General features: G+C 52.7%; 4 protein-coding genes across 4 annotated transcripts; 2 read left to right on the top strand and 2 right to left on the bottom strand.

The window, feature by feature from the left end:
• Window positions 1-2,374: 2,374 nt before the first annotated feature.
• LOC133276777 (coatomer subunit gamma-2-like) lies at window positions 2,375-151,513 on the top strand. Its single transcript, XM_061467935.1, has 11 exons — window positions 2,375-2,472; window positions 4,082-4,134; window positions 5,767-5,847; window positions 6,872-6,943; window positions 8,081-8,160; window positions 9,272-9,347; window positions 9,787-9,879; window positions 10,993-11,079; window positions 149,751-149,826; window positions 150,266-150,358; window positions 151,472-151,513. The coding sequence occupies exons 1-9, from the start codon at window positions 2,436-2,438 to the stop codon at window positions 149,823-149,825; spliced, it is 654 nt and encodes a 217-aa protein (XP_061323919.1). The 5' UTR covers window positions 2,375-2,435; the 3' UTR covers window position 149,826; window positions 150,266-150,358; window positions 151,472-151,513.
• Window positions 11,085-79,060, bottom strand: LOC133276735 (uncharacterized). The gene is made up of 7 exons (XM_061467873.1): window positions 78,463-79,060; window positions 78,080-78,352; window positions 71,221-71,856; window positions 70,838-71,110; window positions 51,326-51,961; window positions 50,943-51,215; window positions 11,085-11,098 (listed from the first exon to the last, which is right to left on the bottom strand). Exons 1-7 carry the CDS (start codon window positions 79,058-79,060, stop codon window positions 11,085-11,087), a joined length of 2,703 nt encoding a protein of 900 aa, XP_061323857.1.
• On the top strand, window positions 142,851-148,643 carry LOC133276780 (coatomer subunit gamma-2-like). Its single transcript, XM_061467938.1, has 5 exons — window positions 142,851-142,948; window positions 144,561-144,613; window positions 146,246-146,326; window positions 147,351-147,422; window positions 148,560-148,643. Exons 1-5 carry the CDS (start codon window positions 142,912-142,914, stop codon window positions 148,641-148,643), a joined length of 327 nt encoding a protein of 108 aa, XP_061323922.1. The 5' UTR covers window positions 142,851-142,911.
• Window positions 151,344-219,564, bottom strand: LOC133276737 (uncharacterized). Its single transcript, XM_061467874.1, has 7 exons — window positions 218,967-219,564; window positions 218,584-218,856; window positions 192,734-193,369; window positions 192,351-192,623; window positions 160,173-160,808; window positions 159,790-160,062; window positions 151,344-151,357 (listed from the first exon to the last, which is right to left on the bottom strand). The coding sequence occupies exons 1-7, from the start codon at window positions 219,562-219,564 to the stop codon at window positions 151,344-151,346; spliced, it is 2,703 nt and encodes a 900-aa protein (XP_061323858.1).
• Window positions 219,565-250,759: the final 31,195 nt, after the last annotated feature.

Here is a 250,759-nt window from a genome sequence, read left to right on the forward strand (position 1 = left end):
AAGGCACCAAATTCTCCTCCTATGCACCAAATATATCCCCAGCGAAGACAAAGAGAGGCAGCAGTATTTTGCCAAGAGAACCCTGGCATGCGTGGCTTTAATTGCAGAAGCACATAATAACAGCATATAAAAGCAGAGAGGAAAAATAGTATTTACGGTGGTTATCTGTAAAGCTTAAACACGTTTCCTCAAACATGCGTGAGGCTCAAAGAGAGCAGAAAATGGGGCAATCGCTTTGGGAGTCAAAGCCCATTGTAGCTTCTACTGAGCAGCTGAGGAGAGACACTCTCAGAATCCCGAAGGAGCCTTTGCTGCATCCAAGCCCCTAAACCAGGCACTTTCCTGAGATCTGACTTGTATTTCCATGAGTGATAACATGAACACAATAAACAGAAGTACAAATGCCTGGGAGAGATTGGGCTGGAATTCTGAAAACAGACAGAGGAAGTTATTCCTTCCTTCCTTTCCGAACTCACAAATCCTTTCTCCCTAGGGCACAACAGGAGGAAGGTTTTGGGGAAGGACCTAAAGTTATGAGCTACAGTATTGTTGGTGTTTTGGGCAGGTTTGCTGCTCTCTCTTTACAGATTTAGATCTGAAAGGAAACTGTCAGCCCAATGGCCACCTGTATGAAACTAAAACAAGTTCTGAACTTACCACATATTCATCATCATAGCCATCCCCAGGTCAAAGAATTCACACTAGTTCTAATCTTCCCTGGTATTAAAGGGATAACCAAGAGACCCCCTTGCTAATGAGCTGAGTCATCTTAAATCAACTGCAAATGGCCTGACAGGCTGAGAACATTGAGGCTCTTGAGCCTGGAGAAGAGAAGCTGGGTGGAGACCTGGGAGCAGCTTCCAGTGCCTAGAGGGGCTACAAGAAATGTGGAGAGGGGCTTTGAACAAGGGTTAGAAAAAGAGTGAAATTTTACGTTAAAATAATTATGTAGAGCAACAGAAATGACTATATTTAAAAGTTTTCGAATCAATAGTAGACTTCTGTATATTAAAAGAATGTTGTAACTTTGCTGTGGTAGCCTCAACAGTAGAAACTAACATAACAAGGAGAAGGACACAGGATATCTGGCCTAAGACCTTGTAGTTTAGAACAAGGAAGCTTTGTCTAACTGTGCGTCTTGATAATACAGACGTTCATAATTTTGTATTGCTTACAAGGAAGCTTTGTCTAGAAATAGAAACCATGTATCTTAAGCAGCAGAAAATTTAATCTCTGCAATACTGGTAGCTTTGTGAAATCATTGCAACATAAAAGGACAAGCCAAGCGAGGAAGTGAGAATGCTGACATCCACGTAATGGTTGGGGCCTGTCCAACGAAGAGAGAGGTGAAAAGAATAAGGGGAGGAAGATTCCTTACTTCATCGGACGACCACCAGAGGGGGCTGCACAAGCGTAGAAGAGGCTGATGTCGTAATGGACTAATAAAGTAATCCTTGATGCATATGTATTAGTCAATGAAGTAATCTGTGCTGAATATGTATTAGTTACGAAATTTTTAGTGTATAAATTGCGAACGCGATGTGACGGGGTCGAAGCCAGATTTGGGCGCGTGCAATAAGGCACGTCATATAACCATTCCGGTGGTCATGTGTCAGTTCTTACGCTAACATAGGGACAGGCCAAAGGGAATGGCTTTAACCTGCCAGAGGGGAGACTGAGATGAGCTCTTAGGCAGAAGCTCTTCCCTGTGAGGGTGCTGAGGCGCTGGCACAGGGTGCCCAGAGAAGCTGTGGCTGCCCCAGCCCTGGCAGTGTTCAAGGCCAGGTTGGACACAGGGGCTTGGAGCAAGCTGCTCTAGTGGAAGGTGTTCCTGCCCGTGGCAGGGGTTGGAACTGCGGGAACTTTAAGGTCCCTTCCAACGCAAACCATTCCATAATTCTATGATCCCTGTGCCCGGCAGTGATGGTTTCCAGCACGGCCAGTGGCTGCTGAGCAGCTCAGTGGCACCCACAACCCAATAGACCCCTCTGGTGCCTCATGGGTCAGCCATCGCTGTGAGGAATGGTACCACAATGGGGGATCCATACCAGCTCTGGGGATTTTCAGGGATCCTATCCCAAGTTTTCTGCTCCATTTGTAAGAAAGACCTGACCGAGGTATTAATGTCAACTACCTTCCACCTTTATTATTTCCATAAAGGACAATTAGGAGGGAAGCTGTGACCACCTCAGGGCGCAGCAGGAAGGCGCTACCACCCCCCTACAAAATGGCAACGCGGCTCCTTTAAGGAACGCCCTCACCCCCGGACCTGCCTCAGCCCCCATGAGGTCTTCCCTCACCTCCGCAGCCTATGGGCGTTGAGCGTCAGCTCCGCAGGCCAATCAGAACGCAGAGCGTGCCCTGAGGCGGCGGGACTTCCGGCGGGTGTCCCCGTGGCGGTGCGGCTCGGAGGGAAGAGGGTGACGGGCGGCGCCATGATTAAGAAGTTTGACAAGAAGGACGAGGAGTCCGGTATGGGGCTGGCGGCGGCAGGGCCGAGCTGAGGGGAGGGGGCACGGCGGCACCGCCCTGTGCGGAGCGATCGGTAGGCGCTCAGAGCGTCCCGCGGCTTGTAGCGGCCGCTGAGGTGAGGGAGGAAGTAAGTAAGTAAGTCATGGCCGCTGAGGTGAGAGGGGGTAACTGCTGGGGAAGGAAGCACCGTTTGCTTTCTGTGCCCAGGCGTTTGAGCCTCCCCCGGCTCTTCGGGACGGTCTGCGGGGTGCAGGGCCCGCACCGGCCCCTGGGGTCACGCTTGGAGGGAAGCTGTTCCCCGCAAGCCTGCGGGCTGCGGCTGGGTCTGTTCCTCCTTCATAGCATGAGAAGGAGAGGGTTTGGTCGGGGTCTGCACCTCCGCCTGGTAAGCTGGGCAGCAGCTGGCTGCGTGCACTGGGGTTTAGGCTGCGTTAGCACCGGCTGTAGTAAAGTACCCTGTGGGCGGGATAAAACCATCCCGTCAGGCAGAGTTGTTGTGGATGAGGCCATCGCTTGCACTTTTTCCCTCCATGAAACCTCCTGGAAATTAAGTTTAGGTTCCTGTAGTAACTGATGCTGCAGGTTGTGTGGAGAGCTGACGCAGAGCATCCCTGCGGAGAAGGATTTGGGCGTATTGGTCCATGAGAAACTGAACATGACCCGGCTTCAGTGTGTGCTTGAGCCCAGACACACACACCCCCCCCCCCCCCCGTGCTGGGCTGCACCCCAAGAGCATGTGCAGCTTAAGATGATCTTAAGGTCCTTTCCAACTCCAGCCATTCTGTGATTCTGTGCTGTCTTGAGTTATATGTTGCTGCTGCTGATAGGTCTTCTGAGCCCAGCTGGACTGAGAGACATTTCGTTCTCAATTTCCTTTTGCTTTGGATGTAAGAAGTGAAGAATAAATGAGCTGAAAAGGAAAAATCTCTGCTGAAGGAAAAGGGTTAGAAGCAGTAGTGAGGGTTTGGAGGGGGTTATGTATCTGCAACAGTGGCTGTTAGGGCTGGTTTCACTGGGAATGGATTAGAAGGCTGCTGTCTGCAGCTGACAATAGCAAGTGTCATCACCAATAAGTTATTACTCTCAAGGGCTGGTTCTGGCCTGTTGAAAGGCTGAGGTGTTACAGGATGATGATACTCTGCTGCTAATGATTTTGTGATGTGTGGAAGCCAGACTCTATTTAGAGCTTGCTGAGTAGCCCATTTTAGTGGATAATTGATTGATGCACTTCTGTTTGAGATCCAGATCATTAGCTCTGTCCTGATGCCTTCAGTGCTTTCTGTGCCTGAAGGAATAAAAATAGGGGTACTAGGGAAAAATAGAGTAAATGGCTTTATGTAAAGAGGGAGTATTACACTGTTCTTCCTTGCCTTCCAGCTGCGTTGGTACTGCTTCCTCCACACCTTTTCCTCCTGTACCTGTGAATATACCGCTGAGGAAAGTGGATTCAAAGCTCTTGGTGGAGAACATCAGGGATTTCACTGTAGCATGGGGTGGTTTTTTAAAGTTTAGGGACTGTTCCTCCAGTTCGTTTTTTTTGTTTTTGTTTTTTTTTTTTTTTTTGTGAGGAATGCATTTCCTTAACTGAGAGGTCTCTTTTGTTCCTCAGGTAGTGGCTCTAATCCTTTCCAGCATTTGGAGAAGAGTGCTGTGCTGCAGGAGGTATGAATGGTCATCAGACTGTTGAACTCTTTTCCTTCAGAGTGTGTTAGCAGCTTGAGGAAGTTCTGCGCTGCAGCTCCCAAATTTGAATGGCTGTATTCAAACAGTTAATTTAAAAGCACGGGGTATGTAAATTAAATGCACATGGCTTGAGAGCAGCCCTGAGGGGAAGGATTTGGGTTGCTGGGTGACAAAGCTCTCCATGACCCGACTTCAGTGTGTGCTTGAGCCCAGAATCCCCTCTGAGTGCTGGGCTGCACCCGCACAGTGTGAGCAGCAGGTCAGGGAGGGTGCTGAGGTGCTGGCACAGGGTGCCCAGAGAAGCTGTGGCTGCCCCATCCCTGGCAGTGTTCAAGGCCAGGTTGGACACAGGGGCTTGGAGCAAGCCTCTCTAGTGGAAGATGTCCCTTCCTGTGGCAGGGGGTTGGAACTGGATGAGCTTTAAGGTTCCTTCCAACTCAAATCAGTCTGGGAGTCTATCAAGTTAGTCTCTGAGGGGTTTATCTGTAGTAACCCAGGCACAGCTACAGGTTGGGCAGGGAAGAGATTCAAAGCAGCCTTGCGGAGAAGGACTTGGGGGTGTTGGTTGATGAGAAAATGAACATGAGCTGGTAGTGTGCGCTTGCAGCCCCAAAAGCCAGCCGTATTCTGGGCTGCATCAAAAGGAGCATGATCAGCAGGAACTCTTGGAACAAGTCCAGAGAAGGGCCATGAGGATGATCAGGGGACTGGAGCACCTCCCATATGAAGACAGGCTGAGAAAGTTGGGGCTGTTCAGCCTGGAGAAGAGAAGGCTGCGTGGAGACCTCATAGCAGCCTTCCAGTATCTGTAGGGGGCCTATGGGGATGCTGGAGAGGGACTCTTCATTAGAGACTGTAGTGACAGGACAAGGGGTAACCGGTTAAAACTTAAACAGAGGAAGTTTAGGTTGGATATAAGAAGGAAATTCTTTCCTGTTAGGGTGGTGAGGCACTGGAATAGGTTGCCCAGGGAGGTTATGAATGCTCCATCCCTGGCAGTGTTCAGGGCCAGGTTGGACCGAGCCTTGGGTGATACGATTTAGCGTAAGGTGTCCCTGCCCATGGCAGGGGGGTTGGAACTAGATGATCTTAAGGTCCTTTCCAACCATAACTATTCTATGATTATCTGTGGCTTATGCCCTCCATGTGGACATGTGAGATCTCGGGGTGCTCTTACTGGTGTCTTCCATGTTTCCCTATGTTCATTCGACCTACTGTGTGTAGCAGGTTTTCCTGCTTCTCTTTGTGTTCTCCAGGAATAATTGCTAGTGATGAAGTGACTCTGTTGTGAAATAATGCTGAATTTTGTTGGTTGCAAGTAGCTAAAAGAAGTGTTCCTACTGTCAAGTAGTGTTTGGGCTACAGATGCTGTTGAAAGATGAAGTTGTTAGTTTGCTAGTTCCAGAGGGTACCAGTTGTCATTTGCTCAGGCTGCTGCCCATCCAGCAAACTAAATATGCCTGAGCTGGATGACAAGAATATGTTCTCTGGGACACATTTTTAGAATGAAAAGCTACTTGGTTGAAAACAAACGGCTTTACTTTTTATGATGAAAGAGAAATGATGATTGTTGAGTTACACTGTAATACTCTCTTTATGCTGTGTCTGTAGGCTCGTATCTTTAACGAGACCCCTATAAATCCACGAAGATGTCTGCACATCCTTACCAAAATCCTTTACTTGCTGAACCAGGTAAGTGTTATCATTTCTTCCCAGCCAGAATGAATATTCCCAAGGCTAATATAAGGAAGAAGTTCTTTACTGTGAGGGTGATGAGGCCAGAGAAGTGGTGAATGTTCCATCCTTGGCAGTGTTCAAGGCCAGGTTGCACAGAGCCTTGAGAGACATGTCTAGTGTGAGGTGTCCCTGCCTTTGGCAAGGGGTTGGAACTGGATGAGCTTAAGGTCCTTTCAAAGCCAAGCCATTCTGTGATGCTGTGATTCTAATTTCTGATAGCTTTCAGTGTGAAAGAAGTTTTGTACCTCTTCCTGACAGATTTGGGAGGTAGCTTTTTAAGGAGATCCAGAATGGGGTGTTTATGCTTTAGTATTATGTTCTTCCCTCTGACTTGCTGCTAACTGGAGTGAGATACATATCACTGAAGCATTTAATACTTTTTCCATGAGTGCCAAGTGAGAGCTGCTGCTTGATCTGTGGCCATCACAGCCCTGTGCAATGAAAGAGACACTTGTGTTTGCCCAGCTAAAGTGGGAATGGCTGAGACGAAGTGAAAACATAGGCCAAGAAGTGATGAGGTAGAAGGGTGTCTTTTTGTCTGGGGCTAAATTAGAAGCATGATAAGAAAGATTTTCTTCAGATGTTTATGTAGATCAGGTTTCGTGTGTGTCAGGTTGTATTTAACATCAAAGTAGGTTGGACCTCTGCTGTTCAGTCTTAATTCAGGCAGCAAGTAGATCCCTTTTAGGTAAGACAAAACCAAGGATGCCAGAAAAGGGAGCACAGGCTACTTAACAAACTGTTCCATTGCTGTACAGCTATGGATGGCATTTGTTGAAACCAAGTAGCTAGTAGTGGTAAATTTGACAGGTACTCCTCAGGAAACACGAGGTGAGGGAGGGATGGTTTCTAACATGAGAAAAAGCCTCAAAGCAAAGATCCTTGGTGTGTGGGTAGGTGTTAAAAATGGAGGCTGAAAGGTGGAGGCAGCTCAGTAACAATGGTGATTTTTCTCTTGCTTCTTATGTGCTGTTTTCAGGGTGAACACTTTGGAACCACTGAAGCCACAGAAGCTTTTTTTGCAATGACCAGATTATTTCAATCCAATGATGTAAGTACCTGGTTGTTTAGCACTTGCTGCCTCCCTGCTTTTGTCTGAATTTGTGGTAACTACAGATTACATCCAACTACAGTTGGATGTTGGGATGTGGGAGGTGAGCACTTCAAAGAACAAGCTGTGCACGCCAAGTACTAGCTGGAGGCAAGTCATGGTCTGGAAACAAGTGACTGAATAATAACACACAGTTACTTCTGCAGGTTGTATTTGGTGCTGGGTTTATTCTTTTCTGCATTGAATTACTGTTCTAAAGCATGTGAATCATGACAAAAGCCTTTAATATACAAATCAGTATCATTTTATGACTGTTTCTTACACTTACAAATAATCACCATCTGCTGAACTCAAAGTAGAATTTAAAAGTTGCCTGTAGACTAAATCCAGCTATTCCCTAGAACAGCTTGCTCTATTCAGGAATCACCATGGAGTCAAGGGGTGAGAACATCCTAAGAAAGCTAGATTAAACTTTGGATTTAGCCCAGTGTAAATTCCTTCTCTGATCTCTTTTGCAGAGTGTAAGAACTCAGAAGAGTTTTTATTCATTAATTTTTGTTCACTATAAACTGGCACCTCAGGTGTTTAGAGATTTGACTGAGGAATGTTGAACATGGAACTGTGTTGGAACTACAGAGTGCTTGGGACCTTTCTCATATCCATGTGTTGGAAGGGCGGGAGGGGTGGTTGATGTAAATGTGTTATTTGCTTTCCAAGAGTTAAAGTGTCAGTGCTCTTTGGATATTTGCTTTACAATAGCAAATAGATCAGAGGAAGTTGGGTTTAAAGCTTTTAAGTGATAACTGTGAGGCTTCTGCATTCAGATGTTTCACTTCTATCATGATTAACGTGGATTTTTGGTTTTAGTCTTATCTTACAAGATAGAGATATGTTTATTCTCCTGATTTGTTTGATAACTGACAGTAAGGCTATTCCCCAGTTATCAAACACAATTTAACTTGTGTGCTTTGTACACCACTGCTTTATCTTTGTATAGAAGTGGGGAAGAGGGTGTTCTATTTAAAAGCTTGCTCAAAATTTAAAGTTGAATATTTGAACTTTTATTTAACTTCAAAACTTGTAGGAAGTGTTTATTTATGCTTGCCATTAATAGTTTTCTGCACTACATTTTCACAGCAAACCCTTAGAAGAATGTGTTACTTTACCATCAAAGAGATGGCCAATATTTCTGAGGACGTCATCATAGTCACAAGCAGGTAGTAGAACCACAGACAGCACAGTATCAGAGCTCCTAAACAAGTAGCTCTATCTCTGTGTTTCTTTTAGCTGCTGTAATTCTCCGTTATGAAGGATAATAAAGGAAAGGAAAACAAACTGTCCTATGATACAGAGTATGTTACCACATGAAATGTTGATTTCTTCTTCCTGTGGTGTTACTCTTTACTAAAAAGGGAAGAGGCTTGCCTGCAGTTTCTCAGTTGGATGAAACTTTGGTTTCTTGTGGGTTTCTTGATAGGGGGGGAGTTGGTTTTGATTCCTTTTAACTGTTGGTTCTTGATGTTTTTTTCACACCAAGGCTGTGATATTCTGTTTTGCTTTGCTGTCAGAGCAGTTAGGGACAAGCAGAGCAAAGCCCAGTTCAGTCCTCCAGCTGAACTGTCAGGTTTTTGGACTGCAGGATAGATGTTATAGTTGCTGGAGAGCAAAATGGGATCTCTGATGTGTCTGTTTTATTTTCTATATTTTTTAAAGCTGCTCAGCAGCTGAAACTTTGCTGTTACCTAACTCAAAATGTCACGTGGTAGAAAGCAAGCACTTAGGAGAAGAACAACTGAGCTGAATGAACCAGGCATGTGGCAAAGGTGTATTATGAAAACTTGAACAAATTATTTTAAACTTAAACAGGGGAAGTTCAGGTTGGATATAAGGAAGGAATTATTTACTATGAGGGTGCTGAGGCACTGGCACAGGGTGCCCAGAGAAGCTGTGGCTGCCCCATCCCTGGCAGTGTTCAAGGCCAGGTTGGACACAGAGGCTTGGAGCAAGCTGCTCTAGTGGAAGGTGTCCCTGCCCGTAGCAGGGGGCTGGAAATGGAGGAGCTTTAACATCCTTTCCTACACAAACCAGTCTCTGATTCTCTGATTCTATGAACTGCGCATTTTGTAATGTTCTCTGTTTCCACAGAATCCCATGCTGTTAATTCTTAAGTAGCTGATTATTAAGAGGTTGTTTCTAGCCAGTACTAGAGCTCAGCAGTTAGGTGGTAACAGCTTGACCAACAGCTATGTGAGATGAGGCAAATGTCACAAAAAGACCAGGCATTGGGATGTTAAAGTGGTGTTAACAGAGTGTCTATGATTATTTCAGTTTGACCAAAGACATGACAGGGAAGGAAGATGTGTACCGAGGCCCGGCCATCAGAGCACTCTGCAGGATCACTGATGTAAGTCCAAATCACATCTCTGTCATGGGAGAGATGAGTGTGTTTAAAATAGAATAAAATAGAAAAGTACTAAAATAGAAAATTAAAATAGAAAAGCCCTCTCTTGCAGGGTGTATTCTTGTAGTGGTAATGGAATTTCTGCTGTAGGGAGGACAGCTCTGGAGCCTGCTGCAGATGCGAGGAGCTCTGTGGAGCTGGAGCACTGTAAACATGGAGTGAGAAGGCAGGAGCTTTGGAGCTCTGGTTTCTGATCTAAGATTGCTTTGCTGTAGACTTTGTTTCTGTCACTAAACCTCCAGGACCAGGCAATTGATACTAATCTCTCCCTTGCAGAACAGTTCATGATGCATTTTGAATATGCTGTGTGTGTATTTTTGCCTCATACTGCTTTTATGGTCTGCTTCCTAAGTATCAACACTTCTCTTTTTCCCCCTCACAGGCTACAATGCTACAAGCCATTGAGAGATATATGAAACAAGCCATTGTGGACAAAGTCCCCAGTGTGTCTAGTTCTGCACTGGTGTCTTCCTTAGTAAGTAAAGCAGTAGATGATTGGGAATCTGTGTGTTGTGTTGTGGGTAGGAGGCTACTCTGCTGCATTTGTAGCTCTGCTTGGCCTTTGTTTTGTTCTTTCTTCTTTTCCTTTTGAGATGTTTCTTTTCTTTCTCGTCTTCATCTGCTCACTGGAAAACAAGAAGCAGTGGTAGTGGAGTTTTCCTGTGACTCAGGCAGACTCTGTCCTCTCAAACTCCTTCCTTAATGTTCTCTTACCTTAGAGTACATCAGTTATAATAGCTAAGTGCAAAGTGCTCAGTCATCTCTCTATGCAGCCAGTGTAGGACGAGTTTCTCTGGGAAAGAGCCTTTAGAGGCTTGAGTTTAGAGTACTCAAGCACAGTGAAGACCATGAAAGTGTCTCTTGGTTTGGTGAGAGTAACTAAGAAACAGCCTGTGCTGTGGAAGAACTAACACAAGTGACTGTGAAGAAGTGTATGAATTCTGTGACAGGCAGTAAAAGCAGTTGGCTTTGTGCTCTGCAAAAGAAAAGATCCATGAAATTGCTGCCCTGCTGCAATTCAAGATCATTTTCGCTAATAGATAGAAGGGCAAGATGAAGTTCAGTCTGAAGGTGTTCCTCCCTTATTTGGGAGAAAAGGCTGGAAAATACCTTGCTAGGTTAATTCTTTAATAAAGAGGAGAATACAAATGAGAGCATGGGTAGTCTAAGACTGAGATGTAAGAAAACCAGTGGTTTATAGCTATACAGACGCTGGCTGCCTTGGTAAATCAAGAAGGCAAGAGGTAAAAGGTCCAGCTGAGGTGGAGTGAAGCCTCTGTTAGGACCCTGAGGGTGCAAAGTTGCATTAATACTAACAACTGAATTAATACTGACCTACTGGGATAACTGTAAGCAGGTGCATTCTCCTCCTATTGTCTTCAGTCCTGTTTGAACATAACTCTCCAAGTTACTTTTCTCTTCATTGAAACAAGTGCATCCATATAAACTATGGATGTGAGTTACTCTTTGTTACCTGTAGTACACAGCAAAGCTCTCAGTTCTCTCAAAGCCGGTAAAACAAGGCTTGTGGTACCTCACTGCTTCTGATTTTAGTTTGTCACCAGTCTCCATTTGTGGTTTCTTCCAGCATATGATGAAAATCAGCTACGACATAGTCAAGCGGTGGATCAATGAAGCTCAAGAAGCAGCTTCTAGTGACAACATCATGGTGCAGGTATGTTAGAGGGTGGTTGCTTCAGGAAGCAGTTAACACACTGGAGGGTTTTCACAGCATTCTGTGAGTTCTTAAAGTAAATTAAGGAGTAACTGGTTTTCCTTTTTTCTTTATTCTTTCAAAAATAACAGTGTTCAAGGCCAGGTTGGATGGGGCTTGGAGCAGCCTGATCTAGTGGAAAGTGTCCCTGCCTGTGGCAGGGGGTTGGAACTGGATGGTCATAAGGTCCTTTCCAACCCAATTCTATGATTCTGTTAGAATCATTGTATGATTCTGACTGTAACTTGAAGGAAACAACTACTTCAGAAACTCACAAGTTTGGTGATCCCAGTGCAAGATTCTTTTGAGGAGCTGGCTTTTCAGTACAGTGCTCTTGCCCTTTCCCTGCCAACCTTTTGATGGCTGGGATGCCACTGACTGTTTCACAGTAGTTGTCACAGAAAGGCTTTGAATCTGAGTTTTCAAAGAGCTTAAGAAATTATCTCTCTGCCACCCACAACACCAGCATCTCTTGCCTTGGCCTTCAGAACATTTGCAGTTACTATAGGCCCATGGAGATTAGCCCAGATATCAGTAAGATATCCATGTTAGTGAAATTATAATTGGTACAAATACTCTAAAGAGCTGTGGAAATGAAGGTGTTCTGTGTGTTCAGTCAGTGTTACAGACTAACCATCAAAACCAAGTCTGTTCTTATCCAGTGAGCAGCTTCATTAGTCATAGAATCCCAGACTGGTTTGGGTTGGAAGGGACCTTAAAGCTCATCCAGTTCCAATCCCTGCTACAGGCAGGGACACCTTCCTTAAATATAGAGGTCCGTGAATTACACAAACATGCTCTAACCAACATACAGGCAGAGACGAGCAGTGGGGGGGGAAACGAGTTATTATTTATTGGCCCAAGAAAGCAGCCACAACAAGTGCAGGCTGCAGCATGACATCCTCAGCACAGCTCCCTTGGGCCTGGCGCTGGCAGCAGGGCGCTACTCCTCCACACGTGGGGTGAGGCATGAGCAAGTGAAAGCCTTGCGCAGAGCCCTCAGCACTCTCCTGAAGCGGGAGAGTCGTCGCCGTGGGGCCGCTCCTTGGTCTGGAAGAGTGGCAATGCCTGTGGAGGAAGAAGAGCTGTAGGCAAGGGACTTCCTTTGGCAACCCGTTCCAGTGCCTCACCACCCTTACAGTAAAGAACTTCTCCTTAACAGCATCCTCATTGGCCTCCTTCAGATACTGGAAGGTCTGCTAGGAGGTCTCCACGCAGCCTTCGGCCCATGGAGGGGAGGCTGGGACACACCCGAACTCACGCAAACACTGCTGCCGGTCTGGCCTGGGTGCCACCCAACTCGGGCAAGTACCTGGCTGGTTCTCGCTGTCCTGAACTACAGCAGGCGACGTTGACGGTGACTCCACATCCAAGCTTTGTGCCACGTCTGGCTCTTTCACCTGCTGCTGCCTTGTTCCCTGGATGACAGTCACAGCCTTGCCCAGGTGTTTCCTCACAAAGCGTCTGAGCCTACCCTGCAGGGTAGCAAGAGCACAGGCAGGGGATGGGGGCAATGTCAGTGGGATGACACAGGCAGCACCAGAAATAGCCCTGTCACAAAACCTGGGAGCTGCCGTCCAAGGCCTTGGGATCCCCGGTGCCAACCACACGCGCCTCACTCACCTGGCGCCGAGAGTCCCGACACAAGGGAGAAGCTGCTGCATCTCCACTATCATCTGCTCCTGGAGGAATGTGGGATGTTCCAGGCTCTGTTGCAGGGATCTCAGTCAAGAAAGCAGCCACTTCATCCTCAGGCACTGTTGGGGAGGCAGCGGCTGCACTGGCCTCTCCCTGAGGCTCCGAAGCCACAGCAGACTCAACGTGCTCAGGTGCTGCAGGCGTCAGTGCTGCCATTGACACACCCAGGATTTGGGTCATGTCCTGATACTCCACCAGCTGCTGGCTGGCTCCCTGGACAACAGCCAGGCTCATGATCAGGACCTCTTCAGTGACGGTCCTTGCCATTTCTTCTACAACCACCTCACAGGCATCAGGGCTGAGCAGGGCAGGTACCTGCCTCTGTGCCTGTGGTGCTGCCTCCTGCTCGACGCAGGCAGGAGAAACTGGTGCCGGTTCCACCTCCTCCTGTGCCACTGGAGTGAGACGTGCGCGGTGCTCCTCTTCCTCCGCAGATGCAGCTAATGTAGAAGCTGTCGACTCAGTGGCTGTGGGTCCGGCTGGGATAGGAGACGTGTTCTGCAGGTCTCCACCTGCCTCCCCTGTCACTTCAATGTCCATGCTGCTGGGGAAGTCAGACCCCTCCTGGATATCGGCCTGGGGGTCCTGGAAGAGCTCTGGGACCGAGGGGTTGACCCAGAGGTTGCGTATGATGATCTCTTCCACTTGGGACAGCACTTTATCAATGTCCGCTACCCACTCTTTCTCCTCTTTGTCCACTGCCGCATCCAGCATTTGGGTCATGCCCTGAGGTTCCAGCAGCTGCTGGCTGGTTTCCTGATCCACTGCCACAGCCTGGACCAGAGGCTCCCTTGTGCTGAGCAGGGCTGCTCCCTGTGGAACCAACTCACAGGCATCTGGGCTGAGCAGGACAGATGCCTGACTCTCTGCCTCTGGTGCTGCCTCCGGTGCTGCCTCCTTATCACCATTGTGAGAAGAATCTGTTTCCTCTGCCTCCTCCTCGATCATATTCCAGAACTGGGAGCTTGCACCGACACTGGGTGTGACACGCACTTTTGCATCTCTTACTATGATGCTGTCGGAGGCAGGTGCATTGCACTGTGCTTCTGCTGCCAGAGCTTGACTGTCAAAGCCACAAGAGGCTGCGGTCTCTGCCTCCTCCTCAACAGCATCTCTGAAATGGACCTTCCTGAGGATGCTCTTGGGTGTGACCTTCATATCCATGTTGCTTTCTTTGTGGCTGTGCGGGGCAGGTGCCCGGCCCTGTGCTCGTCCTGCTGCAGCCTGCCTGCCGATGGCGGGAGAGGCTGGTGCCTCTATCACCTCGACACCAGCTCTGAAAGGAAGCTTCTTGACGCACCTGGATGGGAAATTCAGATCTGCGTCATTTTCTGCTGAGCTGTTCATGGCAGGTGCCTGGCGCTGGGCTTGTGCTGCAGCAGCCTGCCTGCTAAAGCCACGAGATGCTGGTGCTGGTGCCATGGGAACGAGAGGTGCCTGGTACTCCTCTTCCTCAGGAGCTCTGGCCAAGCGGCTCCTCCTGGCGTGTTGCAAAGCCTCGATGTTGCTGCGCAGGGCGGGCAGAGGCTTTGCAAGAACCTTCTTGTGCAGCCCCAGCAACTTGTCATTGAGGCTGCCCTCTCGCCCCGTCTTCCTGCTCTGGGAAGCAGCAGTGCTCGCACGGGTGTTAGGATGAGGAGCAGGCTGAGTGGCGGTGGCTTTGCTGCCGTTAGGTGCCCTGACAGTGTATCTTCTTGTCATTGCAGCCCTGCTGTATGCTGGGTCCTGGCATGCCACTGCCTGCTGGTAGGGTCCCCGGCTCTCAGCGCTGTTGTTGCGCAGGACCGCGCTCACATTTCTTGTGCCCTGCGCTGTGGCACAGGCTGTGGGCCTGTGTGGGGCAGGCTGCCAGCTCCGTGGCCTCGCAACTGTGCTGCCATGTGCGGGGATGTGGTGCTGCTGGGCAGCGGTTGTGCAAAGCTGCTTTTGGCTGTTGCTTGTCCTGCCGATGGCCATGTCAGTGAATCTGGCTGCAGGGGCAGAGGGTGCCCATGTCGGGCGAGGCAGCCTGCTGGCTTCTCTCACTGGCCGAGGTGTCGGCCGAGGTGTCCTTTCCACCACCACTGGCCGAGGAAGTGTCTGCTCCTCTGTCCTCATGCTGCGGGGCAGCACCGCTCTGCACCTCACGCTGCCCACCTGCAAGAGAAGTCGAGGAGAGAGGCTCTGTGATAGTGTCTCTTGCGCCCGTATCCCAGCTGTTGGGAGCTCATGCAGTTGGGCTCCCCTGCCAGCCCCACGGCAAGGCTCAGGCCCACAGGTGGCTGCTGCCTGCTCCCAGAGCTGGCTGGGGAAAGGGCTGGCCACCCGCCGGCCATGGCCCCAGCCCACAGCAGCCCCGGCATGCCCGTGGTTGGGAAGGTGTTTGGCCCTGTCTCCCTCGGGGTCCCTACCTGTTCCTGCTGGGTCTCGATGGGCTGATACCTTCGTTGGTAGGGCAGCTGTGGTACCGTGATCCCACGCCGCCCTTCCTCAGGCTGTGGCCTGTGGCCCACCTGCGGGCAGGAGGAGGAGGAAGAGGTGTGTGATGGAGGCGGCTGCCTTGGCACAGCAGCCCCCGCAGTGCCGGCAAGCCCGGCCCCGGCCCCGAGGCAGCTCCATGTGGCCCCGTCCCACCACCGGCCTCTCACTCCTGCCCCAGCCCTCACCTGGCGCCTCCTTTGCACTCCTGGCCTGCCCTCGGCAGGCTGGGAGCGGGCGTTCGATCCCTTGTCCACTGGCATCTTCTGTGTCCTCGGATGCAGACTTGCTGTGGATTCACAGGGCAACTGCCACCTCTAGGGTGCGCCAGGGCCTTAAATACCCCACATAAGAGTCGTAACAATGCCCCCGTGGTTTCCACGGAGACGCCGATGCCCTCACCAGTTCCAAAGGGTCCCAGCTCCTCATGGGCAACTCCACAGCAACCACTGAAGCTTTGTGACAGCGGCAGCATCGTGCCCATGGCCACTGGGCAGTCAGGGATGCACTTTTCTCCTCCCTGTTTTTTTCCTTGACAAGAAGAAAAGGGAACGGAGAAAAGAAAGACCGGTAAAAGAAGGAAAAAACCAACAAAAATAATGAAATCATTCTTGTGAGACCTCACCTGGAGTACTGTGTGCAGTTCTGGTTTACTCAACATAAAAAGAACATGAAACCAACACCCCCAAGTCCTTCTCCGCAGGGCTGCTCTGAATCTCTTCTCTGCCCAACCTGTAGCTGTGCCTGGGATTGGTCTGACCCAGCTGTAGGACCTTGCACTTGGCATGCTTAAACTTCATGAGGTTGGCATCAGCCCACCTCACAAGCATGTCGAGGTCCCTCTGCATGGCATTCCTTCCCTCCAGCCTCCATTTTTAACACCTACCCACACACCAAGGATCTTTGCTTTGAGGCTTTTTCTCATGTTAGAAACCATCCCTCCCTCACCTCGTGTTTCCTGAGGAGTACCTGTCAAATTTACCACTACTAGCTACTTGGTTTCAACAAATGCCATCCATAGCTGTACAGCAATGGAACAGTTTGTTAAGTAGCCTGTGCTCCCTTTTCTGGCATCCTTGGTTTTGTCTTACCTAAAAGGGATCTACTTGCTGCCTGAATTAAGACTGAACAGCAGAGGTCCAACCTACTTTGATGTTAAATACAACCTGACACACACGAAACCTGATCTACATAAACATCTGAAGAAAATCTTTCTTATCATGCTTCTAATTTAGCCCCAGACAAAAAGACACCCTTCTACCTCATCACTTCTTGGCCTATGTTTTCACTTCGTCTCAGCCATTCCCACTTTAGCTGGGCAAACACAAGTGTCTCTTTCATTGCACAGGGCTGTGATGGCCACAGATCAAGCAGCAGCTCTCACTTGGCACTCATGGAAAAAGTATTAAAAGCTTCAGTGATATGTATCTCACTCCAGTTAGCAGCAAGTCAGAGGGAAGAACATAATACTAAAGCATAAACACCCCATTCTGGATCTCCTTAAAAAGCTACCTCCCAAATCTGTCAGGAAGAGGTACAAAACTTCTTTCACACTGAAAGCTATCAGAAATTAGAATCACAGCATCACAGAATGGCTTGGCTTTGAAAGGACCTTAAGCTCATCCAGTTCCAACCCCTTGCCAAAGGCAGGGACACCTCACACTAGACATGTCTCTCAAGGCTCTGTGCAACCTGGCCTTGAACACTGCCAAGGATGGAACATTCACCACTTCTCTGGCCTCATCACCCTCACAGTAAAGAACTTCTTCCTTATATTAGCCTTGGGAATATTCATTCTGGCTGGGAAGAAATGATAGCACTTACCTGGTTCAGCAAGTAAAGGATTTTGGTAAGGATGTGCAGACATCTTCGTGGATTTATAGGGGTCTCGTTAAAGATACGAGCCTACAGACACAGCATAAAGAGAGTATTACAGTGTAACTCAACAATCATCATTTCTCTTTCATCATAAAAAGTAAAGCCGTTTGTTTTCAACCAAGTAGCTTTTCATTCTAAAAATGTGTCCCAGAGAACATATTCTTGGTGAGAACATCCTAAGAAAGCTAGATTAAACTTTGGATTTAGCCCAGTGTAAATTCCTTCTCTGATCTCTTTTGCAGAGTGTAAGAACTCAGAAGAGTTTTTATTCATTAATTTTTGTTCACTATAAACTGGCACCTCAGGTGTTTAGAGATTTGACTGAGGAATGTTGAACATGGAACTGTGTTGGAACTACAGAGTGCTTGGGACCTTTCTCATATCCATGTGTTGGAAGGGCGGGAGGGGTGGTTGATGTAAATGTGTTATTTGCTTTCCAAGAGTTAAAGTGTCAGTGCTCTTTGGATATTTGCTTTACAATAGCAAATAGATCAGAGGAAGTTGGGTTTAAAGCTTTTAAGTGATAACTGTGAGGCTTCTGCATTCAGATGTTTCACTTCTATCATGATTAACGTGGATTTTTGGTTTTAGTCTTATCTTACAAGATAGAGATATGTTTATTCTCCTGATTTGTTTGATAACTGACAGTAAGGCTATTCCCCAGTTATCAAACACAATTTAACTTGTGTGCTTTGTACACCACTGCTTTATCTTTGTATAGAAGTGGGGAAGAGGGTGTTCTATTTAAAAGCTTGCTCAAAATTTAAAGTTGAATATTTGAACTTTTATTTAACTTCAAAACTTGTAGGAAGTTTTTATTTATGCTTGCCATTGGAACAGGCTGCCCAGGGAGGTTGTGGAGTCTCCATCTTTGGAGACATTCAAAACCCGCCTGGACACATTCCTGTGTAACATTATGTAGGTGTTCCCGCTCCGGAAGCGGGACTGGACGAGATGATCTTTTGAGGTCTCTTCCAATCTCTAGCATACTGTGTGTAAACTAGAACTAATTGCAACAGATAGGTAGCCGCTTAGATTGAAGTCAGTTGTTTTACGTTAATTAAATATAGAGGTCCGTGAATTACACAAACATGCTCTAACCAACATACAGGCAGAGACGAGCAGTGGGGGGGGAAACGAGTTATTATTTATTGGCCCAAGAAAGCAGCCACAACAAGTGCAGGCTGCAGCATGACATCCTCAGCACAGCTCCCTTGGGCCTGGCGCTGGCAGCAGGGCGCTACTCCTCCACACGTGGGGTGAGGCATGAGCAAGTGAAAGCCTTGCGCAGAGCCCTCAGCACTCTCCTGAAGCGGGAGAGTCGTCGCCGTGGGGCCGCTCCTTGGTCTGGAAGAGTGGCAATGCCTGTGGAGGAAGAAGAGCTGTAGGCAAGGGACTTCCTTTGGCAACCCGTTCCAGTGCCTCACCACCCTTACAGTAAAGAACTTCTCCTTAACAGCATCCTCATTGGCCTCCTTCAGATACTGGAAGGTCTGCTAGGAGGTCTCCACGCAGCCTTCGGCCCATGGAGGGGAGGCTGGGACACACCCGAACTCACGCAAACACTGCTGCCGGTCTGGCCTGGGTGCCACCCAACTCGGGCAAGTACCTGGCTGGTTCTCGCTGTCCTGAACTACAGCAGGCGACGTTGACGGTGACTCCACATCCAAGCTTTGTGCCACGTCTGGCTCTTTCACCTGCTGCTGCCTTGTTCCCTGGATGACAGTCACAGCCTTGCCCAGGTGTTTCCTCACAAAGCGTCTGAGCCTACCCTGCAGGGTAGCAAGAGCACAGGCAGGGGATGGGGGCAATGTCAGTGGGATGACACAGGCAGCACCAGAAATAGCCCTGTCACAAAACCTGGGAGCTGCCGTCCAAGGCCTTGGGATCCCCGGTGCCAACCACACGCGCCTCACTCACCTGGCGCCGAGAGTCCCGACACAAGGGAGAAGCTGCTGCATCTCCACTATCATCTGCTCCTGGAGGAATGTGGGATGTTCCAGGCTCTGTTGCAGGGATCTCAGTCAAGAAAGCAGCCACTTCATCCTCAGGCACTGTTGGGGAGGCAGCGGCTGCACTGGCCTCTCCCTGAGGCTCCGAAGCCACAGCAGACTCAACGTGCTCAGGTGCTGCAGGCGTCAGTGCTGCCATTGACACACCCAGGATTTGGGTCATGTCCTGATACTCCACCAGCTGCTGGCTGGCTCCCTGGACAACGGCCAGGCTCATGATCAGGACCTCTTCAGTGACGGTCCTTGCCATTTCTTCTACAACCACCTCACAGGCATCAGGGCTGAGCAGGGCAGGTACCTGCCTCTGTGCCTGTGGTGCTGCCTCCTGCTCGACGCAGGCAGGAGAAACTGGTGCCGGTTCCACCTCCTCCTGTGCCACTGGAGTGAGACGTGCGCGGTGCTCCTCTTCCTCCGCAGATGCAGCTAATGTAGAAGCTGTCGACTCAGTGGCTGTGGGTCCGGCTGGGATAGGAGACGTGTTCTGCAGGTCTCCACCTGCCTCCCCTGTCACTTCAATGTCCATGCTGCTGGGGAAGTCAGACCCCTCCTGGATATCGGCCTGGGGGTCCTGGAAGAGCTCTGGGACCGAGGGGTTGACCCAGAGGTTGCGTATGATGATCTCTTCCACTTGGGACAGCACTTTATCAATGTCCTCTACCCACTCTTTCTCCTCTTTGTCCACTGCCGCATCCAGCATTTGGGTCATGCCCTGAGGTTCCAGCAGCTGCTGGCTGGTTTCCTGATCCACTGCCACAGCCTGGACCAGAGGCTCCCTTGTGCTGAGCAGGGCTGCTCCCTGTGGAACCAACTCACAGGCATCTGGGCTGAGCAGGACAGATGCCTGACTCTCTGCCTCTGGTGCTGCCTCCGGTGCTGCCTCCTCATCACCATTGTGAGAAGAATCTGTTTCCTCTGCCTCCTCCTCGATCATATTCCAGAACTGGGAGCTTGCACCGACACTGGGTGTGACACGCACTTTTGCATCTCTTACTATGATGCTGTCGGAGGCAGGTGCATTGCACTGTGCTTCTGCTGCCAGAGCTTGACTGTCAAAGCCACAAGAGGCTGCGGTCTCTGCCTCCTCCTCAACAGCATCTCTGAAATGGACCTTCCTGAGGATGCTCTTGGGTGTGACCTTCATATCCATGTTGCTTTCTTTGTGGCTGTGCGGGGCAGGTGCCCGGCCCTGTGCTCGTCCTGCTGCAGCCTGCCTGCCGATGGCGGGAGAGGCTGGTGCCTCTATCACCTCGACACCAGCTCTGAAAGGAAGCTTCTTGACGCACCTGGATGGGAAATTCAGATCTGCGTCATTTTCTGCTGAGCTGTTCATGGCAGGTGCCTGGCGCTGGGCTTGTGCTGCAGCAGCCTGCCTGCTAAAGCCACGAGATGCTGGTGCTGGTGCCATGGGAACGAGAGGTGCCTGGTACTCCTCTTCCTCAGGAGCTCTGGCCAAGCGGCTCCTCCTGGCGTGTTGCAAAGCCTCGATGTTGCTGCGCAGGGCGGGCAGAGGCTTTGCAAGAACCTTCTTGTGCAGCCCCAGCAACTTGTCATTGAGGCTGCCCTCTCGCCCCGTCTTCCTGCTCTGGGAAGCAGCAGTGCTCGCACGGGTGTTAGGATGAGGAGCAGGCTGAGTGGCGGTGGCTTTGCTGCCGTTAGGTGCCCTGACAGTGTATCTTCTTGTCATTGCAGCCCTGCTGTATGCTGGGTCCTGGCATGCCACTGCCTGCTGGTAGGGTCCCCGGCTCTCAGCGCTGTTGTTGCGCAGGACCGCGCTCACATTTCTTGTGCCCTGCGCTGTGGCACAGGCTGTGGGCCTGTGTGGGGCAGGCTGCCAGCTCCGTGGCCTCGCAACTGTGCTGCCATGTGCGGGGATGTGGTGCTGCTGGGCAGCGGTTGTGCAAAGCTGCTTTTGGCTGTTGCTTGTCCTGCCGATGGCCATGTCAGTGAATCTGGCTGCAGGGGCAGAGGGTGCCCATGTCGGGCGAGGCAGCCTGCTGGCTTCTCTCACTGGCCGAGGTGGCGGCCGAGGTGTCCTTTCCACCACCACTGGCCGAGGAAGTGTCTGCTCCTCTGTCCTCATGCTGCGGGGCAGCACCGCTCTGCACTTCACGCTGCCCACCTGCAAGAGAAGTCGAGGAGAGAGGCTCTGTGATAGTGTCTCTTGCGCCCGTATCCCAGCTGTTGGGAGCTCATGCAGTTGGGCTCCCCTGCCAGCCCCACGGCAAGGCTCAGGCCCACAGGTGGCTGCTGCCTGCTCCCAGAGCTGGCTGGGGAAAGGGCTGGCCACCCGCCGGCCATGGCCCCAGCCCACAGCAGCCCCGGCATGCCCGTGGTTGGGAAGGTGTTTGGCCCTGTCTCCCTCGGGGTCCCTACCTGTTCCTGCTGGGTCTCGATGGGCTGATACCTTCGTTGGTAGGGCAGCTGTGGTACCGTGATCCCACGCCGCCCTTCCTCAGGCTGTGGCCTGTGGCCCACCTGCGGGCAGGAGGAGGAGGAAGAGGTGTGTGATGGAGGCGGCTGCCTTGGCACAGCAGCCCCCGCAGTGCCGGCAAGCCCGGCCCCGGCCCCGAGGCAGCTCCATGTGGCCCCGTCCCACCACCGGCCTCTCACTCCTGCCCCAGCCCTCACCTGGCGCCTCCTTTGCACTCCTGGCCTGCCCTCGGCAGGCTGGGAGCGGGCGTTCGATCCCTTGTCCACTGGCATCTTCTGTGTCCTCGGATGCAGACTTGCTGTGGATTCACAGGGCAACTGCCACCTCTAGGGTGCGCCAGGGCCTTAAATACCCCACATAAGAGTCGTAACAATGCCCCCGTGGTTTCCACGGAGACGCCGATGCCCTCACCAGTTCCAAAGGGTCCCAGCTCCTCATGGGCAACTCCACAGCAACCACTGAAGCTTTGTGACAGCGGCAGCATCGTGCCCATGGCCACTGGGCAGTCAGGGATGCACTTTTCTCCTCCCTGTTTTTTTCCTTGACAAGAAGAAAAGGGAACGGAGAAAAGAAAGACCGGTAAAAGAAGGAAAAAAACAACAAAAATAATGAAATCATTCTTGTGAGACCTCACCTGGAGTACTGTGTGCAGTTCTGGTTTACTCAACATAAAAAGAACATGAAACCAACACCCCCAAGTCCTTCTCCGCAGGGCTGCTCTGAATCTCTTCTCTGCCCAACCTGTAGCTGTGCCTGGGATTGGTCTGACCCAGCTGTAGGACCTTGCACTTGGCATGCTTAAACTTCATGAGGTTGGCATCAGCCCACCTCACAAGCATGTCAAGGTCCCTCTGCATGGCATTCCTTCCCTCCAGCCTCCATTTTTAACACCTACCCACACACCAAGGATCTTTGCTTTGAGGCTTTTTCTCATGTTAGAAACCATCCCTCCCTCACCTCGTGTTTCCTGAGGAGTACCTGTCAAATTTACCACTACTAGCTACTTGGTTTCAACAAATGCCATCCATAGCTGTACAGCAATGGAACAGTTTGTTAAGTAGCCTGTGCTCCCTTTTCTGGCATCCTTGGTTTTGTCTTACCTAAAAGGGATCTACTTGCTGCCTGAATTAAGACTGAACAGCAGAGGTCCAACCTACTTTGATGTTAAATACAACCTGACACACACGAAACCTGATCTACATAAACATCTGAAGAAAATCTTTCTTATCATGCTTCTAATTTAGCCCCAGACAAAAAGACACCCTTCTACCTCATCACTTCTTGGCCTATGTTTTCACTTCGTCTCAGCCATTCCCACTTTAGCTGGGCAAACACAAGTGTCTCTTTCATTGCACAGGTCTGTGATGGCCACAGATCAAGCAGCAGCTCTCACTTGGCACTCATGGAAAAAGTATTAAATGCTTCAGTGATATGTATCTCACTCCAGTTAGCAGCAAGTCAGAGGGAAGAACATAATACTAAAGCATAAACACCCCATTCTGGATCTCCTTAAAAAGCTACCTCCCAAATCTGTCAGGAAGAGGTACAAAACTTCTTTCACACTGAAAGCTATCAGAAATTAGAATCACAGCATCACAGAATGGCTTGGCTTTGAAAGGACCTTAAGCTCATCCAGTTCCAACCCCTTGCCAAAGGCAGGGACACCTCACACTAGACATGTCTCTCAAGGCTCTGTGCAACCTGGCCTTGAACACTGCCAAGGATGGAACATTCACCACTTCTCTGGCCTCATCACCCTCACAGTAAAGAACTTCTTCCTTATATTAGCCTTGGGAATATTCATTCTGGCTGGGAAGAAATGATAACACTTACCTGGTTCAGCAAGTAAAGGATTTTGGTAAGGATGTGCAGACATCTTCGTGGATTTATAGGGGTCTCGTTAAAGATACGAGCCTACAGACACAGCATAAAGAGAGTATTACAGTGTAACTCAACAATCATCATTTCTCTTTCATCATAAAAAGTAAAGCCGTTTGTTTTCAACCAAGTAGCTTTTCATTCTAAAAATGTGTCCCAGAGAACATATTCTTGGTGAGAACATCCTAAGAAAGCTAGATTAAACTTTGGATTTAGCCCAGTGTAAATTCCTTCTCTGATCTCTTTTGCAGAGTGTAAGAACTCAGAAGAGTTTTTATTCATTAATTTTTGTTCACTATAAACTGGCACCTCAGGTGTTTAGAGATTTGACTGAGGAATGTTGAACATGGAACTGTGTTGGAACTACAGAGTGCTTGGGACCTTTCTCATATCCATGTGTTGGAAGGGCGGGAGGGGTGGTTGATGTAAATGTGTTATTTGCTTTCCAAGAGTTAAAGTGTCAGTGCTCTTTGGATATTTGCTTTACAATAGCAAATAGATCAGAGGAAGTTGGGTTTAAAGCTTTTAAGTGATAACTGTGAGGCTTCTGCATTCAGATGTTTCACTTCTATCATGATTAACGTGGATTTTTGGTTTTAGTCTTATCTTACAAGATAGAGATATGTTTATTCTCCTGATTTGTTTGATAACTGACAGTAAGGCTATTCCCCAGTTATCAAACACAATTTAACTTGTGTGCTTTGTACACCACTGCTTTATCTTTGTATAGAAGTGGGGAAGAGGGTGTTCTATTTAAAAGCTTGCTCAAAATTTAAAGTTGAATATTTGAACTTTTAACTTCAAAACTTGTAGGAAGTTTTTATTTATGCTTGCCATTGGAACAGGCTGCCCAGGGAGGTTGTGGAGTCTCCATCTTTGGAGACATTCAAAACCCGCCTGGACACATTCCTGTGTAACATTATGTAGGTGTTCCCGCTCCGGAAGCGGGACTGGACGAGATGATCTTTTGAGGTCTCTTCCAATCTCTAGCATACTGTGTGTAAACTAGAACTAATTGCAACAGATAGGTAGCCGCTTAGATTGAAGTCAGTTGTTTTACGTTAATTAAATATAGAGGTCCGTGAATTACACAAACATGCTCTAACCAACATACAGGCAGAGACGAGCAGTGGGGGGGGAAACGAGTTATTATTTATTGGCCCAAGAAAGCAGCCACAACAAGTGCAGGCTGCAGCATGACATCCTCAGCACAGCTGCCTTGGGCCTGGCGCTGGCAGCAGGGCGCTACTCCTCCACACGTGGGGTGAGGCATGAGCAAGTGAAAGCCTTGCGCAGAGCCCTCAGCACTCTCCTGAAGCGGGAGAGTCGTCGCCGTGGGGCCGCTCCTTGGTCTGGAAGAGTGGCAATGCCTGTGGAGGAAGAAGAGCTGTAGGCAAGGGACTTCCTTTGGCAACCCGTTCCAGTGCCTCACCACCCTTACAGTAAAGAACTTCTCCTTAACAGCATCCTCATTGGCCTCCTTCAGATACTGGAAGGTCTGCTAGGAGGTCTCCACGCAGCCTTCGGCCCATGGAGGGGAGGCTGGGACACACCCGAACTCACGCAAACACTGCTGCCGGTCTGGCCTGGGTGCCACCCAACTCGGGCAAGTACCTGGCTGGTTCTCGCTGTCCTGAACTACAGCAGGCGACGTTGACGGTGACTCCACATCCAAGCTTTGTGCCACGTCTGGCTCTTTCACCTGCTGCTGCCTTGTTCCCTGGATGACAGTCACAGCCTTGCCCAGGTGTTTCCTCACAAAGCGTCTGAGCCTACCCTGCAGGGTAGCAAGAGCACAGGCAGGGGATGGGGGCAATGTCAGTGGGATGACACAGGCAGCACCAGAAATAGCCCTGTCACAAAACCTGGGAGCTGCCGTCCAAGGCCTTGGGATCCCCGGTGCCAACCACACGCGCCTCACTCACCTGGCGCCGAGAGTCCCGACACAAGGGAGAAGCTGCTGCATCTCCACTATCATCTGCTCCTGGAGGAATGTGGGATGTTCCAGGCTCTGTTGCAGGGATCTCAGTCAAGAAAGCAGCCACTTCATCCTCAGGCACTGTTGGGGAGGCAGCGGCTGCACTGGCCTCTCCCTGAGGCTCCGAAGCCACAGCAGACTCAACGTGCTCAGGTGCTGCAGGCGTCAGTGCTGCCATTGACACACCCAGGATTTGGGTCATGTCCTGATACTCCACCAGCTGCTGGCTGGCTCCCTGGACAACGGCCAGGCTCATGATCAGGACCTCTTCAGTGACGGTCCTTGCCATTTCTTCTACAACCACCTCACAGGCATCAGGGCTGAGCAGGGCAGGTACCTGCCTCTGTGCCTGTGGTGCTGCCTCCTGCTCGACGCAGGCAGGAGAAACTGGTGCCGGTTCCACCTCCTCCTGTGCCACTGGAGTGAGACGTGCGCGGTGCTCCTCTTCCTCCGCAGATGCAGCTAATGTAGAAGCTGTCGACTCAGTGGCTGTGGGTCCGGCTGGGATAGGAGACGTGTTCTGCAGGTCTCCACCTGCCTCCCCTGTCACTTCAATGTCCATGCTGCTGGGGAAGTCAGACCCCTCCTGGATATCGGCCTGGGGGTCCTGGAAGAGCTCTGGGACCGAGGGGTTGACCCAGAGGTTGCGTATGATGATCTCTTCCACTTGGGACAGCACTTTATCAATGTCCTCTACCCACTCTTTCTCCTCTTTGTCCACTGCCGCATCCAGCATTTGGGTCATGCCCTGAGGTTCCAGCAGCTGCTGGCTGGTTTCCTGATCCACTGCCACAGCCTGGACCAGAGGCTCCCTTGTGCTGAGCAGGGCTGCTCCCTGTGGAACCAACTCACAGGCATCTGGGCTGAGCAGGACAGATGCCTGACTCTCTGCCTCTGGTGCTGCCTCCGGTGCTGCCTCCTCATCACCATTGTGAGAAGAATCTGTTTCCTCTGCCTCCTCCTCGATCATATTCCAGAACTGGGAGCTTGCACCGACACTGGGTGTGACACGCACTTTTGCATCTCTTACTATGATGCTGTCGGAGGCAGGTGCATTGCACTGTGCTTCTGCTGCCAGAGCTTGACTGTCAAAGCCACAAGAGGCTGCGGTCTCTGCCTCCTCCTCAACAGCATCTCTGAAATGGACCTTCCTGAGGATGCTCTTGGGTGTGACCTTCATATCCATGTTGCTTTCTTTGTGGCTGTGCGGGGCAGGTGCCCGGCCCTGTGCTCGTCCTGCTGCAGCCTGCCTGCCGATGGCGGGAGAGGCTGGTGCCTCTATCACCTCGACACCAGCTCTGAAAGGAAGCTTCTTGACGCACCTGGATGGGAAATTCAGATCTGCGTCATTTTCTGCTGAGCTGTTCATGGCAGGTGCCTGGCGCTGGGCTTGTGCTGCAGCAGCCTGCCTGCTAAAGCCACGAGATGCTGGTGCTGGTGCCATGGGAACGAGAGGTGCCTGGTACTCCTCTTCCTCAGGAGCTCTGGCCAAGCGGCTCCTCCTGGCGTGTTGCAAAGCCTCGATGTTGCTGCGCAGGGCGGGCAGAGGCTTTGCAAGAACCTTCTTGTGCAGCCCCAGCAACTTGTCATTGAGGCTGCCCTCTCGCCCCGTCTTCCTGCTCTGGGAAGCAGCAGTGCTCGCACGGGTGTTAGGATCAGGAGCAGGCTGAGTGGCGGTGGCTTTGCTGCCGTTAGGTGCCCTGACAGTGTATCTTCTTGTCATTGCAGCCCTGCTGTATGCTGGGTCCTGGCATGCCACTGCCTGCTGGTAGGGTCCCCGGCTCTCAGCGCTGTTGTTGCGCAGGACCGCGCTCACATTTCTTGTGCCCTGCGCTGTGGCACAGGCTGTGGGCCTGTGTGGGGCAGGCTGCCAGCTCCGTGGCCTCGCAACTGTGCTGCCATGTGCGGGGATGTGGTGCTGCTGGGCAGCGGTTGTGCAAAGCTGCTTTTGGCTGTTGCTTGTCCTGCCGATGGCCATGTCAGTGAATCTGGCTGCAGGGGCAGAGGGTGCCCATGTCGGGCGAGGCAGCCTGCTGGCTTCTCTCACTGGCCGAGGTGGCGGCCGAGGTGTCCTTTCCACCACCACTGGCCGAGGAAGTGTCTGCTCCTCTGTCCTCATGCTGCGGGGCAGCACCGCTCTGCACTTCACGCTGCCCACCTGCAAGAGAAGTCGAGGAGAGAGGCTCTGTGATAGTGTCTCTTGCGCCCGTATCCCAGCTGTTGGGAGCTCATGCAGTTGGGCTCCCCTGCCAGCCCCACGGCAAGGCTCAGGCCCACAGGTGGCTGCTGCCTGCTCCCAGAGCTGGCTGGGGAAAGGGCTGGCCACCCGCCGGCCATGGCCCCAGCCCACAGCAGCCCCTGCATGCCCGTGGTTGGGAAGGTGTTTGGCCCTGTCTCCCTCGGGGTCCCTACCTGTTCCTGCTGGGTCTCGATGGGCTGATACCTTCGTTGGTAGGGCAGCTGTGGTACCGTGATCCCACGCCGCCCTTCCTCAGGCTGTGGCCTGTGGCCCACCTGCGGGCAGGAGGAGGAGGAAGAGGTGTGTGATGGAGGCGGCTGCCTTGGCACAGCAGCCCCCGCAGTGCCGGCAAGCCCGGCCCCGGCCCCGAGGCAGCTCCATGTGGCCCCGTCCCACCACCGGCCTCTCACTCCTGCCCCAGCCCTCACCTGGCGCCTCCTTTGCACTCCTGGCCTGCCCTCGGCAGGCTGGGAGCGGGCGTTCGATCCCTTGTCCACTGGCATCTTCTGTGTCCTCGGATGCAGACTTGCTGTGGATTCACAGGGCAACTGCCACCTCTAGGGTGCGCCAGGGCCTTAAATACCCCACATAAGAGTCGTAACAATGCCCCCGTGGTTTCCACGGAGACGCCGATGCCCTCACCAGTTCCAAAGGGTCCCAGCTCCTCATGGGCAACTCCACAGCAACCACTGAAGCTTTGTGACAGCGGCAGCATCGTGCCCATGGCCACTGGGCAGTCAGGGATGCACTTTTCTCCTCCCTGTTTTTTTCCTTGACAAGAAGAAAAGGGAACGGAGAAAAGAAAGACCGGTAAAAGAAGGAAAAAAACAACAAAAATAATGAAATCATTCTTGTGAGACCTCACCTGGAGTACTGTGTGCAGTTCTGGTTTACTCAACATAAAAAGAACATGAAACCAACACCCCCAAGTCCTTCTCCGCAGGGCTGCTCTGAATCTCTTCTCTGCCCAACCTGTAGCTGTGCCTGGGATTGGTCTGACCCAGCTGTAGGACCTTGCACTTGGCATGCTTAAACTTCATGAGGTTGGCATCAGCCCACCTCACAAGCATGTCAAGGTCCCTCTGCATGGCATTCCTTCCCTCCAGCCTCCATTTTTAACACCTACCCACACACCAAGGATCTTTGCTTTGAGGCTTTTTCTCATGTTAGAAACCATCCCTCCCTCACCTCGTGTTTCCTGAGGAGTACCTGTCAAATTTACCACTACTAGCTACTTGGTTTCAACAAATGCCATCCATAGCTGTACAGCAATGGAACAGTTTGTTAAGTAGCCTGTGCTCCCTTTTCTGGCATCCTTGGTTTTGTCTTACCTAAAAGGGATCTACTTGCTGCCTGAATTAAGACTGAACAGCAGAGGTCCAACCTGCTTTGATGTTAAATACAACCTGACACACACGAAACCTGATCTACATAAACATCTGAAGAAAATCTTTCTTATCATGCTTCTAATTTAGCCCCAGACAAAAAGACACCCTTCTACCTCATCACTTCTTGGCCTATGTTTTCACTTCGTCTCAGCCATTCCCACTTTAGCTGGGCAAACACAAGTGTCTCTTTCATTGCACAGGTCTGTGATGGCCACAGATCAAGCAGCAGCTCTCACTTGGCACTCATGGAAAAAGTATTAAATGCTTCAGTGATATGTATCTCACTCCAGTTAGCAGCAAGTCAGAGGGAAGAACATAATACTAAAGCATAAACACCCCATTCTGGATCTCCTTAAAAAGCTACCTCCCAAATCTGTCAGGAAGAGGTACAAAACTTCTTTCACACTGAAAGCTATCAGAAATTAGAATCACAGCATCACAGAATGGCTTGGCTTTGAAAGGACCTTAAGCTCATCCAGTTCCAACCCCTTGCCAAAGGCAGGGACACCTCACACTAGACATGTCTCTCAAGGCTCTGTGCAACCTGGCCTTGAACACTGCCAAGGATGGAACATTCACCACTTCTCTGGCCTCATCACCCTCACAGTAAAGAACTTCTTCCTTATATTAGCCTTGGGAATATTCATTCTGGCTGGGAAGAAATGATAACACTTACCTGGTTCAGCAAGTAAAGGATTTTGGTAAGGATGTGCAGACATCTTCGTGGATTTATAGGGGTCTCGTTAAAGATACGAGCCTACAGACACAGCATAAAGAGAGTATTACAGTGTAACTCAACAATCATCATTTCTCTTTCATCATAAAAAGTAAAGCCGTTTGTTTTCAACCAAGTAGCTTTTCATTCTAAAAATGTGTCCCAGAGAACATATTCTTGGTGAGAACATCCTAAGAAAGCTAGATTAAACTTTGGATTTAGCCCAGTGTAAATTCCTTCTCTGATCTCTTTTGCAGAGTGTAAGAACTCAGAAGAGTTTTTATTCATTAATTTTTGTTCACTATAAACTGGCACCTCAGGTGTTTAGAGATTTGACTGAGGAATGTTGAACATGGAACTGTGTTGGAACTACAGAGTGCTTGGGACCTTTCTCATATCCATGTGTTGGAAGGGCGGGAGGGGTGGTTGATGTAAATGTGTTATTTGCTTTCCAAGAGTTAAAGTGTCAGTGCTCTTTGGATATTTGCTTTACAATAGCAAATAGATCAGAGGAAGTTGGGTTTAAAGCTTTTAAGTGATAACTGTGAGGCTTCTGCATTCAGATGTTTCACTTCTATCATGATTAACGTGGATTTTTGGTTTTAGTCTTATCTTACAAGATAGAGATATGTTTATTCTCCTGATTTGTTTGATAACTGACAGTAAGGCTATTCCCCAGTTATCAAACACAATTTAACTTGTGTGCTTTGTACACCACTGCTTTATCTTTGTATAGAAGTGGGGAAGAGGGTGTTCTATTTAAAAGCTTGCTCAAAATTTAAAGTTGAATATTTGAACTTTTAACTTCAAAACTTGTAGGAAGTTTTTATTTATGCTTGCCATTGGAACAGGCTGCCCAGGGAGGTTGTGGAGTCTCCATCTTTGGAGACATTCAAAACCCGCCTGGACACATTCCTGTGTAACATTATGTAGGTGTTCCCGCTCCGGAAGCGGGACTGGACGAGATGATCTTTTGAGGTCTCTTCCAATCTCTAGCATACTGTGTGTAAACTAGAACTAATTGCAACAGATAGGTAGCCGCTTAGATTGAAGTCAGTTGTTTTACGTTAATTAAATATAGAGGTCCGTGAATTACACAAACATGCTCTAACCAACATACAGGCAGAGACGAGCAGTGGGGGGGGAAACGAGTTATTATTTATTGGCCCAAGAAAGCAGCCACAACAAGTGCAGGCTGCAGCATGACATCCTCAGCACAGCTGCCTTGGGCCTGGCGCTGGCAGCAGGGCGCTACTCCTCCACACGTGGGGTGAGGCATGAGCAAGTGAAAGCCTTGCGCAGAGCCCTCAGCACTCTCCTGAAGCGGGAGAGTCGTCGCCGTGGGGCCGCTCCTTGGTCTGGAAGAGTGGCAATGCCTGTGGAGGAAGAAGAGCTGTAGGCAAGGGACTTCCTTTGGCAACCCGTTCCAGTGCCTCACCACCCTTACAGTAAAGAACTTCTCCTTAACAGCATCCTCATTGGCCTCCTTCAGATACTGGAAGGTCTGCTAGGAGGTCTCCACGCAGCCTTCGGCCCATGGAGGGGAGGCTGGGACACACCCGAACTCACGCAAACACTGCTGCCGGTCTGGCCTGGGTGCCACCCAACTCGGGCAAGTACCTGGCTGGTTCTCGCTGTCCTGAACTACAGCAGGCGACGTTGACGGTGACTCCACATCCAAGCTTTGTGCCACGTCTGGCTCTTTCACCTGCTGCTGCCTTGTTCCCTGGATGACAGTCACAGCCTTGCCCAGGTGTTTCCTCACAAAGCGTCTGAGCCTACCCTGCAGGGTAGCAAGAGCACAGGCAGGGGATGGGGGCAATGTCAGTGGGATGACACAGGCAGCACCAGAAATAGCCCTGTCACAAAACCTGGGAGCTGCCGTCCAAGGCCTTGGGATCCCCGGTGCCAACCACACGCGCCTCACTCACCTGGCGCCGAGAGTCCCGACACAAGGGAGAAGCTGCTGCATCTCCACTATCATCTGCTCCTGGAGGAATGTGGGATGTTCCAGGCTCTGTTGCAGGGATCTCAGTCAAGAAAGCAGCCACTTCATCCTCAGGCACTGTTGGGGAGGCAGCAGCTGCACTGGCCTCTCCCTGAGGCTCCGAAGCCACAGCAGACTCAACGTGCTCAGGTGCTGCAGGCGTCAGTGCTGCCATTGACACACCCAGGATTTGGGTCATGTCCTGATACTCCACCAGCTGCTGGCTGGCTCCCTGGACAACGGCCAGGCTCATGATCAGGACCTCTTCAGTGACGGTCCTTGCCATTTCTTCTACAACCACCTCACAGGCATCAGGGCTGAGCAGGGCAGGTACCTGCCTCTGTGCCTGTGGTGCTGCCTCCTGCTCGACGCAGGCAGGAGAAACTGGTGCCGGTTCCACCTCCTCCTGTGCCACTGGAGTGAGACGTGCGCGGTGCTCCTCTTCCTCCGCAGATGCAGCTAATGTAGAAGCTGTCGACTCAGTGGCTGTGGGTCCGGCTGGGATAGGAGACGTGTTCTGCAGGTCTCCACCTGCCTCCCCTGTCACTTCAATGTCCATGCTGCTGGGGAAGTCAGACCCCTCCTGGATATCGGCCTGGGGGTCCTGGAAGAGCTCTGGGACCGAGGGGTTGACCCAGAGGTTGCGTATGATGATCTCTTCCACTTGGGACAGCACTTTATCAATGTCCTCTACCCACTCTTTCTCCTCTTTGTCCACTGCCGCATCCAGCATTTGGGTCATGCCCTGAGGTTCCAGCAGCTGCTGGCTGGTTTCCTGATCCACTGCCACAGCCTGGACCAGAGGCTCCCTTGTGCTGAGCAGGGCTGCTCCCTGTGGAACCAACTCACAGGCATCTGGGCTGAGCAGGACAGATGCCTGACTCTCTGCCTCTGGTGCTGCCTCCGGTGCTGCCTCCTCATCACCATTGTGAGAAGAATCTGTTTCCTCTGCCTCCTCCTCGATCATATTCCAGAACTGGGAGCTTGCACCGACACTGGGTGTGACACGCACTTTTGCATCTCTTACTATGATGCTGTCGGAGGCAGGTGCATTGCACTGTGCTTCTGCTGCCAGAGCTTGACTGTCAAAGCCACAAGAGGCTGCGGTCTCTGCCTCCTCCTCAACAGCATCTCTGAAATGGACCTTCCTGAGGATGCTCTTGGGTGTGACCTTCATATCCATGTTGCTTTCTTTGTGGCTGTGCGGGGCAGGTGCCCGGCCCTGTGCTCGTCCTGCTGCAGCCTGCCTGCCGATGGCGGGAGAGGCTGGTGCCTCTATCACCTCGACACCAGCTCTGAAAGGAAGCTTCTTGACGCACCTGGATGGGAAATTCAGATCTGCGTCATTTTCTGCTGAGCTGTTCATGGCAGGTGCCTGGCGCTGGGCTTGTGCTGCAGCAGCCTGCCTGCTAAAGCCACGAGATGCTGGTGCTGGTGCCATGGGAACGAGAGGTGCCTGGTACTCCTCTTCCTCAGGAGCTCTGGCCAAGCGGCTCCTCCTGGCGTGTTGCAAAGCCTCGATGTTGCTGCGCAGGGCGGGCAGAGGCTTTGCAAGAACCTTCTTGTGCAGCCCCAGCAACTTGTCATTGAGGCTGCCCTCTCGCCCCGTCTTCCTGCTCTGGGAAGCAGCAGTGCTCGCACGGGTGTTAGGATCAGGAGCAGGCTGAGTGGCGGTGGCTTTGCTGCCGTTAGGTGCCCTGACAGTGTATCTTCTTGTCATTGCAGCCCTGCTGTATGCTGGGTCCTGGCATGCCACTGCCTGCTGGTAGGGTCCCCGGCTCTCAGCGCTGTTGTTGCGCAGGACCGCGCTCACATTTCTTGTGCCCTGCGCTGTGGCACAGGCTGTGGGCCTGTGTGGGGCAGGCTGCCAGCTCCGTGGCCTCGCAACTGTGCTGCCATGTGCGGGGATGTGGTGCTGCTGGGCAGCGGTTGTGCAAAGCTGCTTTTGGCTGTTGCTTGTCCTGCCGATGGCCATGTCAGTGAATCTGGCTGCAGGGGCAGAGGGTGCCCATGTCGGGCGAGGCAGCCTGCTGGCTTCTCTCACTGGCCGAGGTGGCGGCCGAGGTGTCCTTTCCACCACCACTGGCCGAGGAAGTGTCTGCTCCTCTGTCCTCATGCTGCGGGGCAGCACCGCTCTGCACCTCACGCTGCCCACCTGCAAGAGAAGTCGAGGAGAGAGGCTCTGTGATAGTGTCTCTTGCGCCCGTATCCCAGCTGTTGGGAGCTCATGCAGTTGGGCTCCCCTGCCAGCCCCACGGCAAGGCTCAGGCCCACAGGTGGCTGCTGCCTGCTCCCAGAGCTGGCTGGGGAAAGGGCTGGCCACCCGCCGGCCATGGCCCCAGCCCACAGCAGCCCCGGCATGCCCGTGGTTGGGAAGGTGTTTGGCCCTGTCTCCCTCGGGGTCCCTACCTGTTCCTGCTGGGTCTCGATGGGCTGATACCTTCGTTGGTAGGGCAGCTGTGGTACCGTGATCCCACGCCGCCCTTCCTCAGGCTGTGGCCTGTGGCCCACCTGCGGGCAGGAGGAGGAGGAAGAGGTGTGTGATGGAGGCGGCTGCCTTGGCACAGCAGCCCCCGCAGTGCCGGCAAGCCCGGCCCCGGCCCCGAGGCAGCTCCATGTGGCCCCGTCCCACCACCGGCCTCTCACTCCTGCCCCAGCCCTCACCTGGCGCCTCCTTTGCACTCCTGGCGTGCCCTCGGCAGGCTGGGAGCGGGCGTTCGATCCCTTGTCCACTGGCATCTTCTGTGTCCTCGGATGCAGACTTGCTGTGGATTCACAGGGCAACTGCCACCTCTAGGGTGCGCCAGGGCCTTAAATACCCCACATAAGAGTCGTAACAATGCCCCCGTGGTTTCCACGGAGACGCCGATGCCCTCACCAGTTCCAAAGGGTCCCAGCTCCTCATGGGCAACTCCACAGCAACCACTGAAGCTTTGTGACAGCGGCAGCATCGTGCCCATGGCCACTGGGCAGTCAGGGATGCACTTTTCTCCTCCCTGTTTTTTTCCTTGACAAGAAGAAAAGGGAACGGAGAAAAGAAAGACCGGTAAAAGAAGGAAAAAAACAACAAAAATAATGAAATCATTCTTGTGAGACCTCACCTGGAGTACTGTGTGCAGTTCTGGTTTACTCAACATAAAAAGAACATGAAACCAACACCCCCAAGTCCTTCTCCGCAGGGCTGCTCTGAATCTCTTCTCTGCCCAACCTGTAGCTGTGCCTGGGATTGGTCTGACCCAGCTGTAGGACCTTGCACTTGGCATGCTTAAACTTCATGAGGTTGGCATCAGCCCACCTCACAAGCATGTCGAGGTCCCTCTGCATGGCATTCCTTCCCTCCAGCCTCCATTTTTAACACCTACCCACACACCAAGGATCTTTGCTTTGAGGCTTTTTCTCATGTTAGAAACCATCCCTCCCTCACCTCGTGTTTCCTGAGGAGTACCTGTCAAATTTACCACTACTAGCTACTTGGTTTCAACAAATGCCATCCATAGCTGTACAGCAATGGAACAGTTTGTTAAGTAGCCTGTGCTCCCTTTTCTGGCATCCTTGGTTTTGTCTTACCTAAAAGGGATCTACTTGCTGCCTGAATTAAGACTGAACAGCAGAGGTCCAACCTACTTTGATGTTAAATACAACCTGACACACACGAAACCTGATCTACATAAACATCTGAAGAAAATCTTTCTTATCATGCTTCTAATTTAGCCCCAGACAAAAAGACACCCTTCTACCTCATCACTTCTTGGCCTATGTTTTCACTTCGTCTCAGCCATTCCCACTTTAGCTGGGCAAACACAAGTGTCTCTTTCATTGCACAGGGCTGTGATGGCCACAGATCAAGCAGCAGCTCTCACTTGGCACTCATGGAAAAAGTATTAAATGCTTCAGTGATATGTATCTCACTCCAGTTAGCAGCAAGTCAGAGGGAAGAACATAATACTAAAGCATAAACACCCCATTCTGGATCTCCTTAAAAAGCTACCTCCCAAATCTGTCAGGAAGAGGTACAAAACTTCTTTCACACTGAAAGCTATCAGAAATTAGAATCACAGCATCACAGAATGGCTTGGCTTTGAAAGGACCTTAAGCTCATCCAGTTCCAACCCCTTGCCAAAGGCAGGGACACCTCACACTAGACATGTCTCTCAAGGCTCTGTGCAACCTGGCCTTGAACACTGCCAAGGATGGAACATTCACCACTTCTCTGGCCTCATCACCCTCACAGTAAAGAACTTCTTCCTTATATTAGCCTTGGGAATATTCATTCTGGCTGGGAAGAAATGATAACACTTACCTGGTTCAGCAAGTAAAGGATTTTGGTAAGGATGTGCAGACATCTTCGTGGATTTATAGGGGTCTCGTTAAAGATACGAGCCTACAGACACAGCATAAAGAGAGTATTACAGTGTAACTCAACAATCATCATTTCTCTTTCATCATAAAAAGTAAAGCCGTTTGTTTTCAACCAAGTAGCTTTTCATTCTAAAAATGTGTCCCAGAGAACATATTCTTGGTGAGAACATCCTAAGAAAGCTAGATTAAACTTTGGATTTAGCCCAGTGTAAATTCCTTCTCTGATCTCTTTTGCAGAGTGTAAGAACTCAGAAGAGTTTTTATTCATTAATTTTTGTTCACTATAAACTGGCACCTCAGGTGTTTAGAGATTTGACTGAGGAATGTTGAACATGGAACTGTGTTGGAACTACAGAGTGCTTGGGACCTTTCTCATATCCATGTGTTGGAAGGGCGGGAGGGGTGGTTGATGTAAATGTGTTATTTGCTTTCCAAGAGTTAAAGTGTCAGTGCTCTTTGGATATTTGCTTTACAATAGCAAATAGATCAGAGGAAGTTGGGTTTAAAGCTTTTAAGTGATAACTGTGAGGCTTCTGCATTCAGATGTTTCACTTCTATCATGATTAACGTGGATTTTTGGTTTTAGTCTTATCTTACAAGATAGAGATATGTTTATTCTCCTGATTTGTTTGATAACTGACAGTAAGGCTATTCCCCAGTTATCAAACACAATTTAACTTGTGTGCTTTGTACACCACTGCTTTATCTTTGTATAGAAGTGGGGAAGAGGGTGTTCTATTTAAAAGCTTGCTCAAAATTTAAAGTTGAATATTTGAACTTTTATTTAACTTCAAAACTTGTAGGAAGTGTTTATTTATGCTTGCCATTGGAACAGGCTGCCCAGGGAGGTTGTGGAGTCTCCATCTTTGGAGACATTCAAAACCCGCCTGGACACATTCCTGTGTAACATTATGTAGGTGTTCCCGCTCCGGAAGCGGGACTGGACGAGATGATCTTTTGAGGTCTCTTCCAATCTCTAGCATACTGTGTGTAAACTAGAACTAATTGCAACAGATAGGTAGCCGCTTAGATTGAAGTCAGTTGTTTTACGTTAATTAAATATAGAGGTCCGTGAATTACACAAACATGCTCTAACCAACATACAGGCAGAGACGAGCAGTGGGGGGGGGAAACGAGTTATTATTTATTGGCCCAAGAAAGCAGCCACAACAAGTGCAGGCTGCAGCATGACATCCTCAGCACAGCTCCCTTGGGCCTGGCGCTGGCAGCAGGGCGCTACTCCTCCACACGTGGGGTGAGGCATGAGCAAGTGAAAGCCTTGCGCAGAGCCCTCAGCACTCTCCTGAAGCGGGAGAGTCGTCGCCGTGGGGCCGCTCCTTGGTCTGGAAGAGTGGCAATGCCTGTGGAGGAAGAAGAGCTGTAGGCAAGGGACTTCCTTTGGCAACCCGTTCCAGTGCCTCACCACCCTTACAGTAAAGAACTTCTCCTTAACAGCATCCTCATTGGCCTCCTTCAGATACTGGAAGGTCTGCTAGGAGGTCTCCACGCAGCCTTCGGCCCATGGAGGGGAGGCTGGGACACACCCGAACTCACGCAAACACTGCTGCCGGTCTGGCCTGGGTGCCACCCAACTCGGGCAAGTACCTGGCTGGTTCTCGCTGTCCTGAACTACAGCAGGCGACGTTGACGGTGACTCCACATCCAAGCTTTGTGCCACGTCTGGCTCTTTCACCTGCTGCTGCCTTGTTCCCTGGATGACAGTCACAGCCTTGCCCAGGTGTTTCCTCACAAAGCGTCTGAGCCTACCCTGCAGGGTAGCAAGAGCACAGGCAGGGGATGGGGGCAATGTCAGTGGGATGACACAGGCAGCACCAGAAATAGCCCTGTCACAAAACCTGGGAGCTGCCGTCCAAGGCCTTGGGATCCCCGGTGCCAACCACACGCGCCTCACTCACCTGGCGCCGAGAGTCCCGACACAAGGGAGAAGCTGCTGCATCTCCACTATCATCTGCTCCTGGAGGAATGTGGGATGTTCCAGGCTCTGTTGCAGGGATCTCAGTCAAGAAAGCAGCCACTTCATCCTCAGGCACTGTTGGGGAGGCAGCGGCTGCACTGGCCTCTCCCTGAGGCTCCGAAGCCACAGCAGACTCAACGTGCTCAGGTGCTGCAGGCGTCAGTGCTGCCATTGACACACCCAGGATTTGGGTCATGTCCTGATACTCCACCAGCTGCTGGCTGGCTCCCTGGACAACGGCCAGGCTCATGATCAGGACCTCTTCAGTGACGGTCCTTGCCATTTCTTCTACAACCACCTCACAGGCATCAGGGCTGAGCAGGGCAGGTACCTGCCTCTGTGCCTGTGGTGCTGCCTCCTGCTCGACGCAGGCAGGAGAAACTGGTGCCGGTTCCACCTCCTCCTGTGCCACTGGAGTGAGACGTGCGCGGTGCTCCTCTTCCTCCGCAGATGCAGCTAATGTAGAAGCTGTCGACTCAGTGGCTGTGGGTCCGGCTGGGATAGGAGACGTGTTCTGCAGGTCTCCACCTGCCTCCCCTGTCACTTCAATGTCCATGCTGCTGGGGAAGTCAGACCCCTCCTGGATATCGGCCTGGGGGTCCTGGAAGAGCTCTGGGACCGAGGGGTTGACCCAGAGGTTGCGTATGATGATCTCTTCCACTTGGGACAGCACTTTATCAATGTCCTCTACCCACTCTTTCTCCTCTTTGTCCACTGCCGCATCCAGCATTTGGGTCATGCCCTGAGGTTCCAGCAGCTGCTGGCTGGTTTCCTGATCCACTGCCACAGCCTGGACCAGAGGCTCCCTTGTGCTGAGCAGGGCTGCTCCCTGTGGAACCAACTCACAGGCATCTGGGCTGAGCAGGACAGATGCCTGACTCTCTGCCTCTGGTGCTGCCTCCTCATCACCATTGTGAGAAGAATCTGTTTCCTCTGCCTCCTCCTCGATCATATTCCAGAACTGGGAGCTTGCACCGACACTGGGTGTGACATGCACTTTTGCATCTCTTACTACGATGCTGTCGGAGGCAGGTGCATTGCACTGTGCTTCTGCTGCCAGAGCTTGACTGTCAAAGCCACAAGAGGCTGCGGTCTCTGCCTCCTCCTCAACAGCATCTCTGAAATGGACCTTCCTGAGGATGCTCTTGGGTGTGACCTTCATATCCATGTTGCTTTCTTTGTGGCTGTGCGGGGCAGGTGCCCGGCCCTGTGCTCGTCCTGCTGCAGCCTGCCTGCCGATGGCGGGAGAGGCTGGTGCCTCTATCACCTCGACACCAGCTCTGAAAGGAAGCTTCTTGACGCACCTGGATGGGAAATTCAGATCTGCGTCATTTTCTGCTGAGCTGTTCATGGCAGGTGCCTGGCGCTGGGCTTGTGCTGCAGCAGCCTGCCTGCTAAAGCCACGAGATGCTGGTGCTGGTGCCATGGGAACGAGAGGTGCCTGGTACTCCTCTTCCTCAGGAGCTCTGGCCAAGCGGCTCCTCCTGGCGTGTTGCAAAGCCTCGATGTTGCTGCGCAGGGCGGGCAGAGGCTTTGCAAGAACCTTCTTGTGCAGCCCCAGCAACTTGTCATTGAGGCTGCCCTCTCGCCCCGTCTTCCTGCTCTGGGAAGCAGCAGTGCTCGCACGGGTGTTAGGATCAGGAGCAGGCTGAGTGGCGGTGGCTTTGCTGCCGTTAGGTGCCCTGACAGTGTATCTTCTTGTCATTGCAGCCCTGCTGTATGCTGGGTCCTGGCATGCCACTGCCTGCTGGTAGGGTCCCCGGCTCTCAGCGCTGTTGTTGCGCAGGACCGCGCTCACATTTCTTGTGCCCTGCGCTGTGGCACAGGCTGTGGGCCTGTGTGGGGCAGGCTGCCAGCTCCGTGGCCTCGCAACAGTGCTGCCATGTGCGGGGATGTGGTGCTGCTGGGCAGCGGTTGTGCAAAGCTGCTTTTGGCTGTTGCTTGTCCTGCCGATGGCCATGTCAGTGAATCTGGCTGCAGGGGCAGAGGGTGCCCATGTCGGGCGAGGCAGCCTGCTGGCTTCTCTCACTGGCCGAGGTGGCGGCCGAGGTGTCCTTTCCACCACCACTGGCCGAGGAAGTGTCTGCTCCTCTGTCCTCATGCTGCGGGGCAGCACCGCTCTGCACCTCACGCTGCCCACCTGCAAGAGAAGTCGAGGAGAGAGGCTCTGTGATAGTGTCTCTTGCGCCCGTATCCCAGCTGTTGGGAGCTCATGCAGTTGGGCTCCCCTGCCAGCCCCACGGCAAGGCTCAGGCCCACAGGTGGCTGCTGCCTGCTCCCAGAGCTGGCTGGGGAAAGGGCTGGCCACCCGCCGGCCATGGCCCCAGCCCACAGCAGCCCCGGCATGCCCGTGGTTGGGAAGGTGTTTGGCCCTGTCTCCCTCGGGGTCCCTACCTGTTCCTGCTGGGTCTCGATGGGCTGATACCTTCGTTGGTAGGGCAGCTGTGGTACCGTGATCCCACGCCGCCCTTCCTCAGGCTGTGGCCTGTGGCCCACCTGCGGGCAGGAGGAGGAGGAAGAGGTGTGTGATGGAGGCGGCTGCCTTGGCACAGCAGCCCCCGCAGTGCCGGCAAGCCCGGCCCCGGCCCCGAGGCAGCTCCATGTGGCCCCGTCCCACCACCGGCCTCTCACTCCTGCCCCAGCCCTCACCTGGCGCCTCCTTTGCACTCCTGGCCTGCCCTCGGCAGGCTGGGAGCGGGCGTTCGATCCCTTGTCCACTGGCATCTTCTGTGTCCTCGGATGCAGACTTGCTGTGGATTCACAGGGCAACTGCCACCTCTAGGGTGCGCCAGGGCCTTAAATACCCCACATAAGAGTCGTAACAATGCCCCCGTGGTTTCCACGGAGACGCCGATGCCCTCACCAGTTCCAAAGGGTCCCAGCTCCTCATGGGCAACTCCACAGCAACCACTGAAGCTTTGTGACAGCGGCAGCATCGTGCCCATGGCCACTGGGCAGTCAGGGATGCACTTTTCTCCTCCCTGTTTTTTTCCTTGACAAGAAGAAAAGGGAACGGAGAAAAGAAAGACCGGTAAAAGAAGGAAAAAAACAACAAAAATAATGAAATCATTCTTGTGAGACCTCACCTGGAGTACTGTGTGCAGTTCTGGTTTACTCAACATAAAAAGAACATGAAACCAACACCCCCAAGTCCTTCTCCGCAGGGCTGCTCTGAATCTCTTCTCTGCCCAACCTGTAGCTGTGCCTGGGATTGGTCTGACCCAGCTGTAGGACCTTGCACTTGGCATGCTTAAACTTCATGAGGTTGGCATCAGCCCACCTCACAAGCATGTCGAGGTCCCTCTGCATGGCATTCCTTCCCTCCAGCCTCCATTTTTAACACCTACCCACACACCAAGGATCTTTGCTTTGAGGCTTTTTCTCATGTTAGAAACCATCCCTCCCTCACCTCGTGTTTCCTGAGGAGTACCTGTCAAATTTACCACTACTAGCTACTTGGTTTCAACAAATGCCATCCATAGCTGTACAGCAATGGAACAGTTTGTTAAGTAGCCTGTGCTCCCTTTTCTGGCATCCTTGGTTTTGTCTTACCTAAAAGGGATCTACTTGCTGCCTGAATTAAGACTGAACAGCAGAGGTCCAACCTACTTTGATGTTAAATACAACCTGACACACACGAAACCTGATCTACATAAACATCTGAAGAAAATCTTTCTTATCATGCTTCTAATTTAGCCCCAGACAAAAAGACACCCTTCTACCTCATCACTTCTTGGCCTATGTTTTCACTTCGTCTCAGCCATTCCCACTTTAGCTGGGCAAACACAAGTGTCTCTTTCATTGCACAGGGCTGTGATGGCCACAGATCAAGCAGCAGCTCTCACTTGGCACTCATGGAAAAAGTATTAAATGCTTCAGTGATATGTATCTCACTCCAGTTAGCAGCAAGTCAGAGGGAAGAACATAATACTAAAGCATAAACACCCCATTCTGGATCTCCTTAAAAAGCTACCTCCCAAATCTGTCAGGAAGAGGTACAAAACTTCTTTCACACTGAAAGCTATCAGAAATTAGAATCACAGCATCACAGAATGGCTTGGCTTTGAAAGGACCTTAAGCTCATCCAGTTCCAACCCCTTGCCAAAGGCAGGGACACCTCACACTAGACATGTCTCTCAAGGCTCTGTGCAACCTGGCCTTGAACACTGCCAAGGATGGAACATTCACCACTTCTCTGGCCTCATCACCCTCACAGTAAAGAACTTCTTCCTTATATTAGCCTTGGGAATATTCATTCTGGCTGGGAAGAAATGATAGCACTTACCTGGTTCAGCAAGTAAAGGATTTTGGTAAGGATGTGCAGAAATCTTCGTGGATTTATAGGGGTCTCGTTAAAGATACGAGCCTACAGACACAGCATAAAGAGAGTATTACAGTGTAACTCAACAATCATCATTTCTCTTTCATCATAAAAAGTAAAGCCGTTTGTTTTCAACCAAGTAGCTTTTCATTCTAAAAATGTGTCCCAGAGAACATATTCTTGGTGAGAACATCCTAAGAAAGCTAGATTAAACTTTGGATTTAGCCCAGTGTAAATTCCTTCTCTGATCTCTTTTGCAGAGTGTAAGAACTCAGAAGAGTTTTTATTCATTAATTTTTGTTCACTATAAACTGGCACCTCAGGTGTTTAGAGATTTGACTGAGGAATGTTGAACATGGAACTGTGTTGGAACTACAGAGTGCTTGGGACCTTTCTCATATCCATGTGTTGGAAGGGCGGGAGGGGTGGTTGATGTAAATGTGTTATTTGCTTTCCAAGAGTTAAAGTGTCAGTGCTCTTTGGATATTTGCTTTACAATAGCAAATAGATCAGAGGAAGTTGGGTTTAAAGCTTTTAAGTGATAACTGTGAGGCTTCTGCATTCAGATGTTTCACTTCTATCATGATTAACGTGGATTTTTGGTTTTAGTCTTATCTTACAAGATAGAGATATGTTTATTCTCCTGATTTGTTTGATAACTGACAGTAAGGCTATTCCCCAGTTATCAAACACAATTTAACTTGTGTGCTTTGTACACCACTGCTTTATCTTTGTATAGAAGTGGGGAAGAGGGTGTTCTATTTAAAAGCTTGCTCAAAATTTAAAGTTGAATATTTGAACTTTTATTTAACTTCAAAACTTGTAGGAAGTGTTTATTTATGCTTGCCATTGGAACAGGCTGCCCAGGGAGGTTGTGGAGTCTCCATCTTTGGAGACATTCAAAACCCGCCTGGACACATTCCTGTGTAACATTATGTAGGTGTTCCCGCTCCGGAAGCGGGACTGGACGAGATGATCTTTTGAGGTCTCTTCCAATCTCTAGCATACTGTGTGTAAACTAGAACTAATTGCAACAGATAGGTAGCCGCTTAGATTGAAGTCAGTTGTTTTACGTTAATTAAATATAGAGGTCCGTGAATTACACAAACATGCTCTAACCAACATACAGGCAGAGACGAGCAGTGGGGGGGGGAAACGAGTTATTATTTATTGGCCCAAGAAAGCAGCCACAACAAGTGCAGGCTGCAGCATGACATCCTCAGCACAGCTCCCTTGGGCCTGGCGCTGGCAGCAGGGCGCTACTCCTCCACACGTGGGGTGAGGCATGAGCAAGTGAAAGCCTTGCGCAGAGCCCTCAGCACTCTCCTGAAGCGGGAGAGTCGTCGCCGTGGGGCCGCTCCTTGGTCTGGAAGAGTGGCAATGCCTGTGGAGGAAGAAGAGCTGTAGGCAAGGGACTTCCTTTGGCAACCCGTTCCAGTGCCTCACCACCCTTACAGTAAAGAACTTCTCCTTAACAGCATCCTCATTGGCCTCCTTCAGATACTGGAAGGTCTGCTAGGAGGTCTCCACGCAGCCTTCGGCCCATGGAGGGGAGGCTGGGACACACCCGAACTCACGCAAACACTGCTGCCGGTCTGGCCTGGGTGCCACCCAACTCGGGCAAGTACCTGGCTGGTTCTCGCTGTCCTGAACTACAGCAGGCGACGTTGACGGTGACTCCACATCCAAGCTTTGTGCCATGTCTGGCTCTTTCACCTGCTGCTGCCTTGTTCCCTGGATGACAGTCACAGCCTTGCCCAGGTGTTTCCTCACAAAGCGTCTGAGCCTACCCTGCAGGGTAGCAAGAGCACAGGCAGGGGATGGGGGCAATGTCAGTGGGATGACACAGGCAGCACCAGAAATAGCCCTGTCACAAAACCTGGGAGCTGCCGTCCAAGGCCTTGGGATCCCCGGTGCCAACCACACGCGCCTCACTCACCTGGCGCCGAGAGTCCCGACACAAGGGAGAAGCTGCTGCATCTCCACTATCATCTGCTCCTGGAGGAATGTGGGATGTTCCAGGCTCTGTTGCAGGGATCTCAGTCAAGAAAGCAGCCACTTCATCCTCAGGCACTGTTGGGGAGGCAGCGGCTGCACTGGCCTCTCCCTGAGGCTCCGAAGCCACAGCAGACTCAACGTGCTCAGGTGCTGCAGGCGTCAGTGCTGCCATTGACACACCCAGGATTTGGGTCATGTCCTGATACTCCACCAGCTGCTGGCTGGCTCCCTGGACAACGGCCAGGCTCATGATCAGGACCTCTTCAGTGACGGTCCTTGCCATTTCTTCTACAACCACCTCACAGGCATCAGGGCTGAGCAGGGCAGGTACCTGCCTCTGTGCCTGTGGTGCTGCCTCCTGCTCGACGCAGGCAGGAGAAACTGGTGCCGGTTCCACCTCCTCCTGTGCCACTGGAGTGAGACGTGCGCGGTGCTCCTCTTCCTCCGCAGATGCAGCTAATGTAGAAGCTGTCGACTCAGTGGCTGTGGGTCCGGCTGGGATAGGAGACGTGTTCTGCAGGTCTCCACCTGCCTCCCCTGTCACTTCAATGTCCATGCTGCTGGGGAAGTCAGACCCCTCCTGGATATCGGCCTGGGGGTCCTGGAAGAGCTCTGGGACCGAGGGGTTGACCCAGAGGTTGCGTATGATGATCTCTTCCACTTGGGACAGCACTTTATCAATGTCCTCTACCCACTCTTTCTCCTCTTTGTCCACTGCCGCATCCAGCATTTGGGTCATGCCCTGAGGTTCCAGCAGCTGCTGGCTGGTTTCCTGATCCACTGCCACAGCCTGGACCAGAGGCTCCCTTGTGCTGAGCAGGGCTGCTCCCTGTGGAACCAACTCACAGGCATCTGGGCTGAGCAGGACAGATGCCTGACTCTCTGCCTCTGGTGCTGCCTCCGGTGCTGCCTCCTCATCACCATTGTGAGAAGAATCTGTTTCCTCTGCCTCCTCCTCGATCATATTCCAGAACTGGGAGCTTGCACCGACACTGGGTGTGACACGCACTTTTGCATCTCTTACTATGATGCTGTCGGAGGCAGGTGCATTGCACTGTGCTTCTGCTGCCAGAGCTTGACTGTCAAAGCCACAAGAGGCTGCGGTCTCTGCCTCCTCCTCAACAGCATCTCTGAAATGGACCTTCCTGAGGATGCTCTTGGGTGTGACCTTCATATCCATGTTGCTTTCTTTGTGGCTGTGCGGGGCAGGTGCCCGGCCCTGTGCTCGTCCTGCTGCAGCCTGCCTGCCGATGGCGGGAGAGGCTGGTGCCTCTATCACCTCGACACCAGCTCTGAAAGGAAGCTTCTTGACGCACCTGGATGGGAAATTCAGATCTGCGTCATTTTCTGCTGAGCTGTTCATGGCAGGTGCCTGGCGCTGGGCTTGTGCTGCAGCAGCCTGCCTGCTAAAGCCACGAGATGCTGGTGCTGGTGCCATGGGAACGAGAGGTGCCTGGTACTCCTCTTCCTCAGGAGCTCTGGCCAAGCGGCTCCTCCTGGCGTGTTGCAAAGCCTCGATGTTGCTGCGCAGGGCGGGCAGAGGCTTTGCAAGAACCTTCTTGTGCAGCCCCAGCAACTTGTCATTGAGGCTGCCCTCTCGCCCCGTCTTCCTGCTCTGGGAAGCAGCAGTGCTCGCACGGGTGTTAGGATCAGGAGCAGGCTGAGTGGCGGTGGCTTTGCTGCCGTTAGGTGCCCTGACAGTGTATCTTCTTGTCATTGCAGCCCTGCTGTATGCTGGGTCCTGGCATGCCACTGCCTGCTGGTAGGGTCCCCGGCTCTCAGCGCTGTTGTTGCGCAGGACCGCGCTCACATTTCTTGTGCCCTGCGCTGTGGCACAGGCTGTGGGCCTGTGTGGGGCAGGCTGCCCGCTCCGTGGCCTCGCAACAGTGCTGCCATGTGCGGGGATGTGGTGCTGCTGGGCAGCGGTTGTGCAAAGCTGCTTTTGGCTGTTGCTTGTCCTGCCGATGGCCATGTCAGTGAATCTGGCTGCAGGGGCAGAGGGTGCCCATGTCGGGCGAGGCAGCCTGCTGGCTTCTCTCACTGGCCGAGGTGGCGGCCGAGGTGTCCTTTCCACCACCACTGGCCGAGGAAGTGTCTGCTCCTCTGTCCTCATGCTGCGGGGCAGCACCGCTCTGCACCTCACGCTGCCCACCTGCAAGAGAAGTCGAGGAGAGAGGCTCTGTGATAGTGTCTCTTGCGCCCGTATCCCAGCTGTTGGGAGCTCATGCAGTTGGGCTCCCCTGCCAGCCCCACGGCAAGGCTCAGGCCCACAGGTGGCTGCTGCCTGCTCCCAGAGCTGGCTGGGGAAAGGGCTGGCCACCCGCCGGCCATGGCCCCAGCCCACAGCAGCCCCGGCATGCCCGTGGTTGGGAAGGTGTTTGGCCCTGTCTCCCTCGGGGTCCCTACCTGTTCCTGCTGGGTCTCGATGGGCTGATACCTTCGTTGGTAGGGCAGCTGTGGTACCGTGATCCCACGCCGCCCTTCCTCAGGCTGTGGCCTGTGGCCCACCTGCGGGCAGGAGGAGGAGGAAGAGGTGTGTGATGGAGGCGGCTGCCTTGGCACAGCAGCCCCCGCAGTGCCGGCAAGCCCGGCCCCGGCCCCGAGGCAGCTCCATGTGGCCCCGTCCCACCACCGGCCTCTCACTCCTGCCCCAGCCCTCACCTGGCGCCTCCTTTGCACTCCTGGCCTGCCCTCGGCAGGCTGGGAGCGGGCGTTCGATCCCTTGTCCACTGGCATCTTCTGTGTCCTCGGATGCAGACTTGCTGTGGATTCACAGGGCAACTGCCACCTCTAGGGTGCGCCAGGGCCTTAAATACCCCACATAAGAGTCGTAACAATGCCCCCGTGGTTTCCACGGAGACGCCGATGCCCTCACCAGTTCCAAAGGGTCCCAGCTCCTCATGGGCAACTCCACAGCAACCACTGAAGCTTTGTGACAGCGGCAGCATCGTGCCCATGGCCACTGGGCAGTCAGGGATGCACTTTTCTCCTCCCTGTTTTTTTCCTTGACAAGAAGAAAAGGGAACGGAGAAAAGAAAGACCGGTAAAAGAAGGAAAAAAACAACAAAAATAATGAAATCATTCTTGTGAGACCTCACCTGGAGTACTGTGTGCAGTTCTGGTTTACTCAACATAAAAAGAACATGAAACCAACACCCCCAAGTCCTTCTCCGCAGGGCTGCTCTGAATCTCTTCTCTGCCCAACCTGTAGCTGTGCCTGGGATTGGTCTGACCCAGCTGTAGGACCTTGCACTTGGCATGCTTAAACTTCATGAGGTTGGCATCAGCCCACCTCACAAGCATGTCGAGGTCCCTCTGCATGGCATTCCTTCCCTCCAGCCTCCATTTTTAACACCTACCCACACACCAAGGATCTTTGCTTTGAGGCTTTTTCTCATGTTAGAAACCATCCCTCCCTCACCTCGTGTTTCCTGAGGAGTACCTGTCAAATTTACCACTACTAGCTACTTGGTTTCAACAAATGCCATCCATAGCTGTACAGCAATGGAACAGTTTGTTAAGTAGCCTGTGCTCCCTTTTCTGGCATCCTTGGTTTTGTCTTACCTAAAAGGGATCTACTTGCTGCCTGAATTAAGACTGAACAGCAGAGGTCCAACCTACTTTGATGTTAAATACAACCTGACACACACGAAACCTGATCTACATAAACATCTGAAGAAAATCTTTCTTATCATGCTTCTAATTTAGCCCCAGACAAAAAGACACCCTTCTACCTCATCACTTCTTGGCCTATGTTTTCACTTCGTCTCAGCCATTCCCACTTTAGCTGGGCAAACACAAGTGTCTCTTTCATTGCACAGGGCTGTGATGGCCACAGATCAAGCAGCAGCTCTCACTTGGCACTCATGGAAAAAGTATTAAATGCTTCAGTGATATGTATCTCACTCCAGTTAGCAGCAAGTCAGAGGGAAGAACATAATACTAAAGCATAAACACCCCATTCTGGATCTCCTTAAAAAGCTACCTCCCAAATCTGTCAGGAAGAGGTACAAAACTTCTTTCACACTGAAAGCTATCAGAAATTAGAATCACAGCATCACAGAATGGCTTGGCTTTGAAAGGACCTTAAGCTCATCCAGTTCCAACCCCTTGCCAAAGGCAGGGACACCTCACACTAGACATGTCTCTCAAGGCTCTGTGCAACCTGGCCTTGAACACTGCCAAGGATGGAACATTCACCACTTCTCTGGCCTCATCACCCTCACAGTAAAGAACTTCTTCCTTATATTAGCCTTGGGAATATTCATTCTGGCTGGGAAGAAATGATAGCACTTACCTGGTTCAGCAAGTAAAGGATTTTGGTAAGGATGTGCAGACATCTTCGTGGATTTATAGGGGTCTCGTTAAAGATACGAGCCTACAGACACAGCATAAAGAGAGTATTACAGTGTAACTCAACAATCATCATTTCTCTTTCATCATAAAAAGTAAAGCCGTTTGTTTTCAACCAAGTAGCTTTTCATTCTAAAAATGTGTCCCAGAGAACATATTCTTGGTGAGAACATCCTAAGAAAGCTAGATTAAACTTTGGATTTAGCCCAGTGTAAATTCCTTCTCTGATCTCTTTTGCAGAGTGTAAGAACTCAGAAGAGTTTTTATTCATTAATTTTTGTTCACTATAAACTGGCACCTCAGGTGTTTAGAGATTTGACTGAGGAATGTTGAACATGGAACTGTGTTGGAACTACAGAGTGCTTGGGACCTTTCTCATATCCATGTGTTGGAAGGGCGGGAGGGGTGGTTGATGTAAATGTGTTATTTGCTTTCCAAGAGTTAAAGTGTCAGTGCTCTTTGGATATTTGCTTTACAATAGCAAATAGATCAGAGGAAGTTGGGTTTAAAGCTTTTAAGTGATAACTGTGAGGCTTCTGCATTCAGATGTTTCACTTCTATCATGATTAACGTGGATTTTTGGTTTTAGTCTTATCTTACAAGATAGAGATATGTTTATTCTCCTGATTTGTTTGATAACTGACAGTAAGGCTATTCCCCAGTTATCAAACACAATTTAACTTGTGTGCTTTGTACACCACTGCTTTATCTTTGTATAGAAGTGGGGAAGAGGGTGTTCTATTTAAAAGCTTGCTCAAAATTTAAAGTTGAATATTTGAACTTTTATTTAACTTCAAAACTTGTAGGAAGTGTTTATTTATGCTTGCCATTGGAACAGGCTGCCCAGGGAGGTTGTGGAGTCTCCATCTTTGGAGACATTCAAAACCCGCCTGGACACATTCCTGTGTAACATTATGTAGGTGTTCCCGCTCCGGAAGCGGGACTGGACGAGATGATCTTTTGAGGTCTCTTCCAATCTCTAGCATACTGTGTGTAAACTAGAACTAATTGCAACAGATAGGTAGCCGCTTAGATTGAAGTCAGTTGTTTTACGTTAATTAAATATAGAGGTCCGTGAATTACACAAACATGCTCTAACCAACATACAGGCAGAGACGAGCAGTGGGGGGGGAAACGAGTTATTATTTATTGGCCCAAGAAAGCAGCCACAACAAGTGCAGGCTGCAGCATGACATCCTCAGCACAGCTGCCTTGGGCCTGGCGCTGGCAGCAGGGCGCTACTCCTCCACACGTGGGGTGAGGCATGAGCAAGTGAAAGCCTTGCGCAGAGCCCTCAGCACTCTCCTGAAGCGGGAGAGTCGTCGCCGTGGGGCCGCTCCTTGGTCTGGAAGAGTGGCAATGCCTGTGGAGGAAGAAGAGCTGTAGGCAAGGGACTTCCTTTGGCAACCCGTTCCAGTGCCTCACCACCCTTACAGTAAAGAACTTCTCCTTAACAGCATCCTCATTGGCCTCCTTCAGATACTGGAAGGTCTGCTAGGAGGTCTCCACGCAGCCTTCGGCCCATGGAGGGGAGGCTGGGACACACCCGAACTCACGCAAACACTGCTGCCGGTCTGGCCTGGGTGCCACCCAACTCGGGCAAGTACCTGGCTGGTTCTCGCTGTCCTGAACTACAGCAGGCGACGTTGACGGTGACTCCACATCCAAGCTTTGTGCCACGTCTGGCTCTTTCACCTGCTGCTGCCTTGTTCCCTGGATGACAGTCACAGCCTTGCCCAGGTGTTTCCTCACAAAGCGTCTGAGCCTACCCTGCAGGGTAGCAAGAGCACAGGCAGGGGATGGGGGCAATGTCAGTGGGATGACACAGGCAGCACCAGAAATAGCCCTGTCACAAAACCTGGGAGCTGCCGTCCAAGGCCTTGGGATCCCCGGTGCCAACCACACGCGCCTCACTCACCTGGCGCCGAGAGTCCCGACACAAGGGAGAAGCTGCTGCATCTCCACTATCATCTGCTCCTGGAGGAATGTGGGATGTTCCAGGCTCTGTTGCAGGGATCTCAGTCAAGAAAGCAGCCACTTCATCCTCAGGCACTGTTGGGGAGGCAGCGGCTGCACTGGCCTCTCCCTGAGGCTCCGAAGCCACAGCAGACTCAACGTGCTCAGGTGCTGCAGGCGTCAGTGCTGCCATTGACACACTCAGGATTTGGGTCATGTCCTGATACTCCACCAGCTGTTGGCTGGTTCCCTCTCCTGTTGCGTCCATGCCCATGCTGGTGGGGCAGCTGGATCCCTCCTGGGGATCTGCATGGGTGTCCTGGAAGTGGTCTGGGACTGAGAGGTTGACCCAGAGGTTGCGTATGGTGATCTCTTCCACTTCAGAAAGCTCTTTGTCCATGGCCTCTTCCCATTCCTCTTCTTCCTTTCCGTCCAACTCCTCATCGTCAGCTTCCTCGCCCAAGGTCCCTGGCGCTTCCTGTAAACACACAACAGGGATGCAGAAAATGAGTTGAGGGAGCAGTGGCTGGCCACAGGCAGAGGAAGGCTCATCCCGCTGTCCTGTCCCATCCTGTCCTTGGCACTCACCTGCCTGTGACTGGGCATCCGTCCCCGCCGCAAGGCGAAACGAGGCCTCTGGCCCTCCTGCTGCTGGAGCTCCCTTTCCACAGAGCTGCCCAGCAGCCAAGGCAGGCTGGCTCTCCTTTGCATGTCGAGCCTGTGACTGGTGTGGGCCATGCTGCTCCTCTCCGGCTCCTCCAGAGGCTCTGGCATAGGGAGCAGCAGGAATCTCTCTGCCACAGGTAGCCCATGCGAGACTCCTGCTTGAATCTCCACAGTATCTCCGGTGCCAGCCATATGTGCCTCGCTCACCGGGTGCCCAGATTCACGATCAAAGGCAGAAGCTCCTGCTTCTCCTTCGTTGGCTGCTTCTGGGGCAGAGTGGCATGCTCCAGCCTCTGGCACAGGCATCTCAGGCCATGAAGCTGCCACTTCCTCTCTCTGTGTTTCTGGCAAGACAATGGCTGTTTCAGCCTCTCCTTGATGGTCTCCACACACAGGAGACTCAGTGTCCCCAGTCCACACAGATGCCATTAGTGCCATTGCCTCATCTGAGTTTTGGGACATGTCCCGATGTTCCGCCAGCTGCTGGCTGGCTCCCTGGACAACGGCCAGGCTCATGATCAGGACCTCTTCAGAGATGGTCCTGGCCGTTTCTTCTACAACCACCTCACAGGCATCAGGGCTGAGCAGGGCAGGTACCTGCCTCTGTGCCTGTGGTGCTGCCTCCTGCTCGACGCAGGCAGGAGAAACTGGTGCCGGTTCCACCTCCTCCTGTGCCACTGGAGTGAGACGTGCGCGGTGCTCCTCTTCCTCCGCAGATGCAGCTAATGTAGAAGCTGTCGACTCAGTGGCTGTGGGTCCGGCTGGGATAGGAGACGTGTTCTGCAGGTCTCCACCTGCCTCCCCTGTCACTTCAATGTCCATGCTGCTGGGGAAGTCAGACCCCTCCTGGATATCGGCCTGGGGGTCCTGGAAGAGCTCTGGGACCGAGGGGTTGACCCAGAGGTTGCGTATGATGATCTCTTCCACTTGGGACAGCACTTTATCAATGTCCTCTACCCACTCTTTCTCCTCTTTGTCCACTGCCGCATCCAGCATTTGGGTCATGCCCTGAGGTTCCAGCAGCTGCTGGCTGGTTTCCTGATCCACTGCCACAGCCTGGACCAGAGGCTCCCTTGTGCTGAGCAGGGCTGCTCCCTGTGGAACCAACTCACAGGCATCTGGGCTGAGCAGGACAGATGCCTGACTCTCTGCCTCTGGTGCTGCCTCCGGTGCTGCCTCCTCATCACCATTGTGAGAAGAATCTGTTTCCTCTGCCTCCTCCTCGATCATATTCCAGAACTGGGAGCTTGCACCGACACTGGGTGTGACACGCACTTTTGCATCTCTTACTATGATGCTGTCGGAGGCAGGTGCATTGCACTGTGCTTCTGCTGCCAGAGCTTGACTGTCAAAGCCACAAGAGGCTGCGGTCTCTGCCTCCTCCTCAACAGCATCTCTGAAATGGACCTTCCTGAGGATGCTCTTGGGTGTGACCTTCATATCCATGTTGCTTTCTTTGTGGCTGTGCGGGGCAGGTGCCCGGCCCTGTGCTCGTCCTGCTGCAGCCTGCCTGCCGATGGCGGGAGAGGCTGGTGCCTCTATCACCTCGACACCAGCTCTGAAAGGAAGCTTCTTGACGCACCTGGATGGGAAATTCAGATCTGCGTCATTTTCTGCTGAGCTGTTCATGGCAGGTGCCTGGCGCTGGGCTTGTGCTGCAGCAGCCTGCCTGCTAAAGCCACGAGATGCTGGTGCTGGTGCCATGGGAACGAGAGGTGCCTGGTACTCCTCTTCCTCAGGAGCTCTGGCCAAGCGGCTCCTCCTGGCGTGTTGCAAAGCCTCGATGTTGCTGCGCAGGGCGGGCAGAGGCTTTGCAAGAACCTTCTTGTGCAGCCCCAGCAACTTGTCATTGAGGCTGCCCTCTCGCCCCGTCTTCCTGCTCTGGGAAGCAGCAGTGCTCGCACGGGTGTTAGGATCAGGAGCAGGCTGAGTGGCGGTGGCTTTGCTGCCGTTAGGTGCCCTGACAGTGTATCTTCTTGTCATTGCAGCCCTGCTGTATGCTGGGTCCTGGCATGCCACTGCCTGCTGGTAGGGTCCCCGGCTCTCAGCGCTGTTGTTGCGCAGGACCGCGCTCACATTTCTTGTGCCCTGCGCTGTGGCACAGGCTGTGGGCCTGTGTGGGGCAGGCTGCCAGCTCTGTGGCCTCGCAACAGTGCTGCCATGTGCGGGGATGTGGTGCTGCTGGGCAGCGGTTGTGCAAAGCTGCTTTTGGCTGTTGCTTGTCCTGCCGATGGCCATGTCAGTGAATCTGGCTGCAGGGGCAGAGGGTGCCCATGTCGGGCGAGGCAGCCTGCTGGCTTCTCTCACTGGCCGAGGTGGCGGCCGAGGTGTCCTTTCCACCACCACTGGCCGAGGAAGTGTCTGCTCCTCTGTCCTCATGCTGCGGGGCAGCACCGCTCTGCACCTCACGCTGCCCACCTGCAAGAGAAGTCGAGGAGAGAGGCTCTGTGATAGTGTCTCTTGCGCCCGTATCCCAGCTGTTGGGAGCTCATGCAGTTGGGCTCCCCTGCCAGCCCCACGGCAAGGCTCAGGCCCACAGGTGGCTGCTGCCTGCTCCCAGAGCTGGCTGGGGAAAGGGCTGGCCACCCGCCGGCCATGGCCCCAGCCCACAGCAGCCCCGGCATGCCCGTGGTTGGGAAGGTGTTTGGCCCTGTCTCCCTCGGGGTCCCTACCTGTTCCTGCTGGGTCTCGATGGGCTGATACCTTCGTTGGTAGGGCAGCTGTGGTACCGTGATCCCACGCCGCCCTTCCTCAGGCTGTGGCCTGTGGCCCACCTGCGGGCAGGAGGAGGAGGAAGAGGTGTGTGATGGAGGCGGCTGCCTTGGCACAGCAGCCCCCGCAGTGCCGGCAAGCCCGGCCCCGGCCCCGAGGCAGCTCCATGTGGCCCCGTCCCACCACCGGCCTCTCACTCCTGCCCCAGCCCTCACCTGGCGCCTCCTTTGCACTCCTGGCCTGCCCTCGGCAGGCTGGGAGCGGGCGTTCGATCCCTTGTCCACTGGCATCTTCTGTGTCCTCGGATGCAGACTTGCTGTGGATTCACAGGGCAACTGCCACCTCTAGGGTGCGCCAGGGCCTTAAATACCCCACATAAGAGTCGTAACAATGCCCCCGTGGTTTCCACGGAGACGCCGATGCCCTCACCAGTTCCAAAGGGTCCCAGCTCCTCATGGGCAACTCCACAGCAACCACTGAAGCTTTGTGACAGCGGCAGCATCGTGCCCATGGCCACTGGGCAGTCAGGGATGCACTTTTCTCCTCCCTGTTTTTTTCCTTGACAAGAAGAAAAGGGAACGGAGAAAAGAAAGACCGGTAAAAGAAGGAAAAAAACAACAAAAATAATGAAATCATTCTTGTGAGACCTCACCTGGAGTACTGTGTGCAGTTCTGGTTTACTCAACATGAACATGAAACCAACACCCCCAAGTCCTTCTCCGCAGGGCTGCTCTGAATCTCTTCTCTGCCCAACCTGTAGCTGTGCCTGGGATTGGTCTGACCCAGCTGTAGGACCTTGCACTTGGCATGCTTAAACTTCATGAGGTTGGCATCAGCCCACCTCACAAGCATGTCGAGGTCCCTCTGCATGGCATTCCTTCCCTCCAGCCTCCATTTTTAACACCTACCCACACACCAAGGATCTTTGCTTTGAGGCTTTTTCTCATGTTAGAAACCATCCCTCCCTCACCTCGTGTTTCCTGAGGAGTACCTGTCAAATTTACCACTACTAGCTACTTGGTTTCAACAAATGCCATCCATAGCTGTACAGCAATGGAACAGTTTGTTAAGTAGCCTGTGCTCCCTTTTCTGGCATCCTTGGTTTTGTCTTACCTAAAAGGGATCTACTTGCTGCCTGAATTAAGACTGAACAGCAGAGGTCCAACCTACTTTGATGTTAAATACAACCTGACACACACGAAACCTGATCTACATAAACATCTGAAGAAAATCTTTCTTATCATGCTTCTAATTTAGCCCCAGACAAAAAGACACCCTTCTACCTCATCACTTCTTGGCCTATGTTTTCACTTCGTCTCAGCCATTCCCACTTTAGCTGGGCAAACACAAGTGTCTCTTTCATTGCACAGGGCTGTGATGGCCACAGATCAAGCAGCAGCTCTCACTTGGCACTCATGGAAAAAGTATTAAAAGCTTCAGTGATATGTATCTCACTCCAGTTAGCAGCAAGTCAGAGGGAAGAACATAATACTAAAGCATAAACACCCCATTCTGGATCTCCTTAAAAAGCTACCTCCCAAATCTGTCAGGAAGAGGTACAAAACTTCTTTCACACTGAAAGCTATCAGAAATTAGAATCACAGCATCACAGAATGGCTTGGCTTTGAAAGGACCTTAAGCTCATCCAGTTCCAACCCCTTGCCAAAGGCAGGGACACCTCACACTAGACATGTCTCTCAAGGCTCTGTGCAACCTGGCCTTGAACACTGCCAAGGATGGAACATTCACCACTTCTCTGGCCTCATCACCCTCACAGTAAAGAACTTCTTCCTTATATTAGCCTTGGGAATATTCATTCTGGCTGGGAAGAAATGATAGCACTTACCTGGTTCAGCAAGTAAAGGATTTTGGTAAGGATGTGCAGACATCTTCGTGGATTTATAGGGGTCTCGTTAAAGATACGAGCCTACAGACACAGCATAAAGAGAGTATTACAGTGTAACTCAACAATCATCATTTCTCTTTCATCATAAAAAGTAAAGCCGTTTGTTTTCAACCAAGTAGCTTTTCATTCTAAAAATGTGTCCCAGAGAACATATTCTTGGTGAGAACATCCTAAGAAAGCTAGATTAAACTTTGGATTTAGCCCAGTGTAAATTCCTTCTCTGATCTCTTTTGCAGAGTGTAAGAACTCAGAAGAGTTTTTATTCATTAATTTTTGTTCACTATAAACTGGCACCTCAGGTGTTTAGAGATTTGACTGAGGAATGTTGAACATGGAACTGTGTTGGAACTACAGAGTGCTTGGGACCTTTCTCATATCCATGTGTTGGAAGGGCGGGAGGGGTGGTTGATGTAAATGTGTTATTTGCTTTCCAAGAGTTAAAGTGTCAGTGCTCTTTGGATATTTGCTTTACAATAGCAAATAGATCAGAGGAAGTTGGGTTTAAAGCTTTTAAGTGATAACTGTGAGGCTTCTGCATTCAGATGTTTCACTTCTATCATGATTAACGTGGATTTTTGGTTTTAGTCTTATCTTACAAGATAGAGATATGTTTATTCTCCTGATTTGTTTGATAACTGACAGTAAGGCTATTCCCCAGTTATCAAACACAATTTAACTTGTGTGCTTTGTACACCACTGCTTTATCTTTGTATAGAAGTGGGGAAGAGGGTGTTCTATTTAAAAGCTTGCTCAAAATTTAAAGTTGAATATTTGAACTTTTATTTAACTTCAAAACTTGTAGGAAGTGTTTATTTATGCTTGCCATTGGAACAGGCTGCCCAGGGAGGTTGTGGAGTCTCCATCTTTGGAGACATTCAAAACCCGCCTGGACACATTCCTGTGTAACATTATGTAGGTGTTCCCGCTCCGGAAGCGGGACTGGACGAGATGATCTTTGAGGTCTCTTCCAATCTCTAGCATACTGTGTGTAAACTAGAACTAATTGCAACAGATAGGTAGCCGCTTAGATTGAAGTCAGTTGTTTTACGTTAATTAAATATAGAGGTCCGTGAATTACACAAACATGCTCTAACCAACATACAGGCAGAGACGAGCAGTGGGGGGGGAAACGAGTTATTATTTATTGGCCCAAGAAAGCAGCCACAACAAGTGCAGGCTGCAGCATGACATCCTCAGCACAGCTCCCTTGGGCCTGGCGCTGGCAGCAGGGCGCTACTCCTCCACACGTGGGGTGAGGCATGAGCAAGTGAAAGCCTTGCGCAGAGCCCTCAGCACTCTCCTGAAGCGGGAGAGTCGTCGCCGTGGGGCCGCTCCTTGGTCTGGAAGAGTGGCAATGCCTGTGGAGGAAGAAGAGCTGTAGGCAAGGGACTTCCTTTGGCAACCCGTTCCAGTGCCTCACCACCCTTACAGTAAAGAACTTCTCCTTAACAGCATCCTCATTGGCCTCCTTCAGATACTGGAAGGTCTGCTAGGAGGTCTCCACGCAGCCTTCGGCCCATGGAGGGGAGGCTGGGACACACCCGAACTCACGCAAACACTGCTGCCGGTCTGGCCTGGGTGCCACCCAACTCGGGCAAGTACCTGGCTGGTTCTCGCTGTCCTGAACTACAGCAGGCGACGTTGACGGTGACTCCACATCCAAGCTTTGTGCCACGTCTGGCTCTTTCACCTGCTGCTGCCTTGTTCCCTGGATGACAGTCACAGCCTTGCCCAGGTGTTTCCTCACAAAGCGTCTGAGCCTACCCTGCAGGGTAGCAAGAGCACAGGCAGGGGATGGGGGCAATGTCAGTGGGATGACACAGGCAGCACCAGAAATAGCCCTGTCACAAAACCTGGGAGCTGCCGTCCAAGGCCTTGGGATCCCCGGTGCCAACCACACGCGCCTCACTCACCTGGCGCCGAGAGTCCCGACACAAGGGAGAAGCTGCTGCATCTCCACTATCATCTGCTCCTGGAGGAATGTGGGATGTTCCAGGCTCTGTTGCAGGGATCTCAGTCAAGAAAGCAGCCACTTCATCCTCAGGCACTGTTGGGGAGGCAGCGGCTGCACTGGCCTCTCCCTGAGGCTCCGAAGCCACAGCAGACTCAACGTGCTCAGGTGCTGCAGGCGTCAGTGCTGCCATTGACACACCCAGGATTTGGGTCATGTCCTGATACTCCACCAGCTGCTGGCTGGCTCCCTGGACAACGGCCAGGCTCATGATCAGGACCTCTTCAGTGACGGTCCTTGCCATTTCTTCTACAACCACCTCACAGGCATCAGGGCTGAGCAGGGCAGGTACCTGCCTCTGTGCCTGTGGTGCTGCCTCCTGCTCGACGCAGGCAGGAGAAACTGGTGCCGGTTCCACCTCCTCCTGTGCCACTGGAGTGAGACGTGCGCGGTGCTCCTCTTCCTCCGCAGATGCAGCTAATGTAGAAGCTGTCGACTCAGTGGCTGTGGGTCCGGCTGGGATAGGAGACGTGTTCTGCAGGTCTCCACCTGCCTCCCCTGTCACTTCAATGTCCATGCTGCTGGGGAAGTCAGACCCCTCCTGGATATCGGCCTGGGGGTCCTGGAAGAGCTCTGGGACCGAGGGGTTGACCCAGAGGTTGCGTATGATGATCTCTTCCACTTGGGACAGCACTTTATCAATGTCCTCTACCCACTCTTTCTCCTCTTTGTCCACTGCCGCATCCAGCATTTGGGTCATGCCCTGAGGTTCCAGCAGCTGCTGGCTGGTTTCCTGATCCACTGCCACAGCCTGGACCAGAGGCTCCCTTGTGCTGAGCAGGGCTGCTCCCTGTGGAACCAACTCACAGGCATCTGGGCTGAGCAGGACAGATGCCTGACTCTCTGCCTCTGGTGCTGCCTCCGGTGCTGCCTCCTCATCACCATTGTGAGAAGAATCTGTTTCCTCTGCCTCCTCCTCGATCATATTCCAGAACTGGGAGCTTGCACCGACACTGGGTGTGACACGCACTTTTGCATCTCTTACTATGATGCTGTCGGAGGCAGGTGCATTGCACTGTGCTTCTGCTGCCAGAGCTTGACTGTCAAAGCCACAAGAGGCTGCGGTCTCTGCCTCCTCCTCAACAGCATCTCTGAAATGGACCTTCCTGAGGATGCTCTTGGGTGTGACCTTCATATCCATGTTGCTTTCTTTGTGGCTGTGCGGGGCAGGTGCCCGGCCCTGTGCTCGTCCTGCTGCAGCCTGCCTGCCGATGGCGGGAGAGGCTGGTGCCTCTATCACCTCGACACCAGCTCTGAAAGGAAGCTTCTTGACGCACCTGGATGGGAAATTCAGATCTGCGTCATTTTCTGCTGAGCTGTTCATGGCAGGTGCCTGGCGCTGGGCTTGTGCTGCAGCAGCCTGCCTGCTAAAGCCACGAGATGCTGGTGCTGGTGCCATGGGAACGAGAGGTGCCTGGTACTCCTCTTCCTCAGGAGCTCTGGCCAAGCGGCTCCTCCTGGCGTGTTGCAAAGCCTCGATGTTGCTGCGCAGGGCGGGCAGAGGCTTTGCAAGAACCTTCTTGTGCGGCCCCAGCAACTTGTCATTGAGGCTGCCCTCTCGCCCCGTCTTCCTGCTCTGGGAAGCAGCAGTGCTCGCACGGGTGTTAGGATCAGGAGCAGGCTGAGTGGCGGTGGCTTTGCTGCCGTTAGGTGCCCTGACAGTGTATCTTCTTGTCATTGCAGCCCTGCTGTATGCTGGGTCCTGGCATGCCACTGCCTGCTGGTAGGGTCCCCGGCTCTCAGCGCTGTTGTTGCGCAGGACCGCGCTCACATTTCTTGTGCCCTGCGCTGTGGCACAGGCTGTGGGCCTGTGTGGGGCAGGCTGCCAGCTCCGTGGCCTCGCAACAGTGCTGCCATGTGCGGGGATGTGGTGCTGCTGGGCAGCGGTTGTGCAAAGCTGCTTTTGGCTGTTGCTTGTCCTGCCGATGGCCATGTCAGTGAATCTGGCTGCAGGGGCAGAGGGTGCCCATGTCGGGCGAGGCAGCCTGCTGGCTTCTCTCACTGGCCGAGGTGGCGGCCGAGGTGTCCTTTCCACCACCACTGGCCGAGGAAGTGTCTGCTCCTCTGTCCTCATGCTGCGGGGCAGCACCGCTCTGCACCTCACGCTGCCCACCTGCAAGAGAAGTCGAGGAGAGAGGCTCTGTGATAGTGTCTCTTGCGCCCGTATCCCAGCTGTTGGGAGCTCATGCAGTTGGGCTCCCCTGCCAGCCCCACGGCAAGGCTCAGGCCCACAGGTGGCTGCTGCCTGCTCCCAGAGCTGGCTGGGGAAAGGGCTGGCCACCCGCCGGCCATGGCCCCAGCCCACAGCAGCCCCGGCATGCCCGTGGTTGGGAAGGTGTTTGGCCCTGTCTCCCTCGGGGTCCCTACCTGTTCCTGCTGGGTCTCGATGGGCTGATACCTTCGTTGGTAGGGCAGCTGTGGTACCGTGATCCCACGCCGCCCTTCCTCAGGCTGTGGCCTGTGGCCCACCTGCGGGCAGGAGGAGGAGGAAGAGGTGTGTGATGGAGGCGGCTGCCTTGGCACAGCAGCCCCCGCAGTGCCGGCAAGCCCGGCCCCGGCCCCGAGGCAGCTCCATGTGGCCCCGTCCCACCACCGGCCTCTCACTCCTGCCCCAGCCCTCACCTGGCGCCTCCTTTGCACTCCTGGCCTGCCCTCGGCAGGCTGGGAGCGGGCGTTCGATCCCTTGTCCACTGGCATCTTCTGTGTCCTCGGATGCAGACTTGCTGTGGATTCACAGGGCAACTGCCACCTCTAGGGTGCGCCAGGGCCTTAAATACCCCACATAAGAGTCGTAACAATGCCCCCGTGGTTTCCACGGAGACGCCGATGCCCTCACCAGTTCCAAAGGGTCCCAGCTCCTCATGGGCAACTCCACAGCAACCACTGAAGCTTTGTGACAGCGGCAGCATCGTGCCCATGGCCACTGGGCAGTCAGGGATGCACTTTTCTCCTCCCTGTTTTTTTCCTTGACAAGAAGAAAAGGGAACGGAGAAAAGAAAGACCGGTAAAAGAAGGAAAAAAACAACAAAAATAATGAAATCATTCTTGTGAGACCTCACCTGGAGTACTGTGTGCAGTTCTGGTTTACTCAACATAAAAAGAACATGAAACCAACACCCCCAAGTCCTTCTCCGCAGGGCTGCTCTGAATCTCTTCTCTGCCCAACCTGTAGCTGTGCCTGGGATTGGTCTGACCCAGCTGTAGGACCTTGCACTTGGCATGCTTAAACTTCATGAGGTTGGCATCAGCCCACCTCACAAGCATGTCGAGGTCCCTCTGCATGGCATTCCTTCCCTCCAGCCTCCATTTTTAACACCTACCCACACACCAAGGATCTTTGCTTTGAGGCTTTTTCTCATGTTAGAAACCATCCCTCCCTCACCTCGTGTTTCCTGAGGAGTACCTGTCAAATTTACCACTACTAGCTACTTGGTTTCAACAAATGCCATCCATAGCTGTACAGCAATGGAACAGTTTGTTAAGTAGCCTGTGCTCCCTTTTCTGGCATCCTTGGTTTTGTCTTACCTAAAAGGGATCTACTTGCTGCCTGAATTAAGACTGAACAGCAGAGGTCCAACCTACTTTGATGTTAAATACAACCTGACACACACGAAACCTGATCTACATAAACATCTGAAGAAAATCTTTCTTATCATGCTTCTAATTTAGCCCCAGACAAAAAGACACCCTTCTACCTCATCACTTCTTGGCCTATGTTTTCACTTCGTCTCAGCCATTCCCACTTTAGCTGGGCAAACACAAGTGTCTCTTTCATTGCACAGGGCTGTGATGGCCACAGATCAAGCAGCAGCTCTCACTTGGCACTCATGGAAAAAGTATTAAATGCTTCAGTGATATGTATCTCACTCCAGTTAGCAGCAAGTCAGAGGGAAGAACATAATACTAAAGCATAAACACCCCATTCTGGATCTCCTTAAAAAGCTACCTCCCAAATCTGTCAGGAAGAGGTACAAAACTTCTTTCACACTGAAAGCTATCAGAAATTAGAATCACAGCATCACAGAATGGCTTGGCTTTGAAAGGACCTTAAGCTCATCCAGTTCCAACCCCTTGCCAAAGGCAGGGACACCTCACACTAGACATGTCTCTCAAGGCTCTGTGCAACCTGGCCTTGAACACTGCCAAGGATGGAACATTCACCACTTCTCTGGCCTCATCACCCTCACAGTAAAGAACTTCTTCCTTATATTAGCCTTGGGAATATTCATTCTGGCTGGGAAGAAATGATAACACTTACCTGGTTCAGCAAGTAAAGGATTTTGGTAAGGATGTGCAGACATCTTCGTGGATTTATAGGGGTCTCGTTAAAGATACGAGCCTACAGACACAGCATAAAGAGAGTATTACAGTGTAACTCAACAATCATCATTTCTCTTTCATCATAAAAAGTAAAGCCGTTTGTTTTCAACCAAGTAGCTTTTCATTCTAAAAATGTGTCCCAGAGAACATATTCTTGGTGAGAACATCCTAAGAAAGCTAGATTAAACTTTGGATTTAGCCCAGTGTAAATTCCTTCTCTGATCTCTTTTGCAGAGTGTAAGAACTCAGAAGAGTTTTTATTCATTAATTTTTGTTCACTATAAACTGGCACCTCAGGTGTTTAGAGATTTGACTGAGGAATGTTGAACATGGAACTGTGTTGGAACTACAGAGTGCTTGGGACCTTTCTCATATCCATGTGTTGGAAGGGCGGGAGGGGTGGTTGATGTAAATGTGTTATTTGCTTTCCAAGAGTTAAAGTGTCAGTGCTCTTTGGATATTTGCTTTACAATAGCAAATAGATCAGAGGAAGTTGGGTTTAAAGCTTTTAAGTGATAACTGTGAGGCTTCTGCATTCAGATGTTTCACTTCTATCATGATTAACGTGGATTTTTGGTTTTAGTCTTATCTTACAAGATAGAGATATGTTTATTCTCCTGATTTGTTTGATAACTGACAGTAAGGCTATTCCCCAGTTATCAAACACAATTTAACTTGTGTGCTTTGTACACCACTGCTTTATCTTTGTATAGAAGTGGGGAAGAGGGTGTTCTATTTAAAAGCTTGCTCAAAATTTAAAGTTGAATATTTGAACTTTTATTTAACTTCAAAACTTGTAGGAAGTGTTTATTTATGCTTGCCATTGGAACAGGCTGCCCAGGGAGGTTGTGGAGTCTCCATCTTTGGAGACATTCAAAACCCGCCTGGACACATTCCTGTGTAACATTATGTAGGTGTTCCCGCTCCGGAAGCGGGACTGGACGAGATGATCTTTTGAGGTCTCTTCCAATCTCTAGCATACTGTGTGTAAACTAGAACTAATTGCAACAGATAGGTAGCCGCTTAGATTGAAGTCAGTTGTTTTACGTTAATTAAATATAGAGGTCCGTGAATTACACAAACATGCTCTAACCAACATACAGGCAGAGACGAGCAGTGGGGGGGGAAACGAGTTATTATTTATTGGCCCAAGAAAGCAGCCACAACAAGTGCAGGCTGCAGCATGACATCCTCAGCACAGCTGCCTTGGGCCTGGCGCTGGCAGCAGGGCGCTACTCCTCCACACGTGGGGTGAGGCATGAGCAAGTGAAAGCCTTGCGCAGAGCCCTCAGCACTCTCCTGAAGCGGGAGAGTCGTCGCCGTGGGGCCGCTCCTTGGTCTGGAAGAGTGGCAATGCCTGTGGAGGAAGAAGAGCTGTAGGCAAGGGACTTCCTTTGGCAACCCGTTCCAGTGCCTCACCACCCTTACAGTAAAGAACTTCTCCTTAACAGCATCCTCATTGGCCTCCTTCAGATACTGGAAGGTCTGCTAGGAGGTCTCCACGCAGCCTTCGGCCCATGGAGGGGAGGCTGGGACACACCCGAACTCACGCAAACACTGCTGCCGGTCTGGCCTGGGTGCCACCCAACTCGGGCAAGTACCTGGCTGGTTCTCGCTGTCCTGAACTACAGCAGGCGACGTTGACGGTGACTCCACATCCAAGCTTTGTGCCACGTCTGGCTCTTTCACCTGCTGCTGCCTTGTTCCCTGGATGACAGTCACAGCCTTGCCCAGGTGTTTCCTCACAAAGCGTCTGAGCCTACCCTGCAGGGTAGCAAGAGCACAGGCAGGGGATGGGGGCAATGTCAGTGGGATGACACAGGCAGCACCAGAAATAGCCCTGTCACAAAACCTGGGAGCTGCCGTCCAAGGCCTTGGGATCCCCGGTGCCAACCACACGCGCCTCACTCACCTGGCGCCGAGAGTCCCGACACAAGGGAGAAGCTGCTGCATCTCCACTATCATCTGCTCCTGGAGGAATGTGGGATGTTCCAGGCTCTGTTGCAGGGATCTCAGTCAAGAAAGCAGCCACTTCATCCTCAGGCACTGTTGGGGAGGCAGCGGCTGCACTGGCCTCTCCCTGAGGCTCCGAAGCCACAGCAGACTCAACGTGCTCAGGTGCTGCAGGCGTCAGTGCTGCCATTGACACACCCAGGATTTGGGTCATGTCCTGATACTCCAACAGCTGCTGGCTGGCTCCCTGGACAACGGCCAAGCTCATGATCAGGACCTCTTCAGTGACGGTCCTTGCCATTTCTTCTACAACCACCTCACAGGCATCAGGGCTGAGCAGGGCAGGTACCTGCCTCTGTGCCTGTGGTGCTGCCTCCTGCTCGACGCAGGCAGGAGAAACTGGTGCCGGTTCCACCTCCTCCTGTGCCACTGGAGTGAGACGTGCGCGGTGCTCCTCTTCCTCCGCAGATGCAGCTAATGTAGAAGCTGTCGACTCAGTGGCTGTGGGTCCGGCTGGGATAGGAGACGTGTTCTGCAGGTCTCCACCTGCCTCCCCTGTCACTTCAATGTCCATGCTGCTGGGGAAGTCAGACCCCTCCTGGATATCGGCCTGGGGGTCCTGGAAGAGCTCTGGGACCGAGGGGTTGACCCAGAGGTTGCGTATGATGATCTCTTCCACTTGGGACAGCACTTTATCAATGTCCTCTACCCACTCTTTCTCCTCTTTGTCCACTGCCGCATCCAGCATTTGGGTCATGCCCTGAGGTTCCAGCAGCTGCTGGCTGGTTTCCTGATCCACTGCCACAGCCTGGACCAGAGGCTCCCTTGTGCTGAGCAGGGCTGCTCCCTGTGGAACCAACTCACAGGCATCTGGGCTGAGCAGGACAGATGCCTGACTCTCTGCCTCTGGTGCTGCCTCCGGTGCTGCCTCCTCATCACCATTGTGAGAAGAATCTGTTTCCTCTGCCTCCTCCTCGATCATATTCCAGAACTGGGAGCTTGCACCGACACTGGGTGTGACACGCACTTTTGCATCTCTTACTATGATGCTGTCGGAGGCAGGTGCATTGCACTGTGCTTCTGCTGCCAGAGCTTGACTGTCAAAGCCACAAGAGGCTGCGGTCTCTGCCTCCTCCTCAACAGCATCTCTGAAATGGACCTTCCTGAGGATGCTCTTGGGTGTGACCTTCATATCCATGTTGCTTTCTTTGTGGCTGTGCGGGGCAGGTGCCCGGCCCTGTGCTCGTCCTGCTGCAGCCTGCCTGCCGATGGCGGGAGAGGCTGGTGCCTCTATCACCTCGACACCAGCTCTGAAAGGAAGCTTCTTGACGCACCTGGATGGGAAATTCAGATCTGCGTCATTTTCTGCTGAGCTGTTCATGGCAGGTGCCTGGCGCTGGGCTTGTGCTGCAGCAGCCTGCCTGCTAAAGCCACGAGATGCTGGTGCTGGTGCCATGGGAACGAGAGGTGCCTGGTACTCCTCTTCCTCAGGAGCTCTGGCCAAGCGGCTCCTCCTGGCGTGTTGCAAAGCCTCGATGTTGCTGCGCAGGGCGGGCAGAGGCTTTGCAAGAACCTTCTTGTGCAGCCCCAGCAACTTGTCATTGAGGCTGCCCTCTCGCCCCGTCTTCCTGCTCTGGGAAGCAGCAGTGCTCGCACGGGTGTTAGGATCAGGAGCAGGCTGAGTGGCGGTGGCTTTGCTGCCGTTAGGTGCCCTGACAGTGTATCTTCTTGTCATTGCAGCCCTGCTGTATGCTGGGTCCTGGCATGCCACTGCCTGCTGGTAGGGTCCCCGGCTCTCAGCGCTGTTGTTGCGCAGGACCGCGCTCACATTTCTTGTGCCCTGCGCTGTGGCACAGGCTGTGGGCCTGTGTGGGGCAGGCTGCCAGCTCCGTGGCCTCGCAACAGTGCTGCCATGTGCGGGGATGTGGTGCTGCTGGGCAGCGGTTGTGCAAAGCTGCTTTTGGCTGTTGCTTGTCCTGCCGATGGCCATGTCAGTGAATCTGGCTGCAGGGGCAGAGGGTGCCCATGTCGGGCGAGGCAGCCTGCTGGCTTCTCTCACTGGCCGAGGTGGCGGCCGAGGTGTCCTTTCCACCACCACTGGCCGAGGAAGTGTCTGCTCCTCTGTCCTCATGCTGCGGGGCAGCACCGCTCTGCACCTCACGCTGCCCACCTGCAAGAGAAGTCGAGGAGAGAGGCTCTGTGATAGTGTCTCTTGCGCCCGTATCCCAGCTGTTGGGAGCTCATGCAGTTGGGCTCCCCTGCCAGCCCCACGGCAAGGCTCAGGCCCACAGGTGGCTGCTGCCTGCTCCCAGAGCTGGCTGGGGAAAGGGCTGGCCACCCGCCGGCCATGGCCCCAGCCCACAGCAGCCCCAGCATGCCCGTGGTTGGGAAGGTGTTTGGCCCTGTCTCCCTCGGGGTCCCTACCTGTTCCTGCTGGGTCTCGATGGGCTGATACCTTCGTTGGTAGGGCAGCTGTGGTACCGTGATCCCACGCCGCCCTTCCTCAGGCTGTGGCCTGTGGCCCACCTGCGGGCAGGAGGAGGAGGAAGAGGTGTGTGATGGAGGCGGCTGCCTTGGCACAGCAGCCCCCGCAGTGCCGGCAAGCCCGGCCCCGGCCCCGAGGCAGCTCCATGTGGCCCCGTCCCACCACCGGCCTCTCACTCCTGCCCCAGCCCTCACCTGGCGCCTCCTTTGCACTCCTGGCCTGCCCTCGGCAGGCTGGGAGCGGGCGTTCGATCCCTTGTCCACTGGCATCTTCTGTGTCCTCGGATGCAGACTTGCTGTGGATTCACAGGGCAACTGCCACCTCTAGGGTGCGCCAGGGCCTTAAATACCCCACATAAGAGTCGTAACAATGCCCCCGTGGTTTCCACGGAGACGCCGATGCCCTCACCAGTTCCAAAGGGTCCCAGCTCCTCATGGGCAACTCCACAGCAACCACTGAAGCTTTGTGACAGCGGCAGCATCGTGCCCATGGCCACTGGGCAGTCAGGGATGCACTTTTCTCCTCCCTGTTTTTTTCCTTGACAAGAAGAAAAGGGAACGGAGAAAAGAAAGACCGGTAAAAGAAGGAAAAAAACAACAAAAATAATGAAATCATTCTTGTGAGACCTCACCTGGAGTACTGTGTGCAGTTCTGGTTTACTCAACATAAAAAGAACATGAAACCAACACCCCCAAGTCCTTCTCCGCAGGGCTGCTCTGAATCTCTTCTCTGCCCAACCTCTAGCTGTGCCTGGGATTGGTCTGACCCAGCTGTAGGACCTTGCACTTGGCATGCTTAAACTTCATGAGGTTGGCATCAGCCCACCTCACAAGCATGTCGAGGTCCCTCTGCATGGCATTCCTTCCCTCCAGCCTCCATTTTTAACACCTACCCACACACCAAGGATCTTTGCTTTGAGGCTTTTTCTCATGTTAGAAACCATCCCTCCCTCACCTCGTGTTTCCTGAGGAGTACCTGTCAAATTTACCACTACTAGCTACTTGGTTTCAACAAATGCCATCCATAGCTGTACAGCAATGGAACAGTTTGTTAAGTAGCCTGTGCTCCCTTTTCTGGCATCCTTGGTTTTGTCTTACCTAAAAGGGATCTACTTGCTGCCTGAATTAAGACTGAACAGCAGAGGTCCAACCTACTTTGATGTTAAATACAACCTGACACACACGAAACCTGATCTACATAAACATCTGAAGAAAATCTTTCTTATCATGCTTCTAATTTAGCCCCAGACAAAAAGACACCCTTCTACCTCATCACTTCTTGGCCTATGTTTTCACTTCGTCTCAGCCATTCCCACTTTAGCTGGGCAAACACAAGTGTCTCTTTCATTGCACAGGGCTGTGATGGCCACAGATCAAGCAGCAGCTCTCACTTGGCACTCATGGAAAAAGTATTAAAAGCTTCAGTGATATGTATCTCACTCCAGTTAGCAGCAAGTCAGAGGGAAGAACATAATACTAAAGCATAAACACCCCATTCTGGATCTCCTTAAAAAGCTACCTCCCAAATCTGTCAGGAAGAGGTACAAAACTTCTTTCACACTGAAAGCTATCAGAAATTAGAATCACAGCATCACAGAATGGCTTGGCTTTGAAAGGACCTTAAGCTCATCCAGTTCCAACCCCTTGCCAAAGGCAGGGACACCTCACACTAGACATGTCTCTCAAGGCTCTGTGCAACCTGGCCTTGAACACTGCCAAGGATGGAACATTCACCACTTCTCTGGCCTCATCACCCTCACAGTAAAGAACTTCTTCCTTATATTAGCCTTGGGAATATTCATTCTGGCTGGGAAGAAATGATAGCACTTACCTGGTTCAGCAAGTAAAGGATTTTGGTAAGGATGTGCAGACATCTTCGTGGATTTATAGGGGTCTCGTTAAAGATACGAGCCTACAGACACAGCATAAAGAGAGTATTACAGTGTAACTCAACAATCATCATTTCTCTTTCATCATAAAAAGTAAAGCCGTTTGTTTTCAACCAAGTAGCTTTTCATTCTAAAAATGTGTCCCAGAGAACATATTCTTGGTGAGAACATCCTAAGAAAGCTAGATTAAACTTTGGATTTAGCCCAGTGTAAATTCCTTCTCTGATCTCTTTTGCAGAGTGTAAGAACTCAGAAGAGTTTTTATTCATTAATTTTTGTTCACTATAAACTGGCACCTCAGGTGTTTAGAGATTTGACTGAGGAATGTTGAACATGGAACTGTGTTGGAACTACAGAGTGCTTGGGACCTTTCTCATATCCATGTGTTGGAAGGGCGGGAGGGGTGGTTGATGTAAATGTGTTATTTGCTTTCCAAGAGTTAAAGTGTCAGTGCTCTTTGGATATTTGCTTTACAATAGCAAATAGATCAGAGGAAGTTGGGTTTAAAGCTTTTAAGTGATAACTGTGAGGCTTCTGCATTCAGATGTTTCACTTCTATCATGATTAACGTGGATTTTTGGTTTTAGTCTTATCTTACAAGATAGAGATATGTTTATTCTCCTGATTTGTTTGATAACTGACAGTAAGGCTATTCCCCAGTTATCAAACACAATTTAACTTGTGTGCTTTGTACACCACTGCTTTATCTTTGTATAGAAGTGGGGAAGAGGGTGTTCTATTTAAAAGCTTGCTCAAAATTTAAAGTTGAATATTTGAACTTTTATTTAACTTCAAAACTTGTAGGAAGTGTTTATTTATGCTTGCCATTGGAACAGGCTGCCCAGGGAGGTTGTGGAGTCTCCATCTTTGGAGACATTCAAAACCCGCCTGGACACATTCCTGTGTAACATTATGTAGGTGTTCCCGCTCCGGAAGCGGGACTGGACGAGATGATCTTTTGAGGTCTCTTCCAATCTCTAGCATACTGTGTGTAAACTAGAACTAATTGCAACAGATAGGTAGCCGCTTAGATTGAAGTCAGTTGTTTTACGTTAATTAAATATAGAGGTCCGTGAATTACACAAACATGCTCTAACCAACATACAGGCAGAGACGAGCAGTGGGGGGGGAAACGAGTTATTATTTATTGGCCCAAGAAAGCAGCCACAACAAGTGCAGGCTGCAGCATGGCATCCTCAGCACAGCTCCCTTGGGCCTGGCGCTGGCAGCAGGGCGCTACTCCTCCACACGTGGGGTGAGGCATGAGCAAGTGAAAGCCTTGCGCAGAGCCCTCAGCACTCTCCTGAAGCGGGAGAGTCGTCGCCGTGGGGCCGCTCCTTGGTCTGGAAGAGTGGCAATGCCTGTGGAGGAAGAAGAGCTGTAGGCAAGGGACTTCCTTTGGCAACCCGTTCCAGTGCCTCACCACCCTTACAGTAAAGAACTTCTCCTTAACAGCATCCTCATTGGCCTCCTTCAGATACTGGAAGGTCTGCTAGGAGGTCTCCACGCAGCCTTCGGCCCATGGAGGGGAGGCTGGGACACACCCGAACTCACGCAAACACTGCTGCCGGTCTGGCCTGGGTGCCACCCAACTCGGGCAAGTACCTGGCTGGTTCTCGCTGTCCTGAACTACAGCAGGCGACGTTGACGGTGACTCCACATCCAAGCTTTGTGCCACGTCTGGCTCTTTCACCTGCTGCTGCCTTGTTCCCTGGATGACAGTCACAGCCTTGCCCAGGTGTTTCCTCACAAAGCGTCTGAGCCTACCCTGCAGGGTAGCAAGAGCACAGGCAGGGGATGGGGGCAATGTCAGTGGGATGACACAGGCAGCACCAGAAATAGCCCTGTCACAAAACCTGGGAGCTGCCGTCCAAGGCCTTGGGATCCCCGGTGCCAACCACACGCGCCTCACTCACCTGGCGCCGAGAGTCCCGACACAAGGGAGAAGCTGCTGCATCTCCACTATCATCTGCTCCTGGAGGAATGTGGGATGTTCCAGGCTCTGTTGCAGGGATCTCAGTCAAGAAAGCAGCCACTTCATCCTCAGGCACTGTTGGGGAGGCAGCGGCTGCACTGGCCTCTCCCTGAGGCTCCGAAGCCACAGCAGACTCAACGTGCTCAGGTGCTGCAGGCGTCAGTGCTGCCATTGACACACTCAGGATTTGGGTCATGTCCTGATACTCCACCAGCTGTTGGCTGGTTCCCTCTCCTGTTGCGTCCATGCCCATGCTGGTGGGGCAGCTGGATCCCTCCTGGGGATCTGCATGGGTGTCCTGGAAGTGGTCTGGGACTGAGAGGTTGACCCAGAGGTTGCGTATGGTGATCTCTTCCACTTCAGAAAGCTCTTTGTCCATGGCCTCTTCCCATTCCTCTTCTTCCTTTCCGTCCAACTCCTCATCGTCAGCTTCCTCGCCCAAGGTCCCTGGCGCTTCCTGTAAACACACAACAGGGATGCAGAAAATGAGTTGAGGGAGCAGTGGCTGGCCACAGGCAGAGGAAGGCTCATCCCGCTGTCCTGTCCCATCCTGTCCTTGGCACTCACCTGCCTGTGACTGGGCATCCGTCCCCGCCGCAAGGCGAAACGAGGCCTCTGGCCCTCCTGCTGCTGGAGCTCCCTTTCCACAGAGCTGCCCAGCAGCCAAGGCAGGCTGGCTCTCCTTTGCATGTCGAGCCTGTGACTGGTGTGGGCCATGCTGCTCCTCTCCGGCTCCTCCAGAGGCTCTGGCATAGGGAGCAGCAGGAATCTCTCTGCCACAGGTAGCCCATGCGAGACTCCTGCTTGAATCTCCACAGTATCTCCGGTGCCAGCCATATGTGCCTCGCTCACCGGGTGCCCAGATTCACGATCAAAGGCAGAAGCTCCTGCTTCTCCTTCGTTGGCTGCTTCTGGGGCAGAGTGGCATGCTCCAGCCTCTGGCACAGGCATCTCAGGCCATGAAGCTGCCACTTCCTCTCTCTGTGTTTCTGGCAAGACAATGGCTGTTTCAGCCTCTCCTTGATGGTCTCCACACACAGGAGACTCAGTGTCCCCAGTCCACACAGATGCCATTAGTGCCATTGCCTCATCTGAGTTTTGGGACATGTCCCGATGTTCCGCCAGCTGCTGGCTGGCTCCCTGGACAACGGCCAGGCTCATGATCAGGACCTCTTCAGAGATGGTCCTGGCCGTTTCTTCTACAACCACCTCACAGGCATCAGGGCTGAGCAGGGCAGGTACCTGCCTCTGTGCCTGTGGTGCTGCCTCCTGCTCGACGCAGGCAGGAGAAACTGGTGCCGGTTCCACCTCCTCCTGTGCCACTGGAGTGAGACGTGCGCGGTGCTCCTCTTCCTCCGCAGATGCAGCTAATGTAGAAGCTGTCGACTCAGTGGCTGTGGGTCCGGCTGGGATAGGAGACGTGTTCTGCAGGTCTCCACCTGCCTCCCCTGTCACTTCAATGTCCATGCTGCTGGGGAAGTCAGACCCCTCCTGGATATCGGCCTGGGGGTCCTGGAAGAGCTCTGGGACCGAGGGGTTGACCCAGAGGTTGCGTATGATGATCTCTTCCACTTGGGACAGCACTTTATCAATGTCCTCTACCCACTCTTTCTCCTCTTTGTCCACTGCCGCATCCAGCATTTGGGTCATGCCCTGAGGTTCCAGCAGCTGCTGGCTGGTTTCCTGATCCACTGCCACAGCCTGGACCAGAGGCTCCCTTGTGCTGAGCAGGGCTGCTCCCTGTGGAACCAACTCACAGGCATCTGGGCTGAGCAGGACAGATGCCTGACTCTCTGCCTCTGGTGCTGCCTCCGGTGCTGCCTCCTCATCACCATTGTGAGAAGAATCTGTTTCCTCTGCCTCCTCCTCGATCATATTCCAGAACTGGGAGCTTGCACCGACACTGGGTGTGACACGCACTTTTGCATCTCTTACTATGATGCTGTCGGAGGCAGGTGCATTGCACTGTGCTTCTGCTGCCAGAGCTTGACTGTCAAAGCCACAAGAGGCTGCGGTCTCTGCCTCCTCCTCAACAGCATCTCTGAAATGGACCTTCCTGAGGATGCTCTTGGGTGTGACCTTCATATCCATGTTGCTTTCTTTGTGGCTGTGCGGGGCAGGTGCCCGGCCCTGTGCTCGTCCTGCTGCAGCCTGCCTGCCGATGGCGGGAGAGGCTGGTGCCTCTATCACCTCGACACCAGCTCTGAAAGGAAGCTTCTTGACGCACCTGGATGGGAAATTCAGATCTGCGTCATTTTCTGCTGAGCTGTTCATGGCAGGTGCCTGGCGCTGGGCTTGTGCTGCAGCAGCCTGCCTGCTAAAGCCACGAGATGCTGGTGCTGGTGCCATGGGAACGAGAGGTGCCTGGTACTCCTCTTCCTCAGGAGCTCTGGCCAAGCGGCTCCTCCTGGCGTGTTGCAAAGCCTCGATGTTGCTGCGCAGGGCGGGCAGAGGCTTTGCAAGAACCTTCTTGTGCAGCCCCAGCAACTTGTCATTGAGGCTGCCCTCTCGCCCCGTCTTCCTGCTCTGGGAAGCAGCAGTGCTCGCACGGGTGTTAGGATCAGGAGCAGGCTGAGTGGCGGTGGCTTTGCTGCCGTTAGGTGCCCTGACAGTGTATCTTCTTGTCATTGCAGCCCTGCTGTATGCTGGGTCCTGGCATGCCACTGCCTGCTGGTAGGGTCCCCGGCTCTCAGCGCTGTTGTTGCGCAGGACCGCGCTCACATTTCTTGTGCCCTGCGCTGTGGCACAGGCTGTGGGCCTGTGTGGGGCAGGCTGCCAGCTCTGTGGCCTCGCAACAGTGCTGCCATGTGCGGGGATGTGGTGCTGCTGGGCAGCGGTTGTGCAAAGCTGCTTTTGGCTGTTGCTTGTCCTGCCGATGGCCATGTCAGTGAATCTGGCTGCAGGGGCAGAGGGTGCCCATGTCGGGCGAGGCAGCCTGCTGGCTTCTCTCACTGGCCGAGGTGGCGGCCGAGGTGTCCTTTCCACCACCACTGGCCGAGGAAGTGTCTGCTCCTCTGTCCTCATGCTGCGGGGCAGCACCGCTCTGCACCTCACGCTGCCCACCTGCAAGAGAAGTCGAGGAGAGAGGCTCTGTGATAGTGTCTCTTGTGCCCGTATCCCAGCTGTTGGGAGCTCATGCAGTTGGGCTCCCCTGCCAGCCCCACGGCAAGGCTCAGGCCCACAGGTGGCTGCTGCCTGCTCCCAGAGCTGGCTGGGGAAAGGGCTGGCCACCCGCCGGCCATGGCCCCAGCCCACAGCAGCCCCGGCATGCCCGTGGTTGGGAAGGTGTTTGGCCCTGTCTCCCTCGGGGTCCCTACCTGTTCCTGCTGGGTCTCGATGGGCTGATACCTTCGTTGGTAGGGCAGCTGTGGTACCGTGATCCCACGCCGCCCTTCCTCAGGCTGTGGCCTGTGGCCCACCTGCGGGCAGGAGGAGGAGGAAGAGGTGTGTGATGGAGGCGGCTGCCTTGGCACAGCAGCCCCCGCAGTGCCGGCAAGCCCGGCCCCGGCCCCGAGGCAGCTCCATGTGGCCCCGTCCCACCACCGGCCTCTCACTCCTGCCCCAGCCCTCACCTGGCGCCTCCTTTGCACTCCTGGCCTGCCCTCGGCGGGCTGGGAGCGGGCGTTCGATCCCTTGTCCACTGGCATCTTCTGTGTCCTCGGATGCAGACTTGCTGTGGATTCACAGGGCAACTGCCACCTCTAGGGTGCGCCAGGGCCTTAAATACCCCACATAAGAGTCGTAACAATGCCCCCGTGGTTTCCACGGAGACGCTGATGCCCTCACCAGTTCCAAAGGGTCCCAGCTCCTCATGGGCAACTCCACAGCAACCACTGAAGCTTTGTGACAGCGGCAGCATCGTGCCCATGGCCACTGGGCAGTCAGGGATGCACTTTTCTCCTCCCTGTTTTTTTCCTTGACAAGAAGAAAAGGGAACGGAGAAAAGAAAGACCGGTAAAAGAAGGAAAAAAACAACAAAAATAATGAAATCATTCTTGTGAGACCTCACCTGGAGTACTGTGTGCAGTTCTGGTTTACTCAACATAAAAAGAACATGAAACCAACACCCCCAAGTCCTTCTCCGCAGGGCTGCTCTGAATCTCTTCTCTGCCCAACCTGTAGCTGTGCCTGGGATTGGTCTGACCCAGCTGTAGGACCTTGCACTTGGCATGCTTAAACTTCATGAGGTTGGCATCAGCCCACCTCACAAGCATGTCGAGGTCCCTCTGCATGGCATTCCTTCCCTCCAGCCTCCATTTTTAACACCTACCCACACACCAAGGATCTTTGCTTTGAGGCTTTTTCTCATGTTAGAAACCATCCCTCCCTCACCTCGTGTTTCCTGAGGAGTACCTGTCAAATTTACCACTACTAGCTACTTGGTTTCAACAAATGCCATCCATAGCTGTACAGCAATGGAACAGTTTGTTAAGTAGCCTGTGCTCCCTTTTCTGGCATCCTTGGTTTTGTCTTACCTAAAAGGGATCTACTTGCTGCCTGAATTAAGACTGAACAGCAGAGGTCCAACCTACTTTGATGTTAAATACAACCTGACACACACGAAACCTGATCTACATAAACATCTGAAGAAAATCTTTCTTATCATGCTTCTAATTTAGCCCCAGACAAAAAGACACCCTTCTACCTCATCACTTCTTGGCCTATGTTTTCACTTCGTCTCAGCCATTCCCACTTTAGCTGGGCAAACACAAGTGTCTCTTTCATTGCACAGGGCTGTGATGGCCACAGATCAAGCAGCAGCTCTCACTTGGCACTCATGGAAAAAGTATTAAAAGCTTCAGTGATATGTATCTCACTCCAGTTAGCAGCAAGTCAGAGGGAAGAACATAATACTAAAGCATAAACACCCCATTCTGGATCTCCTTAAAAAGCTACCTCCCAAATCTGTCAGGAAGAGGTACAAAACTTCTTTCACACTGAAAGCTATCAGAAATTAGAATCACAGCATCACAGAATGGCTTGGCTTTGAAAGGACCTTAAGCTCATCCAGTTCCAACCCCTTGCCAAAGGCAGGGACACCTCACACTAGACATGTCTCTCAAGGCTCTGTGCAACCTGGCCTTGAACACTGCCAAGGATGGAACATTCACCACTTCTCTGGCCTCATCACCCTCACAGTAAAGAACTTCTTCCTTATATTAGCCTTGGGAATATTCATTCTGGCTGGGAAGAAATGATAGCACTTACCTGGTTCAGCAAGTAAAGGATTTTGGTAAGGATGTGCAGACATCTTCGTGGATTTATAGGGGTCTCGTTAAAGATACGAGCCTACAGACACAGCATAAAGAGAGTATTACAGTGTAACTCAACAATCATCATTTCTCTTTCATCATAAAAAGTAAAGCCGTTTGTTTTCAACCAAGTAGCTTTTCATTCTAAAAATGTGTCCCAGAGAACATATTCTTGGTGAGAACATCCTAAGAAAGCTAGATTAAACTTTGGATTTAGCCCAGTGTAAATTCCTTCTCTGATCTCTTTTGCAGAGTGTAAGAACTCAGAAGAGTTTTTATTCATTAATTTTTGTTCACTATAAACTGGCACCTCAGGTGTTTAGAGATTTGACTGAGGAATGTTGAACATGGAACTGTGTTGGAACTACAGAGTGCTTGGGACCTTTCTCATATCCATGTGTTGGAAGGGCGGGAGGGGTGGTTGATGTAAATGTGTTATTTGCTTTCCAAGAGTTAAAGTGTCAGTGCTCTTTGGATATTTGCTTTACAATAGCAAATAGATCAGAGGAAGTTGGGTTTAAAGCTTTTAAGTGATAACTGTGAGGCTTCTGCATTCAGATGTTTCACTTCTATCATGATTAACGTGGATTTTTGGTTTTAGTCTTATCTTACAAGATAGAGATATGTTTATTCTCCTGATTTGTTTGATAACTGACAGTAAGGCTATTCCCCAGTTATCAAACACAATTTAACTTGTGTGCTTTGTACACCACTGCTTTATCTTTGTATAGAAGTGGGGAAGAGGGTGTTCTATTTAAAAGCTTGCTCAAAATTTAAAGTTGAATATTTGAACTTTTATTTAACTTCAAAACTTGTAGGAAGTGTTTATTTATGCTTGCCATTGGAACAGGCTGCCCAGGGAGGTTGTGGAGTCTCCATCTTTGGAGACATTCAAAACCCGCCTGGACACATTCCTGTGTAACATTATGTAGGTGTTCCCGCTCCGGAAGCGGGACTGGACGAGATGATCTTTTGAGGTCTCTTCCAATCTCTAGCATACTGTGTGTAAACTAGAACTAATTGCAACAGATAGGTAGCCGCTTAGATTGAAGTCAGTTGTTTTACGTTAATTAAATATAGAGGTCCGTGAATTACACAAACATGCTCTAACCAACATACAGGCAGAGACGAGCAGTGGGGGGGGGAAACGAGTTATTATTTATTGGCCCAAGAAAGCAGCCACAACAAGTGCAGGCTGCAGCATGGCATCCTCAGCACAGCTCCCTTGGGCCTGGCGCTGGCAGCAGGGCGCTACTCCTCCACACGTGGGGTGAGGCATGAGCAAGTGAAAGCCTTGCGCAGAGCCCTCAGCACTCTCCTGAAGCGGGAGAGTCGTCGCCGTGGGGCCGCTCCTTGGTCTGGAAGAGTGGCAATGCCTGTGGAGGAAGAAGAGCTGTAGGCAAGGGACTTCCTTTGGCAACCCGTTCCAGTGCCTCACCACCCTTACAGTAAAGAACTTCTCCTTAACAGCATCCTCATTGGCCTCCTTCAGATACTGGAAGGTCTGCTAGGAGGTCTCCACGCAGCCTTCGGCCCATGGAGGGGAGGCTGGGACACACCCGAACTCACGCAAACACTGCTGCCGGTCTGGCCTGGGTGCCACCCAACTCGGGCAAGTACCTGGCTGGTTCTCGCTGTCCTGAACTACAGCAGGCGACGTTGACGGTGACTCCACATCCAAGCTTTGTGCCACGTCTGGCTCTTTCACCTGCTGCTGCCTTGTTCCCTGGATGACAGTCACAGCCTTGCCCAGGTGTTTCCTCACAAAGCGTCTGAGCCTACCCTGCAGGGTAGCAAGAGCACAGGCAGGGGATGGGGGCAATGTCAGTGGGATGACACAGGCAGCACCAGAAATAGCCCTGTCACAAAACCTGGGAGCTGCCGTCCAAGGCCTTGGGATCCCCGGTGCCAACCACACGCGCCTCACTCACCTGGCGCCGAGAGTCCCGACACAAGGGAGAAGCTGCTGCATCTCCACTATCATCTGCTCCTGGAGGAATGTGGGATGTTCCAGGCTCTGTTGCAGGGATCTCAGTCAAGAAAGCAGCCACTTCATCCTCAGGCACTGTTGGGGAGGCAGCGGCTGCACTGGCCTCTCCCTGAGGCTCCGAAGCCACAGCAGACTCAACGTGCTCAGGTGCTGCAGGCGTCAGTGCTGCCATTGACACACTCAGGATTTGGGTCATGTCCTGATACTCCACCAGCTGTTGGCTGGTTCCCTCTCCTGTTGCGTCCATGCCCATGCTGGTGGGGCAGCTGGATCCCTCCTGGGGATCTGCATGGGTGTCCTGGAAGTGGTCTGGGACTGAGAGGTTGACCCAGAGGTTGCGTATGGTGATCTCTTCCACTTCAGAAAGCTCTTTGTCCATGGCCTCTTCCCATTCCTCTTCTTCCTTTCCGTCCAACTCCTCATCGTCAGCTTCCTCGCCCAAGGTCCCTGGCGCTTCCTGTAAACACACAACAGGGATGCAGAAAATGAGTTGAGGGAGCAGTGGCTGGCCACAGGCAGAGGAAGGCTCATCCCGCTGTCCTGTCCCATCCTGTCCTTGGCACTCACCTGCCTGTGACTGGGCATCCGTCCCCGCCGCAAGGCGAAACGAGGCCTCTGGCCCTCCTGCTGCTGGAGCTCCCTTTCCACAGAGCTGCCCAGCAGCCAAGGCAGGCTGGCTCTCCTTTGCATGTCGAGCCTGTGACTGGTGTGGGCCATGCTGCTCCTCTCCGGCTCCTCCAGAGGCTCTGGCATAGGGAGCAGCAGGAATCTCTCTGCCACAGGTAGCCCATGCGAGACTCCTGCTTGAATCTCCACAGTATCTCCGGTGCCAGCCATATGTGCCTCGCTCACCGGGTGCCCAGATTCACGATCAAAGGCAGAAGCTCCTGCTTCTCCTTCGTTGGCTGCTTCTGGGGCAGAGTGGCATGCTCCAGCCTCTGGCACAGGCATCTCAGGCCATGAAGCTGCCACTTCCTCTCTCTGTGTTTCTGGCAAGACAATGGCTGTTTCAGCCTCTCCTTGATGGTCTCCACACACAGGAGACTCAGTGTCCCCAGTCCACACAGATGCCATTAGTGCCATTGCCTCATCTGAGTTTTGGGACATGTCCCGATGTTCCGCCAGCTGCTGGCTGGCTCCCTGGACAACGGCCAGGCTCATGATCAGGACCTCTTCAGAGATGGTCCTGGCCGTTTCTTCTACAACCACCTCACAGGCATCAGGGCTGAGCAGGGCAGGTACCTGCCTCTGTGCCTGTGGTGCTGCCTCCTGCTCGACGCAGGCAGGAGAAACTGGTGCCGGTTCCACCTCCTCCTGTGCCACTGGAGTGAGACGTGCGCGGTGCTCCTCTTCCTCCGCAGATGCAGCTAATGTAGAAGCTGTCGACTCAGTGGCTGTGGGTCCGGCTGGGATAGGAGACGTGTTCTGCAGGTCTCCACCTGCCTCCCCTGTCACTTCAATGTCCATGCTGCTGGGGAAGTCAGACCCCTCCTGGATATCGGCCTGGGGGTCCTGGAAGAGCTCTGGGACCGAGGGGTTGACCCAGAGGTTGCGTATGATGATCTCTTCCACTTGGGACAGCACTTTATCAATGTCCTCTACCCACTCTTTCTCCTCTTTGTCCACTGCCGCATCCAGCATTTGGGTCATGCCCTGAGGTTCCAGCAGCTGCTGGCTGGTTTCCTGATCCACTGCCACAGCCTGGACCAGAGGCTCCCTTGTGCTGAGCAGGGCTGCTCCCTGTGGAACCAACTCACAGGCATCTGGGCTGAGCAGGACAGATGCCTGACTCTCTGCCTCTGGTGCTGCCTCCGGTGCTGCCTCCTCATCACCATTGTGAGAAGAATCTGTTTCCTCTGCCTCCTCCTCGATCATATTCCAGAACTGGGAGCTTGCACCGACACTGGGTGTGACACGCACTTTTGCATCTCTTACTATGATGCTGTCGGAGGCAGGTGCATTGCACTGTGCTTCTGCTGCCAGAGCTTGACTGTCAAAGCCACAAGAGGCTGCGGTCTCTGCCTCCTCCTCAACAGCATCTCTGAAATGGACCTTCCTGAGGATGCTCTTGGGTGTGACCTTCATATCCATGTTGCTTTCTTTGTGGCTGTGCGGGGCAGGTGCCCGGCCCTGTGCTCGTCCTGCTGCAGCCTGCCTGCCGATGGCGGGAGAGGCTGGTGCCTCTATCACCTCGACACCAGCTCTGAAAGGAAGCTTCTTGACGCACCTGGATGGGAAATTCAGATCTGCGTCATTTTCTGCTGAGCTGTTCATGGCAGGTGCCTGGCGCTGGGCTTGTGCTGCAGCAGCCTGCCTGCTAAAGCCACGAGATGCTGGTGCTGGTGCCATGGGAACGAGAGGTGCCTGGTACTCCTCTTCCTCAGGAGCTCTGGCCAAGCGGCTCCTCCTGGCGTGTTGCAAAGCCTCGATGTTGCTGCGCAGGGCGGGCAGAGGCTTTGCAAGAACCTTCTTGTGCAGCCCCAGCAACTTGTCATTGAGGCTGCCCTCTCGCCCCGTCTTCCTGCTCTGGGAAGCAGCAGTGCTCGCACGGGTGTTAGGATCAGGAGCAGGCTGAGTGGCGGTGGCTTTGCTGCCGTTAGGTGCCCTGACAGTGTATCTTCTTGTCATTGCAGCCCTGCTGTATGCTGGGTCCTGGCATGCCACTGCCTGCTGGTAGGGTCCCCGGCTCTCAGCGCTGTTGTTGCGCAGGACCGCGCTCACATTTCTTGTGCCCTGCGCTGTGGCACAGGCTGTGGGCCTGTGTGGGGCAGGCTGCCAGCTCCGTGGCCTCGCAACAGTGCTGCCATGTGCGGGGATGTGGTGCTGCTGGGCAGCGGTTGTGCAAAGCTGCTTTTGGCTGTTGCTTGTCCTGCCGATGGCCATGTCAGTGAATCTGGCTGCAGGGGCAGAGGGTGCCCATGTCGGGCGAGGCAGCCTGCTGGCTTCTCTCACTGGCCGAGGTGGCGGCCGAGGTGTCCTTTCCACCACCACTGGCCGAGGAAGTGTCTGCTCCTCTGTCCTCATGCTGCGGGGCAGCACCGCTCTGCACCTCACGCTGCCCACCTGCAAGAGAAGTCGAGGAGAGAGGCTCTGTGATAGTGTCTCTTGCGCCCGTATCCCAGCTGTTGGGAGCTCATGCAGTTGGGCTCCCCTGCCAGCCCCACGGCAAGGCTCAGGCCCACAGGTGGCTGCTGCCTGCTCCCAGAGCTGGCTGGGGAAAGGGCTGGCCACCCGCCGGCCATGGCCCCAGCCCACAGCAGCCCCGGCATGCCCGTGGTTGGGAAGGTGTTTGGCCCTGTCTCCCTCGGGGTCCCTACCTGTTCCTGCTGGGTCTCGATGGGCTGATACCTTCGTTGGTAGGGCAGCTGTGGTACCGTGATCCCACGCCGCCCTTCCTCAGGCTGTGGCCTGTGGCCCACCTGCGGGCAGGAGGAGGAGGAAGAGGTGTGTGATGGAGGCGGCTGCCTTGGCACAGCAGCCCCCGCAGTGCCGGCAAGCCCGGCCCCGGCCCCGAGGCAGCTCCATGTGGCCCCGTCCCACCACCGGCCTCTCACTCCTGCCCCAGCCCTCACCTGGCGCCTCCTTTGCACTCCTGGCCTGCCCTCGGCGGGCTGGGAGCGGGCGTTCGATCCCTTGTCCACTGGCATCTTCTGTGTCCTCGGATGCAGACTTGCTGTGGATTCACAGGGCAACTGCCACCTCTAGGGTGCGCCAGGGCCTTAAATACCCCACATAAGAGTCGTAACAATGCCCCCGTGGTTTCCACGGAGACGCCGATGCCCTCACCAGTTCCAAAGGGTCCCAGCTCCTCATGGGCAACTCCACAGCAACCACTGAAGCTTTGTGACAGCGGCAGCATCGTGCCCATGGCCACTGGGCAGTCAGGGATGCACTTTTCTCCTCCCTGTTTTTTTCCTTGACAAGAAGAAAAGGGAACGGAGAAAAGAAAGACCGGTAAAAGAAGGAAAAAAACAACAAAAATAATGAAATCATTCTTGTGAGACCTCACCTGGAGTACTGTGTGCAGTTCTGGTTTACTCAACATAAAAAGAACATGAAACCAACACCCCCAAGTCCTTCTCCGCAGGGCTGCTCTGAATCTCTTCTCTGCCCAACCTGTAGCTGTGCCTGGGATTGGTCTGACCCAGCTGTAGGACCTTGCACTTGGCATGCTTAAACTTCATGAGGTTGGCATCAGCCCACCTCACAAGCATGTCGAGGTCCCTCTGCATGGCATTCCTTCCCTCCAGCCTCCATTTTTAACACCTACCCACACACCAAGGATCTTTGCTTTGAGGCTTTTTCTCATGTTAGAAACCATCCCTCCCTCACCTCGTGTTTCCTGAGGAGTACCTGTCAAATTTACCACTACTAGCTACTTGGTTTCAACAAATGCCATCCATAGCTGTACAGCAATGGAACAGTTTGTTAAGTAGCCTGTGCTCCCTTTTCTGGCATCCTTGGTTTTGTCTTACCTAAAAGGGATCTACTTGCTGCCTGAATTAAGACTGAACAGCAGAGGTCCAACCTACTTTGATGTTAAATACAACCTGACACACACGAAACCTGATCTACATAAACATCTGAAGAAAATCTTTCTTATCATGCTTCTAATTTAGCCCCAGACAAAAAGACACCCTTCTACCTCATCACTTCTTGGCCTATGTTTTCACTTCGTCTCAGCCATTCCCACTTTAGCTGGGCAAACACAAGTGTCTCTTTCATTGCACAGGGCTGTGATGGCCACAGATCAAGCAGCAGCTCTCACTTGGCACTCATGGAAAAAGTATTAAAAGCTTCAGTGATATGTATCTCACTCCAGTTAGCAGCAAGTCAGAGGGAAGAACATAATACTAAAGCATAAACACCCCATTCTGGATCTCCTTAAAAAGCTACCTCCCAAATCTGTCAGGAAGAGGTACAAAACTTCTTTCACACTGAAAGCTATCAGAAATTAGAATCACAGCATCACAGAATGGCTTGGCTTTGAAAGGACCTTAAGCTCATCCAGTTCCAACCCCTTGCCAAAGGCAGGGACACCTCACACTAGACATGTCTCTCAAGGCTCTGTGCAACCTGGCCTTGAACACTGCCAAGGATGGAACATTCACCACTTCTCTGGCCTCATCACCCTCACAGTAAAGAACTTCTTCCTTATATTAGCCTTGGGAATATTCATTCTGGCTGGGAAGAAATGATAGCACTTACCTGGTTCAGCAAGTAAAGGATTTTGGTAAGGATGTGCAGACATCTTCGTGGATTTATAGGGGTCTCGTTAAAGATACGAGCCTACAGACACAGCATAAAGAGAGTATTACAGTGTAACTCAACAATCATCATTTCTCTTTCATCATAAAAAGTAAAGCCGTTTGTTTTCAACCAAGTAGCTTTTCATTCTAAAAATGTGTCCCAGAGAACATATTCTTGGTGAGAACATCCTAAGAAAGCTAGATTAAACTTTGGATTTAGCCCAGTGTAAATTCCTTCTCTGATCTCTTTTGCAGAGTGTAAGAACTCAGAAGAGTTTTTATTCATTAATTTTTGTTCACTATAAACTGGCACCTCAGGTGTTTAGAGATTTGACTGAGGAATGTTGAACATGGAACTGTGTTGGAACTACAGAGTGCTTGGGACCTTTCTCATATCCATGTGTTGGAAGGGCGGGAGGGGTGGTTGATGTAAATGTGTTATTTGCTTTCCAAGAGTTAAAGTGTCAGTGCTCTTTGGATATTTGCTTTACAATAGCAAATAGATCAGAGGAAGTTGGGTTTAAAGCTTTTAAGTGATAACTGTGAGGCTTCTGCATTCAGATGTTTCACTTCTATCATGATTAACGTGGATTTTTGGTTTTAGTCTTATCTTACAAGATAGAGATATGTTTATTCTCCTGATTTGTTTGATAACTGACAGTAAGGCTATTCCCCAGTTATCAAACACAATTTAACTTGTGTGCTTTGTACACCACTGCTTTATCTTTGTATAGAAGTGGGGAAGAGGGTGTTCTATTTAAAAGCTTGCTCAAAATTTAAAGTTGAATATTTGAACTTTTATTTAACTTCAAAACTTGTAGGAAGTGTTTATTTATGCTTGCCATTGGAACAGGCTGCCCAGGGAGGTTGTGGAGTCTCCATCTTTGGAGACATTCAAAACCCGCCTGGACACATTCCTGTGTAACATTATGTAGGTGTTCCCGCTCCGGAAGCGGGACTGGACGAGATGATCTTTTGAGGTCTCTTCCAATCTCTAGCATACTGTGTGTAAACTAGAACTAATTGCAACAGATAGGTAGCCGCTTAGATTGAAGTCAGTTGTTTTACGTTAATTAAATATAGAGGTCCGTGAATTACACAAACATGCTCTAACCAACATACAGGCAGAGACGAGCAGTGGGGGGGGAAACGAGTTATTATTTATTGGCCCAAGAAAGCAGCCACAACAAGTGCAGGCTGCAGCATGACATCCTCAGCACAGCTGCCTTGGGCCTGGCGCTGGCAGCAGGGCGCTACTCCTCCACACGTGGGGTGAGGCATGAGCAAGTGAAAGCCTTGCGCAGAGCCCTCAGCACTCTCCTGAAGCGGGAGAGTCGTCGCCGTGGGGCCGCTCCTTGGTCTGGAAGAGTGGCAATGCCTGTGGAGGAAGAAGAGCTGTAGGCAAGGGACTTCCTTTGGCAACCCGTTCCAGTGCCTCACCACCCTTACAGTAAAGAACTTCTCCTTAACAGCATCCTCATTGGCCTCCTTCAGATACTGGAAGGTCTGCTAGGAGGTCTCCACGCAGCCTTCGGCCCATGGAGGGGAGGCTGGGACACACCCGAACTCACGCAAACACTGCTGCCGGTCTGGCCTGGGTGCCACCCAACTCGGGCAAGTACCTGGCTGGTTCTCGCTGTCCTGAACTACAGCAGGCAACGTTGACGGTGACTCCACATCCAAGCTTTGTGCCACGTCTGGCTCTTTCACCTGCTGCTGCCTTGTTCCCTGGATGACAGTCACAGCCTTGCCCAGGTGTTTCCTCACAAAGCGTCTGAGCCTACCCTGCAGGGTAGCAAGAGCACAGGCAGGGGATGGGGGCAATGTCAGTGGGATGACACAGGCAGCACCAGAAATAGCCCTGTCACAAAACCTGGGAGCTGCCGTCCAAGGCCTTGGGATCCCCGGTGCCAACCACACGCGCCTCACTCACCTGGCGCCGAGAGTCCCGACACAAGGGAGAAGCTGCTGCATCTCCACTATCATCTGCTCCTGGAGGAATGTGGGATGTTCCAGGCTCTGTTGCAGGGATCTCAGTCAAGAAAGCAGCCACTTCATCCTCAGGCACTGTTGGGGAGGCAGCGGCTGCACTGGCCTCTCCCTGAGGCTCCGAAGCCACAGCAGACTCAACGTGCTCAGGTGCTGCAGGCGTCAGTGCTGCCATTGACACACCCAGGATTTGGGTCATGTCCTGATACTCCACCAGCTGCTGGCTGGCTCCCTGGACAACGGCCAGGCTCATGATCAGGACCTCTTCAGTGACGGTCCTTGCCATTTCTTCTACAACCACCTCACAGGCATCAGGGCTGAGCAGGGCAGGTACCTGCCTCTGTGCCTGTGGTGCTGCCTCCTGCTCGACGCAGGCAGGAGAAACTGGTGCCGGTTCCACCTCCTCCTGTGCCACTGGAGTGAGACGTGCGCGGTGCTCCTCTTCCTCCGCAGATGCAGCTAATGTAGAAGCTGTCGACTCAGTGGCTGTGGGTCCGGCTGGGATAGGAGACGTGTTCTGCAGGTCTCCACCTGCCTCCCCTGTCACTTCAATGTCCATGCTGCTGGGGAAGTCAGACCCCTCCTGGATATCGGCCTGGGGGTCCTGGAAGAGCTCTGGGACCGAGGGGTTGACCCAGAGGTTGCGTATGATGATCTCTTCCACTTGGGACAGCACTTTATCAATGTCCTCTACCCACTCTTTCTCCTCTTTGTCCACTGCCGCATCCAGCATTTGGGTCATGCCCTGAGGTTCCAGCAGCTGCTGGCTGGTTTCCTGATCCACTGCCACAGCCTGGACCAGAGGCTCCCTTGTGCTGAGCAGGGCTGCTCCCTGTGGAACCAACTCACAGGCATCTGGGCTGAGCAGGACAGATGCCTGACTCTCTGCCTCTGGTGCTGCCTCCGGTGCTGCCTCCTCATCACCATTGTGAGAAGAATCTGTTTCCTCTGCCTCCTCCTCGATCATATTCCAGAACTGGGAGCTTGCACCGACACTGGGTGTGACACGCACTTTTGCATCTCTTACTATGATGCTGTCGGAGGCAGGTGCATTGCACTGTGCTTCTGCTGCCAGAGCTTGACTGTCAAAGCCACAAGAGGCTGCGGTCTCTGCCTCCTCCTCAACAGCATCTCTGAAATGGACCTTCCTGAGGATGCTCTTGGGTGTGACCTTCATATCCATGTTGCTTTCTTTGTGGCTGTGCGGGGCAGGTGCCCGGCCCTGTGCTCGTCCTGCTGCAGCCTGCCTGCCGATGGCGGGAGAGGCTGGTGCCTCTATCACCTCGACACCAGCTCTGAAAGGAAGCTTCTTGACGCACCTGGATGGGAAATTCAGATCTGCGTCATTTTCTGCTGAGCTGTTCATGGCAGGTGCCTGGCGCTGGGCTTGTGCTGCAGCAGCCTGCCTGCTAAAGCCACGAGATGCTGGTGCTGGTGCCATGGGAACGAGAGGTGCCTGGTACTCCTCTTCCTCAGGAGCTCTGGCCAAGCGGCTCCTCCTGGCGTGTTGCAAAGCCTCGATGTTGCTGCGCAGGGCGGGCAGAGGCTTTGCAAGAACCTTCTTGTGCAGCCCCAGCAACTTGTCATTGAGGCTGCCCTCTCGCCCCGTCTTCCTGCTCTGGGAAGCAGCAGTGCTCGCACGGGTGTTAGGATCAGGAGCAGGCTGAGTGGCGGTGGCTTTGCTGCCGTTAGGTGCCCTGACAGTGTATCTTCTTGTCATTGCAGCCCTGCTGTATGCTGGGTCCTGGCATGCCACTGCCTGCTGGTAGGGTCCCCGGCTCTCAGCGCTGTTGTTGCGCAGGACCGCGCTCACATTTCTTGTGCCCTGCGCTGTGGCACAGGCTGTGGGCCTGTGTGGGGCAGGCTGCCAGCTCTGTGGCCTCGCAACAGTGCTGCCATGTGCGGGGATGTGGTGCTGCTGGGCAGCGGTTGTGCAAAGCTGCTTTTGGCTGTTGCTTGTCCTGCCGATGGCCATGTCAGTGAATCTGGCTGCAGGGGCAGAGGGTGCCCATGTCGGGCGAGGCAGCCTGCTGGCTTCTCTCACTGGCCGAGGTGGCGGCCGAGGTGTCCTTTCCACCACCACTGGCCGAGGAAGTGTCTGCTCCTCTGTCCTCATGCTGCGGGGCAGCACCGCTCTGCACCTCACGCTGCCCACCTGCAAGAGAAGTCGAGGAGAGAGGCTCTGTGATAGTGTCTCTTGCGCCCGTATCCCAGCTGTTGGGAGCTCATGCAGTTGGGCTCCCCTGCCAGCCCCACGGCAAGGCTCAGGCCCACAGGTGGCTGCTGCCTGCTCCCAGAGCTGGCTGGGGAAAGGGCTGGCCACCCGCCGGCCATGGCCCCAGCCCACAGCAGCCCCGGCATGCCCGTGGTTGGGAAGGTGTTTGGCCCTGTCTCCCTCGGGGTCCCTACCTGTTCCTGCTGGGTCTCGATGGGCTGATACCTTCGTTGGTAGGGCAGCTGTGGTACCGTGATCCCACGCCGCCCTTCCTCAGGCTGTGGCCTGTGGCCCACCTGCGGGCAGGAGGAGGAGGAAGAGGTGTGTGATGGAGGCGGCTGCCTTGGCACAGCAGCCCCCGCAGTGCCGGCAAGCCCGGCCCCGGCCCCGAGGCAGCTCCATGTGGCCCCGTCCCACCACCGGCCTCTCACTCCTGCCCCAGCCCTCACCTGGCGCCTCCTTTGCACTCCTGGCCTGCCCTCGGCAGGCTGGGAGCGGGCGTTCGATCCCTTGTCCACTGGCATCTTCTGTGTCCTCGGATGCAGACTTGCTGTGGATTCACAGGGCAACTGCCACCTCTAGGGTGCGCCAGGGCCTTAAATACCCCACATAAGAGTCGTAACAATGCCCCCGTGGTTTCCACGGAGACGCCGATGCCCTCACCAGTTCCAAAGGGTCCCAGCTCCTCATGGGCAACTCCACAGCAACCACTGAAGCTTTGTGACAGCGGCAGCATCGTGCCCATGGCCACTGGGCAGTCAGGGATGCACTTTTCTCCTCCCTGTTTTTTTCCTTGACAAGAAGAAAAGGGAACGGAGAAAAGAAAGACCGGTAAAAGAAGGAAAAAAACAACAAAAATAATGAAATCATTCTTGTGAGACCTCACCTGGAGTACTGTGTGCAGTTCTGGTTTACTCAACATAAAAAGAACATGAAACCAACACCCCCAAGTCCTTCTCCGCAGGGCTGCTCTGAATCTCTTCTCTGCCCAACCTGTAGCTGTGCCTGGGATTGGTCTGACCCAGCTGTAGGACCTTGCACTTGGCATGCTTAAACTTCATGAGGTTGGCATCAGCCCACCTCACAAGCATGTCGAGGTCCCTCTGCATGGCATTCCTTCCCTCCAGCCTCCATTTTTAACACCTACCCACACACCAAGGATCTTTGCTTTGAGGCTTTTTCTCATGTTAGAAACCATCCCTCCCTCACCTCGTGTTTCCTGAGGAGTACCTGTCAAATTTACCACTACTAGCTACTTGGTTTCAACAAATGCCATCCATAGCTGTACAGCAATGGAACAGTTTGTTAAGTAGCCTGTGCTCCCTTTTCTGGCATCCTTGGTTTTGTCTTACCTAAAAGGGATCTACTTGCTGCCTGAATTAAGACTGAACAGCAGAGGTCCAACCTACTTTGATGTTAAATACAACCTGACACACACGAAACCTGATCTACATAAACATCTGAAGAAAATCTTTCTTATCATGCTTCTAATTTAGCCCCAGACAAAAAGACACCCTTCTACCTCATCACTTCTTGGCCTATGTTTTCACTTCGTCTCAGCCATTCCCACTTTAGCTGGGCAAACACAAGTGTCTCTTTCATTGCACAGGGCTGTGATGGCCACAGATCAAGCAGCAGCTCTCACTTGGCACTCATGGAAAAAGTATTAAAAGCTTCAGTGATATGTATCTCACTCCAGTTAGCAGCAAGTCAGAGGGAAGAACATAATACTAAAGCATAAACACCCCATTCTGGATCTCCTTAAAAAGCTACCTCCCAAATCTGTCAGGAAGAGGTACAAAACTTCTTTCACACTGAAAGCTATCAGAAATTAGAATCACAGCATCACAGAATGGCTTGGCTTTGAAAGGACCTTAAGCTCATCCAGTTCCAACCCCTTGCCAAAGGCAGGGACACCTCACACTAGACATGTCTCTCAAGGCTCTGTGCAACCTGGCCTTGAACACTGCCAAGGATGGAACATTCACCACTTCTCTGGCCTCATCACCCTCACAGTAAAGAACTTCTTCCTTATATTAGCCTTGGGAATATTCATTCTGGCTGGGAAGAAATGATAGCACTTACCTGGTTCAGCAAGTAAAGGATTTTGGTAAGGATGTGCAGACATCTTCGTGGATTTATAGGGGTCTCGTTAAAGATACGAGCCTACAGACACAGCATAAAGAGAGTATTACAGTGTAACTCAACAATCATCATTTCTCTTTCATCATAAAAAGTAAAGCCGTTTGTTTTCAACCAAGTAGCTTTTCATTCTAAAAATGTGTCCCAGAGAACATATTCTTGGTGAGAACATCCTAAGAAAGCTAGATTAAACTTTGGATTTAGCCCAGTGTAAATTCCTTCTCTGATCTCTTTTGCAGAGTGTAAGAACTCAGAAGAGTTTTTATTCATTAATTTTTGTTCACTATAAACTGGCACCTCAGGTGTTTAGAGATTTGACTGAGGAATGTTGAACATGGAACTGTGTTGGAACTACAGAGTGCTTGGGACCTTTCTCATATCCATGTGTTGGAAGGGCGGGAGGGGTGGTTGATGTAAATGTGTTATTTGCTTTCCAAGAATTAAAGTGTCAGTGCTCTTTGGATATTTGCTTTACAATAGCAAATAGATCAGAGGAAGTTGGGTTTAAAGCTTTTAAGTGATAACTGTGAGGCTTCTGCATTCAGATGTTTCACTTCTATCATGATTAACGTGGATTTTTGGTTTTAGTCTTATCTTACAAGATAGAGATATGTTTATTCTCCTGATTTGTTTGATAACTGACAGTAAGGCTATTCCCCAGTTATCAAACACAATTTAACTTGTGTGCTTTGTACACCACTGCTTTATCTTTGTATAGAAGTGGGGAAGAGGGTGTTCTATTTAAAAGCTTGCTCAAAATTTAAAGTTGAATATTTGAACTTTTATTTAACTTCAAAACTTGTAGGAAGTGTTTATTTATGCTTGCCATTGGACCAGGCTGCCCAGGGAGGTTGTGGAGTCTCCATCTTTGGAGACATTCAAAACCCGCCTGGACACATTCCTGTGTAACATTATGTAGGTGTTCCCGCTCCGGAAGCGGGACTGGACGAGATGATCTTTTGAGGTCTCTTCCAATCTCTAGCATACTGTGTGTAAACTAGAACTAATTGCAACAGATAGGTAGCCGCTTAGATTGAAGTCAGTTGTTTTACGTTAATTAAATATAGAGGTCCGTGAATTACACAAACATGCTCTAACCAACATACAGGCAGAGACGAGCAGTGGGGGGGGAAACGAGTTATTATTTATTGGCCCAAGAAAGCAGCCACAACAAGTGCAGGCTGCAGCATGACATCCTCAGCACAGCTCCCTTGGGCCTGGCGCTGGCAGCAGGGCGCTACTCCTCCACACGTGGGGTGAGGCATGAGCAAGTGAAAGCCTTGCGCAGAGCCCTCAGCACTCTCCTGAAGCGGGAGAGTCGTCGCCGTGGGGCCGCTCCTTGGTCTGGAAGAGTGGCAATGCCTGTGGAGGAAGAAGAGCTGTAGGCAAGGGACTTCCTTTGGCAACCCGTTCCAGTGCCTCACCACCCTTACAGTAAAGAACTTCTCCTTAACAGCATCCTCATTGGCCTCCTTCAGATACTGGAAGGTCTGCTAGGAGGTCTCCACGCAGCCTTCGGCCCATGGAGGGGAGGCTGGGACACACCCGAACTCACGCAAACACTGCTGCCGGTCTGGCCTGGGTGCCACCCAACTCGGGCAAGTACCTGGCTGGTTCTCGCTGTCCTGAACTACAGCAGGCGACGTTGACGGTGACTCCACATCCAAGCTTTGTGCCACGTCTGGCTCTTTCACCTGCTGCTGCCTTGTTCCCTGGATGACAGTCACAGCCTTGCCCAGGTGTTTCCTCACAAAGCGTCTGAGCCTACCCTGCAGGGTAGCAAGAGCACAGGCAGGGGATGGGGGCAATGTCAGTGGGATGACACAGGCAGCACCAGAAATAGCCCTGTCACAAAACCTGGGAGCTGCCGTCCAAGGCCTTGGGATCCCCGGTGCCAACCACACGCGCCTCACTCACCTGGCGCCGAGAGTCCCGACACAAGGGAGAAGCTGCTGCATCTCCACTATCATCTGCTCCTGGAGGAATGTGGGATGTTCCAGGCTCTGTTGCAGGGATCTCAGTCAAGAAAGCAGCCACTTCATCCTCAGGCACTGTTGGGGAGGCAGCGGCTGCACTGGCCTCTCCCTGAGGCTCCGAAGCCACAGCAGACTCAACGTGCTCAGGTGCTGCAGGCGTCAGTGCTGCCATTGACACACCCAGGATTTGGGTCATGTCCTGATACTCCACCAGCTGCTGGCTGGCTCCCTGGACAACGGCCAGGCTCATGATCAGGACCTCTTCAGTGACGGTCCTTGCCATTTCTTCTACAACCACCTCACAGGCATCAGGGCTGAGCAGGGCAGGTACCTGCCTCTGTGCCTGTGGTGCTGCCTCCTGCTCGACGCAGGCAGGAGAAACTGGTGCCGGTTCCACCTCCTCCTGTGCCACTGGAGTGAGACGTGCGCGGTGCTCCTCTTCCTCCGCAGATGCAGCTAATGTAGAAGCTGTCGACTCAGTGGCTGTGGGTCCGGCTGGGATAGGAGACGTGTTCTGCAGGTCTCCACCTGCCTCCCCTGTCACTTCAATGTCCATGCTGCTGGGGAAGTCAGACCCCTCCTGGATATCGGCCTGGGGGTCCTGGAAGAGCTCTGGGACCGAGGGGTTGACCCAGAGGTTGCGTATGATGATCTCTTCCACTTGGGACAGCACTTTATCAATGTCCTCTACCCACTCTTTCTCCTCTTTGTCCACTGCCGCATCCAGCATTTGGGTCATGCCCTGAGGTTCCAGCAGCTGCTGGCTGGTTTCCTGATCCACTGCCACAGCCTGGACCAGAGGCTCCCTTGTGCTGAGCAGGGCTGCTCCCTGTGGAACCAACTCACAGGCATCTGGGCTGAGCAGGACAGATGCCTGACTCTCTGCCTCTGGTGCTGCCTCCGGTGCTGCCTCCTCATCACCATTGTGAGAAGAATCTGTTTCCTCTGCCTCCTCCTCGATCATATTCCAGAACTGGGAGCTTGCACCGACACTGGGTGTGACACGCACTTTTGCATCTCTTACTATGATGCTGTCGGAGGCAGGTGCATTGCACTGTGCTTCTGCTGCCAGAGCTTGACTGTCAAAGCCACAAGAGGCTGCGGTCTCTGCCTCCTCCTCAACAGCATCTCTGAAATGGACCTTCCTGAGGATGCTCTTGGGTGTGACCTTCATATCCATGTTGCTTTCTTTGTGGCTGTGCGGGGCAGGTGCCCGGCCCTGTGCTCGTCCTGCTGCAGCCTGCCTGCCGATGGCGGGAGAGGCTGGTGCCTCTATCACCTCGACACCAGCTCTGAAAGGAAGCTTCTTGACGCACCTGGATGGGAAATTCAGATCTGCGTCATTTTCTGCTGAGCTGTTCATGGCAGGTGCCTGGCGCTGGGCTTGTGCTGCAGCAGCCTGCCTGCTAAAGCCACGAGATGCTGGTGCTGGTGCCATGGGAACGAGAGGTGCCTGGTACTCCTCTTCCTCAGGAGCTCTGGCCAAGCGGCTCCTCCTGGCGTGTTGCAAAGCCTCGATGTTGCTGCGCAGGGCGGGCAGAGGCTTTGCAAGAACCTTCTTGTGCAGCCCCAGCAACTTGTCATTGAGGCTGCCCTCTCGCCCCGTCTTCCTGCTCTGGGAAGCAGCAGTGCTCGCACGGGTGTTAGGATCAGGAGCAGGCTGAGTGGCGGTGGCTTTGCTGCCGTTAGGTGCCCTGACAGTGTATCTTCTTGTCATTGCAGCCCTGCTGTATGCTGGGTCCTGGCATGCCACTGCCTGCTGGTAGGGTCCCCGGCTCTCAGCGCTGTTGTTGCGCAGGACCGCGCTCACATTTCTTGTGCCCTGCGCTGTGGCACAGGCTGTGGGCCTGTGTGGGGCAGGCTGCCAGCTCCGTGGCTTCGCAACAGTGCTGCCATGTGCGGGGATGTGGTGCTGCTGGGCAGCGGTTGTGCAAAGCTGCTTTTGGCTGTTGCTTGTCCTGCCGATGGCCATGTCAGTGAATCTGGCTGCAGGGGCAGAGGGTGCCCATGTCGGGCGAGGCAGCCTGCTGGCTTCTCTCACTGGCCGAGGTGGCGGCCGAGGTGTCCTTTCCACCACCACTGGCCGAGGAAGTGTCTGCTCCTCTGTCCTCATGCTGCGGGGCAGCACCGCTCTGCACCTCACGCTGCCCACCTGCAAGAGAAGTCGAGGAGAGAGGCTCTGTGATAGTGTCTCTTGCGCCCGTATCCCAGCTGTTGGGAGCTCATGCAGTTGGGCTCCCCTGCCAGCCCCACGGCAAGGCTCAGGCCCACAGGTGGCTGCTGCCTGCTCCCAGAGCTGGCTGGGGAAAGGGCTGGCCACCCGCCGGCCATGGCCCCAGCCCACAGCAGCCCCGGCATGCCCGTGGTTGGGAAGGTGTTTGGCCCTGTCTCCCTCGGGGTCCCTACCTGTTCCTGCTGGGTCTCGATGGGCTGATACCTTCGTTGGTAGGGCAGCTGTGGTACCGTGATCCCACGCCGCCCTTCCTCAGGCTGTGGCCTGTGGCCCACCTGCAGGCAGGAGGAGGAGGAAGAGGTGTGTGATGGAGGCGGCTGCCTTGGCACAGCAGCCCCCGCAGTGCCGGCAAGCCCGGCCCCGGCCCCGAGGCAGCTCCATGTGGCCCCGTCCCACCACCGGCCTCTCACTCCTGCCCCAGCCCTCACCTGGCGCCTCCTTTGCACTCCTGGCCTGCCCTCGGCAGGCTGGGAGCGGGCGTTCGATCCCTTGTCCACTGGCATCTTCTGTGTCCTCGGATGCAGACTTGCTGTGGATTCACAGGGCAACTGCCACCTCTAGGGTGCGCCAGGGCCTTAAATACCCCACATAAGAGTCGTAACAATGCCCCCGTGGTTTCCACGGAGACGCCGATGCCCTCACCAGTTCCAAAGGGTCCCAGCTCCTCATGGGCAACTCCACAGCAACCACTGAAGCTTTGTGACAGCGGCAGCATCGTGCCCATGGCCACTGGGCAGTCAGGGATGCACTTTTCTCCTCCCTGTTTTTTTCCTTGACAAGAAGAAAAGGGAACGGAGAAAAGAAAGACCGGTAAAAGAAGGAAAAAAACAACAAAAATAATGAAATCATTCTTGTGAGACCTCACCTGGAGTACTGTGTGCAGTTCTGGTTTACTCAACATAAAAAGAACATGAAACCAACACCCCCAAGTCCTTCTCCGCAGGGCTGCTCTGAATCTCTTCTCTGCCCAACCTGTAGCTGTGCCTGGGATTGGTCTGACCCAGCTGTAGGACCTTGCACTTGGCATGCTTAAACTTCATGAGGTTGGCATCAGCCCACCTCACAAGCATGTCGAGGTCCCTCTGCATGGCATTCCTTCCCTCCAGCCTCCATTTTTAACACCTACCCACACACCAAGGATCTTTGCTTTGAGGCTTTTTCTCATGTTAGAAACCATCCCTCCCTCACCTCGTGTTTCCTGAGGAGTACCTGTCAAATTTACCACTACTAGCTACTTGGTTTCAACAAATGCCATCCATAGCTGTACAGCAATGGAACAGTTTGTTAAGTAGCCTGTGCTCCCTTTTCTGGCATCCTTGGTTTTGTCTTACCTAAAAGGGATCTACTTGCTGCCTGAATTAAGACTGAACAGCAGAGGTCCAACCTACTTTGATGTTAAATACAACCTGACACACACGAAACCTGATCTACATAAACATCTGAAGAAAATCTTTCTTATCATGCTTCTAATTTAGCCCCAGACAAAAAGACACCCTTCTACCTCATCACTTCTTGGCCTATGTTTTCACTTCGTCTCAGCCATTCCCACTTTAGCTGGGCAAACACAAGTGTCTCTTTCATTGCACAGGGCTGTGATGGCCACAGATCAAGCAGCAGCTCTCACTTGGCACTCATGGAAAAAGTATTAAATGCTTCAGTGATATGTATCTCACTCCAGTTAGCAGCAAGTCAGAGGGAAGAACATAATACTAAAGCATAAACACCCCATTCTGGATCTCCTTAAAAAGCTACCTCCCAAATCTGTCAGGAAGAGGTACAAAACTTCTTTCACACTGAAAGCTATCAGAAATTAGAATCACAGCATCACAGAATGGCTTGGCTTTGAAAGGACCTTAAGCTCATCCAGTTCCAACCCCTTGCCAAAGGCAGGGACACCTCACACTAGACATGTCTCTCAAGGCTCTGTGCAACCTGGCCTTGAACACTGCCAAGGATGGAACATTCACCACTTCTCTGGCCTCATCACCCTCACAGTAAAGAACTTCTTCCTTATATTAGCCTTGGGAATATTCATTCTGGCTGGGAAGAAATGATAACACTTACCTGGTTCAGCAAGTAAAGGATTTTGGTAAGGATGTGCAGACATCTTCGTGGATTTATAGGGGTCTCGTTAAAGATACGAGCCTACAGACACAGCATAAAGAGAGTATTACAGTGTAACTCAACAATCATCATTTCTCTTTCATCATAAAAAGTAAAGCCGTTTGTTTTCAACCAAGTAGCTTTTCATTCTAAAAATGTGTCCCAGAGAACATATTCTTGGTGAGAACATCCTAAGAAAGCTAGATTAAACTTTGGATTTAGCCCAGTGTAAATTCCTTCTCTGATCTCTTTTGCAGAGTGTAAGAACTCAGAAGAGTTTTTATTCATTAATTTTTGTTCACTATAAACTGGCACCTCAGGTGTTTAGAGATTTGACTGAGGAATGTTGAACATGGAACTGTGTTGGAACTACAGAGTGCTTGGGACCTTTCTCATATCCATGTGTTGGAAGGGCGGGAGGGGTGGTTGATGTAAATGTGTTATTTGCTTTCCAAGAGTTAAAGTGTCAGTGCTCTTTGGATATTTGCTTTACAATAGCAAATAGATCAGAGGAAGTTGGGTTTAAAGCTTTTAAGTGATAACTGTGAGGCTTCTGCATTCAGATGTTTCACTTCTATCATGATTAACGTGGATTTTTGGTTTTAGTCTTATCTTACAAGATAGAGATATGTTTATTCTCCTGATTTGTTTGATAACTGACAGTAAGGCTATTCCCCAGTTATCAAACACAATTTAACTTGTGTGCTTTGTACACCACTGCTTTATCTTTGTATAGAAGTGGGGAAGAGGGTGTTCTATTTAAAAGCTTGCTCAAAATTTAAAGTTGAATATTTGAACTTTTATTTAACTTCAAAACTTGTAGGAAGTTTTTATTTATGCTTGCCATTGGAACAGGCTGCCCAGGGAGGTTGTGGAGTCTCCATCTTTGGAGACATTCAAAACCCGCCTGGACACATTCCTGTGTAACATTATGTAGGTGTTCCCGCTCCGGAAGCGGGACTGGACGAGATGATCTTTTGAGGTCTCTTCCAATCTCTAGCATACTGTGTGTAAACTAGAACTAATTGCAACAGATAGGTAGCCGCTTAGATTGAAGTCAGTTGTTTTACGTTAATTAAATATAGAGGTCCGTGAATTACACAAACATGCTCTAACCAACATACAGGCAGAGACGAGCAGTGGGGGGGGAAACGAGTTATTATTTATTGGCCCAAGAAAGCAGCCACAACAAGTGCAGGCTGCAGCATGACATCCTCAGCACAGCTCCCTTGGGCCTGGCGCTGGCAGCAGGGCGCTACTCCTCCACACGTGGGGTGAGGCATGAGCAAGTGAAAGCCTTGCGCAGAGCCCTCAGCACTCTCCTGAAGCGGGAGAGTCGTCGCCGTGGGGCCGCTCCTTGGTCTGGAAGAGTGGCAATGCCTGTGGAGGAAGAAGAGCTGTAGGCAAGGGACTTCCTTTGGCAACCCGTTCCAGTGCCTCACCACCCTTACAGTAAAGAACTTCTCCTTAACAGCATCCTCATTGGCCTCCTTCAGATACTGGAAGGTCTGCTAGGAGGTCTCCACGCAGCCTTCGGCCCATGGAGGGGAGGCTGGGACACACCCGAACTCACGCAAACACTGCTGCCGGTCTGGCCTGGGTGCCACCCAACTCGGGCAAGTACCTGGCTGGTTCTCGCTGTCCTGAACTACAGCAGGCGACGTTGACGGTGACTCCACATCCAAGCTTTGTGCCACGTCTGGCTCTTTCACCTGCTGCTGCCTTGTTCCCTGGATGACAGTCACAGCCTTGCCCAGGTGTTTCCTCACAAAGCGTCTGAGCCTACCCTGCAGGGTAGCAAGAGCACAGGCAGGGGATGGGGGCAATGTCAGTGGGATGACACAGGCAGCACCAGAAATAGCCCTGTCACAAAACCTGGGAGCTGCCGTCCAAGGCCTTGGGATCCCCGGTGCCAACCACACGCGCCTCACTCACCTGGCGCCGAGAGTCCCGACACAAGGGAGAAGCTGCTGCATCTCCACTATCATCTGCTCCTGGAGGAATGTGGGATGTTCCAGGCTCTGTTGCAGGGATCTCAGTCAAGAAAGCAGCCACTTCATCCTCAGGCACTGTTGGGGAGGCAGCGGCTGCACTGGCCTCTCCCTGAGGCTCCGAAGCCACAGCAGACTCAACGTGCTCAGGTGCTGCAGGCGTCAGTGCTGCCATTGACACACCCAGGATTTGGGTCATGTCCTGATACTCCACCAGCTGCTGGCTGGCTCCCTGGACAACGGCCAGGCTCATGATCAGGACCTCTTCAGTGACGGTCCTTGCCATTTCTTCTACAACCACCTCACAGGCATCAGGGCTGAGCAGGGCAGGTACCTGCCTCTGTGCCTGTGGTGCTGCCTCCTGCTCGACGCAGGCAGGAGAAACTGGTGCCGGTTCCACCTCCTCCTGTGCCACTGGAGTGAGACGTGCGCGGTGCTCCTCTTCCTCCGCAGATGCAGCTAATGTAGAAGCTGTCGACTCAGTGGCTGTGGGTCCGGCTGGGATAGGAGACGTGTTCTGCAGGTCTCCACCTGCCTCCCCTGTCACTTCAATGTCCATGCTGCTGGGGAAGTCAGACCCCTCCTGGATATCGGCCTGGGGGTCCTGGAAGAGCTCTGGGACCGAGGGGTTGACCCAGAGGTTGCGTATGATGATCTCTTCCACTTGGGACAGCACTTTATCAATGTCCTCTACCCACTCTTTCTCCTCTTTGTCCACTGCCGCATCCAGCATTTGGGTCATGCCCTGAGGTTCCAGCAGCTGCTGGCTGGTTTCCTGATCCACTGCCACAGCCTGGACCAGAGGCTCCCTTGTGCTGAGCAGGGCTGCTCCCTGTGGAACCAACTCACAGGCATCTGGGCTGAGCAGGACAGATGCCTGACTCTCTGCCTCTGGTGCTGCCTCCGGTGCTGCCTCCTCATCACCATTGTGAGAAGAATCTGTTTCCTCTGCCTCCTCCTCGATCATATTCCAGAACTGGGAGCTTGCACCGACACTGGGTGTGACACGCACTTTTGCATCTCTTACTATGATGCTGTCGGAGGCAGGTGCATTGCACTGTGCTTCTGCTGCCAGAGCTTGACTGTCAAAGCCACAAGAGGCTGCGGTCTCTGCCTCCTCCTCAACAGCATCTCTGAAATGGACCTTCCTGAGGATGCTCTTGGGTGTGACCTTCAGATCCATGTTGCTTTCTTTGTGGCTGTGCGGGGCAGGTGCCCGGCCCTGTGCTCGTCCTGCTGCAGCCTGCCTGCCGATGGCGGGAGAGGCTGGTGCCTCTATCACCTCGACACCAGCTCTGAAAGGAAGCTTCTTGACGCACCTGGATGGGAAATTCAGATCTGCGTCATTTTCTGCTGAGCTGTTCATGGCAGGTGCCTGGCGCTGGGCTTGTGCTGCAGCAGCCTGCCTGCTAAAGCCACGAGATGCTGGTGCTGGTGCCATGGGAACGAGAGGTGCCTGGTACTCCTCTTCCTCAGGAGCTCTGGCCAAGCGGCTCCTCCTGGCGTGTTGCAAAGCCTCGATGTTGCTGCGCAGGGCGGGCAGAGGCTTTGCAAGAACCTTCTTGTGCAGCCCCAGCAACTTGTCATTGAGGCTGCCCTCTCGCCCCGTCTTCCTGCTCTGGGAAGCAGCAGTGCTCGCACGGGTGTTAGGATCAGGAGCAGGCTGAGTGGCGGTGGCTTTGCTGCCGTTAGGTGCCCTGACAGTGTATCTTCTTGTCATTGCAGCCCTGCTGTATGCTGGGTCCTGGCATGCCACTGCCTGCTGGTAGGGTCCCCGGCTCTCAGCGCTGTTGTTGCGCAGGACCGCGCTCACATTTCTTGTGCCCTGCGCTGTGGCACAGGCTGTGGGCCTGTGTGGGGCAGGCTGCCAGCTCCGTGGCCTCGCAACAGTGCTGCCATGTGCGGGGATGTGGTGCTGCTGGGCAGCGGTTGTGCAAAGCTGCTTTTGGCTGTTGCTTGTCCTGCCGATGGCCATGTCAGTGAATCTGGCTGCAGGGGCAGAGGGTGCCCATGTCGGGCGAGGCAGCCTGCTGGCTTCTCTCACTGGCCGAGGTGGCGGCCGAGGTGTCCTTTCCACCACCACTGGCCGAGGAAGTGTCTGCTCCTCTGTCCTCATGCTGCGGGGCAGCACCGCTCTGCACCTCACGCTGCCCACCTGCAAGAGAAGTCGAGGAGAGAGGCTCTGTGATAGTGTCTCTTGCGCCCGTATCCCAGCTGTTGGGAGCTCATGCAGTTGGGCTCCCCTGCCAGCCCCACGGCAAGGCTCAGGCCCACAGGTGGCTGCTGCCTGCTCCCAGAGCTGGCTGGGGAAAGGGCTGGCCACCCGCCGGCCATGGCCCCAGCCCACAGCAGCCCCGGCATGCCCGTGGTTGGGAAGGTGTTTGGCCCTGTCTCCCTCGGGGTCCCTACCTGTTCCTGCTGGGTCTCGATGGGCTGATACCTTCGTTGGTAGGGCAGCTGTGGTACCGTGATCCCACGCCGCCCTTCCTCAGGCTGTGGCCTGTGGCCCACCTGCGGGCAGGAGGAGGAGGAAGAGGTGTGTGATGGAGGCGGCTGCCTTGGCACAGCAGCCCCCGCAGTGCCGGCAAGCCCGGCCCCGGCCCCGAGGCAGCTCCATGTGGCCCCGTCCCACCACCGGCCTCTCACTCCTGCCCCAGCCCTCACCTGGCGCCTCCTTTGCACTCCTGGCCTGCCCTCGGCAGGCTGGGAGCGGGCGTTCGATCCCTTGTCCACTGGCATCTTCTGTGTCCTCGGATGCAGACTTGCTGTGGATTCACAGGGCAACTGCCACCTCTAGGGTGCGCCAGGGCCTTAAATACCCCACATAAGAGTCGTAACAATGCCCCCGTGGTTTCCACGGAGACGCCGATGCCCTCACCAGTTCCAAAGGGTCCCAGCTCCTCATGGGCAACTCCACAGCAACCACTGAAGCTTTGTGACAGCGGCAGCATCGTGCCCATGGCCACTGGGCAGTCAGGGATGCACTTTTCTCCTCCCTGTTTTTTTCCTTGACAAGAAGAAAAGGGAACGGAGAAAAGAAAGACCGGTAAAAGAAGGAAAAAAACAACAAAAATAATGAAATCATTCTTGTGAGACCTCACCTGGAGTACTGTGTGCAGTTCTGGTTTACTCAACATAAAAAGAACATGAAACCAACACCCCCAAGTCCTTCTCCGCAGGGCTGCTCTGAATCTCTTCTCTGCCCAACCTGTAGCTGTGCCTGGGATTGGTCTGACCCAGCTGTAGGACCTTGCACTTGGCATGCTTAAACTTCATGAGGTTGGCATCAGCCCACCTCACAAGCATGTCGAGGTCCCTCTGCATGGCATTCCTTCCCTCCAGCCTCCATTTTTAACACCTACCCACACACCAAGGATCTTTGCTTTGAGGCTTTTTCTCATGTTAGAAACCATCCCTCCCTCACCTCGTGTTTCCTGAGGAGTACCTGTCAAATTTACCACTACTAGCTACTTGGTTTCAACAAATGCCATCCATAGCTGTACAGCAATGGAACAGTTTGTTAAGTAGCCTGTGCTCCCTTTTCTGGCATCCTTGGTTTTGTCTTACCTAAAAGGGATCTACTTGCTGCCTGAATTAAGACTGAACAGCAGAGGTCCAACCTACTTTGATGTTAAATACAACCTGACACACACGAAACCTGATCTACATAAACATCTGAAGAAAATCTTTCTTATCATGCTTCTAATTTAGCCCCAGACAAAAAGACACCCTTCTACCTCATCACTTCTTGGCCTATGTTTTCACTTCGTCTCAGCCATTCCCACTTTAGCTGGGCAAACACAAGTGTCTCTTTCATTGCACAGGGCTGTGATGGCCACAGATCAAGCAGCAGCTCTCACTTGGCACTCATGGAAAAAGTATTAAAAGCTTCAGTGATATGTATCTCACTCCAGTTAGCAGCAAGTCAGAGGGAAGAACATAATACTAAAGCATAAACACCCCATTCTGGATCTCCTTAAAAAGCTACCTCCCAAATCTGTCAGGAAGAGGTACAAAACTTCTTTCACACTGAAAGCTATCAGAAATTAGAATCACAGCATCACAGAATGGCTTGGCTTTGAAAGGACCTTAAGCTCATCCAGTTCCAACCCCTTGCCAAAGGCAGGGACACCTCACACTAGACATGTCTCTCAAGGCTCTGTGCAACCTGGCCTTGAACACTGCCAAGGATGGAACATTCACCACTTCTCTGGCCTCATCACCCTCACAGTAAAGAACTTCTTCCTTATATTAGCCTTGGGAATATTCATTCTGGCTGGGAAGAAATGATAACACTTACCTGGTTCAGCAAGTAAAGGATTTTGGTAAGGATGTGCAGACATCTTCGTGGATTTATAGGGGTCTCGTTAAAGATACGAGCCTACAGACACAGCATAAAGAGAGTATTACAGTGTAACTCAACAATCATCATTTCTCTTTCATCATAAAAAGTAAAGCCGTTTGTTTTCAACCAAGTAGCTTTTCATTCTAAAAATGTGTCCCAGAGAACATATTCTTGGTGAGAACATCCTAAGAAAGCTAGATTAAACTTTGGATTTAGCCCAGTGTAAATTCCTTCTCTGATCTCTTTTGCAGAGTGTAAGAACTCAGAAGAGTTTTTATTCATTAATTTTTGTTCACTATAAACTGGCACCTCAGGTGTTTAGAGATTTGACTGAGGAATGTTGAACATGGAACTGTGTTGGAACTACAGAGTGCTTGGGACCTTTCTCATATCCATGTGTTGGAAGGGCGGGAGGGGTGGTTGATGTAAATGTGTTATTTGCTTTCCAAGAGTTAAAGTGTCAGTGCTCTTTGGATATTTGCTTTACAATAGCAAATAGATCAGAGGAAGTTGGGTTTAAAGCTTTTAAGTGATAACTGTGAGGCTTCTGCATTCAGATGTTTCACTTCTATCATGATTAACGTGGATTTTTGGTTTTAGTCTTATCTTACAAGATAGAGATATGTTTATTCTCCTGATTTGTTTGATAACTGACAGTAAGGCTATTCCCCAGTTATCAAACACAATTTAACTTGTGTGCTTTGTACACCACTGCTTTATCTTTGTATAGAAGTGGGGAAGAGGGTGTTCTATTTAAAAGCTTGCTCAAAATTTAAAGTTGAATATTTGAACTTTTATTTAACTTCAAAACTTGTAGGAAGTTTTTATTTATGCTTGCCATTGGAACAGGCTGCCCAGGGAGGTTGTGGAGTCTCCATCTTTGGAGACATTCAAAACCCGCCTGGACACATTCCTGTGTAACATTATGTAGGTGTTCCCGCTCCGGAAGCGGGACTGGACGAGATGATCTTTTGAGGTCTCTTCCAATCTCTAGCATACTGTGTGTAAACTAGAACTAATTGCAACAGATAGGTAGCCGCTTAGATTGAAGTCAGTTGTTTTACGTTAATTAAATATAGAGGTCCGTGAATTACACAAACATGCTCTAACCAACATACAGGCAGAGACGAGCAGTGGGGGGGGAAACGAGTTATTATTTATTGGCCCAAGAAAGCAGCCACAACAAGTGCAGGCTGCAGCATGACATCCTCAGCACAGCTCCCTTGGGCCTGGCGCTGGCAGCAGGGCGCTACTCCTCCACACGTGGGGTGAGGCATGAGCAAGTGAAAGCCTTGCGCAGAGCCCTCAGCACTCTCCTGAAGCGGGAGAGTCGTCGCCGTGGGGCCGCTCCTTGGTCTGGAAGAGTGGCAATGCCTGTGGAGGAAGAAGAGCTGTAGGCAAGGGACTTCCTTTGGCAACCCGTTCCAGTGCCTCACCACCCTTACAGTAAAGAACTTATCCTTAACAGCATCCTCATTGGCCTCCTTCAGATACTGGAAGGTCTGCTAGGAGGTCTCCACGCAGCCTTCGGCCCATGGAGGGGAGGCTGGGACACACCCGAACTCACGCAAACACTGCTGCCGGTCTGGCCTGGGTGCCACCCAACTCGGGCAAGTACCTGGCTGGTTCTCGCTGTCCTGAACTACAGCAGGCGACGTTGACGGTGACTCCACATCCAAGCTTTGTGCCACGTCTGGCTCTTTCACCTGCTGCTGCCTTGTTCCCTGGATGACAGTCACAGCCTTGCCCAGGTGTTTCCTCACAAAGCGTCTGAGCCTACCCTGCAGGGTAGCAAGAGCACAGGCAGGGGATGGGGGCAATGTCAGTGGGATGACACAGGCAGCACCAGAAATAGCCCTGTCACAAAACCTGGGAGCTGCCGTCCAAGGCCTTGGGATCCCCGGTGCCAACCACACGCGCCTCACTCACCTGGCGCCGAGAGTCCCGACACAAGGGAGAAGCTGCTGCATCTCCACTATCATCTGCTCCTGGAGGAATGTGGGATGTTCCAGGCTCTGTTGCAGGGATCTCAGTCAAGAAAGCAGCCACTTCATCCTCAGGCACTGTTGGGGAGGCAGCGGCTGCACTGGCCTCTCCCTGAGGCTCCGAAGCCACAGCAGACTCAACGTGCTCAGGTGCTGCAGGCGTCAGTGCTGCCATTGACACACCCAGGATTTGGGTCATGTCCTGATACTCCACCAGCTGCTGGCTGGCTCCCTGGACAACGGCCAGGCTCATGATCAGGACCTCTTCAGTGACGGTCCTTGCCATTTCTTCTACAACCACCTCACAGGCATCAGGGCTGAGCAGGGCAGGTACCTGCCTCTGTGCCTGTGGTGCTGCCTCCTGCTCGACGCAGGCAGGAGAAACTGGTGCCGGTTCCACCTCCTCCTGTGCCACTGGAGTGAGACGTGCGCGGTGCTCCTCTTCCTCCGCAGATGCAGCTAATGTAGAAGCTGTCGACTCAGTGGCTGTGGGTCCGGCTGGGATAGGAGACGTGTTCTGCAGGTCTCCACCTGCCTCCCCTGTCACTTCAATGTCCATGCTGCTGGGGAAGTCAGACCCCTCCTGGATATCGGCCTGGGGGTCCTGGAAGAGCTCTGGGACCGAGGGGTTGACCCAGAGGTTGCGTATGATGATCTCTTCCACTTGGGACAGCACTTTATCAATGTCCTCTACCCACTCTTTCTCCTCTTTGTCCACTGCCGCATCCAGCATTTGGGTCATGCCCTGAGGTTCCAGCAGCTGCTGGCTGGTTTCCTGATCCACTGCCACAGCCTGGACCAGAGGCTCCCTTGTGCTGAGCAGGGCTGCTCCCTGTGGAACCAACTCACAGGCATCTGGGCTGAGCAGGACAGATGCCTGACTCTCTGCCTCTGGTGCTGCCTCCGGTGCTGCCTCCTCATCACCATTGTGAGAAGAATCTGTTTCCTCTGCCTCCTCCTCGATCATATTCCAGAACTGGGAGCTTGCACCGACACTGGGTGTGACACGCACTTTTGCATCTCTTACTATGATGCTGTCGGAGGCAGGTGCATTGCACTGTGCTTCTGCTGCCAGAGCTTGACTGTCAAAGCCACAAGAGGCTGCGGTCTCTGCCTCCTCCTCAACAGCATCTCTGAAATGGACCTTCCTGAGGATGCTCTTGGGTGTGACCTTCAGATCCATGTTGCTTTCTTTGTGGCTGTGCGGGGCAGGTGCCCGGCCCTGTGCTCGTCCTGCTGCAGCCTGCCTGCCGATGGCGGGAGAGGCTGGTGCCTCTATCACCTCGACACCAGCTCTGAAAGGAAGCTTCTTGACGCACCTGGATGGGAAATTCAGATCTGCGTCATTTTCTGCTGAGCTGTTCATGGCAGGTGCCTGGCGCTGGGCTTGTGCTGCAGCAGCCTGCCTGCTAAAGCCACGAGATGCTGGTGCTGGTGCCATGGGAACGAGAGGTGCCTGGTACTCCTCTTCCTCAGGAGCTCTGGCCAAGCGGCTCCTCCTGGCGTGTTGCAAAGCCTCGATGTTGCTGCGCAGGGCGGGCAGAGGCTTTGCAAGAACCTTCTTGTGCAGCCCCAGCAACTTGTCATTGAGGCTGCCCTCTCGCCCCGTCTTCCTGCTCTGGGAAGCAGCAGTGCTCGCACGGGTGTTAGGATCAGGAGCAGGCTGAGTGGCGGTGGCTTTGCTGCCGTTAGGTGCCCTGACAGTGTATCTTCTTGTCATTGCAGCCCTGCTGTATGCTGGGTCCTGGCATGCCACTGCCTGCTGGTAGGGTCCCCGGCTCTCAGCGCTGTTGTTGCGCAGGACCGCGCTCACATTTCTTGTGCCCTGCGCTGTGGCACAGGCTGTGGGCCTGTGTGGGGCAGGCTGCCAGCTCCGTGGCCTCGCAACAGTGCTGCCATGTGCGGGGATGTGGTGCTGCTGGGCAGCGGTTGTGCAAAGCTGCTTTTGGCTGTTGCTTGTCCTGCCGATGGCCATGTCAGTGAATCTGGCTGCAGGGGCAGAGGGTGCCCATGTCGGGCGAGGCAGCCTGCTGGCTTCTCTCACTGGCCGAGGTGGCGGCCGAGGTGTCCTTTCCACCACCACTGGCCGAGGAAGTGTCTGCTCCTCTGTCCTCATGCTGCGGGGCAGCACCGCTCTGCACCTCACGCTGCCCACCTGCAAGAGAAGTCGAGGAGAGAGGCTCTGTGATAGTGTCTCTTGCGCCCGTATCCCAGCTGTTGGGAGCTCATGCAGTTGGGCTCCCCTGCCAGCCCCACGGCAAGGCTCAGGCCCACAGGTGGCTGCTGCCTGCTCCCAGAGCTGGCTGGGGAAAGGGCTGGCCACCCGCCGGCCATGGCCCCAGCCCACAGCAGCCCCGGCATGCCCGTGGTTGGGAAGGTGTTTGGCCCTGTCTCCCTCGGGGTCCCTACCTGTTCCTGCTGGGTCTCGATGGGCTGATACCTTCGTTGGTAGGGCAGCTGTGGTACCGTGATCCCACGCCGCCCTTCCTCAGGCTGTGGCCTGTGGCCCACCTGCGGGCAGGAGGAGGAGGAAGAGGTGTGTGATGGAGGCGGCTGCCTTGGCACAGCAGCCCCCGCAGTGCCGGCAAGCCCGGCCCCGGCCCCGAGGCAGCTCCATGTGGCCCCGTCCCACCACCGGCCTCTCACTCCTGCCCCAGCCCTCACCTGGCGCCTCCTTTGCACTCCTGGCCTGCCCTCGGCAGGCTGGGAGCGGGCGTTCGATCCCTTGTCCACTGGCATCTTCTGTGTCCTCGGATGCAGACTTGCTGTGGATTCACAGGGCAACTGCCACCTCTAGGGTGCGCCAGGGCCTTAAATACCCCACATAAGAGTCGTAACAATGCCCCCGTGGTTTCCACGGAGACGCCGATGCCCTCACCAGTTCCAAAGGGTCCCAGCTCCTCATGGGCAACTCCACAGCAACCACTGAAGCTTTGTGACAGCGGCAGCATCGTGCCCATGGCCACTGGGCAGTCAGGGATGCACTTTTCTCCTCCCTGTTTTTTTCCTTGACAAGAAGAAAAGGGAACGGAGAAAAGAAAGACCGGTAAAAGAAGGAAAAAAACAACAAAAATAATGAAATCATTCTTGTGAGACCTCACCTGGAGTACTGTGTGCAGTTCTGGTTTACTCAACATAAAAAGAACATGAAACCAACACCCCCAAGTCCTTCTCCGCAGGGCTGCTCTGAATCTCTTCTCTGCCCAACCTGTAGCTGTGCCTGGGATTGGTCTGACCCAGCTGTAGGACCTTGCACTTGGCATGCTTAAACTTCATGAGGTTGGCATCAGCCCACCTCACAAGCATGTCGAGGTCCCTCTGCATGGCATTCCTTCCCTCCAGCCTCCATTTTTAACACCTACCCACACACCAAGGATCTTTGCTTTGAGGCTTTTTCTCATGTTAGAAACCATCCCTCCCTCACCTCGTGTTTCCTGAGGAGTACCTGTCAAATTTACCACTACTAGCTACTTGGTTTCAACAAATGCCATCCATAGCTGTACAGCAATGGAACAGTTTGTTAAGTAGCCTGTGCTCCCTTTTCTGGCATCCTTGGTTTTGTCTTACCTAAAAGGGATCTACTTGCTGCCTGAATTAAGACTGAACAGCAGAGGTCCAACCTACTTTGATGTTAAATACAACCTGACACACACGAAACCTGATCTACATAAACATCTGAAGAAAATCTTTCTTATCATGCTTCTAATTTAGCCCCAGACAAAAAGACACCCTTCTACCTCATCACTTCTTGGCCTATGTTTTCACTTCGTCTCAGCCATTCCCACTTTAGCTGGGCAAACACAAGTGTCTCTTTCATTGCACAGGGCTGTGATGGCCACAGATCAAGCAGCAGCTCTCACTTGGCACTCATGGAAAAAGTATTAAATGCTTCAGTGATATGTATCTCACTCCAGTTAGCAGCAAGTCAGAGGGAAGAACATAATACTAAAGCATAAACACCCCATTCTGGATCTCCTTAAAAAGCTACCTCCCAAATCTGTCAGGAAGAGGTACAAAACTTCTTTCACACTGAAAGCTATCAGAAATTAGAATCACAGCATCACAGAATGGCTTGGCTTTGAAAGGACCTTAAGCTCATCCAGTTCCAACCCCTTGCCAAAGGCAGGGACACCTCACACTAGACATGTCTCTCAAGGCTCTGTGCAACCTGGCCTTGAACACTGCCAAGGATGGAACATTCACCACTTCTCTGGCCTCATCACCCTCACAGTAAAGAACTTCTTCCTTATATTAGCCTTGGGAATATTCATTCTGGCTGGGAAGAAATGATAACACTTACCTGGTTCAGCAAGTAAAGGATTTTGGTAAGGATGTGCAGACATCTTCGTGGATTTATAGGGGTCTCGTTAAAGATACGAGCCTACAGACACAGCATAAAGAGAGTATTACAGTGTAACTCAACAATCATCATTTCTCTTTCATCATAAAAAGTAAAGCCGTTTGTTTTCAACCAAGTAGCTTTTCATTCTAAAAATGTGTCCCAGAGAACATATTCTTGGTGAGAACATCCTAAGAAAGCTAGATTAAACTTTGGATTTAGCCCAGTGTAAATTCCTTCTCTGATCTCTTTTGCAGAGTGTAAGAACTCAGAAGAGTTTTTATTCATTAATTTTTGTTCACTATAAACTGGCACCTCAGGTGTTTAGAGATTTGACTGAGGAATGTTGAACATGGAACTGTGTTGGAACTACAGAGTGCTTGGGACCTTTCTCATATCCATGTGTTGGAAGGGCGGGAGGGGTGGTTGATGTAAATGTGTTATTTGCTTTCCAAGAGTTAAAGTGTCAGTGCTCTTTGGATATTTGCTTTACAATAGCAAATAGATCAGAGGAAGTTGGGTTTAAAGCTTTTAAGTGATAACTGTGAGGCTTCTGCATTCAGATGTTTCACTTCTATCATGATTAACGTGGATTTTTGGTTTTAGTCTTATCTTACAAGATAGAGATATGTTTATTCTCCTGATTTGTTTGATAACTGACAGTAAGGCTATTCCCCAGTTATCAAACACAATTTAACTTGTGTGCTTTGTACACCACTGCTTTATCTTTGTATAGAAGTGGGGAAGAGGGTGTTCTATTTAAAAGCTTGCTCAAAATTTAAAGTTGAATATTTGAACTTTTATTTAACTTCAAAACTTGTAGGAAGTGTTTATTTATGCTTGCCATTGGAACAGGCTGCCCAGGGAGGTTGTGGAGTCTCCATCTTTGGAGACATTCAAAACCCGCCTGGACACATTCCTGTGTAACATTATGTAGGTGTTCCCGCTCCGGAAGCGGGACTGGACGAGATGATCTTTTGAGGTCTCTTCCAATCTCTAGCATACTGTGTGTAAACTAGAACTAATTGCAACAGATAGGTAGCCGCTTAGATTGAAGTCAGTTGTTTTACGTTAATTAAATATAGAGGTCCGTGAATTACACAAACATGCTCTAACCAACATACAGGCAGAGACGAGCAGTGGGGGGGGAAACGAGTTATTATTTATTGGCCCAAGAAAGCAGCCACAACAAGTGCAGGCTGCAGCATGACATCCTCAGCACAGCTCCCTTGGGCCTGGCGCTGGCAGCAGGGCGCTACTCCTCCACACGTGGGGTGAGGCATGAGCAAGTGAAAGCCTTGCGCAGAGCCCTCAGCACTCTCCTGAAGCGGGAGAGTCGTCGCCGTGGGGCCGCTCCTTGGTCTGGAAGAGTGGCAATGCCTGTGGAGGAAGAAGAGCTGTAGGCAAGGGACTTCCTTTGGCAACCCGTTCCAGTGCCTCACCACCCTTACAGTAAAGAACTTCTCCTTAACAGCATCCTCATTGGCCTCCTTCAGATACTGGAAGGTCTGCTAGGAGGTCTCCACGCAGCCTTCGGCCCATGGAGGGGAGGCTGGGACACACCCGAACTCACGCAAACACTGCTGCCGGTCTGGCCTGGGTGCCACCCAACTCGGGCAAGTACCTGGCTGGTTCTCGCTGTCCTGAACTACAGCAGGCGACGTTGACGGTGACTCCACATCCAAGCTTTGTGCCACGTCTGGCTCTTTCACCTGCTGCTGCCTTGTTCCCTGGATGACAGTCACAGCCTTGCCCAGGTGTTTCCTCACAAAGCGTCTGAGCCTACCCTGCAGGGTAGCAAGAGCACAGGCAGGGGATGGGGGCAATGTCAGTGGGATGACACAGGCAGCACCAGAAATAGCCCTGTCACAAAACCTGGGAGCTGCCGTCCAAGGCCTTGGGATCCCCGGTGCCAACCACACGCGCCTCACTCACCTGGCGCCGAGAGTCCCGACACAAGGGAGAAGCTGCTGCATCTCCACTATCATCTGCTCCTGGAGGAATGTGGGATGTTCCAGGCTCTGTTGCAGGGATCTCAGTCAAGAAAGCAGCCACTTCATCCTCAGGCACTGTTGGGGAGGCAGCGGCTGCACTGGCCTCTCCCTGAGGCTCCGAAGCCACAGCAGACTCAACGTGCTCAGGTGCTGCAGGCGTCAGTGCTGCCATTGACACACCCAGGATTTGGGTCATGTCCTGATACTCCACCAGCTGCTGGCTGGCTCCCTGGACAACGGCCAGGCTCATGATCAGGACCTCTTCAGTGACGGTCCTTGCCATTTCTTCTACAACCACCTCACAGGCATCAGGGCTGAGCAGGGCAGGTACCTGCCTCTGTGCCTGTGGTGCTGCCTCCTGCTCGACGCAGGCAGGAGAAACTGGTGCCGGTTCCACCTCCTCCTGTGCCACTGGAGTGAGACGTGCGCGGTGCTCCTCTTCCTCCGCAGATGCAGCTAATGTAGAAGCTGTCGACTCAGTGGCTGTGGGTCCGGCTGGGATAGGAGACGTGTTCTGCAGGTCTCCACCTGCCTCCCCTGTCACTTCAATGTCCATGCTGCTGGGGAAGTCAGACCCCTCCTGGATATCGGCCTGGGGGTCCTGGAAGAGCTCTGGGACCGAGGGGTTGACCCAGAGGTTGCGTATGATGATCTCTTCCACTTGGGACAGCACTTTATCAATGTCCTCTACCCACTCTTTCTCCTCTTTGTCCACTGCCGCATCCAGCATTTGGGTCATGCCCTGAGGTTCCAGCAGCTGCTGGCTGGTTTCCTGATCCACTGCCACAGCCTGGACCAGAGGCTCCCTTGTGCTGAGCAGGGCTGCTCCCTGTGGAACCAACTCACAGGCATCTGGGCTGAGCAGGACAGATGCCTGACTCTCTGCCTCTGGTGCTGCCTCCGGTGCTGCCTCCTCATCACCATTGTGAGAAGAATCTGTTTCCTCTGCCTCCTCCTCGATCATATTCCAGAACTGGGAGCTTGCACCGACACTGGGTGTGACACGCACTTTTGCATCTCTTACTATGATGCTGTCGGAGGCAGGTGCATTGCACTGTGCTTCTGCTGCCAGAGCTTGACTGTCAAAGCCACAAGAGGCTGCGGTCTCTGCCTCCTCCTCAACAGCATCTCTGAAATGGACCTTCCTGAGGATGCTCTTGGGTGTGACCTTCAGATCCATGTTGCTTTCTTTGTGGCTGTGCGGGGCAGGTGCCCGGCCCTGTGCTCGTCCTGCTGCAGCCTGCCTGCCGATGGCGGGAGAGGCTGGTGCCTCTATCACCTCGACACCAGCTCTGAAAGGAAGCTTCTTGACGCACCTGGATGGGAAATTCAGATCTGCGTCATTTTCTGCTGAGCTGTTCATGGCAGGTGCCTGGCGCTGGGCTTGTGCTGCAGCAGCCTGCCTGCTAAAGCCACGAGATGCTGGTGCTGGTGCCATGGGAACGAGAGGTGCCTGGTACTCCTCTTCCTCAGGAGCTCTGGCCAAGCGGCTCCTCCTGGCGTGTTGCAAAGCCTCGATGTTGCTGCGCAGGGCGGGCAGAGGCTTTGCAAGAACCTTCTTGTGCAGCCCCAGCAACTTGTCATTGAGGCTGCCCTCTCGCCCCGTCTTCCTGCTCTGGGAAGCAGCAGTGCTCGCACGGGTGTTAGGATCAGGAGCAGGCTGAGTGGCGGTGGCTTTGCTGCCGTTAGGTGCCCTGACAGTGTATCTTCTTGTCATTGCAGCCCTGCTGTATGCTGGGTCCTGGCATGCCACTGCCTGCTGGTAGGGTCCCCGGCTCTCAGCGCTGTTGTTGCGCAGGACCGCGCTCACATTTCTTGTGCCCTGCGCTGTGGCACAGGCTGTGGGCCTGTGTGGGGCAGGCTGCCAGCTCCGTGGCCTCGCAACAGTGCTGCCATGTGCGGGGATGTGGTGCTGCTGGGCAGCGGTTGTGCAAAGCTGCTTTTGGCTGTTGCTTGTCCTGCCGATGGCCATGTCAGTGAATCTGGCTGCAGGGGCAGAGGGTGCCCATGTCGGGCGAGGCAGCCTGCTGGCTTCTCTCACTGGCCGAGGTGGCGGCCGAGGTGTCCTTTCCACCACCACTGGCCGAGGAAGTGTCTGCTCCTCTGTCCTCATGCTGCGGGGCAGCACCGCTCTGCACCTCACGCTGCCCACCTGCAAGAGAAGTCGAGGAGAGAGGCTCTGTGATAGTGTCTCTTGCGCCCGTATCCCAGCTGTTGGGAGCTCATGCAGTTGGGCTCCCCTGCCAGCCCCACGGCAAGGCTCAGGCCCACAGGTGGCTGCTGCCTGCTCCCAGAGCTGGCTGGGGAAAGGGCTGGCCACCCGCCGGCCATGGCCCCAGCCCACAGCAGCCCCGGCATGCCCGTGGTTGGGAAGGTGTTTGGCCCTGTCTCCCTCGGGGTCCCTACCTGTTCCTGCTGGGTCTCGATGGGCTGATACCTTCGTTGGTAGGGCAGCTGTGGTACCGTGATCCCACGCCGCCCTTCCTCAGGCTGTGGCCTGTGGCCCACCTGCGGGCAGGAGGAGGAGGAAGAGGTGTGTGATGGAGGCGGCTGCCTTGGCACAGCAGCCCCCGCAGTGCCGGCAAGCCCGGCCCCGGCCCCGAGGCAGCTCCATGTGGCCCCGTCCCACCACCGGCCTCTCACTCCTGCCCCAGCCCTCACCTGGCGCCTCCTTTGCACTCCTGGCCTGCCCTCGGCAGGCTGGGAGCGGGCGTTCGATCCCTTGTCCACTGGCATCTTCTGTGTCCTCGGATGCAGACTTGCTGTGGATTCACAGGGCAACTGCCACCTCTAGGGTGCGCCAGGGCCTTAAATACCCCACATAAGAGTCGTAACAATGCCCCCGTGGTTTCCACGGAGACGCCGATGCCCTCACCAGTTCCAAAGGGTCCCAGCTCCTCATGGGCAACTCCACAGCAACCACTGAAGCTTTGTGACAGCGGCAGCATCGTGCCCATGGCCACTGGGCAGTCAGGGATGCACTTTTCTCCTCCCTGTTTTTTTCCTTGACAAGAAGAAAAGGGAACGGAGAAAAGAAAGACCGGTAAAAGAAGGAAAAAAACAACAAAAATAATGAAATCATTCTTGTGAGACCTCACCTGGAGTACTGTGTGCAGTTCTGGTTTACTCAACATAAAAAGAACATGAAACCAACACCCCCAAGTCCTTCTCCGCAGGGCTGCTCTGAATCTCTTCTCTGCCCAACCTGTAGCTGTGCCTGGGATTGGTCTGACCCAGCTGTAGGACCTTGCACTTGGCATGCTTAAACTTCATGAGGTTGGCATCAGCCCACCTCACAAGCATGTCGAGGTCCCTCTGCATGGCATTCCTTCCCTCCAGCCTCCATTTTTAACACCTACCCACACACCAAGGATCTTTGCTTTGAGGCTTTTTCTCATGTTAGAAACCATCCCTCCCTCACCTCGTGTTTCCTGAGGAGTACCTGTCAAATTTACCACTACTAGCTACTTGGTTTCAACAAATGCCATCCATAGCTGTACAGCAATGGAACAGTTTGTTAAGTAGCCTGTGCTCCCTTTTCTGGCATCCTTGGTTTTGTCTTACCTAAAAGGGATCTACTTGCTGCCTGAATTAAGACTGAACAGCAGAGGTCCAACCTACTTTGATGTTAAATACAACCTGACACACACGAAACCTGATCTACATAAACATCTGAAGAAAATCTTTCTTATCATGCTTCTAATTTAGCCCCAGACAAAAAGACACCCTTCTACCTCATCACTTCTTGGCCTATGTTTTCACTTCGTCTCAGCCATTCCCACTTTAGCTGGGCAAACACAAGTGTCTCTTTCATTGCACAGGGCTGTGATGGCCACAGATCAAGCAGCAGCTCTCACTTGGCACTCATGGAAAAAGTATTAAATGCTTCAGTGATATGTATCTCACTCCAGTTAGCAGCAAGTCAGAGGGAAGAACATAATACTAAAGCATAAACACCCCATTCTGGATCTCCTTAAAAAGCTACCTCCCAAATCTGTCAGGAAGAGGTACAAAACTTCTTTCACACTGAAAGCTATCAGAAATTAGAATCACAGCATCACAGAATGGCTTGGCTTTGAAAGGACCTTAAGCTCATCCAGTTCCAACCCCTTGCCAAAGGCAGGGACACCTCACACTAGACATGTCTCTCAAGGCTCTGTGCAACCTGGCCTTGAACACTGCCAAGGATGGAACATTCACCACTTCTCTGGCCTCATCACCCTCACAGTAAAGAACTTCTTCCTTATATTAGCCTTGGGAATATTCATTCTGGCTGGGAAGAAATGATAACACTTACCTGGTTCAGCAAGTAAAGGATTTTGGTAAGGATGTGCAGACATCTTCGTGGATTTATAGGGGTCTCGTTAAAGATACGAGCCTACAGACACAGCATAAAGAGAGTATTACAGTGTAACTCAACAATCATCATTTCTCTTTCATCATAAAAAGTAAAGCCGTTTGTTTTCAACCAAGTAGCTTTTCATTCTAAAAATGTGTCCCAGAGAACATATTCTTGGTGAGAACATCCTAAGAAAGCTAGATTAAACTTTGGATTTAGCCCAGTGTAAATTCCTTCTCTGATCTCTTTTGCAGAGTGTAAGAACTCAGAAGAGTTTTTATTCATTAATTTTTGTTCACTATAAACTGGCACCTCAGGTGTTTAGAGATTTGACTGAGGAATGTTGAACATGGAACTGTGTTGGAACTACAGAGTGCTTGGGACCTTTCTCATATCCATGTGTTGGAAGGGCGGGAGGGGTGGTTGATGTAAATGTGTTATTTGCTTTCCAAGAATTAAAGTGTCAGTGCTCTTTGGATATTTGCTTTACAATAGCAAATAGATCAGAGGAAGTTGGGTTTAAAGCTTTTAAGTGATAACTGTGAGGCTTCTGCATTCAGATGTTTCACTTCTATCATGATTAACGTGGATTTTTGGTTTTAGTCTTATCTTACAAGATAGAGATATGTTTATTCTCCTGATTTGTTTGATAACTGACAGTAAGGCTATTCCCCAGTTATCAAACACAATTTAACTTGTGTGCTTTGTACACCACTGCTTTATCTTTGTATAGAAGTGGGGAAGAGGGTGTTCTATTTAAAAGCTTGCTCAAAATTTAAAGTTGAATATTTGAACTTTTATTTAACTTCAAAACTTGTAGGAAGTGTTTATTTATGCTTGCCATTGGAACAGGCTGCCCAGGGAGGTTGTGGAGTCTCCATCTTTGGAGACATTCAAAACCCGCCTGGACACATTCCTGTGTAACATTATGTAGGTGTTCCCGCTCCGGAAGCGGGACTGGACGAGATGATCTTTTGAGGTCTCTTCCAATCTCTAGCATACTGTGTGTAAACTAGAACTAATTGCAACAGATAGGTAGCCGCTTAGATTGAAGTCAGTTGTTTTACGTTAATTAAATATAGAGGTCCGTGAATTACACAAACATGCTCTAACCAACATACAGGCAGAGACGAGCAGTGGGGGGGGAAACGAGTTATTATTTATTGGCCCAAGAAAGCAGCCACAACAAGTGCAGGCTGCAGCATGACATCCTCAGCACAGCTCCCTTGGGCCTGGCGCTGGCAGCAGGGCGCTACTCCTCCACACGTGGGGTGAGGCATGAGCAAGTGAAAGCCTTGCGCAGAGCCCTCAGCACTCTCCTGAAGCGGGAGAGTCGTCGCCGTGGGGCCGCTCCTTGGTCTGGAAGAGTGGCAATGCCTGTGGAGGAAGAAGAGCTGTAGGCAAGGGACTTCCTTTGGCAACCCGTTCCAGTGCCTCACCACCCTTACAGTAAAGAACTTCTCCTTAACAGCATCCTCATTGGCCTCCTTCAGATACTGGAAGGTCTGCTAGGAGGTCTCCACGCAGCCTTCGGCCCATGGAGGGGAGGCTGGGACACACCCGAACTCACGCAAACACTGCTGCCGGTCTGGCCTGGGTGCCACCCAACTCGGGCAAGTACCTGGCTGGTTCTCGCTGTCCTGAACTACAGCAGGCGACGTTGACGGTGACTCCACATCCAAGCTTTGTGCCACGTCTGGCTCTTTCACCTGCTGCTGCCTTGTTCCCTGGATGACAGTCACAGCCTTGCCCAGGTGTTTCCTCACAAAGCGTCTGAGCCTACCCTGCAGGGTAGCAAGAGCACAGGCAGGGGATGGGGGCAATGTCAGTGGGATGACACAGGCAGCACCAGAAATAGCCCTGTCACAAAACCTGGGAGCTGCCGTCCAAGGCCTTGGGATCCCCGGTGCCAACCACACGCGCCTCACTCACCTGGCGCCGAGAGTCCCGACACAAGGGAGAAGCTGCTGCATCTCCACTATCATCTGCTCCTGGAGGAATGTGGGATGTTCCAGGCTCTGTTGCAGGGATCTCAGTCAAGAAAGCAGCCACTTCATCCTCAGGCACTGTTGGGGAGGCAGCGGCTGCACTGGCCTCTCCCTGAGGCTCCGAAGCCACAGCAGACTCAACGTGCTCAGGTGCTGCAGGCGTCAGTGCTGCCATTGACACACCCAGGATTTGGGTCATGTCCTGATACTCCACCAGCTGCTGGCTGGCTCCCTGGACAACGGCCAGGCTCATGATCAGGACCTCTTCAGTGACGGTCCTTGCCATTTCTTCTACAACCACCTCACAGGCATCAGGGCTGAGCAGGGCAGGTACCTGCCTCTGTGCCTGTGGTGCTGCCTCCTGCTCGACGCAGGCAGGAGAAACTGGTGCCGGTTCCACCTCCTCCTGTGCCACTGGAGTGAGACGTGCGCGGTGCTCCTCTTCCTCCGCAGATGCAGCTAATGTAGAAGCTGTCGACTCAGTGGCTGTGGGTCCGGCTGGGATAGGAGACGTGTTCTGCAGGTCTCCACCTGCCTCCCCTGTCACTTCAATGTCCATGCTGCTGGGGAAGTCAGACCCCTCCTGGATATCGGCCTGGGGGTCCTGGAAGAGCTCTGGGACCGAGGGGTTGACCCAGAGGTTGCGTATGATGATCTCTTCCACTTGGGACAGCACTTTATCAATGTCCTCTACCCACTCTTTCTCCTCTTTGTCCACTGCCGCATCCAGCATTTGGGTCATGCCCTGAGGTTCCAGCAGCTGCTGGCTGGTTTCCTGATCCACTGCCACAGCCTGGACCAGAGGCTCCCTTGTGCTGAGCAGGGCTGCTCCCTGTGGAACCAACTCACAGGCATCTGGGCTGAGCAGGACAGATGCCTGACTCTCTGCCTCTGGTGCTGCCTCCGGTGCTGCCTCCTCATCACCATTGTGAGAAGAATCTGTTTCCTCTGCCTCCTCCTCGATCATATTCCAGAACTGGGAGCTTGCACCGACACTGGGTGTGACACGCACTTTTGCATCTCTTACTATGATGCTGTCGGAGGCAGGTGCATTGCACTGTGCTTCTGCTGCCAGAGCTTGACTGTCAAAGCCACAAGAGGCTGCGGTCTCTGCCTCCTCCTCAACAGCATCTCTGAAATGGACCTTCCTGAGGATGCTCTTGGGTGTGACCTTCAGATCCATGTTGCTTTCTTTGTGGCTGTGCGGGGCAGGTGCCCGGCCCTGTGCTCGTCCTGCTGCAGCCTGCCTGCCGATGGCGGGAGAGGCTGGTGCCTCTATCACCTCGACACCAGCTCTGAAAGGAAGCTTCTTGACGCACCTGGATGGGAAATTCAGATCTGCGTCATTTTCTGCTGAGCTGTTCATGGCAGGTGCCTGGCGCTGGGCTTGTGCTGCAGCAGCCTGCCTGCTAAAGCCACGAGATGCTGGTGCTGGTGCCATGGGAACGAGAGGTGCCTGGTACTCCTCTTACTCAGGAGCTCTGGCCAAGCGGCTCCTCCTGGCGTGTTGCAAAGCCTCGATGTTGCTGCGCAGGGCGGGCAGAGGCTTTGCAAGAACCTTCTTGTGCAGCCCCAGCAACTTGTCATTGAGGCTGCCCTCTCGCCCCGTCTTCCTGCTCTGGGAAGCAGCAGTGCTCGCACGGGTGTTAGGATCAGGAGCAGGCTGAGTGGCGGTGGCTTTGCTGCCGTTAGGTGCCCTGACAGTGTATCTTCTTGTCATTGCAGCCCTGCTGTATGCTGGGTCCTGGCATGCCACTGCCTGCTGGTAGGGTCCCCGGCTCTCAGCGCTGTTGTTGCGCAGGACCGCGCTCACATTTCTTGTGCCCTGCGCTGTGGCACAGGCTGTGGGCCTGTGTGGGGCAGGCTGCCAGCTCCGTGGCCTCGCAACAGTGCTGCCATGTGCGGGGATGTGGTGCTGCTGGGCAGCGGTTGTGCAAAGCTGCTTTTGGCTGTTGCTTGTCCTGCCGATGGCCATGTCAGTGAATCTGGCTGCAGGGGCAGAGGGTGCCCATGTCGGGCGAGGCAGCCTGCTGGCTTCTCTCACTGGCCGAGGTGGCGGCCGAGGTGTCCTTTCCACCACCACTGGCCGAGGAAGTGTCTGCTCCTCTGTCCTCATGCTGCGGGGCAGCACCGCTCTGCACCTCACGCTGCCCACCTGCAAGAGAAGTCGAGGAGAGAGGCTCTGTGATAGTGTCTCTTGCGCCCGTATCCCAGCTGTTGGGAGCTCATGCAGTTGGGCTCCCCTGCCAGCCCCACGGCAAGGCTCAGGCCCACAGGTGGCTGCTGCCTGCTCCCAGAGCTGGCTGGGGAAAGGGCTGGCCACCCGCCGGCCATGGCCCCAGCCCACAGCAGCCCCGGCATGCCCGTGGTTGGGAAGGTGTTTGGCCCTGTCTCCCTCGGGGTCCCTACCTGTTCCTGCTGGGTCTCGATGGGCTGATACCTTCGTTGGTAGGGCAGCTGTGGTACCGTGATCCCACGCCGCCCTTCCTCAGGCTGTGGCCTGTGGCCCACCTGCGGGCAGGAGGAGGAGGAAGAGGTGTGTGATGGAGGCGGCTGCCTTGGCACAGCAGCCCCCGCAGTGCCGGCAAGCCCGGCCCCGGCCCCGAGGCAGCTCCATGTGGCCCCGTCCCACCACCGGCCTCTCACTCCTGCCCCAGCCCTCACCTGGCGCCTCCTTTGCACTCCTGGCCTGCCCTCGGCAGGCTGGGAGCGGGCGTTCGATCCCTTGTCCACTGGCATCTTCTGTGTCCTCGGATGCAGACTTGCTGTGGATTCACAGGGCAACTGCCACCTCTAGGGTGCGCCAGGGCCTTAAATACCCCACATAAGAGTCGTAACAATGCCCCCGTGGTTTCCACGGAGACGCCGATGCCCTCACCAGTTCCAAAGGGTCCCAGCTCCTCATGGGCAACTCCACAGCAACCACTGAAGCTTTGTGACAGCGGCAGCATCGTGCCCATGGCCACTGGGCAGTCAGGGATGCACTTTTCTCCTCCCTGTTTTTTTCCTTGACAAGAAGAAAAGGGAACGGAGAAAAGAAAGACCGGTAAAAGAAGGAAAAAAACAACAAAAATAATGAAATCATTCTTGTGAGACCTCACCTGGAGTACTGTGTGCAGTTCTGGTTTACTCAACATAAAAAGAACATGAAACCAACACCCCCAAGTCCTTCTCCGCAGGGCTGCTCTGAATCTCTTCTCTGCCCAACCTGTAGCTGTGCCTGGGATTGGTCTGACCCAGCTGTAGGACCTTGCACTTGGCATGCTTAAACTTCATGAGGTTGGCATCAGCCCACCTCACAAGCATGTCGAGGTCCCTCTGCATGGCATTCCTTCCCTCCAGCCTCCATTTTTAACACCTACCCACACACCAAGGATCTTTGCTTTGAGGCTTTTTCTCATGTTAGAAACCATCCCTCCCTCACCTCGTGTTTCCTGAGGAGTACCTGTCAAATTTACCACTACTAGCTACTTGGTTTCAACAAATGCCATCCATAGCTGTACAGCAATGGAACAGTTTGTTAAGTAGCCTGTGCTCCCTTTTCTGGCATCCTTGGTTTTGTCTTACCTAAAAGGGATCTACTTGCTGCCTGAATTAAGACTGAACAGCAGAGGTCCAACCTACTTTGATGTTAAATACAACCTGACACACACGAAACCTGATCTACATAAACATCTGAAGAAAATCTTTCTTATCATGCTTCTAATTTAGCCCCAGACAAAAAGACACCCTTCTACCTCATCACTTCTTGGCCTATGTTTTCACTTCGTCTCAGCCATTCCCACTTTAGCTGGGCAAACACAAGTGTCTCTTTCATTGCACAGGGCTGTGATGGCCACAGATCAAGCAGCAGCTCTCACTTGGCACTCATGGAAAAAGTATTAAATGCTTCAGTGATATGTATCTCACTCCAGTTAGCAGCAAGTCAGAGGGAAGAACATAATACTAAAGCATAAACACCCCATTCTGGATCTCCTTAAAAAGCTACCTCCCAAATCTGTCAGGAAGAGGTACAAAACTTCTTTCACACTGAAAGCTATCAGAAATTAGAATCACAGCATCACAGAATGGCTTGGCTTTGAAAGGACCTTAAGCTCATCCAGTTCCAACCCCTTGCCAAAGGCAGGGACACCTCACACTAGACATGTCTCTCAAGGCTCTGTGCAACCTGGCCTTGAACACTGCCAAGGATGGAACATTCACCACTTCTCTGGCCTCATCACCCTCACAGTAAAGAACTTCTTCCTTATATTAGCCTTGGGAATATTCATTCTGGCTGGGAAGAAATGATAACACTTACCTGGTTCAGCAAGTAAAGGATTTTGGTAAGGATGTGCAGACATCTTCGTGGATTTATAGGGGTCTCGTTAAAGATACGAGCCTACAGACACAGCATAAAGAGAGTATTACAGTGTAACTCAACAATCATCATTTCTCTTTCATCATAAAAAGTAAAGCCGTTTGTTTTCAACCAAGTAGCTTTTCATTCTAAAAATGTGTCCCAGAGAACATATTCTTGGTGAGAACATCCTAAGAAAGCTAGATTAAACTTTGGATTTAGCCCAGTGTAAATTCCTTCTCTGATCTCTTTTGCAGAGTGTAAGAACTCAGAAGAGTTTTTATTCATTAATTTTTGTTCACTATAAACTGGCACCTCAGGTGTTTAGAGATTTGACTGAGGAATGTTGAACATGGAACTGTGTTGGAACTACAGAGTGCTTGGGACCTTTCTCATATCCATGTGTTGGAAGGGCGGGAGGGGTGGTTGATGTAAATGTGTTATTTGCTTTCCAAGAATTAAAGTGTCAGTGCTCTTTGGATATTTGCTTTACAATAGCAAATAGATCAGAGGAAGTTGGGTTTAAAGCTTTTAAGTGATAACTGTGAGGCTTCTGCATTCAGATGTTTCACTTCTATCATGATTAACGTGGATTTTTGGTTTTAGTCTTATCTTACAAGATAGAGATATGTTTATTCTCCTGATTTGTTTGATAACTGACAGTAAGGCTATTCCCCAGTTATCAAACACAATTTAACTTGTGTGCTTTGTACACCACTGCTTTATCTTTGTATAGAAGTGGGGAAGAGGGTGTTCTATTTAAAAGCTTGCTCAAAATTTAAAGTTGAATATTTGAACTTTTATTTAACTTCAAAACTTGTAGGAAGTGTTTATTTATGCTTGCCATTGGAACAGGCTGCCCAGGGAGGTTGTGGAGTCTCCATCTTTGGAGACATTCAAAACCCGCCTGGACACATTCCTGTGTAACATTATGTAGGTGTTCCCGCTCCGGAAGCGGGACTGGACGAGATGATCTTTTGAGGTCTCTTCCAATCTCTAGCATACTGTGTGTAAACTAGAACTAATTGCAACAGATAGGTAGCCGCTTAGATTGAAGTCAGTTGTTTTACGTTAATTAAATATAGAGGTCCGTGAATTACACAAACATGCTCTAACCAACATACAGGCAGAGACGAGCAGTGGGGGGGGAAACGAGTTATTATTTATTGGCCCAAGAAAGCAGCCACAACAAGTGCAGGCTGCAGCATGACATCCTCAGCACAGCTCCCTTGGGCCTGGCGCTGGCAGCAGGGCGCTACTCCTCCACACGTGGGGTGAGGCATGAGCAAGTGAAAGCCTTGCGCAGAGCCCTCAGCACTCTCCTGAAGCGGGAGAGTCGTCGCCGTGGGGCCGCTCCTTGGTCTGGAAGAGTGGCAATGCCTGTGGAGGAAGAAGAGCTGTAGGCAAGGGACTTCCTTTGGCAACCCGTTCCAGTGCCTCACCACCCTTACAGTAAAGAACTTCTCCTTAACAGCATCCTCATTGGCCTCCTTCAGATACTGGAAGGTCTGCTAGGAGGTCTCCACGCAGCCTTCGGCCCATGGAGGGGAGGCTGGGACACACCCGAACTCACGCAAACACTGCTGCCGGTCTGGCCTGGGTGCCACCCAACTCGGGCAAGTACCTGGCTGGTTCTCGCTGTCCTGAACTACAGCAGGCGACGTTGACGGTGACTCCACATCCAAGCTTTGTGCCACGTCTGGCTCTTTCACCTGCTGCTGCCTTGTTCCCTGGATGACAGTCACAGCCTTGCCCAGGTGTTTCCTCACAAAGCGTCTGAGCCTACCCTGCAGGGTAGCAAGAGCACAGGCAGGGGATGGGGGCAATGTCAGTGGGATGACACAGGCAGCACCAGAAATAGCCCTGTCACAAAACCTGGGAGCTGCCGTCCAAGGCCTTGGGATCCCCGGTGCCAACCACACGCGCCTCACTCACCTGGCGCCGAGAGTCCCGACACAAGGGAGAAGCTGCTGCATCTCCACTATCATCTGCTCCTGGAGGAATGTGGGATGTTCCAGGCTCTGTTGCAGGGATCTCAGTCAAGAAAGCAGCCACTTCATCCTCAGGCACTGTTGGGGAGGCAGCGGCTGCACTGGCCTCTCCCTGAGGCTCCGAAGCCACAGCAGACTCAACGTGCTCAGGTGCTGCAGGCGTCAGTGCTGCCATTGACACACCCAGGATTTGGGTCATGTCCTGATACTCCACCAGCTGCTGGCTGGCTCCCTGGACAACGGCCAGGCTCATGATCAGGACCTCTTCAGTGACGGTCCTTGCCATTTCTTCTACAACCACCTCACAGGCATCAGGGCTGAGCAGGGCAGGTACCTGCCTCTGTGCCTGTGGTGCTGCCTCCTGCTCGACGCAGGCAGGAGAAACTGGTGCCGGTTCCACCTCCTCCTGTGCCACTGGAGTGAGACGTGCGCGGTGCTCCTCTTCCTCCGCAGATGCAGCTAATGTAGAAGCTGTCGACTCAGTGGCTGTGGGTCCGGCTGGGATAGGAGACGTGTTCTGCAGGTCTCCACCTGCCTCCCCTGTCACTTCAATGTCCATGCTGCTGGGGAAGTCAGACCCCTCCTGGATATCGGCCTGGGGGTCCTGGAAGAGCTCTGGGACCGAGGGGTTGACCCAGAGGTTGCGTATGATGATCTCTTCCACTTGGGACAGCACTTTATCAATGTCCTCTACCCACTCTTTCTCCTCTTTGTCCACTGCCGCATCCAGCATTTGGGTCATGCCCTGAGGTTCCAGCAGCTGCTGGCTGGTTTCCTGATCCACTGCCACAGCCTGGACCAGAGGCTCCCTTGTGCTGAGCAGGGCTGCTCCCTGTGGAACCAACTCACAGGCATCTGGGCTGAGCAGGACAGATGCCTGACTCTCTGCCTCTGGTGCTGCCTCCGGTGCTGCCTCCTCATCACCATTGTGAGAAGAATCTGTTTCCTCTGCCTCCTCCTCGATCATATTCCAGAACTGGGAGCTTGCACCGACACTGGGTGTGACACGCACTTTTGCATCTCTTACTATGATGCTGTCGGAGGCAGGTGCATTGCACTGTGCTTCTGCTGCCAGAGCTTGACTGTCAAAGCCACAAGAGGCTGCGGTCTCTGCCTCCTCCTCAACAGCATCTCTGAAATGGACCTTCCTGAGGATGCTCTTGGGTGTGACCTTCAGATCCATGTTGCTTTCTTTGTGGCTGTGCGGGGCAGGTGCCCGGCCCTGTGCTCGTCCTGCTGCAGCCTGCCTGCCGATGGCGGGAGAGGCTGGTGCCTCTATCACCTCGACACCAGCTCTGAAAGGAAGCTTCTTGACGCACCTGGATGGGAAATTCAGATCTGCGTCATTTTCTGCTGAGCTGTTCATGGCAGGTGCCTGGCGCTGGGCTTGTGCTGCAGCAGCCTGCCTGCTAAAGCCACGAGATGCTGGTGCTGGTGCCATGGGAACGAGAGGTGCCTGGTACTCCTCTTCCTCAGGAGCTCTGGCCAAGCGGCTCCTCCTGGCGTGTTGCAAAGCCTCGATGTTGCTGCGCAGGGCGGGCAGAGGCTTTGCAAGAACCTTCTTGTGCAGCCCCAGCAACTTGTCATTGAGGCTGCCCTCTCGCCCCGTCTTCCTGCTCTGGGAAGCAGCAGTGCTCGCACGGGTGTTAGGATCAGGAGCAGGCTGAGTGGCGGTGGCTTTGCTGCCGTTAGGTGCCCTGACAGTGTATCTTCTTGTCATTGCAGCCCTGCTGTATGCTGGGTCCTGGCATGCCACTGCCTGCTGGTAGGGTCCCCGGCTCTCAGCGCTGTTGTTGCGCAGGACCGCGCTCACATTTCTTGTGCCCTGCGCTGTGGCACAGGCTGTGGGCCTGTGTGGGGCAGGCTGCCAGCTCCGTGGCCTCGCAACAGTGCTGCCATGTGCGGGGATGTGGTGCTGCTGGGCAGCGGTTGTGCAAAGCTGCTTTTGGCTGTTGCTTGTCCTGCCGATGGCCATGTCAGTGAATCTGGCTGCAGGGGCAGAGGGTGCCCATGTCGGGCGAGGCAGCCTGCTGGCTTCTCTCACTGGCCGAGGTGGCGGCCGAGGTGTCCTTTCCACCACCACTGGCCGAGGAAGTGTCTGCTCCTCTGTCCTCATGCTGCGGGGCAGCACCGCTCTGCACCTCACGCTGCCCACCTGCAAGAGAAGTCGAGGAGAGAGGCTCTGTGATAGTGTCTCTTGCGCCCGTATCCCAGCTGTTGGGAGCTCATGCAGTTGGGCTCCCCTGCCAGCCCCACGGCAAGGCTCAGGCCCACAGGTGGCTGCTGCCTGCTCCCAGAGCTGGCTGGGGAAAGGGCTGGCCACCCGCCGGCCATGGCCCCAGCCCACAGCAGCCCCGGCATGCCCGTGGTTGGGAAGGTGTTTGGCCCTGTCTCCCTCGGGGTCCCTACCTGTTCCTGCTGGGTCTCGATGGGCTGATACCTTCGTTGGTAGGGCAGCTGTGGTACCGTGATCCCACGCCGCCCTTCCTCAGGCTGTGGCCTGTGGCCCACCTGCGGGCAGGAGGAGGAGGAAGAGGTGTGTGATGGAGGCGGCTGCCTTGGCACAGCAGCCCCCGCAGTGCCGGCAAGCCCGGCCCCGGCCCCGAGGCAGCTCCATGTGGCCCCGTCCCACCACCGGCCTCTCACTCCTGCCCCAGCCCTCACCTGGCGCCTCCTTTGCACTCCTGGCCTGCCCTCGGCAGGCTGGGAGCGGGCGTTCGATCCCTTGTCCACTGGCATCTTCTGTGTCCTCGGATGCAGACTTGCTGTGGATTCACAGGGCAACTGCCACCTCTAGGGTGCGCCAGGGCCTTAAATACCCCACATAAGAGTCGTAACAATGCCCCCGTGGTTTCCACGGAGACGCCGATGCCCTCACCAGTTCCAAAGGGTCCCAGCTCCTCATGGGCAACTCCACAGCAACCACTGAAGCTTTGTGACAGCGGCAGCATCGTGCCCATGGCCACTGGGCAGTCAGGGATGCACTTTTCTCCTCCCTGTTTTTTTCCTTGACAAGAAGAAAAGGGAACGGAGAAAAGAAAGACCGGTAAAAGAAGGAAAAAAACAACAAAAATAATGAAATCATTCTTGTGAGACCTCACCTGGAGTACTGTGTGCAGTTCTGGTTTACTCAACATAAAAAGAACATGAAACCAACACCCCCAAGTCCTTCTCCGCAGGGCTGCTCTGAATCTCTTCTCTGCCCAACCTGTAGCTGTGCCTGGGATTGGTCTGACCCAGCTGTAGGACCTTGCACTTGGCATGCTTAAACTTCATGAGGTTGGCATCAGCCCACCTCACAAGCATGTCGAGGTCCCTCTGCATGGCATTCCTTCCCTCCAGCCTCCATTTTTAACACCTACCCACACACCAAGGATCTTTGCTTTGAGGCTTTTTCTCATGTTAGAAACCATCCCTCCCTCACCTCGTGTTTCCTGAGGAGTACCTGTCAAATTTACCACTACTAGCTACTTGGTTTCAACAAATGCCATCCATAGCTGTACAGCAATGGAACAGTTTGTTAAGTAGCCTGTGCTCCCTTTTCTGGCATCCTTGGTTTTGTCTTACCTAAAAGGGATCTACTTGCTGCCTGAATTAAGACTGAACAGCAGAGGTCCAACCTACTTTGATGTTAAATACAACCTGACACACACGAAACCTGATCTACATAAACATCTGAAGAAAATCTTTCTTATCATGCTTCTAATTTAGCCCCAGACAAAAAGACACCCTTCTACCTCATCACTTCTTGGCCTATGTTTTCACTTCGTCTCAGCCATTCCCACTTTAGCTGGGCAAACACAAGTGTCTCTTTCATTGCACAGGGCTGTGATGGCCACAGATCAAGCAGCAGCTCTCACTTGGCACTCATGGAAAAAGTATTAAATGCTTCAGTGATATGTATCTCACTCCAGTTAGCAGCAAGTCAGAGGGAAGAACATAATACTAAAGCATAAACACCCCATTCTGGATCTCCTTAAAAAGCTACCTCCCAAATCTGTCAGGAAGAGGTACAAAACTTCTTTCACACTGAAAGCTATCAGAAATTAGAATCACAGCATCACAGAATGGCTTGGCTTTGAAAGGACCTTAAGCTCATCCAGTTCCAACCCCTTGCCAAAGGCAGGGACACCTCACACTAGACATGTCTCTCAAGGCTCTGTGCAACCTGGCCTTGAACACTGCCAAGGATGGAACATTCACCACTTCTCTGGCCTCATCACCCTCACAGTAAAGAACTTCTTCCTTATATTAGCCTTGGGAATATTCATTCTGGCTGGGAAGAAATGATAACACTTACCTGGTTCAGCAAGTAAAGGATTTTGGTAAGGATGTGCAGACATCTTCGTGGATTTATAGGGGTCTCGTTAAAGATACGAGCCTACAGACACAGCATAAAGAGAGTATTACAGTGTAACTCAACAATCATCATTTCTCTTTCATCATAAAAAGTAAAGCCGTTTGTTTTCAACCAAGTAGCTTTTCATTCTAAAAATGTGTCCCAGAGAACATATTCTTGGTGAGAACATCCTAAGAAAGCTAGATTAAACTTTGGATTTAGCCCAGTGTAAATTCCTTCTCTGATCTCTTTTGCAGAGTGTAAGAACTCAGAAGAGTTTTTATTCATTAATTTTTGTTCACTATAAACTGGCACCTCAGGTGTTTAGAGATTTGACTGAGGAATGTTGAACATGGAACTGTGTTGGAACTACAGAGTGCTTGGGACCTTTCTCATATCCATGTGTTGGAAGGGCGGGAGGGGTGGTTGATGTAAATGTGTTATTTGCTTTCCAAGAATTAAAGTGTCAGTGCTCTTTGGATATTTGCTTTACAATAGCAAATAGATCAGAGGAAGTTGGGTTTAAAGCTTTTAAGTGATAACTGTGAGGCTTCTGCATTCAGATGTTTCACTTCTATCATGATTAACGTGGATTTTTGGTTTTAGTCTTATCTTACAAGATAGAGATATGTTTATTCTCCTGATTTGTTTGATAACTGACAGTAAGGCTATTCCCCAGTTATCAAACACAATTTAACTTGTGTGCTTTGTACACCACTGCTTTATCTTTGTATAGAAGTGGGGAAGAGGGTGTTCTATTTAAAAGCTTGCTCAAAATTTAAAGTTGAATATTTGAACTTTTATTTAACTTCAAAACTTGTAGGAAGTGTTTATTTATGCTTGCCATTGGAACAGGCTGCCCAGGGAGGTTGTGGAGTCTCCATCTTTGGAGACATTCAAAACCCGCCTGGACACATTCCTGTGTAACATTATGTAGGTGTTCCCGCTCCGGAAGCGGGACTGGACGAGATGATCTTTTGAGGTCTCTTCCAATCTCTAGCATACTGTGTGTAAACTAGAACTAATTGCAACAGATAGGTAGCCGCTTAGATTGAAGTCAGTTGTTTTACGTTAATTAAATATAGAGGTCCGTGAATTACACAAACATGCTCTAACCAACATACAGGCAGAGACGAGCAGTGGGGGGGGAAACGAGTTATTATTTATTGGCCCAAGAAAGCAGCCACAACAAGTGCAGGCTGCAGCATGACATCCTCAGCACAGCTCCCTTGGGCCTGGCGCTGGCAGCAGGGCGCTACTCCTCCACACGTGGGGTGAGGCATGAGCAAGTGAAAGCCTTGCGCAGAGCCCTCAGCACTCTCCTGAAGCGGGAGAGTCGTCGCCGTGGGGCCGCTCCTTGGTCTGGAAGAGTGGCAATGCCTGTGGAGGAAGAAGAGCTGTAGGCAAGGGACTTCCTTTGGCAACCCGTTCCAGTGCCTCACCACCCTTACAGTAAAGAACTTATCCTTAACAGCATCCTCATTGGCCTCCTTCAGATACTGGAAGGTCTGCTAGGAGGTCTCCACGCAGCCTTCGGCCCATGGAGGGGAGGCTGGGACACACCCGAACTCACGCAAACACTGCTGCCGGTCTGGCCTGGGTGCCACCCAACTCGGGCAAGTACCTGGCTGGTTCTCGCTGTCCTGAACTACAGCAGGCGACGTTGACGGTGACTCCACATCCAAGCTTTGTGCCACGTCTGGCTCTTTCACCTGCTGCTGCCTTGTTCCCTGGATGACAGTCACAGCCTTGCCCAGGTGTTTCCTCATAAAGCGTCTGAGCCTACCCTGCAGGGTAGCAAGAGCACAGGCAGGGGATGGGGGCAATGTCAGTGGGATGACACAGGCAGCACCAGAAATAGCCCTGTCACAAAACCTGGGAGCTGCCGTCCAAGGCCTTGGGATCCCCGGTGCCAACCACACGCGCCTCACTCACCTGGCGCCGAGAGTCCCGACACAAGGGAGAAGCTGCTGCATCTCCACTATCATCTGCTCCTGGAGGAATGTGGGATGTTCCAGGCTCTGTTGCAGGGATCTCAGTCAAGAAAGCAGCCACTTCATCCTCAGGCACTGTTGGGGAGGCAGCGGCTGCACTGGCCTCTCCCTGAGGCTCCGAAGCCACAGCAGACTCAACGTGCTCAGGTGCTGCAGGCGTCAGTGCTGCCATTGACACACCCAGGATTTGGGTCATGTCCTGATACTCCACCAGCTGCTGGCTGGCTCCCTGGACAACGGCCAGGCTCATGATCAGGACCTCTTCAGTGACGGTCCTTGCCATTTCTTCTACAACCACCTCACAGGCATCAGGGCTGAGCAGGGCAGGTACCTGCCTCTGTGCCTGTGGTGCTGCCTCCTGCTCGACGCAGGCAGGAGAAACTGGTGCCGGTTCCACCTCCTCCTGTGCCACTGGAGTGAGACGTGCGCGGTGCTCCTCTTCCTCCGCAGATGCAGCTAATGTAGAAGCTGTCGACTCAGTGGCTGTGGGTCCGGCTGGGATAGGAGACGTGTTCTGCAGGTCTCCACCTGCCTCCCCTGTCACTTCAATGTCCATGCTGCTGGGGAAGTCAGACCCCTCCTGGATATCGGCCTGGGGGTCCTGGAAGAGCTCTGGGACCGAGGGGTTGACCCAGAGGTTGCGTATGATGATCTCTTCCACTTGGGACAGCACTTTATCAATGTCCTCTACCCACTCTTTCTCCTCTTTGTCCACTGCCGCATCCAGCATTTGGGTCATGCCCTGAGGTTCCAGCAGCTGCTGGCTGGTTTCCTGATCCACTGCCACAGCCTGGACCAGAGGCTCCCTTGTGCTGAGCAGGGCTGCTCCCTGTGGAACCAACTCACAGGCATCTGGGCTGAGCAGGACAGATGCCTGACTCTCTGCCTCTGGTGCTGCCTCCGGTGCTGCCTCCTCATCACCATTGTGAGAAGAATCTGTTTCCTCTGCCTCCTCCTCGATCATATTCCAGAACTGGGAGCTTGCACCGACACTGGGTGTGACACGCACTTTTGCATCTCTTACTATGATGCTGTCGGAGGCAGGTGCATTGCACTGTGCTTCTGCTGCCAGAGCTTGACTGTCAAAGCCACAAGAGGCTGCGGTCTCTGCCTCCTCCTCAACAGCATCTCTGAAATGGACCTTCCTGAGGATGCTCTTGGGTGTGACCTTCAGATCCATGTTGCTTTCTTTGTGGCTGTGCGGGGCAGGTGCCCGGCCCTGTGCTCGTCCTGCTGCAGCCTGCCTGCCGATGGCGGGAGAGGCTGGTGCCTCTATCACCTCGACACCAGCTCTGAAAGGAAGCTTCTTGACGCACCTGGATGGGAAATTCAGATCTGCGTCATTTTCTGCTGAGCTGTTCATGGCAGGTGCCTGGCGCTGGGCTTGTGCTGCAGCAGCCTGCCTGCTAAAGCCACGAGATGCTGGTGCTGGTGCCATGGGAACGAGAGGTGCCTGGTACTCCTCTTCCTCAGGAGCTCTGGCCAAGCGGCTCCTCCTGGCGTGTTGCAAAGCCTCGATGTTGCTGCGCAGGGCGGGCAGAGGCTTTGCAAGAACCTTCTTGTGCAGCCCCAGCAACTTGTCATTGAGGCTGCCCTCTCGCCCCGTCTTCCTGCTCTGGGAAGCAGCAGTGCTCGCACGGGTGTTAGGATCAGGAGCAGGCTGAGTGGCGGTGGCTTTGCTGCCGTTAGGTGCCCTGACAGTGTATCTTCTTGTCATTGCAGCCCTGCTGTATGCTGGGTCCTGGCATGCCACTGCCTGCTGGTAGGGTCCCCGGCTCTCAGCGCTGTTGTTGCGCAGGACCGCGCTCACATTTCTTGTGCCCTGCGCTGTGGCACAGGCTGTGGGCCTGTGTGGGGCAGGCTGCCAGCTCCGTGGCCTCGCAACAGTGCTGCCATGTGCGGGGATGTGGTGCTGCTGGGCAGCGGTTGTGCAAAGCTGCTTTTGGCTGTTGCTTGTCCTGCCGATGGCCATGTCAGTGAATCTGGCTGCAGGGGCAGAGGGTGCCCATGTCGGGCGAGGCAGCCTGCTGGCTTCTCTCACTGGCCGAGGTGGCGGCCGAGGTGTCCTTTCCACCACCACTGGCCGAGGAAGTGTCTGCTCCTCTGTCCTCATGCTGCGGGGCAGCACCGCTCTGCACCTCACGCTGCCCACCTGCAAGAGAAGTCGAGGAGAGAGGCTCTGTGATAGTGTCTCTTGCGCCCGTATCCCAGCTGTTGGGAGCTCATGCAGTTGGGCTCCCCTGCCAGCCCCACGGCAAGGCTCAGGCCCACAGGTGGCTGCTGCCTGCTCCCAGAGCTGGCTGGGGAAAGGGCTGGCCACCCGCCGGCCATGGCCCCAGCCCACAGCAGCCCCGGCATGCCCGTGGTTGGGAAGGTGTTTGGCCCTGTCTCCCTCGGGGTCCCTACCTGTTCCTGCTGGGTCTCGATGGGCTGATACCTTCGTTGGTAGGGCAGCTGTGGTACCGTGATCCCACGCCGCCCTTCCTCAGGCTGTGGCCTGTGGCCCACCTGCGGGCAGGAGGAGGAGGAAGAGGTGTGTGATGGAGGCGGCTGCCTTGGCACAGCAGCCCCCGCAGTGCCGGCAAGCCCGGCCCCGGCCCCGAGGCAGCTCCATGTGGCCCCGTCCCACCACCGGCCTCTCACTCCTGCCCCAGCCCTCACCTGGCGCCTCCTTTGCACTCCTGGCCTGCCCTCGGCAGGCTGGGAGCGGGCGTTCGATCCCTTGTCCACTGGCATCTTCTGTGTCCTCGGATGCAGACTTGCTGTGGATTCACAGGGCAACTGCCACCTCTAGGGTGCGCCAGGGCCTTAAATACCCCACATAAGAGTCGTAACAATGCCCCCGTGGTTTCCACGGAGACGCCGATGCCCTCACCAGTTCCAAAGGGTCCCAGCTCCTCATGGGCAACTCCACAGCAACCACTGAAGCTTTGTGACAGCGGCAGCATCGTGCCCATGGCCACTGGGCAGTCAGGGATGCACTTTTCTCCTCCCTGTTTTTTTCCTTGACAAGAAGAAAAGGGAACGGAGAAAAGAAAGACCGGTAAAAGAAGGAAAAAAACAACAAAAATAATGAAATCATTCTTGTGAGACCTCACCTGGAGTACTGTGTGCAGTTCTGGTTTACTCAACATAAAAAGAACATGAAACCAACACCCCCAAGTCCTTCTCCGCAGGGCTGCTCTGAATCTCTTCTCTGCCCAACCTGTAGCTGTGCCTGGGATTGGTCTGACCCAGCTGTAGGACCTTGCACTTGGCATGCTTAAACTTCATGAGGTTGGCATCAGCCCACCTCACAAGCATGTCGAGGTCCCTCTGCATGGCATTCCTTCCCTCCAGCCTCCATTTTTAACACCTACCCACACACCAAGGATCTTTGCTTTGAGGCTTTTTCTCATGTTAGAAACCATCCCTCCCTCACCTCGTGTTTCCTGAGGAGTACCTGTCAAATTTACCACTACTAGCTACTTGGTTTCAACAAATGCCATCCATAGCTGTACAGCAATGGAACAGTTTGTTAAGTAGCCTGTGCTCCCTTTTCTGGCATCCTTGGTTTTGTCTTACCTAAAAGGGATCTACTTGCTGCCTGAATTAAGACTGAACAGCAGAGGTCCAACCTACTTTGATGTTAAATACAACCTGACACACACGAAACCTGATCTACATAAACATCTGAAGAAAATCTTTCTTATCATGCTTCTAATTTAGCCCCAGACAAAAAGACACCCTTCTACCTCATCACTTCTTGGCCTATGTTTTCACTTCGTCTCAGCCATTCCCACTTTAGCTGGGCAAACACAAGTGTCTCTTTCATTGCACAGGGCTGTGATGGCCACAGATCAAGCAGCAGCTCTCACTTGGCACTCATGGAAAAAGTATTAAATGCTTCAGTGATATGTATCTCACTCCAGTTAGCAGCAAGTCAGAGGGAAGAACATAATACTAAAGCATAAACACCCCATTCTGGATCTCCTTAAAAAGCTACCTCCCAAATCTGTCAGGAAGAGGTACAAAACTTCTTTCACACTGAAAGCTATCAGAAATTAGAATCACAGCATCACAGAATGGCTTGGCTTTGAAAGGACCTTAAGCTCATCCAGTTCCAACCCCTTGCCAAAGGCAGGGACACCTCACACTAGACATGTCTCTCAAGGCTCTGTGCAACCTGGCCTTGAACACTGCCAAGGATGGAACATTCACCACTTCTCTGGCCTCATCACCCTCACAGTAAAGAACTTCTTCCTTATATTAGCCTTGGGAATATTCATTCTGGCTGGGAAGAAATGATAACACTTACCTGGTTCAGCAAGTAAAGGATTTTGGTAAGGATGTGCAGACATCTTCGTGGATTTATAGGGGTCTCGTTAAAGATACGAGCCTACAGACACAGCATAAAGAGAGTATTACAGTGTAACTCAACAATCATCATTTCTCTTTCATCATAAAAAGTAAAGCCGTTTGTTTTCAACCAAGTAGCTTTTCATTCTAAAAATGTGTCCCAGAGAACATATTCTTGGTGAGAACATCCTAAGAAAGCTAGATTAAACTTTGGATTTAGCCCAGTGTAAATTCCTTCTCTGATCTCTTTTGCAGAGTGTAAGAACTCAGAAGAGTTTTTATTCATTAATTTTTGTTCACTATAAACTGGCACCTCAGGTGTTTAGAGATTTGACTGAGGAATGTTGAACATGGAACTGTGTTGGAACTACAGAGTGCTTGGGACCTTTCTCATATCCATGTGTTGGAAGGGCGGGAGGGGTGGTTGATGTAAATGTGTTATTTGCTTTCCAAGAATTAAAGTGTCAGTGCTCTTTGGATATTTGCTTTACAATAGCAAATAGATCAGAGGAAGTTGGGTTTAAAGCTTTTAAGTGATAACTGTGAGGCTTCTGCATTCAGATGTTTCACTTCTATCATGATTAACGTGGATTTTTGGTTTTAGTCTTATCTTACAAGATAGAGATATGTTTATTCTCCTGATTTGTTTGATAACTGACAGTAAGGCTATTCCCCAGTTATCAAACACAATTTAACTTGTGTGCTTTGTACACCACTGCTTTATCTTTGTATAGAAGTGGGGAAGAGGGTGTTCTATTTAAAAGCTTGCTCAAAATTTAAAGTTGAATATTTGAACTTTTATTTAACTTCAAAACTTGTAGGAAGTGTTTATTTATGCTTGCCATTGGAACAGGCTGCCCAGGGAGGTTGTGGAGTCTCCATCTTTGGAGACATTCAAAACCCGCCTGGACACATTCCTGTGTAACATTATGTAGGTGTTCCCGCTCCGGAAGCGGGACTGGACGAGATGATCTTTTGAGGTCTCTTCCAATCTCTAGCATACTGTGTGTAAACTAGAACTAATTGCAACAGATAGGTAGCCGCTTAGATTGAAGTCAGTTGTTTTACGTTAATTAAATATAGAGGTCCGTGAATTACACAAACATGCTCTAACCAACATACAGGCAGAGACGAGCAGTGGGGGGGGAAACGAGTTATTATTTATTGGCCCAAGAAAGCAGCCACAACAAGTGCAGGCTGCAGCATGACATCCTCAGCACAGCTCCCTTGGGCCTGGCGCTGGCAGCAGGGCGCTACTCCTCCACACGTGGGGTGAGGCATGAGCAAGTGAAAGCCTTGCGCAGAGCCCTCAGCACTCTCCTGAAGCGGGAGAGTCGTCGCCGTGGGGCCGCTCCTTGGTCTGGAAGAGTGGCAATGCCTGTGGAGGAAGAAGAGCTGTAGGCAAGGGACTTCCTTTGGCAACCCGTTCCAGTGCCTCACCACCCTTACAGTAAAGAACTTCTCCTTAACAGCATCCTCATTGGCCTCCTTCAGATACTGGAAGGTCTGCTAGGAGGTCTCCACGCAGCCTTCGGCCCATGGAGGGGAGGCTGGGACACACCCGAACTCACGCAAACACTGCTGCCGGTCTGGCCTGGGTGCCACCCAACTCGGGCAAGTACCTGGCTGGTTCTCGCTGTCCTGAACTACAGCAGGCGACGTTGACGGTGACTCCACATCCAAGCTTTGTGCCACGTCTGGCTCTTTCACCTGCTGCTGCCTTGTTCCCTGGATGACAGTCACAGCCTTGCCCAGGTGTTTCCTCACAAAGCGTCTGAGCCTACCCTGCAGGGTAGCAAGAGCACAGGCAGGGGATGGGGGCAATGTCAGTGGGATGACACAGGCAGCACCAGAAATAGCCCTGTCACAAAACCTGGGAGCTGCCGTCCAAGGCCTTGGGATCCCCGGTGCCAACCACACGCGCCTCACTCACCTGGCGCCGAGAGTCCCGACACAAGGGAGAAGCTGCTGCATCTCCACTATCATCTGCTCCTGGAGGAATGTGGGATGTTCCAGGCTCTGTTGCAGGGATCTCAGTCAAGAAAGCAGCCACTTCATCCTCAGGCACTGTTGGGGAGGCAGCGGCTGCACTGGCCTCTCCCTGAGGCTCCGAAGCCACAGCAGACTCAACGTGCTCAGGTGCTGCAGGCGTCAGTGCTGCCATTGACACACCCAGGATTTGGGTCATGTCCTGATACTCCACCAGCTGCTGGCTGGCTCCCTGGACAACGGCCAGGCTCATGATCAGGACCTCTTCAGTGACGGTCCTTGCCATTTCTTCTACAACCACCTCACAGGCATCAGGGCTGAGCAGGGCAGGTACCTGCCTCTGTGCCTGTGGTGCTGCCTCCTGCTCGACGCAGGCAGGAGAAACTGGTGCCGGTTCCACCTCCTCCTGTGCCACTGGAGTGAGACGTGCGCGGTGCTCCTCTTCCTCCGCAGATGCAGCTAATGTAGAAGCTGTCGACTCAGTGGCTGTGGGTCCGGCTGGGATAGGAGACGTGTTCTGCAGGTCTCCACCTGCCTCCCCTGTCACTTCAATGTCCATGCTGCTGGGGAAGTCAGACCCCTCCTGGATATCGGCCTGGGGGTCCTGGAAGAGCTCTGGGACCGAGGGGTTGACCCAGAGGTTGCGTATGATGATCTCTTCCACTTGGGACAGCACTTTATCAATGTCCTCTACCCACTCTTTCTCCTCTTTGTCCACTGCCGCATCCAGCATTTGGGTCATGCCCTGAGGTTCCAGCAGCTGCTGGCTGGTTTCCTGATCCACTGCCACAGCCTGGACCAGAGGCTCCCTTGTGCTGAGCAGGGCTGCTCCCTGTGGAACCAACTCACAGGCATCTGGGCTGAGCAGGACAGATGCCTGACTCTCTGCCTCTGGTGCTGCCTCCGGTGCTGCCTCCTCATCACCATTGTGAGAAGAATCTGTTTCCTCTGCCTCCTCCTCGATCATATTCCAGAACTGGGAGCTTGCACCGACACTGGGTGTGACACGCACTTTTGCATCTCTTACTATGATGCTGTCGGAGGCAGGTGCATTGCACTGTGCTTCTGCTGCCAGAGCTTGACTGTCAAAGCCACAAGAGGCTGCGGTCTCTGCCTCCTCCTCAACAGCATCTCTGAAATGGACCTTCCTGAGGATGCTCTTGGGTGTGACCTTCAGATCCATGTTGCTTTCTTTGTGGCTGTGCGGGGCAGGTGCCCGGCCCTGTGCTCGTCCTGCTGCAGCCTGCCTGCCGATGGCGGGAGAGGCTGGTGCCTCTATCACCTCGACACCAGCTCTGAAAGGAAGCTTCTTGACGCACCTGGATGGGAAATTCAGATCTGCGTCATTTTCTGCTGAGCTGTTCATGGCAGGTGCCTGGCGCTGGGCTTGTGCTGCAGCAGCCTGCCTGCTAAAGCCACGAGATGCTGGTGCTGGTGCCATGGGAACGAGAGGTGCCTGGTACTCCTCTTCCTCAGGAGCTCTGGCCAAGCGGCTCCTCCTGGCGTGTTGCAAAGCCTCGATGTTGCTGCGCAGGGCGGGCAGAGGCTTTGCAAGAACCTTCTTGTGCAGCCCCAGCAACTTGTCATTGAGGCTGCCCTCTCGCCCCGTCTTCCTGCTCTGGGAAGCAGCAGTGCTCGCACGGGTGTTAGGATCAGGAGCAGGCTGAGTGGCGGTGGCTTTGCTGCCGTTAGGTGCCCTGACAGTGTATCTTCTTGTCATTGCAGCCCTGCTGTATGCTGGGTCCTGGCATGCCACTGCCTGCTGGTAGGGTCCCCGGCTCTCAGCGCTGTTGTTGCGCAGGACCGCGCTCACATTTCTTGTGCCCTGCGCTGTGGCACAGGCTGTGGGCCTGTGTGGGGCAGGCTGCCAGCTCCGTGGCCTCGCAACAGTGCTGCCATGTGCGGGGATGTGGTGCTGCTGGGCAGCGGTTGTGCAAAGCTGCTTTTGGCTGTTGCTTGTCCTGCCGATGGCCATGTCAGTGAATCTGGCTGCAGGGGCAGAGGGTGCCCATGTCGGGCGAGGCAGCCTGCTGGCTTCTCTCACTGGCCGAGGTGGCGGCCGAGGTGTCCTTTCCACCACCACTGGCCGAGGAAGTGTCTGCTCCTCTGTCCTCATGCTGCGGGGCAGCACCGCTCTGCACCTCACGCTGCCCACCTGCAAGAGAAGTCGAGGAGAGAGGCTCTGTGATAGTGTCTCTTGCGCCCGTATCCCAGCTGTTGGGAGCTCATGCAGTTGGGCTCCCCTGCCAGCCCCACGGCAAGGCTCAGGCCCACAGGTGGCTGCTGCCTGCTCCCAGAGCTGGCTGGGGAAAGGGCTGGCCACCCGCCGGCCATGGCCCCAGCCCACAGCAGCCCCGGCATGCCCGTGGTTGGGAAGGTGTTTGGCCCTGTCTCCCTCGGGGTCCCTACCTGTTCCTGCTGGGTCTCGATGGGCTGATACCTTCGTTGGTAGGGCAGCTGTGGTACCGTGATCCCACGCCGACCTTCCTCAGGCTGTGGCCTGTGGCCCACCTGCGGGCAGGAGGAGGAGGAAGAGGTGTGTGATGGAGGCGGCTGCCTTGGCACAGCAGCCCCCGCAGTGCCGGCAAGCCCGGCCCCGGCCCCGAGGCAGCTCCATGTGGCCCCGTCCCACCACCGGCCTCTCACTCCTGCCCCAGCCCTCACCTGGCGCCTCCTTTGCACTCCTGGCCTGCCCTCGGCAGGCTGGGAGCGGGCGTTCGATCCCTTGTCCACTGGCATCTTCTGTGTCCTCGGATGCAGACTTGCTGTGGATTCACAGGGCAACTGCCACCTCTAGGGTGCGCCAGGGCCTTAAATACCCCACATAAGAGTCGTAACAATGCCCCCGTGGTTTCCACGGAGACGCCGATGCCCTCACCAGTTCCAAAGGGTCCCAGCTCCTCATGGGCAACTCCACAGCAACCACTGAAGCTTTGTGACAGCGGCAGCATCGTGCCCATGGCCACTGGGCAGTCAGGGATGCACTTTTCTCCTCCCTGTTTTTTTCCTTGACAAGAAGAAAAGGGAACGGAGAAAAGAAAGACCGGTAAAAGAAGGAAAAAAACAACAAAAATAATGAAATCATTCTTGTGAGACCTCACCTGGAGTACTGTGTGCAGTTCTGGTTTACTCAACATAAAAAGAACATGAAACCAACACCCCCAAGTCCTTCTCCGCAGGGCTGCTCTGAATCTCTTCTCTGCCCAACCTGTAGCTGTGCCTGGGATTGGTCTGACCCAGCTGTAGGACCTTGCACTTGGCATGCTTAAACTTCATGAGGTTGGCATCAGCCCACCTCACAAGCATGTCGAGGTCCCTCTGCATGGCATTCCTTCCCTCCAGCCTATCAACCGAACCACAGACCTTGGTGTCATCGGCAAACTTGAAGTTTCCTCAGCAGCTCCTGATCCATCCAAGGAGGTCTCCTGGCCCTCCTGCTGCACTTCCTTCTAGCTGGGACGCAACACTCCTGAGCTTGTAGGAGGTGATCCTTGAATATCAACCAAGAGTCTTGAGTCCCCCTGCCCTCTAGGGCTATGTCCCATGGAACCTTACTAAGCAGGCTCCTGAAGAGGGCAAAGTCTGCTCTCTTGAAGTCCAGGGCAGTGAGCTTGCTGCACGCTCTTCTCACTGGCCTGAGGATCTCGAACTCGACCATCTCATGATTGCTATGAGCAAGGCTGCCCTGGAGCGTCACATTTCCTACCAGCCCTTCCCTGTTGGTGAGCACGAGGTCAAGCACGGCACCTCTCCTTGTCAGCTCCTCTATTACTTGCAGAAGGAAGTTGTTTTCCACACAATCGAGGAAGCTCCTGGACTGCTTGTGCCGGGCCGTACCGTCCCTCCAACAGGTATCAGGGTGGTTGAAGTCCCCCGTGAGGACAAGGGCCTGAGAGCTTGAGGCTGTTCCTATCTGTCTACAGAGCACTTCATCTGCAGAGTCCTCTAGATCAGGCGCTCTGTGACAGATCCCCACACTAATGTCTCCCATAGCTATATTCCCTTTAAGCCTGACCCACAAAGTCTCTGTTGACTGCTCACCTTCCCCAGACAGAGTTCCATACTCTCCAGCCTATCCCTAACACAAATAGCAGCTCCTCATCCCCATCTGCCAGGCCTGTCTTTTCTGAAGAGTCTCTAACCTTCCATTCCAACACTCCAGGCATAGGAGCCATCCCACCAGGTTTCTGCGATGCCTATTACATCATATCCCCGTAGACGTGCACACATCCCTAATTCCTCGTTTGTTCCCCGTACTATGGGTGTTTGTACAGAGGCATCCGAGCAGAGCTCCAAATGAAGCCGGCTCCTCGGCTGGAGTGGCTGCATTATCCCTACATTGATCCGAGCATTTATTATCGGTGCTGGCAACTGACCGGGAATGCTGGGATGGAAAAATATGTCTGCCTTCACACACTGCATGTTCCCCTGGTCTTCCTATTTCATTCTGCTTTATCTACCAAAACTATATTAACCCCAAAGCCTATCTTCTTGCGTATCATCTTCTTGTCATTGCACCCATGTGGGTTAACCATTTCCACTGCAGCCCCATCAATACCCCTACTTTGCCATGCCTGCACAGGCCAGGAACCCACCCCTTCCTCCACCCAGCTTCAGGAGAGCAATGCCAAAGTTCCACTCGCTATAATCCCATCATTGCAACACAAAACCTTGTTGCTGGGACATGACTTCCCACTGGAAGGCACCAAATTCTCCTCCTATGCACCAAATATATCCCCAGCGAAGACAAAGAGAGGCAGCAGTATTTTGCCAAGAGAACCCTGGCATGCGTGGCTTTAATTGCAGAAGCACATAATAACAGCATATAAAAGCAGAGAGGAAAAATAGTATTTACGGTGGTTATCTGTAAAGCTTAAACACGTTTCCTCAAACATGCGTGAGGCTCAAAGAGAGCAGAAAATGGGGCAATCGCTTTGGGAGTCAAAGCCCATTGTAGCTTCTACTGAGCAGCTGAGGAGAGACACTCTCAGAATCCCGAAGGAGCCTTTGCTGCATCCAAGCCCCTAAACCAGGCACTTTCCTGAGATCTGACTTGTATTTCCATGAGTGATAACATGAACACAATAAACAGAAGTACAAATGCCTGGGAGAGATTGGGCTGGAATTCTGAAAACAGACAGAGGAAGTTATTCCTTCCTTCCTTTCCGAACTCACAAATCCTTTCTCCCTAGGGCACAACAGGAGGAAGGTTTTGGGGAAGGACCTAAAGTTATGAGCTACAGTATTGTTGGTGTTTTGGGCAGGTTTGCTGCTCTCTCTTTACAGATTTAGATCTGAAAGGAAACTGTCAGCCCAATGGCCACCTGTATGAAACTAAAACAAGTTCTGAACTTACCACATATTCATCATCATAGCCATCCCCAGGTCAAAGAATTCACACTAGTTCTAATCTTCCCTGGTATTAAAGGGATAACCAAGAGACCCCCTTGCTAATGAGCTGAGTCATCTTAAATCAACTGCAAATGGCCTGACAGGCTGAGAACATTGAGGCTCTTGAGCCTGGAGAAGAGAAGCTGGGTGGAGACCTGGGAGCAGCTTCCAGTGCCTAGAGGGGCTACAAGAAATGTGGAGAGGGGCTTTGAACAAGGGTTAGAAAAAGAGTGAAATTTTACGTTAAAATAATTATGTAGAGCAACAGAAATGACTATATTTAAAAGTTTTCGAATCAATAGTAGACTTCTGTATATTAAAAGAATGTTGTAACTTTGCTGTGGTAGCCTCAACAGTAGAAACTAACATAACAAGGAGAAGGACACAGGATATCTGGCCTAAGACCTTGTAGTTTAGAACAAGGAAGCTTTGTCTAACTGTGCGTCTTGATAATACAGACGTTCATAATTTTGTATTGCTTACAAGGAAGCTTTGTCTAGAAATAGAAACCATGTATCTTAAGCAGCAGAAAATTTAATCTCTGCAATACTGGTAGCTTTGTGAAATCATTGCAACATAAAAGGACAAGCCAAGCGAGGAAGTGAGAATGCTGACATCCACGTAATGGTTGGGGCCTGTCCAACGAAGAGAGAGGTGAAAAGAATAAGGGGAGGAAGATTCCTTACTTCATCGGACGACCACCAGAGGGGGCTGCACAAGCGTAGAAGAGGCTGATGTCGTAATGGACTAATAAAGTAATCCTTGATGCATATGTATTAGTCAATGAAGTAATCTGTGCTGAATATGTATTAGTTACGAAATTTTTAGTGTATAAATTGCGAACGCGATGTGACGGGGTCGAAGCCAGATTTGGGCGCGTGCAATAAGGCACGTCATATAACCATTCCGGTGGTCATGTGTCAGTTCTTACGCTAACATAGGGACAGGCCAAAGGGAATGGCTTTAACCTGCCAGAGGGGAGACTGAGATGAGCTCTTAGGCAGAAGCTCTTCCCTGTGAGGGTGCTGAGGCGCTGGCACAGGGTGCCCAGAGAAGCTGTGGCTGCCCCAGCCCTGGCAGTGTTCAAGGCCAGGTTGGACACAGGGGCTTGGAGCAAGCTGCTCTAGTGGAAGGTGTTCCTGCCCGTGGCAGGGGTTGGAACTGCGGGAACTTTAAGGTCCCTTCCAACGCAAACCATTCCATAATTCTATGATCCCTGTGCCCGGCAGTGATGGTTTCCAGCACGGCCAGTGGCTGCTGAGCAGCTCAGTGGCACCCACAACCCAATAGACCCCTCTGGTGCCTCATGGGTCAGCCATCGCTGTGAGGAATGGTACCACAATGGGGGATCCATACCAGCTCTGGGGATTTTCAGGGATCCTATCCCAAGTTTTCTGCTCCATTTGTAAGAAAGACCTGACCGAGGTATTAATGTCAACTACCTTCCACCTTTATTATTTCCATAAAGGACAATTAGGAGGGAAGCTGTGACCACCTCAGGGCGCAGCAGGAAGGCGCTACCACCCCCCTACAAAATGGCAACGCGGCTCCTTTAAGGAACGCCCTCACCCCCGGACCTGCCTCAGCCCCCATGAGGTCTTCCCTCACCTCCGCAGCCTATGGGCGTTGAGCGTCAGCTCCGCAGGCCAATCAGAACGCAGAGCGTGCCCTGAGGCGGCGGGACTTCCGGCGGGTGTCCCCGTGGCGGTGCGGCTCGGAGGGAAGAGGGTGACGGGCGGCGCCATGATTAAGAAGTTTGACAAGAAGGACGAGGAGTCCGGTATGGGGCTGGCGGCGGCAGGGCCGAGCTGAGGGGAGGGGGCACGGCGGCACCGCCCTGTGCGGAGCGATCGGTAGGCGCTCAGAGCGTCCCGCGGCTTGTAGCGGCCGCTGAGGTGAGGGAGGAAGTAAGTAAGTAAGTCATGGCCGCTGAGGTGAGAGGGGGTAACTGCTGGGGAAGGAAGCACCGTTTGCTTTCTGTGCCCAGGCGTTTGAGCCTCCCCCGGCTCTTCGGGACGGTCTGCGGGGTGCAGGGCCCGCACCGGCCCCTGGGGTCACGCTTGGAGGGAAGCTGTTCCCCGCAAGCCTGCGGGCTGCGGCTGGGTCTGTTCCTCCTTCATAGCATGAGAAGGAGAGGGTTTGGTCGGGGTCTGCACCTCCGCCTGGTAAGCTGGGCAGCAGCTGGCTGCGTGCACTGGGGTTTAGGCTGCGTTAGCACCGGCTGTAGTAAAGTACCCTGTGGGCGGGATAAAACCATCCCGTCAGGCAGAGTTGTTGTGGATGAGGCCATCGCTTGCACTTTTTCCCTCCATGAAACCTCCTGGAAATTAAGTTTAGGTTCCTGTAGTAACTGATGCTGCAGGTTGTGTGGAGAGCTGACGCAGAGCATCCCTGCGGAGAAGGATTTGGGCGTATTGGTCCATGAGAAACTGAACATGACCCGGCTTCAGTGTGTGCTTGAGCCCAGACACACACACCCCACCCCCCCCCCCCCGTGCTGGGCTGCACCCCAAGAGCATGTGCAGCTTAAGATGATCTTAAGGTCCTTTCCAACTCCAGCCATTCTGTGATTCTGTGCTGTCTTGAGTTATATGTTGCTGCTGCTGATAGGTCTTCTGAGCCCAGCTGGACTGAGAGACATTTCGTTCTCAATTTCCTTTTGCTTTGGATGTAAGAAGTGAAGAATAAATGAGCTGAAAAGGAAAAATCTCTGCTGAAGGAAAAGGGTTAGAAGCAGTAGTGAGGGTTTGGAGGGGGTTATGTATCTGCAACAGTGGCTGTTAGGGCTGGTTTCACTGGGAATGGATTAGAAGGCTGCTGTCTGCAGCTGACAATAGCAAGTGTCATCACCAATAAGTTATTACTCTCAAGGGCTGGTTCTGGCCTGTTGAAAGGCTGAGGTGTTACAGGATGATGATACTCTGCTGCTAATGATTTTGTGATGTGTGGAAGCCAGACTCTATTTAGAGCTTGCTGAGTAGCCCATTTTAGTGGATAATTGATTGATGCACTTCTGTTTGAGATCCAGATCATTAGCTCTGTCCTGATGCCTTCAGTGCTTTCTGTGCCTGAAGGAATAAAAATAGGGGTACTAGGGAAAAATAGAGTAAATGGCTTTATGTAAAGAGGGAGTATTACACTGTTCTTCCTTGCCTTCCAGCTACGTTGGTACTGCTTCCTCCACACCTTTTCCTCCTGTACCTGTGAATATACCGCTGAGGAAAGTGGATTCAAAGCTCTTGGTGGAGAACATCAGGGATTTCACTGTAGCATGGGGTGGTTTTTTAAAGTTTAGGGACTGTTCCTCCAGTTCGTTTTTTTTGTTTTTGTTTTTTTTTTTTTTTTTGTGAGGAATGCATTTCCTTAACTGAGAGGTCTCTTTTGTTCCTCAGGTAGTGGCTCTAATCCTTTCCAGCATTTGGAGAAGAGTGCTGTGCTGCAGGAGGTATGAATGGTCATCAGACTGTTGAACTCTTTTCCTTCAGAGTGTGTTAGCAGCTTGAGGAAGTTCTGCGCTGCAGCTCCCAAATTTGAATGGCTGTATTCAAACAGTTAATTTAAAAGCACGGGGTATGTAAATTAAATGCACATGGCTTGAGAGCAGCCCTGAGGGGAAGGATTTGGGTTGCTGGGTGACAAAGCTCTCCATGACCCGACTTCAGTGTGTGCTTGAGCCCAGAATCCCCTCTGAGTGCTGGGCTGCACCCGCACAGTGTGAGCAGCAGGTCAGGGAGGGTGCTGAGGTGCTGGCACAGGGTGCCCAGAGAAGCTGTGGCTGCCCCATCCCTGGCAGTGTTCAAGGCCAGGTTGGACACAGGGGCTTGGAGCAAGCCTCTCTAGTGGAAGATGTCCCTTCCTGTGGCAGGGGGTTGGAACTGGATGAGCTTTAAGGTTCCTTCCAACTCAAATCAGTCTGGGAGTCTATCAAGTTAGTCTCTGAGGGGTTTATCTGTAGTAACCCAGGCACAGCTACAGGTTGGGCAGGGAAGAGATTCAAAGCAGCCTTGCGGAGAAGGACTTGGGGGTGTTGGTTGATGAGAAAATGAACATGAGCTGGTAGTGTGCGCTTGCAGCCCCAAAAGCCAGCCGTATTCTGGGCTGCATCAAAAGGAGCATGATCAGCAGGAACTCTTGGAACAAGTCCAGAGAAGGGCCATGAGGATGATCAGGGGACTGGAGCACCTCCCATATGAAGACAGGCTGAGAAAGTTGGGGCTGTTCAGCCTGGAGAAGAGAAGGCTGCGTGGAGACCTCATAGCAGCCTTCCAGTATCTGTAGGGGGCCTATGGGGATGCTGGAGAGGGACTCTTCATTAGAGACTGTAGTGACAGGACAAGGGGTAACCGGTTAAAACTTAAACAGAGGAAGTTTAGGTTGGATATAAGAAGGAAATTCTTTCCTGTTAGGGTGGTGAGGCACTGGAATAGGTTGCCCAGGGAGGTTATGAATGCTCCATCCCTGGCAGTGTTCAGGGCCAGGTTGGACCGAGCCTTGGGTGATACGATTTAGCGTAAGGTGTCCCTGCCCATGGCAGGGGGGTTGGAACTAGATGATCTTAAGGTCCTTTCCAACCATAACTATTCTATGATTATCTGTGGCTTATGCCCTCCATGTGGACATGTGAGATCTCGGGGTGCTCTTACTGGTGTCTTCCATGTTTCCCTATGTTCATTCGACCTACTGTGTGTAGCAGGTTTTCCTGCTTCTCTTTGTGTTCTCCAGGAATAATTGCTAGTGATGAAGTGACTCTGTTGTGAAATAATGCTGAATTTTGTTGGTTGCAAGTAGCTAAAAGAAGTGTTCCTACTGTCAAGTAGTGTTTGGGCTACAGATGCTGTTGAAAGATGAAGTTGTTAGTTTGCTAGTTCCAGAGGGTACCAGTTGTCATTTGCTCAGGCTGCTGCCCATCCAGCAAACTAAATATGCCTGAGCTGGATGACAAGAATATGTTCTCTGGGACACATTTTTAGAATGAAAAGCTACTTGGTTGAAAACAAACGGCTTTACTTTTTATGATGAAAGAGAAATGATGATTGTTGAGTTACACTGTAATACTCTCTTTATGCTGTGTCTGTAGGCTCGTATCTTTAACGAGACCCCTATAAATCCACGAAGATGTCTGCACATCCTTACCAAAATCCTTTACTTGCTGAACCAGGTAAGTGTTATCATTTCTTCCCAGCCAGAATGAATATTCCCAAGGCTAATATAAGGAAGAAGTTCTTTACTGTGAGGGTGATGAGGCCAGAGAAGTGGTGAATGTTCCATCCTTGGCAGTGTTCAAGGCCAGGTTGCACAGAGCCTTGAGAGACATGTCTAGTGTGAGGTGTCCCTGCCTTTGGCAAGGGGTTGGAACTGGATGAGCTTAAGGTCCTTTCAAAGCCAAGCCATTCTGTGATGCTGTGATTCTAATTTCTGATAGCTTTCAGTGTGAAAGAAGTTTTGTACCTCTTCCTGACAGATTTGGGAGGTAGCTTTTTAAGGAGATCCAGAATGGGGTGTTTATGCTTTAGTATTATGTTCTTCCCTCTGACTTGCTGCTAACTGGAGTGAGATACATATCACTGAAGCATTTAATACTTTTTCCATGAGTGCCAAGTGAGAGCTGCTGCTTGATCTGTGGCCATCACAGCCCTGTGCAATGAAAGAGACACTTGTGTTTGCCCAGCTAAAGTGGGAATGGCTGAGACGAAGTGAAAACATAGGCCAAGAAGTGATGAGGTAGAAGGGTGTCTTTTTGTCTGGGGCTAAATTAGAAGCATGATAAGAAAGATTTTCTTCAGATGTTTATGTAGATCAGGTTTCGTGTGTGTCAGGTTGTATTTAACATCAAAGTAGGTTGGACCTCTGCTGTTCAGTCTTAATTCAGGCAGCAAGTAGATCCCTTTTAGGTAAGACAAAACCAAGGATGCCAGAAAAGGGAGCACAGGCTACTTAACAAACTGTTCCATTGCTGTACAGCTATGGATGGCATTTGTTGAAACCAAGTAGCTAGTAGTGGTAAATTTGACGGGTACTCCTCAGGAAACACGAGGTGAGGGAGGGATGGTTTCTAACATGAGAAAAAGCCTCAAAGCAAAGATCCTTGGTGTGTGGGTAGGTGTTAAAAATGGAGGCTGAAAGGTGGAGGCAGCTCAGTAACAATGGTGATTTTTCTCTTGCTTCTTATGTGCTGTTTTCAGGGTGAACACTTTGGAACCACTGAAGCCACAGAAGCTTTTTTTGCAATGACCAGATTATTTCAATCCAATGATGTAAGTACCTGGTTGTTTAGCACTTGCTGCCTCCCTGCTTTTGTCTGAATTTGTGGTAACTACAGATTACATCCAACTACAGTTGGATGTTGGGATGTGGGAGGTGAGCACTTCAAAGAACAAGCTGTGCACGCCAAGTACTAGCTGGAGGCAAGTCATGGTCTGGAAACAAGTGACTGAATAATAACACAGAGTTACTTCTGCAGGTTGTATTTGGTGCTGGGTTTATTCTTTTCTGCATTGAATTACTGTTCTAAAGCATGTGAATCATGACAAAAGCCTTTAATATACAAATCAGTATCATTTTATGACTGTTTCTTACACTTACAAATAATCACCATCTGCTGAACTCAAAGTAGAATTTAAAAGTTGCCTGTAGACTAAATCCAGCTATTCCCTAGAACAGCTTGCTCTATTCAGGAATCACCATGGAGTCAAGGGGTGAGAACATCCTAAGAAAGCTAGATTAAACTTTGGATTTAGCCCAGTGTAAATTCCTTCTCTGATCTCTTTTGCAGAGTGTAAGAACTCAGAAGAGTTTTTATTCATTAATTTTTGTTCACTATAAACTGGCACCTCAGGTGTTTAGAGATTTGACTGAGGAATGTTGAACATGGAACTGTGTTGGAACTACAGAGTGCTTGGGACCTTTCTCATATCCATGTGTTGGAAGGGCGGGAGGGGTGGTTGATGTAAATGTGTTATTTGCTTTCCAAGAATTAAAGTGTCAGTGCTCTTTGGATATTTGCTTTACAATAGCAAATAGATCAGAGGAAGTTGGGTTTAAAGCTTTTAAGTGATAACTGTGAGGCTTCTGCATTCAGATGTTTCACTTCTATCATGATTAACGTGGATTTTTGGTTTTAGTCTTATCTTACAAGATAGAGATATGTTTATTCTCCTGATTTGTTTGATAACTGACAGTAAGGCTATTCCCCAGTTATCAAACACAATTTAACTTGTGTGCTTTGTACACCACTGCTTTATCTTTGTATAGAAGTGGGGAAGAGGGTGTTCTATTTAAAAGCTTGCTCAAAATTTAAAGTTGAATATTTGAACTTTTATTTAACTTCAAAACTTGTAGGAAGTGTTTATTTATGCTTGCCATTAATAGTTTTCTGCACTACATTTTCACAGCAAACCCTTAGAAGAATGTGTTACTTTACCATCAAAGAGATGGCCAATATTTCTGAGGACGTCATCATAGTCACAAGCAGGTAGTAGAACCACAGACAGCACAGTATCAGAGCTCCTAAACAAGTAGCTCTATCTCTGTGTTTCTTTTAGCTGCTGTAATTCTCCGTTATGAAGGATAATAAAGGAAAGGAAAACAAACTGTCCTATGATACAGAGTATGTTACCACATGAAATGTTGATTTCTTCTTCCTGTGGTGTTACTCTTTACTAAAAAGGGAAGAGGCTTGCCTGCAGTTTCTCAGTTGGATGAAACTTTGGTTTCTTGTGGGTTTCTTGATAGGGGGGGAGTTGGTTTTGATTCCTTTTAACTGTTGGTTCTTGATGTTTTTTTCACACCAAGGCTGTGATATTCTGTTTTGCTTTGCTGTCAGAGCAGTTAGGGACAAGCAGAGCAAAGCCCAGTTCAGTCCTCCAGCTGAACTGTCAGGTTTTTGGACTGCAGGATAGATGTTATAGTTGCTGGAGAGCAAAATGGGATCTCTGATGTGTCTGTTTTATTTTCTATATTTTTTAAAGCTGCTCAGCAGCTGAAACTTTGCTGTTACCTAACTCAAAATGTCACGTGGTAGAAAGCAAGCACTTAGGAGAAGAACAACTGAGCTGAATGAACCAGGCATGTGGCAAAGGTGTATTATGAAAACTTGAACAAATTATTTTAAACTTAAACAGGGGAAGTTCAGGTTGGATATAAGGAAGGAATTATTTACTATGAGGGTGCTGAGGCACTGGCACAGGGTGCCCAGAGAAGCTGTGGCTGCCCCATCCCTGGCAGTGTTCAAGGCCAGGTTGGACACAGAGGCTTGGAGCAAGCTGCTCTAGTGGAAGGTGTCCCTGCCCGTAGCAGGGGGCTGGAAATGGAGGAGCTTTAACATCCTTTCCTACACAAACCAGTCTCTGATTCTCTGATTCTATGAACTGCGCATTTTGTAATGTTCTCTGTTTCCACAGAATCCCATGCTGTTAATTCTTAAGTAGCTGATTATTAAGAGGTTGTTTCTAGCCAGTACTAGAGCTCAGCAGTTAGGTGGTAACAGCTTGACCAACAGCTATGTGAGATGAGGCAAATGTCACAAAAAGACCAGGCATTGGGATGTTAAAGTGGTGTTAACAGAGTGTCTATGATTATTTCAGTTTGACCAAAGACATGACAGGGAAGGAAGATGTGTACCGAGGCCCGGCCATCAGAGCACTCTGCAGGATCACTGATGTAAGTCCAAATCACATCTCTGTCATGGGAGAGATGAGTGTGTTTAAAATAGAATAAAATAGAAAAGTACTAAAATAGAAAATTAAAATAGAAAAGCCCTCTCTTGCAGGGTGTATTCTTGTAGTGGTAATGGAATTTCTGCTGTAGGGAGGACAGCTCTGGAGCCTGCTGCAGATGCGAGGAGCTCTGTGGAGCTGGAGCACTGTAAACATGGAGTGAGAAGGCAGGAGCTTTGGAGCTCTGGTTTCTGATCTAAGATTGCTTTGCTGTAGACTTTGTTTCTGTCACTAAACCTCCAGGACCAGGCAATTGATACTAATCTCTCCCTTGCAGAACAGTTCATGATGCATTTTGAATATGCTGTGTGTGTATTTTTGCCTCATACTGCTTTTATGGTCTGCTTCCTAAGTATCAACACTTCTCTTTTTCCCCCTCACAGGCTACAATGCTACAAGCCATTGAGAGATATATGAAACAAGCCATTGTGGACAAAGTCCCCAGTGTGTCTAGTTCTGCACTGGTGTCTTCCTTAGTAAGTAAAGCAGTAGATGATTGGGAATCTGTGTGTTGTGTTGTGGGTAGGAGGCTACTCTGCTGCATTTGTAGCTCTGCTTGGCCTTTGTTTTGTTCTTTCTTCTTTTCCTTTTGAGATGTTTCTTTTCTTTCTCGTCTTCATCTGCTCACTGGAAAACAAGAAGCAGTGGTAGTGGAGTTTTCCTGTGACTCAGGCAGACTCTGTCCTCTCAAACTCCTTCCTTAATGTTCTCTTACCTTAGAGTACATCAGTTATAATAGCTAAGTGCAAAGTGCTCAGTCATCTCTCTATGCAGCCAGTGTAGGACGAGTTTCTCTGGGAAAGAGCCTTTAGAGGCTTGAGTTTAGAGTACTCAAGCACAGTGAAGACCATGAAAGTGTCTCTTGGTTTGGTGAGAGTAACTAAGAAACAGCCTGTGCTGTGGAAGAACTAACACAAGTGACTGTGAAGAAGTGTATGAATTCTGTGACAGGCAGTAAAAGCAGTTGGCTTTGTGCTCTGCAAAAGAAAAGATCCATGAAATTGCTGCCCTGCTGCAATTCAAGATCATTTTCGCTAATAGATAGAAGGGCAAGATGAAGTTCAGTCTGAAGGTGTTCCTCCCTTATTTGGGAGAAAAGGCTGGAAAATACCTTGCTAGGTTAATTCTTTAATAAAGAGGAGAATACAAATGAGAGCATGGGTAGTCTAAGACTGAGATGTAAGAAAACCAGTGGTTTATAGCTATACAGACGCTGGCTGCCTTGGTAAATCAAGAAGGCAAGAGGTAAAAGGTCCAGCTGAGGTGGAGTGAAGCCTCTGTTAGGACCCTGAGGGTGCAAAGTTGCATTAATACTAACAACTGAATTAATACTGACCTACTGGGATAACTGTAAGCAGGTGCATTCTCCTCCTATTGTCTTCAGTCCTGTTTGAACATAACTCTCCAAGTTACTTTTCTCTTCATTGAAACAAGTGCATCCATATAAACTATGGATGTGAGTTACTCTTTGTTACCTGTAGTACACAGCAAAGCTCTCAGTTCTCTCAAAGCCGGTAAAACAAGGCTTGTGGTACCTCACTGCTTCTGATTTTAGTTTGTCACCAGTCTCCATTTGTGGTTTCTTCCAGCATATGATGAAAATCAGCTACGACATAGTCAAGCGGTGGATCAATGAAGCTCAAGAAGCAGCTTCTAGTGACAACATCATGGTGCAGGTATGTTAGAGGGTGGTTGCTTCAGGAAGCAGTTAACACACTGGAGGGTTTTCACAGCATTCTGTGAGTTCTTAAAGTAAATTAAGGAGTAACTGGTTTTCCTTTTTTCTTTATTCTTTCAAAAATAACAGTGTTCAAGGCCAGGTTGGATGGGGCTTGGAGCAGCCTGATCTAGTGGAAAGTGTCCCTGCCTGTGGCAGGGGGTTGGAACTGGATGGTCATAAGGTCCTTTCCAACCCAATTCTATGATTCTGTTAGAATCATTGTATGATTCTGACTGTAACTTGAAGGAAACAACTACTTCAGAAACTCACAAGTTTGGTGATCCCAGTGCAAGATTCTTTTGAGGAGCTGGCTTTTCAGTACAGTGCTCTTGCCCTTTCCCTGCCAACCTTTTGATGGCTGGGATGCCACTGACTGTTTCACAGTAGTTGTCACAGAAAGGCTTTGAATCTGAGTTTTCAAAGAGCTTAAGAAATTATCTCTCTGCCACCCACAACACCAGCATCTCTTGCCTTGGCCTTCAGAACATTTGCAGTTACTATAGGCCCATGGAGATTAGCCCAGATATCAGTAAGATATCCATGTTAGTGAAATTATAATTGGTACAAATACTCTAAAGAGCTGTGGAAATGAAGGTGTTCTGTGTGTTCAGTCAGTGTTACAGACTAACCATCAAAACCAAGTCTGTTCTTATCCAGTGAGCAGCTTCATTAGTCATAGAATCCCAGACTGGTTTGGGTTGGAAGGGACCTTAAAGCTCATCCAGTTCCAATCCCTGCTACAGGCAGGGACACCTTCCTTAAATATAGAGGTCCGTGAATTACACAAACATGCTCTAACCAACATACAGGCAGAGACGAGCAGTGGGGGGGGAAACGAGTTATTATTTATTGGCCCAAGAAAGCAGCCACAACAAGTGCAGGCTGCAGCATGACATCCTCAGCACAGCTCCCTTGGGCCTGGCGCTGGCAGCAGGGCGCTACTCCTCCACACGTGGGGTGAGGCATGAGCAAGTGAAAGCCTTGCGCAGAGCCCTCAGCACTCTCCTGAAGCGGGAGAGTCGTCGCCGTGGGGCCGCTCCTTGGTCTGGAAGAGTGGCAATGCCTGTGGAGGAAGAAGAGCTGTAGGCAAGGGACTTCCTTTGGCAACCCGTTCCAGTGCCTCACCACCCTTACAGTAAAGAACTTCTCCTTAACAGCATCCTCATTGGCCTCCTTCAGATACTGGAAGGTCTGCTAGGAGGTCTCCACGCAGCCTTCGGCCCATGGAGGGGAGGCTGGGACACACCCGAACTCACGCAAACACTGCTGCCGGTCTGGCCTGGGTGCCACCCAACTCGGGCAAGTACCTGGCTGGTTCTCGCTGTCCTGAACTACAGCAGGCGACGTTGACGGTGACTCCACATCCAAGCTTTGTGCCACGTCTGGCTCTTTCACCTGCTGCTGCCTTGTTCCCTGGATGACAGTCACAGCCTTGCCCAGGTGTTTCCTCACAAAGCGTCTGAGCCTACCCTGCAGGGTAGCAAGAGCACAGGCAGGGGATGGGGGCAATGTCAGTGGGATGACACAGGCAGCACCAGAAATAGCCCTGTCACAAAACCTGGGAGCTGCCGTCCAAGGCCTTGGGATCCCCGGTGCCAACCACACGCGCCTCACTCACCTGGCGCCGAGAGTCCCGACACAAGGGAGAAGCTGCTGCATCTCCACTATCATCTGCTCCTGGAGGAATGTGGGATGTTCCAGGCTCTGTTGCAGGGATCTCAGTCAAGAAAGCAGCCACTTCATCCTCAGGCACTGTTGGGGAGGCAGCGGCTGCACTGGCCTCTCCCTGAGGCTCCGAAGCCACAGCAGACTCAACGTGCTCAGGTGCTGCAGGCGTCAGTGCTGCCATTGACACACCCAGGATTTGGGTCATGTCCTGATACTCCACCAGCTGCTGGCTGGCTCCCTGGACAACGGCCAGGCTCATGATCAGGACCTCTTCAGTGACGGTCCTTGCCATTTCTTCTACAACCACCTCACAGGCATCAGGGCTGAGCAGGGCAGGTACCTGCCTCTGTGCCTGTGGTGCTGCCTCCTGCTCGACGCAGGCAGGAGAAACTGGTGCCGGTTCCACCTCCTCCTGTGCCACTGGAGTGAGACGTGCGCGGTGCTCCTCTTCCTCCGCAGATGCAGCTAATGTAGAAGCTGTCGACTCAGTGGCTGTGGGTCCGGCTGGGATAGGAGACGTGTTCTGCAGGTCTCCACCTGCCTCCCCTGTCACTTCAATGTCCATGCTGCTGGGGAAGTCAGACCCCTCCTGGATATCGGCCTGGGGGTCCTGGAAGAGCTCTGGGACCGAGGGGTTGACCCAGAGGTTGCGTATGATGATCTCTTCCACTTGGGACAGCACTTTATCAATGTCCTCTACCCACTCTTTCTCCTCTTTGTCCACTGCCGCATCCAGCATTTGGGTCATGCCCTGAGGTTCCAGCAGCTGCTGGCTGGTTTCCTGATCCACTGCCACAGCCTGGACCAGAGGCTCCCTTGTGCTGAGCAGGGCTGCTCCCTGTGGAACCAACTCACAGGCATCTGGGCTGAGCAGGACAGATGCCTGACTCTCTGCCTCTGGTGCTGCCTCCGGTGCTGCCTCCTCATCACCATTGTGAGAAGAATCTGTTTCCTCTGCCTCCTCCTCGATCATATTCCAGAACTGGGAGCTTGCACCGACACTGGGTGTGACACGCACTTTTGCATCTCTTACTATGATGCTGTCGGAGGCAGGTGCATTGCACTGTGCTTCTGCTGCCAGAGCTTGACTGTCAAAGCCACAAGAGGCTGCGGTCTCTGCCTCCTCCTCAACAGCATCTCTGAAATGGACCTTCCTGAGGATGCTCTTGGGTGTGACCTTCATATCCATGTTGCTTTCTTTGTGGCTGTGCGGGGCAGGTGCCCGGCCCTGTGCTCGTCCTGCTGCAGCCTGCCTGCCGATGGCGGGAGAGGCTGGTGCCTCTATCACCTCGACACCAGCTCTGAAAGGAAGCTTCTTGACGCACCTGGATGGGAAATTCAGATCTGCGTCATTTTCTGCTGAGCTGTTCATGGCAGGTGCCTGGCGCTGGGCTTGTGCTGCAGCAGCCTGCCTGCTAAAGCCACGAGATGCTGGTGCTGGTGCCATGGGAACGAGAGGTGCCTGGTACTCCTCTTCCTCAGGAGCTCTGGCCAAGCGGCTCCTCCTGGCGTGTTGCAAAGCCTCGATGTTGCTGCGCAGGGCGGGCAGAGGCTTTGCAAGAACCTTCTTGTGCAGCCCCAGCAACTTGTCATTGAGGCTGCCCTCTCGCCCCGTCTTCCTGCTCTGGGAAGCAGCAGTGCTCGCACGGGTGTTAGGATGAGGAGCAGGCTGAGTGGCGGTGGCTTTGCTGCCGTTAGGTGCCCTGACAGTGTATCTTCTTGTCATTGCAGCCCTGCTGTATGCTGGGTCCTGGCATGCCACTGCCTGCTGGTAGGGTCCCCGGCTCTCAGCGCTGTTGTTGCGCAGGACCGCGCTCACATTTCTTGTGCCCTGCGCTGTGGCACAGGCTGTGGGCCTGTGTGGGGCAGGCTGCCAGCTCCGTGGCCTCGCAACTGTGCTGCCATGTGCGGGGATGTGGTGCTGCTGGGCAGCGGTTGTGCAAAGCTGCTTTTGGCTGTTGCTTGTCCTGCCGATGGCCATGTCAGTGAATCTGGCTGCAGGGGCAGAGGGTGCCCATGTCGGGCGAGGCAGCCTGCTGGCTTCTCTCACTGGCCGAGGTGGCGGCCGAGGTGTCCTTTCCACCACCACTGGCCGAGGAAGTGTCTGCTCCTCTGTCCTCATGCTGCGGGGCAGCACCGCTCTGCACCTCACGCTGCCCACCTGCAAGAGAAGTCGAGGAGAGAGGCTCTGTGATAGTGTCTCTTGCGCCCGTATCCCAGCTGTTGGGAGCTCATGCAGTTGGGCTCCCCTGCCAGCCCCACGGCAAGGCTCAGGCCCACAGGTGGCTGCTGCCTGCTCCCAGAGCTGGCTGGGGAAAGGGCTGGCCACCCGCCGGCCATGGCCCCAGCCCACAGCAGCCCCGGCATGCCCGTGGTTGGGAAGGTGTTTGGCCCTGTCTCCCTCGGGGTCCCTACCTGTTCCTGCTGGGTCTCGATGGGCTGATACCTTCGTTGGTAGGGCAGCTGTGGTACCGTGATCCCACGCCGCCCTTCCTCAGGCTGTGGCCTGTGGCCCACCTGCGGGCAGGAGGAGGAGGAAGAGGTGTGTGATGGAGGCGGCTGCCTTGGCACAGCAGCCCCCGCAGTGCCGGCAAGCCCGGCCCCGGCCCCGAGGCAGCTCCATGTGGCCCCGTCCCACCACCGGCCTCTCACTCCTGCCCCAGCCCTCACCTGGCGCCTCCTTTGCACTCCCGGCCTGCCCTCGGCAGGCTGGGAGCGGGCGTTCGATCCCTTGTCCACTGGCATCTTCTGTGTCCTCGGATGCAGACTTGCTGTGGATTCACAGGGCAACTGCCACCTCTAGGGTGCGCCAGGGCCTTAAATACCCCACATAAGAGTCGTAACAATGCCCCCGTGGTTTCCACGGAGACGCCGATGCCCTCACCAGTTCCAAAGGGTCCCAGCTCCTCATGGGCAACTCCACAGCAACCACTGAAGCTTTGTGACAGCGGCAGCATCGTGCCCATGGCCACTGGGCAGTCAGGGATGCACTTTTCTCCTCCCTGTTTTTTTCCTTGACAAGAAGAAAAGGGAACGGAGAAAAGAAAGACCGGTAAAAGAAGGAAAAAAACAACAAAAATAATGAAATCATTCTTGTGAGACCTCACCTGGAGTACTGTGTGCAGTTCTGGTTTACTCAACATAAAAAGAACATGAAACCAACACCCCCAAGTCCTTCTCCGCAGGGCTGCTCTGAATCTCTTCTCTGCCCAACCTGTAGCTGTGCCTGGGATTGGTCTGACCCAGCTGTAGGACCTTGCACTTGGCATGCTTAAACTTCATGAGGTTGGCATCAGCCCACCTCACAAGCATGTCGAGGTCCCTCTGCATGGCATTCCTTCCCTCCAGCCTCCATTTTTAACACCTACCCACACACCAAGGATCTTTGCTTTGAGGCTTTTTCTCATGTTAGAAACCATCCCTCCCTCACCTCGTGTTTCCTGAGGAGTACCTGTCAAATTTACCACTACTAGCTACTTGGTTTCAACAAATGCCATCCATAGCTGTACAGCAATGGAACAGTTTGTTAAGTAGCCTGTGCTCCCTTTTCTGGCATCCTTGGTTTTGTCTTACCTAAAAGGGATCTACTTGCTGCCTGAATTAAGACTGAACAGCAGAGGTCCAACCTACTTTGATGTTAAATACAACCTGACACACACGAAACCTGATCTACATAAACATCTGAAGAAAATCTTTCTTATCATGCTTCTAATTTAGCCCCAGACAAAAAGACACCCTTCTACCTCATCACTTCTTGGCCTATGTTTTCACTTCGTCTCAGCCATTCCCACTTTAGCTGGGCAAACACAAGTGTCTCTTTCATTGCACAGGGCTGTGATGGCCACAGATCAAGCAGCAGCTCTCACTTGGCACTCATGGAAAAAGTATTAAAAGCTTCAGTGATATGTATCTCACTCCAGTTAGCAGCAAGTCAGAGGGAAGAACATAATACTAAAGCATAAACACCCCATTCTGGATCTCCTTAAAAAGCTACCTCCCAAATCTGTCAGGAAGAGGTACAAAACTTCTTTCACACTGAAAGCTATCAGAAATTAGAATCACAGCATCACAGAATGGCTTGGCTTTGAAAGGACCTTAAGCTCATCCAGTTCCAACCCCTTGCCAAAGGCAGGGACACCTCACACTAGACATGTCTCTCAAGGCTCTGTGCAACCTGGCCTTGAACACTGCCAAGGATGGAACATTCACCACTTCTCTGGCCTCATCACCCTCACAGTAAAGAACTTCTTCCTTATATTAGCCTTGGGAATATTCATTCTGGCTGGGAAGAAATGATAGCACTTACCTGGTTCAGCAAGTAAAGGATTTTGGTAAGGATGTGCAGACATCTTCGTGGATTTATAGGGGTCTCGTTAAAGATACGAGCCTACAGACACAGCATAAAGAGAGTATTACAGTGTAACTCAACAATCATCATTTCTCTTTCATCATAAAAAGTAAAGCCGTTTGTTTTCAACCAAGTAGCTTTTCATTCTAAAAATGTGTCCCAGAGAACATATTCTTGGTGAGAACATCCTAAGAAAGCTAGATTAAACTTTGGATTTAGCCCAGTGTAAATTCCTTCTCTGATCTCTTTTGCAGAGTGTAAGAACTCAGAAGAGTTTTTATTCATTAATTTTTGTTCACTATAAACTGGCACCTCAGGTGTTTAGAGATTTGACTGAGGAATGTTGAACATGGAACTGTGTTGGAACTACAGAGTGCTTGGGACCTTTCTCATATCCATGTGTTGGAAGGGCGGGAGGGGTGGTTGATGTAAATGTGTTATTTGCTTTCCAAGAGTTAAAGTGTCAGTGCTCTTTGGATATTTGCTTTACAATAGCAAATAGATCAGAGGAAGTTGGGTTTAAAGCTTTTAAGTGATAACTGTGAGGCTTCTGCATTCAGATGTTTCACTTCTATCATGATTAACGTGGATTTTTGGTTTTAGTCTTATCTTACAAGATAGAGATATGTTTATTCTCCTGATTTGTTTGATAACTGACAGTAAGGCTATTCCCCAGTTATCAAACACAATTTAACTTGTGTGCTTTGTACACCACTGCTTTATCTTTGTATAGAAGTGGGGAAGAGGGTGTTCTATTTAAAAGCTTGCTCAAAATTTAAAGTTGAATATTTGAACTTTTATTTAACTTCAAAACTTGTAGGAAGTGTTTATTTATGCTTGCCATTGGAACAGGCTGCCCAGGGAGGTTGTGGAGTCTCCATCTTTGGAGACATTCAAAACCCGCCTGGACACATTCCTGTGTAACATTATGTAGGTGTTCCCGCTCCGGAAGCGGGACTGGACGAGATGATCTTTTGAGGTCTCTTCCAATCTCTAGCATACTGTGTGTAAACTAGAACTAATTGCAACAGATAGGTAGCCGCTTAGATTGAAGTCAGTTGTTTTACGTTAATTAAATATAGAGGTCCGTGAATTACACAAACATGCTCTAACCAACATACAGGCAGAGACGAGCAGTGGGGGGGGAAACGAGTTATTATTTATTGGCCCAAGAAAGCAGCCACAACAAGTGCAGGCTGCAGCATGACATCCTCAGCACAGCTGCCTTGGGCCTGGCGCTGGCAGCAGGGCGCTACTCCTCCACACGTGGGGTGAGGCATGAGCAAGTGAAAGCCTTGCGCAGAGCCCTCAGCACTCTCCTGAAGCGGGAGAGTCGTCGCCGTGGGGCCGCTCCTTGGTCTGGAAGAGTGGCAATGCCTGTGGAGGAAGAAGAGCTGTAGGCAAGGGACTTCCTTTGGCAACCCGTTCCAGTGCCTCACCACCCTTACAGTAAAGAACTTCTCCTTAACAGCATCCTCATTGGCCTCCTTCAGATACTGGAAGGTCTGCTAGGAGGTCTCCACGCAGCCTTCGGCCCATGGAGGGGAGGCTGGGACACACCCGAACTCACGCAAACACTGCTGCCGGTCTGGCCTGGGTGCCACCCAACTCGGGCAAGTACCTGGCTGGTTCTCGCTGTCCTGAACTACAGCAGGCGACGTTGACGGTGACTCCACATCCAAGCTTTGTGCCACGTCTGGCTCTTTCACCTGCTGCTGCCTTGTTCCCTGGATGACAGTCACAGCCTTGCCCAGGTGTTTCCTCACAAAGCGTCTGAGCCTACCCTGCAGGGTAGCAAGAGCACAGGCAGGGGATGGGGGCAATGTCAGTGGGATGACACAGGCAGCACCAGAAATAGCCCTGTCACAAAACCTGGGAGCTGCCGTCCAAGGCCTTGGGATCCCCGGTGCCAACCACACGCGCCTCACTCACCTGGCGCCGAGAGTCCCGACACAAGGGAGAAGCTGCTGCATCTCCACTATCATCTGCTCCTGGAGGAATGTGGGATGTTCCAGGCTCTGTTGCAGGGATCTCAGTCAAGAAAGCAGCCACTTCATCCTCAGGCACTGTTGGGGAGGCAGCGGCTGCACTGGCCTCTCCCTGAGGCTCCGAAGCCACAGCAGACTCAACGTGCTCAGGTGCTGCAGGCGTCAGTGCTGCCATTGACACACTCAGGATTTGGGTCATGTCCTGATACTCCACCAGCTGTTGGCTGGTTCCCTCTCCTGTTGCGTCCATGCCCATGCTGGTGGGGCAGCTGGATCCCTCCTGGGGATCTGCATGGGTGTCCTGGAAGTGGTCTGGGACTGAGAGGTTGACCCAGAGGTTGCGTATGGTGATCTCTTCCACTTCAGAAAGCTCTTTGTCCATGGCCTCTTCCCATTCCTCTTCTTCCTTTCCGTCCAACTCCTCATCGTCAGCTTCCTCGCCCAAGGTCCCTGGCGCTTCCTGTAAACACACAACAGGGATGCAGAAAATGAGTTGAGGGAGCAGTGGCTGGCCACAGGCAGAGGAAGGCTCATCCCGCTGTCCTGTCCCATCCTGTCCTTGGCACTCACCTGCCTGTGACTGGGCATCCGTCCCCGCCGCAAGGCGAAACGAGGCCTCTGGCCCTCCTGCTGCTGGAGCTCCCTTTCCACAGAGCTGCCCAGCAGCCAAGGCAGGCTGGCTCTCCTTTGCATGTCGAGCCTGTGACTGGTGTGGGCCATGCTGCTCCTCTCCGGCTCCTCCAGAGGCTCTGGCATAGGGAGCAGCAGGAATCTCTCTGCCACAGGTAGCCCATGCGAGACTCCTGCTTGAATCTCCACAGTATCTCCGGTGCCAGCCATATGTGCCTCGCTCACCGGGTGCCCAGATTCACGATCAAAGGCAGAAGCTCCTGCTTCTCCTTCGTTGGCTGCTTCTGGGGCAGAGTGGCATGCTCCAGCCTCTGGCACAGGCATCTCAGGCCATGAAGCTGCCACTTCCTCTCTCTGTGTTTCTGGCAAGACAATGGCTGTTTCAGCCTCTCCTTGATGGTCTCCACACACAGGAGACTCAGTGTCCCCAGTCCACACAGATGCCATTAGTGCCATTGCCTCATCTGAGTTTTGGGACATGTCCCGATGTTCCGCCAGCTGCTGGCTGGCTCCCTGGACAACGGCCAGGCTCATGATCAGGACCTCTTCAGAGATGGTCCTGGCCGTTTCTTCTACAACCACCTCACAGGCATCAGGGCTGAGCAGGGCAGGTACCTGCCTCTGTGCCTGTGGTGCTGCCTCCTGCTCGACGCAGGCAGGAGAAACTGGTGCCGGTTCCACCTCCTCCTGTGCCACTGGAGTGAGACGTGCGCGGTGCTCCTCTTCCTCCGCAGATGCAGCTAATGTAGAAGCTGTCGACTCAGTGGCTGTGGGTCCGGCTGGGATAGGAGACGTGTTCTGCAGGTCTCCACCTGCCTCCCCTGTCACTTCAATGTCCATGCTGCTGGGGAAGTCAGACCCCTCCTGGATATCGGCCTGGGGGTCCTGGAAGAGCTCTGGGACCGAGGGGTTGACCCAGAGGTTGCGTATGATGATCTCTTCCACTTGGGACAGCACTTTATCAATGTCCTCTACCCACTCTTTCTCCTCTTTGTCCACTGCCGCATCCAGCATTTGGGTCATGCCCTGAGGTTCCAGCAGCTGCTGGCTGGTTTCCTGATCCACTGCCACAGCCTGGACCAGAGGCTCCCTTGTGCTGAGCAGGGCTGCTCCCTGTGGAACCAACTCACAGGCATCTGGGCTGAGCAGGACAGATGCCTGACTCTCTGCCTCTGGTGCTGCCTCCGGTGCTGCCTCCTCATCACCATTGTGAGAAGAATCTGTTTCCTCTGCCTCCTCCTCGATCATATTCCAGAACTGGGAGCTTGCACCGACACTGGGTGTGACACGCACTTTTGCATCTCTTACTATGATGCTGTCGGAGGCAGGTGCATTGCACTGTGCTTCTGCTGCCAGAGCTTGACTGTCAAAGCCACAAGAGGCTGCGGTCTCTGCCTCCTCCTCAACAGCATCTCTGAAATGGACCTTCCTGAGGATGCTCTTGGGTGTGACCTTCATATCCATGTTGCTTTCTTTGTGGCTGTGCGGGGCAGGTGCCCGGCCCTGTGCTCGTCCTGCTGCAGCCTGCCTGCCGATGGCGGGAGAGGCTGGTGCCTCTATCACCTCGACACCAGCTCTGAAAGGAAGCTTCTTGACGCACCTGGATGGGAAATTCAGATCTGCGTCATTTTCTGCTGAGCTGTTCATGGCAGGTGCCTGGCGCTGGGCTTGTGCTGCAGCAGCCTGCCTGCTAAAGCCACGAGATGCTGGTGCTGGTGCCATGGGAACGAGAGGTGCCTGGTACTCCTCTTCCTCAGGAGCTCTGGCCAAGCGGCTCCTCCTGGCGTGTTGCAAAGCCTCGATGTTGCTGCGCAGGGCGGGCAGAGGCTTTGCAAGAACCTTCTTGTGCAGCCCCAGCAACTTGTCATTGAGGCTGCCCTCTCGCCCCGTCTTCCTGCTCTGGGAAGCAGCAGTGCTCGCACGGGTGTTAGGATCAGGAGCAGGCTGAGTGGCGGTGGCTTTGCTGCCGTTAGGTGCCCTGACAGTGTATCTTCTTGTCATTGCAGCCCTGCTGTATGCTGGGTCCTGGCATGCCACTGCCTGCTGGTAGGGTCCCCGGCTCTCAGCGCTGTTGTTGCGCAGGACCGCGCTCACATTTCTTGTGCCCTGCGCTGTGGCACAGGCTGTGGGCCTGTGTGGGGCAGGCTGCCAGCTCCGTGGCCTCGCAACTGTGCTGCCATGTGCGGGGATGTGGTGCTGCTGGGCAGCGGTTGTGCAAAGCTGCTTTTGGCTGTTGCTTGTCCTGCCGATGGCCATGTCAGTGAATCTGGCTGCAGGGGCAGAGGGTGCCCATGTCGGGCGAGGCAGCCTGCTGGCTTCTCTCACTGGCCGAGGTGGCGGCCGAGGTGTCCTTTCCACCACCACTGGCCGAGGAAGTGTCTGCTCCTCTGTCCTCATGCTGCGGGGCAGCACCGCTCTGCACCTCACGCTGCCCACCTGCAAGAGAAGTCGAGGAGAGAGGCTCTGTGATAGTGTCTCTTGCGCCCGTATCCCAGCTGTTGGGAGCTCATGCAGTTGGGCTCCCCTGCCAGCCCCACGGCAAGGCTCAGGCCCACAGGTGGCTGCTGCCTGCTCCCAGAGCTGGCTGGGGAAAGGGCTGGCCACCCGCCGGCCATGGCCCCAGCCCACAGCAGCCCCGGCATGCCCGTGGTTGGGAAGGTGTTTGGCCCTGTCTCCCTCGGGGTCCCTACCTGTTCCTGCTGGGTCTCGATGGGCTGATACCTTCGTTGGTAGGGCAGCTGTGGTACCGTGATCCCACGCCGCCCTTCCTCAGGCTGTGGCCTGTGGCCCACCTGCGGGCAGGAGGAGGAGGAAGAGGTGTGTGATGGAGGCGGCTGCCTTGGCACAGCAGCCCCCGCAGTGCCGGCAAGCCCGGCCCCGGCCCCGAGGCAGCTCCATGTGGCCCCGTCCCACCACCGGCCTCTCACTCCTGCCCCAGCCCTCACCTGGCGCCTCCTTTGCACTCCTGGCCTGCCCTCGGCAGGCTGGGAGCGGGCGTTCGATCCCTTGTCCACTGGCATCTTCTGTGTCCTCGGATGCAGACTTGCTGTGGATTCACAGGGCAACTGCCACCTCTAGGGTGCGCCAGGGCCTTAAATACCCCACATAAGAGTTGTAACAATGCCCCCGTGGTTTCCACGGAGACGCCGATGCCCTCACCAGTTCCAAAGGGTCCCAGCTCCTCATGGGCAACTCCACAGCAACCACTGAAGCTTTGTGACAGCGGCAGCATCGTGCCCATGGCCACTGGGCAGTCAGGGATGCACTTTTCTCCTCCCTGTTTTTTTCCTTGACAAGAAGAAAAGGGAACGGAGAAAAGAAAGACCGGTAAAAGAAGGAAAAAAACAACAAAAATAATGAAATCATTCTTGTGAGACCTCACCTGGAGTACTGTGTGCAGTTCTGGTTTACTCAACATAAAAAGAACATGAAACCAACACCCCCAAGTCCTTCTCCGCAGGGCTGCTCTGAATCTCTTCTCTGCCCAACCTGTAGCTGTGCCTGGGATTGGTCTGACCCAGCTGTAGGACCTTGCACTTGGCATGCTTAAACTTCATGAGGTTGGCATCAGCCCACCTCACAAGCATGTCGAGGTCCCTCTGCATGGCATTCCTTCCCTCCAGCCTCCATTTTTAACACCTACCCACACACCAAGGATCTTTGCTTTGAGGCTTTTTCTCATGTTAGAAACCATCCCTCCCTCACCTCGTGTTTCCTGAGGAGTACCTGTCAAATTTACCACTACTAGCTACTTGGTTTCAACAAATGCCATCCATAGCTGTACAGCAATGGAACAGTTTGTTAAGTAGCCTGTGCTCCCTTTTCTGGCATCCTTGGTTTTGTCTTACCTAAAAGGGATCTACTTGCTGCCTGAATTAAGACTGAACAGCAGAGGTCCAACCTACTTTGATGTTAAATACAACCTGACACACACGAAACCTGATCTACATAAACATCTGAAGAAAATCTTTCTTATCATGCTTCTAATTTAGCCCCAGACAAAAAGACACCCTTCTACCTCATCACTTCTTGGCCTATGTTTTCACTTCGTCTCAGCCATTCCCACTTTAGCTGGGCAAACACAAGTGTCTCTTTCATTGCACAGGGCTGTGATGGCCACAGATCAAGCAGCAGCTCTCACTTGGCACTCATGGAAAAAGTATTAAATGCTTCAGTGATATGTATCTCACTCCAGTTAGCAGCAAGTCAGAGGGAAGAACATAATACTAAAGCATAAACACCCCATTCTGGATCTCCTTAAAAAGCTACCTCCCAAATCTGTCAGGAAGAGGTACAAAACTTCTTTCACACTGAAAGCTATCAGAAATTAGAATCACAGCATCACAGAATGGCTTGGCTTTGAAAGGACCTTAAGCTCATCCAGTTCCAACCCCTTGCCAAAGGCAGGGACACCTCACACTAGACATGTCTCTCAAGGCTCTGTGCAACCTGGCCTTGAACACTGCCAAGGATGGAACATTCACCACTTCTCTGGCCTCATCACCCTCACAGTAAAGAACTTCTTCCTTATATTAGCCTTGGGAATATTCATTCTGGCTGGGAAGAAATGATAACACTTACCTGGTTCAGCAAGTAAAGGATTTTGGTAAGGATGTGCAGACATCTTCGTGGATTTATAGGGGTCTCGTTAAAGATACGAGCCTACAGACACAGCATAAAGAGAGTATTACAGTGTAACTCAACAATCATCATTTCTCTTTCATCATAAAAAGTAAAGCCGTTTGTTTTCAACCAAGTAGCTTTTCATTCTAAAAATGTGTCCCAGAGAACATATTCTTGGTGAGAACATCCTAAGAAAGCTAGATTAAACTTTGGATTTAGCCCAGTGTAAATTCCTTCTCTGATCTCTTTTGCAGAGTGTAAGAACTCAGAAGAGTTTTTATTCATTAATTTTTGTTCACTATAAACTGGCACCTCAGGTGTTTAGAGATTTGACTGAGGAATGTTGAACATGGAACTGTGTTGGAACTACAGAGTGCTTGGGACCTTTCTCATATCCATGTGTTGGAAGGGCGGGAGGGGTGGTTGATGTAAATGTGTTATTTGCTTTCCAAGAGTTAAAGTGTCAGTGCTCTTTGGATATTTGCTTTACAATAGCAAATAGATCAGAGGAAGTTGGGTTTAAAGCTTTTAAGTGATAACTGTGAGGCTTCTGCATTCAGATGTTTCACTTCTATCATGATTAACGTGGATTTTTGGTTTTAGTCTTATCTTACAAGATAGAGATATGTTTATTCTCCTGATTTGTTTGATAACTGACAGTAAGGCTATTCCCCAGTTATCAAACACAATTTAACTTGTGTGCTTTGTACACCACTGCTTTATCTTTGTATAGAAGTGGGGAAGAGGGTGTTCTATTTAAAAGCTTGCTCAAAATTTAAAGTTGAATATTTGAACTTTTATTTAACTTCAAAACTTGTAGGAAGTGTTTATTTATGCTTGCCATTGGAACAGGCTGCCCAGGGAGGTTGTGGAGTCTCCATCTTTGGAGACATTCAAAACCCGCCTGGACACATTCCTGTGTAACATTATGTAGGTGTTCCCGCTCCGGAAGCGGGACTGGACGAGATGATCTTTTGAGGTCTCTTCCAATCTCTAGCATACTGTGTGTAAACTAGAACTAATTGCAACAGATAGGTAGCCGCTTAGATTGAAGTCAGTTGTTTTACGTTAATTAAATATAGAGGTCCGTGAATTACACAAACATGCTCTAACCAACATACAGGCAGAGACGAGCAGTGGGGGGGGAAACGAGTTATTATTTATTGGCCCAAGAAAGCAGCCACAACAAGTGCAGGCTGCAGCATGACATCCTCAGCACAGCTCCCTTGGGCCTGGCGCTGGCAGCAGGGCGCTACTCCTCCACACGTGGGGTGAGGCATGAGCAAGTGAAAGCCTTGCGCAGAGCCCTCAGCACTCTCCTGAAGCGGGAGAGTCGTCGCCGTGGGGCCGCTCCTTGGTCTGGAAGAGTGGCAATGCCTGTGGAGGAAGAAGAGCTGTAGGCAAGGGACTTCCTTTGGCAACCCGTTCCAGTGCCTCACCACCCTTACAGTAAAGAACTTCTCCTTAACAGCATCCTCATTGGCCTCCTTCAGATACTGGAAGGTCTGCTAGGAGGTCTCCACGCAGCCTTCGGCCCATGGAGGGGAGGCTGGGACACACCCGAACTCACGCAAACACTGCTGCCGGTCTGGCCTGGGTGCCACCCAACTCGGGCAAGTACCTGGCTGGTTCTCGCTGTCCTGAACTACAGCAGGCGACGTTGACGGTGACTCCACATCCAAGCTTTGTGCCACGTCTGGCTCTTTCACCTGCTGCTGCCTTGTTCCCTGGATGACAGTCACAGCCTTGCCCAGGTGTTTCCTCACAAAGCGTCTGAGCCTACCCTGCAGGGTAGCAAGAGCACAGGCAGGGGATGGGGGCAATGTCAGTGGGATGACACAGGCAGCACCAGAAATAGCCCTGTCACAAAACCTGGGAGCTGCCGTCCAAGGCCTTGGGATCCCCGGTGCCAACCACACGCGCCTCACTCACCTGGCGCCGAGAGTCCCGACACAAGGGAGAAGCTGCTGCATCTCCACTATCATCTGCTCCTGGAGGAATGTGGGATGTTCCAGGCTCTGTTGCAGGGATCTCAGTCAAGAAAGCAGCCACTTCATCCTCAGGCACTGTTGGGGAGGCAGCGGCTGCACTGGCCTCTCCCTGAGGCTCCGAAGCCACAGCAGACTCAACGTGCTCAGGTGCTGCAGGCGTCAGTGCTGCCATTGACACACCCAGGATTTGGGTCATGTCCTGATACTCCACCAGCTGCTGGCTAGCTCCCTGGACAACGGCCAGGCTCATGATCAGGACCTCTTCAGTGACGGTCCTTGCCATTTCTTCTACAACCACCTCACAGGCATCAGGGCTGAGCAGGGCAGGTACCTGCCTCTGTGCCTGTGGTGCTGCCTCCTGCTCGACGCAGGCAGGAGAAACTGGTGCCGGTTCCACCTCCTCCTGTGCCACTGGAGTGAGACGTGCGCGGTGCTCCTCTTCCTCCGCAGATGCAGCTAATGTAGAAGCTGTCGACTCAGTGGCTGTGGGTCCGGCTGGGATAGGAGACGTGTTCTGCAGGTCTCCACCTGCCTCCCCTGTCACTTCAATGTCCATGCTGCTGGGGAAGTCAGACCCCTCCTGGATATCGGCCTGGGGGTCCTGGAAGAGCTCTGGGACCGAGGGGTTGACCCAGAGGTTGCGTATGATGATCTCTTCCACTTGGGACAGCACTTTATCAATGTCCTCTACCCACTCTTTCTCCTCTTTGTCCACTGCCGCATCCAGCATTTGGGTCATGCCCTGAGGTTCCAGCAGCTGCTGGCTGGTTTCCTGATCCACTGCCACAGCCTGGACCAGAGGCTCCCTTGTGCTGAGCAGGGCTGCTCCCTGTGGAACCAACTCACAGGCATCTGGGCTGAGCAGGACAGATGCCTGACTCTCTGCCTCTGGTGCTGCCTCCGGTGCTGCCTCCTCATCACCATTGTGAGAAGAATCTGTTTCCTCTGCCTCCTCCTCGATCATATTCCAGAACTGGGAGCTTGCACCGACACTGGGTGTGACACGCACTTTTGCATCTCTTACTATGATGCTGTCGGAGGCAGGTGCATTGCACTGTGCTTCTGCTGCCAGAGCTTGACTGTCAAAGCCACAAGAGGCTGCGGTCTCTGCCTCCTCCTCAACAGCATCTCTGAAATGGACCTTCCTGAGGATGCTCTTGGGTGTGACCTTCATATCCATGTTGCTTTCTTTGTGGCTGTGCGGGGCAGGTGCCCGGCCCTGTGCTCGTCCTGCTGCAGCCTGCCTGCCGATGGCGGGAGAGGCTGGTGCCTCTATCACCTCGACACCAGCTCTGAAAGGAAGCTTCTTGACGCACCTGGATGGGAAATTCAGATCTGCGTCATTTTCTGCTGAGCTGTTCATGGCAGGTGCCTGGCGCTGGGCTTGTGCTGCAGCAGCCTGCCTGCTAAAGCCACGAGATGCTGGTGCTGGTGCCATGGGAACGAGAGGTGCCTGGTACTCCTCTTCCTCAGGAGCTCTGGCCAAGCGGCTCCTCCTGGCGTGTTGCAAAGCCTCGATGTTGCTGCGCAGGGCGGGCAGAGGCTTTGCAAGAACCTTCTTGTGCAGCCCCAGCAACTTGTCATTGAGGCTGCCCTCTCGCCCCGTCTTCCTGCTCTGGGAAGCAGCAGTGCTCGCACGGGTGTTAGGATCAGGAGCAGGCTGAGTGGCGGTGGCTTTGCTGCCGTTAGGTGCCCTGACAGTGTATCTTCTTGTCATTGCAGCCCTGCTGTATGCTGGGTCCTGGCATGCCACTGCCTGCTGGTAGGGTCCCCGGCTCTCAGCGCTGTTGTTGCGCAGGACCGCGCTCACATTTCTTGTGCCCTGCGCTGTGGCACAGGCTGTGGGCCTGTGTGGGGCAGGCTGCCAGCTCCGTGGCCTCGCAACAGTGCTGCCATGTGCGGGGATGTGGTGCTGCTGGGCAGCGGTTGTGCAAAGCTGCTTTTGGCTGTTGCTTGTCCTGCCGATGGCCATGTCAGTGAATCTGGCTGCAGGGGCAGAGGGTGCCCATGTCGGGCGAGGCAGCCTGCTGGCTTCTCTCACTGGCCGAGGTGGCGGCCGAGGTGTCCTTTCCACCACCACTGGCCGAGGAAGTGTCTGCTCCTCTGTCCTCATGCTGCGGGGCAGCACCGCTCTGCACCTCACGCTGCCCACCTGCAAGAGAAGTCGAGGAGAGAGGCTCTGTGATAGTGTCTCTTGCGCCCGTATCCCAGCTGTTGGGAGCTCATGCAGTTGGGCTCCCCTGCCAGCCCCACGGCAAGGCTCAGGCCCACAGGTGGCTGCTGCCTGCTCCCAGAGCTGGCTGGGGAAAGGGCTGGCCACCCGCCGGCCATGGCCCCAGCCCACAGCAGCCCCGGCATGCCCGTGGTTGGGAAGGTGTTTGGCCCTGTCTCCCTCGGGGTCCCTACCTGTTCCTGCTGGGTCTCGATGGGCTGATACCTTCGTTGGTAGGGCAGCTGTGGTACCGTGATCCCACGCCGCCCTTCCTCAGGCTGTGGCCTGTGGCCCACCTGCGGGCAGGAGGAGGAGGAAGAGGTGTGTGATGGAGGCGGCTGCCTTGGCACAGCAGCCCCCGCAGTGCCGGCAAGCCCGGCCCCGGCCCCGAGGCAGCTCCATGTGGCCCCGTCCCACCACCGGCCTCTCACTCCTGCCCCAGCCCTCACCTGGCGCCTCCTTTGCACTCCTGGCCTGCCCTCGGCAGGCTGGGAGCGGGCGTTCGATCCCTTGTCCACTGGCATCTTCTGTGTCCTCGGATGCAGACTTGCTGTGGATTCACAGGGCAACTGCCACCTCTAGGGTGCGCCAGGGCCTTAAATACCCCACATAAGAGTCGTAACAATGCCCCCGTGGTTTCCACGGAGACGCCGATGCCCTCACCAGTTCCAAAGGGTCCCAGCTCCTCATGGGCAACTCCACAGCAACCACTGAAGCTTTGTGACAGCGGCAGCATCGTGCCCATGGCCACTGGGCAGTCAGGGATGCACTTTTCTCCTCCCTGTTTTTTTCCTTGACAAGAAGAAAAGGGAACGGAGAAAAGAAAGACCGGTAAAAGAAGGAAAAAAACAACAAAAATAATGAAATCATTCTTGTGAGACCTCACCTGGAGTACTGTGTGCAGTTCTGGTTTACTCAACATAAAAAGAACATGAAACCAACACCCCCAAGTCCTTCTCCGCAGGGCTGCTCTGAATCTCTTCTCTGCCCAACCTGTAGCTGTGCCTGGGATTGGTCTGACCCAGCTGTAGGACCTTGCACTTGGCATGCTTAAACTTCATGAGGTTGGCATCAGCCCACCTCACAAGCATGTCGAGGTCCCTCTGCATGGCATTCCTTCCCTCCAGCCTCCATTTTTAACACCTACCCACACACCAAGGATCTTTGCTTTGAGGCTTTTTCTCATGTTAGAAACCATCCCTCCCTCACCTCGTGTTTCCTGAGGAGTACCTGTCAAATTTACCACTACTAGCTACTTGGTTTCAACAAATGCCATCCATAGCTGTACAGCAATGGAACAGTTTGTTAAGTAGCCTGTGCTCCCTTTTCTGGCATCCTTGGTTTTGTCTTACCTAAAAGGGATCTACTTGCTGCCTGAATTAAGACTGAACAGCAGAGGTCCAACCTACTTTGATGTTAAATACAACCTGACACACACGAAACCTGATCTACATAAACATCTGAAGAAAATCTTTCTTATCATGCTTCTAATTTAGCCCCAGACAAAAAGACACCCTTCTACCTCATCACTTCTTGGCCTATGTTTTCACTTCGTCTCAGCCATTCCCACTTTAGCTGGGCAAACACAAGTGTCTCTTTCATTGCACAGGGCTGTGATGGCCACAGATCAAGCAGCAGCTCTCACTTGGCACTCATGGAAAAAGTATTAAATGCTTCAGTGATATGTATCTCACTCCAGTTAGCAGCAAGTCAGAGGGAAGAACATAATACTAAAGCATAAACACCCCATTCTGGATCTCCTTAAAAAGCTACCTCCCAAATCTGTCAGGAAGAGGTACAAAACTTCTTTCACACTGAAAGCTATCAGAAATTAGAATCACAGCATCACAGAATGGCTTGGCTTTGAAAGGACCTTAAGCTCATCCAGTTCCAACCCCTTGCCAAAGGCAGGGACACCTCACACTAGACATGTCTCTCAAGGCTCTGTGCAACCTGGCCTTGAACACTGCCAAGGATGGAACATTCACCACTTCTCTGGCCTCATCACCCTCACAGTAAAGAACTTCTTCCTTATATTAGCCTTGGGAATATTCATTCTGGCTGGGAAGAAATGATAACACTTACCTGGTTCAGCAAGTAAAGGATTTTGGTAAGGATGTGCAGACATCTTCGTGGATTTATAGGGGTCTCGTTAAAGATACGAGCCTACAGACACAGCATAAAGAGAGTATTACAGTGTAACTCAACAATCATCATTTCTCTTTCATCATAAAAAGTAAAGCCGTTTGTTTTCAACCAAGTAGCTTTTCATTCTAAAAATGTGTCCCAGAGAACATATTCTTGGTGAGAACATCCTAAGAAAGCTAGATTAAACTTTGGATTTAGCCCAGTGTAAATTCCTTCTCTGATCTCTTTTGCAGAGTGTAAGAACTCAGAAGAGTTTTTATTCATTAATTTTTGTTCACTATAAACTGGCACCTCAGGTGTTTAGAGATTTGACTGAGGAATGTTGAACATGGAACTGTGTTGGAACTACAGAGTGCTTGGGACCTTTCTCATATCCATGTGTTGGAAGGGCGGGAGGGGTGGTTGATGTAAATGTGTTATTTGCTTTCCAAGAGTTAAAGTGTCAGTGCTCTTTGGATATTTGCTTTACAATAGCAAATAGATCAGAGGAAGTTGGGTTTAAAGCTTTTAAGTGATAACTGTGAGGCTTCTGCATTCAGATGTTTCACTTCTATCATGATTAACGTGGATTTTTGGTTTTAGTCTTATCTTACAAGATAGAGATATGTTTATTCTCCTGATTTGTTTGATAACTGACAGTAAGGCTATTCCCCAGTTATCAAACACAATTTAACTTGTGTGCTTTGTACACCACTGCTTTATCTTTGTATAGAAGTGGGGAAGAGGGTGTTCTATTTAAAAGCTTGCTCAAAATTTAAAGTTGAATATTTGAACTTTTATTTAACTTCAAAACTTGTAGGAAGTGTTTATTTATGCTTGCCATTGGAACAGGCTGCCCAGGGAGGTTGTGGAGTCTCCATCTTTGGAGACATTCAAAACCCGCCTGGACACATTCCTGTGTAACATTATGTAGGTGTTCCCGCTCCGGAAGCGGGACTGGACGAGATGATCTTTTGAGGTCTCTTCCAATCTCTAGCATACTGTGTGTAAACTAGAACTAATTGCAACAGATAGGTAGCCGCTTAGATTGAAGTCAGTTGTTTTACGTTAATTAAATATAGAGGTCCGTGAATTACACAAACATGCTCTAACCAACATACAGGCAGAGACGAGCAGTGGGGGGGGAAACGAGTTATTATTTATTGGCCCAAGAAAGCAGCCACAACAAGTGCAGGCTGCAGCATGACATCCTCAGCACAGCTGCCTTGGGCCTGGCGCTGGCAGCAGGGCGCTACTCCTCCACACGTGGGGTGAGGCATGAGCAAGTGAAAGCCTTGCGCAGAGCCCTCAGCACTCTCCTGAAGCGGGAGAGTCGTCGCCGTGGGGCCGCTCCTTGGTCTGGAAGAGTGGCAATGCCTGTGGAGGAAGAAGAGCTGTAGGCAAGGGACTTCCTTTGGCAACCCGTTCCAGTGCCTCACCACCCTTACAGTAAAGAACTTCTCCTTAACAGCATCCTCATTGGCCTCCTTCAGATACTGGAAGGTCTGCTAGGAGGTCTCCACGCAGCCTTCGGCCCATGGAGGGGAGGCTGGGACACACCCGAACTCACGCAAACACTGCTGCCGGTCTGGCCTGGCTGCCACCCAACTCGGGCAAGTACCTGGCTGGTTCTCGCTGTCCTGAACTACAGCAGGCGACGTTGACGGTGACTCCACATCCAAGCTTTGTGCCACGTCTGGCTCTTTCACCTGCTGCTGCCTTGTTCCCTGGATGACAGTCACAGCCTTGCCCAGGTGTTTCCTCACAAAGCGTCTGAGCCTACCCTGCAGGGTAGCAAGAGCACAGGCAGGGGATGGGGGCAATGTCAGTGGGATGACACAGGCAGCACCAGAAATAGCCCTGTCACAAAACCTGGGAGCTGCCGTCCAAGGCCTTGGGATCCCCGGTGCTAACCACACGCGCCTCACTCACCTGGCGCCGAGAGTCCCGACACAAGGGAGAAGCTGCTGCATCTCCACTATCATCTGCTCCTGGAGGAATGTGGGATGTTCCAGGCTCTGTTGCAGGGATCTCAGTCAAGAAAGCAGCCACTTCATCCTCAGGCACTGTTGGGGAGGCAGCGGCTGCACTGGCCTCTCCCTGAGGCTCCGAAGCCACAGCAGACTCAACGTGCTCAGGTGCTGCAGGCGTCAGTGCTGCCATTGACACACCCAGGATTTGGGTCATGTCCTGATACTCCACCAGCTGCTGGCTGGCTCCCTGGACAACGGCCAGGCTCATGATCAGGACCTCTTCAGTGACGGTCCTTGCCATTTCTTCTACAACCACCTCACAGGCATCAGGGCTGAGCAGGGCAGGTACCTGCCTCTGTGCCTGTGGTGCTGCCTCCTGCTCGACGCAGGCAGGAGAAACTGGTGCCGGTTCCACCTCCTCCTGTGCCACTGGAGTGAGACGTGCGCGGTGCTCCTCTTCCTCCGCAGATGCAGCTAATGTAGAAGCTGTCGACTCAGTGGCTGTGGGTCCGGCTGGGATAGGAGACGTGTTCTGCAGGTCTCCACCTGCCTCCCCTGTCACTTCAATGTCCATGCTGCTGGGGAAGTCAGACCCCTCCTGGATATCGGCCTGGGGGTCCTGGAAGAGCTCTGGGACCGAGGGGTTGACCCAGAGGTTGCGTATGATGATCTCTTCCACTTGGGACAGCACTTTATCAATGTCCTCTACCCACTCTTTCTCCTCTTTGTCCACTGCCGCATCCAGCATTTGGGTCATGCCCTGAGGTTCCAGCAGCTGCTGGCTGGTTTCCTGATCCACTGCCACAGCCTGGACCAGAGGCTCCCTTGTGCTGAGCAGGGCTGCTCCCTGTGGAACCAACTCACAGGCATCTGGGCTGAGCAGGACAGATGCCTGACTCTCTGCCTCTGGTGCTGCCTCCGGTGCTGCCTCCTCATCACCATTGTGAGAAGAATCTGTTTCCTCTGCCTCCTCCTCGATCATATTCCAGAACTGGGAGCTTGCACCGACACTGGGTGTGACACGCACTTTTGCATCTCTTACTATGATGCTGTCGGAGGCAGGTGCATTGCACTGTGCTTCTGCTGCCAGAGCTTGACTGTCAAAGCCACAAGAGGCTGCGGTCTCTGCCTCCTCCTCAACAGCATCTCTGAAATGGACCTTCCTGAGGATGCTCTTGGGTGTGACCTTCATATCCATGTTGCTTTCTTTGTGGCTGTGCGGGGCAGGTGCCCGGCCCTGTGCTCGTCCTGCTGCAGCCTGCCTGCCGATGGCGGGAGAGGCTGGTGCCTCTATCACCTCGACACCAGCTCTGAAAGGAAGCTTCTTGACGCACCTGGATGGGAAATTCAGATCTGCGTCATTTTCTGCTGAGCTGTTCATGGCAGGTGCCTGGCGCTGGGCTTGTGCTGCAGCAGCCTGCCTGCTAAAGCCACGAGATGCTGGTGCTGGTGCCATGGGAACGAGAGGTGCCTGGTACTCCTCTTCCTCAGGAGCTCTGGCCAAGCGGCTCCTCCTGGCGTGTTGCAAAGCCTCGATGTTGCTGCGCAGGGCGGGCAGAGGCTTTGCAAGAACCTTCTTGTGCAGCCCCAGCAACTTGTCATTGAGGCTGCCCTCTCGCCCCGTCTTCCTGCTCTGGGAAGCAGCAGTGCTCGCACGGGTGTTAGGATCAGGAGCAGGCTGAGTGGCGGTGGCTTTGCTGCCGTTAGGTGCCCTGACAGTGTATCTTCTTGTCATTGCAGCCCTGCTGTATGCTGGGTCCTGGCATGCCACTGCCTGCTGGTAGGGTCCCCGGCTCTCAGCGCTGTTGTTGCGCAGGACCGCGCTCACATTTCTTGTGCCCTGCGCTGTGGCACAGGCTGTGGGCCTGTGTGGGGCAGGCTGCCAGCTCCGTGGCCTCGCAACAGTGCTGCCATGTGCGGGGATGTGGTGCTGCTGGGCAGCGGTTGTGCAAAGCTGCTTTTGGCTGTTGCTTGTCCTGCCGATGGCCATGTCAGTGAATCTGGCTGCAGGGGCAGAGGGTGCCCATGTCGGGCGAGGCAGCCTGCTGGCTTCTCTCACTGGCCGAGGTGGCGGCCGAGGTGTCCTTTCCACCACCACTGGCCGAGGAAGTGTCTGCTCCTCTGTCCTCATGCTGCGGGGCAGCACCGCTCTGCACCTCACGCTGCCCACCTGCAAGAGAAGTCGAGGAGAGAGGCTCTGTGATAGTGTCTCTTGCGCCCGTATCCCAGCTGTTGGGAGCTCATGCAGTTGGGCTCCCCTGCCAGCCCCACGGCAAGGCTCAGGCCCACAGGTGGCTGCTGCCTGCTCCCAGAGCTGGCTGGGGAAAGGGCTGGCCACCCGCCGGCCATGGCCCCAGCCCACAGCAGCCCCGGCATGCCCGTGGTTGGGAAGGTGTTTGGCCCTGTCTCCCTCGGGGTCCCTACCTGTTCCTGCTGGGTCTCGATGGGCTGATACCTTCGTTGGTAGGGCGGCTGTGGTACCGTGATCCCACGCCGCCCTTCCTCAGGCTGTGGCCTGTGGCCCACCTGCGGGCAGGAGGAGGAGGAAGAGGTGTGTGATGGAGGCGGCTGCCTTGGCACAGCAGCCCCCGCAGTGCCGGCAAGCCCGGCCCCGGCCCCGAGGCAGCTCCATGTGGCCCCGTCCCACCACCGGCCTCTCACTCCTGCCCCAGCCCTCACCTGGCGCCTCCTTTGCACTCCTGGCCTGCCCTCGGCAGGCTGGGAGCGGGCGTTCGATCCCTTGTCCACTGGCATCTTCTGTGTCCTCGGATGCAGACTTGCTGTGGATTCACAGGGCAACTGCCACCTCTAGGGTGCGCCAGGGCCTTAAATACCCCACATAAGAGTCGTAACAATGCCCCCGTGGTTTCCACGGAGACGCCGATGCCCTCACCAGTTCCAAAGGGTCCCAGCTCCTCATGGGCAACTCCACAGCAACCACTGAAGCTTTGTGACAGCGGCAGCATCGTGCCCATGGCCACTGGGCAGTCAGGGATGCACTTTTCTCCTCCCTGTTTTTTTCCTTGACAAGAAGAAAAGGGAACGGAGAAAAGAAAGACCGGTAAAAGAAGGAAAAAAACAACAAAAATAATGAAATCATTCTTGTGAGACCTCACCTGGAGTACTGTGTGCAGTTCTGGTTTACTCAACATAAAAAGAACATGAAACCAACACCCCCAAGTCCTTCTCCGCAGGGCTGCTCTGAATCTCTTCTCTGCCCAACCTGTAGCTGTGCCTGGGATTGGTCTGACCCAGCTGTAGGACCTTGCACTTGGCATGCTTAAACTTCATGAGGTTGGCATCAGCCCACCTCACAAGCATGTCGAGGTCCCTCTGCATGGCATTCCTTCCCTCCAGCCTCCATTTTTAACACCTACCCACACACCAAGGATCTTTGCTTTGAGGCTTTTTCTCATGTTAGAAACCATCCCTCCCTCACCTCGTGTTTCCTGAGGAGTACCTGTCAAATTTACCACTACTAGCTACTTGGTTTCAACAAATGCCATCCATAGCTGTACAGCAATGGAACAGTTTGTTAAGTAGCCTGTGCTCCCTTTTCTGGCATCCTTGGTTTTGTCTTACCTAAAAGGGATCTACTTGCTGCCTGAATTAAGACTGAACAGCAGAGGTCCAACCTACTTTGATGTTAAATACAACCTGACACACACGAAACCTGATCTACATAAACATCTGAAGAAAATCTTTCTTATCATGCTTCTAATTTAGCCCCAGACAAAAAGACACCCTTCTACCTCATCACTTCTTGGCCTATGTTTTCACTTCGTCTCAGCCATTCCCACTTTAGCTGGGCAAACACAAGTGTCTCTTTCATTGCACAGGGCTGTGATGGCCACAGATCAAGCAGCAGCTCTCACTTGGCACTCATGGAAAAAGTATTAAATGCTTCAGTGATATGTATCTCACTCCAGTTAGCAGCAAGTCAGAGGGAAGAACATAATACTAAAGCATAAACACCCCATTCTGGATCTCCTTAAAAAGCTACCTCCCAAATCTGTCAGGAAGAGGTACAAAACTTCTTTCACACTGAAAGCTATCAGAAATTAGAATCACAGCATCACAGAATGGCTTGGCTTTGAAAGGACCTTAAGCTCATCCAGTTCCAACCCCTTGCCAAAGGCAGGGACACCTCACACTAGACATGTCTCTCAAGGCTCTGTGCAACCTGGCCTTGAACACTGCCAAGGATGGAACATTCACCACTTCTCTGGCCTCATCACCCTCACAGTAAAGAACTTCTTCCTTATATTAGCCTTGGGAATATTCATTCTGGCTGGGAAGAAATGATAACACTTACCTGGTTCAGCAAGTAAAGGATTTTGGTAAGGATGTGCAGACATCTTCGTGGATTTATAGGGGTCTCGTTAAAGATACGAGCCTACAGACACAGCATAAAGAGAGTATTACAGTGTAACTCAACAATCATCATTTCTCTTTCATCATAAAAAGTAAAGCCGTTTGTTTTCAACCAAGTAGCTTTTCATTCTAAAAATGTGTCCCAGAGAACATATTCTTGGTGAGAACATCCTAAGAAAGCTAGATTAAACTTTGGATTTAGCCCAGTGTAAATTCCTTCTCTGATCTCTTTTGCAGAGTGTAAGAACTCAGAAGAGTTTTTATTCATTAATTTTTGTTCACTATAAACTGGCACCTCAGGTGTTTAGAGATTTGACTGAGGAATGTTGAACATGGAACTGTGTTGGAACTACAGAGTGCTTGGGACCTTTCTCATATCCATGTGTTGGAAGGGCGGGAGGGGTGGTTGATGTAAATGTGTTATTTGCTTTCCAAGAATTAAAGTGTCAGTGCTCTTTGGATATTTGCTTTACAATAGCAAATAGATCAGAGGAAGTTGGGTTTAAAGCTTTTAAGTGATAACTGTGAGGCTTCTGCATTCAGATGTTTCACTTCTATCATGATTAACGTGGATTTTTGGTTTTAGTCTTATCTTACAAGATAGAGATATGTTTATTCTCCTGATTTGTTTGATAACTGACAGTAAGGCTATTCCCCAGTTATCAAACACAATTTAACTTGTGTGCTTTGTACACCACTGCTTTATCTTTGTATAGAAGTGGGGAAGAGGGTGTTCTATTTAAAAGCTTGCTCAAAATTTAAAGTTGAATATTTGAACTTTTATTTAACTTCAAAACTTGTAGGAAGTGTTTATTTATGCTTGCCATTGGAACAGGCTGCCCAGGGAGGTTGTGGAGTCTCCATCTTTGGAGACATTCAAAACCCGCCTGGACACATTCCTGTGTAACATTATGTAGGTGTTCCCGCTCCGGAAGCGGGACTGGACGAGATGATCTTTTGAGGTCTCTTCCAATCTCTAGCATACTGTGTGTAAACTAGAACTAATTGCAACAGATAGGTAGCCGCTTAGATTGAAGTCAGTTGTTTTACGTTAATTAAATATAGAGGTCCGTGAATTACACAAACATGCTCTAACCAACATACAGGCAGAGACGAGCAGTGGGGGGGGAAACGAGTTATTATTTATTGGCCCAAGAAAGCAGCCACAACAAGTGCAGGCTGCAGCATGACATCCTCAGCACAGCTGCCTTGGGCCTGGCGCTGGCAGCAGGGCGCTACTCCTCCACACGTGGGGTGAGGCATGAGCAAGTGAAAGCCTTGCGCAGAGCCCTCAGCACTCTCCTGAAGCGGGAGAGTCGTCGCCGTGGGGCCGCTCCTTGGTCTGGAAGAGTGGCAATGCCTGTGGAGGAAGAAGAGCTGTAGGCAAGGGACTTCCTTTGGCAACCCGTTCCAGTGCCTCACCACCCTTACAGTAAAGAACTTCTCCTTAACAGCATCCTCATTGGCCTCCTTCAGATACTGGAAGGTCTGCTAGGAGGTCTCCACGCAGCCTTCGGCCCATGGAGGGGAGGCTGGGACACACCCGAACTCACGCAAACACTGCTGCCGGTCTGGCCTGGCTGCCACCCAACTCGGGCAAGTACCTGGCTGGTTCTCGCTGTCCTGAACTACAGCAGGCGACGTTGACGGTGACTCCACATCCAAGCTTTGTGCCACGTCTGGCTCTTTCACCTGCTGCTGCCTTGTTCCCTGGATGACAGTCACAGCCTTGCCCAGGTGTTTCCTCACAAAGCGTCTGAGCCTACCCTGCAGGGTAGCAAGAGCACAGGCAGGGGATGGGGGCAATGTCAGTGGGATGACACAGGCAGCACCAGAAATAGCCCTGTCACAAAACCTGGGAGCTGCCGTCCAAGGCCTTGGGATCCCCGGTGCTAACCACACGCGCCTCACTCACCTGGCGCCGAGAGTCCCGACACAAGGGAGAAGCTGCTGCATCTCCACTATCATCTGCTCCTGGAGGAATGTGGGATGTTCCAGGCTCTGTTGCAGGGATCTCAGTCAAGAAAGCAGCCACTTCATCCTCAGGCACTGTTGGGGAGGCAGCGGCTGCACTGGCCTCTCCCTGAGGCTCCGAAGCCACAGCAGACTCAACGTGCTCAGGTGCTGCAGGCGTCAGTGCTGCCATTGACACACCCAGGATTTGGGTCATGTCCTGATACTCCACCAGCTGCTGGCTGGCTCCCTGGACAACGGCCAGGCTCATGATCAGGACCTCTTCAGTGACGGTCCTTGCCATTTCTTCTACAACCACCTCACAGGCATCAGGGCTGAGCAGGGCAGGTACCTGCCTCTGTGCCTGTGGTGCTGCCTCCTGCTCGACGCAGGCAGGAGAAACTGGTGCCGGTTCCACCTCCTCCTGTGCCACTGGAGTGAGACGTGCGCGGTGCTCCTCTTCCTCCGCAGATGCAGCTAATGTAGAAGCTGTCGACTCAGTGGCTGTGGGTCCGGCTGGGATAGGAGACGTGTTCTGCAGGTCTCCACCTGCCTCCCCTGTCACTTCAATGTCCATGCTGCTGGGGAAGTCAGACCCCTCCTGGATATCGGCCTGGGGGTCCTGGAAGAGCTCTGGGACCGAGGGGTTGACCCAGAGGTTGCGTATGATGATCTCTTCCACTTGGGACAGCACTTTATCAATGTCCTCTACCCACTCTTTCTCCTCTTTGTCCACTGCCGCATCCAGCATTTGGGTCATGCCCTGAGGTTCCAGCAGCTGCTGGCTGGTTTCCTGATCCACTGCCACAGCCTGGACCAGAGGCTCCCTTGTGCTGAGCAGGGCTGCTCCCTGTGGAACCAACTCACAGGCATCTGGGCTGAGCAGGACAGATGCCTGACTCTCTGCCTCTGGTGCTGCCTCCGGTGCTGCCTCCTCATCACCATTGTGAGAAGAATCTGTTTCCTCTGCCTCCTCCTCGATCATATTCCAGAACTGGGAGCTTGCACCGACACTGGGTGTGACACGCACTTTTGCATCTCTTACTATGATGCTGTCGGAGGCAGGTGCATTGCACTGTGCTTCTGCTGCCAGAGCTTGACTGTCAAAGCCACAAGAGGCTGCGGTCTCTGCCTCCTCCTCAACAGCATCTCTGAAATGGACCTTCCTGAGGATGCTCTTGGGTGTGACCTTCATATCCATGTTGCTTTCTTTGTGGCTGTGCGGGGCAGGTGCCCGGCCCTGTGCTCGTCCTGCTGCAGCCTGCCTGCCGATGGCGGGAGAGGCTGGTGCCTCTATCACCTCGACACCAGCTCTGAAAGGAAGCTTCTTGACGCACCTGGATGGGAAATTCAGATCTGCGTCATTTTCTGCTGAGCTGTTCATGGCAGGTGCCTGGCGCTGGGCTTGTGCTGCAGCAGCCTGCCTGCTAAAGCCACGAGATGCTGGTGCTGGTGCCATGGGAACGAGAGGTGCCTGGTACTCCTCTTCCTCAGGAGCTCTGGCCAAGCGGCTCCTCCTGGCGTGTTGCAAAGCCTCGATGTTGCTGCGCAGGGCGGGCAGAGGCTTTGCAAGAACCTTCTTGTGCAGCCCCAGCAACTTGTCATTGAGGCTGCCCTCTCGCCCCGTCTTCCTGCTCTGGGAAGCAGCAGTGCTCGCACGGGTGTTAGGATCAGGAGCAGGCTGAGTGGCGGTGGCTTTGCTGCCGTTAGGTGCCCTGACAGTGTATCTTCTTGTCATTGCAGCCCTGCTGTATGCTGGGTCCTGGCATGCCACTGCCTGCTGGTAGGGTCCCCGGCTCTCAGCGCTGTTGTTGCGCAGGACCGCGCTCACATTTCTTGTGCCCTGCGCTGTGGCACAGGCTGTGGGCCTGTGTGGGGCAGGCTGCCAGCTCCGTGGCCTCGCAACTGTGCTGCCATGTGCGGGGATGTGGTGCTGCTGGGCAGCGGTTGTGCAAAGCTGCTTTTGGCTGTTGCTTGTCCTGCCGATGGCCATGTCAGTGAATCTGGCTGCAGGGGCAGAGGGTGCCCATGTCGGGCGAGGCAGCCTGCTGGCTTCTCTCACTGGCCGAGGTGGCGGCCGAGGTGTCCTTTCCACCACCACTGGCCGAGGAAGTGTCTGCTCCTCTGTCCTCATGCTGCGGGGCAGCACCGCTCTGCACCTCACGCTGCCCACCTGCAAGAGAAGTCGAGGAGAGAGGCTCTGTGATAGTGTCTCTTGCGCCCGTATCCCAGCTGTTGGGAGCTCATGCAGTTGGGCTCCCCTGCCAGCCCCACGGCAAGGCTCAGGCCCACAGGTGGCTGCTGCCTGCTCCCAGAGCTGGCTGGGGAAAGGGCTGGCCACCCGCCGGCCATGGCCCCAGCCCACAGCAGCCCCGGCATGCCCGTGGTTGGGAAGGTGTTTGGCCCTGTCTCCCTCGGGGTCCCTACCTGTTCCTGCTGGGTCTCGATGGGCTGATACCTTCGTTGGTAGGGCAGCTGTGGTACCGTGATCCCACGCCGCCCTTCCTCAGGCTGTGGCCTGTGGCCCACCTGCGGGCAGGAGGAGGAGGAAGAGGTGTGTGATGGAGGCGGCTGCCTTGGCACAGCAGCCCCCGCAGTGCCGGCAAGCCCGGCCCCGGCCCCGAGGCAGCTCCATGTGGCCCCGTCCCACCACCGGCCTCTCACTCCTGCCCCAGCCCTCACCTGGCGCCTCCTTTGCACTCCTGGCCTGCCCTCGGCAGGCTGGGAGCGGGCGTTCGATCCCTTGTCCACTGGCATCTTCTGTGTCCTCGGATGCAGACTTGCTGTGGATTCACAGGGCAACTGCCACCTCTAGGGTGCGCCAGGGCCTTAAATACCCCACATAAGAGTCGTAACAATGCCCCCGTGGTTTCCACGGAGACGCCGATGCCCTCACCAGTTCCAAAGGGTCCCAGCTCCTCATGGGCAACTCCACAGCAACCACTGAAGCTTTGTGACAGCGGCAGCATCGTGCCCATGGCCACTGGGCAGTCAGGGATGCACTTTTCTCCTCCCTGTTTTTTTCCTTGACAAGAAGAAAAGGGAACGGAGAAAAGAAAGACCGGTAAAAGAAGGAAAAAAACAACAAAAATAATGAAATCATTCTTGTGAGACCTCACCTGGAGTACTGTGTGCAGTTCTGGTTTACTCAACATAAAAAGAACATGAAACCAACACCCCCAAGTCCTTCTCCGCAGGGCTGCTCTGAATCTCTTCTCTGCCCAACCTGTAGCTGTGCCTGGGATTGGTCTGACCCAGCTGTAGGACCTTGCACTTGGCATGCTTAAACTTCATGAGGTTGGCATCAGCCCACCTCACAAGCATGTCGAGGTCCCTCTGCATGGCATTCCTTCCCTCCAGCCTCCATTTTTAACACCTACCCACACACCAAGGATCTTTGCTTTGAGGCTTTTTCTCATGTTAGAAACCATCCCTCCCTCACCTCGTGTTTCCTGAGGAGTACCTGTCAAATTTACCACTACTAGCTACTTGCTTTCAACAAATGCCATCCATAGCTGTACAGCAATGGAACAGTTTGTTAAGTAGCCTGTGCTCCCTTTTCTGGCATCCTTGGTTTTGTCTTACCTAAAAGGGATCTACTTGCTGCCTGAATTAAGACTGAACAGCAGAGGTCCAACCTACTTTGATGTTAAATACAACCTGACACACACGAAACCTGATCTACATAAACATCTGAAGAAAATCTTTCTTATCATGCTTCTAATTTAGCCCCAGACAAAAAGACACCCTTCTACCTCATCACTTCTTGGCCTATGTTTTCACTTCGTCTCAGCCATTCCCACTTTAGCTGGGCAAACACAAGTGTCTCTTTCATTGCACAGGGCTGTGATGGCCACAGATCAAGCAGCAGCTCTCACTTGGCACTCACGGAAAAAGTATTAAAAGCTTCAGTGATATGTATCTCACTCCAGTTAGCAGCAAGTCAGAGGGAAGAACATAATACTAAAGCATAAACACCCCATTCTGGATCTCCTTAAAAAGCTACCTCCCAAATCTGTCAGGAAGAGGTACAAAACTTCTTTCACACTGAAAGCTATCAGAAATTAGAATCACAGCATCACAGAATGGCTTGGCTTTGAAAGGACCTTAAGCTCATCCAGTTCCAACCCCTTGCCAAAGGCAGGGACACCTCACACTAGACATGTCTCTCAAGGCTCTGTGCAACCTGGCCTTGAACACTGCCAAGGATGGAACATTCACCACTTCTCTGGCCTCATCACCCTCACAGTAAAGAACTTCTTCCTTATATTAGCCTTGGGAATATTCATTCTGGCTGGGAAGAAATGATAGCACTTACCTGGTTCAGCAAGTAAAGGATTTTGGTAAGGATGTGCAGACATCTTCGTGGATTTATAGGGGTCTCGTTAAAGATACGAGCCTACAGACACAGCATAAAGAGAGTATTACAGTGTAACTCAACAATCATCATTTCTCTTTCATCATAAAAAGTAAAGCCGTTTGTTTTCAACCAAGTAGCTTTTCATTCTAAAAATGTGTCCCAGAGAACATATTCTTGGTGAGAACATCCTAAGAAAGCTAGATTAAACTTTGGATTTAGCCCAGTGTAAATTCCTTCTCTGATCTCTTTTGCAGAGTGTAAGAACTCAGAAGAGTTTTTATTCATTAATTTTTGTTCACTATAAACTGGCACCTCAGGTGTTTAGAGATTTGACTGAGGAATGTTGAACATGGAACTGTGTTGGAACTACAGAGTGCTTGGGACCTTTCTCATATCCATGTGTTGGAAGGGCGGGAGGGGTGGTTGATGTAAATGTGTTATTTGCTTTCCAAGAGTTAAAGTGTCAGTGCTCTTTGGATATTTGCTTTACAATAGCAAATAGATCAGAGGAAGTTGGGTTTAAAGCTTTTAAGTGATAACTGTGAGGCTTCTGCATTCAGATGTTTCACTTCTATCATGATTAACGTGGATTTTTGGTTTTAGTCTTATCTTACAAGATAGAGATATGTTTATTCTCCTGATTTGTTTGATAACTGACAGTAAGGCTATTCCCCAGTTATCAAACACAATTTAACTTGTGTGCTTTGTACACCACTGCTTTATCTTTGTATAGAAGTGGGGAAGAGGGTGTTCTATTTAAAAGCTTGCTCAAAATTTAAAGTTGAATATTTGAACTTTTATTTAACTTCAAAACTTGTAGGAAGTGTTTATTTATGCTTGCCATTGGAACAGGCTGCCCAGGGAGGTTGTGGAGTCTCCATCTTTGGAGACATTCAAAACCCGCCTGGACACATTCCTGTGTAACATTATGTAGGTGTTCCCGCTCCGGAAGCGGGACTGGACGAGATGATCTTTTGAGGTCTCTTCCAATCTCTAGCATACTGTGTGTAAACTAGAACTAATTGCAACAGATAGGTAGCCGCTTAGATTGAAGTCAGTTGTTTTACGTTAATTAAATATAGAGGTCCGTGAATTACACAAACATGCTCTAACCAACATACAGGCAGAGACGAGCAGTGGGGGGGGAAACGAGTTATTATTTATTGGCCCAAGAAAGCAGCCACAACAAGTGCAGGCTGCAGCATGACATCCTCAGCACAGCTGCCTTGGGCCTGGCGCTGGCAGCAGGGCGCTACTCCTCCACACGTGGGGTGAGGCATGAGCAAGTGAAAGCCTTGCGCAGAGCCCTCAGCACTCTCCTGAAGCGGGAGAGTCGTCGCCGTGGGGCCGCTCCTTGGTCTGGAAGAGTGGCAATGCCTGTGGAGGAAGAAGAGCTGTAGGCAAGGGACTTCCTTTGGCAACCCGTTCCAGTGCCTCACCACCCTTACAGTAAAGAACTTCTCCTTAACAGCATCCTCATTGGCCTCCTTCAGATACTGGAAGGTCTGCTAGGAGGTCTCCACGCAGCCTTCGGCCCATGGAGGGGAGGCTGGGACACACCCGAACTCACGCAAACACTGCTGCCGGTCTGGCCTGGCTGCCACCCAACTCGGGCAAGTACCTGGCTGGTTCTCGCTGTCCTGAACTACAGCAGGCGACGTTGACGGTGACTCCACATCCAAGCTTTGTGCCACGTCTGGCTCTTTCACCTGCTGCTGCCTTGTTCCCTGGATGACAGTCACAGCCTTGCCCAGGTGTTTCCTCACAAAGCGTCTGAGCCTACCCTGCAGGGTAGCAAGAGCACAGGCAGGGGATGGGGGCAATGTCAGTGGGATGACACAGGCAGCACCAGAAATAGCCCTGTCACAAAACCTGGGAGCTGCCGTCCAAGGCCTTGGGATCCCCGGTGCTAACCACACGCGCCTCACTCACCTGGCGCCGAGAGTCCCGACACAAGGGAGAAGCTGCTGCATCTCCACTATCATCTGCTCCTGGAGGAATGTGGGATGTTCCAGGCTCTGTTGCAGGGATCTCAGTCAAGAAAGCAGCCACTTCATCCTCAGGCACTGTTGGGGAGGCAGCGGCTGCACTGGCCTCTCCCTGAGGCTCCGAAGCCACAGCAGACTCAACGTGCTCAGGTGCTGCAGGCGTCAGTGCTGCCATTGACACACCCAGGATTTGGGTCATGTCCTGATACTCCACCAGCTGCTGGCTGGCTCCCTGGACAACGGCCAGGCTCATGATCAGGACCTCTTCAGTGACGGTCCTTGCCATTTCTTCTACAACCACCTCACAGGCATCAGGGCTGAGCAGGGCAGGTACCTGCCTCTGTGCCTGTGGTGCTGCCTCCTGCTCGACGCAGGCAGGAGAAACTGGTGCCGGTTCCACCTCCTCCTGTGCCACTGGAGTGAGACGTGCGCGGTGCTCCTCTTCCTCCGCAGATGCAGCTAATGTAGAAGCTGTCGACTCAGTGGCTGTGGGTCCGGCTGGGATAGGAGACGTGTTCTGCAGGTCTCCACCTGCCTCCCCTGTCACTTCAATGTCCATGCTGCTGGGGAAGTCAGACCCCTCCTGGATATCGGCCTGGGGGTCCTGGAAGAGCTCTGGGACCGAGGGGTTGACCCAGAGGTTGCGTATGATGATCTCTTCCACTTGGGACAGCACTTTATCAATGTCCTCTACCCACTCTTTCTCCTCTTTGTCCACTGCCGCATCCAGCATTTGGGTCATGCCCTGAGGTTCCAGCAGCTGCTGGCTGGTTTCCTGATCCACTGCCACAGCCTGGACCAGAGGCTCCCTTGTGCTGAGCAGGGCTGCTCCCTGTGGAACCAACTCACAGGCATCTGGGCTGAGCAGGACAGATGCCTGACTCTCTGCCTCTGGTGCTGCCTCCGGTGCTGCCTCCTCATCACCATTGTGAGAAGAATCTGTTTCCTCTGCCTCCTCCTCGATCATATTCCAGAACTGGGAGCTTGCACCGACACTGGGTGTGACACGCACTTTTGCATCTCTTACTATGATGCTGTCGGAGGCAGGTGCATTGCACTGTGCTTCTGCTGCCAGAGCTTGACTGTCAAAGCCACAAGAGGCTGCGGTCTCTGCCTCCTCCTCAACAGCATCTCTGAAATGGACCTTCCTGAGGATGCTCTTGGGTGTGACCTTCATATCCATGTTGCTTTCTTTGTGGCTGTGCGGGGCAGGTGCCCGGCCCTGTGCTCGTCCTGCTGCAGCCTGCCTGCCGATGGCGGGAGAGGCTGGTGCCTCTATCACCTCGACACCAGCTCTGAAAGGAAGCTTCTTGACGCACCTGGATGGGAAATTCAGATCTGCGTCATTTTCTGCTGAGCTGTTCATGGCAGGTGCCTGGCGCTGGGCTTGTGCTGCAGCAGCCTGCCTGCTAAAGCCACGAGATGCTGGTGCTGGTGCCATGGGAACGAGAGGTGCCTGGTACTCCTCTTCCTCAGGAGCTCTGGCCAAGCGGCTCCTCCTGGCGTGTTGCAAAGCCTCGATGTTGCTGCGCAGGGCGGGCAGAGGCTTTGCAAGAACCTTCTTGTGCAGCCCCAGCAACTTGTCATTGAGGCTGCCCTCTCGCCCCGTCTTCCTGCTCTGGGAAGCAGCAGTGCTCGCACGGGTGTTAGGATCAGGAGCAGGCTGAGTGGCGGTGGCTTTGCTGCCGTTAGGTGCCCTGACAGTGTATCTTCTTGTCATTGCAGCCCTGCTGTATGCTGGGTCCTGGCATGCCACTGCCTGCTGGTAGGGTCCCCGGCTCTCAGCGCTGTTGTTGCGCAGGACCGCGCTCACATTTCTTGTGCCCTGCGCTGTGGCACAGGCTGTGGGCCTGTGTGGGGCAGGCTGCCAGCTCCGTGGCCTCGCAACTGTGCTGCCATGTGCGGGGATGTGGTGCTGCTGGGCAGCGGTTGTGCAAAGCTGCTTTTGGCTGTTGCTTGTCCTGCCGATGGCCATGTCAGTGAATCTGGCTGCAGGGGCAGAGGGTGCCCATGTCGGGCGAGGCAGCCTGCTGGCTTCTCTCACTGGCCGAGGTGGCGGCCGAGGTGTCCTTTCCACCACCACTGGCCGAGGAAGTGTCTGCTCCTCTGTCCTCATGCTGCGGGGCAGCACCGCTCTGCACCTCACGCTGCCCACCTGCAAGAGAAGTCGAGGAGAGAGGCTCTGTGATAGTGTCTCTTGCGCCCGTATCCCAGCTGTTGGGAGCTCATGCAGTTGGGCTCCCCTGCCAGCCCCACGGCAAGGCTCAGGCCCACAGGTGGCTGCTGCCTGCTCCCAGAGCTGGCTGGGGAAAGGGCTGGCCACCCGCCGGCCATGGCCCCAGCCCACAGCAGCCCCGGCATGCCCGTGGTTGGGAAGGTGTTTGGCCCTGTCTCCCTCGGGGTCCCTACCTGTTCCTGCTGGGTCTCGATGGGCTGATACCTTCGTTGGTAGGGCAGCTGTGGTACCGTGATCCCACGCCGCCCTTCCTCAGGCTGTGGCCTGTGGCCCACCTGCGGGCAGGAGGAGGAGGAAGAGGTGTGTGATGGAGGCGGCTGCCTTGGCACAGCAGCCCCCGCAGTGCCGGCAAGCCCGGCCCCGGCCCCGAGGCAGCTCCATGTGGCCCCGTCCCACCACCGGCCTCTCACTCCTGCCCCAGCCCTCACCTGGCGCCTCCTTTGCACTCCTGGCCTGCCCTCGGCAGGCTGGGAGCGGGCGTTCGATCCCTTGTCCACTGGCATCTTCTGTGTCCTCGGATGCAGACTTGCTGTGGATTCACAGGGCAACTGCCACCTCTAGGGTGCGCCAGGGCCTTAAATACCCCACATAAGAGTCGTAACAATGCCCCCGTGGTTTCCACGGAGACGCCGATGCCCTCACCAGTTCCAAAGGGTCCCAGCTCCTCATGGGCAACTCCACAGCAACCACTGAAGCTTTGTGACAGCGGCAGCATCGTGCCCATGGCCACTGGGCAGTCAGGGATGCACTTTTCTCCTCCCTGTTTTTTTCCTTGACAAGAAGAAAAGGGAACGGAGAAAAGAAAGACCGGTAAAAGAAGGAAAAAAACAACAAAAATAATGAAATCATTCTTGTGAGACCTCACCTGGAGTACTGTGTGCAGTTCTGGTTTACTCAACATAAAAAGAACATGAAACCAACACCCCCAAGTCCTTCTCCGCAGGGCTGCTCTGAATCTCTTCTCTGCCCAACCTGTAGCTGTGCCTGGGATTGGTCTGACCCAGCTGTAGGACCTTGCACTTGGCATGCTTAAACTTCATGAGGTTGGCATCAGCCCACCTCACAAGCATGTCGAGGTCCCTCTGCATGGCATTCCTTCCCTCCAGCCTCCATTTTTAACACCTACCCACACACCAAGGATCTTTGCTTTGAGGCTTTTTCTCATGTTAGAAACCATCCCTCCCTCACCTCGTGTTTCCTGAGGAGTACCTGTCAAATTTACCACTACTAGCTACTTGGTTTCAACAAATGCCATCCATAGCTGTACAGCAATGGAACAGTTTGTTAAGTAGCCTGTGCTCCCTTTTCTGGCATCCTTGGTTTTGTCTTACCTAAAAGGGATCTACTTGCTGCCTGAATTAAGACTGAACAGCAGAGGTCCAACCTACTTTGATGTTAAATACAACCTGACACACACGAAACCTGATCTACATAAACATCTGAAGAAAATCTTTCTTATCATGCTTCTAATTTAGCCCCAGACAAAAAGACACCCTTCTACCTCATCACTTCTTGGCCTATGTTTTCACTTCGTCTCAGCCATTCCCACTTTAGCTGGGCAAACACAAGTGTCTCTTTCATTGCACAGGGCTGTGATGGCCACAGATCAAGCAGCAGCTCTCACTTGGCACTCACGGAAAAAGTATTAAAAGCTTCAGTGATATGTATCTCACTCCAGTTAGCAGCAAGTCAGAGGGAAGAACATAATACTAAAGCATAAACACCCCATTCTGGATCTCCTTAAAAAGCTACCTCCCAAATCTGTCAGGAAGAGGTACAAAACTTCTTTCACACTGAAAGCTATCAGAAATTAGAATCACAGCATCACAGAATGGCTTGGCTTTGAAAGGACCTTAAGCTCATCCAGTTCCAACCCCTTGCCAAAGGCAGGGACACCTCACACTAGACATGTCTCTCAAGGCTCTGTGCAACCTGGCCTTGAACACTGCCAAGGATGGAACATTCACCACTTCTCTGGCCTCATCACCCTCACAGTAAAGAACTTCTTCCTTATATTAGCCTTGGGAATATTCATTCTGGCTGGGAAGAAATGATAGCACTTACCTGGTTCAGCAAGTAAAGGATTTTGGTAAGGATGTGCAGACATCTTCGTGGATTTATAGGGGTCTCGTTAAAGATACGAGCCTACAGACACAGCATAAAGAGAGTATTACAGTGTAACTCAACAATCATCATTTCTCTTTCATCATAAAAAGTAAAGCCGTTTGTTTTCAACCAAGTAGCTTTTCATTCTAAAAATGTGTCCCAGAGAACATATTCTTGGTGAGAACATCCTAAGAAAGCTAGATTAAACTTTGGATTTAGCCCAGTGTAAATTCCTTCTCTGATCTCTTTTGCAGAGTGTAAGAACTCAGAAGAGTTTTTATTCATTAATTTTTGTTCACTATAAACTGGCACCTCAGGTGTTTAGAGATTTGACTGAGGAATGTTGAACATGGAACTGTGTTGGAACTACAGAGTGCTTGGGACCTTTCTCATATCCATGTGTTGGAAGGGCGGGAGGGGTGGTTGATGTAAATGTGTTATTTGCTTTCCAAGAGTTAAAGTGTCAGTGCTCTTTGGATATTTGCTTTACAATAGCAAATAGATCAGAGGAAGTTGGGTTTAAAGCTTTTAAGTGATAACTGTGAGGCTTCTGCATTCAGATGTTTCACTTCTATCATGATTAACGTGGATTTTTGGTTTTAGTCTTATCTTACAAGATAGAGATATGTTTATTCTCCTGATTTGTTTGATAACTGACAGTAAGGCTATTCCCCAGTTATCAAACACAATTTAACTTGTGTGCTTTGTACACCACTGCTTTATCTTTGTATAGAAGTGGGGAAGAGGGTGTTCTATTTAAAAGCTTGCTCAAAATTTAAAGTTGAATATTTGAACTTTTATTTAACTTCAAAACTTGTAGGAAGTGTTTATTTATGCTTGCCATTGGAACAGGCTGCCCAGGGAGGTTGTGGAGTCTCCATCTTTGGAGACATTCAAAACCCGCCTGGACACATTCCTGTGTAACATTATGTAGGTGTTCCCGCTCCGGAAGCGGGACTGGACGAGATGATCTTTTGAGGTCTCTTCCAATCTCTAGCATACTGTGTGTAAACTAGAACTAATTGCAACAGATAGGTAGCCGCTTAGATTGAAGTCAGTTGTTTTACGTTAATTAAATATAGAGGTCCGTGAATTACACAAACATGCTCTAACCAACATACAGGCAGAGACGAGCAGTGGGGGGGGAAACGAGTTATTATTTATTGGCCCAAGAAAGCAGCCACAACAAGTGCAGGCTGCAGCATGACATCCTCAGCACAGCTGCCTTGGGCCTGGCGCTGGCAGCAGGGCGCTACTCCTCCACACGTGGGGTGAGGCATGAGCAAGTGAAAGCCTTGCGCAGAGCCCTCAGCACTCTCCTGAAGCGGGAGAGTCGTCGCCGTGGGGCCGCTCCTTGGTCTGGAAGAGTGGCAATGCCTGTGGAGGAAGAAGAGCTGTAGGCAAGGGACTTCCTTTGGCAACCCGTTCCAGTGCCTCACCACCCTTACAGTAAAGAACTTCTCCTTAACAGCATCCTCATTGGCCTCCTTCAGATACTGGAAGGTCTGCTAGGAGGTCTCCACGCAGCCTTCGGCCCATGGAGGGGAGGCTGGGACACACCCGAACTCACGCAAACACTGCTGCCGGTCTGGCCTGGGTGCCACCCAACTCGGGCAAGTACCTGGCTGGTTCTCGCTGTCCTGAACTACAGCAGGCGACGTTGACGGTGACTCCACATCCAAGCTTTGTGCCACGTCTGGCTCTTTCACCTGCTGCTGCCTTGTTCCCTGGATGACAGTCACAGCCTTGCCCAGGTGTTTCCTCACAAAGCGTCTGAGCCTACCCTGCAGGGTAGCAAGAGCACAGGCAGGGGATGGGGGCAATGTCAGTGGGATGACACAGGCAGCACCAGAAATAGCCCTGTCACAAAACCTGGGAGCTGCCGTCCAAGGCCTTGGGATCCCCGGTGCCAACCACACGCGCCTCACTCACCTGGCGCCGAGAGTCCCGACACAAGGGAGAAGCTGCTGCATCTCCACTATCATCTGCTCCTGGAGGAATGTGGGATGTTCCAGGCTCTGTTGCAGGGATCTCAGTCAAGAAAGCAGCCACTTCATCCTCAGGCACTGTTGGGGAGGCAGCGGCTGCACTGGCCTCTCCCTGAGGCTCCGAAGCCACAGCAGACTCAACGTGCTCAGGTGCTGCAGGCGTCAGTGCTGCCATTGACACACTCAGGATTTGGGTCATGTCCTGATACTCCACCAGCTGTTGGCTGGTTCCCTCTCCTGTTGCGTCCATGCCCATGCTGGTGGGGCAGCTGGATCCCTCCTGGGGATCTGCATGGGTGTCCTGGAAGTGGTCTGGGACTGAGAGGTTGACCCAGAGGTTGCGTATGGTGATCTCTTCCACTTCAGAAAGCTCTTTGTCCATGGCCTCTTCCCATTCCTCTTCTTCCTTTCCGTCCAACTCCTCATCGTCAGCTTCCTCGCCCAAGGTCCCTGGCGCTTCCTGTAAACACACAACAGGGATGCAGAAAATGAGTTGAGGGAGCAGTGGCTGGCCACAGGCAGAGGAAGGCTCATCCCGCTGTCCTGTCCCATCCTGTCCTTGGCACTCACCTGCCTGTGACTGGGCATCCGTCCCCGCCGCAAGGCGAAACGAGGCCTCTGGCCCTCCTGCTGCTGGAGCTCCCTTTCCACAGAGCTGCCCAGCAGCCAAGGCAGGCTGGCTCTCCTTTGCATGTCGAGCCTGTGACTGGTGTGGGCCATGCTGCTCCTCTCCGGCTCCTCCAGAGGCTCTGGCATAGGGAGCAGCAGGAATCTCTCTGCCACAGGTAGCCCATGCGAGACTCCTGCTTGAATCTCCACAGTATCTCCGGTGCCAGCCATATGTGCCTCGCTCACCGGGTGCCCAGATTCACGATCAAAGGCAGAAGCTCCTGCTTCTCCTTCGTTGGCTGCTTCTGGGGCAGAGTGGCATGCTCCAGCCTCTGGCACAGGCATCTCAGGCCATGAAGCTGCCACTTCCTCTCTCTGTGTTTCTGGCAAGACAATGGCTGTTTCAGCCTCTCCTTGATGGTCTCCACACACAGGAGACTCAGTGTCCCCAGTCCACACAGATGCCATTAGTGCCATTGCCTCATCTGAGTTTTGGGACATGTCCCGATGTTCCGCCAGCTGCTGGCTGGCTCCCTGGACAACGGCCAGGCTCATGATCAGGACCTCTTCAGAGATGGTCCTGGCCGTTTCTTCTACAACCACCTCACAGGCATCAGGGCTGAGCAGGGCAGGTACCTGCCTCTGTGCCTGTGGTGCTGCCTCCTGCTCGACGCAGGCAGGAGAAACTGGTGCCGGTTCCACCTCCTCCTGTGCCACTGGAGTGAGACGTGCGCGGTGCTCCTCTTCCTCCACAGATGCAGCTAATGTAGAAGCTGTCGACTCAGTGGCTGTGGGTCCGGCTGGGATAGGAGACGTGTTCTGCAGGTCTCCACCTGCCTCCCCTGTCACTTCAATGTCCATGCTGCTGGGGAAGTCAGACCCCTCCTGGATATCGGCCTGGGGGTCCTGGAAGAGCTCTGGGACCGAGGGGTTGACCCAGAGGTTGCGTATGATGATCTCTTCCACTTGGGACAGCACTTTATCAATGTCCTCTACCCACTCTTTCTCCTCTTTGTCCACTGCCGCATCCAGCATTTGGGTCATGCCCTGAGGTTCCAGCAGCTGCTGGCTGGTTTCCTGATCCACTGCCACAGCCTGGACCAGAGGCTCCCTTGTGCTGAGCAGGGCTGCTCCCTGTGGAACCAACTCACAGGCATCTGGGCTGAGCAGGACAGATGCCTGACTCTCTGCCTCTGGTGCTGCCTCCGGTGCTGCCTCCTCATCACCATTGTGAGAAGAATCTGTTTCCTCTGCCTCCTCCTCGATCATATTCCAGAACTGGGAGCTTGCACCGACACTGGGTGTGACACGCACTTTTGCATCTCTTACTATGATGCTGTCGGAGGCAGGTGCATTGCACTGTGCTTCTGCTGCCAGAGCTTGACTGTCAAAGCCACAAGAGGCTGCGGTCTCTGCCTCCTCCTCAACAGCATCTCTGAAATGGACCTTCCTGAGGATGCTCTTGGGTGTGACCTTCATATCCATGTTGCTTTCTTTGTGGCTGTGCGGGGCAGGTGCCCGGCCCTGTGCTCGTCCTGCTGCAGCCTGCCTGCCGATGGCGGGAGAGGCTGGTGCCTCTATCACCTCGACACCAGCTCTGAAAGGAAGCTTCTTGACGCACCTGGATGGGAAATTCAGATCTGCGTCATTTTCTGCTGAGCTGTTCATGGCAGGTGCCTGGCGCTGGGCTTGTGCTGCAGCAGCCTGCCTGCTAAAGCCACGAGATGCTGGTGCTGGTGCCATGGGAACGAGAGGTGCCTGGTACTCCTCTTCCTCAGGAGCTCTGGCCAAGCGGCTCCTCCTGGCGTGTTGCAAAGCCTCGATGTTGCTGCGCAGGGCGGGCAGAGGCTTTGCAAGAACCTTCTTGTGCAGCCCCAGCAACTTGTCATTGAGGCTGCCCTCTCGCCCCGTCTTCCTGCTCTGGGAAGCAGCAGTGCTCGCACGGGTGTTAGGATCAGGAGCAGGCTGAGTGGCGGTGGCTTTGCTGCCGTTAGGTGCCCTGACAGTGTATCTTCTTGTCATTGCAGCCCTGCTGTATGCTGGGTCCTGGCATGCCACTGCCTGCTGGTAGGGTCCCCGGCTCTCAGCGCTGTTGTTGCGCAGGACCGCGCTCACATTTCTTGTGCCCTGCGCTGTGGCACAGGCTGTGGGCCTGTGTGGGGCAGGCTGCCAGCTCCGTGGCCTCGCAACAGTGCTGCCATGTGCGGGGATGTGGTGCTGCTGGGCAGCGGTTGTGCAAAGCTGCTTTTGGCTGTTGCTTGTCCTGCCGATGGCCATGTCAGTGAATCTGGCTGCAGGGGCAGAGGGTGCCCATGTCGGGCGAGGCAGCCTGCTGGCTTCTCTCACTGGCCGAGGTGGCGGCCGAGGTGTCCTTTCCACCACCACTGGCCGAGGAAGTGTCTGCTCCTCTGTCCTCATGCTGCGGGGCAGCACCGCTCTGCACCTCACGCTGCCCACCTGCAAGAGAAGTCGAGGAGAGAGGCTCTGTGATAGTGTCTCTTGCGCCCGTATCCCAGCTGTTGGGAGCTCATGCAGTTGGGCTCCCCTGCCAGCCCCACGGCAAGGCTCAGGCCCACAGGTGGCTGCTGCCTGCTCCCAGAGCTGGCTGGGGAAAGGGCTGGCCACCCGCCGGCCATGGCCCCAGCCCACAGCAGCCCCGGCATGCCCGTGGTTGGGAAGGTGTTTGGCCCTGTCTCCCTCGGGGTCCCTACCTGTTCCTGCTGGGTCTCGATGGGCTGATACCTTCGTTGGTAGGGCAGCTGTGGTACCGTGATCCCACGCCGCCCTTCCTCAGGCTGTGGCCTGTGGCCCACCTGCGGGCAGGAGGAGGAGGAAGAGGTGTGTGATGGAGGCGGCTGCCTTGGCACAGCAGCCCCCGCAGTGCCGGCAAGCCCGGCCCCGGCCCCGAGGCAGCTCCATGTGGCCCCGTCCCACCACCGGCCTCTCACTCCTGCCCCAGCCCTCACCTGGCGCCTCCTTTGCACTCCTGGCCTGCCCTCGGCAGGCTGGGAGCGGGCGTTCGATCCCTTGTCCACTGGCATCTTCTGTGTCCTCGGATGCAGACTTGCTGTGGATTCACAGGGCAACTGCCACCTCTAGGGTGCGCCAGGGCCTTAAATACCCCACATAAGAGTCGTAACAATGCCCCCGTGGTTTCCACGGAGACGCCGATGCCCTCACCAGTTCCAAAGGGTCCCAGCTCCTCATGGGCAACTCCACAGCAACCACTGAAGCTTTGTGACAGCGGCAGCATCGTGCCCATGGCCACTGGGCAGTCAGGGATGCACTTTTCTCCTCCCTGTTTTTTTCCTTGACAAGAAGAAAAGGGAACGGAGAAAAGAAAGACCGGTAAAAGAAGGAAAAAAACAACAAAAATAATGAAATCATTCTTGTGAGACCTCACCTGGAGTACTGTGTGCAGTTCTGGTTTACTCAACATAAAAAGAACATGAAACCAACACCCCCAAGTCCTTCTCCGCAGGGCTGCTCTGAATCTCTTCTCTGCCCAACCTGTAGCTGTGCCTGGGATTGGTCTGACCCAGCTGTAGGACCTTGCACTTGGCATGCTTAAACTTCATGAGGTTGGCATCAGCCCACCTCACAAGCATGTCGAGGTCCCTCTGCATGGCATTCCTTCCCTCCAGCCTCCATTTTTAACACCTACCCACACACCAAGGATCTTTGCTTTGAGGCTTTTTCTCATGTTAGAAACCATCCCTCCCTCACCTCGTGTTTCCTGAGGAGTACCTGTCAAATTTACCACTACTAGCTACTTGGTTTCAACAAATGCCATCCATAGCTGTACAGCAATGGAACAGTTTGTTAAGTAGCCTGTGCTCCCTTTTCTGGCATCCTTGGTTTTGTCTTACCTAAAAGGGATCTACTTGCTGCCTGAATTAAGACTGAACAGCAGAGGTCCAACCTACTTTGATGTTAAATACAACCTGACACACACGAAACCTGATCTACATAAACATCTGAAGAAAATCTTTCTTATCATGCTTCTAATTTAGCCCCAGACAAAAAGACACCCTTCTACCTCATCACTTCTTGGCCTATGTTTTCACTTCGTCTCAGCCATTCCCACTTTAGCTGGGCAAACACAAGTGTCTCTTTCATTGCACAGGGCTGTGATGGCCACAGATCAAGCAGCAGCTCTCACTTGGCACTCATGGAAAAAGTATTAAAAGCTTCAGTGATATGTATCTCACTCCAGTTAGCAGCAAGTCAGAGGGAAGAACATAATACTAAAGCATAAACACCCCATTCTGGATCTCCTTAAAAAGCTACCTCCCAAATCTGTCAGGAAGAGGTACAAAACTTCTTTCACACTGAAAGCTATCAGAAATTAGAATCACAGCATCACAGAATGGCTTGGCTTTGAAAGGACCTTAAGCTCATCCAGTTCCAACCCCTTGCCAAAGGCAGGGACACCTCACACTAGACATGTCTCTCAAGGCTCTGTGCAACCTGGCCTTGAACACTGCCAAGGATGGAACATTCACCACTTCTCTGGCCTCATCACCCTCACAGTAAAGAACTTCTTCCTTATATTAGCCTTGGGAATATTCATTCTGGCTGGGAAGAAATGATAGCACTTACCTGGTTCAGCAAGTAAAGGATTTTGGTAAGGATGTGCAGACATCTTCGTGGATTTATAGGGGTCTCGTTAAAGATACGAGCCTACAGACACAGCATAAAGAGAGTATTACAGTGTAACTCAACAATCATCATTTCTCTTTCATCATAAAAAGTAAAGCCGTTTGTTTTCAACCAAGTAGCTTTTCATTCTAAAAATGTGTCCCAGAGAACATATTCTTGGTGAGAACATCCTAAGAAAGCTAGATTAAACTTTGGATTTAGCCCAGTGTAAATTCCTTCTCTGATCTCTTTTGCAGAGTGTAAGAACTCAGAAGAGTTTTTATTCATTAATTTTTGTTCACTATAAACTGGCACCTCAGGTGTTTAGAGATTTGACTGAGGAATGTTGAACATGGAACTGTGTTGGAACTACAGAGTGCTTGGGACCTTTCTCATATCCATGTGTTGGAAGGGCGGGAGGGGTGGTTGATGTAAATGTGTTATTTGCTTTCCAAGAGTTAAAGTGTCAGTGCTCTTTGGATATTTGCTTTACAATAGCAAATAGATCAGAGGAAGTTGGGTTTAAAGCTTTTAAGTGATAACTGTGAGGCTTCTGCATTCAGATGTTTCACTTCTATCATGATTAACGTGGATTTTTGGTTTTAGTCTTATCTTACAAGATAGAGATATGTTTATTCTCCTGATTTGTTTGATAACTGACAGTAAGGCTATTCCCCAGTTATCAAACACAATTTAACTTGTGTGCTTTGTACACCACTGCTTTATCTTTGTATAGAAGTGGGGAAGAGGGTGTTCTATTTAAAAGCTTGCTCAAAATTTAAAGTTGAATATTTGAACTTTTATTTAACTTCAAAACTTGTAGGAAGTGTTTATTTATGCTTGCCATTGGAACAGGCTGCCCAGGGAGGTTGTGGAGTCTCCATCTTTGGAGACATTCAAAACCCGCCTGGACACATTCCTGTGTAACATTATGTAGGTGTTCCCGCTCCGGAAGCGGGACTGGACGAGATGATCTTTTGAGGTCTCTTCCAATCTCTAGCATACTGTGTGTAAACTAGAACTAATTGCAACAGATAGGTAGCCGCTTAGATTGAAGTCAGTTGTTTTACGTTAATTAAATATAGAGGTCCGTGAATTACACAAACATGCTCTAACCAACATACAGGCAGAGACGAGCAGTGGGGGGGGGAAACGAGTTATTATTTATTGGCCCAAGAAAGCAGCCACAACAAGTGCAGGCTGCAGCATGACATCCTCAGCACAGCTCCCTTGGGCCTGGCGCTGGCAGCAGGGCGCTACTCCTCCACACGTGGGGTGAGGCATGAGCAAGTGAAAGCCTTGCGCAGAGCCCTCAGCACTCTCCTGAAGCGGGAGAGTCGTCGCCGTGGGGCCGCTCCTTGGTCTGGAAGAGTGGCAATGCCTGTGGAGGAAGAAGAGCTGTAGGCAAGGGACTTCCTTTGGCAACCCGTTCCAGTGCCTCACCACCCTTACAGTAAAGAACTTCTCCTTAACAGCATCCTCATTGGCCTCCTTCAGATACTGGAAGGTCTGCTAGGAGGTCTCCACGCAGCCTTCGGCCCATGGAGGGGAGGCTGGGACACACCCGAACTCACGCAAACACTGCTGCCGGTCTGGCCTGGGTGCCACCCAACTCGGGCAAGTACCTGGCTGGTTCTCGCTGTCCTGAACTACAGCAGGCGACGTTGACGGTGACTCCACATCCAAGCTTTGTGCCACGTCTGGCTCTTTCACCTGCTGCTGCCTTGTTCCCTGGATGACAGTCACAGCCTTGCCCAGGTGTTTCCTCACAAAGCGTCTGAGCCTACCCTGCAGGGTAGCAAGAGCACAGGCAGGGGATGGGGGCAATGTCAGTGGGATGACACAGGCAGCACCAGAAATAGCCCTGTCACAAAACCTGGGAGCTGCCGTCCAAGGCCTTGGGATCCCCGGTGCCAACCACACGCGCCTCACTCACCTGGCGCCGAGAGTCCCGACACAAGGGAGAAGCTGCTGCATCTCCACTATCATCTGCTCCTGGAGGAATGTGGGATGTTCCAGGCTCTGTTGCAGGGATCTCAGTCAAGAAAGCAGCCACTTCATCCTCAGGCACTGTTGGGGAGGCAGCGGCTGCACTGGCCTCTCCCTGAGGCTCCGAAGCCACAGCAGACTCAACGTGCTCAGGTGCTGCAGGCGTCAGTGCTGCCATTGACACACCCAGGATTTGGGTCATGTCCTGATACTCCACCAGCTGCTGGCTGGCTCCCTGGACAACGGCCAGGCTCATGATCAGGACCTCTTCAGTGACGGTCCTTGCCATTTCTTCTACAACCACCTCACAGGCATCAGGGCTGAGCAGGGCAGGTACCTGCCTCTGTGCCTGTGGTGCTGCCTCCTGCTCGACGCAGGCAGGAGAAACTGGTGCCGGTTCCACCTCCTCCTGTGCCACTGGAGTGAGACGTGCGCGGTGCTCCTCTTCCTCCGCAGATGCAGCTAATGTAGAAGCTGTCGACTCAGTGGCTGTGGGTCCGGCTGGGATAGGAGACGTGTTCTGCAGGTCTCCACCTGCCTCCCCTGTCACTTCAATGTCCATGCTGCTGGGGAAGTCAGACCCCTCCTGGATATCGGCCTGGGGGTCCTGGAAGAGCTCTGGGACCGAGGGGTTGACCCAGAGGTTGCGTATGATGATCTCTTCCACTTGGGACAGCACTTTATCAATGTCCTCTACCCACTCTTTCTCCTCTTTGTCCACTGCCGCATCCAGCATTTGGGTCATGCCCTGAGGTTCCAGCAGCTGCTGGCTGGTTTCCTGATCCACTGCCACAGCCTGGACCAGAGGCTCCCTTGTGCTGAGCAGGGCTGCTCCCTGTGGAACCAACTCACAGGCATCTGGGCTGAGCAGGACAGATGCCTGACTCTCTGCCTCTGGTGCTGCCTCCGGTGCTGCCTCCTCATCACCATTGTGAGAAGAATCTGTTTCCTCTGCCTCCTCCTCGATCATATTCCAGAACTGGGAGCTTGCACCGACACTGGGTGTGACACGCACTTTTGCATCTCTTACTATGATGCTGTCGGAGGCAGGTGCATTGCACTGTGCTTCTGCTGCCAGAGCTTGACTGTCAAAGCCACAAGAGGCTGCGGTCTCTGCCTCCTCCTCAACAGCATCTCTGAAATGGACCTTCCTGAGGATGCTCTTGGGTGTGACCTTCATATCCATGTTGCTTTCTTTGTGGCTGTGCGGGGCAGGTGCCCGGCCCTGTGCTCGTCCTGCTGCAGCCTGCCTGCCGATGGCGGGAGAGGCTGGTGCCTCTATCACCTCGACACCAGCTCTGAAAGGAAGCTTCTTGACGCACCTGGATGGGAAATTCAGATCTGCGTCATTTTCTGCTGAGCTGTTCATGGCAGGTGCCTGGCGCTGGGCTTGTGCTGCAGCAGCCTGCCTGCTAAAGCCACGAGATGCTGGTGCTGGTGCCATGGGAACGAGAGGTGCCTGGTACTCCTCTTCCTCAGGAGCTCTGGCCAAGCGGCTCCTCCTGGCGTGTTGCAAAGCCTCGATGTTGCTGCGCAGGGCGGGCAGAGGCTTTGCAAGAACCTTCTTGTGCAGCCCCAGCAACTTGTCATTGAGGCTGCCCTCTCGCCCCGTCTTCCTGCTCTGGGAAGCAGCAGTGCTCGCACGGGTGTTAGGATCAGGAGCAGGCTGAGTGGCGGTGGCTTTGCTGCCGTTAGGTGCCCTGACAGTGTATCTTCTTGTCATTGCAGCCCTGCTGTATGCTGGGTCCTGGCATGCCACTGCCTGCTGGTAGGGTCCCCGGCTCTCAGCGCTGTTGTTGCGCAGGACCGCGCTCACATTTCTTGTGCCCTGCGCTGTGGCACAGGCTGTGGGCCTGTGTGGGGCAGGCTGCCAGCTCCGTGGCCTCGCAACAGTGCTGCCATGTGCGGGGATGTGGTGCTGCTGGGCAGCGGTTGTGCAAAGCTGCTTTTGGCTGTTGCTTGTCCTGCCGATGGCCATGTCAGTGAATCTGGCTGCAGGGGCAGAGGGTGCCCATGTCGGGCGAGGCAGCCTGCTGGCTTCTCTCACTGGCCGAGGTGGCGGCCGAGGTGTCCTTTCCACCACCACTGGCCGAGGAAGTGTCTGCTCCTCTGTCCTCATGCTGCGGGGCAGCACCGCTCTGCACCTCACGCTGCCCACCTGCAAGAGAAGTCGAGGAGAGAGGCTCTGTGATAGTGTCTCTTGCGCCCGTATCCCAGCTGTTGGGAGCTCATGCAGTTGGGCTCCCCTGCCAGCCCCACGGCAAGGCTCAGGCCCACAGGTGGCTGCTGCCTGCTCCCAGAGCTGGCTGGGGAAAGGGCTGGCCACCCGCCGGCCATGGCCCCAGCCCACAGCAGCCCCGGCATGCCCGTGGTTGGGAAGGTGTTTGGCCCTGTCTCCCTCGGGGTCCCTACCTGTTCCTGCTGGGTCTCGATGGGCTGATACCTTCGTTGGTAGGGCAGCTGTGGTACCGTGATCCCACGCCGCCCTTCCTCAGGCTGTGGCCTGTGGCCCACCTGCGGGCAGGAGGAGGAGGAAGAGGTGTGTGATGGAGGCGGCTGCCTTGGCACAGCAGCCCCCGCAGTGCCGGCAAGCCCGGCCCCGGCCCCGAGGCAGCTCCATGTGGCCCCGTCCCACCACCGGCCTCTCACTCCTGCCCCAGCCCTCACCTGGCGCCTCCTTTGCACTCCTGGCCTGCCCTCGGCAGGCTGGGAGCGGGCGTTCGATCCCTTGTCCACTGGCATCTTCTGTGTCCTCGGATGCAGACTTGCTGTGGATTCACAGGGCAACTGCCACCTCTAGGGTGCGCCAGGGCCTTAAATACCCCACATAAGAGTCGTAACAATGCCCCCGTGGTTTCCACGGAGACGCCGATGCCCTCACCAGTTCCAAAGGGTCCCAGCTCCTCATGGGCAACTCCACAGCAACCACTGAAGCTTTGTGACAGCGGCAGCATCGTGCCCATGGCCACTGGGCAGTCAGGGATGCACTTTTCTCCTCCCTGTTTTTTTCCTTGACAAGAAGAAAAGGGAACGGAGAAAAGAAAGACCAGTAAAAGAAGGAAAAAAACAACAAAAATAATGAAATCATTCTTGTGAGACCTCACCTGGAGTACTGTGTGCAGTTCTGGTTTACTCAACATAAAAAGAACATGAAACCAACACCCCCAAGTCCTTCTCCGCAGGGCTGCTCTGAATCTCTTCTCTGCCCAACCTGTAGCTGTGCCTGGGATTGGTCTGACCCAGCTGTAGGACCTTGCACTTGGCATGCTTAAACTTCATGAGGTTGGCATCAGCCCACCTCACAAGCATGTCGAGGTCCCTCTGCATGGCATTCCTTCCCTCCAGCCTCCATTTTTAACACCTACCCACACACCAAGGATCTTTGCTTTGAGGCTTTTTCTCATGTTAGAAACCATCCCTCCCTCACCTCGTGTTTCCTGAGGAGTACCTGTCAAATTTACCACTACTAGCTACTTGGTTTCAACAAATGCCATCCATAGCTGTACAGCAATGGAACAGTTTGTTAAGTAGCCTGTGCTCCCTTTTCTGGCATCCTTGGTTTTGTCTTACCTAAAAGGGATCTACTTGCTGCCTGAATTAAGACTGAACAGCAGAGGTCCAACCTACTTTGATGTTAAATACAACCTGACACACACGAAACCTGATCTACATAAACATCTGAAGAAAATCTTTCTTATCATGCTTCTAATTTAGCCCCAGACAAAAAGACACCCTTCTACCTCATCACTTCTTGGCCTATGTTTTCACTTCGTCTCAGCCATTCCCACTTTAGCTGGGCAAACACAAGTGTCTCTTTCATTGCACAGGGCTGTGATGGCCACAGATCAAGCAGCAGCTCTCACTTGGCACTCATGGAAAAAGTATTAAATGCTTCAGTGATATGTATCTCACTCCAGTTAGCAGCAAGTCAGAGGGAAGAACATAATACTAAAGCATAAACACCCCATTCTGGATCTCCTTAAAAAGCTACCTCCCAAATCTGTCAGGAAGAGGTACAAAACTTCTTTCACACTGAAAGCTATCAGAAATTAGAATCACAGCATCACAGAATGGCTTGGCTTTGAAAGGACCTTAAGCTCATCCAGTTCCAACCCCTTGCCAAAGGCAGGGACACCTCACACTAGACATGTCTCTCAAGGCTCTGTGCAACCTGGCCTTGAACACTGCCAAGGATGGAACATTCACCACTTCTCTGGCCTCATCACCCTCACAGTAAAGAACTTCTTCCTTATATTAGCCTTGGGAATATTCATTCTGGCTGGGAAGAAATGATAGCACTTACCTGGTTCAGCAAGTAAAGGATTTTGGTAAGGATGTGCAGAAATCTTCGTGGATTTATAGGGGTCTCGTTAAAGATACGAGCCTACAGACACAGCATAAAGAGAGTATTACAGTGTAACTCAACAATCATCATTTCTCTTTCATCATAAAAAGTAAAGCCGTTTGTTTTCAACCAAGTAGCTTTTCATTCTAAAAATGTGTCCCAGAGAACATATTCTTGGTGAGAACATCCTAAGAAAGCTAGATTAAACTTTGGATTTAGCCCAGTGTAAATTCCTTCTCTGATCTCTTTTGCAGAGTGTAAGAACTCAGAAGAGTTTTTATTCATTAATTTTTGTTCACTATAAACTGGCACCTCAGGTGTTTAGAGATTTGACTGAGGAATGTTGAACATGGAACTGTGTTGGAACTACAGAGTGCTTGGGACCTTTCTCATATCCATGTGTTGGAAGGGCGGGAGGGGTGGTTGATGTAAATGTGTTATTTGCTTTCCAAGAGTTAAAGTGTCAGTGCTCTTTGGATATTTGCTTTACAATAGCAAATAGATCAGAGGAAGTTGGGTTTAAAGCTTTTAAGTGATAACTGTGAGGCTTCTGCATTCAGATGTTTCACTTCTATCATGATTAACGTGGATTTTTGGTTTTAGTCTTATCTTACAAGATAGAGATATGTTTATTCTCCTGATTTGTTTGATAACTGACAGTAAGGCTATTCCCCAGTTATCAAACACAATTTAACTTGTGTGCTTTGTACACCACTGCTTTATCTTTGTATAGAAGTGGGGAAGAGGGTGTTCTATTTAAAAGCTTGCTCAAAATTTAAAGTTGAATATTTGAACTTTTATTTAACTTCAAAACTTGTAGGAAGTGTTTATTTATGCTTGCCATTGGAACAGGCTGCCCAGGGAGGTTGTGGAGTCTCCATCTTTGGAGACATTCAAAACCCGCCTGGACACATTCCTGTGTAACATTATGTAGGTGTTCCCGCTCCGGAAGCGGGACTGGACGAGATGATCTTTTGAGGTCTCTTCCAATCTCTAGCATACTGTGTGTAAACTAGAACTAATTGCAACAGATAGGTAGCCGCTTAGATTGAAGTCAGTTGTTTTACGTTAATTAAATATAGAGGTCCGTGAATTACACAAACATGCTCTAACCAACATACAGGCAGAGACGAGCAGTGGGGGGGGGAAACGAGTTATTATTTATTGGCCCAAGAAAGCAGCCACAACAAGTGCAGGCTGCAGCATGACATCCTCAGCACAGCTCCCTTGGGCCTGGCGCTGGCAGCAGGGCGCTACTCCTCCACACGTGGGGTGAGGCATGAGCAAGTGAAAGCCTTGCGCAGAGCCCTCAGCACTCTCCTGAAGCGGGAGAGTCGTCGCCGTGGGGCCGCTCCTTGGTCTGGAAGAGTGGCAATGCCTGTGGAGGAAGAAGAGCTGTAGGCAAGGGACTTCCTTTGGCAACCCGTTCCAGTGCCTCACCACCCTTACAGTAAAGAACTTATCCTTAACAGCATCCTCATTGGCCTCCTTCAGATACTGGAAGGTCTGCTAGGAGGTCTCCACGCAGCCTTCGGCCCATGGAGGGGAGGCTGGGACACACCCGAACTCACGCAAACACTGCTGCCGGTCTGGCCTGGGTGCCACCCAACTCGGGCAAGTACCTGGCTGGTTCTCGCTGTCCTGAACTACAGCAGGCGACGTTGACGGTGACTCCACATCCAAGCTTTGTGCCATGTCTGGCTCTTTCACCTGCTGCTGCCTTGTTCCCTGGATGACAGTCACAGCCTTGCCCAGGTGTTTCCTCACAAAGCGTCTGAGCCTACCCTGCAGGGTAGCAAGAGCACAGGCAGGGGATGGGGGCAATGTCAGTGGGATGACACAGGCAGCACCAGAAATAGCCCTGTCACAAAACCTGGGAGCTGCCGTCCAAGGCCTTGGGATCCCCGGTGCCAACCACACGCGCCTCACTCACCTGGCGCCGAGAGTCCCGACACAAGGGAGAAGCTGCTGCATCTCCACTATCATCTGCTCCTGGAGGAATGTGGGATGTTCCAGGCTCTGTTGCAGGGATCTCAGTCAAGAAAGCAGCCACTTCATCCTCAGGCACTGTTGGGGAGGCAGCGGCTGCACTGGCCTCTCCCTGAGGCTCCGAAGCCACAGCAGACTCAACGTGCTCAGGTGCTGCAGGCGTCAGTGCTGCCATTGACACACCCAGGATTTGGGTCATGTCCTGATACTCCACCAGCTGCTGGCTGGCTCCCTGGACAACGGCCAGGCTCATGATCAGGACCTCTTCAGTGACGGTCCTTGCCATTTCTTCTACAACCACCTCACAGGCATCAGGGCTGAGCAGGGCAGGTACCTGCCTCTGTGCCTGTGGTGCTGCCTCCTGCTCGACGCAGGCAGGAGAAACTGGTGCCGGTTCCACCTCCTCCTGTGCCACTGGAGTGAGACGTGCGCGGTGCTCCTCTTCCTCCGCAGATGCAGCTAATGTAGAAGCTGTCGACTCAGTGGCTGTGGGTCCGGCTGGGATAGGAGACGTGTTCTGCAGGTCTCCACCTGCCTCCCCTGTCACTTCAATGTCCATGCTGCTGGGGAAGTCAGACCCCTCCTGGATATCGGCCTGGGGGTCCTGGAAGAGCTCTGGGACCGAGGGGTTGACCCAGAGGTTGCGTATGATGATCTCTTCCACTTGGGACAGCACTTTATCAATGTCCTCTACCCACTCTTTCTCCTCTTTGTCCACTGCCGCATCCAGCATTTGGGTCATGCCCTGAGGTTCCAGCAGCTGCTGGCTGGTTTCCTGATCCACTGCCACAGCCTGGACCAGAGGCTCCCTTGTGCTGAGCAGGGCTGCTCCCTGTGGAACCAACTCACAGGCATCTGGGCTGAGCAGGACAGATGCCTGACTCTCTGCCTCTGGTGCTGCCTCCGGTGCTGCCTCCTCATCACCATTGTGAGAAGAATCTGTTTCCTCTGCCTCCTCCTCGATCATATTCCAGAACTGGGAGCTTGCACCGACACTGGGTGTGACACGCACTTTTGCATCTCTTACTATGATGCTGTCGGAGGCAGGTGCATTGCACTGTGCTTCTGCTGCCAGAGCTTGACTGTCAAAGCCACAAGAGGCTGCGGTCTCTGCCTCCTCCTCAACAGCATCTCTGAAATGGACCTTCCTGAGGATGCTCTTGGGTGTGACCTTCATATCCATGTTGCTTTCTTTGTGGCTGTGCGGGGCAGGTGCCCGGCCCTGTGCTCGTCCTGCTGCAGCCTGCCTGCCGATGACGGGAGAGGCTGGTGCCTCTATCACCTCGACACCAGCTCTGAAAGGAAGCTTCTTGACGCACCTGGATGGGAAATTCAGATCTGCGTCATTTTCTGCTGAGCTGTTCATGGCAGGTGCCTGGCGCTGGGCTTGTGCTGCAGCAGCCTGCCTGCTAAAGCCACGAGATGCTGGTGCTGGTGCCATGGGAACGAGAGGTGCCTGGTACTCCTCTTCCTCAGGAGCTCTGGCCAAGCGGCTCCTCCTGGCGTGTTGCAAAGCCTCGATGTTGCTGCGCAGGGCGGGCAGAGGCTTTGCAAGAACCTTCTTGTGCAGCCCCAGCAACTTGTCATTGAGGCTGCCCTCTCGCCCCGTCTTCCTGCTCTGGGAAGCAGCAGTGCTCGCACGGGTGTTAGGATGAGGAGCAGGCTGAGTGGCGGTGGCTTTGCTGCCGTTAGGTGCCCTGACAGTGTATCTTCTTGTCATTGCAGCCCTGCTGTATGCTGGGTCCTGGCATGCCACTGCCTGCTGGTAGGGTCCCCGGCTCTCAGCGCTGTTGTTGCGCAGGACCGCGCTCACATTTCTTGTGCCCTGCGCTGTGGCACAGGCTGTGGGCCTGTGTGGGGCAGGCTGCCAGCTCCGTGGCCTCGCAACAGTGCTGCCATGTGCGGGGATGTGGTGCTGCTGGGCAGCGGTTGTGCAAAGCTGCTTTTGGCTGTTGCTTGTCCTGCCGATGGCCATGTCAGTGAATCTGGCTGCAGGGGCAGAGGGTGCCCATGTCGGGCGAGGCAGCCTGCTGGCTTCTCTCACTGGCCGAGGTGGCGGCCGAGGTGTCCTTTCCACCACCACTGGCCGAGGAAGTGTCTGCTCCTCTGTCCTCATGCTGCGGGGCAGCACCGCTCTGCACCTCACGCTGCCCACCTGCAAGAGAAGTCGAGGAGAGAGGCTCTGTGATAGTGTCTCTTGCGCCCGTATCCCAGCTGTTGGGAGCTCATGCAGTTGGGCTCCCCTGCCAGCCCCACGGCAAGGCTCAGGCCCACAGGTGGCTGCTGCCTGCTCCCAGAGCTGGCTGGGGAAAGGGCTGGCCACCCGCCGGCCATGGCCCCAGCCCACAGCAGCCCCGGCATGCCCGTGGTTGGGAAGGTGTTTGGCCCTGTCTCCCTCGGGGTCCCTACCTGTTCCTGCTGGGTCTCGATGGGCTGATACCTTCGTTGGTAGGGCAGCTGTGGTACCGTGATCCCACGCCGCCCTTCCTCAGGCTGTGGCCTGTGGCCCACCTGCGGGCAGGAGGAGGAGGAAGAGGTGTGTGATGGAGGCGGCTGCCTTGGCACAGCAGCCCCCGCAGTGCCGGCAAGCCCGGCCCCGGCCCCGAGGCAGCTCCATGTGGCCCCGTCCCACCACCGGCCTCTCACTCCTGCCCCAGCCCTCACCTGGCGCCTCCTTTGCACTCCTGGCCTGCCCTCGGCAGGCTGGGAGCGGGCGTTCGATCCCTTGTCCACTGGCATCTTCTGTGTCCTCGGATGCAGACTTGCTGTGGATTCACAGGGCAACTGCCACCTCTAGGGTGCGCCAGGGCCTTAAATACCCCACATAAGAGTCGTAACAATGCCCCCGTGGTTTCCACGGAGACGCCGATGCCCTCACCAGTTCCAAAGGGTCCCAGCTCCTCATGGGCAACTCCACAGCAACCACTGAAGCTTTGTGACAGCGGCAGCATCGTGCCCATGGCCACTGGGCAGTCAGGGATGCACTTTTCTCCTCCCTGTTTTTTTCCTTGACAAGAAGAAAAGGGAACGGAGAAAAGAAAGACCGGTAAAAGAAGGAAAAAAACAACAAAAATAATGAAATCATTCTTGTGAGACCTCACCTGGAGTACTGTGTGCAGTTCTGGTTTACTCAACATAAAAAGAACATGAAACCAACACCCCCAAGTCCTTCTCCGCAGGGCTGCTCTGAATCTCTTCTCTGCCCAACCTCTAGCTGTGCCTGGGATTGGTCTGACCCAGCTGTAGGACCTTGCACTTGGCATGCTTAAACTTCATGAGGTTGGCATCAGCCCACCTCACAAGCATGTCGAGGTCCCTCTGCATGGCATTCCTTCCCTCCAGCCTCCATTTTTAACACCTACCCACACACCAAGGATCTTTGCTTTGAGGCTTTTTCTCATGTTAGAAACCATCCCTCCCTCACCTCGTGTTTCCTGAGGAGTACCTGTCAAATTTACCACTACTAGCTACTTGGTTTCAACAAATGCCATCCATAGCTGTACAGCAATGGAACAGTTTGTTAAGTAGCCTGTGCTCCCTTTTCTGGCATCCTTGGTTTTGTCTTACCTAAAAGGGATCTACTTGCTGCCTGAATTAAGACTGAACAGCAGAGGTCCAACCTACTTTGATGTTAAATACAACCTGACACACACGAAACCTGATCTACATAAACATCTGAAGAAAATCTTTCTTATCATGCTTCTAATTTAGCCCCAGACAAAAAGACACCCTTCTACCTCATCACTTCTTAGCCTATGTTTTCACTTCGTCTCAGCCATTCCCACTTTAGCTGGGCAAACACAAGTGTCTCTTTCATTGCACAGGGCTGTGATGGCCACAGATCAAGCAGCAGCTCTCACTTGGCACTCATGGAAAAAGTATTAAATGCTTCAGTGATATGTATCTCACTCCAGTTAGCAGCAAGTCAGAGGGAAGAACATAATACTAAAGCATAAACACCCCATTCTGGATCTCCTTAAAAAGCTACCTCCCAAATCTGTCAGGAAGAGGTACAAAACTTCTTTCACACTGAAAGCTATCAGAAATTAGAATCACAGCATCACAGAATGGCTTGGCTTTGAAAGGACCTTAAGCTCATCCAGTTCCAACCCCTTGCCAAAGGCAGGGACACCTCACACTAGACATGTCTCTCAAGGCTCTGTGCAACCTGGCCTTGAACACTGCCAAGGATGGAACATTCACCACTTCTCTGGCCTCATCACCCTCACAGTAAAGAACTTCTTCCTTATATTAGCCTTGGGAATATTCATTCTGGCTGGGAAGAAATGATAACACTTACCTGGTTCAGCAAGTAAAGGATTTTGGTAAGGATGTGCAGACATCTTCGTGGATTTATAGGGGTCTCGTTAAAGATACGAGCCTACAGACACAGCATAAAGAGAGTATTACAGTGTAACTCAACAATCATCATTTCTCTTTCATCATAAAAAGTAAAGCCGTTTGTTTTCAACCAAGTAGCTTTTCATTCTAAAAATGTGTCCCAGAGAACATATTCTTGGTGAGAACATCCTAAGAAAGCTAGATTAAACTTTGGATTTAGCCCAGTGTAAATTCCTTCTCTGATCTCTTTTGCAGAGTGTAAGAACTCAGAAGAGTTTTTATTCATTAATTTTTGTTCACTATAAACTGGCACCTCAGGTGTTTAGAGATTTGACTGAGGAATGTTGAACATGGAACTGTGTTGGAACTACAGAGTGCTTGGGACCTTTCTCATATCCATGTGTTGGAAGGGCGGGAGGGGTGGTTGATGTAAATGTGTTATTTGCTTTCCAAGAGTTAAAGTGTCAGTGCTCTTTGGATATTTGCTTTACAATAGCAAATAGATCAGAGGAAGTTGGGTTTAAAGCTTTTAAGTGATAACTGTGAGGCTTCTGCATTCAGATGTTTCACTTCTATCATGATTAACGTGGATTTTTGGTTTTAGTCTTATCTTACAAGATAGAGATATGTTTATTCTCCTGATTTGTTTGATAACTGACAGTAAGGCTATTCCCCAGTTATCAAACACAATTTAACTTGTGTGCTTTGTACACCACTGCTTTATCTTTGTATAGAAGTGGGGAAGAGGGTGTTCTATTTAAAAGCTTGCTCAAAATTTAAAGTTGAATATTTGAACTTTTATTTAACTTCAAAACTTGTAGGAAGTGTTTATTTATGCTTGCCATTGGAACAGGCTGCCCAGGGAGGTTGTGGAGTCTCCATCTTTGGAGACATTCAAAACCCGCCTGGACACATTCCTGTGTAACATTATGTAGGTGTTCCCGCTCCGGAAGCGGGACTGGACGAGATGATCTTTTGAGGTCTCTTCCAATCTCTAGCATACTGTGTGTAAACTAGAACTAATTGCAACAGATAGGTAGCCGCTTAGATTGAAGTCAGTTGTTTTACGTTAATTAAATATAGAGGTCCGTGAATTACACAAACATGCTCTAACCAACATACAGGCAGAGACGAGCAGTGGGGGGGGAAACGAGTTATTATTTATTGGCCCAAGAAAGCAGCCACAACAAGTGCAGGCTGCAGCATGACATCCTCAGCATAGCTGCCTTGGGCCTGGCGCTGGCAGCAGGGCGCTACTCCTCCACACGTGGGGTGAGGCATGAGCAAGTGAAAGCCTTGCGCAGAGCCCTCAGCACTCTCCTGAAGCGGGAGAGTCGTCGCCGTGGGGCCGCTCCTTGGTCTGGAAGAGTGGCAATGCCTGTGGAGGAAGAAGAGCTGTAGGCAAGGGACTTCCTTTGGCAACCCGTTCCAGTGCCTCACCACCCTTACAGTAAAGAACTTCTCCTTAACAGCATCCTCATTGGCCTCCTTCAGATACTGGAAGGTCTGCTAGGAGGTCTCCACGCAGCCTTCGGCCCATGGAGGGGAGGCTGGGACACACCCGAACTCACGCAAACACTGCTGCCGGTCTGGCCTGGGTGCCACCCAACTCGGGCAAGTACCTGGCTGGTTCTCGCTGTCCTGAACTACAGCAGGCGACGTTGACGGTGACTCCACATCCAAGCTTTGTGCCACGTCTGGCTCTTTCACCTGCTGCTGCCTTGTTCCCTGGATGACAGTCACAGCCTTGCCCAGGTGTTTCCTCACAAAGCGTCTGAGCCTACCCTGCAGGGTAGCAAGAGCACAGGCAGGGGATGGGGGCAATGTCAGTGGGATGACACAGGCAGCACCAGAAATAGCCCTGTCACAAAACCTGGGAGCTGCCGTCCAAGGCCTTGGGATCCCCGGTGCCAACCACACGCGCCTCACTCACCTGGCGCCGAGAGTCCCGACACAAGGGAGAAGCTGCTGCATCTCCACTATCATCTGCTCCTGGAGGAATGTGGGATGTTCCAGGCTCTGTTGCAGGGATCTCAGTCAAGAAAGCAGCCACTTCATCCTCAGGCACTGTTGGGGAGGCAGCGGCTGCACTGGCCTCTCCCTGAGGCTCCGAAGCCACAGCAGACTCAACGTGCTCAGGTGCTGCAGGCGTCAGTGCTGCCATTGACACACCCAGGATTTGGGTCATGTCCTGATACTCCACCAGCTGCTGGCTGGCTCCCTGGACAACGGCCAAGCTCATGATCAGGACCTCTTCAGTGACGGTCCTTGCCATTTCTTCTACAACCACCTCACAGGCATCAGGGCTGAGCAGGGCAGGTACCTGCCTCTGTGCCTGTGGTGCTGCCTCCTGCTCGACGCAGGCAGGAGAAACTGGTGCCGGTTCCACCTCCTCCTGTGCCACTGGAGTGAGACGTGCGCGGTGCTCCTCTTCCTCCGCAGATGCAGCTAATGTAGAAGCTGTCGACTCAGTGGCTGTGGGTCCGGCTGGGATAGGAGACGTGTTCTGCAGGTCTCCACCTGCCTCCCCTGTCACTTCAATGTCCATGCTGCTGGGGAAGTCAGACCCCTCCTGGATATCGGCCTGGGGGTCCTGGAAGAGCTCTGGGACCGAGGGGTTGACCCAGAGGTTGCGTATGATGATCTCTTCCACTTGGGACAGCACTTTATCAATGTCCTCTACCCACTCTTTCTCCTCTTTGTCCACTGCCGCATCCAGCATTTGGGTCATGCCCTGAGGTTCCAGCAGCTGCTGGCTGGTTTCCTGATCCACTGCCACAGCCTGGACCAGAGGCTCCCTTGTGCTGAGCAGGGCTGCTCCCTGTGGAACCAACTCACAGGCATCTGGGCTGAGCAGGACAGATGCCTGACTCTCTGCCTCTGGTGCTGCCTCCGGTGCTGCCTCCTCATCACCATTGTGAGAAGAATCTGTTTCCTCTGCCTCCTCCTCGATCATATTCCAGAACTGGGAGCTTGCACCGACACTGGGTGTGACACGCACTTTTGCATCTCTTACTATGATGCTGTCGGAGGCAGGTGCATTGCACTGTGCTTCTGCTGCCAGAGCTTGACTGTCAAAGCCACAAGAGGCTGCGGTCTCTGCCTCCTCCTCAACAGCATCTCTGAAATGGACCTTCCTGAGGATGCTCTTGGGTGTGACCTTCATATCCATGTTGCTTTCTTTGTGGCTGTGCGGGGCAGGTGCCCGGCCCTGTGCTCGTCCTGCTGCAGCCTGCCTGCCGATGGCGGGAGAGGCTGGTGCCTCTATCACCTCGACACCAGCTCTGAAAGGAAGCTTCTTGACGCACCTGGATGGGAAATTCAGATCTGCGTCATTTTCTGCTGAGCTGTTCATGGCAGGTGCCTGGCGCTGGGCTTGTGCTGCAGCAGCCTGCCTGCTAAAGCCACGAGATGCTGGTGCTGGTGCCATGGGAACGAGAGGTGCCTGGTACTCCTCTTCCTCAGGAGCTCTGGCCAAGCGGCTCCTCCTGGCGTGTTGCAAAGCCTCGATGTTGCTGCGCAGGGCGGGCAGAGGCTTTGCAAGAACCTTCTTGTGCAGCCCCAGCAACTTGTCATTGAGGCTGCCCTCTCGCCCCGTCTTCCTGCTCTGGGAAGCAGCAGTGCTCGCACGGGTGTTAGGATGAGGAGCAGGCTGAGTGGCGGTGGCTTTGCTGCCGTTAGGTGCCCTGACAGTGTATCTTCTTGTCATTGCAGCCCTGCTGTATGCTGGGTCCTGGCATGCCACTGCCTGCTGGTAGGGTCCCCGGCTCTCAGCGCTGTTGTTGCGCAGGACCGCGCTCACATTTCTTGTGCCCTGCGCTGTGGCACAGGCTGTGGGCCTGTGTGGGGCAGGCTGCCAGCTCCGTGGCCTCGCAACAGTGCTGCCATGTGCGGGGATGTGGTGCTGCTGGGCAGCGGTTGTGCAAAGCTGCTTTTGGCTGTTGCTTGTCCTGCCGATGGCCATGTCAGTGAATCTGGCTGCAGGGGCAGAGGGTGCCCATGTCGGGCGAGGCAGCCTGCTGGCTTCTCTCACTGGCCGAGGTGGCGGCCGAGGTGTCCTTTCCACCACCACTGGCCGAGGAAGTGTCTGCTCCTCTGTCCTCATGCTGCGGGGCAGCACCGCTCTGCACCTCACGCTGCCCACCTGCAAGAGAAGTCGAGGAGAGAGGCTCTGTGATAGTGTCTCTTGCGCCCGTATCCCAGCTGTTGGGAGCTCATGCAGTTGGGCTCCCCTGCCAGCCCCACGGCAAGGCTCAGGCCCACAGGTGGCTGCTGCCTGCTCCCAGAGCTGGCTGGGGAAAGGGCTGGCCACCCGCCGGCCATGGCCCCAGCCCACAGCAGCCCCGGCATGCCCGTGGTTGGGAAGGTGTTTGGCCCTGTCTCCCTCGGGGTCCCTACCTGTTCCTGCTGGGTCTCGATGGGCTGATACCTTCGTTGGTAGGGCAGCTGTGGTACCGTGATCCCACGCCGCCCTTCCTCAGGCTGTGGCCTGTGGCCCACCTGCGGGCAGGAGGAGGAGGAAGAGGTGTGTGATGGAGGCGGCTGCCTTGGCACAGCAGCCCCCGCAGTGCCGGCAAGCCCGGCCCCGGCCCCGAGGCAGCTCCATGTGGCCCCGTCCCACCACCGGCCTCTCACTCCTGCCCCAGCCCTCACCTGGCGCCTCCTTTGCACTCCTGGCCTGCCCTCGGCAGGCTGGGAGCGGGCGTTCGATCCCTTGTCCACTGGCATCTTCTGTGTCCTCGGATGCAGACTTGCTGTGGATTCACAGGGCAACTGCCACCTCTAGGGTGCGCCAGGGCCTTAAATACCCCACATAAGAGTCGTAACAATGCCCCCGTGGTTTCCACGGAGACGCCGATGCCCTCACCAGTTCCAAAGGGTCCCAGCTCCTCATGGGCAACTCCACAGCAACCACTGAAGCTTTGTGACAGCGGCAGCATCGTGCCCATGGCCACTGGGCAGTCAGGGATGCACTTTTCTCCTCCCTGTTTTTTTCCTTGACAAGAAGAAAAGGGAACGGAGAAAAGAAAGACCGGTAAAAGAAGGAAAAAAACAACAAAAATAATGAAATCATTCTTGTGAGACCTCACCTGGAGTACTGTGTGCAGTTCTGGTTTACTCAACATAAAAAGAACATGAAACCAACACCCCCAAGTCCTTCTCCGCAGGGCTGCTCTGAATCTCTTCTCTGCCCAACCTGTAGCTGTGCCTGGGATTGGTCTGACCCAGCTGTAGGACCTTGCACTTGGCATGCTTAAACTTCATGAGGTTGGCATCAGCCCACCTCACAAGCATGTCGAGGTCCCTCTGCATGGCATTCCTTCCCTCCAGCCTCCATTTTTAACACCTACCCACACACCAAGGATCTTTGCTTTGAGGCTTTTTCTCATGTTAGAAACCATCCCTCCCTCACCTCGTGTTTCCTGAGGAGTACCTGTCAAATTTACCACTACTAGCTACTTGGTTTCAACAAATGCCATCCATAGCTGTACAGCAATGGAACAGTTTGTTAAGTAGCCTGTGCTCCCTTTTCTGGCATCCTTGGTTTTGTCTTACCTAAAAGGGATCTACTTGCTGCCTGAATTAAGACTGAACAGCAGAGGTCCAACCTACTTTGATGTTAAATACAACCTGACACACACGAAACCTGATCTACATAAACATCTGAAGAAAATCTTTCTTATCATGCTTCTAATTTAGCCCCAGACAAAAAGACACCCTTCTACCTCATCACTTCTTGGCCTATGTTTTCACTTCGTCTCAGCCATTCCCACTTTAGCTGGGCAAACACAAGTGTCTCTTTCATTGCACAGGGCTGTGATGGCCACAGATCAAGCAGCAGCTCTCACTTGGCACTCATGGAAAAAGTATTAAAAGCTTCAGTGATATGTATCTCACTCCAGTTAGCAGCAAGTCAGAGGGAAGAACATAATACTAAAGCATAAACACCCCATTCTGGATCTCCTTAAAAAGCTACCTCCCAAATCTGTCAGGAAGAGGTACAAAACTTCTTTCACACTGAAAGCTATCAGAAATTAGAATCACAGCATCACAGAATGGCTTGGCTTTGAAAGGACCTTAAGCTCATCCAGTTCCAACCCCTTGCCAAAGGCAGGGACACCTCACACTAGACATGTCTCTCAAGGCTCTGTGCAACCTGGCCTTGAACACTGCCAAGGATGGAACATTCACCACTTCTCTGGCCTCATCACCCTCACAGTAAAGAACTTCTTCCTTATATTAGCCTTGGGAATATTCATTCTGGCTGGGAAGAAATGATAGCACTTACCTGGTTCAGCAAGTAAAGGATTTTGGTAAGGATGTGCAGACATCTTCGTGGATTTATAGGGGTCTCGTTAAAGATACGAGCCTACAGACACAGCATAAAGAGAGTATTACAGTGTAACTCAACAATCATCATTTCTCTTTCATCATAAAAAGTAAAGCCGTTTGTTTTCAACCAAGTAGCTTTTCATTCTAAAAATGTGTCCCAGAGAACATATTCTTGGTGAGAACATCCTAAGAAAGCTAGATTAAACTTTGGATTTAGCCCAGTGTAAATTCCTTCTCTGATCTCTTTTGCAGAGTGTAAGAACTCAGAAGAGTTTTTATTCATTAATTTTTGTTCACTATAAACTGGCACCTCAGGTGTTTAGAGATTTGACTGAGGAATGTTGAACATGGAACTGTGTTGGAACTACAGAGTGCTTGGGACCTTTCTCATATCCATGTGTTGGAAGGGCGGGAGGGGTGGTTGATGTAAATGTGTTATTTGCTTTCCAAGAGTTAAAGTGTCAGTGCTCTTTGGATATTTGCTTTACAATAGCAAATAGATCAGAGGAAGTTGGGTTTAAAGCTTTTAAGTGATAACTGTGAGGCTTCTGCATTCAGATGTTTCACTTCTATCATGATTAACGTGGATTTTTGGTTTTAGTCTTATCTTACAAGATAGAGATATGTTTATTCTCCTGATTTGTTTGATAACTGACAGTAAGGCTATTCCCCAGTTATCAAACACAATTTAACTTGTGTGCTTTGTACACCACTGCTTTATCTTTGTATAGAAGTGGGGAAGAGGGTGTTCTATTTAAAAGCTTGCTCAAAATTTAAAGTTGAATATTTGAACTTTTATTTAACTTCAAAACTTGTAGGAAGTGTTTATTTATGCTTGCCATTGGAACAGGCTGCCCAGGGAGGTTGTGGAGTCTCCATCTTTGGAGACATTCAAAACCCGCCTGGACACATTCCTGTGTAACATTATGTAGGTGTTCCCGCTCCGGAAGCGGGACTGGACGAGATGATCTTTTGAGGTCTCTTCCAATCTCTAGCATACTGTGTGTAAACTAGAACTAATTGCAACAGATAGGTAGCCGCTTAGATTGAAGTCAGTTGTTTTACGTTAATTAAATATAGAGGTCCGTGAATTACACAAACATGCTCTAACCAACATACAGGCAGAGACGAGCAGTGGGGGGGGAAACGAGTTATTATTTATTGGCCCAAGAAAGCAGCCACAACAAGTGCAGGCTGCAGCATGACATCCTCAGCACAGCTGCCTTGGGCCTGGCGCTGGCAGCAGGGCGCTACTCCTCCACACGTGGGGTGAGGCATGAGCAAGTGAAAGCCTTGCGCAGAGCCCTCAGCACTCTCCTGAAGCGGGAGAGTCGTCGCCGTGGGGCCGCTCCTTGGTCTGGAAGAGTGGCAATGCCTGTGGAGGAAGAAGAGCTGTAGGCAAGGGACTTCCTTTGGCAACCCGTTCCAGTGCCTCACCACCCTTACAGTAAAGAACTTCTCCTTAACAGCATCCTCATTGGCCTCCTTCAGATACTGGAAGGTCTGCTAGGAGGTCTCCACGCAGCCTTCGGCCCATGGAGGGGAGGCTGGGACACACCCGAACTCACGCAAACACTGCTGCCGGTCTGGCCTGGGTGCCACCCAACTCGGGCAAGTACCTGGCTGGTTCTCGCTGTCCTGAACTACAGCAGGCGACGTTGACGGTGACTCCACATCCAAGCTTTGTGCCACGTCTGGCTCTTTCACCTGCTGCTGCCTTGTTCCCTGGATGACAGTCACAGCCTTGCCCAGGTGTTTCCTCACAAAGCGTCTGAGCCTACCCTGCAGGGTAGCAAGAGCACAGGCAGGGGATGGGGGCAATGTCAGTGGGATGACACAGGCAGCACCAGAAATAGCCCTGTCACAAAACCTGGGAGCTGCCGTCCAAGGCCTTGGGATCCCCGGTGCCAACCACACGCGCCTCACTCACCTGGCGCCGAGAGTCCCGACACAAGGGAGAAGCTGCTGCATCTCCACTATCATCTGCTCCTGGAGGAATGTGGGATGTTCCAGGCTCTGTTGCAGGGATCTCAGTCAAGAAAGCAGCCACTTCATCCTCAGGCACTGTTGGGGAGGCAGCGGCTGCACTGGCCTCTCCCTGAGGCTCCGAAGCCACAGCAGACTCAACGTGCTCAGGTGCTGCAGGCGTCAGTGCTGCCATTGACACACTCAGGATTTGGGTCATGTCCTGATACTCCACCAGCTGTTGGCTGGTTCCCTCTCCTGTTGCGTCCATGCCCATGCTGGTGGGGCAGCTGGATCCCTCCTGGGGATCTGCATGGGTGTCCTGGAAGTGGTCTGGGACTGAGAGGTTGACCCAGAGGTTGCGTATGGTGATCTCTTCCACTTCAGAAAGCTCTTTGTCCATGGCCTCTTCCCATTCCTCTTCTTCCTTTCCGTCCAACTCCTCATCGTCAGCTTCCTCGCCCAAGGTCCCTGGCGCTTCCTGTAAACACACAACAGGGATGCAGAAAATGAGTTGAGGGAGCAGTGGCTGGCCACAGGCAGAGGAAGGCTCATCCCGCTGTCCTGTCCCATCCTGTCCTTGGCACTCACCTGCCTGTGACTGGGCATCCGTCCCCGCCGCAAGGCGAAACGAGGCCTCTGGCCCTCCTGCTGCTGGAGCTCCCTTTCCACAGAGCTGCCCAGCAGCCAAGGCAGGCTGGCTCTCCTTTGCATGTCGAGCCTGTGACTGGTGTGGGCCATGCTGCTCCTCTCCGGCTCCTCCAGAGGCTCTGGCATAGGGAGCAGCAGGAATCTCTCTGCCACAGGTAGCCCATGCGAGACTCCTGCTTGAATCTCCACAGTATCTCCGGTGCCAGCCATATGTGCCTCGCTCACCGGGTGCCCAGATTCACGATCAAAGGCAGAAGCTCCTGCTTCTCCTTCGTTGGCTGCTTCTGGGGCAGAGTGGCATGCTCCAGCCTCTGGCACAGGCATCTCAGGCCATGAAGCTGCCACTTCCTCTCTCTGTGTTTCTGGCAAGACAATGGCTGTTTCAGCCTCTCCTTGATGGTCTCCACACACAGGAGACTCAGTGTCCCCAGTCCACACAGATGCCATTAGTGCCATTGCCTCATCTGAGTTTTGGGACATGTCCCGATGTTCCGCCAGCTGCTGGCTGGCTCCCTGGACAACGGCCAGGCTCATGATCAGGACCTCTTCAGAGATGGTCCTGGCCGTTTCTTCTACAACCACCTCACAGGCATCAGGGCTGAGCAGGGCAGGTACCTGCCTCTGTGCCTGTGGTGCTGCCTCCTGCTCGACGCAGGCAGGAGAAACTGGTGCCGGTTCCACCTCCTCCTGTGCCACTGGAGTGAGACGTGCGCGGTGCTCCTCTTCCTCCGCAGATGCAGCTAATGTAGAAGCTGTCGACTCAGTGGCTGTGGGTCCGGCTGGGATAGGAGACGTGTTCTGCAGGTCTCCACCTGCCTCCCCTGTCACTTCAATGTCCATGCTGCTGGGGAAGTCAGACCCCTCCTGGATATCGGCCTGGGGGTCCTGGAAGAGCTCTGGGACCGAGGGGTTGACCCAGAGGTTGCGTATGATGATCTCTTCCACTTGGGACAGCACTTTATCAATGTCCTCTACCCACTCTTTCTCCTCTTTGTCCACTGCCGCATCCAGCATTTGGGTCATGCCCTGAGGTTCCAGCAGCTGCTGGCTGGTTTCCTGATCCACTGCCACAGCCTGGACCAGAGGCTCCCTTGTGCTGAGCAGGGCTGCTCCCTGTGGAACCAACTCACAGGCATCTGGGCTGAGCAGGACAGATGCCTGACTCTCTGCCTCTGGTGCTGCCTCCGGTGCTGCCTCCTCATCACCATTGTGAGAAGAATCTGTTTCCTCTGCCTCCTCCTCGATCATATTCCAGAACTGGGAGCTTGCACCGACACTGGGTGTGACACGCACTTTTGCATCTCTTACTACGATGCTGTCGGAGGCAGGTGCATTGCACTGTGCTTCTGCTGCCAGAGCTTGACTGTCAAAGCCACAAGAGGCTGCGGTCTCTGCCTCCTCCTCAACAGCATCTCTGAAATGGACCTTCCTGAGGATGCTCTTGGGTGTGACCTTCATATCCATGTTGCTTTCTTTGTGGCTGTGCGGGGCAGGTGCCCGGCCCTGTGCTCGTCCTGCTGCAGCCTGCCTGCCGATGGCGGGAGAGGCTGGTGCCTCTATCACCTCGACACCAGCTCTGAAAGGAAGCTTCTTGACGCACCTGGATGGGAAATTCAGATCTGCGTCATTTTCTGCTGAGCTGTTCATGGCAGGTGCCTGGCGCTGGGCTTGTGCTGCAGCAGCCTGCCTGCTAAAGCCACGAGATGCTGGTGCTGGTGCCATGGGAACGAGAGGTGCCTGGTACTCCTCTTCCTCAGGAGCTCTGGCCAAGCGGCTCCTCCTGGCGTGTTGCAAAGCCTCGATGTTGCTGCGCAGGGCGGGCAGAGGCTTTGCAAGAACCTTCTTGTGCAGCCCCAGCAACTTGTCATTGAGGCTGCCCTCTCGCCCCGTCTTCCTGCTCTGGGAAGCAGCAGTGCTCGCACGGGTGTTAGGATCAGGAGCAGGCTGAGTGGCGGTGGCTTTGCTGCCGTTAGGTGCCCTGACAGTGTATCTTCTTGTCATTGCAGCCCTGCTGTATGCTGGGTCCTGGCATGCCACTGCCTGCTGGTAGGGTCCCCGGCTCTCAGCGCTGTTGTTGCGCAGGACCGCGCTCACATTTCTTGTGCCCTGCGCTGTGGCACAGGCTGTGGGCCTGTGTGGGGCAGGCTGCCAGCTCCGTGGCCTCGCAACAGTGCTGCCATGTGCGGGGATGTGGTGCTGCTGGGCAGCGGTTGTGCAAAGCTGCTTTTGGCTGTTGCTTGTCCTGCCGATGGCCATGTCAGTGAATCTGGCTGCAGGGGCAGAGGGTGCCCATGTCGGGCGAGGCAGCCTGCTGGCTTCTCTCACTGGCCGAGGTGGCGGCCGAGGTGTCCTTTCCACCACCACTGGCCGAGGAAGTGTCTGCTCCTCTGTCCTCATGCTGCGGGGCAGCACCGCTCTGCACCTCACGCTGCCCACCTGCAAGAGAAGTCGAGGAGAGAGGCTCTGTGATAGTGTCTCTTGCGCCCGTATCCCAGCTGTTGGGAGCTCATGCAGTTGGGCTCCCCTGCCAGCCCCACGGCAAGGCTCAGGCCCACAGGTGGCTGCTGCCTGCTCCCAGAGCTGGCTGGGGAAAGGGCTGGCCACCCGCCGGCCATGGCCCCAGCCCACAGCAGCCCCGGCATGCCCGTGGTTGGGAAGGTGTTTGGCCCTGTCTCCCTCGGGGTCCCTACCTGTTCCTGCTGGGTCTCGATGGGCTGATACCTTCGTTGGTAGGGCAGCTGTGGTACCGTGATCCCACGCCGCCCTTCCTCAGGCTGTGGCCTGTGGCCCACCTGCGGGCAGGAGGAGGAGGAAGAGGTGTGTGATGGAGGCGGCTGCCTTGGCACAGCAGCCCCCGCAGTGCCGGCAAGCCCGGCCCCGGCCCCGAGGCAGCTCCATGTGGCCCCGTCCCACCACCGGCCTCTCACTCCTGCCCCAGCCCTCACCTGGCGCCTCCTTTGCACTCCTGGCCTGCCCTCGGCAGGCTGGGAGCGGGCGTTCGATCCCTTGTCCACTGGCATCTTCTGTGTCCTCGGATGCAGACTTGCTGTGGATTCACAGGGCAACTGCCACCTCTAGGGTGCGCCAGGGCCTTAAATACCCCACATAAGAGTCGTAACAATGCCCCCGTGGTTTCCACGGAGACGCCGATGCCCTCACCAGTTCCAAAGGGTCCCAGCTCCTCATGGGCAACTCCACAGCAACCACTGAAGCTTTGTGACAGCGGCAGCATCGTGCCCATGGCCACTGGGCAGTCAGGGATGCACTTTTCTCCTCCCTGTTTTTTTCCTTGACAAGAAGAAAAGGGAACGGAGAAAAGAAAGACCGGTAAAAGAAGGAAAAAAACAACAAAAATAATGAAATCATTCTTGTGAGACCTCACCTGGAGTACTGTGTGCAGTTCTGGTTTACTCAACATAAAAAGAACATGAAACCAACACCCCCAAGTCCTTCTCCGCAGGGCTGCTCTGAATCTCTTCTCTGCCCAACCTGTAGCTGTGCCTGGGATTGGTCTGACCCAGCTGTAGGACCTTGCACTTGGCATGCTTAAACTTCATGAGGTTGGCATCAGCCCACCTCACAAGCATGTCGAGGTCCCTCTGCATGGCATTCCTTCCCTCCAGCCTCCATTTTTAACACCTACCCACACACCAAGGATCTTTGCTTTGAGGCTTTTTCTCATGTTAGAAACCATCCCTCCCTCACCTCGTGTTTCCTGAGGAGTACCTGTCAAATTTACCACTACTAGCTACTTGGTTTCAACAAATGCCATCCATAGCTGTACAGCAATGGAACAGTTTGTTAAGTAGCCTGTGCTCCCTTTTCTGGCATCCTTGGTTTTGTCTTACCTAAAAGGGATCTACTTGCTGCCTGAATTAAGACTGAACAGCAGAGGTCCAACCTACTTTGATGTTAAATACAACCTGACACACACGAAACCTGATCTACATAAACATCTGAAGAAAATCTTTCTTATCATGCTTCTAATTTAGCCCCAGACAAAAAGACACCCTTCTACCTCATCACTTCTTGGCCTATGTTTTCACTTCGTCTCAGCCATTCCCACTTTAGCTGGGCAAACACAAGTGTCTCTTTCATTGCACAGGGCTGTGATGGCCACAGATCAAGCAGCAGCTCTCACTTGGCACTCATGGAAAAAGTATTAAAAGCTTCAGTGATATGTATCTCACTCCAGTTAGCAGCAAGTCAGAGGGAAGAACATAATACTAAAGCATAAACACCCCATTCTGGATCTCCTTAAAAAGCTACCTCCCAAATCTGTCAGGAAGAGGTACAAAACTTCTTTCACACTGAAAGCTATCAGAAATTAGAATCACAGCATCACAGAATGGCTTGGCTTTGAAAGGACCTTAAGCTCATCCAGTTCCAACCCCTTGCCAAAGGCAGGGACACCTCACACTAGACATGTCTCTCAAGGCTCTGTGCAACCTGGCCTTGAACACTGCCAAGGATGGAACATTCACCACTTCTCTGGCCTCATCACCCTCACAGTAAAGAACTTCTTCCTTATATTAGCCTTGGGAATATTCATTCTGGCTGGGAAGAAATGATAGCACTTACCTGGTTCAGCAAGTAAAGGATTTTGGTAAGGATGTGCAGACATCTTCGTGGATTTATAGGGGTCTCGTTAAAGATACGAGCCTACAGACACAGCATAAAGAGAGTATTACAGTGTAACTCAACAATCATCATTTCTCTTTCATCATAAAAAGTAAAGCCGTTTGTTTTCAACCAAGTAGCTTTTCATTCTAAAAATGTGTCCCAGAGAACATATTCTTGGTGAGAACATCCTAAGAAAGCTAGATTAAACTTTGGATTTAGCCCAGTGTAAATTCCTTCTCTGATCTCTTTTGCAGAGTGTAAGAACTCAGAAGAGTTTTTATTCATTAATTTTTGTTCACTATAAACTGGCACCTCAGGTGTTTAGAGATTTGACTGAGGAATGTTGAACATGGAACTGTGTTGGAACTACAGAGTGCTTGGGACCTTTCTCATATCCATGTGTTGGAAGGGCGGGAGGGGTGGTTGATGTAAATGTGTTATTTGCTTTCCAAGAGTTAAAGTGTCAGTGCTCTTTGGATATTTGCTTTACAATAGCAAATAGATCAGAGGAAGTTGGGTTTAAAGCTTTTAAGTGATAACTGTGAGGCTTCTGCATTCAGATGTTTCACTTCTATCATGATTAACGTGGATTTTTGGTTTTAGTCTTATCTTACAAGATAGAGATATGTTTATTCTCCTGATTTGTTTGATAACTGACAGTAAGGCTATTCCCCAGTTATCAAACACAATTTAACTTGTGTGCTTTGTACACCACTGCTTTATCTTTGTATAGAAGTGGGGAAGAGGGTGTTCTATTTAAAAGCTTGCTCAAAATTTAAAGTTGAATATTTGAACTTTTATTTAACTTCAAAACTTGTAGGAAGTGTTTATTTATGCTTGCCATTGGAACAGGCTGCCCAGGGAGGTTGTGGAGTCTCCATCTTTGGAGACATTCAAAACCCGCCTGGACACATTCCTGTGTAACATTATGTAGGTGTTCCCGCTCCGGAAGCGGGACTGGACGAGATGATCTTTTGAGGTCTCTTCCAATCTCTAGCATACTGTGTGTAAACTAGAACTAATTGCAACAGATAGGTAGCCGCTTAGATTGAAGTCAGTTGTTTTACGTTAATTAAATATAGAGGTCCGTGAATTACACAAACATGCTCTAACCAACATACAGGCAGAGACGAGCAGTGGGGGGGGAAACGAGTTATTATTTATTGGCCCAAGAAAGCAGCCACAACAAGTGCAGGCTGCAGCATGACATCCTCAGCACAGCTGCCTTGGGCCTGGCGCTGGCAGCAGGGCGCTACTCCTCCACACGTGGGGTGAGGCATGAGCAAGTGAAAGCCTTGCGCAGAGCCCTCAGCACTCTCCTGAAGCGGGAGAGTCGTCGCCGTGGGGCCGCTCCTTGGTCTGGAAGAGTGGCAATGCCTGTGGAGGAAGAAGAGCTGTAGGCAAGGGACTTCCTTTGGCAACCCGTTCCAGTGCCTCACCACCCTTACAGTAAAGAACTTCTCCTTAACAGCATCCTCATTGGCCTCCTTCAGATACTGGAAGGTCTGCTAGGAGGTCTCCACGCAGCCTTCGGCCCATGGAGGGGAGGCTGGGACACACCCGAACTCACGCAAACACTGCTGCCGGTCTGGCCTGGGTGCCACCCAACTCGGGCAAGTACCTGGCTGGTTCTCGCTGTCCTGAACTACAGCAGGCGACGTTGACGGTGACTCCACATCCAAGCTTTGTGCCACGTCTGGCTCTTTCACCTGCTGCTGCCTTGTTCCCTGGATGACAGTCACAGCCTTGCCCAGGTGTTTCCTCACAAAGCGTCTGAGCCTACCCTGCAGGGTAGCAAGAGCACAGGCAGGGGATGGGGGCAATGTCAGTGGGATGACACAGGCAGCACCAGAAATAGCCCTGTCACAAAACCTGGGAGCTGCCGTCCAAGGCCTTGGGATCCCCGGTGCCAACCACACGCGCCTCACTCACCTGGCGCCGAGAGTCCCGACACAAGGGAGAAGCTGCTGCATCTCCACTATCATCTGCTCCTGGAGGAATGTGGGATGTTCCAGGCTCTGTTGCAGGGATCTCAGTCAAGAAAGCAGCCACTTCATCCTCAGGCACTGTTGGGGAGGCAGCGGCTGCACTGGCCTCTCCCTGAGGCTCCGAAGCCACAGCAGACTCAACGTGCTCAGGTGCTGCAGGCGTCAGTGCTGCCATTGACACACCCAGGATTTGGGTCATGTCCTGATACTCCAACAGCTGCTGGCTGGCTCCCTGGACAACGGCCAAGCTCATGATCAGGACCTCTTCAGTGACGGTCCTTGCAATTTCTTCTACAACCACCTCACAGGCATCAGGGCTGAGCAGGGCAGGTACCTGCCTCTGTGCCTGTGGTGCTGCCTCCTGCTCGACGCAGGCAGGAGAAACTGGTGCCGGTTCCACCTCCTCCTGTGCCACTGGAGTGAGACGTGCGCGGTGCTCCTCTTCCTCCGCAGATGCAGCTAATGTAGAAGCTGTCGACTCAGTGGCTGTGGGTCCGGCTGGGATAGGAGACGTGTTCTGCAGGTCTCCACCTGCCTCCCCTGTCACTTCAATGTCCATGCTGCTGGGGAAGTCAGACCCCTCCTGGATATCGGCCTGGGGGTCCTGGAAGAGCTCTGGGACCGAGGGGTTGACCCAGAGGTTGCGTATGATGATCTCTTCCACTTGGGACAGCACTTTATCAATGTCCTCTACCCACTCTTTCTCCTCTTTGTCCACTGCCGCATCCAGCATTTGGGTCATGCCCTGAGGTTCCAGCAGCTGCTGGCTGGTTTCCTGATCCACTGCCACAGCCTGGACCAGAGGCTCCCTTGTGCTGAGCAGGGCTGCTCCCTGTGGAACCAACTCACAGGCATCTGGGCTGAGCAGGACAGATGCCTGACTCTCTGCCTCTGGTGCTGCCTCCGGTGCTGCCTCCTCATCACCATTGTGAGAAGAATCTGTTTCCTCTGCCTCCTCCTCGATCATATTCCAGAACTGGGAGCTTGCACCGACACTGGGTGTGACACGCACTTTTGCATCTCTTACTATGATGCTGTCGGAGGCAGGTGCATTGCACTGTGCTTCTGCTGCCAGAGCTTGACTGTCAAAGCCACAAGAGGCTGCGGTCTCTGCCTCCTCCTCAACAGCATCTCTGAAATGGACCTTCCTGAGGATGCTCTTGGGTGTGACCTTCATATCCATGTTGCTTTCTTTGTGGCTGTGCGGGGCAGGTGCCCGGCCCTGTGCTCGTCCTGCTGCAGCCTGCCTGCCGATGGCGGGAGAGGCTGGTGCCTCTATCACCTCGACACCAGCTCTGAAAGGAAGCTTCTTGACGCACCTGGATGGGAAATTCAGATCTGCGTCATTTTCTGCTGAGCTGTTCATGGCAGGTGCCTGGCGCTGGGCTTGTGCTGCAGCAGCCTGCCTGCTAAAGCCACGAGATGCTGGTGCTGGTGCCATGGGAACGAGAGGTGCCTGGTACTCCTCTTCCTCAGGAGCTCTGGCCAAGCGGCTCCTCCTGGCGTGTTGCAAAGCCTCGATGTTGCTGCGCAGGGCGGGCAGAGGCTTTGCAAGAACCTTCTTGTGCAGCCCCAGCAACTTGTCATTGAGGCTGCCCTCTCGCCCCGTCTTCCTGCTCTGGGAAGCAGCAGTGCTCGCACGGGTGTTAGGATCAGGAGCAGGCTGAGTGGCGGTGGCTTTGCTGCCGTTAGGTGCCCTGACAGTGTATCTTCTTGTCATTGCAGCCCTGCTGTATGCTGGGTCCTGGCATGCCACTGCCTGCTGGTAGGGTCCCCGGCTCTCAGCGCTGTTGTTGCGCAGGACCGCGCTCACATTTCTTGTGCCCTGCGCTGTGGCACAGGCTGTGGGCCTGTGTGGGGCAGGCTGCCAGCTCCGTGGCCTCGCAACAGTGCTGCCATGTGCGGGGATGTGGTGCTGCTGGGCAGCGGTTGTGCAAAGCTGCTTTTGGCTGTTGCTTGTCCTGCCGATGGCCATGTCAGTGAATCTGGCTGCAGGGGCAGAGGGTGCCCATGTCGGGCGAGGCAGCCTGCTGGCTTCTCTCACTGGCCGAGGTGGCGGCCGAGGTGTCCTTTCCACCACCACTGGCCGAGGAAGTGTCTGCTCCTCTGTCCTCATGCTGCGGGGCAGCACCGCTCTGCACCTCACGCTGCCCACCTGCAAGAGAAGTCGAGGAGAGAGGCTCTGTGATAGTGTCTCTTGCGCCCGTATCCCAGCTGTTGGGAGCTCATGCAGTTGGGCTCCCCTGCCAGCCCCACGGCAAGGCTCAGGCCCACAGGTGGCTGCTGCCTGCTCCCAGAGCTGGCTGGGGAAAGGGCTGGCCACCCGCCGGCCATGGCCCCAGCCCACAGCAGCCCCGGCATGCCCGTGGTTGGGAAGGTGTTTGGCCCTGTCTCCCTCGGGGTCCCTACCTGTTCCTGCTGGGTCTCGATGGGCTGATACCTTCGTTGGTAGGGCAGCTGTGGTACCGTGATCCCACGCCGCCCTTCCTCAGGCTGTGGCCTGTGGCCCACCTGCGGGCAGGAGGAGGAGGAAGAGGTGTGTGATGGAGGCGGCTGCCTTGGCACAGCAGCCCCCGCAGTGCCGGCAAGCCCGGCCCCGGCCCCGAAGCAGCTCCATGTGGCCCCGTCCCACCACCGGCCTCTCACTCCTGCCCCAGCCCTCACCTGGCGCCTCCTTTGCACTCCTGGCCTGCCCTCGGCAGGCTGGGAGCGGGCGTTCGATCCCTTGTCCACTGGCATCTTCTGTGTCCTCGGATGCAGACTTGCTGTGGATTCACAGGGCAACTGCCACCTCTAGGGTGCGCCAGGGCCTTAAATACCCCACATAAGAGTCGTAACAATGCCCCCGTGGTTTCCACGGAGACGCCGATGCCCTCACCAGTTCCAAAGGGTCCCAGCTCCTCATGGGCAACTCCACAGCAACCACTGAAGCTTTGTGACAGCGGCAGCATCGTGCCCATGGCCACTGGGCAGTCAGGGATGCACTTTTCTCCTCCCTGTTTTTTTCCTTGACAAGAAGAAAAGGGAACGGAGAAAAGAAAGACCGGTAAAAGAAGGAAAAAAACAACAAAAATAATGAAATCATTCTTGTGAGACCTCACCTGGAGTACTGTGTGCAGTTCTGGTTTACTCAACATAAAAAGAACATGAAACCAACACCCCCAAGTCCTTCTCCGCAGGGCTGCTCTGAATCTCTTCTCTGCCCAACCTGTAGCTGTGCCTGGGATTGGTCTGACCCAGCTGTAGGACCTTGCACTTGGCATGCTTAAACTTCATGAGGTTGGCATCAGCCCACCTCACAAGCATGTCGAGGTCCCTCTGCATGGCATTCCTTCCCTCCAGCCTCCATTTTTAACACCTACCCACACACCAAGGATCTTTGCTTTGAGGCTTTTTCTCATGTTAGAAACCATCCCTCCCTCACCTCGTGTTTCCTGAGGAGTACCTGTCAAATTTACCACTACTAGCTACTTGGTTTCAACAAATGCCATCCATAGCTGTACAGCAATGGAACAGTTTGTTAAGTAGCCTGTGCTCCCTTTTCTGGCATCCTTGGTTTTGTCTTACCTAAAAGGGATCTACTTGCTGCCTGAATTAAGACTGAACAGCAGAGGTCCAACCTACTTTGATGTTAAATACAACCTGACACACACGAAACCTGATCTACATAAACATCTGAAGAAAATCTTTCTTATCATGCTTCTAATTTAGCCCCAGACAAAAAGACACCCTTCTACCTCATCACTTCTTGGCCTATGTTTTCACTTCGTCTCAGCCATTCCCACTTTAGCTGGGCAAACACAAGTGTCTCTTTCATTGCACAGGGCTGTGATGGCCACAGATCAAGCAGCAGCTCTCACTTGGCACTCATGGAAAAAGTATTAAATGCTTCAGTGATATGTATCTCACTCCAGTTAGCAGCAAGTCAGAGGGAAGAACATAATACTAAAGCATAAACACCCCATTCTGGATCTCCTTAAAAAGCTACCTCCCAAATCTGTCAGGAAGAGGTACAAAACTTCTTTCACACTGAAAGCTATCAGAAATTAGAATCACAGCATCACAGAATGGCTTGGCTTTGAAAGGACCTTAAGCTCATCCAGTTCCAACCCCTTGCCAAAGGCAGGGACACCTCACACTAGACATGTCTCTCAAGGCTCTGTGCAACCTGGCCTTGAACACTGCCAAGGATGGAACATTCACCACTTCTCTGGCCTCATCACCCTCACAGTAAAGAACTTCTTCCTTATATTAGCCTTGGGAATATTCATTCTGGCTGGGAAGAAATGATAACACTTACCTGGTTCAGCAAGTAAAGGATTTTGGTAAGGATGTGCAGACATCTTCGTGGATTTATAGGGGTCTCGTTAAAGATACGAGCCTACAGACACAGCATAAAGAGAGTATTACAGTGTAACTCAACAATCATCATTTCTCTTTCATCATAAAAAGTAAAGCCGTTTGTTTTCAACCAAGTAGCTTTTCATTCTAAAAATGTGTCCCAGAGAACATATTCTTGGTGAGAACATCCTAAGAAAGCTAGATTAAACTTTGGATTTAGCCCAGTGTAAATTCCTTCTCTGATCTCTTTTGCAGAGTGTAAGAACTCAGAAGAGTTTTTATTCATTAATTTTTGTTCACTATAAACTGGCACCTCAGGTGTTTAGAGATTTGACTGAGGAATGTTGAACATGGAACTGTGTTGGAACTACAGAGTGCTTGGGACCTTTCTCATATCCATGTGTTGGAAGGGCGGGAGGGGTGGTTGATGTAAATGTGTTATTTGCTTTCCAAGAGTTAAAGTGTCAGTGCTCTTTGGATATTTGCTTTACAATAGCAAATAGATCAGAGGAAGTTGGGTTTAAAGCTTTTAAGTGATAACTGTGAGGCTTCTGCATTCAGATGTTTCACTTCTATCATGATTAACGTGGATTTTTGGTTTTAGTCTTATCTTACAAGATAGAGATATGTTTATTCTCCTGATTTGTTTGATAACTGACAGTAAGGCTATTCCCCAGTTATCAAACACAATTTAACTTGTGTGCTTTGTACACCACTGCTTTATCTTTGTATAGAAGTGGGGAAGAGGGTGTTCTATTTAAAAGCTTGCTCAAAATTTAAAGTTGAATATTTGAACTTTTATTTAACTTCAAAACTTGTAGGAAGTGTTTATTTATGCTTGCCATTGGAACAGGCTGCCCAGGGAGGTTGTGGAGTCTCCATCTTTGGAGACATTCAAAACCCGCCTGGACACATTCCTGTGTAACATTATGTAGGTGTTCCCGCTCCGGAAGCGGGACTGGACGAGATGATCTTTTGAGGTCTCTTCCAATCTCTAGCATACTGTGTGTAAACTAGAACTAATTGCAACAGATAGGTAGCCGCTTAGATTGAAGTCAGTTGTTTTACGTTAATTAAATATAGAGGTCCGTGAATTACACAAACATGCTCTAACCAACATACAGGCAGAGACGAGCAGTGGGGGGGGAAACGAGTTATTATTTATTGGCCCAAGAAAGCAGCCACAACAAGTGCAGGCTGCAGCATGACATCCTCAGCACAGCTGCCTTGGGCCTGGCGCTGGCAGCAGGGCGCTACTCCTCCACACGTGGGGTGAGGCATGAGCAAGTGAAAGCCTTGCGCAGAGCCCTCAGCACTCTCCTGAAGCGGGAGAGTCGTCGCCGTGGGGCCGCTCCTTGGTCTGGAAGAGTGGCAATGCCTGTGGAGGAAGAAGAGCTGTAGGCAAGGGACTTCCTTTGGCAACCCGTTCCAGTGCCTCACCACCCTTACAGTAAAGAACTTCTCCTTAACAGCATCCTCATTGGCCTCCTTCAGATACTGGAAGGTCTGCTAGGAGGTCTCCACGCAGCCTTCGGCCCATGGAGGGGAGGCTGGGACACACCCGAACTCACGCAAACACTGCTGCCGGTCTGGCCTGGGTGCCACCCAACTCGGGCAAGTACCTGGCTGGTTCTCGCTGTCCTGAACTACAGCAGGCGACGTTGACGGTGACTCCACATCCAAGCTTTGTGCCACGTCTGGCTCTTTCACCTGCTGCTGCCTTGTTCCCTGGATGACAGTCACAGCCTTGCCCAGGTGTTTCCTCACAAAGCGTCTGAGCCTACCCTGCAGGGTAGCAAGAGCACAGGCAGGGGATGGGGGCAATGTCAGTGGGATGACACAGGCAGCACCAGAAATAGCCCTGTCACAAAACCTGGGAGCTGCCGTCCAAGGCCTTGGGATCCCCGGTGCCAACCACACGCGCCTCACTCACCTGGCGCCGAGAGTCCCGACACAAGGGAGAAGCTGCTGCATCTCCACTATCATCTGCTCCTGGAGGAATGTGGGATGTTCCAGGCTCTGTTGCAGGGATCTCAGTCAAGAAAGCAGCCACTTCATCCTCAGGCACTGTTGGGGAGGCAGCGGCTGCACTGGCCTCTCCCTGAGGCTCCGAAGCCACAGCAGACTCAACGTGCTCAGGTGCTGCAGGCGTCAGTGCTGCCATTGACACACCCAGGATTTGGGTCATGTCCTGATACTCCACCAGCTGCTGGCTGGCTCCCTGGACAACGGCCAGGCTCATGATCAGGACCTCTTCAGTGACGGTCCTTGCCATTTCTTCTACAACCACCTCACAGGCATCAGGGCTGAGCAGGGCAGGTACCTGCCTCTGTGCCTGTGGTGCTGCCTCCTGCTCGACGCAGGCAGGAGAAACTGGTGCCGGTTCCACCTCCTCCTGTGCCACTGGAGTGAGACGTGCGCGGTGCTCCTCTTCCTCCGCAGATGCAGCTAATGTAGAAGCTGTCGACTCAGTGGCTGTGGGTCCGGCTGGGATAGGAGACGTGTTCTGCAGGTCTCCACCTGCCTCCCCTGTCACTTCAATGTCCATGCTGCTGGGGAAGTCAGACCCCTCCTGGATATCGGCCTGGGGGTCCTGGAAGAGCTCTGGGACCGAGGGGTTGACCCAGAGGTTGCGTATGATGATCTCTTCCACTTGGGACAGCACTTTATCAATGTCCTCTACCCACTCTTTCTCCTCTTTGTCCACTGCCGCATCCAGCATTTGGGTCATGCCCTGAGGTTCCAGCAGCTGCTGGCTGGTTTCCTGATCCACTGCCACAGCCTGGACCAGAGGCTCCCTTGTGCTGAGCAGGGCTGCTCCCTGTGGAACCAACTCACAGGCATCTGGGCTGAGCAGGACAGATGCCTGACTCTCTGCCTCTGGTGCTGCCTCCGGTGCTGCCTCCTCATCACCATTGTGAGAAGAATCTGTTTCCTCTGCCTCCTCCTCGATCATATTCCAGAACTGGGAGCTTGCACCGACACTGGGTGTGACACGCACTTTTGCATCTCTTACTATGATGCTGTCGGAGGCAGGTGCATTGCACTGTGCTTCTGCTGCCAGAGCTTGACTGTCAAAGCCACAAGAGGCTGCGGTCTCTGCCTCCTCCTCAACAGCATCTCTGAAATGGACCTTCCTGAGGATGCTCTTGGGTGTGACCTTCATATCCATGTTGCTTTCTTTGTGGCTGTGCGGGGCAGGTGCCCGGCCCTGTGCTCGTCCTGCTGCAGCCTGCCTGCCGATGGCGGGAGAGGCTGGTGCCTCTATCACCTCGACACCAGCTCTGAAAGGAAGCTTCTTGACGCACCTGGATGGGAAATTCAGATCTGCGTCATTTTCTGCTGAGCTGTTCATGGCAGGTGCCTGGCGCTGGGCTTGTGCTGCAGCAGCCTGCCTGCTAAAGCCACGAGATGCTGGTGCTGGTGCCATGGGAACGAGAGGTGCCTGGTACTCCTCTTCCTCAGGAGCTCTGGCCAAGCGGCTCCTCCTGGCGTGTTGCAAAGCCTCGATGTTGCTGCGCAGGGCGGGCAGAGGCTTTGCAAGAACCTTCTTGTGCAGCCCCAGCAACTTGTCATTGAGGCTGCCCTCTCGCCCCGTCTTCCTGCTCTGGGAAGCAGCAGTGCTCGCACGGGTGTTAGGATCAGGAGCAGGCTGAGTGGCGGTGGCTTTGCTGCCGTTAGGTGCCCTGACAGTGTATCTTCTTGTCATTGCAGCCCTGCTGTATGCTGGGTCCTGGCATGCCACTGCCTGCTGGTAGGGTCCCCGGCTCTCAGCGCTGTTGTTGCGCAGGACCGCGCTCACATTTCTTGTGCCCTGCGCTGTGGCACAGGCTGTGGGCCTGTGTGGGGCAGGCTGCCAGCTCCGTGGCCTCGCAACAGTGCTGCCATGTGCGGGGATGTGGTGCTGCTGGGCAGCGGTTGTGCAAAGCTGCTTTTGGCTGTTGCTTGTCCTGCCGATGGCCATGTCAGTGAATCTGGCTGCAGGGGCAGAGGGTGCCCATGTCGGGCGAGGCAGCCTGCTGGCTTCTCTCACTGGCCGAGGTGGCGGCCGAGGTGTCCTTTCCACCACCACTGGCCGAGGAAGTGTCTGCTCCTCTGTCCTCATGCTGCGGGGCAGCACCGCTCTGCACCTCACGCTGCCCACCTGCAAGAGAAGTCGAGGAGAGAGGCTCTGTGATAGTGTCTCTTGCGCCCGTATCCCAGCTGTTGGGAGCTCATGCAGTTGGGCTCCCCTGCCAGCCCCACGGCAAGGCTCAGGCCCACAGGTGGCTGCTGCCTGCTCCCAGAGCTGGCTGGGGAAAGGGCTGGCCACCCGCCGGCCATGGCCCCAGCCCACAGCAGCCCCGGCATGCCCGTGGTTGGGAAGGTGTTTGGCCCTGTCTCCCTCGGGGTCCCTACCTGTTCCTGCTGGGTCTCGATGGGCTGATACCTTCGTTGGTAGGGCAGCTGTGGTACCGTGATCCCACGCCGCCCTTCCTCAGGCTGTGGCCTGTGGCCCACCTGCGGGCAGGAGGAGGAGGAAGAGGTGTGTGATGGAGGCGGCTGCCTTGGCACAGCAGCCCCCGCAGTGCCGGCAAGCCCGGCCCCGGCCCCGAGGCAGCTCCATGTGGCCCCGTCCCACCACCGGCCTCTCACTCCTGCCCCAGCCCTCACCTGGCGCCTCCTTTGCACTCCTGGCCTGCCCTCGGCGGGCTGGGAGCGGGCGTTCGATCCCTTGTCCACTGGCATCTTCTGTGTCCTCGGATGCAGACTTGCTGTGGATTCACAGGGCAACTGCCACCTCTAGGGTGCGCCAGGGCCTTAAATACCCCACATAAGAGTCGTAACAATGCCCCCGTGGTTTCCACGGAGACGCCGATGCCCTCACCAGTTCCAAAGGGTCCCAGCTCCTCATGGGCAACTCCACAGCAACCACTGAAGCTTTGTGACAGCGGCAGCATCGTGCCCATGGCCACTGGGCAGTCAGGGATGCACTTTTCTCCTCCCTGTTTTTTTCCTTGACAAGAAGAAAAGGGAACGGAGAAAAGAAAGACCGGTAAAAGAAGGAAAAAAACAACAAAAATAATGAAATCATTCTTGTGAGACCTCACCTGGAGTACTGTGTGCAGTTCTGGTTTACTCAACATAAAAAGAACATGAAACCAACACCCCCAAGTCCTTCTCCGCAGGGCTGCTCTGAATCTCTTCTCTGCCCAACCTGTAGCTGTGCCTGGGATTGGTCTGACCCAGCTGTAGGACCTTGCACTTGGCATGCTTAAACTTCATGAGGTTGGCATCAGCCCACCTCACAAGCATGTCGAGGTCCCTCTGCATGGCATTCCTTCCCTCCAGCCTCCATTTTTAACACCTACCCACACACCAAGGATCTTTGCTTTGAGGCTTTTTCTCATGTTAGAAACCATCCCTCCCTCACCTCGTGTTTCCTGAGGAGTACCTGTCAAATTTACCACTACTAGCTACTTGGTTTCAACAAATGCCATCCATAGCTGTACAGCAATGGAACAGTTTGTTAAGTAGCCTGTGCTCCCTTTTCTGGCATCCTTGGTTTTGTCTTACCTAAAAGGGATCTACTTGCTGCCTGAATTAAGACTGAACAGCAGAGGTCCAACCTACTTTGATGTTAAATACAACCTGACACACACGAAACCTGATCTACATAAACATCTGAAGAAAATCTTTCTTATCATGCTTCTAATTTAGCCCCAGACAAAAAGACACCCTTCTACCTCATCACTTCTTGGCCTATGTTTTCACTTCGTCTCAGCCATTCCCACTTTAGCTGGGCAAACACAAGTGTCTCTTTCATTGCACAGGGCTGTGATGGCCACAGATCAAGCAGCAGCTCTCACTTGGCACTCATGGAAAAAGTATTAAATGCTTCAGTGATATGTATCTCACTCCAGTTAGCAGCAAGTCAGAGGGAAGAACATAATACTAAAGCATAAACACCCCATTCTGGATCTCCTTAAAAAGCTACCTCCCAAATCTGTCAGGAAGAGGTACAAAACTTCTTTCACACTGAAAGCTATCAGAAATTAGAATCACAGCATCACAGAATGGCTTGGCTTTGAAAGGACCTTAAGCTCATCCAGTTCCAACCCCTTGCCAAAGGCAGGGACACCTCACACTAGACATGTCTCTCAAGGCTCTGTGCAACCTGGCCTTGAACACTGCCAAGGATGGAACATTCACCACTTCTCTGGCCTCATCACCCTCACAGTAAAGAACTTCTTCCTTATATTAGCCTTGGGAATATTCATTCTGGCTGGGAAGAAATGATAACACTTACCTGGTTCAGCAAGTAAAGGATTTTGGTAAGGATGTGCAGACATCTTCGTGGATTTATAGGGGTCTCGTTAAAGATACGAGCCTACAGACACAGCATAAAGAGAGTATTACAGTGTAACTCAACAATCATCATTTCTCTTTCATCATAAAAAGTAAAGCCGTTTGTTTTCAACCAAGTAGCTTTTCATTCTAAAAATGTGTCCCAGAGAACATATTCTTGGTGAGAACATCCTAAGAAAGCTAGATTAAACTTTGGATTTAGCCCAGTGTAAATTCCTTCTCTGATCTCTTTTGCAGAGTGTAAGAACTCAGAAGAGTTTTTATTCATTAATTTTTGTTCACTATAAACTGGCACCTCAGGTGTTTAGAGATTTGACTGAGGAATGTTGAACATGGAACTGTGTTGGAACTACAGAGTGCTTGGGACCTTTCTCATATCCATGTGTTGGAAGGGCGGGAGGGGTGGTTGATGTAAATGTGTTATTTGCTTTCCAAGAGTTAAAGTGTCAGTGCTCTTTGGATATTTGCTTTACAATAGCAAATAGATCAGAGGAAGTTGGGTTTAAAGCTTTTAAGTGATAACTGTGAGGCTTCTGCATTCAGATGTTTCACTTCTATCATGATTAACGTGGATTTTTGGTTTTAGTCTTATCTTACAAGATAGAGATATGTTTATTCTCCTGATTTGTTTGATAACTGACAGTAAGGCTATTCCCCAGTTATCAAACACAATTTAACTTGTGTGCTTTGTACACCACTGCTTTATCTTTGTATAGAAGTGGGGAAGAGGGTGTTCTATTTAAAAGCTTGCTCAAAATTTAAAGTTGAATATTTGAACTTTTATTTAACTTCAAAACTTGTAGGAAGTGTTTATTTATGCTTGCCATTGGAACAGGCTGCCCAGGGAGGTTGTGGAGTCTCCATCTTTGGAGACATTCAAAACCCGCCTGGACACATTCCTGTGTAACATTATGTAGGTGTTCCCGCTCCGGAAGCGGGACTGGACGAGATGATCTTTTGAGGTCTCTTCCAATCTCTAGCATACTGTGTGTAAACTAGAACTAATTGCAACAGATAGGTAGCCGCTTAGATTGAAGTCACTTGTTTTACGTTAATTAAATATAGAGGTCCGTGAATTACACAAACATGCTCTAACCAACATACAGGCAGAGACGAGCAGTGGGGGGGGAAACGAGTTATTATTTATTGGCCCAAGAAAGCAGCCACAACAAGTGCAGGCTGCAGCATGACATCCTCAGCACAGCTCCCTTGGGCCTGGCGCTGGCAGCAGGGCGCTACTCCTCCACACGTGGGGTGAGGCATGAGCAAGTGAAAGCCTTGCGCAGAGCCCTCAGCACTCTCCTGAAGCGGGAGAGTCGTCGCCGTGGGGCCGCTCCTTGGTCTGGAAGAGTGGCAATGCCTGTGGAGGAAGAAGAGCTGTAGGCAAGGGACTTCCTTTGGCAACCCGTTCCAGTGCCTCACCACCCTTACAGTAAAGAACTTCTCCTTAACAGCATCCTCATTGGCCTCCTTCAGATACTGGAAGGTCTGCTAGGAGGTCTCCACGCAGCCTTCGGCCCATGGAGGGGAGGCTGGGACACACCCGAACTCACGCAAACACTGCTGCCGGTCTGGCCTGGGTGCCACCCAACTCGGGCAAGTACCTGGCTGGTTCTCGCTGTCCTGAACTACAGCAGGCGACGTTGACGGTGACTCCACATCCAAGCTTTGTGCCACGTCTGGCTCTTTCACCTGCTGCTGCCTTGTTCCCTGGATGACAGTCACAGCCTTGCCCAGGTGTTTCCTCACAAAGCGTCTGAGCCTACCCTGCAGGGTAGCAAGAGCACAGGCAGGGGATGGGGGCAATGTCAGTGGGATGACACAGGCAGCACCAGAAATAGCCCTGTCACAAAACCTGGGAGCTGCCGTCCAAGGCCTTGGGATCCCCGGTGCCAACCACACGCGCCTCACTCACCTGGCGCCGAGAGTCCCGACACAAGGGAGAAGCTGCTGCATCTCCACTATCATCTGCTCCTGGAGGAATGTGGGATGTTCCAGGCTCTGTTGCAGGGATCTCAGTCAAGAAAGCAGCCACTTCATCCTCAGGCACTGTTGGGGAGGCAGCGGCTGCACTGGCCTCTCCCTGAGGCTCCGAAGCCACAGCAGACTCAACGTGCTCAGGTGCTGCAGGCGTCAGTGCTGCCATTGACACACCCAGGATTTGGGTCATGTCCTGATACTCCACCAGCTGCTGGCTGGCTCCCTGGACAACGGCCAGGCTCATGATCAGGACCTCTTCAGTGACGGTCCCTGCCATTTCTTCTACAACCACCTCACAGGCATCAGGGCTGAGCAGGGCAGGTACCTGCCTCTGTGCCTGTGGTGCTGCCTCCTGCTCGACGCAGGCAGGAGAAACTGGTGCCGGTTCCACCTCCTCCTGTGCCACTGGAGTGAGACGTGCGCGGTGCTCCTCTTCCTCCGCAGATGCAGCTAATGTAGAAGCTGTCGACTCAGTGGCTGTGGGTCCGGCTGGGATAGGAGACGTGTTCTGCAGGTCTCCACCTGCCTCCCCTGTCACTTCAATGTCCATGCTGCTGGGGAAGTCAGACCCCTCCTGGATATCGGCCTGGGGGTCCTGGAAGAGCTCTGGGACCGAGGGGTTGACCCAGAGGTTGCGTATGATGATCTCTTCCACTTGGGACAGCACTTTATCAATGTCCTCTACCCACTCTTTCTCCTCTTTGTCCACTGCCGCATCCAGCATTTGGGTCATGCCCTGAGGTTCCAGCAGCTGCTGGCTGGTTTCCTGATCCACTGCCACAGCCTGGACCAGAGGCTCCCTTGTGCTGAGCAGGGCTGCTCCCTGTGGAACCAACTCACAGGCATCTGGGCTGAGCAGGACAGATGCCTGACTCTCTGCCTCTGGTGCTGCCTCCGGTGCTGCCTCCTCATCACCATTGTGAGAAGAATCTGTTTCCTCTGCCTCCTCCTCGATCATATTCCAGAACTGGGAGCTTGCACCGACACTGGGTGTGACACGCACTTTTGCATCTCTTACTATGATGCTGTCGGAGGCAGGTGCATTGCACTGTGCTTCTGCTGCCAGAGCTTGACTGTCAAAGCCACAAGAGGCTGCGGTCTCTGCCTCCTCCTCAACAGCATCTCTGAAATGGACCTTCCTGAGGATGCTCTTGGGTGTGACCTTCATATCCATGTTGCTTTCTTTGTGGCTGTGCGGGGCAGGTGCCCGGCCCTGTGCTCGTCCTGCTGCAGCCTGCCTGCCGATGGCGGGAGAGGCTGGTGCCTCTATCACCTCGACACCAGCTCTGAAAGGAAGCTTCTTGACGCACCTGGATGGGAAATTCAGATCTGCGTCATTTTCTGCTGAGCTGTTCATGGCAGGTGCCTGGCGCTGGGCTTGTGCTGCAGCAGCCTGCCTGCTAAAGCCACGAGATGCTGGTGCTGGTGCCATGGGAACGAGAGGTGCCTGGTACTCCTCTTCCTCAGGAGCTCTGGCCAAGCGGCTCCTCCTGGCGTGTTGCAAAGCCTCGATGTTGCTGCGCAGGGCGGGCAGAGGCTTTGCAAGAACCTTCTTGTGCAGCCCCAGCAACTTGTCATTGAGGCTGCCCTCTCGCCCCGTCTTCCTGCTCTGGGAAGCAGCAGTGCTCGCACGGGTGTTAGGATCAGGAGCAGGCTGAGTGGCGGTGGCTTTGCTGCCGTTAGGTGCCCTGACAGTGTGTCTTCTTGTCATTGCAGCCCTGCTGTATGCTGGGTCCTGGCATGCCACTGCCTGCTGGTAGGGTCCCCGGCTCTCAGCGCTGTTGTTGCGCAGGACCGCGCTCACATTTCTTGTGCCCTGCGCTGTGGCACAGGCTGTGGGCCTGTGTGGGGCAGGCTGCCAGCTCCGTGGCCTCGCAACAGTGCTGCCATGTGCGGGGATGTGGTGCTGCTGGGCAGCGGTTGTGCAAAGCTGCTTTTGGCTGTTGCTTGTCCTGCCGATGGCCATGTCAGTGAATCTGGCTGCAGGGGCAGAGGGTGCCCATGTCGGGCGAGGCAGCCTGCTGGCTTCTCTCACTGGCCGAGGTGGCGGCCGAGGTGTCCTTTCCACCACCACTGGCCGAGGAAGTGTCTGCTCCTCTGTCCTCATGCTGCGGGGCAGCACCGCTCTGCACCTCACGCTGCCCACCTGCAAGAGAAGTCGAGGAGAGAGGCTCTGTGATAGTGTCTCTTGCGCCCGTATCCCAGCTGTTGGGAGCTCATGCAGTTGGGCTCCCCTGCCAGCCCCACGGCAAGGCTCAGGCCCACAGGTGGCTGCTGCCTGCTCCCAGAGCTGGCTGGGGAAAGGGCTGGCCACCCGCCGGCCATGGCCCCAGCCCACAGCAGCCCCGGCATGCCCGTGGTTGGGAAGGTGTTTGGCCCTGTCTCCCTCGGGGTCCCTACCTGTTCCTGCTGGGTCTCGATGGGCTGATACCTTCGTTGGTAGGGCAGCTGTGGTACCGTGATCCCACGCCGCCCTTCCTCAGGCTGTGGCCTGTGGCCCACCTGCGGGCAGGAGGAGGAGGAAGAGGTGTGTGATGGAGGCGGCTGCCTTGGCACAGCAGCCCCCGCAGTGCCGGCAAGCCCGGCCCCGGCCCCGAGGCAGCTCCATGTGGCCCCGTCCCACCACCGGCCTCTCACTCCTGCCCCAGCCCTCACCTGGCGCCTCCTTTGCACTCCTGGCCTGCCCTCGGCAGGCTGGGAGCGGGCGTTCGATCCCTTGTCCACTGGCATCTTCTGTGTCCTCGGATGCAGACTTGCTGTGGATTCACAGGGCAACTGCCACCTCTAGGGTGCGCCAGGGCCTTAAATACCCCACATAAGAGTCGTAACAATGCCCCCGTGGTTTCCACGGAGACGCCGATGCCCTCACCAGTTCCAAAGGGTCCCAGCTCCTCATGGGCAACTCCACAGCAACCACTGAAGCTTTGTGACAGCGGCAGCATCGTGCCCATGGCCACTGGGCAGTCAGGGATGCACTTTTCTCCTCCCTGTTTTTTTCCTTGACAAGAAGAAAAGGGAACGGAGAAAAGAAAGACCGGTAAAAGAAGGAAAAAAACAACAAAAATAATGAAATCATTCTTGTGAGACCTCACCTGGAGTACTGTGTGCAGTTCTGGTTTACTCAACATAAAAAGAACATGAAACCAACACCCCCAAGTCCTTCTCCGCAGGGCTGCTCTGAATCTCTTCTCTGCCCAACCTGTAGCTGTGCCTGGGATTGGTCTGACCCAGCTGTAGGACCTTGCACTTGGCATGCTTAAACTTCATGAGGTTGGCATCAGCCCACCTCACAAGCATGTCGAGGTCCCTCTGCATGGCATTCCTTCCCTCCAGCCTCCATTTTTAACACCTACCCACACACCAAGGATCTTTGCTTTGAGGCTTTTTCTCATGTTAGAAACCATCCCTCCCTCACCTCGTGTTTCCTGAGGAGTACCTGTCAAATTTACCACTACTAGCTACTTGGTTTCAACAAATGCCATCCATAGCTGTACAGCAATGGAACAGTTTGTTAAGTAGCCTGTGCTCCCTTTTCTGGCATCCTTGGTTTTGTCTTACCTAAAAGGGATCTACTTGCTGCCTGAATTAAGACTGAACAGCAGAGGTCCAACCTACTTTGATGTTAAATACAACCTGACACACACGAAACCTGATCTACATAAACATCTGAAGAAAATCTTTCTTATCATGCTTCTAATTTAGCCCCAGACAAAAAGACACCCTTCTACCTCATCACTTCTTGGCCTATGTTTTCACTTCGTCTCAGCCATTCCCACTTTAGCTGGGCAAACACAAGTGTCTCTTTCATTGCACAGGGCTGTGATGGCCACAGATCAAGCAGCAGCTCTCACTTGGCACTCATGGAAAAAGTATTAAATGCTTCAGTGATATGTATCTCACTCCAGTTAGCAGCAAGTCAGAGGGAAGAACATAATACTAAAGCATAAACACCCCATTCTGGATCTCCTTAAAAAGCTACCTCCCAAATCTGTCAGGAAGAGGTACAAAACTTCTTTCACACTGAAAGCTATCAGAAATTAGAATCACAGCATCACAGAATGGCTTGGCTTTGAAAGGACCTTAAGCTCATCCAGTTCCAACCCCTTGCCAAAGGCAGGGACACCTCACACTAGACATGTCTCTCAAGGCTCTGTGCAACCTGGCCTTGAACACTGCCAAGGATGGAACATTCACCACTTCTCTGGCCTCATCACCCTCACAGTAAAGAACTTCTTCCTTATATTAGCCTTGGGAATATTCATTCTGGCTGGGAAGAAATGATAACACTTACCTGGTTCAGCAAGTAAAGGATTTTGGTAAGGATGTGCAGACATCTTCGTGGATTTATAGGGGTCTCGTTAAAGATACGAGCCTACAGACACAGCATAAAGAGAGTATTACAGTGTAACTCAACAATCATCATTTCTCTTTCATCATAAAAAGTAAAGCCGTTTGTTTTCAACCAAGTAGCTTTTCATTCTAAAAATGTGTCCCAGAGAACATATTCTTGGTGAGAACATCCTAAGAAAGCTAGATTAAACTTTGGATTTAGCCCAGTGTAAATTCCTTCTCTGATCTCTTTTGCAGAGTGTAAGAACTCAGAAGAGTTTTTATTCATTAATTTTTGTTCACTATAAACTGGCACCTCAGGTGTTTAGAGATTTGACTGAGGAATGTTGAACATGGAACTGTGTTGGAACTACAGAGTGCTTGGGACCTTTCTCATATCCATGTGTTGGAAGGGCGGGAGGGGTGGTTGATGTAAATGTGTTATTTGCTTTCCAAGAGTTAAAGTGTCAGTGCTCTTTGGATATTTGCTTTACAATAGCAAATAGATCAGAGGAAGTTGGGTTTAAAGCTTTTAAGTGATAACTGTGAGGCTTCTGCATTCAGATGTTTCACTTCTATCATGATTAACGTGGATTTTTGGTTTTAGTCTTATCTTACAAGATAGAGATATGTTTATTCTCCTGATTTGTTTGATAACTGACAGTAAGGCTATTCCCCAGTTATCAAACACAATTTAACTTGTGTGCTTTGTACACCACTGCTTTATCTTTGTATAGAAGTGGGGAAGAGGGTGTTCTATTTAAAAGCTTGCTCAAAATTTAAAGTTGAATATTTGAACTTTTATTTAACTTCAAAACTTGTAGGAAGTGTTTATTTATGCTTGCCATTGGAACAGGCTGCCCAGGGAGGTTGTGGAGTCTCCATCTTTGGAGACATTCAAAACCCGCCTGGACACATTCCTGTGTAACATTATGTAGGTGTTCCCGCTCCGGAAGCGGGACTGGACGAGATGATCTTTTGAGGTCTCTTCCAATCTCTAGCATACTGTGTGTAAACTAGAACTAATTGCAACAGATAGGTAGCCGCTTAGATTGAAGTCACTTGTTTTACGTTAATTAAATATAGAGGTCCGTGAATTACACAAACATGCTCTAACCAACATACAGGCAGAGACGAGCAGTGGGGGGGGAAACGAGTTATTATTTATTGGCCCAAGAAAGCAGCCACAACAAGTGCAGGCTGCAGCATGACATCCTCAGCACAGCTCCCTTGGGCCTGGCGCTGGCAGCAGGGCGCTACTCCTCCACACGTGGGGTGAGGCATGAGCAAGTGAAAGCCTTGCGCAGAGCCCTCAGCACTCTCCTGAAGCGGGAGAGTCGTCGCCGTGGGGCCGCTCCTTGGTCTGGAAGAGTGGCAATGCCTGTGGAGGAAGAAGAGCTGTAGGCAAGGGACTTCCTTTGGCAACCCGTTCCAGTGCCTCACCACCCTTACAGTAAAGAACTTATCCTTAACAGCATCCTCATTGGCCTCCTTCAGATACTGGAAGGTCTGCTAGGAGGTCTCCACGCAGCCTTCGGCCCATGGAGGGGAGGCTGGGACACACCCGAACTCACGCAAACACTGCTGCCGGTCTGGCCTGGGTGCCACCCAACTCGGGCAAGTACCTGGCTGGTTCTCGCTGTCCTGAACTACAGCAGGCGACGTTGACGGTGACTCCACATCCAAGCTTTGTGCCACGTCTGGCTCTTTCACCTGCTGCTGCCTTGTTCCCTGGATGACAGTCACAGCCTTGCCCAGGTGTTTCCTCACAAAGCGTCTGAGCCTACCCTGCAGGGTAGCAAGAGCACAGGCAGGGGATGGGGGCAATGTCAGTGGGATGACACAGGCAGCACCAGAAATAGCCCTGTCACAAAACCTGGGAGCTGCCGTCCAAGGCCTTGGGATCCCCGGTGCCAACCACACGCGCCTCACTCACCTGGCGCCGAGAGTCCCGACACAAGGGAGAAGCTGCTGCATCTCCACTATCATCTGCTCCTGGAGGAATGTGGGATGTTCCAGGCTCTGTTGCAGGGATCTCAGTCAAGAAAGCAGCCACTTCATCCTCAGGCACTGTTGGGGAGGCAGCGGCTGCACTGGCCTCTCCCTGAGGCTCCGAAGCCACAGCAGACTCAACGTGCTCAGGTGCTGCAGGCGTCAGTGCTGCCATTGACACACCCAGGATTTGGGTCATGTCCTGATACTCCACCAGCTGCTGGCTGGCTCCCTGGACAACGGCCAGGCTCATGATCAGGACCTCTTCAGTGACGGTCCCTGCCATTTCTTCTACAACCACCTCACAGGCATCAGGGCTGAGCAGGGCAGGTACCTGCCTCTGTGCCTGTGGTGCTGCCTCCTGCTCGACGCAGGCAGGAGAAACTGGTGCCGGTTCCACCTCCTCCTGTGCCACTGGAGTGAGACGTGCGCGGTGCTCCTCTTCCTCCGCAGATGCAGCTAATGTAGAAGCTGTCGACTCAGTGGCTGTGGGTCCGGCTGGGATAGGAGACGTGTTCTGCAGGTCTCCACCTGCCTCCCCTGTCACTTCAATGTCCATGCTGCTGGGGAAGTCAGACCCCTCCTGGATATCGGCCTGGGGGTCCTGGAAGAGCTCTGGGACCGAGGGGTTGACCCAGAGGTTGCGTATGATGATCTCTTCCACTTGGGACAGCACTTTATCAATGTCCTCTACCCACTCTTTCTCCTCTTTGTCCACTGCCGCATCCAGCATTTGGGTCATGCCCTGAGGTTCCAGCAGCTGCTGGCTGGTTTCCTGATCCACTGCCACAGCCTGGACCAGAGGCTCCCTTGTGCTGAGCAGGGCTGCTCCCTGTGGAACCAACTCACAGGCATCTGGGCTGAGCAGGACAGATGCCTGACTCTCTGCCTCTGGTGCTGCCTCCGGTGCTGCCTCCTCATCACCATTGTGAGAAGAATCTGTTTCCTCTGCCTCCTCCTCGATCATATTCCAGAACTGGGAGCTTGCACCGACACTGGGTGTGACACGCACTTTTGCATCTCTTACTATGATGCTGTCGGAGGCAGGTGCATTGCACTGTGCTTCTGCTGCCAGAGCTTGACTGTCAAAGCCACAAGAGGCTGCGGTCTCTGCCTCCTCCTCAACAGCATCTCTGAAATGGACCTTCCTGAGGATGCTCTTGGGTGTGACCTTCATATCCATGTTGCTTTCTTTGTGGCTGTGCGGGGCAGGTGCCCGGCCCTGTGCTCGTCCTGCTGCAGCCTGCCTGCCGATGGCGGGAGAGGCTGGTGCCTCTATCACCTCGACACCAGCTCTGAAAGGAAGCTTCTTGACGCACCTGGATGGGAAATTCAGATCTGCGTCATTTTCTGCTGAGCTGTTCATGGCAGGTGCCTGGCGCTGGGCTTGTGCTGCAGCAGCCTGCCTGCTAAAGCCACGAGATGCTGGTGCTGGTGCCATGGGAACGAGAGGTGCCTGGTACTCCTCTTCCTCAGGAGCTCTGGCCAAGCGGCTCCTCCTGGCGTGTTGCAAAGCCTCGATGTTGCTGCGCAGGGCGGGCAGAGGCTTTGCAAGAACCTTCTTGTGCAGCCCCAGCAACTTGTCATTGAGGCTGCCCTCTCGCCCCGTCTTCCTGCTCTGGGAAGCAGCAGTGCTCGCACGGGTGTTAGGATCAGGAGCAGGCTGAGTGGCGGTGGCTTTGCTGCCGTTAGGTGCCCTGACAGTGTATCTTCTTGTCATTGCAGCCCTGCTGTATGCTGGGTCCTGGCATGCCACTGCCTGCTGGTAGGGTCCCCGGCTCTCAGCGCTGTTGTTGCGCAGGACCGCGCTCACATTTCTTGTGCCCTGCGCTGTGGCACAGGCTGTGGGCCTGTGTGGGGCAGGCTGCCAGCTCCGTGGCCTCGCAACAGTGCTGCCATGTGCGGGGATGTGGTGCTGCTGGGCAGCGGTTGTGCAAAGCTGCTTTTGGCTGTTGCTTGTCCTGCCGATGGCCATGTCAGTGAATCTGGCTGCAGGGGCAGAGGGTGCCCATGTCGGGCGAGGCAGCCTGCTGGCTTCTCTCACTGGCCGAGGTGGCGGCCGAGGTGTCCTTTCCACCACCACTGGCCGAGGAAGTGTCTGCTCCTCTGTCCTCATGCTGCGGGGCAGCACCGCTCTGCACCTCACGCTGCCCACCTGCAAGAGAAGTCGAGGAGAGAGGCTCTGTGATAGTGTCTCTTGCGCCCGTATCCCAGCTGTTGGGAGCTCATGCAGTTGGGCTCCCCTGCCAGCCCCACGGCAAGGCTCAGGCCCACAGGTGGCTGCTGCCTGCTCCCAGAGCTGGCTGGGGAAAGGGCTGGCCACCCGCAGGCCATGGCCCCAGCCCACAGCAGCCCCGGCATGCCCGTGGTTGGGAAGGTGTTTGGCCCTGTCTCCCTCGGGGTCCCTACCTGTTCCTGCTGGGTCTCGATGGGCTGATACCTTCGTTGGTAGGGCAGCTGTGGTACCGTGATCCCACGCCGCCCTTCCTCAGGCTGTGGCCTGTGGCCCACCTGCGGGCAGGAGGAGGAGGAAGAGGTGTGTGATGGAGGCGGCTGCCTTGGCACAGCAGCCCCCGCAGTGCCGGCAAGCCCGGCCCCGGCCCCGAGGCAGCTCCATGTGGCCCCGTCCCACCACCGGCCTCTCACTCCTGCCCCAGCCCTCACCTGACGCCTCCTTTGCACTCCTGGCCTGCCCTCGGCAGGCTGGGAGCGGGCGTTCGATCCCTTGTCCACTGGCATCTTCTGTGTCCTCGGATGCAGACTTGCTGTGGATTCACAGGGCAACTGCCACCTCTAGGGTGCGCCAGGGCCTTAAATACCCCACATAAGAGTCGTAACAATGCCCCCGTGGTTTCCACGGAGACGCCGATGCCCTCACCAGTTCCAAAGGGTCCCAGCTCCTCATGGGCAACTCCACAGCAACCACTGAAGCTTTGTGACAGCGGCAGCATCGTGCCCATGGCCACTGGGCAGTCAGGGATGCACTTTTCTCCTCCCTGTTTTTTTCCTTGACAAGAAGAAAAGGGAACGGAGAAAAGAAAGACCGGTAAAAGAAGGAAAAAAACAACAAAAATAATGAAATCATTCTTGTGAGACCTCACCTGGAGTACTGTGTGCAGTTCTGATTTACTCAACATAAAAAGAACATGAAACCAACACCCCCAAGTCCTTCTCCGCAGGGCTGCTCTGAATCTCTTCTCTGCCCAACCTGTAGCTGTGCCTGGGATTGGTCTGACCCAGCTGTAGGACCTTGCACTTGGCATGCTTAAACTTCATGAGGTTGGCATCAGCCCACCTCACAAGCATGTCGAGGTCCCTCTGCATGGCATTCCTTCCCTCCAGCCTATCAACCGAACCACAGACCTTGGTGTCATCGGCAAACTTGAAGTTTCCTCAGCAGCTCCTGATCCATCCAAGGAGGTCTCCTGGCCCTCCTGCTGCACTTCCTTCTAGCTGGGACGCAACACTCCTGAGCTTGTAGGAGGTGATCCTTGAATATCAACCAAGAGTCTTGAGTCCCCCTGCCCTCTAGGGCTATGTCCCATGGAACCTCACTAAGCAGGCTCCTGAAGAGGGCAAAGTCTGCTCTCTTGAAGTCCAGGGCAGTGAGCTTGCTGCACGCTCTTCTCACTGGCCTGAGGATCTCGAACTCGACCATCTCATGATTGCTATGAGCAAGGCTGCCCTGGAGCGTCACATTTCCTACCAGCCCTTCCCTGTTGGTGAGCACGAGGTCAAGCACGGCACCTCTCCTTGTCAGCTCCTCTATTACTTGCAGAAGGAAGTTGTTTTCCACACAATCGAGGAAGCTCCTGGACTGCTTGTGCCGGGCCGTACCGTCCCTCCAACAGGTATCAGGGTGGTTGAAGTCCCCCGTGAGGACAAGGGCCTGAGAGCTTGAGGCTGTTCCTATCTGTCTACAGAGCACTTCATCTGCAGAGTCCTCTAGATCAGGCGCTCTGTGACAGATCCCCACACTAATGTCTCCCATAGCTATATTCCCTTTAAGCCTGACCCACAAAGTCTCTGTTGACTGCTCACCTTCCCCAGACAGAGTTCCATACTCTCCAGCCTATCCCTAACACAAATAGCAGCTCCTCATCCCCATCTGCCAGGCCTGTCTTTTCTGAAGAGTCTCTAACCTTCCATTCCAACACTCCAGGCATAGGAGCCATCCCACCAGGTTTCTGCGATGCCTATTACATCATATCCCCGTAGACGTGCACACATCCCTAATTCCTCGTTTGTTCCCCGTACTATGGGTGTTTGTACAGAGGCATCCGAGCAGAGCTCCAAATGAAGCCGGCTCCTCGGCTGGAGTGGCTGCATTATCCCTACATTGATCCGAGCATTTATTATCGGTGCTGGCAACTGACCGGGAATGCTGGGATGGAAAAATATGTCTGCCTTCACACACTGCATGTTCCCCTGGTCTTCCTATTTCATTCTGCTTTATCTACCAAAACTATATTAACCCCAAAGCCTATCTTCTTGTGTATCATCTTCTTGTCATTGCACCCATGTGGGTTAACCATTTCCACTGCAGCCCCATCAATACCCCTACTTTGCCATGCCTGCACAGGCCAGGAACCCACCCCTTCCTCCACCCAGCTTCAGGAGAGCAATGCCAAAGTTCCACTCGCTATAATCCCATCATTGCAACACAAAACCTTGTTGCTGGGACATGACTTCCCACTGGAAGGCACCAAATTCTCCTCCTATGCACCAAATATATCCCCAGCGAAGACAAAGAGAGGCAGCAGTATTTTGCCAAGAGAACCCTGGCATGCGTGGCTTTAATTGCAGAAGCACATAATAACAGCATATAAAAGCAGAGAGGAAAAATAGTATTTACGGTGGTTATCTGTAAAGCTTAAACACGTTTCCTCAAACATGCGTGAGGCTCAAAGAGAGCAGAAAATGGGGCAATCGCTTTGGGAGTCAAAGCCCATTGTAGCTTCTACTGAGCAGCTGAGGAGAGACACTCTCAGAATCCCGAAGGAGCCTTTGCTGCATCCAAGCCCCTAAACCAGGCACTTTCCTGAGATCTGACTTGTATTTCCATGAGTGATAACATGAACACAATAAACAGAAGTACAAATGCCTGGGAGAGATTGGGCTGGAATTCTGAAAACAGACAGAGGAAGTTATTCCTTCCTTCCTTTCCGAACTCACAAATCCTTTCTCCCTAGGGCACAACAGGAGGAAGGTTTTGGGGAAGGACCTAAAGTTATGAGCTACAGTATTGTTGGTGTTTTGGGCAGGTTTGCTGCTCTCTCTTTACAGATTTAGATCTGAAAGGAAACTGTCAGCCCAATGGCCACCTGTATGAAACTAAAACAAGTTCTGAACTTACCACATATTCATCATCATAGCCATCCCCAGGTCAAAGAATTCACACTAGTTCTAATCTTCCCTGGTATTAAAGGGATAACCAAGAGACCCCCTTGCTAATGAGCTGAGTCATCTTAAATCAACTGCAAATGGCCTGACAGGCTGAGAACATTGAGGCTCTTGAGCCTGGAGAAGAGAAGCTGGGTGGAGACCTGGGAGCAGCTTCCAGTGCCTAGAGGGGCTACAAGAAATGTGGAGAGGGGCTTTGAACAAGGGTTAGAAAAAGAGTGAAATTTTACGTTAAAATAATTATGTAGAGCAACAGAAATGACTATATTTAAAAGTTTTCAAATCAATAGTAGACTTCTGTATATTAAAAGAATGTTGTAACTTTGCTGTGGTAGCCTCAACAGTAGAAACTAACATAACAAGGAGAAGGACACAGGATATCTGGCCTAAGACCTTGTAGTTTAGAACAAGGAAGCTTTGTCTAACTGTGCGTCTTGATAATACAGACGTTCATAATTTTGTATTGCTTACAAGGAAGCTTTGTCTAGAAATAGAAACCATGTATCTTAAGCAGCAGAAAATTTAATCTCTGCAATACTGGTAGCTTTGTGAAATCATTGCAACATAAAAGGACAAGCCAAGCGAGGAAGTGAGAATGCTGACATCCACGTAATGGTTGGGGCCTGTCCAACGAAGAGAGAGGTGAAAAGAATAAGGGGAGGAAGATTCCTTACTTCATCGGACGACCACCAGAGGGGGCTGCACAAGCGTAGAAGAGGCTGATG

Source organism: Pezoporus flaviventris, unplaced genomic scaffold (genome assembly GCF_033815535.1).
Source record: "Pezoporus flaviventris isolate CSIRO_AGI_PZ_B2104156 unplaced genomic scaffold, CSIRO_AGI_Pfla_v1 ptg000046l, whole genome shotgun sequence".
In the NCBI taxonomy this organism is placed as follows: Eukaryota; Metazoa; Chordata; class Aves; order Psittaciformes; family Psittacidae; genus Pezoporus; species Pezoporus flaviventris.

Coding starts and splice junctions, on each gene's coding strand:
- LOC133276777 (XM_061467935.1), top strand. CDS start 2,436: ATGATTAAGAAGTTTGACAAGAAGGACGAGGAGTCCG. Junction 4,135..5,766: donor AGAGTGCTGTGCTGCAGGAG/GTATGAATGGTC, acceptor CTGTGTCTGTAG/GCTCGTATCTTTAACGAGAC. Junction 9,348..9,786: donor CACTCTGCAGGATCACTGAT/GTAAGTCCAAAT, acceptor TCCCCCTCACAG/GCTACAATGCTACAAGCCAT.
- LOC133276735 (XM_061467873.1), bottom strand. CDS start 79,060: ATGAGCCTGGCCGTTGTCCAGGGAGCCAGCCAGCAGCTGGCGGAACAT. Junction 78,353..78,462: donor GCCCAGTCACAGGCAGGTGA/GTGCCAAGGACA, acceptor GTTTACAGGAAG/CGCCAGGGACCTTGGGCGAG. Junction 71,857..78,079: donor GGACATGACCCAAATCCTGA/GTGTGTCAATGG, acceptor AGGTGGTTGTAG/AAGAAACGGCCAGGACCATC.
- LOC133276780 (XM_061467938.1), top strand. CDS start 142,912: ATGATTAAGAAGTTTGACAAGAAGGACGAGGAGTCCG. Junction 144,614..146,245: donor AGAGTGCTGTGCTGCAGGAG/GTATGAATGGTC, acceptor CTGTGTCTGTAG/GCTCGTATCTTTAACGAGAC. Junction 147,423..148,559: donor GATTATTTCAATCCAATGAT/GTAAGTACCTGG, acceptor ACATTTTCACAG/CAAACCCTTAGAAGAATGTG.
- LOC133276737 (XM_061467874.1), bottom strand. CDS start 219,564: ATGAGCCTGGCCGTTGTCCAGGGAGCCAGCCAGCAGCTGGCGGAACAT. Junction 192,624..192,733: donor GCCCAGTCACAGGCAGGTGA/GTGCCAAGGACA, acceptor GTTTACAGGAAG/CGCCAGGGACCTTGGGCGAG. Junction 160,063..160,172: donor GCCCAGTCACAGGCAGGTGA/GTGCCAAGGACA, acceptor GTTTACAGGAAG/CGCCAGGGACCTTGGGCGAG.